This window comes from Cricetulus griseus, chromosome 2, assembly GCF_003668045.3.
Source record: "Cricetulus griseus strain 17A/GY chromosome 2, alternate assembly CriGri-PICRH-1.0, whole genome shotgun sequence".
NCBI lineage: Eukaryota > Metazoa > Chordata > Mammalia > Rodentia > Cricetidae > Cricetulus > Cricetulus griseus.
In genome coordinates, this window is record NC_048595.1 from 268,632,370 (window position 1) to 268,920,727 (window position 288,358).

The window sequence follows — 288,358 nt, forward strand, 5'->3', positions numbered from 1 at the left end:
ATTTGGGGAGCACTCACAGATATTTATTTGGGGAGCACTCACACAATAATGGTAAATAACCACTGCGGTCTTCCCACTCCCGAAGATGCCGTCTCTGCCTTTCAGGATGCTCCAACCACAATCCAAGAGAGACCAAGCCAGTCCCTCCTCTTCCTTATAAGAGGTCACATCTGCACACCTGAAGCCATGCCCCTAGGATGTGGCCACCACCCCAAGTCCACTGGTGGAACAAGATGCCACTTCAGAAGTCGGGCGGGAACTTAAGGCAGGAACTCAAGCAGAAGCCACGGAGGAACCCTGTGCACTGGCTTTCTCCCCACATCTTGCTCAGCTTGCTTTCTTTTGCCTCCCAGGATCACCTGTCCAGAGTTGGCAAGTCACAGTGGACATGACCCTCCCATATCAATCATTAATCGAGAAAATGCTGCCACAGACTTGCCTATAGGCCAATCTGGTGGTAGCAATCCTTCAATTAAGGTTTTCTTCCTTCTGATGATTTAGAACTAACTAGCACATTGCAGAATGGGTTATAAAAAGCAAGTCAGCATTGATGTCTTATCTGGTTGTTCTAGAATTAAACACCCTCATCTCTCACACATCTTTGTGCTTGAGGACCACACAGGCTGGTCTTCCTAACTGAGCACTTTCAGACCAGAGACTTGGCCACTCCATTTTGACTTACAATCTCCTTACAAGTGTCAACTCCACTTGACATGGCCACATGGCAAGTCCCAATGAAGATTTGCTATCATCCTCCAAAGAATTGATAAGTTGCTTTATGTAAACACAGCACACACAGCACTATGTCAACTGTAAATCTTTAAGCAGGGTAGTATGGATAGACAAAGTTTATTTCAGTTTCTGAAACTGACTGCCTCCAACATTTGGGGAATATTTACAAAGTGCAAGTGACTTGTTGCACAAGGGTTAATTGAGCCCTACATTATGGTCAAGTACAATTGTCAAATGTTCCTTTATAAGCCCTTCTAACAGCATCACCTAATTCTGTTGACAATGCATGTCCCCAGATTTCAGTGAGGGGTACTGAGTCAGACTTCTATACATTGACAAGGTATGCATGCCAGATTATAATTTTAGTCCATTTAAGCATATACCCTCTTCTAGAGGGTTATTGAGAGAGACACCAAGAAAACATCGGACATGAAGCTGGTGTTCTACTAGTTACTGAAGAACTTAGTTTTGGAACAAATTTTGAGCAGCAGGCCTCCAGTTAAGGCTAACACAATAAGAAAGAATTAGTCACTGAATAAGGATGGGCAGAGGACCCAGATGAGCAAGGTAAGCTGGGCATGGCAAGGCATGCCTTTAAATCACAGCACTTGGGAACCTGAGGTAGGAAGACCTTGAGTTGAGTTCAAGGTTAGAGACTAGGATGGACTACATAGCCAGATCCTGTTTCAAACAAACAATAAGTACCTGGGCATAGACCTTTATGGTGTTTGTGAGGATCTTATTAGCTGTGGCTTGAGTCTTGTGCAGGTATGCTAAGAGATTTTGAAGAAGCTTAGATGCAAAGAAAGGAGTTAAGGTGTGTCATCTTGTATCAATATAGAGACTGCTTTCTAAGGTGAAGAAGATATTGGTAGAGGCTTGTTAGTTTGCAAAGTTCCCATGTTAACTTGATGCGGTCAAGAGTCATCTCTACAGGCAAGGTTCTAGGCAACTTGAGTCTTATGACTAGGACTCTTCAAGACCTTTCCCATGTGACAATGTCTAAGAGAACAATTTCTGAGAGGACTAGCCCAGCATCAGGTAGTTGGTAAGAGTCTAACCTGAAGTAGTTTTTAGTGGGGATACAAAAAAAGAGGGAGACTACCATACAAAGTTTAAAGGGCCCTTGTCCTTGATTAAATGTTGGAGCAGGGAGAGTTTGGGGTGGCTCCAAGTTCCTGGCTTGACTACAACCGAAAGGGTGGTGATGCCACTTGTTCAGAGAGAGTATCTAAAAGCCAGACTGCTGGTAATTTCAAAACTTTACTTGGCATGATCTGTTCAATGAGTCATTTATGCAAAAGCTGTTCACAATCTTGAAAAATGACCAATGAAGAAATAACATGGCACAAAAATAACAAACCACCACACAGGAGTGCCACCAGCTTTTGCCCTCATAAACTCTGCCTCATGTTTAGATTTTTGACAAAGTCCTACTTACTGCTTTGAAAATCTTAACTAACATTGTTATCATAAAAATTCCCATCTCTACCTACTGAAGGGTACCATTACAGTGAGTACATTACAGTAAGATTTCTCTCTGTGTTTTTAACCTTAGAAACATCTACTTCCTATATCCACAGGTATGTCACCTTGTTAATTAAGAAGAATGTAGCTAGGCATGGTACACATCTGTAATCTCAGCACTGGGCAGACTGAGGCAACATAATAGTGAGTTCAAGGTCAGCCTGGGCTACACATAAAAAGAGGCAGTGATAATATAATGCTAAAAGTCAATGTCTTTAATAAACCATTCTTCATATATATTGTTGTCATGTTCGGGAGGATATCATCAACTCTTATTTTAAAAGAAAGGAACGTATCAAAAGATTTTCTGTACTTTTGTTTTTTCTCAGGTATGCATAAATGTGTGTTTGTGTGTGAGTGTATGTATGCCAAAGTACATGTGTGGAGGTTGGACCTCCCTCAGAGGTTGGTCCTTCCACCTTGTTTGAGACAGGGTTTCTCTTTTTGTTGTTCACTGCTACATATGCCAAGCAAGCTGACCTGGAAGCTTCTGGAAATTCTCCTGTCTCCACCTCCCCTTTTGTCTTAGGAACTCTGGGATTAAAGATGTGCCCGGTTGCATCTGGCTTTACATGGGTTCTGGAGGTTGGAAGTCAGGACCCCAAGCTTGCAGAGAAAGCATCTTATCCACTGAATCATCTCTGCTCATCAAAAGCATTTAAAAAAAATAAAACATAGGTAATCAAGACTAAAACATAAAACAAACATCTGTACATATGTCAAAATGCTACCTCATACCCCATAAATATTTTCAGTTATTTACCAAGACTAATGGTATTGAGTTAGAATGAATGGATGAGTTAGAACTTTTATATTGGAACTTTGATGTACCTGAAAATTTTTTCAAACAAAATGTTGCCTTTCCACAGCAAAGTGTCTGTTAGGCTTCGAGTTATAATAAAACCAGGTGATGGATGTCCCTCAACTTCTCATGAGAGTTAGTACCTTAGAATTTTTCTCTAGGTTTCATGCAGAGGAAAGTGCTTTCATATAGTCTCTCTAAGGTTACTTTATTTACAAAAGTAAAAGGCTTGCTTAACATAACCACTTTCACTTAACATAAATACCTACAGAACAAGATAATTATGGAAACAGTTTTTTCATAAGTTGGCTATGTTTTATTAAATTTGTATCACTACTGTTACTTAGAAGTAATTTAAGGTGGTATCTACAGGCATCACAACTTTGTGGTATTAGCTCCACATATTGGAAAACTTATATTTCTACTGATAAATTTGAATCCAGGATGGGGTGATGTACCTTATTCTAACAGGGCTCACATTTAAATTATGTCATTTACTTAATGTGTAGGGTCCAAAGTATACATAATAACTTCCTTACGGCTACTTCCTTTTTGAGCTGTTTGAGTTAAAAACGTCATGTTTTAAAGACTTTGAATGAAGAGGAGGAGGAACAGAAATAGTGCCCACAAACAGTTAGGACAAACTAGTAATTAGGAATCATGCAAGTTTACCAAATAGCTTTTACAGCTAAGAAACCTTTCTTCAGTTGTTGAAATCAGGCATTCGTTCCCATATCAATCTTTAGAACCAGCTTCAAATGGATGGCCACTTGAATTTACATCACAGTACATCCAACATTACATAAAGATATGTTACAATAAATAAATGGAGAGAAATATACAACAATAGAGTAGGAGAGAGAAACAAAATTCAGAAATGCGATACAACAAACAACACACTTAAAAGAAAAGCCTTCCTACACCACACTGTCAAAGGACAGCACTCTATAGACAGCTGAGAAGTGGCGGAGAGCTACTTAGATCAACGGTGATGCTCTGCAACCTCCAAGTATACCCACCTTCACCTGAGGAGAGTATCTTGTCCATCTGTGGGTCCCACAGTTGGAGAGAAATTGAAATAATACACTAGCAAGAAAATAAAAGTTGGATTTTCTCATAGAGCAGTGGCTAGAGTTGAGGATTCAGGATAAAAAGCCTAGGCTCTCACTCCAGCTCTGCCATTAGGCATCTGGCTGATCCAAGAAAAATACTTTATCTTTCTCAGTCTCAGTAATCCCCTATAAAGATGTAAAGATAATAATCACAATGGTGGACTAGGCTATAACTCAGTGGCAGAGCACTTACTTAATACGTAGAAGGCCCTATGTTCAACCCCCAGCACCAACCAACCAACCAAAGCAAAGCAGAGGGAGACAGGGAGTAAATGGGAGAAACAGGACCTGCTCAATTAGATGAGGTGGTATATTATCAAACCTGTTGCAAAGTCTAAAACCTAAAGGTAAAGAATTATTGTGTTTTAAATAGGGATGGACAGATGGCTTAGCAGTTAAGAGCATGTACTCCTCTCACAGAGGACCCAAGTACAGTTCACAGCACCTAAGTCAACTATTTCACAGCCTCCTGTAACTCCAGCCCCAAGGTATCCAACACCCTCTTCTGGCCTCCACAGGTAACTACACTCAATTGCACATACTTCCATACATACACACATGCATATGTATAATTAAGAAAAGAGTAAAAATAAGGGGTCGGAGAGATGGTTCAAAAGCTAAAAACACATTTTGCTCTTACAGAGGACCCAGGCTCAATTCCCAGGAGCTATATGATGTATCACAACAACCCATAACTTTCGTTCCTGGGCATCTGACACCCTCTTCTGAACTCCACAGGCACCAGGCATGGATGCAATGCAATATATACATTCAGTCAAAACAATCATACACATAAAACAAAATAAAATAATAAAAATAAAGTCCTTTATAGAAGTATGTTTAAAATAAACAAATATGCAAGCAGTCCCAACTAGTTCCACATCAATTGTCAAGCACACAGCAAACATTTGTATGCATACTTGTCCTCGAGTTCAGGAACTAAGTGTGTAGAAGGATAAAAAATAGGCTAATTCCTGCCATCCAGCTTACACTAAGACTCCTGATGAGGCTGGCAAAGCACATTCATAAAACCATGTAGAGAAGTCAGTAAATAGGCTCACAAAAAGGCAGTAAGGCTGGGATATAACTGAGTTGGTACAGTGCTTTCCCAGCATCCACATGGGCATTTGAAACCCCAGAACAGTATAAACTAGGCATGGTAAGGCATGGGGTAGAGGCCAGAAGATCAGAAATTCAAGGTCATATGTAGCCTGAGCTACATAGACACTGTCTCAAAAGCAGGCAGTCTGTGTGTGGCAGGGGGAGACACACAGGACTTACAGCAAAGGTAGAGTTAGGCCAGCACTCATGAGAAAGTCAACTGTGGGCTTCGGAAGTTCTGGGAAGGCTTCAGTAAGACTGAACTTCAAGGAATGTGGTGGTTTGGATGAGAAATGTCCCCATAGGCCCAGGTCCCCAGCTAGTGGTACTGTTTGGGGAGACTATGGAACCTTTAGGAGGTACAGACTGGCTGGAGGAAAAACATCAATAGGGGTGGGCTTTGAGAGTTTATAGTCTCACCCCAATTCCAGTTGGTCCTCTCTTTGTTGTGTTTGCACTTGAAGGCAGAGTTCTTTCCTCTTACTACTTTGGCCTCCTGTTGCCGTGGCTCTCTTGCTATTATGGACTCCCCCTCTAGAACCACAAGCAGAAATAAACTCTTCTATACATTGCTTTTGTCATGGATGACCAGCACATATATAAGCACAGAGGAGGAAGGCTGACATTTCCAGCTGGAAGCATGCTGGAAGCATGCTGGAAGCAAAGGATTCAGAGTGCCAGGGAAATTTTGTTGTTGTTTTGATAGGGGGTTGCAGACACATTTGGTAGGAGTTAAAGTTGGAAGGTAAGTTGGTTGTGATGTAAAATGGCATTCTGCCAGTGTCCCCAGAGGAGCTTTGCAGGCTGTCCACAGCTAAGCCCCTTTTGATTGGCTGGTGCATGAGCCACCCTAGTTATTACATACCATCCCCCCCGGGGGTAAGGTTGTGTAGGCACAGAGGCCAAGAGAACTCAAGACAGGGAATGCCAAGTTAAGGAGTTCAGATCTTATCTTGTCAACATTAGGGAGCCAGTTATAGGTCTTTACCCAGATGACTAAGTTGCCAAAAGTGCTTATAATGAGATCCATCAAGCAGTGGGCTGTGGACTGGATGGCGGAGAAAGAGGCCATAGGGTGGGGAGTAATTAGGAGGCTGTGAGGTAGTTTGGGGATGGAAAGTAGTCGTGTGTGTGTGTGTGTGTGTGTGTGTGTGTGTGTGTGTGTGTGTGTGTGTATTATGTAACAAAAGGCCCGTTTCTTTCTTTTCCAAAGTCCATGTACAGTTGTAGAGTGTTGAGTACACACTCCACATGTGTTATCAGTGACAAGGAGTTATGGGAACACCGACAGGTACACAGAGGTGAAGCAAGGACCTATGTGTTTCACGGGGAGAAGGTTAAAGACTGGAAACACTTCTACTGTTGCATTAGTCACCTTCCTGTTGCTGGGATAAATCATCATGACCAAACATGACTGATGGAAGAAGTGGTTACTTTGACTTCCAGTTTCCAGAGTGTTAAGAGTCCATCATGGTGGGGAAACATGGCAGCCAGCAACAGGCGTGGTGACTGCAGAAAGACGCTGGAGAGATTATAACCTCAACTGCAAGCACAAAGCAGAGAGGGCAATGCTAAAAGCTCCCAAAGCCAGCCTCCAGTGACAAACTTCCTCCAGCAAAGCCACACCTCCTGGCCCTCCACAAACAGTAACACTAACTAGAGACCGAGTATTCAAATACTGAGGCCTATGGGGGCCTTTCTTACTTAAGCCAACACGACAGCATTCCCCAGGTTTGAAGGCATAGAATATACGACCCATAGAAATCCCACTCTACATATGATGTACTTGACTTAGGGAACTTGTTTTCATTGTTTACTAAGCCCCCTAAATGCCATTTGCTTTGTCTGCTGTTGTTTCTATTTGTAGTTATTTCTTTTTAAAAGCTAATTTAATGTGTTTGAGTGTTTTGCCTGGATGTCATCAGATACCCTAGGTCTGGAGTTATAGATGATTACAAGCTGCCATGTTGGTGCTGAGAATCAACCAGAGGAATCCTCAGGAAGAGTAGTCAGTGCTCTTAACCACTGAGCCATCCTCCCCCACCCTCATTTGTATTTCTAAGAGCAAAAGCTTGCATTTCATTAGCTGCTACTTTACACTTGTACTGTATTGGGAGACTTGTAGAGGAAGAACTGACAAAGAGCGATTGGAAGGAGGGATAGGAGAGAGATTACTTCTGTAAAGTGAATTTTAGGATTTCCCTCGAAGCTTTGAAGAGATTGCTTGGACTTCACAAAGCAGGTTTATCGAAAGAGATATAGGTACGGCCTTCATTGATGCACCATGCTTTCTAAATTGTAGTTCACCACCTGTAAATAGGACACAAAAGCAATTTAGGGTTCCTAACAAACATATATAGACAAGCAGAACAGAGTTCATGGTGATAGGAATCAGCATGTTTTTGTTTTGTCTTGCATTGTTCCTTTTTGTTTGCGTTTGAGACATCATCGCCATGTATAACTCCAGCTGACCTGGAACTCACCAAGTACACCAGGCCAGCCTGAGCTCAAGATTGTTCTCCTGGGATGACATGAGTTAATCACCACCTGCACACCTTGAGTAAGCACTGGTTTGTAAAACTTGTATTCTGCTTAGGGAACTACAGAACAAATATTGTCCCCAAAATGTATTTTTAAGTGTGTGTTCCTATAAGACAGGACAGAAGCTGTTTTCTTTTTTTAAAATGTTTTATTTTACTTTTTATTTATATATGTGTGTTTGTGGGTATGTACCTGTGTGTATATAGGCATGTGTGTGCAGGTGCCTAGGGAGTCCAGAAGGGGGCATCAGATACCTGGGAGCAGGTATTACAGGCAGTTGGGAGCCAATGGATGTGGGTGCTGAGAACCAAACTTGAGGCCTTTGTAAGAACAGTAACTCCTGCAACATTGAAAGATGTGTTTCTTATGAGACAGTTAAAAATGCTGGAAAGTCACTGCCCAGTATTATTTTTTTCCTCAAAACAAAGTCTTCTAAAATCAGTCAACAAAGCTGTATTAAATGAAAAAATTCTTGGCTGGGGATGTAGCTCAGAGGTAGTAATACACATGCCTAGTCTGTACAAAGTCCTGGGCTCAATCCCCATATATATATATATATATATATATATATATATATATATATATATATCCTACTGCATATTATATTATCTATAATATTTATCTTTATCTAACCTCTATTTCTTAGTCTCAATCTCTCTGTCAACCTTTTACATATTCTCTATGACTTTCCCTTGCTCATCTTTCTGTACATTAGGTTTGCATATTAGCAAGTTTGTAATAGGAAGTGATTGTGGCCTTCATACAAATAAACTCCTAAAAAAACAGCATTGCTGAGTGTGGTGCTTGTTTAGCAAAGGCTAAACCATGAGTTTTCCAAAGGAAACAGGCCCTACTTGTAGAATGTGCAGCTTCCTGTGGTATGAGCACTCTAGCCATACCAATTTCAAGCTAAGATATGTCACTCAATGCAAAATTAGAAACAGCATGCTGTATTGTATTTCCATCATAGAAATGTATCAGAAGAAAACATAGAAATATAGGAAGTAGTGAGTTTTAAATATTATCTTTTAAGGATGCTTACTTATAAATTACTTATTCATTTATTTTTGTGGTAGGGCTTCACACAAGCAGGACAAGTGCCTTTTCACTTGTCCAGCCTTGTGCTTGACTCTTAGACACGGTTGTGTCTAACAACTGGCTGGTGAAATTCAGCTCCAACACAATACTGTCTTGGTTCACCTTCTCCATCACCCCTCTGTCTCTGCTGCCTTCAGGACAAGTTGCTCCAATCTCTTCTGTGAAAAGCCATAAATTCAAAAGACTAAAATCTAAAATGCTTTCCTTTGAAATTCCTAATGCACACGTCTTCTTCCCTCTTGACTTCACTATTTCTGTTAATTGTGTCTCCAGTTAACTCAACAAGCTAGGACTTTTAAAGGGTCTACATATGCAATGTTGACTAATCTGCCTCCTTTTCATTTCAGTTGGGTTATTGGCCTCCTTCAGACTAATTGGTCTCTTCTCATTCAGGCTCTTTTAACTCCAATCTATCTGACAATTATTGTGTTAAATTAATATTCCAAATGCAGAGCTCTAAGAATATAGCTTGTCCAATCAAACACACACACACACACACAAACACACACACACACACAAAAGAGGGGGGGGGGGAGAGGACTGGTCTTCAAAGTTCCCCTCAGGCCTGGTAATTGGATATCTCCATGTTCCCTAAGCTTGGAGCATGTCCTGTGACTCGTGATTGAGTTCTTTGGCCCAAATCAATCTTCCCCTTCCTGTTCCTAGAAAGACCCAAACCTTTGATTCAAGACTCGGTTCGAGCATTAATGAAAATATGTGTGCTGGTTGTTATGGGGACAAGTCAAGTGAAATCTGCAGAGTAGAAACAAACCAGATAACCCTAATCCAGCAATCATTTTAAAGATAACAATGCATTTGATCACCATCCTTTCTGGAGGCCCCATGACCCACAATGCACTGAGGCAGTACTTGCTTCATTGTTACGATTAAAAGGTTTGCTGGGAGTCAACATGAGGTTTATCTCAAACCTATGGATTTCAATTATACATGCCACAGCTGTTCTTCATTAACGGACAGGACCAAGAATTGTGTGTACTTTAACCATTTGGTATTTACTGTAATTATTTCTCTTTTAATGCTATGAGCAAATTGGGTTGAGGGGGTGGGAAAGGTGGGTGGTAGAGACCTGGTACCCCTGAACCCTGGGCTGTGACTAACATTGATAACGTTCGCCTTTGAGATGCTGATTCGTTGTTAGAGATCAGAAGCACAGCATTGGAAATTCATATCTTCTCTACCCATTTCTTCCTTTAGCCTTCCTCCATCATTGAGAGTACAGTAAAGGGCTTTCGAAGCTTGTTTTGGTGAGAGAGAAAACCACAAAGGCCTGCAAGGGACCAGCGATTCCCTTTCCTTTGTGTTTCAGATGAGATGGTAAGCAAACAAGTTGACACAGCCCTCTTGGGCACTGACACTAACATCCCTATGAAGATGAACTGTGGAGAGTGGGACCACTTGGCCATGGGAGGAAACCACCAAAGGTAAAAGCATAGGGAGACAGTTGACTGTCACGAGTGGTCCAGAGATTTCTCCTAGGGACACCATTGAACACTTGTTGAAATGTGGAGTTTCTGATACTGTCCCAAACCTACTGAAGCAGACTTACTAAGAGTCAGGTCAGAACCATGTGTTTTTCTTGAGTGTGGCCAGATACACATTCAAGACTGAGAATCAACATGGCCTGCAGGTGGACAACCTTTGGGTTTAAAAAAATAAAAATAAGGTTTTGTTTTACATTATTAGGGTTTGGAAAGAAAGAAGAGAAGACAGAATGATGGGGGAAAACAGAAGAAAATACAGCAATTATGAAGTCTGAAACGTTTCCTTTTAACATCTTGTCCTTTACAGGAAGATTTTCTTACCTGTGAGGTGCATCCCAAATAAGAGAATGCATCTAAGCTTAGTCTTATCCGCATCCTGCCACTCTTAAAATACCCGATTTATGAGATTATAAAAATAAATAAATAAAAACTCCTAGTGATGAAATAAAAAGTTATTGTCTAAAATAAATTTACCACTCTTATGAGTGGAGGGAGAAATATGTAAATACAGTCACCTTAAGCATTCTGCAACATCTTCAAAAATACATTTTCACCCAGATGGGAATTTTAATAGTGACATTTGAATATTATGAATTCCCAAAGTCACATATATAAAAATGTACAAAGGCAATAAAGAAAACGTGAAATATGTATTTTTGTACTTAGAAGTTTTTGTTTTTGTTTTTTAAAGAATCATAGAGTAGGTGTACCTCCTAAGAACTTTGCGAAGGAGGCTGTGAAATCACTATAGGGGTTCAAAGACTCAGGAATGGAAACCATTTCAGTTAGATGGATAAAGTAATGGCAAGCCAGATTACAGTTCCCTTAAGGGTTAGTAGCTCCTAGATGTTTGTCATAGATTTGTAAATGTTTATTGTTGATGTGCAGAAAATTCATTATGGAGTCTTCAAATAAGTATTGGCTTCAAATATGTATTAACTTGCAGTTGACTTGCCATGGTGAACTGTAGGCTAAAGATTCATCTCGCAGCAGCTTTCTGTTTTCTACTCTCCTGAAGAAAGGATAGTGAAGCCTTAGGAGCAATCAAACTGCTCTGAAATGTTTTCAGAAAGATTAAACTATAATACCTAATTTTAAGAAGCAACGTTTCAAACACCAGATAAAGTCTTGAAACCCAGCTTGCTTCACCATGTAACAAAATTATGACTCATTTCAGTAAGAACGTGCTTTTTTAGTAAGAAAAAAAATGCTTTCTGAGCTAAGTTTGAACAGCTAGGGCACTTGGGACACTCACAAACCCAGTCAGCAGAAGTCTCAAACTCCTAAAAGATTAAAGGCAAAATAAATTGGTGTGCATTGAGAATGAAAAGAAAAAAAAAATCCCCAAGGGTACTGATTTATAAACAGAAGTAACGCTAAAACTCCCCTGAAATCCCCCAGTTGCCAATCCTTATAAATTCAACACTTCGCACTTTCCTCCTTTGGGAACATGTAAGGAGGTAACAGGAATGCCTTTGCTGACTTACAGCTGGTAAAACTTCAAACTACGCCCACCAACAGCACTGACTTCATGTAGTTCAGTGGTTCTCAACTTTCTTAATGCTTGCAACCCTTTAATACAGTTCCTCAAGTTGTGGTGACCCCCAACCTTAACATTATTTTCATTGCTACTTCATAACTGTAATTTTGCTACTGTTATGAATCATAATGTAAATATCTGATATGCAGGATATCTGATATATGACCCTTGTGAACAGGTCTTTAGACCCACCAGATGAGTCGAGACCCACTGATTGAGAAACGCTGGTTTAGCTTTTAAAGTCATGAGTGCAAACGTGGGTTTTCCTGGGAACTGCTAGGGGCTGGTTGTTTGGGATCCAGTAGGTATGTCCAGCAGGTGTGTGATGCGGAATCTGAGGGCACTATGCAGGAGGCAGAGGTGCCAGTGGTGGGCACCGCCTGGGGTGGGTGGGGCCGGGGCGTGTGTCTAAGTGAGGGAGGAAGGGCCTGTGACAAAACGTAGGTGGTGTGTGGGCTGCAGGATCTGGGAGGAGAGTGAAAAGGAGCCTGGGGCCCTATTTGTCAAAGGCTGCAGCCATAGGTCGGCTTGTATTTTAGAATCCTTTGCCACTTATTAGTGAATTTAAGATGTCCCTTTAAAACTAAAAGTGGAAAGGTAGACACAGTCAAACATCTTTGGGGGGAAAAAAAAGTATGTTCCCATTCTCTAGTCAACCGGTCATCCTTCAATCGCCTTGTTGGCGGGGGAGGGGGCAGGGGGTAAGCAATTTAAACTCTTCTTCTAGGTGGGGGTGGAGGCATTTAAACCTGGGGGAGGGGTGGTGCTGGAACCTGCGGAGTGGCGCGACCGCGTTGCGGCTGCTGCAGCCCCCAGAAAGCCGTATCAGCGAGACCGGGCGTGGGTCGGCGCCACCCGGACCAACGAGCGGGGTTTGCACAGGAAAAGGCGCCGCGGTGGGCCCGGGCCACCCCTCCCCAGCTCGGGCTCTCTGCCCGCCCGCCCGCTCGCCCGCCGTCCCAGCCTCGCTACGCGCCAGGAGCAGCACCGCGGCGCGAGAGGCGACTAGGAGCGGCGACCAGGCGGGCTGCAGTTCGGGCGACCGCGGAGGCGGCGGGCAGGGCGCGTGCGCACTGCAGGGGCGCCAGATTTGGCGGGAGGGGGAGTGTCCAAAGCTCTTTGTTTGATGGCATCTGTTTACAGAGTTACACTTTAATATCAACCTGTTTCCTCCTCCTCCTTCTCCTCCTCCTCCTCCGTGACCTCCTTCTCCTCCCCTTTCTCCTAAGAAACTTCGCCCCGGCCGTGCGGAGCGCCGCTGCGCAGCCGGGGAAGGACTCAGGCAAGGCGGAGGGCAGCGGGAGGCGGCAACCGGTGCGGTCCCCGGGGCTCTTGGCGGAGCCCCGGCCCGCCTCACCATGGCCCGGAGACCCCGGCACAGGTAACGGGGAGCCTGGGCGGGCGGCCTTGGGCAAGGGCGCGCGGGGATCCAGGCACCTGGGAGCAGGTGGGAATTCCGTCCCAGATCGTTTGCGGGGTTGTCAATCCGTACCTTGGTGGCAGAAGCCACTCTGGAGACGGATGAATGGAAAACTGAGAGAAGTGCACCGGCACGGTGGGAAGCATGCCCAGACTCTTTTTTCTTTTCTTTTCTTTCTTTCCTTTTCTTTTCTTTCTTTCTTTCTTTCTTTCTTTCTTTTTTTTTTTTTTTTTGCAAGTTGCATGGGGATGTATTTCTCTTTGGGGGAGAAATTTAAAAATTAAAATAAAAAAAAAGGCACGTTTTCAGCCAAGGATAGAACGGTTCCACCAGACCCGGGGAACCCACCAGGTGTTTGGCTTGATGCCCCGAGTGTCGGCGAGGGAGTAGCAGCCTAATTGCTGGATGCATTGAGATGTTTTTGCACTTGGAGTTGAAGAGCATATGGCAGATATAGGAAAAGGCCGGATTGTTTAGTGGCTGCAGGTAGTTCATTTAAATTTCATTCATTCATTATGGATGCAAGAAAGGTGTCAACGGACAGGCTGCTGCAAAGATTTTAGGGGTATAAAATGGGTTTGCAGATTGTTTCAAACCCTGTTTTTGAAGATTCGAGTACTTGTTCTGGGAGAGGCTTTTATTTCTACTGCAAACATTACACGCGCCCGGGTCGCACATGTCACCGCACTCGTTGGGGTGATGGGTGCAATCCTTTTCCATTTTAGCCTCATGTTTGGGAAGAGAGATCAGAAACAGAAGGGAGCGCTGATCCGAACTGTCAGTTGCTAGCAGCTTAGGTCCTGCGGGGCCTGGGATTTCCCGAGGACACACCAGGGTCCCAGCAAGCAACGGATGCAGGGGGTTGACTCGGTGGCAGTCGTCGCTGGGCGCAAAGTGCTCGAGACTAGAGGCACCCAAGGCAACTGCAGTGTCCCCGGGGCTACTTCGCCGCGGCTCTTCTCCTGGCTGGAGAGAGAGAGTTCCAGGCGCCCCTCGCACACGTGGACGCAGCTCAGGTCGCCGCTGCTCCAGCTGCCTTAGGTAGCCCGCCTATGGCAAGGCCACCGGACCACCCTTCTGGACGACCACAGAGAGAAGACTCTGGCAAACAACACATACACACACACACACACACACACACACACACACACACACACACACACACACACACACACGCCATCCTTGGAGACTATCCTCCCGCCTTTCCACGGGTGGTTTGATTTTTGCTAAACTTAATCTGTTTTTTTGGAACCAGCAGGTACTGGCCCTGCGGGGCGCGGGCTCTGGGAAGTTGCAGAGAGCGTAGGCGTGGGCCCTGCAGCGCACCCTCGGGCTGGGCCAGGAGGGGAGCGGCAACCACTGGGCATCGGAACAAGAGGGGGGTGAATTGGGGAGACCTTGGATCTTGGCTCCCAGTGCCTGGCCCCAGGCCTACTGAGCCGATCCAAGTGCCACCCCTTAAAACGTTTCGCCTTTCGCTTTTGGGACCTAAACCGACAGCACCCTGGTCACCTGTTCCGTAGAAAGCTGAAACCTGCACCGGGAGGAGGGAGTTGGGAAAGGGGTGCTCCAAGGAGGCGCGGTCCAGGCTTGGTGCCTTAAGGTTTAGTCTGTACGGGGCGTGGCCGCGCAGGTTCCCTGAGGCTCCCAGGTAGCCCTGAGGGGAGGTGGCGGGAGGGGCGGGAGCCTTGAACTTGACTGGGGGCGGGGGGGGGGGGGAGAAGAGAAACCCGACTGCGGGCTCAGAGCCGTTTCTTGCAGGGTGAGCGTCAACTCGGCAGGGATTATTAACCAGGTCAGCGAAATGAGTCTGAACCCCTTTTCTAGAATCATGTAGCGGTCACAGGCACTTCCTCCGGTTCCCCTCCCTTTTCCCAACCCCCAGCAACTCTTTTTCGTTTCTTTGCACAGTTTGTTTCCTTGATAGAATGTAATATTCATAGTTGTACTCTTGTAACCACACAGGCTCTCGCAGGTGGAGGAGTTGAGAGCATCTAGCTTGACATCAGCCTTTGAAAGTCCTTTGACTGTTGGGTCTGAGATCTTGTCAGAGCAGATAAAGGAAAAGTTATTTCAGGTCCTTTGTCGAAATTAATCATGCTACTGAAGCGACCAGGTCATTTTAGAGCAAGGAAATCGCATGCAAATTCTCGAAGGCGAGCCCCTTGCCAATGCTGGACTCGCCCTACTGCCTCTTATAGCCCTTCAGGAGCTGCAAGTCACCCCCAACACTTTGGCTTTGCACATCGGCTCAGTGCTTGCTTTTAAAGACGCCTGGAAGACAGTGGAGACAAGCGTTCTGGAAAGTACCTTATAAAATAGAATCCACGGCCTAATGTATAAGACAAGATCTACGAGAGGAAGAGAAATTTGTCTAAGTCAAACAACTGGGTTCAGACAGAACTAAGGTTGGCAGAGCTTTGCTTCTAGAACCCTGGTCCTGTGAGCACAGTTCTCCCTCACCTGACTGTCGACTGCCCCCTGTGGGCGACTGAGTATGTTGCTTGTTTTTAGTTTAAGCTTTGACTAGAGAAAAACCCAATTGTTTATTTGCTTGGAAAAATGTCCACAGTTCTGAAAGCGACATCTCCTGATCTCACCAAACCCAAAAGGCTAATCTAATCAGAATTAAGTCTGTAGCTCCGCTTTCAGATCCCATTGGCTTTCTTGGTATCCCTGATACTTCCCGGAAGGTTGCTTCATTTGGAAGGCTTTCCAAGGAGTTACATAGCAAAAGGGAATTGTCACCCAAAGATGCTGATTTACAGTTCTGGCCTTATAATTTTCTTTCTTTATTTTTGACTTTATAACACCGTGTTATATATGAAAGGGGAATTTTTAATTATCATTGCTCAGAAGTTATTTACTGTCTCATGTTTACTGTAGGAAACATAACTGTTCTTGGTTCAAAGAACAGTTGACACTAAGTGGAAAAAAATGATTGCACATCATGAATACAGTTTAGTGGGATTTTTTTGTGATGTTATTTTAAGGGTAGATCATATCCTGCCACCATGCACCTTGCTGCCCAAAATAATAGTTTTAAGTGATGAGAATCACTATTCAGGCATTTGGTAAACACTTTTGCTTAACTTGTAGGGGGCTGGAAATATACATTTAGTGAGTTAGTTCTGGAAGACAAAACCTATTATGAATATAACTTTGCTTTTAAAAGTAATTGTCATATGATAGTTTTTTGATGGGCTTTTCGGGTTTACAATGGTGAACTTTAGTGAAGTTGTTAAGTATATAATTTTTCATACCTTAAGTTTTATAGAGAATGATAACTAAAACTAGACTGCAAAATTACTCTATTCCGTGTATGGTAAGTTTGGAGTTACTTCAGCAGTCATCAGAATTCACAGTGTTACTCAACTCAGTAAAAGAAAAGGCTGTTTTGAAAACAGTAATTGTTTTAACCTGTAGATTTCTCTGGGGGAACCCCTTGGTTTTTAATTAGGTACATTGTAAGATATTTTAGACACCATTCAGTCAGAGACAGAGAAAACAAGAGTAAGTAGGATTCTGACTAGTCAGTACCCTAGTAGTAATGTGCTTAGTTACTCTGGAAACAGTATTGTAAACATAGCCACAGGTTGGGTCCACCAGACCTTGAGTTTTGAATGATTTGCTATTCATGTTAATCACAAAACAGTTTGATGGCTGTATCCTTTCCCCAGTTTTGAAACCTTTCCTGATTAATTTTTTTCTAATATTATGGACTTTTAAGAAATGATCACAATAATGCTTTTGAATGTATTCTGTCTTGCTTTTCTTTTATTATTATTTTAACAGAACACCAGCTCTATTAGGACATAAATGACTGGTTAGTTGTGTTCAGAAACTATTTAAATGATTTCACATATGCCAAAGAGTTTGAGTATGCACTTATATAAAGGACATGGGCTCTTGTTCCTTTTATTGTCCTTAGGCGTCCATTGGTTGGGAGGGTGCCAGATGTGTAACTTGTCACTGGTCTAACAGTAACAGCAGGTTCAAACATGCAGAGCAATAGAAAGTGCCAGGGCTCCTGGTGTCTCTGTGGATACCAGTAACAGCAGAACCAGTTTACAAACACTACAGCAGCAGAATGCAGAAAACAACCTCATTGCGCAAGTTTGCAGAGTTTTGTCCTTGTAGACTTTGGAAGGCACACTGCAGAGTTTTGGTGTGAGTTTCGTAATCCAACAGTTTAGATCCAATGCTTTCAGCCCATGTCTGTCCATTCTTATCTCTGCAGCATATACAGTAGCGATGAGGACGATGAAGACATTGAGATGTGTGACCATGATTATGACGGGCTGCTTCCCAAATCAGGAAAGCGTCACTTGGGGAAAACTAGGTGGACCAGGGAAGAGGTAATTAGTCAATTTTATCAAAACATAGAAAAAAAAAAGTAGAGTCTGTAGTTGGTGGAAACAGAAATTTTAACTAAGCTACATGTGCTCATCTGAAGACTCTTGGAGGGTTTAGCCTGGCATGCCGAACAGAATGTTCCCCTGTCACCTCTGCCAGTATGTTCCGTCTGTTATCTGTTTCCAAATCATTTGTTGTTCTTTGAATGTTCTCAGTCTTCCCCTTTATGCTTTGCCTGTTGGTTTCTCATTCCAGAGCCCCACCACTTCTTATTCTTTTCATTATATCTGAACACATCGTATGTCCTGTAAAACTATTACTGGCTGCCATCGTTAAGGTTGAATGCACTCTCTTGTGTAATCATGCCACTGAATGCATGCTTGGCTTTCTTGATGTTGTTATATGTATGTCTTTCCCAACACACAGCAAATCTCTTGAGGGTTGGGACTAAAGTGTCTCTTCATCTTTGTGTTCCTTGAACCCCAAATCACTAAAATGTAGGATAGTAACAAATGTTCTCTGGATAAATTAATTAGACCTATGTATATGAAAGATTATTCTAAAGACATCCAGTAATGGGTGAGGATATGGCCACTTCTTTCAAGAGCAAAATCATTAATGTGAAGCATAATTAGTTATGAAGAAAGGTTTCTTCTTCTTTACTGAACTATGGAATTCATTGTGGTCTAAAATCTGGAGTTCCTGAGAGCAGGTAGACAAGACTCCTGGGTCGGGGGGAGGGGCACCTAGGAAATGCATGGTCCACTTATCAAGATCAGGCCCTTGGCTTCTGCTTTGGGATATGGGAGTTCTGTTGTCAATCATGGTTTCCCAGTTCCTGTCTGTCTTGGCATTCATTATGCGTGAATGGTATCTTTGCAGAAACCTATGAAAACTGTTTAGAAAGGCATGTGTGATCTGGTAGGATGGTGTCCACCAGTGTATGAGCTGATAGAGCCAACTGCCTGAGAATGTTTAGTGTCTTCTAGATTCTAATATATTTGGTCATTCATAAATTCTGAACATATTGATACAAAGCCTTAGTGACTTTACTGAATTAAATACACACCTTTGAGTGAAATATGTAAAATATCTTTGGCTTTTATATGAAAAAGGTTGAACTAATGGGAAATCATATCACTCAACAATCTTATCTCTTATTATGGTTGAATAGGCAACTAAATTTAACATTGGAATTCAGTTTTCCCCATTCAGTAAAAGTGTCAACAGTTACCATCTATTAAACACTAACACATGCCAGGCTTCGCTGTTTTGCATAATGGTATTGTGTAATCTCTAGATAACTTTGTTGATACTGCCATTCCTATTTCATAGATGACAATATGAATCTGTTTATATAACTATTCAACAGCTGTGTCAAAGTAAAAGCTTTAGTGTGCCAGTGTGCCTCTAAGTAAATCTATGCTCAGACAAGTATATTACATTAATACTGGGTTTATTTGGATGCTTTTGAAAGCTATTTTTTTCTGGGTTGGATCATGAGCTTGGTTCCTTTGTTCATTATAACTTGGACAGAGCTATTCAGTAAGCAACTGATATCCTAGGATTGTCTTTAAATGCCTTAGGATGAAAAGTTGAAGAAGCTGGTGGAGCAGAATGGAACAGATGACTGGAAAGTGATTGCCAATTATCTGCCTGTAAGTTAGCTATTACTTCTTTCTGGGCAGTGTATTAAAATACTATGTATTTGTTCATGTAGACATAGGGGGAGAGACCCATCCATATTTTTATTTCTGACTACACAGCATATAATTGAGGTTTCTAAATATACTATCAAGAGACTTTGGGTTGTTTTTTTTTTTTTTCAAAAATTTCTTCTTGCTTTGTTTTAATTTACCCTGATAACATAAGTTAACATTCTGATGGGTTGCTACAAGGTAAAATTTTAAAGTTGGTATTTTCTCCAAGTTAGCTTCTAAATTCCCCCATTTTTATCCAAAAAATATTGTTTTGTATATGTATTTCAAATTTGAGAGTGCCTTTTGACTTATATGATGAGTTGGGAGCCTAGGATTCCTTTATAGTCCTTCTGGTCTGGCCACAGGGTGGCCGCCCTGCCCTCTCTATTACTATTGTTTCCTACCTTTCCATGTTTCCATCAGTTCCAAACACTATTAGCTGATAGAGCTTCCTAAACTGCAGCTATTCCTAACTAGCAGCAGTCTGCTTGCCTAGGGTGGCTGAGTCCCTGGGTTTTTGATCTCCTGCATCACGAAAACAAACAACAATTAAACAAAGCCCCACCATTTTGACAGATTCTCACACAGTCAATGAACTGCCTTGATCCGATACCCAAAGGCTCGCCTGTCTGGTCTGAACTTATGGTTCCACTGTTCTCTCCTCCACTACACCCTCTGTTTCCTACTTCCTCCCCACAAGTAGGGTTGGTTGTATTCATTTCTGCTTTTTTTCTTCTGGGTTTTTCTTCCTGGTGATTTCACCCCCTAGAACATTTTTTTTGTTGTTTTGGCTTTCTTTCTTTCTTTCTTTCTTTCTTTCTTTCTTTCTTTCTTTCTTTCTTGCTTGCTTGCTTGCTTGCTTGCTTGCTTTCTTTGCTTTCTTGCTTTCTTGCTTTTGCTTCTCCAGTTAAAAGTTCTGAGCATCCTCCAGAAGCCATATCAAGAGCTCCTGGATGCCTCTGAAGGAAGCAGTGTCTCATTTTAAAGGGTCCTTCTCTCCTCAACCTGAACAGCACTTTACTTTAGTCTCTTGCAGATCAATTCATTTCAGCCTTCTGTGATAATCAGCTCTGTGTTTATCTTTTTCTTCTTCTAAGATTGTAAGCTCCTAGAAAGTGAGAAGCTTTATTTGTTTTGTTTTGTTTTCATTCCTCTTAAATATAAGTGCTTTGTGGTCCAGAGCTAAGCATCTCTTGGTTTGAATGGGAGGCACTTTAGTTCTTCCAATTGGGTTTTCATTGAAGCCTGGCAATTTGGAATCTCTAGCACATCTTAAGATACAAACCACAGTCTTGAGTTAAGTTAAGTTGGCATATATGTGTGCAATAAGACATTGACACAGCTATTCCCTTCATGAGTCACAGACTCCAATTTTAGATGCAACTTGGATATAGTCTTTAGTCTGTAAGCAGTGTGGGATAGCTGGGCTCTCTGTACATGACTTTAAATGTTCCTGGATGTTTGCACTATGTATTGTTCACATATAATTCATATTGAATAAAGTTTTCATGTGCTCATCACATTTTATCTTTGTGATGGTGCGTACTTTATCTAGAACCGGACAGATGTGCAGTGCCAACACCGATGGCAGAAAGTGTTAAACCCTGAACTCATCAAGGGTCCCTGGACCAAAGAAGAAGATCAGAGAGTAAGTTCTGTTTCCATTAGATGTGTGAATTGTAGTTAAGAATATTTCTAAAACATGCTTTCACCCCCAAGGAAGCAATGTGAATGTACAGAGAGTAAAGGGCTTGCTCCCACATAATGTCCAGTGGGTAAAAGCAGATTTCTTTTTAGTTCTCCAAAGATCTTAACATTGAAGCTTGATGATACTGACTCATTCTGTAACATTAAAACACAGATTATTTTTGTGTTTATCTGAAGGTGATAGAGCTGGTACAGAAATACGGTCCGAAACGTTGGTCTGTTATTGCCAAGCACTTAAAAGGGAGAATTGGAAAACAATGTAGGGAGAGGTGGCATAACCACTTGAATCCAGAAGTTAAGAAAACCTCCTGGACAGAAGAGGAAGACAGAATTATTTACCAGGCACACAAGAGACTGGGGAACAGATGGGCAGAAATCGCAAAGCTACTGCCTGGACGGTAATACTTTGTCAAAAAATACATTGATTGGGAAGAGCAAGGGGGTGGTCATGGGACATTCTAAGTGGGTGAATGAATTCCGTTCTATCAATTGTAAGCATTTTATTAGATAAACTAGAACCACCCAGTTTAGAAAGGGAAAAGAGATCTTGGAATTTGTTTTATTGAGCACAGTTATTGTCACCTCAGTGGTGAGTCCTTGGCCAACCAAGCCTTTTATCCTCAACCTTCACTTCTCTGTTTGCAAAGTAGCTAATAATATGTCTCATGAGATAATGTTAGGATCAAGTAAAAAGAATGTCAAAGCATTTTGTAACCTGAAAAACTCTAGATACCTGGAAGGAAACTAAAGACACATAGATTGTTTTGGTCCCAGCTGTTGAATGACCAGCAATCATTTTGGTCATTCCGCTGTAGTAATATCCACAATGAGGAAATAACACCTCATTGTGCCATTTGGTTACTATTTTTCCCAGTGACTGAAAAAAGGCTATACGTGTAGAATGATCTTGCCTATTTCCAGATTTTATCTAATTTCACTGTCATGTCTTCCTTTTACTGAACAAGACAGGAAAATGACTTTTTTTTTTTTTTGGTTTTTCGAGACAGGGTTTCTCTGTATTGCTTTGGAGGCTATCCTGGAACTCACTCTGGAGACCAGGCTGGCTTCAGACTCACAGAGATCTGCCTGCCTCTGCCTTCCGAGTGCTGGGATTAAAGGCGTGTGCCACCAACGCCCAGCGAAAATGACCCCTTGGTGAAAGATAATTATGACAGCTCGTCTTTGACCCATTGTCTATATTTAAATATTATGTATGTAGGTGATTTTTATCTATTTTTGAGAAATACTTGCACTCTAAATTTTAAAATAAAAACATATTAGAAGTATTTTTATTCTTGAGCTTCTTTGCCCCTGAGGTGGAGGAAGGATTGTTTCAGAGATAGTTTATTTAGTATTTCCCATAGTTGCACCGAAGCATCTCCCCCCTTGTGGCTTGAGAGCTTCAAGGAGTCATGGATCTGGTCAAAGGAGATCTTTCCTCCCATGTGGCCTCAGGATATGCTTTTGACTTTTCTAAAAATTAAAGGGGCACCTGAACTTCCTCTTTTTTAACACACATTTCCCCACCCCCATGGAAATAGCAAAAAGAAGTCTTGAATGTTTTTTTTTTTCTTTTTTTGAGAAGAGCAACTTTTCCTGAGAGTAGAAAGAGTTTATAGTAGACACTTTGCAATTTGAAACTATAGTAGGCAGCACACGCCTGTAATCCCAGCACTCAGGAGGTAGAGGCCGAAAGGCCTGGAATTCAAGGCTAGTCCAGACTACCACCCTGTCTCAGGAAAATAACCGCGACCCTGACTAAAAGACAGAAAATATGCTGGGACTAGCGTCTTTCATTTGGGATCCTGTTGAGGCTGATGGAGAATGTCATTACTGAATTATCCACTCTCTTCTTTGTCTTGTTATAAGAATAATGGGAGTGGTTTCCAAAAGTTTAGAGTTTTTTTTTTTTCTCAAACTTTGTACATAAAGTTATGAGAGGTAAAGAGTGGGCACTGGGGCTGTGTCATTGCTGTGTTCCCAAGCTTGGCTAAGTCCCCACTGTGGTACTTGACCCTGCTAAGTCACAATTAAAGGACTTTATAACTGCTGGGACTTTAAGTTGTAGTAAAGTCCAGTAGCACATGAATGGTCAGACCCTAGAGAAGGGTTATTCTTTTGAGCATCCACCCTTATCAAGGAGTCAAAATGCTAAAAAGAAAACAAAATTTGCATAACACTCAAAACATCCCAGATTGCAGTAGTAAGAGAAATCTCCATGTTTTCAATTAGACGGCAGGGTAGAAAAGACCAAGACAATTCAAAAGAGAAAACAGCAGTTAGTGGACCCACAGAGAAGATTTCTTTTAGAAAGTTTTCTGCCAATTAAGTGTACTCTGAATTAAAACTGTGGTAAAGTTTGTATGTGGTGTATTTCCACACAGGACTGATAATGCTATCAAGAACCACTGGAATTCCACCATGCGTCGCAAGGTGGAACAGGAAGGCTACCTGCAGGAGCCTTCAAAAGCCAGCCAGCCACCAGTGGCTACTGGCTTCCAGAAGAGCAATCATTTGATGGGCTTTGCTCATGCTCCACCTTCAGCTCAGCTCTCTCCAACCGGCCAGCCATCGGTTAACAGTGACTATCCCTACTACCACATTTCCGAAGCACAAAATGTAAGCCATCACTGAGGAGAACTTAGTTGGAGCAGAAAGATAATTATGTCAGGTCCAGGTCTTAGGAAGACTTGACAGTTGTGTGCTTTCCTAGAAATGGCATGAGCGTGGTCACAGATGGTCCTCAGCTAGACCCTCTGAGGGAGGTAGGGGAGGATGCACTTGAGTCTGACTTAAGTTTCTGGAAACAAGAATGGGAAGTAGTTCATCATGAATAGAAGTAATGATTTGATTCTAACATGCCCTTCCAAATCTGATTTAAAGTTAGTTTTTGAGTGTTTAAATCCTTAAATATAATGGGTGAGTGCAGATAGGTTTATAATCCAGTATTTTTCTTTTCTGAAATAAAAAAATGGATGTAATATTACATTTAAACAGCAAAGAGGTGATAGCTAAAGTCTGAAATACAATGGGAGATTATAAATCTAATTCTGGCAATGATCTAAGAGAAAAATGTTCATTTACACATTCAGTAAATGTTTACTTTCTGACTCTGAGTCAAGGGCATTGTGACATTGATTCTGTGTCATCTTCCTTTCTCCTCATTTGAACTGGTATCATTCCTTCCTCATTTCTAGACATATCTAGGGAAGGAAATCCTTTATAATATGTAGGAGAGAAGGCTAAAGAGGAGAATATCAGAAATGCTTATCATAGAACTGATGATAAAAATGACAAAACTTAGTGGTGGTAGCACACACATTTAATCCCAGAAGGTGGATGTCTGTGAGTTTGAGGCCATTCTGGTCTCTTGAGTGAGTTTCTAGGACAGCCAGGCCTACACAGAACAGATAAAACCTGTCTCAAAGAAAAAAAAAAAAAGACTTACCCACGAATTACAAAGATCATATGCAAATGCTATGTAAAACATATTCATGAATAGCTTTTACTTGGCTCTATTGGTTTCTTCAATTTGACTACAGAATTTCCAGAAAGGTCTCCGGTGAATGAATTATCATAAAAGCTTCTGTGCTTTTTATTAAAACTAAACATTATTCTAAGACAGATATCCCCAGTGACAAACAGCTAGTGGTATCCATGTCTCCCAAAACTTCTTTCACACATCCATGAATACTTTTTTTCCATTGTTCCTTTCTCTGATTGAGGAATGCTTTCTGTTGGGATAGAAAGACCCTTTGGGCCTCTTTCCCTGCATTTCTTGAACTATTTAGCCATTTTTAAATACCTGGCTAAATTTCAAGTTAAAAGTTTTGTTTTAGTTTTTTAATCATTCAGTGAATTTTATCACCAAAGTACTTTTTCCCCTCAGTGCCATAACAAATGAGTCCCTTTGTTTTGCTTTTTTGGTCTAGGTCTCCAGTCACGTTCCATATCCTGTAGCATTGCATGTAAATATAGTCAATGTCCCTCAGCCTGCTGCTGCAGCCATACAGGTGAGATTGTCTGATGGGTAAACCCACCACTTTTAAAGAATACTTTATTTCTTTATTTCTTCCACATGAACACATATTTTACAATCTATAATAGAATGAAAAGCTAACAGCTACCATTGAGGACCTACTTTGGGCCAGCCATTTACCACTGATAGCTTCTGGAATTTCCTAATACATCTGTGAGCAGGATGGCCTCTGCTTTCTCCTTGTTGCCTTAAGTCTCATAGTACTTTGTGCAAGTCGTGGTGAATTTTGTGGGGGTGGTTCCCCACAGAGCCTCTCTAAGCTGTGTAAGGTACCTCACTCAGACCTCATCCTTTCCCTGATTCACTTATAACTCTAGAGACACTATAATGATGAAGACCCTGAGAAAGAAAAGCGAATAAAGGAATTAGAGTTGCTCCTGATGTCAACTGAGAATGAGCTGAAAGGACAGCAACCATTACCAGTAAGTGTTACCATGTGATGGGCAACTTTGTCTCCACACTCTTCTCTGGCCTGTTTCTCCTCTTCTAAAGATTGTATCAGCCAAGTTCTGTGTATCCCTGACCTGTGCTCAAACACCAGAAATTGCTGTTAATAAAAGTATTGGTCTCAGAATGTGCATTAGCTGAGTCAGAAGTAGTCTAGCTGTTTGTCTTGCAATAGGACCACAGTGTCCACTTGTGACCATCAGCATCCTCTGTTTCCTTCAAGAGAACTTTCATCAATTGAAAGACTAGGACCGATAAAATGATTGAAAAATCTGCGTTTCAGCAAAGCTTTATACACATGTAGTGCCCATTTGTGTGAGTTTTTCTTTTACTGTTATTTTCCTGGCCTGTATTTACGTATTTTATAATCTCAAATTCAATTTGATGCATACTTAGTATATACATGTTTAAAAGGAGATATATACATAAGCCACTTTAAATATTTGCGGCTATCTTTTGTTTGCATGTATGAAAGCTGTGAAGCTCATTCCTAATAGTAGTGATAGTGTGTTTCTGTATACACATACATGTCCCATAGGTGTGTGTGCATGTGTCCAGGCCAGAAATTGACATCAAGTGTCTTCCTTAATAGATCTCTAGATTAAATTTTTTAATTTAATTGTGTCTGTGTGTGCACACATGCTACCATGCTTTTTCAGAGGTAAGAGGACAACTTTCCAGAATGGATTCTTTCTTCTACCATGGGCTTTGGGCAATCAAACTTTTTTAATTGCCTATCCATCTTGCTGACCATCCATCCACCTTATATTTTGAGACAGGGTCCCATGAAACCTGGAGTTTGCCCATTTGGCTAAGCTTACCGGCCAATGAGCTCAAGGTTCTACTTGTCCTTACCCCCTCCAGCACTGGGGTTATAGAGTCAAACTGCTGTGGATGCTTGGGGATCAAATTCAGATTTTCATGCTTGCATGGCAGTCATATTTCAGACTGAGACATCTCCCCAATACCTTCGCCCCTCCCTTTTTTTTGTTCTGATGATTGAACCTAGGGCTAGAGTATTAGATAGCACTCTTCCCCTGAGTCCTCTAGCTCTAGCCCTCATGTGGGCCATTTCTGAATCCTTGATTGGGCAGCAAACTGGAAAGGCATCGTGCACTTTGGAACATATGTAGTTTGCCCCAAAAGTGAGTATGAGAGAAGTGATACCTGGTAGGGATTTTTCAGGTGAAATTTCTTTTTTGTTGTTAAATAATAAAATAACATGCATGTGGTGGTTGAACCACTTTTGAACTTTAGTTAATGTTTTGCAATTTCTCCTCTTGCGTGGTCATAAGGGGACTTCTGTTAACTTGATCTACTTTCCTAACCACATACACTCTGCAGCCCTACCTTGCATCAGTGCAACCTGTAGCCTTAAAAAAGAATAGAAGCAACAGGATATGTGCAGATAAAAGCAGCAGCTCTAACCAGCGAATCCTTTCAATGGCTTAGAATGCAAATAGGATCATTGGCAAGTCAGAGCAAACACAGGCAGTTTGCAAATTAAACTCAAATGGATTTCTAAAACACTCTAAGACTTTTGTATTTTCTAGCAGTCCCAAGGTTTTGCATTTGACTAAAATCCTAGCAACTGAAGCAATCCTGTAGGTATAAATTAGAGAGTTATTGCAAAGCTGTCAAAAAGGAAACATCTTGACAACTGCCTGGCGACCCGAGTTTGGATGTAGCAACTACTTTTTATCTTCCTCCAACAGCATCTGTCTGATACCTTGTGCAACATCATTGCTAAGTTTCTTCTTCCTTTCTTCTCCCATCCTCATTTCTACACACCCCCTTCCCAGACACAGAACCACACTTGCAGCTACCCTGGGTGGCACAGCACCTCCATTGTGGACCAGACCAGACCTCATGGAGACAGTGCACCTGTTTCCTGTTTGGGAGAACACCGCTCCACTCCTTCTCTGCCTGCAGATCCTGGCTCTCTACCTGAAGAAAGCGCCTCGCCAGCCAGGTGCATGATCGTCCACCAGGGCACCATTCTGGATAATGTTAAGAACCTCTTAGAATTTGCAGAAACACTCCAGTTTATAGATTCTGTAAGTAGAATTGCTAAGACACGTTAATGTTTCTGGAAGAGGAATTGAGAACGGATACCATAAATCATTGCCATTTTCTATAGCAAATGTGGTTTTGGCCTACATTCATGTAAAGTGAACGGACTTTAGTTTTGGCCATTCCACCTCTCTCGGCAGTCTGATTTCCTATGCTACCCACACAAAAGGCAGCTTTCCATATTTTGCCTTCCAAATGGGAATTTCTTTGAAAAATAATGAATTTCTGACTTACCAAGAAGGGCTCTGGATAAGAACTGTGTCTGAACTATTTTTAACAGAATTTCTTGTGTTTTGCTTACTTCTTTGAGTCCCTGGGAATTTTTTCTTTGCTGTTTTGGTTTTGTTGTTTTCTTTCTTTCTTTATTTTTGGACAGCACATTTGGATTTATGTTTCCTTGGAGCTTAAGACAATTTCATTGGTTCACCCAAATAAACCATCTTCAGTGAAACAAATTTAAGTTCAGCAAACACTCAGTTCCTTTCCTTGGTCTCCTAATTGGTTAAAAAAGCATTTATTGCCTACATACGGGACAGGGCTAGCTATTACCATAATGTATCTAGAAAGGTTTTCTGCTTGCTTTAAATTGCATACAAAAGAGAGTGCCTGAGCTCCCCACGGTAGATGCTCAAGGCCCCCTGCAAGGCCACCCATGGACCCCTGAGCTAAGCATACTGACACTCCTCACTCCCTGCTGGTGGCATTCACCAAGCTCTGTGCCTCCCACATTGTTTCAGGATCCTTCATGGTGTGATCTCAGCAGTTTTGTCCTCTCTGAAGAAGAAGCAGCTTTTTCACGTAGTCAACAGCACACAGGCAAAGCCTTCCAGCTTCAGCAGAGAGAGGGCCATGGGACTATACCTGCAGGAGAGCCTAGCCTGAGGGTGAACAGCCCAGGGCTGAACCAGGACACTTCCCCTGGCCCAGCCAAAGCCTTCTCTCCTTCAAGGCACAGCATGGTTCCTCTGGTCATCCTTCGAAAAAGGCGGGGCCAAGCCAGCCCCTTATCCACGAGAGACACTAGCTCCTTCCTCTTTGCTGACATCAACAGCTCAACTCCCAAGCGTTCCCCTGTCAAAGGCTTACCCTTCTCTCCCTCGCAGGTAGACCACAATTTCTGCACAGCTGTTACTAATTTTCAGCAGACACCTGAGCCTTAATAATTAGAGACTAATCTCCTGAACAAATGACTAACGACTGCTGTCCTGGCCTATTTAATACTACTTCCAATCTAGCTGGGGTGATTGCAGATGGCCTCCCTGAGTTTGGGGCTGGCTGCAGGCAACTGATGGTTTTGTCACGTCTCTCTTACCCTTGATGGTTTGGAAGAAAGATAGTTGCATGAGACAGGCTTTCATTTCCTTCTGCTCTAGCACTGAACATTTTCTGTCCCCTCCTCTTCTCCCATGTCATCCTTCCCTCTTCAAATTTTACCATGTATTCTGCCTCTTGTTCATTTATTACTGAGTGATTTGCTGACCCCGGGAAGAGGGAACCAAATTATGGTTACATAACATTTGGATTACAACTAGAAAAAGAAACCATTATAGCCTATCTGTAGGTGGAAATGTTTAGGGAAACAATGAAAAACAGATGCTTATGCAAAATAATTTCACATTTTCAGCATTGGTTCTTTTAAATTTTGCCAGGGCATTTTACTAGGGTACTTTTGCCAAAGAATATTCTTATTTTCATATAGGCATGAACATTAGAATATTTCCTTAGCAGAGTCATGTGTTCCCAAATTAAAATTATAATGAAGAGATAATTTGGCTCCTTAAAACATTTTTTTCCCAGTTATATCTGTTGAGGGTTTTGCATTTTACATTACTTCATTTTATTTTCTTGCGGTTCTGGGACTTGAACCCAGGGCCTCGTGCATGCTAGGGAAGTGTTCTACCACTGAGCTATACATACTCCTGAACATGTTTTAAAAAGAACTTTAAGTATAGACAAATGATCTTCCCATTCCCCAAGATATAGATTTAAGTGGGTTTTTGTTTTTCTCCCAAATTTTCCTAAACTATGTTCTGTGAAATTAGTTCTGCAAGACCTAATAGATCTCTCAGGGGAAAAAAAAAATCTAGATAGATATAAAAGTTTGGAACCCTAGCTCAAGTTTTTAAAGGGTGTCTTTACTAGAGTACCCCTCAGACTTTGTTTTTGTTTGTATTTCTTATTTTTTTAATTTTTCAAATTGCAGCCAGAGTCTTTATGCTGCCCCACTTGCCTTACACTCCTGTGCTCAAGAAACCTTCTTGCCTCTGAGTAACTAACTTACTGCAGGGAGCGGCCACTGTGCTTGGATTCCCTGAGAGATTTAAGGGAGCTGATGTGTACTGGGTCCTCCCAGGAGCTGAGGTCCATTGTTTGCCAAATCTATTTTGCCTTGAGACCCTCAGGATTCTGAGGGATATAACTTCCTAGTGATTTTCCACATAATGCAAACCTTAGGTACTAATACTCTGGATTGCTAGGTCATTAGAAGTGAGATAATAATCTTTTTAATGTTATCAAGAGCACAGCCCATTCTCTTTAATGGCAAGTGTGATTTATAGGGATTTTTCTTTGATTTTGCAAGGTTTTAGCTTTGACCCTAGATTTTGTTTCTTATAAAGAACACTCCAAATTTTAGCTACTCTGTTGAAGGAAATCAATACCCTCATCAACACTGCACTAGTGTTAGCATTGTCATTATTTGGGGTTGTGAGTCACTAGAGTATCATTACTTGCTCTCTTGGTTTGGATTCAAATTGGAATGGGCACAGACTCATTATTTAATCCAAGTTATTTTTTTTCTTCATTCCATATCTAGTTCTTGAACACTTCTAGCAACCACGAAAACCCAGGCTTAGATGTGCCTTCTTTAACCTCTACTCCTCTCAGTGGCCACAAACTGACAACACCATGTCATAGAGACCAGACTGTGAAAACCCAGAAGGAAAATTCCATGTAAGTCCTTAGCTCAATAAGAAAAATGTTCTTCATTATTTATTTATATTAATGATAATACAGTTCCAGAAGTCTGACTCCCTTGTATATTTGCAATTCATTCACTGTATATACCCTGTACATTCCCACAGTGAATGTATCCTGAGCATGTTACGACTAACCAGGGTAGAAAGAAGAAAATGGGCTAAATTATATTTTCTAGTACACTCTAAATGCAGGAAGCAGTAGTTTTCACATAATACTCTCACCCAGTTTTTTTCCTTCCCACTATTTTCACTGTCCTTTAAAAAGAGATTAAAGTATTCAGAACACAATTGAGAATGCTTCATAGTTTATATTTTTTAATCTTATTGTTTTCTTTTTATAACATATATATTAGAATTTCTTTACTCACAGGAATGAATAAAAGTATGTATGGTGTGTGTGTGTGTGTGTGTGTGTGTGTGTGTGTGTGTGTGTGTGTATTTCAAAGCCCAGGATGATTAAGTAATTGAAAACAAATACATTCTTTGAAAGAAATGCATTCTTATTACTTTCAAGTAGACACAAAGTTTTAGACATTAACATGTTTTCTAGTTTTGGCCTCATTTAAGAGAGTAGATAAGACTGATTTATAACTGATACCAGATATTCCAAGATATTCTGAGTACTTTAGGTCATTATACAGATCCAGGGCCATTACCTGTGTCTTCAGGACCATTCTCAAAAGATGGAAACTATTTTACTGCTCTTGGTCTTACATTATGGGATGGTATTTTGAAATATTTGTAGATCTTCTATATAACTTACTACAGATCCACTATCCCATAATGAATGTCACAAACAGCTGTTGGTTCTGTACTGAGAGCAATGTAAGCAGTGCGTGACTTTTTTATTGAACCTTTGATTGATTTCTTCTTTAGCTTTAGAACTCCAGCTATCAAAAGGTCAATCCTTGACAGCTCTCCAAGAACACCCACACCATTCAAACATGCGCTTGCCACTCAAGAAATTAAATATGGTCCCCTGAAGATGCTAGTAAGTTCCAGAAAGTCCTTAGATTTAGTGGGCTGATGGATATAGACATTAAGTTTCCTCTGATCCAGAAATACTCACTCTTCCCTTAGCCTCAGACACCCTCTCACTTAGTGGAAGACCTCCAGGATGTGATCAAGCAGGAAGCTGATGAATCTGGAATCGTTGCTGAGTTTCAAGAGAGTGGACCCCCACTACTGAAGAAAATCAAACAGGAGGTGAGTCATCCTAGTTCTTTTACACCTTGAATTGCCTGACATCAGTGCTAAGTGACAGTGACACTTTTCACACAAGACTTAAGTTGAAAGGCACTGCCGAATTGTGAATTCCAATGTTCCATTTAGAATTCACTTCTGTTGATTCCTTTAGACAGAAAAGATACTAGAGAGGGTAAAGAGAAGGAGGGATATAGCACAATCTTTGAGAAACAGAGATTTAATCATAACTGGAATGAACCTAGTTTGTCTTTACTGTGAGATACCTTTCAAGCCTTAGCTGGAGGCAGGCTGGTTTATCAATAGAGGGGTATGGATGGATAGATGGACAGACAATCAGACAGACAGACAGACAGCAGACAGACAGACAGACAGGAGATAGATAGATGACAGATTCGTTCCTGTTGTCTTTTTAAATGACCAAGACATAGTTTATTCTAAGGTGGAATGACCATAGCCAGAGAACATAGATTGAAGTTGCCCTGAATGGTGTGTCCCCTTAGAGAATAGAAGTTTACAGGCACAACAGAATGAAATTTTAACTATCAAAAATCAAAAGCGTTAGCTTGTTGGGAAGAGCCATTTCCAACGGACTCAACCCCCTTTCCTATCATGCAAGGCTTTGTGTTCGGAAGACTGGGTAGAAATTTATATCTGAGAGTAAATGTTTCCGGAAGTCTCTTCCATAACAAAGAACTTCCTGCTTGCTTTTAGGTGGAGTCACCAACTGATAAAGCAGGAAACTTCTTCTGCTCAAACCACTGGGAAGGGACCAACCTGAGCACCCAGCTGTTCTCTCAGGCATCCCCCGTGGCAGATGCCCCAGTAAGTATCAGGCTGCCCATGGACTCTTTTGTGACCCTGTCTGTATCCCAGGAACTGCGGTGTGTGGCACATAGGACCACAGTGCCTTCAGCACTCACTCTTTAGTGTCACCCGGTTTCTAAATATTCACACCCACATGACTCTTTTGCATTTGCTTTGTCTTCTCAATGTTGCATTTCTTCCTAGTTAAGCAATCTGTTGTGTGGTTCCATGAGGTATCTAGTCATGGTGTGTAGCAAATACTTTGCTTTTCCAACCCTACCTTGAGGATCCTTCCATAGCCACAGGAGAATGGCCTCAGACCAGATGCTCACATTCTTTAGTTAAAATGGCACAGTATTTGCATATAACCCATGTAATCCTCCTATGTACTTTAAATCGCTTTTGGATGAACTCCTATCTTACATGGTGTGTAAATGCTGTGTGAACAGTACTTTTCTGTCTGAGTGTTTTGGTCGGTGAAGTTCTGTCACCTTGCCCTGGTTATTATCACATTTGAACAGTTAATCTGTGGATAGCATCTCCTACATCTTATGGATAACCAGAGCCAATGAAAACTGTTAATATTTTACTCAGTGTTTACTAACTGGTGAGTACAAATTCAAGGGCTTTAGATGAATTAATTCTTATAATCCTCAAAATAATGTTAATAGCATCCCCTTCATTATACCAACTGCACTGCTAGGTAACTTAGTGATTTAATTGATCAATATTATAAACTTAACTTGGGGGTGCTGCATTAGAACTTTGAAAGTATGTTTGTAAATGCCACACTTGCACTATTGTACTGTAGTGCTGTTGACTTGTAGCTCTCAAATACTTCTGTGCCAATATATAACAAAGGGTTCTCATTAGTACATCTCTTATTTTTAGAAGCATGGATTAATAAATCATTTAGTAGATAGATTTTGTGTACATGCCACATGCCTAGAATTAGGTGGGACCCTACGGCATTTTTATTGGTTTGGTGTGGTATTTGTTTGCAACAATGGATGAGAAGCCAGTATAGAGTTGGCTCCTTTTAGCTCAAAGAGGAAAGAATTTCTGGCAGACAATTGTCTTTATTCATGCTAATGCATATCATCTCTTAGTAATCTACTCTCTAGAGTTAGGCTTATGTTCGCTCTTGTGTTATCTCACCTCATTTAAATTTCAAATGATTCCTTTCCCTTTAGAATATTCTTACAAGCTCTGTTTTAATGACACCGGTATTAGAAGATGAAGACAATGTTCTCAGAGCATTTACAGTACCTAAAAACAGGCCCTTGGTGGGTCCCTTGCAGGTAATGACTGTTCTAACATTTTGTGTCTTAAAATTCACCAGCTGAAATCTGTCTTTTCATTGCTTTTAATGTTTTAGATATAAAGGAACGATGCTTTAAAACAACTTCTTAGTGTCTAGAAGTCACCCTGTGGTGTTTTTGTTACTACTCATGTGAGATACTGGAAATTCTTGTTAAGTCAGGGCCCCCAAGCATGATGAAGTGAAACATTTTTTTTTAACTGTAACTGAGACTAAAATCATGTGTTACTCTAGACTGTGCTAGTATCTCCTTCTGCTTTTAAACAATCTTAAAACTATGTATCTATATAGTTTTTTTGTTTCAGAATTTTATTATGTATGCTGCTCTATCATCAAGCAACCAAGAGCTTAGAGACTAGATTTCTAATGAAACATGAAATTAGTTAGAAAATAATTGCAGTGCATTTGACTATGAGAGCAAAAAGGCAGCCATCAGCATTGCATAGATCATCTGCGGTGAACCATCTGCCATCAAGTTTTCATAGCAAAAGAGATTTCCCTTGTAACTCTGAAGTAGGTGTGTATTGCCGAAAATACAACAAATTCCAAATTAATCCTGAGCCAAGTGTAAATAAGAATGCAAATTTGTTCCCTCAAATTATTTAAAGCAGCTCCCAACATTAAATAGCCTAGCACCCAGCCAGCTGTTGCTCTCTCCCCGCTATTCCCCCATTGTTCCTGTTTTTGTCTTTCTTTTTTTTTTTTTTTTCCAGACAAGGTTTCTCTGTATAGCCATGGCTAACTTCAAACTCACAGAGATCTACCTGCCTCTGCCTCCTGCCTAGCTAAGTTGTGAGAATCGTAAAACCTGTTTTTAAGTATTTGTGATACTTGCTATCATCTAAATATATTTTGTTTATTTGAGGATTTCATGCAATATATTTTGATCATAGCCATCCCAAACTCCTCCTTAAATCCTGAGATCCACTCCCATCCCTCTAGTTCCCAGCTTCTTGTCTTCTTTGTTGTTACTGTTTTATTCAATAACCCATTGACTCTCATTTGTACTATCCATAGTAGTTGTGGATGTGGAACCATCCATTGCTGCATGACCCACCTGCCAAACGTCTCACACCTTTAATGAAAACCATGAATCCCTCCTCCAGAAGCCAACTAACTGTCCATAGCTCTCCAGTTAATAGTGAGAGTTCATGAGTGCCATAGTTCTGTCATTCCCAGAAGATTCTATTTTGCTTCAGATTTCCCTAATCTATGGCTCTTACAGTTCGTCCTGAGTCATGGAGAAAGTTGTGACATAGATATTCCATTTGTTGCTGAGCGCTTCTCAGTCACTCATTCTCTATATTCAGTAACTTATTGACTCCAGTTTAATCAGTTATGAGTTTCTGTGTTAGCCACCATCCAACACACAAAGAAACTTCTCTGATAAGGTCTAAGAGTTTCACTAATATGTTGATGGAGAAATATGAATTTAGGGGGCTGATTAATACTGTGCCCATTTATCAAAATAACAGTAGTAGATTTAAGTGTGGGGCCTATGAACTCCCCAACCATGGGTTCTTGACCAAATTTGTCCTACTAAGACAGCTTTAAATTTAATAAAGAAAGCAATTGGTTACCTCTGTAACATCTGTGCCACTTTTGCAGCCATGGATATATCTTGTCATGTGGGTCATTATTGCAGTTCATAGTGTTCACAGCTGGGTAAAACTTATGATAACTCTCTTCCCTCTCGGCAGTCTGCATAGCATCTTCCAGTACTACGAAAACTAGCTGCTATGCATACAAGAAGCTTCCTGGTTAATACTGACCCAGAAAGACAAACATCACATGTGGATTTTTATTGTTGAATCTTTATATGTATGTGTTTAATTTGGATTGCATGTGTAATCTAGGAATCTGGAAGTGGTTCATTGATGGGGATGGGGGAAAATAGATCTTAAGGAGGGGAATAGTAGAACAAAGGTATGAAGGATAAAAAGGGAGATAATGGGGAGGAGGTTTAAGTGGGGAGAGGGATGGGAGGATACAATAGAGGGTGGGGTTAAGAGAAAGACAACACTAAGGATGCTTGAAAAGGCCATGTAGAATCCTACTATTTTATATACTATATAATGATTTTAACATATATATATATATATATATATATATATATATATATATATATGGTTTAAGTTACCCTTCAAAGTGGATTATTCTCATTTCAAAAGCCATAGGTTGCTAAATAAAACACCCAGTGCTAGGTATGGGGTAACCCCCCTCTAGATGTTTATCAGAGATACTGTAAGGATCCTGAAACAATACAGGTTATTGTGTTGCTCTTGGTTGATGTTAAGACTCCACTGGTGAAAACACCATGAGCTTTGGTCACAAGACACAGAGTAATCAAGTTGGTACTTTCTGTCCCTTTTTGGGTAATACAGACAACAGGATGAGTTGTAGGTACAGTTATTTATTCATTCAATTGGATCACTGCCTATAGCTTTCCACAGATACTAACTGCTTTGATGAAAGATAGGTGTGGGTGGGAGTATTGGAGAGAAAAGGCCAATACTAATGCAAAAATCAGTTCTTGGGGCAGTCAGGATTGAGTTGGCTCTATGTAGTTAAAAACTCAATACCGTAAAGGTATGGGAGGTAAAGAAAAGAGCATACTTCGTTCAGGCCTAGTGGGACACAGAAAGGGGGATTAAAAGGATGTCATGGTGAGGGGCAGCCATTTTATCTAGAGCTGATCATTGGTACAGAGGGCAACCCTTGCTTTGTTCTTTGCCTTTGGTTTCCAAAGCATGGAATTTGACTGGTGCTATGCATTGGGTTTCATGTATATTTTATAACCTAGCCCAAGATTCAGCCTATGTTTGCTGAAGGATAGAAAACTGTAGCCAGGCATGAGTTTGCACGTCTTTAACCTCAGCATTTCGGAAGCAGAGGCAGGCAGATCTCCAGGTTTGAGGTCAGCCTGGTCTACATAGAGAGTTCCCTACCAGCAGAGCTACACAGTGAGAACATGTGCAAAAAAGAAAGAGAAAGAAAAGAAAGCAAGGGATATTTTGAACCTCTGAACAAAGGTGTGAGTATATTTGCTAACAGTCATCATTTCATATATTGAAAACTCAGGATTATGCTCCTAAAACTGAATCCTTTATTGGTTTTTGGCTTAACCAAACAGTGGTTAGGGCAAACTATTCAGAGCTGAACATGGGGTACATACAAAATGTAATTAAAAATAGATTGTCTGACTGAAAGTGTCAGTCCTTACCTTTCCATATTGCTTGAGGCAGGGTCTCTTAACCACTGTGTAAGCCAGGACGTTTGGCCTATGAGCTTCAGGAAGGTCCACCAGTGTCCAGCCTAGTGTCACCACACAGGCTCTGGGAATCCAAACCAGGCTTCTGCTGCTCGTACTTTTACCCATTGGGCCAGCTCTCCCACTCCCCACTGCAGAACTTTTAATGCTACTAACATTTTAAAAGCTAACATTGGACTTCATCAACATGGGCATCTAGGCTTTGAGACTATAGATACACACATGTGATTTTTAAAATGTTTTAGACTTTCTTGATAAATATTGAGGGATTCATGAAGTGATCCTGAATATTTAAATATATCCTTAATGTTACTATCTCAACCCAACAATATTTAAGTAGTATTATTGCTCACCTATGAGGGTGTTTTCTCCTGACAGCTATGTTTTTACATACCTATCATAAAGTCCAATTTATAAATTAGGCAGTGGGAGTAACAACAACTAATAATGAAATACAGCAAGTATAATGATATACTGTAATATAAGGTATTTTAAATCTATGAATGTTTATTTATTATCTTCTAACCACAGCTGCTTCCCACCCCAAATAACCGAAACAACAAAACAGGGTGGGGTATAGGAAGATTCACTGTTTTCTCTTGCAATGGTCATTTTGTTTATTTAAACATAGTGCCATTTCCTGTGTTTCCATTGATACTTCAACTGGATCTAATTAGGCAAATCTCTTACACTTGCTGTAGGTGAAAACACTGTGCAGTTATGTGGTCGGGCTGTTTGACTGCCTTTGGTACTTTCCCTGTTGCTGTGAAATAATCTGACAAAAGCAAATTAAGGAAGAAGCAATTTGTGTTGGCTCACAGTTCGAGGGTACCATCATTACAGCATCAGGAGCTTGAGGCAGCTGGTCACACCCAGTCAGGAAGCAGAGAGCAATAAACCATGGTGTGCAGCTTGCTTCCTCCTTTTTGTGTAATTCGGGATCCCAGCCCAGGAAACAGTGCTGTGTTTAGAGTGTCTTCCCTGTTCAATTAACTAATCAAGATAATTCCTCACAGATACACCAAAGTCTAACCTTGCTTAGATACTCCCTCACAGGGTGCCTGGAGGCTTGCCTCCGAAGTGATTCTAGACTCTGTCAAACTGTCAATCACTCTCAACCATCTCATTGAATAAAGAACATTTTATATTAACTATAACTTTTCTAACTCATACCTTTGAAAAATTAAATAGTAAATGGTTCTTTAGCCAAACTATCTAAATATTTTTGTCACAGCATAGTTTTTCATTGTTTTGGTTTTACTTTTGTTTTTTTGAAGTGGGGTCTTACTATACTGTGTAGCCCAAGCTGGTCCCAAATTTGTGATGATACTCCTGCCCCAGCCTCCTGAGTGTTGTGATTACAAGTTGTAATTCACTGTGCTCAGCTTTCAACGGAAATGACAAATTCCCCAAATATTTTCAATTTGAATGCTTTATAAAATGTAAAACATTTGACACTTATATAGTATAATTAATTAGAAAATATAAAATATTTGTAATTAATTGCAAATGTAATTCAACCTAGTTTTAATAATCTCAGGCTTGATTATGACAACAAATTTTTAGACAGAGCAGTTATTATCACTTTACTGAGTTTCTTTACTGAGTGCTTTATGCCCTTGTTTCTAATATAAATACTATAATTGAATAAACATGCCTATGTGTAAAACATTTGACATTTCAAAGTTAGACATACAGGAAGCTGGGATGGAGGTGTAGCTAATGGTAGAGCACTTACTGAGCATGTGCAAGGCCCTGGGTTCTATCCCCAGAGCCACTAGAGGAGGGAGTGAAATGCAAGAAAGTGGAAATAATTAAATTTTATTGTGATAAATTTCAGACATACACAGATATGGAAACCAGTGTTCTCAACAGTTCTTAAAAGTTTGCCATATTTATTTCTTTTTTGTGAAGCATTTAATGTGAGCCCAGATATAACATCTTATTAAAATGTATTTCCAGACTCTGAAAATAGACATTTTCCTATATAACACCACACCATTATCGTGCATTATCAACAATCATTCCTTGATACTCAGATTCCCAGGGCATAGTCAACTTTCTCTGTCAACAAAAGAAAGGTGTCTATTTTACTTGTTTTATTAAAGCTGAAATAGATTCACTCACTGAGGTAGATTTTCTTGTTGCTCCAATCTCTTTGAACTACACCATGCAAAGCAGTAGCTGCAATGGTGGTGACGAATGCTGGGCTGTCCAGTGGGGTTCCTGGAAAGTTGTGTGGCTCGGAACTGAATTTTCAGTTTTATTTATTTAAGTGTGTTATTAGCCCTGTTTCCTTACTCTCCTTTGGACTCACTATTTCCCCGAAGTGCTCTGGATCTTGTGTTGGGAAATGGTATGTACAGGCAGAAGCCCAGGGGCTGGGTGTTCAGTTTGTTACATAGGTTCTTATTGTAAGTAACAGAGAACTTACCATGAGTCTCCTATATCTCAGATTGTGAGGTGAGTCTTTAGCAGAAAGCCATCTCTACAGCCTGATTATTATTTATCTTCTATATGTCTAATAAATTTATTTAAGTGAATAGAAACCATGTGATTATATATATATATATATATATATATATATATATATATATATATATATATTCGGTTCTTTGAGACAGGGTTTCTCTGTGTATACTTGGCTATCCTGAAACTCACAGAGATCCTCCTGCCTCTACCTCCAGAATGTTGGGATTAAAGGCGTGGGCCACCACACCACTGATACTTGCTTCTTAAATTGTAGTTTCTTACCCTGTTTTCAGAAGGAATTTGTTGAAGCTGCGTAAGCATGATAGTTTGGGTTTCTTTCTCTATTAAAACATTTTTCTTTAACTTTAAGCTGTAAAAGCAAATGCACTCATAACTGGTTTGAGACACTTTTGGTATGTGTGTCTCTCATGTGGTTCAGTAGGTGTGGAACTTTCTTGTTTTCCTTTTATCAGTAGTTAGCCTATTTCCCAAGTTGTGTAGGGAGCCATCGGGCTGGAATCTAGATGTGTATACAGTGATCACAAATGGAGAAGCAGAGAGAATATTCATTCATCCTAGAAAACTCACAGTTTGGAGCAGGAAAGTCAGATTTACTATGAGAGGCCACTGTGTCCCACCGCTCAGAGTTTACTGTGACAGAGCTAAGGTGGACACCCAGAGAAATATTCTTCGTCAGGGAAGACTTGCTTACTTTTCTGTGTTCTTTCGATTTCCTTTACAGGTTGAAAAACATACTATATGCTTGTAAACATTTCTCAAGGTAGACATTCATAGCAGATTCAAAACTATGCTCATGCTATGCTTTATGCTTGCTATAAGTTATGACTTTCTATAATTTTCTCTTAAATTATAATTTCCTTTTCTTCCTATTTAAAACTCAAGTGTAAAAGCTGTGTTTATATGCCTTTTTACTCACTCACTTTCACCCCCCCCTTTTTTTTTTTTTGGTAACCACAGAATGACAGCCTTAAATTTTAATTTCCTGGCTTGGTTTGTCAGGGCCTTACTCTCTTTTTTTTTTTTTTTTTTCATACAATGAGTTTCAATAAATTTCGTAACTCTTTATTCCTTAAACACATAAACACATTCTTAAAAGATCAAAGAATTTTGCAGGATTATTAACCAGCTGTTGAGAATCACTTTTCTCTTGTTTTTTTGTTTTGTTTTGTTTTTTGGTTCTGTGTGTTGGTTCAGCTGGTGCTAATTTTTGTATGACTTGTTTATTAATGTTTATGCTTTTTAAACAATAAGGCCAACCCTTTCCTTGTGACAGGCATGCACAGAGATGTCATGAATTCTTATGGGGTAACAGAGCATGGGCTCTGCTGTGGGCTACATCACTTCCTGTTTGGATAGCTTGAATTCATTAAATGGAATAAATTAAATGAAGTAAATTGCTTTTGTCTATAAATTGAGGACCATGGTATATCCTATCCTGTTCTGATAAGGTCACTGTGAAGATTAATGGATATAATGTTGTTTCCAAGATGACAGCACAGGAGGCAATGTGTTCCCATATTTATTATTAGAAGAAAAGCTGCACAGTCTCTGTCCTATAAAAGGGACATAGCTCAGTTTGTAGAGTGCTTGCCTAGCCTGTATGAAGCCCTGGGTTTGAGCCAACACCACATAAACCAGGTATGGTAGGGTATGTCTGTAATCCAAGCACTCTGGAATATCAGGAGTTCAAGGTCAACTGTGACTACATAGTAAGTTTCAACATAGCCTTGGCTATATGAGACCTCATCAAAAAAAAAAAAATCATAGTAAATGAATTAAAGGGTAGGTAAAGAGGTCTCACTCTTGCCAGATCTTCTTGTATTGCTGTGAATTACTTCCTCCTAGCATACTGTTTCCTGCTCTACCTTGCAGAACCATGTCAGTGGGTCACTAAAAGAAACAGGCTGATCAACCATTCAGAAATTCAGGGAGTCAGGCCCCTTGGTACTGTGGAGACAAAACAGATGATGGGCTGGGTTTCTTTTCCTTTCTGCTGTTGTGTTGGTAGCAGGAAGACAGATATGGACAGTGTATATTCTAAGCATCTGCCTACTGTGCTGTTGAGCTTCTCCCTGGGGTGTCTTCATAGTCACTGATACATTTGGTCACTATTTCCCCCCTTACATTGGCAGAAATTCATGTCATTGTCAGAAGTACTTAAGTGACCTGCCTTCAATGGGTGACATAAATCAAGTAAGCTTTCTGTGCGTATCTCTGGAACAGAACTGAGAAAGGCCAAGCAAAATGTGGCTCTCAGATGAGCTGAGTCCGTCTGCTGTGCCCTAGTCATTCCAAGATATGGACATTCATATGCTTTGTTTGATGACATTTAGAATAAACACAGAGATAGAATCTGCCTTGAGGAGTCCAGGAAAGATACATTGCTTTAGAGCAATTTGGCAATTGTCTGGATATAATCAGATGCTAGGACGTGTCCAAGAAAAGAGCCATTCTTCCAAAACTTGGGGTATTCAAAGCATATAAGTTATTGGAACCTCTATAAAAATGTAAAAATGAAAATCTCTAGAGACACGTGGGTCACAGCCCATATATACTAAAGATCCCTCTGTGCTAGCACTTGTTAATTTAGCAGGGGAAATGGAGGCAGTGGTGGGTAGGGAGCTTCCAGTCATCATCTGCATAGTTCATCCCCTTCCTTAGGAACTCTGAGGATATAAGTATTCCATTGTGCCTTGATCTTATCTTAACCACATTTGACTTAAACTGCCACTCAGTTTTCCTATGACATCTTTATGCATGACATTTTAAATAGATGTCCCTCTGGTAAGGAATTCTGACCCTCAGAATTTCATTCCAGATAAGACAAGTAGTATTCATTTGGATGAATTAAATAGAATCAGAGAAGTCTTATTCTGATTCTTTAGACACCATCTGCCTATGCTTATTAGTTTAAAAAATATTAAAAGCAAACTATCATCTCATAAGTTGCTTTAACATATATATGTATATACATATTGGATCCATACAGATGTCTTATTAAGCCTTTCCATTGTAAAACATTTCCTAGGCACCTTGGCCTCAGCAGATACTGTACGAGGTTGCTATATGATTGTAATAATGCTAGCAGTTGTTCAACATGTTGGAAAAACTATTTGGAGTCTTAAGTGAAAATGCTAATATAATCTAATTCTGGCAGAAAATCACTTGTGGACATGGTCTTGTCTCCTTTCATTTATTCTACTTCTGCAAAGGGTCTGGGTATTTTTTTTTTTTTCAAAGTGCTTTAGCAGGATATCCCAGTTAAAGTTTTGACAGACTGTTTATAGTTCACTTCTACCCGGGGGCAATGGAAGATGCATTACAGGATAAGCAAGGTGACTCCTGGGTAGGATTATTAACATTGAAATGAATTCAGACAGGCTGACATCTGCACAACCACCATGGGTTAGTAACAGAGCAAGAATTCATGTGCAGAAGTCTGCAGTGCCTACCAACTTCCTTAAAGTAAATGAAACACAGAGTAAGGGTCTGAAAACAAGAACACACAGACTTGAATGACAGTATTAAAAAACAGTCCTTAACACTAAAATACCTAATGCTTCGTCAGAACTATTGTTTGCTTAAGAGGTTTCAGTAGGGCCCTGGGTTCAAGATCATAAGACAAAAGGGAAGCTGTTCATCATATATATATATATATATATATATATATATATATATATATATATATATATATTCATGTGCGTGTGTGCAAGCTTGTGTGTGTATGTATTTGGGAAAAGTACACACGGGTGTATGTGGCAGCTAGGGGACAACCTCAGGTGCTGTCCACTCCCTCCCCCCATTTATTTTGAGATCCTGGCCTGGAACTCATCAAATAGTCACTAGCATTTCAAATGCACACTACTATGCCCTGGCTTTTTTTTTTTTTTTTTTAACTTGGTTTCTGGAATTCAAACTCATGTTCTTCCTCATTGTAAAGCAAACACTTTCCCTACCCTACTATCACCCTAGCCTGAACAGTTCTTCCTTTTAACCACAGTGTCCAAATCTCTGATCTTGCTTTGGCACCTGGCTGTCCTCATCAGTTTATTCCACTCACTGTGGGATGTGCCTGCTGTGTGCTCTCCCAGTGCAGAGAGCTGCCAAGCTCACCGGCCTTTCTGTCCACAGTGAATCTTGCACACAGTAGCTTACTGCACACTGTCGTGTGCACACCAGGTGTTCAAATCCTCTCACTAGCCCTAGGCTGTAAGCCTCAGGACAAGTGCTGAGGAATTTGGATGTTTTAATTGAGTTTTACCTTTATAAGTTCTCTCTCTCTCTCTCTCTCTCTCTCTCTCTCTCTCTCTCTCTCTCTCTCTCTCTTTGGTTTTTGGTTTTTCGAGACAGGGTTTCTCTGTATAGCTTTGGAGACTATCCTGGCACTTGCTCTGTAGACCAGGCTGGCCTTGAACTCACAGAGATCTGCCTGCCTCTGCTTACCAAGTGCTGGGATTAAAGGCATGCACCACCAATGCCCGGCTAAATTCTCTTTTGTTATAGGAGAAGCTGATTATTTGAAGAGTTCCCACACAGTGCTCATGAAAGATATAGGGTACCTTCTTTACATATTGATTCTGTCTTAGATATCCAGTCCTGGAGGAAGAACACACTATGAATCCAGGGATAATCGTGTAGGGGATTTGCCAAAATCACAATCATATTCAAATTGAAAATATAAGTTACTAAGAATTCCTGAACAGTCTTGGCCAGTTTGAGTCATCCACAGTGCCATTCTACAAAGGATCAGAATGTGGCCATCACCAGAAGGCAGAAATAAATGCAAACATGACTTACTTTGTGGTGGAATTTTAAGACATTTAATCTGCATGTTTAGAAATTGTATTTCATATTAATTGAAGCCTACTAGAAAAATACATTTTTAAATAGAAAATCAGAAAAAAATAGAAACAATCATTTTTTTTCTATTTGTTTTCTCCCTTCATTCCTCTTTCTCCTCCATTTTTTGAAGTTACATGTTTTTATTGTTGTATATCTCTGTATATTTTAAATCTACATACCTAGTATCATTAGGTTAAGGTACTGCATTCGGCTTCCTCATTCCTCATTTGATTTTCAGCATCCTCCTTGCTCTCTGAGTATCAATTTAATCATTGCTTCTAAGCACTGCATACAGCTTTCTATGTAGAGGACACACCATATTGAGTTATTGCCTCTCAGCCACTAATTATTATATACCATATTTTGCTGCCAAGACTACAAGCACTAACCCAGTAGTTGAAAAATAAAACATTAGATTTTGTTGTTTTAGGTGATTTCATGCATCCATCTGTATTTCTGCGCTGCATGGGAAAACTTTAGCTCCGCCGAGTAAGCAGTCAATAAAACTAAAATAGGGGCTTTAGGTGGACAGAAACACCACGCAGAGAGAGATAAGTATGTTTGGGCTACATGTTTGAGTTCAAGGAAACATTTTGTTTTATAGTGGTTTTCAACCTTCCTAATGCTGTGACCCTTTAATAGAGTTCCTCACATTGTGGTGACCCCCCAACCATAAAATTATTTTCATTGCTACTTCATAACTGTAATTTTGCTACTGTTATGAATCGTAATATAAATATCTGTGTTTTCCGATGGTCTTAGGGGACTCCTTTGAAAGGGTTGTTTGATCTCCCAAAGGGATCCCACAGGTTGAGAACCACTGGTTTAGAACTATTTCAAAGAACACTGTAACTAAATTTATTGTTTAGGAAAATATTAAATGTGACTGTGTGTTAGAAGCTAGCCTTGAATGCAGGTCACCTTTGTGGCATCGTGTCTGTGATATGCCATTCCTCGGAAGTCTGTAGGATGATCCATTTGCTGTGGGGTATGTCAAAGTTACATGTTGTGCCTCTGAATACTTAGTGTACACTGGTGCACTTGACTGTGCCATTTTAGTTGATGGGAGGCAGAGGGGCCCGCAAAGAGGCTGTGGCTCAGAGAAGTCAGAACACAGCACTGCAAACCTTAACTCACTAGACCTGGGAGACCCCAGCACATGTCAGCAGTGGTCATTTATTGACAAACATACCACATCTCCATAGCCCTGTGTGCCTTGGAAGGCCCTGGTGACTAATCCCTGAATTTCCTTATCAACTTCTTCACTGTGTTCTTGGCAAGAGGTCTGCTGGGAGCAGCATCCCACACTACTTAGGGGCATGGGCTATCACCCTAGTTCAGATTCTCACTCCTTAGTTTCTTAGCAGTGTAATCTTGAGCATGTTGTCCCATGTTAACTTCCTGGTGTGTAAACTAGGTGGGGTACACTACAGGATAGCTACACCCATGTGACAGGAGTGTGGGCAGCACACAGACAGGGTCTGTTCCATGCTGTTGTGTCCTTTGTCTCTCTATAGCCTTTCACACCAAACCACTAACTCCCCACCCCCACTAGCCTTTCCCTCCAGTAATCCTCAGTGTCCCATGCCTTGTTCGAGTGCTTGTGGCACCACAAACCTCCACAGTCTGTTTTTACAGGTTATAAAAGCACATGCATTTTATCTCTCAAAAGAAACACTAGGTTCTGGAGAGCAAAGCCCTTGTTGGAGACAAGGCATAGTTGTGTAGCCCATTGCTGGTCTTGAGCTCACTATGTAGCTTAGACTGGCTGGGAATCTTGATGTTCCTACCTCTGACTCTCAAATGCTGAGGTTACTAAGGTTCACCTTTATGCCTTTATATGGTCTTTCTTACTTGGTTTTGTCTCATGGAAAATGATTCCTGTTAGGTGTCAATGCCAAGAATAGTGTTTTTCCTAAACTGCTGGATTCATTTTCTGATTTGGGAGCTTATGTTTGTCTTTCTTTCTGAAATGACTAGTGGAAGTTCAGTATGTGAGTGGTAATTTACTTCTGTCCAGGCACTGCACTGTTGAAGACATACTTGGTATGCAACTCTTTCCCCATCTTCATACTGATTTCCTATTTATTTCCATGTGGTCTTGCTTTTTGCAACTTTTGAAACACTTCCATCTATGCTACGAACACTGTAAATTGTCCTGAGAACTCAGTGGGACATAAATTGTACATATATTTGAGTCAACATGGGAGAACAGTAGGAGCCAGGAGGTATAGCAGGCACACCAGTGAGTGCTTAAGCCACTGTATGCATACCATGGCATGAGCTTGGGCAAGTTATCTCCAAACCTCAATGCTTCATTTTCTAGTCCATCTGAAGTTTGCCTTTACCTGTCTCGTGGGCTGGTTACAATGTACATGTATGATTGTGTATACACAGGCTCCAGTACTGTCCCAGGTATCTGATTGTTCTTTATTAGTTCTATCCTGTGACTTCCAATGTATCCTTAATAGCTAAGCTAAAGTGGGCTGGAGGTGTAGCACAGTAGGTGGAATACTTCTCTGCCATACATAAAGGCCTGATACCCAGCACTTGGGAGGCTGAGGCAGGAACCTTAAAAGTTCAAGGTCAACTCAGCTATGGAATGAGTTCAAGACCAGCCTGAGATACATAAGACTGCGCTAAAATGAAAGGAAAGAATTAAGCTAATCTAGAGGTTGGGGTTGTAGTTCGGTGGTAGAACATTTGCCTAGCAAGAATGTGAGGCTTTGGGTTTGACTTTCAACACAGAAAAAAAAAAAAAAAAGCTGTACAGATATACATATTAACAAAGTTTATTTTGAAATAAACTTGTATCTATATTGGTTTTTCGAGACAGGGTTTCTCTGTGTAGCTTTGGAGCCTATCCTGGCACTCACTCTGGAGACCAGGCTGGCCTCAAACTCACAGAGATCCACCTGCCTCTGCCTCCCGAGTGCTGGGATTAAAGGCGTGCGCCACCAACACCCGGCTAACATATATCTGTATAAATGTGTGTAGGTTTTATCAGGAGTTGATGCATTACAGAAATTAAGTAAGGCTTAATTGCTTTAATTAAGTAGTTGCCTCATGCACCTATCATCTTGTGGAGTGAGTAAAAACCTAGAACTTGCCTTATATATCTGGAGAATGGCACCCAGTCCTGTCTCCTACCTTATAAAACTGCCCAATAGGCAGAAGGCATTCCAATAACAAGGTGTTGCATTGTAAGAAAGTGTTGGTCCTGAGGGTCAGATTGTACCTGACAATGGCTTCCAGGCATGGACCGAGTCCCACCTGGCTGCCCTACCGGGATGGGAATGCCCCCGGGACCACAGCCTCTACTTCCTGCTCTGATCCCTCTGTCTCCCTTCTCTCCCCCATTAGCCCTGCAGTGGTGCCTGGGAAGCAGCATCCTGTGGGAAGACAGAAGATCAGATGACAGCCTCCAGTCAGGCTCGAAAATACGTGAATGCATTCTCTGCTCGGACTCTGGTCATGTGAGACATTTCCAGAAAAGCATTATGGTTTTCAGAACACTTAAAGTTGACTTGTGACATATCATTCCTCAACATGGAACTCTTCATGATTGAGAGAAGGACCTATTTTTGTTGTGGTACAACAGTTGAGAGCAGCACCAAGTGCATTTTAGTTGCATGAAATCTTATTGGATTTCACCCAACTAAAAAGAATTTTTTAAAAAAAAATTAATGAATAACAGTCTTACCTAAATTATTAGGTAATGAATTGTAACCATTTGTTAATGTCATAATCAGATTTTTTTAAAAAAAAATAAAATGATTTATTTGTATTTTAGAGGATCCAACAGATCAGTATTTTTGACTGTGGTGAATTTAAAAAAAAAATTTATACAAAGAAATACCCCAGTATTTCACATTTCTTAATCACTAAGCATACACACACACATTTTTAAAAAACAGTATAAGCATTATTATCAATATTGGCTAACTACCACATAAGAGTTCATGGAGCCTGTAAGAGCTCGTTTGTAGTTAATAATATTGGAAATACATTTATTATACTAAACCATTTCATGAGGATTTTTGTTAGCTTGCTTTAAAAATTATTACTGTATGAAATAGTTTTATAAAAATTATATTTTTATTCAGTAATTTAATTTTGTAAATGCCAAATAAAAAAAAATGTGTTTCGCTGCTATGGTCTTAGCCTGTAGACATGCTGCTAGTGTCAAAGGGGCAGTAGAGCTTAAATGAAAGAAACTGGTGTTAGATAATTGGCTCTGCAGGAGTATTGCAGACTTTTTTATTTTTATATATATACTTTTTCCTTTTGTAACTGGAAAACTTATTTGGGAGATTTTTTTGCATTTATTGTACGTTTTCGTTTTTTTAGGAAATTGTTTCTTTTTTGTTATTGTTGGTTTATAAAAGCATGCATTGCACTTCTTTTTTTGGGAAATTTATGTTGTTTATGTCATTTGTTTTGTTTTGAGTTCAGTTTAACTATTCATTAATTCAGGCATTCTGAGTTTGATCAGCATTCCCCATAGTTTTTAAGTGTATGGACCACAACTGCCTCATGGTTCTTGTGTTTGTGGGGAAGACAAACATGGAAGTCAATAGCTGGTTTCTGCCTTGAGAACACTGGGTGAAAGATGGCAGGCCCTGAACTTCTGAAATGACAGTGTATTTACTGCCTTGTAGCAAAATAAAGCTGTGCCCTTGTTTTACATACTTCCTGATCTCTCTTGTTTTTGTGATTTGGGGTGATGGCTACACATCTAAGAAAAACGAGACAAACTCCAAATACCATTTTCTTTCCAAAATGTGCTTGCCATCTAAAATTTATGCCAAGTGTCTTTGCTGTGGGGAAAGTAAAGACAAACCAAGTTAAGTAGTTCAGAGAAGAATCACAATGACAATTGGGAAGACTCTTTCAGATTGTCAAGCAAGGGCTCAAAAACTCTTGAACTGGAGAAAAAAATGCACTTATATAACTACTGGTAATTGGGTTGGGGAGATGACTCAGCATGTAATGTGTTTAGCATAAGGACCTGAATTCCTGTCCCCAAGAACTCCCACACAGCCAGACAAGGCCTCCATGTATGTAGTCCCAAGTTTCCTATGGCAAGATGGGAAATGGAGGCAGGGGAATCCCAGGAAGTTTGCATCCAGTGAATGGACACAGGAAATGGTAAACAAAAAAGACCCTATCTCCAGTCAAAGAGCCAAGGTTGTTCTCCAATCTCCATGAATGTGCTGTGGTATGCATGTTTCTCCCCTCCCCCATCCCACACATACATATAGGTGTTCCTGGATACACAGAGTTTGTTTTTTAAGTGATATTTAACAGATATGGGCAGGATGTGGGTACTGAAGTGAAGGGTCATGCTATGTGGAAGGGGAGAGTCATGGAAGACATTTGGAGAGTCTTAGGAGACACTGTGAGATGCAATAACCCTTGGCAAGGTGCAGGCTTTCTCTTTCTGCTTTCTGATATAAATGGCTCTGCTCTCCCATCATAATGGGCTGACATCTCTGAGTCTGTGAGCCATAAATCTATCTGTTCTCAAGCTGCTTCTAGATGTTAACACAGCGATGAAAAGTAATAAACACAGACACAGTGTAAACAGTTTTTCACCCAAGGCACTCAGATCCAAACTCCTACTTTATGAGTTTTCATATGCATAACACAGTCTGTCCTCATGAAGACAGGGATGTGTTAGATCCAATGACTAGTCTTTAGGACCATTTTACAATCTTTGGTTGTCCTGAAGAGTAACACATTTTCTGAGTATCAAGAAGCTTGTTGACCAGGACCTGGCAGCTGACGTCAAAAAATGGAGCCTTGATGATCACTTGGTTATCTCAGTGTGTCAATCTAAGTACTAGAGATGGTGAATGTGGGGCTACACAACGGGTTTCATCTATAAGAGGGCTAGGGGTATGACTCAGTAGTAGGGCAAGAGCTAAGCACATGAAGCTCGGGATTGACACTCTATAAACTCTGACCTTTTTGGAAACCGTAGTTGCATGGAAAGCAACTGGGAATAGCTGTTGTACTGCCCAGATTTTTCTAGTGGCTTTAGGAAAGCAGTGCTCAGGGATTTCCAATTTATTGCTTTAAAGTATATTGTTCTATAGGTTGAATTCCTGAACTTTTTTGCCTCCAATTCCCAAGAGTTGGGATTCCAGGCATGGGCCAGTACACCTGGCTCTGACTAGTTTGTTTTATTTCTTGTTTCAGTGATCCTTCTCTCTGTGACAGAAATCCAGGTAGCAAAGTATATGGAAGTAGTGCATTTACTACCTAAACAAAAAGCTGCTCTTAAGTTACTGTACAGTAAGATACTGTAAAGTGGCTTCTGAAGAACAGGAGAGATACTAAGAAGACAAATCTGTGCTCTGTCCTCAAATGGTAGATGAAAGAGATGTCAAGGAATAGGTCGTGAAGGGACTTCAGCATCACTGGAATCTTCTGTTAGGGCCCCCGCATCGCCTCTTCAGTTCTGGAGTCTGATAGGTTGGGTTGTAATTCAGATTTTGCCTTTTACCACCTTTGTGACTTTACAAAAGTTTCATTTCACCTCTCTAACTTCGTCTTACTTACATTGGATATCACGGTACACCTCAGGGCTGCTGAGCATCATAAAGATGATGTGAAACAGAAAATGCGTTCACAGATGTCTGTAAGACTCTGGTTCCTGTCCTTAGGATACATCACTGACATCCGAGCAATTAAGAACATGTTGACTGCCCAATAATGGGGAAGGAAAGATTTCTGAGGCTCATGTCCCTGGCTGCAAATTAAGTATATTCAAATATAAATATTTTCCCTAATATTCTCAGTCATTCTACCATGGATTAATCTTCTTCCATTCTAGATATGCAAATGACAGGGCAATTTTCCTTCAGCTTCTTGGTTTCTTATACAGAGCATTTTACATGTGCTCTTTCTCTTCCATTGCTAGTAGTGATATAAGCAGTGATACTGAGTTTGTTAAGTGCTTACTGCACACTGTCAAGGAGGGCAGGAGGGAAGGTTTCCAGCAGCAAAAATCATAACGGTGAAAGCCAAGCGGTCAGGATGTTAAGAAACTGAAAGGGAAATCTGGTCAAAAGGGGAAAGATAGGAGGCCCTGAATTGAGGTTTGAACTTTGCCCTTTGTGATATGAGCAGTTATTAAAGGCTTTTAGGTGTAGATAAATAAAATGATTAATTGATATCCGACTTATAGAAACCACCCCTTTCAAACTCTTTATTCACACAGAGTATAAAATTAATCCTCAGGTTAGTAAAAGGTGATCAGAGTCCAAATTCCATGACAGTTAATTTCTTTTTCATAGCATATTTCCTGCTGCCGAGTTTCAACAGGGAGTGTTCTCTAATCTCAGATAATCTACCTGCAAAAATATGTGGTGATCTGCGTTTCATTAAAAGTTTCACATTTTATAATCCATAATGTAATAATTGGCTTGGGAAGAAGTTCCATAGGGCATTTTTTTTTTCCTTTAGAAGCAAGATACTTTCAAACAGTAATTTCTCTAAAACCTTTCCTGCTAAACTTTCCACCAAATCTTTTGATATTTTGATGTGGTTTTTTTTATTCATTAACTAAGGAACCCGGTTAACATTTGTTCTTGAAGAAATTTCAGCTTAATTTTATATAGTATTCTGCCCTAAACTATAGAACACATTCTGTAATCACTGGCTCTCGAGTTTTATTGGACATCAGAGACTTAGAATTCTATTAGAATGGAAATTTTCCATCTCACCCTCAAGAATTTAAGTCAGAGATAAGTGATGTGTGGGCTCTAAGTCACCAGTGTTTAACAGTCACCAAGTGACTCCAACAAAAGTGGTTTAAGAGAATCAAACTACAAAACCCCTGCCTTATGAACAATTTTACAACCTAAGGTTCTTTCTGAACATTCTTCAACACTTCTAATTTCTTTTAATTTTTCTATTTATTTCATGTACCAACCACAGTTCCCCCTCCCTCCTCTTATAGACCTATAACCCCTAAGGAAATAGAAGCAGTCATTAAAAGTTTCCCAACTAAAAAAAGCTCAGGGCCAGATGGTTTCAGAACAGAATTCTCCCAGAATTTCAAAGAAGAGCTAATACCAATACTCCTCAAATAGTTCTACAATAGAAACAGAAGGAACATTGCCAAACTCTTTTTATGAGGCTGCAGTTACCTTGATACCCAAACCACACAAAGATGCAAAAAAGGAAGAATTAAAGACCAATCTCCCTCATGAACATTGATGCAAAAATACTCAAAAAAATATTGGCAAACTGAATCCAAGAACACATCAAAAAAAAAAAAAAAAAAAACACCGGCTTCATCCCGGAGATGCAGGGATGGTTCAACATACGAAAATCCATCAATGTAATCCACCATATAAACAAACTGAAAAAGAATAACCATATGATCATCTCACTAAATGCTGAAAAAGCCTTTGACAAAATCCAACACCCCTTCATGATAAAGGTCTTGAAAAGATCAAGGATACAAGGAACATACCTAAATATAATAAAGGTAATATACAGCAAGCCTACAGCCAACATCAAATTAAATGGAAAGAAACTCAGAGCCGTTCCACTAAACTCAGGAACAAGACAAGGCTGTCCACTCTCTCCATATCTATTCAATATAGTACTTAAAGTTTTAGCTAGAGCAATAAGACAACAAAAGGAGATCAAGGGGATACAAATTGCAAAGGAAGAAGTCAAACTTTAACTATTTGCAGAAGACTTCCAATTTCTAATGAAAGTATTCACTAATTTACAGAACATTAGAAAAATAGCCCTAGCTATAGGATTTTCTTAACTCTAGAGATTTAGTATGTTTCCCGTGTTGGTAATCAGACCTTGGCCTTCAGGTCTGCCTTTGTGTGGTTTTACAATTGCAGGAAACATAATTTCATTCACAGTACATTTGGGCCTCTTTTATCATATGGTTCTATTCCCATATTCTATCAAAAGGGAACTTGTATATATTGATGCATTTAACATGGAAACAAAGCAAAGCTGTCATTCAGAAGTCCTTGTTTCTAAACTAGGCTGTTGATAAGCTTGTTGATCTCCCTCATGTGTGAACCTCCATGCTTTGGGCTCCTGTTTAAATGGAGGAAATATTTAAATCTGTATACAGTTACAACACATATAGAAGTCCTCTGATCAAAGACAAACAAAACTCATAGGGAGCTTCAGTAGCCCAAAGACACTATAACTCACAGGGTAGATGATGAGGTTTTTAAGTCAAGAACATCCTCTGAGATGAACCTACAAGCTAAGGAGCCATCCTTAAACTGTGTTTAAGTAAGATGGAAGAACAGAGAGTTTGTTAAAAAAAAAAAAAATTAGTCTAGGGCTGGAGAGATGGCTCAGAGGTTAAGAGCACTGACTACTCTTCCAGAGGTCCTGAGTTCAATTCCTAGCAACCACATGGTGGCTCACAACCATCCGTTATGAGATCTGCTGCCCTCTTCTAGTATGCAGATGTACATGGAAGTAGAATGTTGTATACATAATAAATAAATAAAATATTTTTAAAAATTAGTCTATCCACCTACAGATAAGTTCAAAACCCTCAGGTATTGGAAACCTGCCACCGCTGATTTAATAAGCCAATCAAACCAAATTAATAAATCCAGGTTTAATCTGAGCAAAGCATTCCTGGGTGGCCCCAGAGTAGAGAAGGTGAACCCAGAGGTGGGGGCTTTGGAGCCACCAATCGTAGGCTTTTTAGGGGAGGAGTCTGGACTGAGGCAACTCTAGGGGAGGGACTAGATACTTGGCATCCTGAAGACGGGATTTGGAACTTGATCAAACTGGAGATCCCAAACACTTACTTTTAAATAGTACTAAAAATCTATGGCCAGACCTAACTCATCCATCTCTTCATGTTAGAACCTAATACTCATTTATTCAGCAGTTGTTTTTTTTTTTAATTGAACATTTCCAAAGTTGACTATATATCTCACATGTACACTAAGTACACACAAGTGTATGTGTGTATGACATTCATTACTACAGAGAGGAGTATTTTCTTGGATATCCCCAAACATGCTAAGAAAAAAAAAAAAAAAAACAGGCTTATACTTTGCTAACTGTTTCTTTAAATCTAAGATGTCACTTTCCTTGAGGCCCACTCCATGAAATGGAACCCAAATTCAACACTGCTTGGGTGACTAAGAACCAGAGAGTAGATACAATTAGATACAATAAAACTAAATCCTACTTGTCTTTAAAAAAAAAAAAGGAGTGATAAAATGACTCCTAATAACAATTTGCTATACTCATAAATCAATGCCTTATTCAGCCATTAGCAGACAAGCTTCATCCTGCACTAGAGGGGAACAAACACACAGACTCACAGCCAGCCAGTCATTATGCAGAGAGAGAGTCCTTGGAACACATAGCTCCAAATGAGATGTCTCCATCAAATCCTTCCCATCAGAGCTCAGGTAACTCCATGGAGAAGGATGCCAAACAAGTTCAAGAGCCAGAGGGGATGGGGAATAGTAGGAGAGCAAGGCCCTCTAAATCAACACAAATGTTAATATGACCTCACAGAGACTAGAGCAAAAAGCACAGGTCCTACATGGGTCTGCATCAGGTTCTCTGTATATATAATGGCTTTTCAGGTTAGTATTTTTATGGGATTCCTGAGTGCATGAACAATTGGGTCTCTGATTCTTATGCCTTCTCTCGGTACTCTTCCTTCTGTTGATTTGCCTGGTCCAACTTTGATGTGTTGGTTTTTGTTTGTTTGTTTTATCTTATATTTTATTTTGTCATGTTTGGCTTTATCTCTTAGAAGCCTGTCAGTTTCTTATCTTGGATGGAGGGGGAAGGGAAGAGGAAAGGGCTTATTTTGCTTACAGTTCCATGTAACAGTTCATCATCAAAAGCAGTGTGGGCAGGAACTCACGAAGGATTGGAACCTAGAGGCGGGAGCTGATGCAGAGGCCATGGAGGGGAGCTGCTTAGGACTTGCTCCTCATGGCTTGTTCAGCCTGCTTTACTATAGAACCCAGGACCACTAGCCCAGGGTGGAACCATCAACAATAGGCTGCACCTTACCACATTAATTACTAATTAAGAAAATACTCTACAGGCTTGCTTACAGCCCAATCTTGTTTAGCTGTCACTTTTTTTCAATATATTTTTATTGATTATTAGGGAATTTCATACAATGCACCCCTATCACACCTGCTTCCCATTCCTCCCAAGTCCACTGTGCTACCCTTGTGACTACTCCAAATACACCAAATCCAATTTGTGTTGCCCTTATAATCATTGGAGCATGATCAAACTCCCAATGGCCATCACCTTAAAAAGATAACTGAATCCTTTTCAACCACCCCTCCCACTGCCAGAAGACATTAACTGTGAAGAGCTATACTTTAGCATTTTTGTCACAACCTTGAAGGATGGCCAGCTACTTGTCTGGATTGTTTCTTTTCTTGTGGGAGGTAGTTGTCATAGAAGCCTTCATTCAATGTCTCTCATTCTCAAGTATGAGTCTGTGGTCATTAAAAGCACTGCAAAAGAAGCTTCCTTGCCCGTAACAACCAGTGGCAGCATGGATCGTAGATTTCCACATGGTTTCCAGCAGGAAGGTGGACCGTGGACATTCACACAGCCTCTAGCAAGAGCCCAGAACACAGACCTCAACATGGCTAGATTCTTCTTCTTGTCTAATGAGTGACAAAAAGCAAGTAGATCCGGTTGGGAAGGAAGGTGGGGAGGAACTGGGAGGAGCAGAGGGAGGGGAAGCTGTTATCAGCACTTGTTGAGTAAGAAAAGGATCTATTTTCGATGGGCGTTGGTGGCACACCCTTTAATCCCAGCACTCAGGAAGCAGAGGCAGGTGGATCACTGTGAGTTCGATACCAGCCTGGTCTACAAGAGCTAGTTCCAGGACAGCCTCCAAAGCCACAGAGGAACCCTGTCTCGAAAAACAAAACAAAAATACGAGGGGAAAAAATCAATCTAAAATGTCCCTTTTCATATTTTAAAAGTTCTTGTACCTGGCTCTGTCTGTAACTCTGTCTGGGTTTCCTGTCACTGAAACAGTTACAGACCCACAGTCATGCAACTGGCAATACCATAAAATAAACGAAGACCTTGGAATGTTTCTTTTCATTCATATTGAAATTAAGAAGTGTTCCACGAAGACTACCTGGGCACGCCTGATCCATGTGCCTAACTGTGACTCATGAGTTAGATGTCAGAACTATTCCTGGTGGGGGACCCACTTAGTCTCCAGTGTTAGACCCAACCTAAGGTAGGTGCTTAGTAGTCCTTGGAAAATTCATAGACAAATGTTGGTTAGCATCCCTATGTTTAAAAAAAAAAAATTGAGCTAGCATCTTCTCTGCCTTATTGTGTATCTGTGGATTATCACTTCCTTTCTCTGAATCTATATTTGCTCATCTATAAATAAGTTTACACTAGCATGCTGGTTGGTTTTTTGTTGTTGTTGTTTTGTCAATTTGACACAAGCTAGAGTAACCCAAGAGGAAGAACACTGATTGAAAATTGTCTCTATTTGATTGGACTGCAGACAAGCCTGTGATGCACTTCTTGATTAGAGATTAATGTGGGAGGAGCCAGCGCACTGTGGGCAGTGCTCATCCTGACCCCAGCCGTCCTGGGTTGTATAAATTAGCAGATTCGGCAAGAAGAAAACAGTAAAACAGTAAGCAGTGCTTCTCCACGCCTCTGCTTTACTTCCTGCCTTCAGGTTGCTGTTTTGTATTCCTGCCCTGCCCTAGGCTCGTGCACTGATGGAATATAAGCTTTAAGGTAAAAGAAACCTTATTCTCCAAAGTTGTTTTTAGTTATAGTGTCTTCATTGGAGCCATAGGAAGTAAACTAAGACAACTAGCTTAGCCATATTCCATCTAATTTTTATAGTCTCTAAATACAAATCATTTTTAAAATGAGAAACTACGGTGGTTTTAGAATATTTAGCATGTACATTACTTATAATGGTAATAAATTTAATAGCACTTGCTAAAAACCATGTATATGGAGGAAAAGAGAGTTCCATCTGTTGAGTCTCCTCCCATCTTGTTCCCCAAACCTTGCATTGCTGCTTCAGTGTATTCTAAAGGATCCAACAACATTCAGCCGTGCACTGGAAGACTGCTCAGCACATGGAGTTTCTGAGTGTCCAATAACCAATGGGTATCCCCTTTCACCCAGCCAGTTATTTCATCACAAAACAGTTAAAGTCAGTTTACATCTACTTCTTACTACCATCCATGGCAATTCAGCAACCTAAAACAAGGGCAGGTAAACTCCAGCCCCAGGCCAAAACTGGGCCAGAGCCTGTTAAAGTAAGTACTGGAACGTACCTATCTTTCATTTACATGTTATCCATGACTGGTTTCAACTGCTACAGTGGCATAGTTGAGTAGCTGGGGAAAAGTGTGTCATGTAAAACTTTCATGTTTAAAATCAAGAAAAACCTGTGATCCCAGCCCTAAAAGAAGAATAATTTAAAAAAATCATAATAGCAATATTGGTGAGTACAGCGAAAGAGGAGCATGGACTACCGTAGCTGAAATGTGAATCACCTGACCCACTGGTAGGCCAATCACATTTAAACTACCACAGACCCAAATGCCATCAGTTGATGGGCGTTTTTATAATGATGCAAAGGGAAGCATGTAAGAAACAAATATGGCACCAGCAGCAATCCTCAGGTGTTGTAAGAGCTAAGTAATCATAGTTCTCATGGCTCTTCCATTGGTAAAATACTACCAGGTATTCTTCTAGTTCCAGGGCTCACTCATATTCCCTTGCTAGCCACTCTGGCTCTACAGTCTTTCCCACAGTGAGCACTCTCTCCGAGGGCTCATTTACCATCTTGCTATGGCTATTATCTCAACAGTAATAAGGATGTCATGACTAATTTTATCCTGGGCTTAATGTTTCATTTTTTTCCTCACAAACTGTTATCAGAGGCACAAACATTTTATGCTAAGAATCATGTAATTTTGTCTGTAAGAAAATCCATGAATTGCCGGGCGTTGGTGGTGCATGCCTTTAATCCCAGCACTCGGGAGGCAGAGGCAGTTAGATCGAGGCCAGCCTGGTCTCCAGAATGAGTGCCAGGATAGGCTCCAAAGCTACAAAGAGAAACCCTGTCTCGAAAAACCAAAAAAAAAAAAAAAAGAAAAAGAAAATCCATGAATATACAGCAATAGACATTTCTTTCCTATACTAACCATCCTTCAAGACACTTCCCTGCACAGTCTTCCTTCCATTCATCAATCTAGTCAGCAGTTCTCAACCTTTGGGGCATGATCCCTTGGGGGGGTCACATATCAAATATCCTGAATATCAGTTATTTCTGTTATGATACATAACAGTAGCAAAATTACAGTTATAAAGTAGCAACTAAATAATTTTATGGTTGGAAGGGGGGGCGACGACACAGACTATATTAAAGAGTCACAGAGTTAGGAATGTTGAGAGACACTATTCTAAGTGCTGTGCTGATAAGTGCTAACAACTTTAACACATTCACCTATCCTCAGGCAAGAGGAGTCAGTGGGCTACAGTTCCTGGAGACACATTGCCAGCTGTAGTTGAGAGCCCAGGAACCTGTCTCATTCATCAAACAGCCAACAGTATCCACTAGAATTACAGATTTCCATTACAGGATAGACTAAGGCACAGGGTAACAAGCAGGTGCTTGGGACCAATCATAAATCAAAGGGCTTAGAGGCCTCTATTACAGTTTCCAAAGAGTAAGGGAACATTTCCATGTTTCTACTTCCAAATCTCTGTAGCCAGCCACTCCTTCTCCATCTCCCTGGATTGCACTGTCTGCCTTTTCTATCTCTGTATGTGTTTTGTAGTTTTCAGTGCTTAGTGTATTTCATCTTCTATCCTGGACATCTACCCCACTGGGAAAGCCGCCGGGCTGGTTTCTGTCATCCTACATCCCGTAAGTCCTTGATTGCCCTCCTTGATTATATTTGATTTTATCTCAGTGAGAAGGAAGTCCCAGAAGTTTTTTTTTCTTCTTCTTCTTCTTAATAAAAAGGGGGAGTTCAAACTATGACTCAGTGTTAGAACATCAATAAAGGAACCTTTTCTAGGCCAGCAGGCAGGAGTTGCATTCTTGCCAATCCTTGCTAAGTGCAGATGGGCAATGCCTCCAGTCATCCTGCCTAAGTCATCTTGAAACTGAGGGTAGTCTATACTTTTATTGACATCCTTCCTTTGAAGTTGACTTTTCAGAGCATCAGTGGTTTTGTCTGCAGACCCTGGTGATGGGTCAAAGAGGCAAAACTTTGCTCACAGAGCAACATTCTTAACCTGCATTTGTCCCTGGTTAATGAACAATCTGACCACAGATGGATGCAAGACAGGTGGATAATTGGATATGGACGGTAGACAGTTGAGATGACAGAGCAATTACAGACTAGTGTTACTAGTAGAATCCAGACAAGGAGTGTTGTGGTGTCTCATTTGACTCTCAAACTTTTCTGAATCTTTAAAATACTCAAATGTAGAGCTGGATGTGGTGACCCACACCTTTGATGCTAACACTCAAGAGGTAGAAACAAGTGGATCATTGCCTGAGTTCTAGCCCAGCTTGGTCTACTCCAGGACAGCCAGGAGTACACAGAGGAACTCAACCTTGAAAAAAATCAAAAACAAAACCCCTCAAAGTGTGGAGAGGAAATTCAAACATATCAGTAGTGAAAAGCCAGTAGCAGATTAGAAACACATGGAAGTTGAGCCTGCAGGTGACTACAAAGATGATTTTCTAAAATAGCTTTTTATGATTTTTCCATTCAGTGTTTCCTAGATTAAAGGCAAATGTCATACAAGAAATGAATAACATTTTGAAGGTCTTTGATGAAGCATACTTTCAAATTCTAAATTGGTGGTCATTTATTCAGATTTGGAAAAAGCATGGGTTTCAATATTGGATGACCAAAAATCTGAAGGGTTTAGACACTGGCTCAATGAAATTCCCTCTGATCTGAAGGCCATGAAACTTACTATATAACTGTTTGTTTGTTTGTTTGTTTGTTTGTTTTGTTTTGTTTCACTCTTAGGTATGCTCCTACTTTTATGCAACACTGAAACCCATACTTTTTCCAAATCTCAATAAATCACTGGTTTGGAATCTGATGGAAACTATAATTTTCCTATTACAGTAAGATGATTTGCATGCTACTGAAACACATGGATTCGTTACACTTGCAAAGTTTCTGTGTAAGTAGTGTCTCAAGTTATCATTTAATGTCACTAGAAGTGGCATCAGATTTACCTTTTAATCTCCCATTTAAGAGGAATAGAGAGATACAATAAAAACAGAGTATTCCAAAATTGGGCCTCCATGGTGGTTTGAATAAAAATGGCTCCTATAGGCCCATAAGGAGTGGCACTATTAAGAGGTTTGGCCTTGTTGGAGTAGGTTTGGCTTTAGTGAAAGAGGTGTGTCACTAGAGGGTGGGTCTCAGAAGCTCAAGCCTGGCCAGGGTGTTCCTGCCGCCATGGATTCAGATGTAGAACTCTCAGCTACCTCTCCAGCAACATGTCTATCAGAGCCACCATTTGTCCTGAAAAGACATTAATGAACTAAACCTCTGAAACTGTAAGCCAGCCCCAATGAAATGTTTTCCTTTGTATGAATTGCAGTGGTCATGGTATCTCTTCACAGCAATAAAACCCTAACTAAGACAGCATCTTTGTTTTTTTTAGAGACAGAGCCCTGGCTGGCCTCGAACCTGTGGCCATCATCCTGTCTCAGCCTCCTGAAGTCAACCATAGACCAAAAATATTAATAGGAAATGTAGGAATAAACCATTCATTTTAAGTAGCTTTTATTATTAGAGTATATGGAAACAATTACTATATGTTGTTGTTGTTGATATCACTGTATCTAATTTATAACTTAAACTTCATCTAGGTTTGTAGGTTTATGGGAACCAAGAAAGTTCCATTATGGAATGTCTTAAGGTCCAGCCTCCAGTTTCAGTAAACAGGAGCACCCAGGAGCTCTGGCCTACAATTATAGGCCTGCACCTGGGTGGAAGGCTAGGTGTGTGAGTAACTAGTGAGGACAGAAAGTTAGGAACCATGTAACAGAGAGGAGTCAACTGAAGGAGACAAAAATGGCCTTGTGGCTTTGGAAGCATGGTTAGAAAACAGCCAGGAAGATGCTCAATAAACAAGAGACTCCAGTTTTACAGCATGGAACTGAGAGCTCTCTAAAGATGACAAGATGCCTGTGTTTAGTCTTTATTACCATTGGGTTGGGAGTTTCCAAGTCCATGCTCTCCCACTCAGGCCAAATCTCATGGCTTCCGTGGCTTGGGGCTAAGACATGCCGGGCCACAACAATTATATATAGGATTTATTTCTGTGTGAGCACCCATTATGGGTCTCAGAACATATCTCTTATGAATAAGTAAAGGCTAAAGTTATGAAAAGCACAGGCTTTCTCTTATCCACCTAGGAAAAGATGACACATTCAGATGGAGATCAAATTTTCTTAGAACCCCAATGTTACCCAGAGGGCTATGTAGCTACTACTGCCTAGTACCATGTTAGGGTAAAGGCCACCAGACATGATAACCTGGACTCTGCCCAGCCAGCTCAATTCTGATGGAAGCCCTGCCATCCTGCCTGCTTACTGCAGTGAGTGTTACAAGATTCTGCTTTTTCCCAAGCATCTGCTCCCAGTGAAGGTAAATGAAGGCAAGTGTGCCTGGAGCTCTTCCCGTCCTTGAGCCCACACTCTTACAGGCTCCTTGATTTTAGAGGGAAGCTTGTGATGGGCAGCTAAAGCACTAGGTCAGAACAAATGAAAAAAAGTGGGAATCATGTGCGTGAGACACAGCCACTGTGGCCTACTGAAGGGACCAGCTCCCCGTTTCGGCAGCCATAACAGCCGAACATGTATTTGTCTGACCTTGTCTTAGTCACTAAGGTCAGATTCCTGCCCCTTTCAGCAGCCATGACAGTAACACATGCTTTTCTGATCTTGCCTTGGTCACTAGAGGTTAGGTGCCTGCCTTGTGACAAGGAACCAATCAGAAGTTAGCTGGTGGTGCTATGCTTTACAGCTCTGGGTGTGCTTTACGGACAAGTGCACAGCAATGACGCACAGAGCATAGCAACCACCCTGGGAGGGCCTATGGGCCATAACAATCAGTTGGCCAATCAACATAAGGCAAGCCCTCCAAGCCTGGAGGCACATCAATCCTGAGCCTGTGCGTACCCTTAGACACTCCCCTTACGTTGCCCTACAAGATCTCTTTGCAGCCGGTTCAAACTGTCTTTGCTAGCCATCCGCCATGGCGGGTGGATGAAAGACCCGAGCTAACATAGGGTTAGCTCGTTAAACAACAATAAAGCCTTATGCAGTTTGCAGCAAGCTTTTGAATCTGCCTGGTGATTGGGGTGACCACAGTCCTGGGCTGAGACCCCGGAGGCCTGAGTTTTCTGGGGATCTAACACTACCAGTGTTCATCCACTCTGTGCTTACTAGCATTACTAGTGCTACCATGTGCCAGGTGGGGGATAGACCACTAAGAGGCACATGATGGTGAGAAGACAGGCACCCTCCAATTGCCTTGAGATAAATGGTGCCTTTACCTCCGGACATATGAAAGACTGCCATATATAAGATCAGATGGGTGGAACACATATCATGGTTCTGTTGTGCCCAAATTCTGAATCCCCAAATCACCAAAAGGCCCATTTTGATGCAAAAGCAATGAGTCTTTTATTGCAGTTGTTTAACAAGCTAACCCTATCAGAAGCCAGCCTTGGCGACTCTCCATGCCTAGCTAGCCGCCAGCTAGCCTAACATCCCACCCCTCAGGTTCTGGATACCTGGCCTGAGAAGCAACTAACACCTATTCCTTCCCCCACTTCCTTAACACAGGAGATTCCAGATACCTGTCTGAGAGCAATTAACATTCATTCCTCCCCCACCTCCTTTTTCTCTGCTTCCTCCTTTCTCTATAAAAACCCCTTGTAATGATCAATAAATGGGCCTTGACAAGAAAACCTGCTTGGTCCCGCTCTTTCTTTCCCGCCCATTATTTTCAGGCTGATCCACCTTGGACTCACGAATTACCGGAGCCCCGAAGGACGGGGCAAACCCCATGTTAGCTCTGGCCTTTCATCAATCCACCATGGCGGATGGCTGAGAAAAGATGCTGAGAAGCCATGGCATAGAGAGCTTATAGGGCAGCGTAAGGGGAGTGTCTAGGGGTATGCACAGGCTCAGGATTGGGGTGCCTCCTGGCTTGGAGGGCTTGCCCTGTGTTGATTGGTCAACTGGTTGTTATGGCCCATAGGCCCTCCCAGTGTGGTTGCTATGCTCTGTGCGTCATTGCTGTGCACTTGTCCGTAAAGCACACCCAGAGCTGTAAAGCATAGCACCACCAGCTAACTTCTGATTGGTTCCTTGCCACGAGGCAGGCATCTGACCTCCTAGTGACCAAGGCAAGGTCAGGCAAGCACGTGTTCGGCTGTTATGGCTGCCAAAAAGGGGAGCTGGTCCCTTCAGTTCTATGGACCTTTTAACGCTACTAGGAGTTCTTTCCTTAAGAAGGGGATACAACAACCAGCCCAGTATTGCTTATATGATGGAGTGCTCAAGGATATCAACTCTTTCTTATTTCCATGAGCACACATTTCCATGAGCTTTCTGTTCACGGACATTTCCACAAACATGTGCATGTTCTCAACTTGACAGTGGTGTTTTTAAAACTGATTTATTTATGATTTGCTTTTTGGTAACTGTTTATTTGGAGGAGGGTGAGATTCCAAAGTTGGTTTTGCTTTTTTTTTTTTTTTTTTTTTTTTAATTTCTGAGATCACCCAACTTGGTTAGCTCTTATTGCCAAGAGGAGTAATGAGCCACCATAAAGGGTTTAACTCTCATATAAGCATCAGTATGCTTGTGATGCCAACATTGCCTGGACTGAAACCAAAAAAGAATCCAAGAATGGGACTGTAAAGCCCTGAAATCCTGTGGAAAGTTATATGTAACTGTGTGGCTCTGAACTTCATTGGGATGACAATGTACCAGAGAGAACCCCAAAGAAGAAAAAGTTTATTTTGGTGTCTACTTTCAGAGGTTTCAATCCAAAGTTGGCTGGTTCTGTTGCTTTGAGCCTAGGCCAAGCAGAATAGTCTTGTGGCAGGAGTAGAGGCTGCTCATCTTGTAGCAGCCAGGAACCATAGTATGAGACAAACAGCCAAGAACAATTGAAAGAAGTTGGGACAAGGTATGACTTCCCAGGGCATGTCCTCATGACCCACTTCCTGTAACTAGCACACAAACCACCTACCCCTACCACCATCGCTGCAGCCTTTTTCTAACATTCTGACATTCACATCTTCTCTCAGTTGTCTAACTTATGAAGCCACCAGTAGACTGTCCCACTGATGAGGTCAGAACTATCAGGAGCCTAACAATCCAGCTGGTAACCAAGCCTTGCATACGTCAGTCTTGAGTGGCACTTAATATCTAAACAATCATGCTGACTGTGAGTTTGTGTTTTGATCTGTTTTCCCATGAGATAGTCTTCAGCATTTGGGAGCTTTAGTCTTAACTCTATTTGGATATTTTCTTAGATGCAACTGACAGCTACATCTTCAGAAGAGTAACAGAGGAGACAGCCGCAAAGGCCTGGAGGCAGAGCTTGTGGTAACATGGTGGCTGTTTGTGCTTCAGCCTGTGGGTCCATCCACCTTAGGCTTCCAAACCAGCAGCAGCTGCAGACTCCCATCCTGATAAGATTCTATCTCCTAGCTCTAGGCAATCATCTCAGTGGTCCAGGCTCAGCCATTATTGGCTTTGGGTCACATTCCTGGGCAGCAAAGCCTGTGATGAGGCTGTGTGTGCAAAAGTGATGTATAATGAAAAGTGGTCAGGAAGAAGGAAATGGAGGAGAATTGGGGGGATAAGGTGCTAAAGTAAGTAATCAGGTAAAATCCCATCCTTGACCTGATTCTGTAAGGGAGCTCCACAGTGTAGTGTGCTGAATTTCTCCAGGCACAAGGCAACCTTTTAGGGCGTTTGAACTCCCAGATCAACCATTGGCTAAGGACCACTCTTTGAAGCATAGGTAACTGTTTCTCTTGTCTCTGCACTTGGTTTCAGGTAACACATGAGGGGAAAGGTCTCAAGTAGCCTAAGACAGCCTCATGAAAGTCACAGGTATGAGAGCTCTGGAATACACAGTGCTCCAAGGCTGAAGGCACAGGTATGCAGACACAGTACTCCTAGAGGATTAAAGAACCAAGAATGTCACTAACATGATTTGTAGGATCAAACACTATGATCTTTATCCACAAAACCTGGGCTTCTAACACAGCCCCGGTTGATGGCTCTTCACTACTCAATTGTGGCCAAAGTGATGGGATTTCTCATGTAAATGATGGCAGTTACTACAAACTAGATCAGTGATAGAGGAGGAGAGAAGTTCCCCCAAAGGAATGTGATGGGCAGCTAACCTATAATAGTGCATTTATAATGTTTCCCTGAAGACTGAAGCATTTTCAAAGTGTAATTCAGCACACAACATTGACGATGTCTGAGAAGCTTGGTGTTAAGGGCTAACACTGTGATCCAGAATTAGAAAGTACCCTGTACTTTATGGTAACTTGTTCTTTTACTCATTTACTCATGGAGATGTCATTTATGGAAAGCATTTATAATGGAAATAAGCTCTAGAGAATTTCAGAAAGTGTTGATAAAACATAGTTGAACACCTAGCAATGTTTGAGCACAAAAGAACTCGTTTGACATGTTATTCTGTTTACTTGGAGCTGGATTTCCGAAGAGAATATACCTGCTTATTTTTGTTGAGAATTCTTGATTCTTCACGTTTACAGTTAAGAGAGGGGCACGTACCTTTCTGATTTTTTATAAAGTTGAAAAAAATGGTAATGGCAAGCATTATCATTACTCCACAGTTGGTTCCAAAAGAAGGCATGCTTTTGAACAAAATATTACAGAACATTTCTTCTTCAGCTCACTCAAAAACTCTGTGTTGAAGCAACAGCAGTACAGGCACTGAGAACTAGTGTGGAGTTCCACACAATCTTAAGAGAGATGCTTGGGTTCAATGATGCAGACAGTTTGCACAAAATCATAAAAGCTTGCTGCCTGTTGACGAAAGGCACAGTTAGGCCCACAGCACTACAGCCACTTTCAGCAGGAAGTAGAGTTGGGGGGGGGGTCCTGAGACCACCACAGTCTCTTTCCTGAGTTGTTCTTTGCTTCTGATTTTCCTGACACTTTTCCTATATTAAAGCATAACACATTCCCCTTGGACCTAAATCTTGACATTTCCTTCAGATGTGGCTTGATCTTCCCCCTTGCAGTAATTTGTGCCAGCCTTTGAGTTCAGACTTAAGGCTGTTCTGAGCAAAAATTCATTAGTCCAGCAGACTCAGACTATCTTGTGCTAATCATTTGCCACCTGTCCTAGGCAGCTCAAGAAAGAGTCTCTCAAATGAAAGCAATGCCATCAAACAAATCTGATGATATGATGCTCTCAAAATTTTTAAATTCTACTTAAAAGGAAGAGGCAAAGATATCAAAGAATATTCTAGAAAAGAAAAGAACTAGAAACAAATGGGATCCTGGACTGTTTAAGTGTCAGGTCGGGTAAGCAGCAGTCAATGTGCATTCACTGCTCTTGGCTTCTGGATTGTGAATGCAGTACAGCCAGCTGCTCCAAGTCACCTTATTTCCCCTCAGTGATGCAGCCTTGAACTGGGAGCCAAACCAAATCCCTTCTCCTGTAGGCTGCTCCTGTCAAAGTAGTTAGTCACAGCAATAGAAAAAAGAATTTAAGACAGGAGAGTTTCATGGTCTTAAGAATTTAATATATTATAAAAGAAGCTTCATAAAACAGCCAGGAAGGTGAAACTGAGAAACTTCTGTGAAACAAAGAACACGGTCAATAAGACAGAATGGCTCCCTACAGAATGAGAAAAGATCTTCACCAAACCCACATCTGACAAAGGGCTGATCTCTAAGATATACAAAGAACTCAAACTACCAAATAACCCAATTAAAAATGGGGTACAGATCTAAGCAGAATTCTCAACAGAACAATCTCAAATGGCAGAAAAACACTTAAGGAAATGCTCATCATCCTTAGTCATCAGGGAAATGCAAATCAAAACCACTCTGAGATTCCGCCTTACACCCATCAGAATGGCTAAGATCAAAAACACCAATGGTAGTTTATGCTGGAGAGGATGTGGAGAAAGGGGAACACTCCTCCATTGCTGGTGGGAATGCAAACTTGCACAGTTGCTACGGAAATTGGTATAGTGATTTCTCAGAAAATTAGGGATCAACCTACCTCAAGACTCTGCAATACCACTGTTGGGCATATACCCAAAGGAGGCACAGTCACACCACAAGGACATTTGCTCAACTATGTTCATTAGCAACAATATTTGTAATAGCCAGATCTTGGAAACAATCTATATGCCCTTCACCTGAAGAATGGATAAAGAAAATGTGGTATATTTACTCAATGGAGTACTACTCAGCAATAAGAAACAATGACAGCCTAAACTTCGCAGGCAAATGGACAGAACTAGAAAAAAAATCGTTAATGAAGTAACCTAAAACCAGAAAGACAAACATAGTATGTACTTACTCATAAGTAGATACCAGACATAAAACAAAACATACCCAGCCTACAATCCACAACCCCTGAGAAGCTAGAACATCTCTTCCAGAAACAGATGGAAGCAGATGCAGAAATCCACAACTAACCAATGGGCCAAGCTCCTGGAGTACAATCAAAGTGAGGGAGGAGCAGAAAATATGAACAAAGGAGTCGAGACCATGATAGGGAAACCCACAGAATCAGCTGACCCAAGCTAGGGAGAGATCACTGACTCAGGTCTGACAAATGGGGAACCTGCGTAAGACCGAACTAGACTCCCTTAACATAGGTGACAATGGTGTGACTGGGACAATATATGAGGCCACTGGCAGTGGGTCCAAGATCTAACACTAATGCACAAACTGACTTAGTGGAGCCCATTCTATATGGAGAGAGACCTTGCCCAGCCTAAACGCAGGGGTTTGCGGGGTGGAGAGGTATCTTGGTGCTGCCTCAATGAGATGATGGGATAGACTTAGTAGACTTCCTAGGAGAGGCCTTACCCTCTCTGAGGAGCAGGTGAGAGGTGGTGGGGAAGTAGGGCGTGGGGCAAGAGGAGAGGAGGGAGGGAGCACTGGGATTGGAATGTAAAAAATAAATTAATAAAGAAAATGGCCAGGAAGGAAAAGACAGGGTTAGTAATGGCATGTAGGAACAGAGACTCTATAGTGTACCGCACTACAACAGAGCAAAAAGCAAAACATAATTTTATAGAAAAATAGTTGAATATTTATTAAATGGCTAAATATGAGGATACAGTTAATGTATTTGCTTTAGAAGACTAAACCAAAAGTCAGAATATTTGCTTCAAAAACTTTTTCATCTCTTCAAAATTTCTTGTTTAACCAAAGTAGAAAATCATGCAAAAAGTTATGAAATCTAAAATCTAGACAGCAAACTCTTCACTATTCACAGAATATTTATACAAATTGGAAAGAAAGGAAAAGCCCTACTAGACAAGTACTTTGTGTAATAGGAAATATAATTAGTAAATGAGAAGACTTTATGATATGAGCCACACTAAAATTATGTTCATACAAATGACAAAGAGAATTGTCTGGCAATTCAAACTGTGAGAGGAGGCATGTGGAATTTGGGGCATGATTCATCTACTGTGTTTGTGGGGTGGAGTATGCTCAGCAGGGTTCTCTGTAGCCCAGGTTAACCTAGAACCTACCTGAGATGACTCCTGATCCTCCTGCCTCCATCCCCTAAGAACACCACCAAGCCTGACTGCTACAAATGTTTGGGGGAAATTACTTTTGGCAGTATAAGTAAAAAACAATAAAACTTTATATTTGCCTTGACACCAGTATCCAGCTTCAGGTAACCAGGAAAAAAGCAGGCAAAATAAAGAAGAAACACTAGAATTTAATTTGGAAAGAAATGGAGAAAGAAGACAGGGTTGGAAGTTAAGGTTACAAGCAATGCTCCTGGTTCGACAGCAGCACACGAGTGAAATATCGGCCAGTGCAGCCACTTGAAATCCTCTGGAGCCCACAGAAAACAAGGATCATGCTCCCACAGAATTTGGAAAAGAAAGCAGGCTACATCCTTACACACACATTCAGTAAGCTGCTAACAGTAAGCATGGCCATTAGTGAACCAACATAGAAAAGAACCCTCAAGGGAAAACAGCTGTGGTCAACTGAGTCTGTCTCTCAAATGTGTTTGCCTGTTGCTTTCTGGTTGTGCCTAGAACAAAGACAACGCAAACATCAACTTTTCCAGGTGACACACAGCCTCTTCTTCACGGTTCATGGAGACAGTAACATCTTTGAACTACCCTGGATGTTGCTGCAGTCAGGATGACAACCACAATCAGGGAAACATAAAAGAAACAAACTGCTCTGCTTATTTATGTCTTTATTTTTGTGATGGACATAACCACAGCCGCTGTCTATACCATCTACACCCAGGAGAAGTGTACTTGGTAGATGACTGCTGTATTTCCACGTGGGATATGGAAAGGCACCCGATGAAATCTGAATCAGCACTGAGGGTTGAGTCATGAGTCACAATCAGCCCTTTGTTGTGTTAATCATCTCCATCAAGTATTAACCTGTTGCCACTCAGGTCTCAGGCTGCTTGCTACACTGTCCTTCATCGAGTAGTGATGGACTCCACCTTCATTAAAGAGATATTTTTTCTAAGAAGATAGGGGAATTTGACATTAGGAAGAGCTTTGTCCTCCCTCTTGTCCACCATTCACTTGTCTGTGGAGGTGCTGGGATTGGTCAGAGGGAAGGAGCAAAGAGACTAACACCTCCCTCCCCATAAAGAGTTCACTGCTGACATGAGAAGGCATACTTCCCTATTTTCATGATTAATAACTGCACGGTGGGATTTTCCCATTGTTCTGCTGTCATCTCTAAGCTCTGGACTGCTCTCATCCTGGCAGCTAGGAACCCCCCTCTGACAGCCCCCAGTGTCACTGCTCTGGCTCATTAATGAGCAGCAGTATTGTAGGGTGACAGCTTGCCAGGAAGACCTGTCAGAGTGAGGGCTGTACCTGCTCTCACCTCCTGGTCTGTGAGAGCCTGTTTCCTTTTAGGACCTAAGCCTGGGTCTACAACCCAAGAAAGGGTTTCTGCTTCCTGCTAAACTATCTTTGTGATGGGTTATGAAAACTCTAGAGTCAATACAAGACTTAGCTTTTCTTTTCCCTTTTCAAAAAAGAGCTCATTGGGCTGGTTGCTAAACATTTAACTTTCTTTTAAAACTTATTTATTTATTTTGGTGGGGGAAGGGGCAGGCTTTGAGATTAAAAACCTCCAGCTACTTCTGGTTTACTCTCTCTGTTTCATGCTTGCTGTTAAGGATGCGAGGACCTCCCAGCTTCCTGTTCCAGCTACCAAGCCTGCCACTTACTGCCTTGCCTCCTCCCAAGATGAAATTTTATGCCTGCAGAACCATATACCCAAATATACATTCTCCCTTATGTTGCCTAGCTTGGTGTATCCAAGTGACAGAGAAGAAGCTAATTTGCTCTGTCATATAGCTAATATGATTTTGTTCTTAGTCATGGATTTACTGTATGTCCAGTGTGCTGGTGAGTAGCTGTAGTTCTAGCTACTCAGGAGCTAAGGTGGACATTCACTTGTGTCCAAGGGTTCGAACAGTCTGGGTAGCATTGTGCTGTCTTTTCTCATGAAAAAACACAAACAAAACCAAAAATAAGCAACCAAAACATGAGTCTATTCTTTCTGAGAAACTGATATGAACAGTCAACTAGAATAGGACAAAATTCATGAATACATATATGTACTGAGTTCATGGTTCATTTAAAATCCATACAGTGTGATGGGATTTGGGCCATGGTACCTGATATGGCCATGAGGAAACTGTGGAGGCAGGAGGCCTCTCTGGGCTTCTTCTAACTCCTCCCTACAGCATCTTATCAGACTTCTACACAAGGGGTGCTTTCTCTCCACCCAGAAGAAGCATCCTTCCAAAAGAAGAGGTCCTATGGATATCTGAACAAGCCTTGCACAGTTTCCCAGCCAACTGATTTAGGTCTTTGTTCACTCAAGTATTTTCACAACTGTCTACATCAGTGGTTCTCAACCTGTGTGTCATGACCTCTTTGAGGGAGATTGAATATCCCTTTCACAGGGGTCGTCTAAGACCATTGGAAAACACAGATATTTACACTACAATTATAACTAGCAAAATTAGAGTTATGAAGTAGCAAGGAAAATAATTTTTATCGTTGGGGTCACCACAACCTGAGAGACGGTGTTAAAGGGTCTCGGCATCGGGAAAGTTGAGAGTCACTGCTCTACATCATCAAACTGGACATAGAGACCCAGTGTCCCTGTCTCTTAGGATCAGCATTTCTGGGGATTCTCCTGTTACATAAAAACTAAATGAATCACAAAAAGACAAACGTGATATGTTCTCACTCATATGTGGACCTGCTTTATGATACATAGCAGTGACCGTGCTTTATCAGAGCTGTTTTTAATGATGTTGCTCAGAATGGTTTCCTCCCAGATGATGACTGAGAAACTAATTTAAAAAAAAAATGGTGCCAAGTATCACAAGAGTAACAGAACTGTGCTGTCTTCTGGGATTTTGTTTTTTACCTTTTTGTTGTTGTTGTTAGTTTTTTTGTTTTTGTTTGTTTTTTGTTTTTTTAAAAATGGAGTGTGCTGGATGTCTCTACAATTTTGTTCAAAGGACTGCAGAATCTGGAAAAGCTGTTGCTGCTATTGATGCATAACATATTGCCATTATTGCTCTTTTTATATAAATATAAACATATACATATATATATATGCTAAAGATATAAAAATATAAAAGAAAACTAAATGAAATAATTCTCAGGACAGTTTCCTGTTTATCTGCTTTTTTTTAATTTTTTTTTTAGGACTATGTGTTTAAGTTAAGTGAAAGCTGGGAAAATAAATAATGTATTTTTTCTTCCCTAAAGTTTTTTGTGCCCAATTTGGGGACCTGAGATGTTCCACCTGCTCTGAAGCTTGCTGCTGTGTCCCTGCGGTAAGTCAAATAAAGCCAGGGAAGGACAGGAATTCTCTCTGGGATCAGTATCAGAACTGCTTGGTCAAAGGAGACAAAATTCTCCTTTTAGTCCTTATTGCCTTCTTTTAACAGATCATTTTTTTTAAGGAGTCAATTTTGTTTGTTTTGTTTTTTGAGACAGGGTTTCTCTGTGTGACGGTCCTGGCTGTCCTGGAACTCACTTTGCAGAGCAGACTGGCCTCAAACTCACTGAAATCCACCTGCCTCTGCCTCTCAAGGGCTGGGACTAAAGGTGTGTGCCACCACTGTCTAGCAAGGAGTAAATTTTTGATGATTTACTGATTTTATGTGCATTGGTGTTTTGCCTGCATGTATGTCTGTATGAAGATGTCAGGTTCCCTGGAACTGAAATTACATGAAGGTGTGAGCTGCCATGTGGCTGCTGGGAATTGAACCTGGGTCTTCTGGAAGAGCAACCAGTGCTGTTAGCCCCTGAGCCATCTCTCTCCAGCTCTGCTCATTTTCTTTTAAAAATCACTTTCTATATTTTGGGTGTGTAGGTATGTACAACATCCTGTACATATGGAAGGCAGAGAACAATTTGGAGGAGCCTGTTTTCTCCTTCTACCTGTGGGTCCTGGGGATAGAACTCAGGCAGTCAGACTTTGTAGCAAGTGACTTTGTCTGATAAGCCAGCTCACTGGCCTCTTCTTAATCCACCATCTGTAGCTAATAACACAATTCCACAAACTGGTGAATTATCAAACCAAGGGTTTTATTTGGGCTCAAGATTCTGGATCAGGGTCAAGGAATTACATTTGGTGGTGCTCTTTTTCTTTATGAAAATCCTCAAGTTTTAACCTACTGAACTAGCTAAATCAGCACTTACAGCGAATGTACTGTCAAAGGATCCATTAACCCTGTGTAGTGGGTTGAATGAGAATGGCCCCCATAGGCTCATATATTTGAATTCTTGGTCCCCATTTGTACAACTATCTGGGAATGATTAGGAGGTGTAGCCTTGTTGAAGGAGGTGTGTCACTGGAGGTGGCCTCAAGGTTTCAAAAGCCCAAGCCCTTCCTCATTGGCTCTCTCTGCCTCCTTCTTCTGAACCAAGATGTGAGCGCTCAGCTACTGCCTCAGTGCTATGTCTGCTTGTGGCCATGTTCCCCACCATGACGGCCATGAACTTTAACCCTCTGGAAGCCTCAAATTAAATGCTTTCTTTGCTAAGTTGCCTTGGTTATGATGTTTTGTCACAGCAACAGAAAAAATAACTAAGACACCCTTTAACGCATTAGTTGAATTAATTTACTCATGAGGCAAATCCCTACTCACCTCTTAAAACTCCCCCCTCCAATGCAGGAACCCCCCCTTTCTATTTAATAACTAGGAGTAAGGATTACACTTCAACAAGTTTTTGGAAGAGGTGAGCCTATGTGGATCAATAAGTGGCCCTTTCTAAATTCAGCAGCAGATATTCATGTGAAATGCAACTTTAAATCTGTGTGCTTTGATTTTGTTAATCTGTCTATGACTGCAGGCTCCTTATTCTGAAGTTGAGGTAGATGAGAAAAAAAAAAAAGCTTTCTTTTTCTCCCTCTGCTATTAGTCAAAAGGGTTACAAATTTGTGTTTTGTATGTAGATTATCAAATATAATTCACCACCATCCTCAACCAAGGCAATCTTTCCTTTTGAACTATTGAAAGTACTTTTCATTATTTATAAAATTGCCCTCTTACTCCACAGTGCAAATATTTTTATAAGATACTAGGTAATTCTAAGAAATAAGAAAAACTTACACCAGAATGAGAAGGGAAGAAGAGGAAGGATGCAGAGGTCATGAGGGAGCAGAAAGGTTGAGTCAGGTATAGACTAGAAGAAAGGATATGTGATAGGTAGGGTTTTAGTTGGAGGGGGTGATAGTAGAGGAGAGGAGGGAGAAGGGAACTGGGATTGTCATGTAATTCAATTGTGTTTGTAACTCAAATAAAACAAACAAAAAACCAAACAAAAAACAAACAACAAAAAAGAAAAACTTACAAACAGGATCATGTTCCTAAAAAGAAAAGTGGTTTTAAGAAATCCAATAACAATTTTAGACCAATGTTCAAGTGCCCAGGAGTGACTACAGGACAGGGCCTGTGACTGACTGCTCACATCTTTATCAGGGATCCTACCAATCCCAGACTTCTCCAGGTTCCTGACCCAATCCTGTGCCCTTCAGGCTGTCCTTCCAAAAGAGAAGTTCAGAGTGGGGGCCAGGAAAGGCTGGTAAGGACAAGACTCAGGTCACTTCAGGGCAAGAGAGAGCCAGGTCACTTTCTCCCTCTTCTTTTCTTCCTGGATGTAGACAGAGCCTTCAATTTGTCTTCTGAAGTTCGAACCCCACTTTATGTGATCTTCCTGAGGAATAAAGAAGCAAAGCACCTGACCAATCAAATGACAGCTAACCCTGCAGGGATGTGTTCTGAGAAAAGAGTCTGATTGCTTAGGTTGTTGTTGTTGTTGTTCCTTCAATTGTTTGTTGTTGATTTGTTACAAATGAGGGTCATTTAAGACTCAATAGAGAAAACACTCCCATCAGATCAACCTATACACAAGTCTGTGGGGGCATTTTGTTGATTAATCATTGATGTAGAAGAGCCCAGCTCACAGTGGGTGGAGCCCAACCCAGGCCTGTAGAGAGTTTAAAGCCAGTAAGCAGTGTTACTCCATGACTTGTGCTTCAGTTCCTGTCTCCAGGTTTCTGGCCTGAGTTCCTGCCTTGGTTTCCTTCGGTGATAAATTGTGATATGGAATTGTAAGTCAAAGAAATCATTTCCTCCCCAAGTTGCTTTTGGTCACAGTGTTTATCATAGCAATAGGAAGCAAACTAGAACAGCATCCTTAGGTGAGGCCATTGTTGTGCTCATACACAAACCTGGAAGGTGTTGGTCACTCGCTCAGCGTGGCTGCTTGAAGCAGGAGACACGGCATGTGATGTAGGAGGCTGCTTGCCAGTGTAGTGAAGCATGCTGTTCTAGAGCACACTTTGTTTTCTTTAGTAGTACAGTCTAAGATAACAACAAACATTAGAAACAAAACAAAACAAAAGCCAAGAACCCAGTTGCCAAGCCATTCACTATCATTTAAATACTATGTACTGTACATAATTGTATGTGCTCCACTTCATACAGCTGGTAGCAGAGTGGGTGAGTTTACACCACTGTGTAAGCGCCCCCACTCCCCAAATACAGGAACAGATATGTAAGTCTATTATGATAAGACAACTACATTAGGCAACAGCAATTTTTCAACTCCATTGTAATCTTATGGAACCCTTGGCTAGCACCTAATAATGTGTGTGTGTGTGGCATAAGCTTACTTAAGAACATTTTAAAGTCCCAAAGTGGAATCCCAGCACTCGGGAGGCAGAGGCAGGTGGATCTCTGAATCTGAGACCAGCCTCATCTACAGAGTGAGTTCCAGGACAGCCAAGGATACACAGAGAAACCCTGTCTCAAAAACCAAAACAAGCAAAAACAACATTTAAAATTTGACACATATAATTCAACAATTTAGAGAAGCCCATTCCCTATTTTCTGCATGTTATAAGCAAACTTTAATCAATCTTGCACACAGTTGCAGTAGATTATGGCTCATAAACTCATGCCTATTTTGTACCTCTACACTTAATGATCCTCAAACTACTGTGGACGATTATCCAAAACTGTATCTTATTACTAGAACCTACATTCTTTCTTATTTAAAAAAAAGGTATGACTTTCAGATAGAGAATTAGCTAAAAACACATACAATCCTACTTATTCCCCCCTTTCCTATTTCTTTGGTTCCATCTCACCAAAGTCAGACAGTTTTAGTGTGAATAAAGGAACAAGCAAGCATCCCAGGGTCTTGCAACTTCAATAACCTCTACTTAGGAATAGGCAAGTTCTTCCCACCATTAGCTTGATGCTTTTCCTCCCTCTGCTACCCAAAGCTTAGTCTCATGCCCCGTCTGACATGTTATAAACACACTGTGGCACCTTCTGGATCTAAAACAGCTCATCATTCAAGGATCAGCTTGACATTAAGGACGAGTTCTAGTTTAATGAATTTGTGACTTGTGGTTTTGTGTTTTTAGAGTTCTTTCAGAGATTGTATTTTCATCAGGAAAATATTGTGTAGCTCACTGCCATGATATAGTATACTTTCTATTCAACCATTCTCTGGTCATTCAGGCGTGGCCAGTGAAGAATGAAGTTTACAGACAGCTAAGGGATGAAGGATTATTCATAAACATCGTTCAGTCCAAATGGGTAGCTCTGTGAAGCTACGAATTAACGATTAGTTCAAGAGTGGCCTTACAGTTACATATTTATTAAGTGTTTAGGCAGAATTCTATTTTGGTGACTATGGGAAATAACCAAAAAATATGGAAAAAAGGACCCCAGCACACGGTGACTCATTTAAATCAAAGGAGGTGGGGACTTTCAAGAGATTTTTGTCCAGGTTCCTTATTTCTAATTATGTCTATAGTTGTCAATAAATAAGCAATGTAGCTCAAGTGTCTGTGGATGGGGGGGGGATGTCAAAGCAGAATCACAGTGGCATAATCACATAGGTTGTTTGGGTGTAGATGAAGAGTAATCCTCTCTCTCTCTCTCTCTCTCTCTCTCTCTCTCTCTCTCTCTCTCTGTGTGTGTGTGTAAAACATGTGATCATGAATCTACATGACTTCCACAGTCTTCAATAAATATACCTCAGCCATCTCTCTTTGTGTAGCAGCTGACCTCAGAGATAACTTGTGTACAGGTCTGCCTTCAGTCAAGGGTAGAGATGCCTTCGAAGATGAAAGGGAATCTATTCCAGTGCCTGGCATCCAGTGCAGACCGGCCTCAGCTGTGGAAATCTGTCCATGGAGGTCCTGAGTGGCCCTGGCAGGCCTTCCAGGGGCAGGGCCAGCAGCAGGATGGGGGATCAGGCCGGAGAATATGGGGAGGACACTCCCAGAAAACAAGTAAGACTTGGGTAATTCAGTAATTCGATGTGACAGTGTGCCCAGGGCAGGGCAGCCTGGGGAGAGGGCCAGGAGTGGTTGGTAGTTAGGAGAGGATTTGCATAATTACATTCACCTGAGGGACTCCATTTATTCAACAATGAAGCTCATTGTGGTAAAGCCAGCAGCTGGCCATACTGTTGGAACAATGTAAGCCTTTGGCCTTATTCTTCCAAACCAAATGCTTGGACTCTTGGAAAAAAAAAAAAAAAAGAAGACAATTAGCATGTCAAATAGAATAGAGTTAGGGATAGAACAAATATTACCATGAGGTATAGCACTCTGTTTCGAGACATGCATTTATATGTAGTACCTCTATTCAAGTCATTAGGTTATATGCTATTCATGTTGCTATGCTTGTATGTGCAGGGTGAACACTGTATATTTTCATATTACACACTTGATATTCATACAAAAAAAAAAAAGTCCATGAACCAAAGCGATGATCCCTGAAGCACACATTTTCCCCTCGATGTTTGGTGGTGAGTCACTAGCTAAAGGCTTTCTTTGTGTAAGCCTCTTGCTGTTTGAAGTTCCAGCACATTCTTTTGTTTTCTGTCTGTAGATGATGACCAGCTTGGGAGATGCTGATCCGGGTGTGGAGAGGAGGTGATTTGTGGAAGAGGCCTGCTGTGCTCTGTGTCCTGCTCTAAGGCTGGGGACATGTTTACCCAAGACTCTGGAGAGATGTGGAAGATCTACTGCAAACATTGTGCCAGGCTCATTTCCTGGTATTGCCCACATTTACATTAAAAAGGGAGGTGCTGGGAATGGGGGCTGGGCAGCTTCAGAGCTGATTCCTTTTACCTGTTTAGAAATTGTTACATCTTGTTCCTCAAAATCAGAACATGGGATGCATTTCCAAGGGAGAAAAACCTTAGAGTGTTTTGCTTATTTGCAACTTTAATTAAGTACATTTTCTAAATGTGACTTTGGTCTGCTAGTGGCACTTTTCCCTCCGTTCCTCCCTTCCTCCCCTCCCTTCTCCTCCTCCTCCTCCTCCTCCTCCTCCTCCTTCTCTCTCTCTCTCTCTCTCTCTCTCTCTCCTCTCTCTCTCTCTCTCTCTCTCTCTCTCTCTCTCTCTCTCTCTCTCTCTCTCCTTTTATTAAGAAGTTGGGAAACATCTGAGCATTTCAGCTGGTGAAGATGACTGGGGAAGTCCCTCCTTGGAAGCTTGTGCTTCCCTTTAGGCAATGGAAAGAGGGGACGACCATCCACTTTGGCTGTTTCTGGGACAGAAGCAAGCAGGATTCCACAGCTGGATGTCAGTAAGAGGTTTGCATGCCCTTGACTCTGTCACTGTCTTCCATCTTGACTAAAAAGAACCTCAGTTGGTTTCTATTTTCCTCCAAGGAAGTGTGGTAGGAATGACAAGTGAAGGACACCTTGCTGCCAGGGAGAACACTCTGCCAAAGAGAGAGAGCAAGTCACACCCAACCCCTCCCAGGCGGGATGGCAGGGGCTGCAACACCTGGCACACACAGGAAGCCTTGGCAGACCCATATCTAAGGTCCCATCAGTTCTCATGGCCCAGCCTTCCACTCCAATCTCTGCCCCATCAACCCACCAACCCCTGTCCCCAAAAGGAGCTTTCTCAAACAAAAGAAAGTATTTCCTAGAACTCCTCCTACTCCCTCTGGTTAATGGCAGTGGTCCCTAAGCCTACTGCCACACAAGAACCATCTGCACACATCCTAAACTGTGAGAAATAGAAATATCAGGAAGAGACAGGGCAGAAGTGGGAAAGCTACGTTCACACAGCAGTCACCATTCCTGGTTCAGGAGAAGTCCTAAGGTCCCCAAGGGGATACTGGAAACACAATAGTTTCAAATTCTTTATACATTTTTTTCTGTAAACACACACACACACACACACACACACACACACACACACACACACACACACACACAGCATGATAGTATTCAATATTTAAGCACATTAAGAGATTAACAACAAACAATAAAGTAGGACAATTATGGCAATGAAATAAAAGTTATGCGAAGGTAGTCTCTCTCTGAAACTATCTTGTACTACAGATCTGAGCAGTCTGTTTACAGATTTTATTTTCATTCTTTATTTAAATGAGAACATTTACCTTTGCATTTTTTTTTAAAAAAAGCTCTTTAGAACACAAGTGATTATTCTTGCACCTTGGGGATACTAGCAGGTAAAATGTGGGTTACCTGGACACAAGCATTGTGATGACCCAATAACTAAGATGGCTCTAAATAAAGAACAGGAGGGTAGCATATAAAGCATGGATACCCCGGACAACATGAAGCTCATGTCACAGGCACAGTGGAGGATAATAGCATGAGAATTCATCACAATGCCCGGGGTGGCATGCAATTTAAAGCAGATGAATGATTTCTGGGATTTTCCATTTTTTGAGTCGGATGGCAGTTGATTGTAGGTCACCAAGGCAGCTGGATTTGGATGACACAGATTACCTTTCAAGTCCTCCAGAGAAGTAACTCTAGACACAGGGTACATATTCAAAGGAATTTAATTTCCTTCCTGAGTCATCCAAGAGTTCTTAGGCTGTAGGAGAGAAGGTATCCTTGGACTTCCCTTCGTCTTTTTCCTTTCCCCTTACTCCCACTCAGAATTCTTGCCCTGCTATATGTTTCTGGGTCCATTTGGTAGTCTTAATGTTACATGTTTGTATCCTACCCCTGGTCAATGTCACCATCAGGACGACATTGTGTAGTGGTTAATAAATCTCACTAAGTTACTTGGGGAAGACTAACGGCGGCACAAACTGGAAATGACATGATATCACCTGGTATTATGCTCCTATAGACTTAGGCTTTCACACTGTTAGACAAGTTAGTGGATGGTCAGTACTGTGGCCATATCTACCCTCTGCCCCAGAACACCCTGTGTTATCTCTTCTCCTCACACTACCCCATTTCACATTCTCCCCACTCCTGTTTCTCTCCCCTACCCCAATCCTCTTTGGTGGCTTCTTTTAGGAAAACCATGGAAGGTACCCAAGTTGGAGGTATCTTCCTCAGCTGCTAAGAGGTAGCCTTACATTTTACAGAACAATTTTGCTCTTTATTCTCCATCAAAATCTCTCCCTTCAGCCAAGCCTTTCTAAGTGATTTCAGAGACAATTATTAGTAACCATGGGTTCCCAAAAGTAAGGTTGGTGTTCTTCAAGTACATATTCTGTAGTTGTCCTTATATAGACAGAATTTTAAAATCATAAACACATAATCTTTGTTTGGATTTTAACAAGCTGTCTGCTTGATTCCTGTGCATCTGTCCCTGGTCTGGGAACACTCCTTTCCAAGGGAAGGCCTTCTAGGGACCTTCTGTGGATGTATTCCTGCTTACTTTTGCCCTCCGAATCTCTTGGTGGTTAACAGCCTAAGGCTTTCCTTTGTCATGCTCCCCACCCAGCCTGGGTACCAACTGTGTGGACACAACCATGCTGCTATATCGGAAGTTGTCATTCTCAGACTTCCCCTGTCCTGAGAGCACACTGAAGGCAGATCTTGTTCCTGGAGTCCAGGAGCTCGTGTCCTTGGCACCAAGTGGGCTGAGTGACTCATAACATTTACTGGACGAAGGAAGACGTGAGATGATGACCATGGCCTTGGGGACCTAGAGGTCATGAGAGTGACTCAAGGAGAGCAGGCAGCCCTCAGTGCTGCTGCCTGTGGCTGGCCAGGTTAGGAGGTGTGCACGGTGCTTCACTGATGAGGGGTTGGATGGAATCCTGCCCACCCACCCAGTCCCAGCTGCCTGAGCTAGGGGAGGATATGGGTTTACAGCTCATCACTGCAGGAGGCCCATTAGGAGGGCACAAACTCTACAGGAGCATTTGAGATCAGAGTCCCTCCCTGGTTGGGGCCCCTAATGAGTCATTTCACTCCTTTTTCTCATCAATGGAGAAAACCTCTCATTCAGTTAAATGAAGCTACTTGCGGCTGGCTGGCCATCATCACCCTAAATTCAAAAAATGTTCATGGAGCCCAAACTTTCCACTGACACTTCCATCGCGTGTGAAAGAAGTTACCAGTTCTCTTGAGTGGGCCTCCTGTTTCTCCCCCAACAGATATTCTTGGCTGTCCAAGCTGGAAGGCCAGGAGAACCACCAATCCTGCAACTGGCTTCAACCTTGTTAGGTTCAATCACCTCAGTAGGCTAACTGTGATCATTTTTCCTCCTTTCTCTACCACCACCCTCCCACAGCTCATCTCCTTTCTAGACTAGACCACACTAATTGCCTGCCCTCCAGATGCACTTTCTGGAAACAGAGTCTGGTTTCCCTGTTTACATACTTGCATCTTTCTGGTTTGTTTGTTTGTTTTCCTCAGCTCTCTGGACGAAGCCAGCCTCTACAGCTTGGTGTACAAGACTGTGTGGCTCATCTGCCCTTCTGCCTTCTCAGCAGGGCCCTCATAGTCAGGAAACAGCAGGCTCCTTCAGGCTTCCCTGGCTATGCTCCTGCTGGTCCCCCCAGGCCCATACCTCCCCCCATTGTCTGTGGGACTCACCTGCAGGTGAACGTGAGTCCCGACCAAGCTCTCGCCCTCATTCCCTTCACAAATGTGCCCACCTCATAGTCAGACACAGGGCCTTTTATTTCCTCATGACCTTGTCACCAGTGGTGCTATGCTCCTCATTTGTCTCTGTTTGTCCTTTCTCCAAATGCTGAGCTTTCTATAAACTGAAAATTTTCTAATTAAAGATCGTATCAACCTGGACAGCAGCAGTTGGCTCTGGAAGGATGTGCAATTACTAAGAAAAGTGAATTAGATCCATACCTATTCATTATAGTTCCTGAGTGATAAATATGGCATAGTCTTAGAAAAAACACATATAATTGTGTGTGTAGGCCAATCTGAATACAAAGAAAGTTGTGGATGGAACACCAGTGTCATCTTTGACTCTTCTACAAGTGAGCCAGGAGGAAGGGTGACTTCCTGTGTAAATCTATTGTTTGAGTTGTCACAAAGAGCCTATACTGTTTTTGCAAAATCAATTAGGAAAAGGAATGGTGCTCAGTGAGTAAACAATCCTCTGGAAAGGCTTTTCGGAAAAGGAGGAACAAAGCAATTCCGAGTCCCCAGAACCTGTAACCCGGCTGTCATTGCTTGCTTTACAAAGTGTTTTTCTCTACTCTTTTCTTTTACAAAAGGCAGCTCTATCAAAACTAGAATGCATTAGTCAACAGGTCATTAAGTCCAGCTCTTGACACAGGGTCACAGCTGAAAGTCAGAAAAGTTGGAACCAGTTGAAGATGACTCTGAAATGAATATAAACACAATTGATACTATACTGTAACTATAGGGGAAATTGTGGCATTGACCAGATTCCAAGCTCACCCAGCTTTTCTGGAGAAAAGCAAAAGGAAAAGGTAGGGAAGACCCTGGGCAATGACCAAATGGTCAGTTGCCATGTCTACGCCCCACATCTCACTAAGGAAGTGCATCTTCTTTACCTGTCTTCCATTTGCCAAAGAGGAAGGGCAAGAAGTGGCAAAATAACAAAAATTACTTTTTTTGAGATAAGGTTCCATGTAACCTAGGCTAGCCACAAACTTGCTACGTAGCTGAGGGTGTTTTTGAACTCCTGATCCTCCTGCCTTGATATCTCAAGCGCTTGGATTACGGACTTGTGCCACCATACCCAGAAGTGCAGAAACATTTTTAAAGTAAAAGAATAGGGCCAGCAAGATGGCTCAGTGGGTAGAGGTGATTTCACAGGCCTGACCAGAGTTCGATTCCCAAATCCTACAAGGTGGACGAAGAAAACCTCTACAGATGTACTATGACACATATGTGTACACACACACACACACACACACACACATACGAACAAACACACACATACACACAGGAACACACACATACACATGAACAAATACACACATGCTCACATACAAACACATGCACACACATACATGTACACACATACCACACATAAATACACATGCACACTCGATATCACACACACTACATTAAAAATTAAAATTACAAAAGAAATAGAATACTACCATAGAATGAGTGGAGATACAAGGAACTTTTAGGAATGAAAGCAGGAGACAGAGCTACTGACACAATTTTAGTACCTCATAGAAGAAAAAAAAAATCAACTAGGCTCACCTTACTGATTTGGCAATATTCTGCCACTAAAAAGGAGAAAAATCAATCCACAGTCCTCTTGGACTCCCACCTACAATTTTTATGCAAGAAAATCAAGTTTGATAAAATGTGGATCTGAGAAGGACAGAAAGAAGAAATGGCATGGCAGACACTGGGCTCATCCTGACAACACAGAAGTGGGTTAGTTGCTTTTTTTGAGGGGGTGGGTGTAAAAGGCCAAATAGTAAATATTTCAGATTTTGTGGAGTAAAGTGACAAAATCTAGCCTACCAGACAGATACATAGTGAGGGCAAAAGTTTGTCCCCTTACAGATATTTAAATTAATGAACTTTAAAAGACTTTATAGCTTTCCCTGGAGAGCAGAGCAGGGGTGGGGGGTGAGGGGGATAAGGTGGAGGGCTGGTGGGAGGAGTGGGAGAGGGAGAGGGAGAGGGAGAAGGGATTATGAAGCAAGCTTGTTTCTAATTTGAACTAATTAAAAAATAAAAAATTAAAAAAGACTATAGCAATTCCATTAAACTTTGTAACATTTTTGTAAGTCACAAAATACTTTTCATTTAAAAAAATTCATCAATCACTTAAAATTGTGAAAAAATTTCTTAGCTCAAGTGTCACATAAAAACAGGCTATAACCTGAATCTAGCCCATGGGCCATGGCTTGCTGACCTCTGCCACAGAATATATCTGGATCATCTTAAGTTCCTAAGTCCCGAATAACTCAAGACCTGGTTGATCTGGCTTGTTGACTCCTGAACACAGGGTAAAATTTGGTTTCCATCATTGTAGTGTTGAGAAGTCCGATGTTTAAAAGGTGATTAAATCTTGGAGTACTACTGTCATGAATGAGTTAATGCTTTTCTCAAGGGACAGAGGTCACATTCTTTGGAGTCTAGACTAGTTACTGTGAGAATGGGTGGTAAAGCAGGTATACCTCTCATGTTTCCTGTCTCCCACATGTACCTGTTGCCACTCCATGGTCCTCCTGTGTTTTGATGCAGCAGGGGGCTCTAACCAGAAACTAGAACCATGAGGCCAAATAAACTTCTTTCCTTTATAATTCATTAAGTCTCTGGTATTCTGTTCTATTAAGAGAAAACAGACTAAAACATCCTCCAGGAATGTTATAATTATGCCAGGAGCACCATAGAACTGGGCAACATGATAGACTGGGGGTTGTTCAATAGAATACACTTGGATCCCATTGCAATGTAGGGGCAGACACCTTAGTTCAAGGGGAGGCTAAACTTCAGGGGCTGCTACCACAAAATACCATAGACTGAGAGGTTTACAAACAACAGGTTTTTACTGCTAATCATTCTGGGGGCTGGAAGTCGACAAGGTGCTTGGCAATGGGAGATTCATTCCATACACCAGGTGATGAGTTAGGGCAGTGTTTCTCAATCCTCTTTACATCTCAAAACTGTAAACCACTGATTCTCCTCCTGCATGAGGATACGCAGGTATGTTAAGGTTGTTCACACTTATCAGTTAACACTTAAGAGCAGTGGTTCTCAACCTTCCTAACACTTTGACCCTTTAGCACAGTTCTTCATGTTGTGGTGACCCCCAACCCTAACATTATTTGTTGCTACTTCATAACTGTATTTTTGCTACTGTTATGAATCAGAATGTGAATGTCTGATGTGCATGATATCTGACATGCAATTCCTATGACAGGGTCGTGACCCACATGTTGAGAAACACTTGCGTTAGGGGATGCCTGGGCTGAAGAGAGACGCACCAGCTGCAGCACAACCTGGAGCATTAGAGTTTGTGATGGTTTGGCATATCTGATCTCCGGAAAAGAAATTCTGGAACTTCCCATCAGAGAAGGGGCAGTTGGTCTCCTTGATTTCAACACTTGCTCTTCCAGACCCTGGTTTCCTTCCAGTGGTCCTGCTTTTTTCATGAGGTTTGATAGCCTGATGCAGCTGACACAGCCTAGGAACTCCAGAAAGGCCATTCACTGCTAAGGAAACACTAGCAAGCTGAGAGCATGCCAGGTTTGTACTGTATGATTATCTGGTCTTGCTGTAACCTGCTGGCTTTGCAACCACATACCACATAGAAAGATCACTCAGATCCAATCCTAAAAGATGGGGACAGTTTCCCTGAAAACATGACTCAGTTCTCGGCCCATCTCCACCACCATGGAGCCAGATCTGCTTCCCTTCCCACTGAAACTCTCTTTTTCATTCAGATAGTAATTGCCAGGATTGGCAAATAAAAATTCAGGGCAGCCAGTCAAGTTTGAATTTTGTGACAGAATTTTTTTTTTTTTTTGACAACCTCTTACTATTTTGCTCTGACTGGCCTAGAATGTGCTATGTAGACCAGACTGGCCTCAAACTCACAAAGATCAGCCCACCTTTGCCCCCTTAGTCTAAGACTGAAGGCACGCACTCCCATTCTCCACCTTATCACAGATCCTTTACTATAGGTGTGTGACAAGTATACATTCCCAGTGTTGCATGAGGCATACTTATACTGAACACGATTTTCTGTTTATGTGAAATTCAGATTCCATTGGGAATCTTATCGTTAGTATACTTACTTAGCAAGAGACTAACTCTACCACCTCCATAAGGTCTTTCTATTTAATGTTCCTCATCTGGGTTCTAGCCCAAGGTCTGCATACTTCCCTCCAGGAGAGGCTGGAGCTTCTAGAACAATCCCCACACATGCCTTCGTCTCTGTTTCTGTACACACAGGCATCCTTGCCTGTTGGAGTACAAGCATGCTCTCTGAGTCATGCAGTGAGTGATGGCACCCACACCGTGTCATAATTTTATTTGGCTGACATATGGAAGTCCTGTAGACATTTTGGTTGTCTAAGACACAATCTCTTAGAGCCCATCTCCTAGGCTGGCTTTGCACTACCGATCGATCCTTTAGCTTTTCTCTCCCCGGTACTGGGATTTCGCACCACCACACCTGGCCTCTTGTACGTTTGACAGACAAAGCTTAGTTCCCCGTAGTGACCATGCTGAAATATTCCAATGACAGTAAAGCTTCCTGGAGAGCTGGAAAAGATTGAGGCCAGAGCCCTTCAGTGTCGCCTACAGATCAGAGGATTAAGTTGTCAGCCAAACATATGACATGCCTAGAAGCGATTCCTAGTTCTTCCTTAACCTATTGAACTCCAAGAAGCAACTCCTGTATTGTCTCACGTTTCCTTTAAGGCAGTCAATCTTAAAAAGAAATATCCAATGTCTTTCAAGAAAATAACCCATAGAGCAATTATAAAGACATGGTGTCCTTTGCTCCCACTGCTAACCAAGCCCATGCCTTCCCTATGTGCCTCTACAAGATGCACATGTAGCCATACAGTTCTTTGTCTTTTAACCTTGTAGGTCCGATCTGCTAGATCCCTTCCCTTGCTGACCAACACCGTCCCTTCTGGATTTCCCATTCCCTCCTGTTGAAGCAGTGTCCCACTGTGTAACCTGGGATAATGGCAACAGTGAAGCAACCCAAGATGAGCTAGTCTTTGACTGGATCTCATGATATAGGCAAGGTTAAAGATTGTCACTGGCCACCTCTCTTTCTCCTCTGCCCACGAGTCTTGTTTTATCTTTGGTACGGTGGCTGTGCCTTAATCTACTGCCATTTTAGCCAGCAATTGTGATTCTGAAGTCACTGGCCTGCTTCTCTGGAAGTATGGTCTGGCTGCTTAGGCAGCAGCCTGGTGGGAATTCCCCTCCTGCATGCATGGGCTCTGTCACTACCACTAAAGGTAGGTTTATCCCAATCTCTAACCTTCTATTTATAAATAAGACTCGAATTCAAAGTGAATTCGAGTGAAAACCTGCTAGCTTAGAGAGGCTGAGTAGCAACTAGCTTACCTTCTTTCCTTGCTGGTATCTTCTCAAGAGAGTGTCCTTCTACTCCACCAAAACAAAAAAGAGCCACGCCACTCCAAATCCCTACCTTACTTCAGTGCATCTCTCTGTCTCTTTCAGATGCCCGCTGATGCTCTGTGATTGCATTTTGTCAACTGATTGCTAACTCAGTTCCCTGACCCAAGGTTGATTTTATTTAATTAATGCAAATGTAAACTTGGGGTTCACAGTGTGATGGAATAGCCGCCAACACAGGTGAGCATGAGATTTTGAACTCTTCAGTAAGCTTTCCATTCATCAAGCTGCAGGCCCTTGTCTGGCTCACTGCTTATTGCTCTACTAGGGCTCCTGCATATGTACTATGATCTGAGTGGCCTAAGAAGTAGATAAATACTTGTTTTCTTGCTGTTCTGGGAACTAGGAGTTCATGATGAAGATGTCAGTGGTGTTGTCATGAGTCCTCTCTCACTGCCTTAAGCTTCTAATGTCTGTGTCTTCACGAGGCTTTTTCTCTGTGCAGGATTGCTTGATGTGTCTGTATCTTCTCTTCATAAAAAAAGGCTACTAGATACAAGGATTCAGGTCCACTCTAATAGCCTAGTTTTATCTTGTTCTCCACCTTGCTGGCTCTATCCTAAATACAGTCACACCACGACTGTAGGGATAAGGGCTTCACCTGGTGAACACCAGGTGTTCACCAATCAGTCTGTAATGGCCACTGTATATCCAAAAGCTAAGTTAGTACCAGCAGAGAGTAGATGATAAATGCCTAGTGAACTAATACAAGATCTTTGAGGATGTCATTGACAAGGCGCGTGCACGAGGCTATTATACTTATTTGCCACCTACATATTACACTGATCAGTGGTTGTGTAAAATGGAAAGTAATATGACCAGATGTAAAACTTGGGATGCAGCCTCCCAGTGGTACAGTGACGCACAGTGAGTGCACACTTCATAATGGAAGCCACAGAGCCCATATCTCTGTCATGTTTGAGGGTGGCTGGTGAGGTTCTCCAGGCTGTTATCCTCCAGCCCTCCTTCCAGTTTAACTTTGATTTCTTTCAAGCCATGTGTCACCACTTTCTTTTCTTCATCATGTTTCCTTTCTTTCCTTCAAGACAAGAGTTAAAAAAGAGTACCCACCAAAGATCTTCTGGTACTTGGGGGACCGTGGAAGAGTCAACAACTTAGCCCCCCCTTTTTTTTCTGAGCTTTGCTCTATCAGTCTTTCAGGAAAGGGAAGAAAGAAAGAAAGCCAAAAACTTTGATCCCTGGGGAGGTGAAGCGGAAGTTGATCTTCACCATTAAGTTTTTTTATAGATAGCAAAGTCCATGCTTCCACCTGCGCCCAAAGCACACAGGCAGCTGGCAGAACAAAGCACCAGGGAAAGGAGCTGACCAGAATCTCTTAAATTGCCGGGGTACAGGTGCAGCTTGTTTTTCATCTCAGTGGCAGTCACCAGTGATTGACAATGTTTCACCCAGCAGACTTAACCCTTTCTTTTCCCACATGCACCACAGCAAAGCCCAGGTCTTCAGAAACCATTCCTTCCTGCTGTGGGTATCCACAAGACTCATTCCAGGTGGAGGGGTGTGGAGTTTCACCCAACAGTCCTGCTTGCTAAGGGTGAAGATGATGTCAAAGAAGAATTTTAAGGCTTGGAAGAAGAGGTTTATCAAGTTGAAGTGAAGTACTACCTTTTAAATAAGAGACATGTAGGTGAAGACGGAATGTGGGCCATGATCTACTTGACCTAGAATTCCAACTCCTCTGGCCCGCAGCTGCTCTCATCACCATCAAGCACACTACTCTGCAGGCTGAGCCAGAGCAGAGCAGACCATAAAGCCAGGTTTAGAACTGGCCCAGAGCATGCTGGGATGTCTTACTTGCTCTGTAGTTCACTTGTGTCCCCTGAAAGGCTTGTGATCTCTTCACCTGGGATTATATTTGATAGCTGCATGCAAAGACCTGGGTTATTGAGAGTCCTCTATGTAAGGGCCAAGTTTGTGTGGAGTCCAGATAGACAATCTGTAGACTACTGTCCTTGGCAGCCTGAAGGGATGCTTAAAGTGGTCAGGGTGGGAGTGAACTGAGGGGTCAAATAAGGGCAAGTTCAATCTTAGACAAACTCAAGAGCAAAAGCTGTAAACTCTCCAATGCTGCAGCAGTTAAACGCTGGAAAGAGGCCAAGTGCATAGGAGGAATTGCTTCCTAAACATTGATTCCCTCCTGGTGAGAGAAGTGGAGTGTAACTGTGGGTCCATGCTGACACTCCAGGGGAAGGCCCAGAGCTTGGCAGGGCTCTGCAGCAATCCCAGACCTTCTGGGCATCCACAGCAGGGTTGTGAGCTCAGGAGAGTGGCTTTGTTGATGAGCTGCTAGTATCGTGGATGGTTTGTCATTTGGGTAGGTGCATTATGAATCTTCTTTTCAGCACAAAATGAGCACTCTGGATGATTTTAATCCTTGGAATATACTGTAGCCAGCAAGACTATGGCTCTGACTGCTCCCACAAACAGCCATGTGGTGAGAATCTGCCTTCTGGATGGGAAGAATGGGAGGCAGGTAACTCTGACACTTCCTGTGAGAGTAAGCTCAAGGAGTCACCACTTTGCATCTCTGGGCTCGACCCAGCCTTTGGAAAGAGTCCTTGTGAGCCAGGTAGGAGATATTTGTCCAGATGTTCAGTTCTCCACACTCAAATCAGCTAACCTAGAGTAAAACAATCAGGGGAAATTCGTGGCTGAGAAAGCAATCTATCCATTCATAAATCAATCCTTTGGAAATGAGACTTGATATAGTTCTGTGGCCCAAAGCTACTTAATTAAAAAAAAAGTTTGAGTTTTCATTAATCATTTTGATCTTGGACATAGATAAGAACTGCTAGTGATGGTGCATGAAACAAAATACCAAGATTGTGTGGTGCCACGGTAGTGATCTAATGAGACAATGCTTGGAAGGACTACGTGGGCACAGGCTCAATAGGTGTTGTTCAGCAGTCTGTGGGCAGTGGTGCGCCCCAGTCGTGGAGGGCAAACCTCCTCCCCTCCATCAAAGAAGAAGACATCCCCCAGACTAGGCTTCTGCTTTAATAGACTCCACAGTTACTTGTGTAAGACCGTACTGGCCACTCCTACATCTACTCTCCTAAGTGCTGATACCGCCACTTGGATGTGGAAGCTTTGGCAGTAACAGCATAGAAACCGGAGGAGAGAGAGCTGGTGATTCTAATTCCCCCTCCACACTCTCCCCAAGAGGGAGAGACGTTTTTTTAAAATCCCCACCCACATTCTAAGAGATTTGCACAGAAGGGTGATAGCATGCTCTAGACTTTGGATATTCTTGACCTTGGGAAAACTTTTTTTTTTTTTTAAGTTTGTAAAGGTAATTACCATTATTTACAGTACTGAAGGCAAAGCCCCACCCTGGGCTTTGGGCCAGGGGATCTCAGAGTAAGAGTGTAGTGGGGTGAGCCAAGTCCAAGACAAAAGCACAATTATACTCACCTAAAAGCTCACTCTGTTGGGGGGTGGTTAGAGAAACACCCACACTAGAGGAGGTGTGTGCAGGGAGGGGCTACCTTTGAAGTTCTGCGCACATCTTGAATGGGGTCCCCCTACAGTGTTGGAAATAAAGACACATGCACCCCACCCAAGGTCTCTTATAATGTTGTGCCATAAGGAAATGTATTTCCTTCTTACTTTATTTGCCAGTATAAAAAAACATACTTCAAATCAAAGAATTTTGGAAGAATTAAGAAAGTGGGAAATGTTTAGGGAAGTTATGTTTTCTTAATTTCCCCACAGAAAGGAATGCCAAGTAAAATCCCCAATTCCCTTTTTACTTTCTTAATGCCCACTTCACGTTGCAATTTCATTTTCTTTTTGATTCAGAGAGATTTGGGGAAAGATCTAAATCCATGCTTGTGCCTGAACTCAGTGATGCCATGAACTCAACGATGCCGTGATGTATCTGGTTTTACAAGACAAAAACACCATGAGCTAATATATGAATACTTGTATAGGTGGCTTCATGTTTACTATGCTATTTTTTTCTTCTTGCCCACAATTAAGTCCAGAGATAATTTGGGTTAATGTCACAAATCACGACCAAGCTTGTAAGGTAGTGTCACCATTCCTTTACACTCATGGGACAAGTGGGACAAGGCAACAAAAGAGAGCAGTCAGTCACAAGTCACAGCAACAACAGCTGTGGGATGGAGGGACAGGAGTTCTTCACCCATCAAGCTAGGATGTGGATTCCCTAAGGGCTATCTTTAGAGTGCTCTTGGGCACTGGCTTCAGAATCAACATAGAAGGTGAGGTTCCCCTTTAGTCCTGGAGGAAAATGCTTAGAAGGCAGGATGTAAAAGTCTGAGTATATGGCAGCCTCCGTGAAGCCAAGGGCTAAAGAAGTTTTGGGGTGGTCACCTCCCTCGGTTCCTTCACACCCCAGATGCAGATGTCAGCTGAACGCTTGTCAGTTGTGTGTTGTTTTCGGCTGTCTGCTGCATGAGGAAAGGTGAAAGCAGGTTGGACTAGAAACAGCATGGCTCCCACCTGTAACCCAGGGCCCTGGGGAGTCCTTCCAACCACCTGGAACTAAGACTGATTCCAGAGACAGGTACAGGATTTGTCTGTCTTGCTTTTGTTTGCACCTCTTAGCAGCTGGGATGCAGGAGAGTCTTGCAAACAATTGTTGATTGTATTTAATGCAGGAGATGTAAGAGTTTAATTTGTAAGCTGTTGCAGCTGAGTTCCAGAGGTGGCGAGCATACAGGTGAACAGCTGGGGCAGGAGGGAGGGGAAGGAGGAAAGGAGGAAGAGTTGAAGAGACAGATTTCCATAGGAAACAGAACTACACCGACCTTGTCATCTTTGTGTCACCATGTGAACCTAATGCATGTTTTCCGACTACTATGATCTATCTCTACACACAATTCATCCTCAGGCAGTTTGCTCATATAGAGGAAGCCAGTGACTGGGCCTGGATCTGCTTCTGTTCAGTATTTATTAACTATGCCTACTATGTGTAGTATGGAAACACTGGGATTAAGAGATGAAAACCTGTCACCACCGTACAGCGACAAAGCAGCAAATAAACACTGTGAGACTTTGGCCCATGGCTGATACAAACCTAGGGGTTGAATATAAAGTGGCTGTATCCTTAGGACACAGTAATGGGAGTGTACCAAGGCAGAAGGCTTTACACCCAAACCTCATCGTTCATGTCTATCCACCCCAACACACATTTCTGTTGGGGCACGAAACACATTGACAATGGCCTCTGATTACATGTCTCTTTGTGCCAAGATAACTTTCCTATAACAGGAGAATCAAGGAATATTTTACTTACTCATTAAAGGCTGTAGTCTGTGTCTCCATAGTAAAATGCTGTTTCAAGACTAGTTTCCATCAAACTGTTTTGTTTCTGCAGATGGCTGGTTTTGCAAGAGGTATCAGAATTTTGGGAAATATTAAATGTTTTGATGTCTTACTCTGTTCAATAGTAGAATATCATGTTTTGTCCACTGTGATTGGAATGAGCATTTTGCTTAAGGAAAATACAGTATGTAGTCAGCCTGGCAAACTCATGGCAGCGATTTAAAGGTTAAAAAACCAGAATTTTGGAATTTGACAAACGGAAATCCGATCCTGCCACTCTAGCTTAAAAGTCACACCTTCATAGACACACTTCTAACCTTGATGAACAGAAGGAGTTTGGCTTTGAAGTGGGAATAATACTTACTTTGCAAACTTATTTTGAAAATTGAGATAATATGTGTAAAGTCCTTGGAAGTGAGTTCTTTTGTTGTTTTTAACCTCGTTTGTGCTCAGTGAATACTAGCTCTATATCAGAATTGGTACATAATTATGGATAATTACAATAATAAATACCTTTCCCTGCTCCAATAGGACTGTACAGAAGATGGTGAGCTTGAACAATGGTGATTATTTTGTGCATTTAGTGGCTATATCTGGCTAAAGTAGTTAACAATTTATTCATACATGCACGCATATACCAAACACACAAGAATTCAAAAATTGAGGTTACAAAGGGTTCAGTGGATGAGATGAAAACAAAACATAAACTCACACGGCCCTGAATTCTGGCAGTGAGATCTCAGATCCAGCAACTTTTTAGGGTCTTTTCCCTTAGAAAACTATTAAAGATGCAAGGAGAATAGTCAGGGTGTCAGGTTCACAAGAAGCAATGCATTCATTCCAGGAGTTTTAAGAGGCTTTTTACCCGGATGAAAAGGAATGCAAAATGCCATGCAAATTAGATTTAACCTTCTGGCTCATTTGCCTCAATAATAATAATAATAAAAAGCAAAAGACCTAAAAGATTACATCCACATTTGAAGACCATGTTTTTATGTAAATAAGGAGTTGTTCAGAATGTACTAGGTGTGTGAGGAATGCCATCCAAGGTCACTGTGTGGGTGCTCCAAGGCAGAGTTCTAGTTTTAGTGTCACATGGAGATGGCCTGGCCGTCAGTAAGGCTTTTAAGGATTTGACTACTGAGAAGAAAGGGACCCAAAAAACAAAAAAGAGTGTGAAAGAGTAGAGAACTGAAATGCTCCACAGGGACAGGTGCAGCTGAAAGACTCACCCTGTTCTTTTGGAGTTCCGAAAGAGCCTGGTCAGCCTGGGAGTTGGGCGTGGTGGAACACGCCTTTAATCCCAGAACTCATGAAGCAGAGGTGGTTGGATGTCTGAACCTAGGCCCCCACACATGCTAGGAAAGTGCTGTTCCATTGAGCTACATTGGGATTGGCAGTATTTTTTTTTTTTTTTTTTTTTTTTTTTTTACCTCCTACTATTGTCTGGAATCAGTGCCAAGTTCTGGGCATACAATGATGTATCATACAATGTACATCATTCCTCTTTTCAAGTTCACCATTAGTTTCAGTATCATGTGTAATGAGTCCCAGTAGGTGTAAAGTACAGCACACCGTGAGAAAACAATGAGGGAGGAGGTCACTCTTCCATGTCCTAATTAGGAATCTCACTGCATTGGACATTAAACTGGAATACCCCTTTCCCTACAGAGGTATTGGGGAGGCCTCCCTAGGTCTAGAATAACTCAAGGGCTTGAACAAGTTGTGTCCTTGGAGGCCTTCCTATAGCATGAATGCTGGGTTTCCACAGGAAACCGGTGACTGGAGATGCTGTGTGGCAGAACACTGAAGTCTTTGTTGCTATGTGGAGCCACTCCAGGTCTCCTTTCCTTCACATACCGATTCTCTCTTTCTGCTGACACTTCCAAGGTGACTGGATTTCATTTCAACGTCCTGTGACTCCAGAATAGAGCTACAGGGATCTTTAAGTCAGCAGGAGAAGAAATTCAGTGCTATTAGAAATTCAGAAATTCAATGGTTAATGAAAATGGAGGTGGGAATATCTGGGAAGAGTTTTAAGACACGGTTTCATTTTATGAATGTACCATGGTCCTTCCAAGTAGGTAAGGTGATCTAATGAAATTGTAGGTCAATGGGAATTTGTTGTCCACTAAGAGATCAACAAAAAGTATAATTTATTTGCATTTGGACAAATCTTCCATGGCTGACTTTTTTTTTGTCTTTTCGAGACAGGGTTTCTCTGTGGCTTTGGAGGCTGTCCTGGAACTAGCTCTTGTAGACCAGGCTGGTCTCGAACTCACAGAGATCCGCCTGCCTCTGCCTCCCGAGTGCTGGGATTAAAGGTGTGCGCCACCACCACCCGGCCATGGCTGACTTCTTAAAAATGTCTTTTATTTTTGAGATTGTAATTTAATTAGGTTTCTTCCTTCCTTTTTTCTCCCTCCCAACTCTTCCACATAGACCTTCCTGCTCGCCTTCAAATTCATGGCCTCTTTTTTTTGTGTGTGTTATCACAGGCAAAAGAAAGGTTTTGGAATTTTCTGTGTACTCCCTTCTTCCTTTGTCTTGAATACATAAATTAAATATTTAACAATGCCCTTATTTGAACTGTTACAAGTTCACTTTGTAAGTTCTTGCATGCTAAAACATATTCAACCTTAAGACTTTAACAAAAACACAGACACCTTTTCATAACTGGCTACCTAAAGGGGCTCCAAATTGATCCTAAAGGACACATGTGTAAATGTCTTCTGCCCTTTAAACAGGGGACACCGATTGGCTCTTGTGATACTTCACTCCCACATTTTTCAGATGTCAGTAAAGAGTTTTCCTGTTTGGAAAAAAATGCAGCATGTGGGAAGGACCCTGTTCTGGTCAGTTGAGTAAGTCAGAAAACCGTATGACTGGCTTGAAAACAGAGGTGGGGGTGTCTTCCTGATGAGGACTGTTAAGGTGCTCAAGTTTGGTAATGTGGGGGAAAGTTCTTTAAAAACCACTCTGTGGTGGCAATGGCAGTAAACACATGGGCATTTCAAGGTGAATCTCCTGGCTCAACTGTATCTAGCATCCAGGAATTAGCTGTTGAATAAGTAAATGCAGAACTGCACACAAGACATGTATGCACATATAAAAGCAGATAGATATGCAGAAATCATTAAGGGTCCTAAATTTATTTCTATTTCTGTCTCAGCACTGGGGACTGAACCCTAGGCTTTGTGTATGCCAAGCAAGCACTCCGGTGATGAACATCCCCAGCTTGAGTGTCCTAAAATCCATATATTTAGCAAAGTAGTTGATTCCAGCTCTTGATATGCAAATAGAATGAACTACTCTGAGTATCTGTCTAAAACAAAAATATGCTCCTACATGTGTGCAAAACATCAACTCCCCTGGCTACTGCTTTATTTATAAGTCTACTCACTTATGAACCCTTGCTTACTTAGATCAGTCATCTGTAATATACATACAGACCAAGTTATGTAAGGGATATTTATTTTTGACTGTGAAAAAAGTTGAGAAAATATAGCATTTTCATAATTAGGGCTTAATAGCACAGCTTTATGAGATTGTTACCTATGGAACATCTGGAAGTGGAATTCGGAGTGGCCCAGCCACTGGGCTGTAGGCAAGGTACTTAGTTGTAGTATCCTGGAATCTGAGAGGCTGACACAGGACAATTTCGAGTTTGAGGTCTGCCTGGACTACAACCTTGCCTCAACAAAAAACAAACAAACAAAAAGACCATTTTTGCTTGAACCACCTTCTGAGTCTCTCCTCCAATTCCCAAGTTTTTTAGATGAGCTCTAGAGGGAGATGCCCACGTGAAGAGGAGTTTAAGATAAAGGCTTTTCTTCCATTTTCTGTCACCCTGTCTGCCTTCTCACCTCCTTCCCACTGAGGAGGAGCCATCTTAATCTCTTCCATCTGGGACTTTTTCCCTCTTAGAGACATTTTGAGATACTGGGCTCCTGGGGAGTCAGGTTCTCCTGTCGATGGAAAGAACTCTGAATTCACCCGGGAAACCGACAAGGCTGTGTGCATTTGTACAGTGTAACTCTCACTTTTCAGAGGTGGTAGTTCTGTAGTTCCACTTTCCCAGTAGAGCAGTCTTAACTATGGAGTGTGTGTGTGCATGTGGGTGTGATCTATGGGTGTGTGCATGCATGTATGTGTATACTCACCCATGTGTGCTCTTGTGGAGTCCAGAGCTTGTTCAATCTTTTGTCTGCCTTGTATTTTGAGACATGCTATCTCACTGAACCTGGAGCTAACCATTTTGGCTACAGTAGCCAGCCAGCCCTGGGATGCACCTGTCTCTACTTCCCAGCACTGGACTGCCTGTGTGTGCCACTGTCATGGCTCTTATGTGGGTGGTGGGGATCTACATGCATGTTTGTGCAGCAAGCATTTTACCTACTGAGTCATCTCTGCCCTAGGATACATTCTTAACATCAATCATGATAGTACCTGTATCCAGCCAGGCAGCCATCAGTCTATCATCCTGGAGAAGATCTTATTGTTAGGATCCATTTTCACAATAAAAAAAAATTATATTTCTCTGTGCTTTTCAAATTTCAGAAGAGGATGTTACACAAATAGAGGTGGTTTCGTGTGAGTCTTATTCATATGAAAAGGAGTTTTCTAAGAGACTTCCAAAACTGATTCAAATCTCCCATAAGACAATCCCATTAAGTCTAGTGCCTAACACATCCTGTGGGAAGGGCTGAGCAGGCTGTATCATTCCCCTGCTAGGCTCCTCAGGAAAATGACATGCACAGTAGAGAGTAAACCAGGTTCATTCTTGGAGCCCAGATCATTTCTACATTCTAGATATTTTTGAGATTGAAAGAGGACAAATTGCTCCTGGATATAGGGCACCCTGAAGAGTCATGTTTGGGAAGAAAAACTACCTTTCACTTGGTATGCTTGTGGGTCAGCAGCCACTGTAGTCTAACAGTCTGTTGCAAGCTCCGTGAATGTTTCAGTTTGCCAGACCTGTCATGATAAATTAATTACAGGATGTTGCAGAAATGGCAAGGCTCCAGCAGCATCTTGCATGGTTTAATATAGACCCATTTCCCCATTTCAATGTATTTGTGGTTAGATAAATCCTCAGAAATTTACAGCTGCTATAGACTAGTGCATTATGTAGTCTGCCTGCACACATGATAAGTATAGTAAGAATTTGCTGTTCTTAAAGTGAGAGATTTGACTGACATTCCTTTACCACTATGGGGTACCTTGGTGCTGAAAGGTGCATTGCCATAGACCTCAGAATATTAACTTCTGGTAGCAGCCAGCCTGGTTAAAAGAATGGCTGCCTAACCAACTTACACTGGCTACTAGCTCAGAAAAATTATGTGAGGCATTTATATTTGTTCACATTCCTGTGAACAAATTTAGCTCACAGAAAAGCCAACTGATTCTCTGCTAAAAACACCAAAAACTGAACTGAATCTACCCAACTTTTCTCCAGGGAACCCTTCTTCCTTCACTCTTCTTAAAAAAAAAAAAAAAAAAAAAGCTTCAGTTGCTTTTTTGTTCTTTCAACAAGTTATCTCCCTAGCTGTCTTGCTGTTTACCCTCCCCACTCCTGCGCTCATTAAGCAAACTACCTCTACTCCCAGCACATCTAAGAGTTGCTCTTTGATTGGCACTTGTTGTGAGTTTAAGTCTGTAAGAACATTGCTCCTAAATTCTCTTGTAGTATATACTCTCTCCATTCTGGAGAAGAATTGGGTGACATGTTAAGAAATAAGTTAGAGCACACCAAAACCAGCTTGTTCAGACCTGGGAGGGTCTGAGGTATGTTAGTAGGTAAGGCATTTTGACCTAAGCAATGAGAGTTGGAAAACAATTACGAATTATGACATAAATGTCTCCTTTTTTAGACTGGAGAAATAAAATTGTAGGTCTTGTTAGTAACTCAACTTTTTGAGGCAAAACCAACCCACCCATAAACTGTGAACTATGAGGTGCTGAAGAACAAGATAAGAAAAGGGAGGTACTCACAGCCTACCCTTAGATGTGAAGGGGATCCAAAGATGACATTCTTTGCGTCCACAAAGCAAATGTTTTTATTATGTTGTCCAGTTCCCGCCTTAGCTTAAAGTATTCCCTATTCAGCTTAATTATTAGAGCAGAAGGACATGATGAATGAAGTACCTCATTACTAACTTTACTTCCTGGGTCTCTGCAGAGAGGAACTGTCTGCCTTTGCCTAGTTAGCCCATTGTCAACCCTAAGTGATGCTGACATTCAATTCTCCTGCAGATAATTGGATCCATCCATAGATCGAGTTCTTTAGTCAACACAATCTTGTGATTGACACTGGGCTTGATGTTTTTATTATCTTTTATATGACTGAAAGGGCGCCTTTTCTGTTTCATGAATAAAATGTTACTGTACATGTAATTAGTTTGATTCTCCAGAACCTATTTCTTCAGGAGGGGTAAGAACTATGGTGTGGTAAAGAATTACTAAGAATAGTTATAGGACACACAATGACCAGTTTTAGAAACAATTTTCACTTAGGTATGTACAAATTTCTAGACCTGGGTGGAATGTGGTTTTAGTCACTCCAACTTTAAACACTGACTGGCTTTGTCCTCTACAGCACTTGAGGATCTGCCACGGAATCTACTCCTTCCATTTATAGCCAGCCTGGGCATTTACAGGCTGTGCACACGTGGGCAAGCGACTTACCTTTCACAGCCGTTTGTTGCTTATTTGTAGAGCACGGAAGTTTTGTGTACCTCCAAGATCTGATGCAAAGAGAAATGGAAATTATGTGTGATAAAAAATGAAGATCTAGGAAATAGTTTCTGTAGGTAAGTTCAATTGGGCAAAAACTGATACCATAATATTGATTTAAAAAATGTTTCCTCTATTTAACACACAGGGACCTCAGATGGAAATGAATTGAAAACATATAAAAATATCACTAATTTTTTGTTATCATTTTTATGTTGTTCTTACCTTCTTAAAAATACTTAACATATGACAAAAGCAACATGTCATACTAAGCTATAACTTGGTGACTTCCAGATACAGTTGTGCCAAAATTCCTAAAGAGAAAATATTATGAAGAATAAAATTTTACAATAAGTTATACATAAAATTAAGAATCAAGAACACGCATACACAGAAGTTCATATTTATCAAGTTGTAGCTCTTTAAAATATTAATTTCAGTTAGAATATACATTTTATGCCAAGAATTTGCATTTTTGTTCTAAATATTTCATGATAGAAATCTTTTAAAAACTTGATTTTTTTAGGTGGCCGGTGAGATGTCTTGGAGGATGAGCACTTGCCATGCAAGCATGAAGACTAGAGTTTAGATTCCCAGCACCCATGTAAATGCCACTGGATGAGTGTGACAGCCTGTATACAGGTACATGGCCACACATGAAAGCACATACACACACATGCCTGCCACACACCCATGGGAAAAATACCTTACATTATTAAAGTTTTGCAAATCTTATTCACAGTACAGTTTTGATACTGCAGACATCATGACACAAAGATACTGCCAAACAGTTGGTCTGACCAAACAGTATGATAACATCCAACAATTTCATAGTTATGATTAAAAAAAATAATTGCTTTAAAAACCCATATAGTGCTATAAATCAAGTGGATGTGGTGTCTTAGTTCATGTAGGAGTATAATCAGGACCTATTACTTGAGGGCACTGTCACAATGCATCCCCAGTTCTTAGAAGGTTCGTAAAGACACTCCTCAATATCTTCTTGAATGTAACCCTGGACTTACACTGGCAACTAGCTAGCCTATGGAAGGACTGGGCTCTGAGTAGAGCCAATGTTTTCTGGCACAGGACTCTGTTCCTGCTGTGTTCAATAGGTGCAATGTAAAATAATCCTTCAGCTTTTCATGTGAGCATGAAGATCATAGCAAATGCTCAGCTCCTCCAATATGTCTTCTCATTAGTCTTGATTTGAAGTAGGTCTACAGCTTGTTGAGATGCTTTCTGCTGAATTTAAGGCCAAAATCAGAACTAACATGCATCTGAAAACCCTGAGCTGACCCCCCCCCCCCGCACACACACACAAGGAAAAAAAAAAACACGAGCTGCAATGGTAGGGACATATATCTTTATTTTTTTACTGTCTGAAGTAGTACACTCACAAGACAGAAAACAAGCATATGCAGGGTGACTCAGCTGCCTGGCCCAAACACACCAGGAACACTAACATACACAACCAGAACAGTGCCAGCCTGGCATTGGCAGAAGAGACTTTGGAGCTGAGGGCTGTGGGCTTCATTGCCAACTCTATGCTCTGGAAAACTCCTTTTTAATAACAACAATACTACAGAGGCTCTCCACAGCAGGCTCTTGTTTATCATGTTTAAGCTTCTACAACATGTGCAGGGATAAGCGCCAAATATATTTGTACTAGAAGCTGTTTCACACTGGCACATCTGGACCAGTTTACACCTCAGTGCTCAACACAGTTTTTCTCACTTCTTATTTCAATGGCATCAATTGTCTACTTGGGTAAATAAGTTTTTCTAACTTTAACACAGGCTTTGACCTTGTTGGGGTCAACTGTTTTACTGACAGACTTATCATGTAGTCGAAGACAGGAACAAGTCAAGGAAGAAAAAACCACAAAGAATGAGTTTCCCTATTACATCCAACTTCAAAACAAATGGCTATATGGTAACGGTGTTGTTATTCTGGAAATAAAGACATAAATAATGCTGTGTAATAATTTAAAAACAAATATTCAGAATAAAATAAATATTAAACAATTTATATGCTTAAATGTGAACTGCCTTTAAAAATGGAAATAAATTTGGCATACTATTGCTAGTCCATTCAAAAATCACTCTTAGTTTAGGTGTGTTGAATTACACATAATTCACTCCAAAGCAATGTAAACATTTAGTTCTTACAAGCAAATTGTTTCTTTTAATGCTTTTGTTACTGGGGCAGTATGAATACACAATATTCAGAAGCTGCTTGTCTTTTACACACAGTTAGCTTCAAAAGCAGGGCATCACACCTACAGCCACATCACAGGTACTGTAACACTGGATGAAACTTAGGGGACAGGCTAACAATGTACACACTTTTATTCACGTTTGCTGAGTAGCAGCCTCAAGTTTTGTTATTGGTTTTCCTAACAGCAGCAATATAAGTTTTGATGCAGTTTACTAATAGCACAGATACAATACTTTGACCAGTAACACTCACAATGGTTTATAACAATTAAGCCCAGAGGCCACATTGAATTTTTTTTTACAGCCAAACCTCACTTCAGATTTTTCATAAGGTGAAGATAGTAGATACTTCTTTTCTTCCAAAATCTGAAGCAAAACCCATTTGGCTTAGCTTTTCATTTCTATTCATCTGGTTGTTTCTTCACTATTTTCCAACTTTTTACTAGGGAGAAAAGTATACAAAGATAGTGAACAAAATCTTCTAGTTATAACCAGTGCAACAATGAAAGTAAGCAACCCACCACCAGCCCACATACTAAACAGAAATACTGTATTAATTTAGCTATCTTAGACTTTGCCCCTCAAGTGTGCTGTTGACATCTCTGTCTCATTAGCAAGTGTACCAACTGTTCCTGCATTGACAAGCTAACGTGAGTGAAAAAGAAAAATGTCTCAAGAGCAGACACAACAGCTCCAAAGTGAGCAGGATGCTAGGAGGAGGCAATCTGAATGGGTAAAGTTCTTCCTTTCATGGGGAAATGTTCTTTGTGGAGGATATTTCAGTTTCATAATTAGAAAGACACAAACCATGTTCATCAGAATTCTTTCACTTACTCCACTAATGTATCTAATTTCCATCTGGGCTAATTACATTTTTCAAACTATATGAACAAAATGAGACAATGTGTACTTCATTTTTGATTGACCATGATAGTGATTGGTATCCACTGATCTGGATACAATATGGGGATAAACAAATTATTATTAAAAATCAAGAGCTGATATACAGATGTTTTCTTACAGAGCACAGTGGGCACTGACAGCTAGTGTGTGACGAAGAGTGGGGCTCCTCCTGGACTGTTCCGTGTCACCACTCATGAAGCACTGCTGACTATCTGGACTTAAACATGTCTGACTTCCCACTAAACAAGAGAGGCTGTACCCTGGACTGTCCTTAGAAACAAGCTGTAGTCTCGAAACAATGGCAGTAGGTTAGGTCAACTCTGCACATCACCTCTGGGAAAAGTGATGGCTGACACACTGTGGCAGGCAAGGGCAGAGGCTAGGGATTCCTACTGGCTCTCCCAGGAGCCCAGGAGGGAAGGTAAACACTTGACTTGTTCAAAACAGGTTTTATCTTAAGTATGTGGTTACATTATTTTTTTTTCCATATAAGAAAACTTTACATGCAAGGCTTGGAAAAATTCTGTTATTGTTTCAGGTTTCCTGATTTTATATTTGTTAAATGTAATTACACAGATAAACTCCTGTTACATATAGAAGCTCAGAAACAGTGTCAAGTGAAGCTCATGAACACCACTACAAATTGCCAAAACAGAGTAACATGAAGAGTCAAAAAGTCATTTCTATTACCACATGTAATAGAAGGAGAGAATGTAAAACTTTCCTCCAATTAAAGATTGATAAAAATGGGAAAGAGTATAACAGAGGTTCAAATAAATGCAGGGTACAAGTCACACAGAGATCCTAACCCTGAAAAGTACAGAGAGGAGAATAAAGGTCTTAGGGAACAAGACAACACAACAGAGAAAAGAGGAGGGGTTCATGGTGATGGCAGGGCATAAAGTAGAAAGACAGAAAGGGAAGGGTGACAAAGGGTGACACACAGCTGGAAATCAGTGAGGTGGCCTCTGCAGGTGCAGAAGATGTAGGGCAAGCTGAAGGAGGGGGGAGGGGACTGCATGTGAGAAGTAAACAGGAGAAACATCAGAGGGGGACCCTCAGAGAGGTTTAGAAAAAGCTGAAGCAGCAGCAGCAGCAACAGCAAAGAATGTCTTTAAGGGAAATGAATACAAGTACTAAGAGGAAGGAACAGTGCAAGAAAGACCTACAGACTGCCCGTGGGCAGGAGACAGGGTCAGGAAGAAAGACACAGAAGGGACAGTCAAGTGTGCACTTAGAAGATAGTGGGACACTTGGCTGCTGACAGACAGAACAGGGACTTAAAAGCTGAGACACAGTCCAGCTTTATTTAACACCGGGAAGAGGTTCCATCTAACCCAAGAGCACAACCCTGAGCCTGAGCCTGAGCCCACTCCTCTGAGGCATCTTCATGCAGAGTATGCCCATAGCTAACACAGGAAGAAGCAAACTGAAGGCTTGAAAAAGCCACTTCAGACAAAAAGAGAAAGGAAAATCCGTACAGCAAGATTATGAAAATGAATACGAAACTGGGCTAACATTTGTATAAAACAGTGAGATTCAGTAGCAGGCCTGGTCTAATGTTACAAGAAACTGAACCTGGAACACATTCCCCAGGTTTGCCTCTTTGCTGAGCCCCAGGTTAAGTGCTGGGGAGCAAAAATGTCATGTAGGCAGAGAACCTGTACTGAAAACAGCCCTCAACTTGGAGGCAAAAAAGCATGCCTAGTTGAGGGACTCTATTATGAGACCTTGGGTCTTGCGTTCTATATAGAAAGGATAGATCATATTAGAAATTTCTGAAATTCTGTTAATTTTGAAAAGAATGTTAAAGAAGTATGAAAATGTCGAATAGAAAAGAATCAGAAAACACATGGGTAAAAATGAAAAACAATCACCACAACTTCAACATTCAACATAGATAACATTGGTTGACATCACTATTCAACACGTCAACTATTTATAGCTACTTTCTAAATTTATTAATCACTTCTTTCCACTTACACAAAACAACCCTGTCATATAAATAAGGAGTACCTGAGAAGCTATTATGTAAGCATTTCACAGTTTAATAAATCCCCTTTAGAAGAACAGAATCCACTGAAACAACTTTGAATGTTATACAGATCTCTCACTGTCCCTGTCCCCAGGTGGGCTCAAACCACCAGCCTCCTCACTGACAGCCAAATCGACAGTACAAGAAAACTGGGCCAGAGATATTTTAATTGATACTCTGCTTATAAAGATGGAGTTGAATGTTTTTTATAGAACATCTACTTGAGGGCATAATCTTTTAACTGAATCTCCCCATTGTCTTTAAAAACTTTCCTACTATCAGGTCAAAGGACATTTGTATTTTGAGATGTGGTTTCACTAATTTGCCAAGAATGACTTTGAACTCTTGGGCTCAAGTGATTCTTCCACCTTAGAACACCAGTCACTGAGACGACAGACAAACTCCATCACATCTGGCTACAGAAGAATTTTGCAAACCATACACCCCAGGTGCCCCCTTTTATAGAAATAAAAGCAAGCTTATTACCACTGTCATCCATGAAGAATGAATGGATTGTACACAAGGACTTACATTTAAGAGGATAATCTACTTCTTTATATTGTCACTTCCTAAATTTTGTAACTTGTTGTCATTTTGTCATGAAAAACATTACCTAATTTTGTTGTTTTACTTTTCATTTCATGGATTTGATCACTGCTGAAGTAAACACTTTTCCTGTTTATTGACAAATATTTTGATACTTTTACTAACATTCCCTATACATTATTCACCAATTTTCTTTTTTTTTTTATGATTTCTTGGAGCTTTCTATATGCTGCAGGTACAAATCATTTAAGTAAAACTCTTCTCCAGCTCAGCTATTAGTGAAAAACTTTAAAGGCCCATATTTTTGTTTTCTAAAAAAAAATATTTCTTTTTATTTAATGGGTATGAGTGTTCTGTATGTTTGTATGTATGCAGATATGTATGTATATATGTATGTATGCGTATGTATGTATGTATGTATGTATGTATGTATGTATGTATGTATACCATGTAGTACCCAAGGAGGACAAGCATAGGACATAGGGTAACTTGGAACTGGAGTTACAGACAGTTGTAAGCTATGGTTTGGGTGTTGGGACCTGGACCTGAGTCCTCTTCAAAAACAGCAAGGGGGCACCATTTCTGACATGCATGACCTTAATGTTTTCATTATGTAAATCCAAACATGTGTTTCAAAATGATTCCTAGCTGGATTCAGAGGCAGGTGGCTATACTCTCAGTGTCTTAGAAGCTAAGGCAGAAGAATTGCTTGAGCCCAAGTGTCTGAGGCAGTTTTAGGAAACAGAACTGTCCTTCCTCTAAGAAAACAAACAAACAAAAAAACAAAAACAAACAAACAAACAAAAAACCACTACCACCAAAATAACAAAACCAAACAATAACCCAGAACAAAACCAAAAATGTTGTCTAATTCCAACATCATGCTTATATAAAAGCCAACCCAGGATTAATTATTTACTTAGGTTTTCTGCACAAGTAGATTTACTTATTTTTTTCAAATTAAAAAAAGTTATGGAAACTCTGAATCTACTCTAGAAAGTAACAAATGTATGCTTGTGGGTGTAGTTAGGGCTGTGACACCGAAACTTTTTTATTTTGACAGACAAACTACTTCTGCCTACAGAGAAAACCAAGTCTCCTGACAGGTTTCCTTCCATTCCTTATGCTTACCCACACTCTACCATCTCCCCAATGGCCTGTCTCAGAGGGAAACGTGCTCCAACTGTCCAGTTTCAAACATAAATCGGGCTGTTTCCTCAGGACCCCAGGCCTCCTCCTGGAAGGGCTTTCAAGTGGCTCTCACCTCTCTGTTTGCAAAGGTTCTTGTCATCCCCCTGTTTAAAGACCTCCACAGCCAGAGTTTTCTACTAGCTGTTGTACACTTTGTTTCTTCATTTACAGCCCAGAATTTTGGAGAGAAAGAAAGACTACTTTGGTGGTCTTTTCCTCTCAGGGTGAAGACAGTCTAAGTTGTGTGTTCCTCCAGGGCCACTAATAGCCTCTTGGCTGCAATTCCCTCCCCCCTCCCTGGTCTGTACTTATCCTACTAGCTGAGCTCTCTCTCTGGCATCTGAAGTGGTTTCCTGGTAATGAAATAGCTTCCTCCTGTTTTCTCTCACTTCTAACTCTCTGCTGATTCTCTCTTACCTCTATCAGGGTGACTTTTCGGGCTGTTGGTTCAGTTTTCTTCGCCTGTATATCTGCTTTGTATCCTCGGACCTCCCAGAGTTGTTCTTTGGCCTTCTCAGTCCTACAGGAAGGAAAGATTATAAATGAGAAGCCAGTAAGACAGTTGCCGTAGTGGGTTAGATAAGGCTTGGATCTAGGGAAGGGACAGTGGGATGGACAGGGATGATTAGTGGGGGGACCTGAGAAAAACCACTGGGAGAACTACAAGTGGGACTGTCCAAAGGAGTAAGACCGTGTCCATCTCAGCCATGAAGAAGGGTCAAGAATGAAACAAACTCTGTCTCTGAAGAATATTTAGATGCCAAGGGAAAACCAGAAAATTTTATCAATGTAGACGGAAAAACAAACCTCTACTTTTACAGTGTATTTCTTAAAGATAAGGGGAGGAGTGGAAGAAGTTCCTATGAGGTTTTCAACACACGAAACTGCAGAAGGTCATGAAAAACCCAATGGCAATAGCAAAACATACACCATGGTTTGCTGCAGCACAGATTATATTAGAAAAAAGAATATATAAACATGAAAAGAGAGAAACCAGGCAACTAGGAGACCAGTCATTTCTCTAAGTATGTATTGTGAAGGGGGGAATTTACTAAACAAAGCTTTAAAAAGATACAAGAATTTAAAAATCAAGTAATTAGCAGGAATGATAAAGTATGCATGCACAAAACTGCACTGCATAACTCATTTTCAAGCTCTGGCTCTTAATGTGAGTGTATTTGGAGATAAGGAGGGTGAATAAGTTCATTATTCAGTTAGGACAATACCAGTGTCTTAAAATAAAGAGACACTAGAACGTGCTTACATGTGAGATCATGCTCTCCATATGTGTGCAGAGGCCCTGTGAGGCCACAGTGAGAGTTAGCCACATGTCAGGAAGAGAGGCCATATTTAGAAGATGTAATGTACTCCTGAAGCTTAGTAATAATAGGTCTGGAGATATAACTCAGTGAGTGATGTGCTTGCTGCCAAGCCTGCAGCCCGAGTTTGATTCCCAGAATCCACATGGAGAAGGAGAGAACTGACTCCTTCAACTTATCCTCTGAACTCCACACACACCATGGTATGTAGGGGCCCCCTCCCAAAACAAAGGAATAACTGTAGAAAAAAAGTAATAAAAGTCTCTTAAGTATTAGAAAGGTAAAATATTGTCGATTTAAATAGATATTTATTTCGCCAAATAAATCACAAATATATGCGGACACAAACACACACACTCACGCTTCACATCATAAGCCAGTATGGATATGGATATACAAATTCAAAGCATATGAAATATACTTTGAATTGGAGTGGTTGAAATTACAGCTTGACTATATCGAGTGTTGGGGAGGAAGAATACAGGTAAGCCTATAAATGTGCCATGATACATAAAATGTATGAAAAAGAATTCTAGCCACCCAATTCTAGTTATTTATGCAACAAACATGAATGCAAACATCTATATGATGATTTACACAAATACTGATATTTGTAGTGGCTTTAAAGTAGACAACTCAAAGATATAGTAATAGGTAATGAATAAACAAATTGTGGTCCTTGGAAGTTTGGAAGGAGAGAGAGGTCATTGGTTGTCAAGGAATGGTAGTTAAAGAAAGGAAGAAATGGAAGAATTATAAAAAGGATGAGAAATTCTTTGATTGTGGTGATGGCTCATGAGTGTCTATCTTTCTTAAGATCTGAAATGTATAAGTATATTATTTATCATATAACAAGTATATTTCACTAAGTGTTACAAATATATCTGTACATATAAAACCAGACCTATAAAAGTAAATGTATGTATATGTGTGAGTATTCACTTGTATGGGTATGTGTGTTGATGTGTGTGTATATGAAAGCCAAGGAAAACCTTGATGGTGTGCTGGATAGTTTTATGTCACTTCGATACAAGCTAAAATCATCTGAGTGGAGGGAGCCTCAATTGAGAAAATGCTTCCATAAGATGGAGCTGTACCATCCTTCTGTAAATAATGGAGAGTGATTGACACAGACTTGTGACCTACTCTTGCATGCATGTGCGCGCACACACACACACACACACACACACACACACACACACACACACACACACAAATGCAAACATGGAAAACATCCATGCAGCACACGACAGAAAGAATAAACAAGGTAAGAAACTCAAGCAGAAAGTGTTAAGAACAGTCCATGTGGCTGACTTTGGTTATCCAATGAATAAACAGATGGTTGCAAAGTCCAGGAAGGGCTGCAGGGAAACAAAATCGAGCTCCTGTTTGGATTCTTGGGTACAATTAATTGGCAGTGTAAATTGGAGAAATAATGAGGCAACTTTCTCTGTACATACTGGACAACAGTGTTTCCACCACTAACTGGTCTACAGTTTTCACATCTTGAGAAAATGTATCTTCACTGACCTAAGAAACCGAGTACAGGTAGTTTCTAATGCCTAGACCTACTGTGCACCCTCAGATAAGTACAGGCAGTATCACAGACACTTGAGCTACAATCAGTCAGGGTAGCTAGCTCTACTTTTGTCAAATGTGAAGCACTTAAGAACCTCCTGCAAATCAAAGAGAAAGAGAAATTCCTAAGAAGTTCAGATATGTCCAGATGCTCATCCAATGTGCTGTATGTGGAAGATACTGTTTAATTTCTATGTTTAATAAGCAGTCTAGTTTTTTTTTAGGATGTAAATTCCTAGGCATCAGTGATTTTATTATTATCTATATTATTATGTGGGATTTCAACAAACTGAAGAAATGTCGTCAGACAGAAACTAACGCATGCTAGGCTTGTTTGTGTGTAGGTACCAAAGACCAGGTGAAGGGGGCATGGAAAGAAGGGTACACTGGAACTCCAAGTTGCCACCTTCTTAAATGTCATTTCTCCACTGACAGGAAGAAACTGGATTCTCTTTGTTGGGGACATTGTGAGGATCAAACATGATGATGTGGGCAAATGTGCTCACATTACATCTCTCCTCCCTCTCCCTCTCTCCCTCCCTCCCCCCCCCCTCCTATCACTAGTACTCATTTCTTAAAAATAAACAACCAAGTGACATGCTAGGGTGTCGATGAATAACTGTTGAGAGAAAACTACTTTTGATCAGAATAGAATCTCCTGCTGGGTACAGACCTAATTTCCAGTTGTTCTAGGTAAGTCTTCTGGCCAAGGGACCACACCTAGGGGGCTCACGTTAAGCCCCACTAAAGAGACAGGTGGAAAAGAAATCCTTCAACCCTCTCCCTTCACAGAATCCCCACCCCTACATAGTGGATTCCAGGCCTTAGCTATGCAGATGTGTAAGACTGCCTGGTTTTCTGAAGGAAAGTGGTACTTCTCCTTTTCTTCTTTTTTTATCTAGTTTTGAAGCACACTTTCCCCAACACATTAGGCTTCCTTGTTCTTTCTCTAAAGTCTTTCTCTCTCCACCACGTGGCTGCTTGTCTACCGTGTCTGCTGACCCCCCACATTGGCTTAAATGATGACTTTCCTTCATCCTTTCCCGTCCTCTCCTCATAGCTGCTGAGATATACAGTGGGCTGCCCTGGGGTTTTCTTTCAAACTCATGAACACTGTGCTTGACTTCCAGTCGAATCCATTCTTAAATTCTTTTATTATTAATGAGACTAAGGACCCCAAGAAGGGACCTTGATTTCTCATGTATCTTTTGGAGATCACGAAGAGATCCCCAAATTCCAGTAATAACATGTTCCTGTGGAACCTGAGCAGACAATCTAGTTGAGAAAGAGACAAGCCTGTGAGGGGCTGGAGACTGAGGTCTTAGTTTAGTAGTGACAGCAATGCCCTGTGACATTAGCACACAACTTCCCCCCTTGGATTTGTCAGCTCTTAAAACAGAGGGGACGTGCAAACAATTATAAGGTATCTTCCAGATTATGATTCTATGACTCTTTTAAAGTCTACTTAAAAATGACACATCTCTCATCTGTGGTATAAAATATTGACTTGCAGCAGGCTGTACAAGTGGTTTTATTTGGCAATTCCTGTAATCTGAATCAGGTATGAATTATTCCTCAAATTGTGAAAGCATGTAGTTCATCCTAACTTGAAATACTATGTGTCTGAAGGAAGCCCATTGGGGATGGTCTATGTGCACATGTGTGTAGGACACAGGAGGTACCAGTAGACACTGTGCTGTTCAGGAACACTGTACTCAGGCTTTGCTGACACACAGAGAACATTCTCCCTGGTAGCATCCTGGGAACTGGCTGTTTTCCCTTTAAAGCCTCGGAGGAGTTATTTCATAATTTAGTTTTACCTAACCATTCACTTGTATTCACATAATGTTATTTCAAAACATTACTCCAACAAAGGAAACGAAAAACAAAAGTAAGCCTTCTTCTGTTTAGTGTGTTGCTATTTTATATAGCATCATTTCTCTTGCTTCTAACACATTCTTAAAGTCTTCAAAAATCAGCTATTTGAAATTTAACTTGTAGTGTGATCATCATGTTCTGAAAATTGGATATGGATAGATGACCCTACAGCAATGACAACAACAACAAAAATCCACTGCTATTTCTCATTGCAAATTATCTGAAAGATCTGAGAAGCACTTACTGTGCCAGGAACTGTGAGCCCAGTCTGGGATCCAGGGACCTGTCCCTATAGAGGGCATGCTGTGAAGAAGGAAAGAAAAACAAACAGTAGGTCAACAGGAAAGAGAACAGCACGGTCAGCATCCACCCATGAGTCCCCAACAAGACATTCTGTCTTCCTGCATGAAGACAGAATGTGGTGTCTATCCCAGCACCATGCTCACTCTTACAGAAAACCAAGAGCTAGTCTACCATAGTTCAAGCCTTTTTTATAACAAGGTTAGTTTTCAGATGCTGGCACCGGAAAAAACCAAACAAATAAACAAAATCATCATTAACAACAACAAAACCCACAAAGAAAAACCAAAGGAGAGGCTGTTGGTCAGCTTAAGTTAACTTACTACTGTGGTATGTTACTTAAGTTAACTTACTACTGTGGTATGTTACTTAAGTTCCACACGTATCTTTCATCACTGCATCTTTTCTTTCTATTCTTGTCAGCATGTCCATATTTTTATAATGAGGCTCAACTGAATTGAATGCAAAGATTCTGAATTTGAACACTCCAAATCTTTTATTTTTCTTCAGTAAATCTTACTTTATTAATGGCACCCTTGAGAAAAAGATTAAATGCGCACTTTCAGAGGTACTAACTTAAATTCAGTGTTATACACTTCCTCTAGAATTCGAAGCATTAGCTCCAAACCAAAGTAGACTGAGGAAATGGTGTTTAATGTAACACACTACTTTATAAATCAGCCCAGTGCTGCCATAAACAGACTGAAAGTAGTTTTTAGAGATAATTAGATGCTACAAAGAAGAGCCATCTGACACTCAAAATAAGACAATAATTGCTGAATCATGTACAGATGAAAGATATCTACACCATTATTTAAATTAAAGCCATTCAGGAAACAAACAAAAAACCATAATGAAAGAAAAGGAGTACAGCTTTTCTTTCAACCTTGTTTGAGAACTCCTGCTTTCCCAGTCTTCCCTCTGTTGTAGCTCACTCTGCCTCTCTCTCCACTTTTCCCTCCTTCATAATCAGATTTCTGCAGGACAGTGCCTTGGCAAGCCTTGGGACCAAGTATCCTTCAAAAAGCATTACTGTGCGTATTATAATATTATAAAGATTTTAAGACAATTGCTTTTCTTGACTATGGCTATGTGTTTACTCTCAGGTGGTTTTAAATCAAACATTTAAGATGAGAATTAAAGAATGACGAGACGGGGTGAAAGGTGGGTGCTGTAGCAAGTGACCCCAACAACACAGAAACTAATGGCATCTTGATTTTTCTTCATTGTTAAAATTGAAGAGACTCAATTAAAATGCACCGAGGGATGGATGGATGGATATATCTATATCTATATATCTATATATCTATATATCTATATCTCCATGGTCAATTTCAAATTCAAAGTCTGGTCTAGATTCCTGAAAACCCTACCTGCTCTCACCCAATTGCACACACAACAAGCATCAAAAACAAACTCAGAGAGCATTAATCTGCCCAGAACTTCCTCTGCCTTTTCATGAGCATGGAAATTCCAACCACATTAATCAAATTAAATGGAAGGTTTAACATTTTACAGTTCTTTACAAGGTCTAAGTATTATTTCTACCTCTTTGTCCAACAGAAGTCATCATTTTACCAAAAAAAAAAAAAATTGTGTATGTTTGTAAAACATGGTCAAATGACTGGGCTTAATGAGAGGACCAAACATATCACTAATTCTCACCAATCTGCAACTATCCTGGGGTCGAGGTGAGAAATGAAGCTAAAGCTCCCTGTTAAGCCAGTGCTGCCCTGTGTTGTCTTAGTCTTGCTTTTAACAGAGTCTGCTCAAGTGAAAGGGATGCTGGGATACACTCAGAAAGGTTGAAGTACACTGAAATGAGCAAGGGAGATAGTGATCAGAATGCACTCACTCTGTGTGTGTAAGTCAAAAACAAACTTAATAAACCATAGGTGAAATATTGTCCACAGTGTGTTTCCATTGTGTTCTTACCACTGGTATACCTGATTATTTTTTATGATGCAAAGTGGCTTAGACCATGTTCAAATCCTATCAATCTTAAATTGGCAGGGAGCCTGTATTTCAATGTTTTTGCACTTATTTTAAAGGACACTTAATTAGAACTAATACTTCACTCGAAACCCCTTTACTCACTCATTCCTTGGTCTCAGCAGCAGCACGCCATATGGGTAGTGACTCATGGAGGCAGTAGGAGGGGGAGAAGGAGTTTCTGTGAGCTGTTTCATTTTATCTTTAAACAGAAGCCCCAAAGCTGGAATGCAATCAGCCCATAAATGCCCCCCACCATCAACAAGGCCAAGGAGCATGGCTGCCCTTCTTTCCCTCCTTTCCACACACACCTCTCAGTTGTTTTGTGACTCCGTTTCCTCTTCATGGGCACCCTTGATTTGGAGAGGAGGGATGAAGAGAGGAAGATGAGCAAAGCGAGGATGAAGAATGGGAGGACCAGAATCAAGAGACCCTTGCTTCCCAAGCCCCTCAGCTTCTTTGGGGGTGATTTTCAATTTAGGATGCCATGAGGCTTAAATATGAAAGGAATGATAAATGGAGTGATTTAAAATGACACCACTGATTATGTGGAGATTTACAAAAAAGTAAACAACGTACAAACAGCTTTAGAAAAGAGAAAAAGGCCATGCATACAACTCACCGGAACTGATACTTCTAAAAACTTGAAGAATGAATGGAAAATTATATGAACGTTCAATCAGTGTACATTGTAGCTGGCACACCAGCATCGGATAAGGCAGACTTATGAGACAGCTCAGCTTGATTTTACATGCTGTGATTCACCCACTGATAAATTTACCTTTCCAAATGTGTCGTCTCTACTTTGTGGGAATTGTATTTTTTTTTCTTTCTTTTAGCATATAGATACAAGAGAGGAAAGTTGCCAATGAGGGTTTGGTGGTTTAATTCTAGTGTTGGTTAACTTTGTGTGGCCCTACTAAGCCACTTCACCTCTCTTGGGATTTCTGTTAACTAGAAAAGAAAGAGTACAAGCACAAGCTCTCATAGCCCCACACTCTTACTTCTGCAGATGAGGAAATGGAGTCCCAGAGTCACCAAGGATACAGAAGCAGCTAGAGGTTACACAAAGCTTTCTAAAACCGAGTTAACAATAAAACGAATTTTCAGTAAAATTTCAACTCTGTTTGAAGCCTCAAGTACAAACATGGAGAAGTAGAATCCTTCTGGGTAACAACTACGTTTGTTGGCCTAGCACACTCTGCCACTGATGTAGATCCCAGTGCTTTAAATGGTAGGTCACAACCGTCTAACTAAAAGCAGGGGCTACATCATGTGCCTCCACCAAGCAGCCTTGGTGCTAAACACACAAAATATACCCTTTGCACTGTTTTTGCCATTATGCCACATAGTGCCAGCAAAGGCTGCCTGAATACCACTAGGATCTGAAGTGATTGTGTTACAAACATCAGTGTTTTTACCATATACACAGTTTTCTGCACTTATAGAACCCAAACATTTTATTATGGAATGAAAAGAAACAAACACACCATTTTCTTGGTGGTGTATTTTTTTTTTTTTTTTTAGCATGTCACAAATAAATACAATCTTTGGATTGTTGTGTTAAAATGTTCGATTTTAAAAGTTGCTGCTTGTGTTTCATAAAGAAATGTTAAATGAAGATTGTCTGGGATTAGGACAGACTTTCCCAACTATGCCTGAAATGGCTTTAATGGTTCTTTTGACATGTTGTATGAAATGTTTATGCACCGCCCTGGGGGAGAGGATATATCCTAAAAGAGAGATGTTATCAAACCATCATCCCTTTGTCTTGCAAAATCAGAATGTCATTAACAAGTATGTAGGAGTCAAGTTTGAGGCCAATACCCATACAAAGAGCTCTCGCTCTGTATTTATCAAATAGACCTAAGGACAAGGAACTCTACCAGGCGAGGAATGGTTGGGTAGGTCTCTTACACCCTCTTTCTTATTCTTTTCTCTAAAACAAAACAACAGGAAAAAAAAAAACAAAAAAACAAAAAAACCCAACAACAAAAACCAGGGGAACTTTAAGAGGCTTCTTCTGTCTGTGGATTTGCATCAAAAGTTCTAAATCACAACAGGGACAATGGAGATAACCTGGGCTAACTTGTCTCACAACTACATTTGCACACATTCTGATCTTCATTTCTTGGCTTTCTATATATTGTAAGATGGCCACAGGCACAGCATAGAGGAATTTAGATGTCCTTCTCCTTTCTGCTTAGGCCAAAGTTAAATAAATTAATTTTCTTTTACCAGTTTCTGTTTGCTGATTTCTTTGGACTAGAAGGAAACTGATGCTACATTGGGCCATCTTAGGTTCTTCACAGGCCGTTTCTAATGTCCCTAAGGTATTCCCCTGCTGATAACCCCCAGTTTTCACAAATGGCCCTGAAGTTCCAGTCACTATCCTTTATTGCTTATGTTTAATTGTGTGACCTTATGACTAACGCCACTTTCATACTTTAGGCTGTAATGCAGGGACTATTTCTGATTCATTGGCTGTCACCATCCAGACTCCATTTTGTCATAGTGTCTGATGAAACAAAACAAATCAAATCAAAACCAAAACAGGCATCCTTATAAGTGTTAAACAAATAAGGAAGATGACAAAGCAGGTGAAGGAATGAGAAGATCCCCAGGTAAGGGTTGAGGACCAGAAAGGTGAAAGTAGAAAATGAACCCTGCTTGAAGAAGTCTTTCCCACAAAAGGAAGTGCTAATCTCTAAAAATCAGCTGCAGAGACAGGGTGAAATCACAGAAATATTGAGACCATCAGGATGAAAATGTGAGGGATTCATGTTAGATGGCAACCCCTGTGGAAGGCAGGAGCCAAAGCTGACTTGGAGTACAAGAGTAGCAGCTTGAGGAGTGGGGTACTGCTTTCTCTGCCAAGGTGTCAGAGAGCATGGCAGTGAGTCAAAGGGAACAAACAGAAAGTTGACATGACAGTGTGCCTCACTGTGAAGAAGGATCACAGCCAACAGGGTGGTGACTTGTTGGGGAAAAAAAAAAGCAATGAATAAACCCAGAGCACGAGTGGCAAAAGTGGACAAGTAGTTTACTCTAGGCCTGGAGACTGATGAGACAAATTACAGATTCCAGGTGCTGCCTATGCAGCTGGCATCAAATTGCCAAATCATGGTGCTTGTATGGACTGACTTCCTGTGGCCCAAGTGGCCTGACTTGGGAAGAGCAGAAATGGATTGTAAGCAAGCAAGAAGGTAGAAAACATCAGAGTAGACCTCCATTGAAAAAAAAGTGCACCAATTAACTAACTGTATGTGCAAGTGTGCATACACTTGTGAGGAGATGTGTAAGTCACAACGAGTGAGTGTGGAGGTCAGATGACAAGGTGCAGGAGTCGGTTCCTTCCTTTGACTCTGTGGGTCCCAGGGACTGAGCCCATGTAGTCAGGCTGGGCAGAGACTGCCTTTATCAGCTGAGTCATCTTGCCCAGACAACCATTTTTCAATTTCTGCAAACAGAAGAGTTATTTGGGTCTTCCACTTCCTCTTTTGAGGATGAATTATTTTCTAATCTTCCATCATGAGGGAATAATTCTTCCCAAATCAGGCCATGTGGACTATAAGGAAATTCTCTGCATTAAGATACAGTAGCTTAGCCACACCCATAGTAAAAGGAAAAAATGTGGGTAAAACAGAAAAGGCTCACACAGTGCTGAAATGTTCAAGTCAAAGAGTGATTAAAGCAAGTTTGTTCTAGTGTGCTGAGAACGATGTTTTATTTCATGGTTCATCTGAATAAAAACAGGGGACCCTTAAATAGGAAAAGGTCCATTCCCTTTTACGTTCCCCAAAAGAAACCTTAAAATTAGTACCACTGATCACATTACTGTGATTGCTAAGAATAGCTAGAACATTAGCATATAGTTAATTTTCCATGGTTTTTGCAAAGACTAACATCAATTCCTCAAACACAGGAAACAAGCAGTATCAACAGGTACCTACATCTGATTAGAGACATTGTATGAAGCCAGACCTAATGGCGTATGAGTTACGAGGGTCATTTGGTTCAAGGCATGACAGCAAGACATTTTTTTTCCCCACAAACTTAACAACAACAAAACGATCCCCAATCCCTGACAATGCATAACATACTCATAGAACAATGCATTATTATCCTGAAATGCCATGGCACTGAGGATGAGCATCTTTTAAGTAGAAAGGCTGCCCAAACGAGGACAGTAGAATAAGGGTGTCAGAGAACTTCCAGGGAAAGGTCAGGGTGCTTGTCAAGTGAGAAGGCTGTGTGGCTGATTCTAATCAATCTGGCCTCTATCTAAAGGACATTTCTGACAGAATGACTGGTGGGGAGTTCTCCTCGCAATCACATCTTTCACATTTCAGATCTCTAACAAATTTTCAGAGAAATGCTATTGATGTTTAGATTACCCTTGAAGACATCATCACGAAAAGCATGCTGTATTACTCTGTCAAGCAACCCTTAGAGTCTTATCAGAGAGTCCTGGGCCATGTGGAACACTGACAACAGCAGAGGAGAGTGTAATGCCAATTTTTATACTTTTGTATAGTCATTGTCATGATGTCTTTCCTCAGAAATTTTGCATTTTGCAAAAGCAAGAATGATCCACAGCCCATGCACTCTGAGAATTGTGATAAATGCCCTTAAAATACTTATTTGTGTGTCTTGGAAAGAACCACAGAATTTTTACTGAGAATCTGTATTAATCTATAAATTGAGCTTTTAATGGAAGATTAGCATAACAAAATGGAATGCAACAAAGGCTGAATTCAGGCTCAAATGAGGAGCGAGTTGCTAAATGGGAAAACAATTCACATGCATGTTAATTTTTTTATAAATTTAATTGATGGAATTAAGACGACATTAGGAGTATTTTCTAAACCTAATTCTGGGGTCAAACTACAGAAGGACTGTCCCACAGACTTTGTATGTCAGAGCTCCTGGCAATAGTCTAGACCCTACCCTAGGCTAGGTAATCTGAAAACAAGCTTTAGTACATGGGGCCTCATCCTGTGGAGGCCAGAGGATCCCGGAACAACTCAGAGGACCCTGGAACCGCTCACACAGAGAAAAGATGGCTAAGGCAAACATGCCAATACAATGATAGGGACACAGGTGCAGACCTAGAAGAAGCAGCTGCAAATCTAGCCCCCAGCACTTCAGAGAGTAAAGCCCTCATGGCCTCTTTTGTAGATCTGGCTGCATCTGTGAGGAACCTGGGTATTCTTCTGTACTGGGGTCTTAATATGGAGGCATGGAGGCATGGGGTCTACTCTGGTTTTACTCATACATCATCGGGGTTCCATGCATTTGCTCTATGGAAGTGCTGTTTACAGGCTCTCAGATAATTTTCCAATATGCAAGTAATACTTTTTTTTTTTTTTTAACAGCAGTTAAGTTACTATAAGTCATGGGGATGTTAAGAAAAGTATTGATCCTGGATGCACTGAAATTCTTCATGGAATTCAATAATTAGATATTTTATTTCTAAACTATAAGATTTCAGTTCATGAATTCCCTATTATATACTAAGTTTGTTCTTTTCAGATAAAGGATAAAACATTTCTGAAACTTGAAGCAAATTCTATGTTAGAAATACACCAATACGTTTTCTTTCTCAGAATTACTAAAGTTAAAAGTGGCAGCACACTTTGGAGAAGTCTTAGATTGGCCTGGAGGAAAAACTCCATCTCCTACAGGCAACAAATGTTGCCACTAGGCACCATCATTTCAGTGTGCCACACAAAACGCACACACAGCAACAGAGCCAGTGTGTCCACTGCGAAGAACTTGGAGGAGGTGGCAGCTGTCAAGCCACTGATAACTTTACTTTTTATTGTATATTTTGAACAGATGTAAATTTAAAAAGGACAGTTAATGGGGTTTCTTTCCTTTTTTTTTTTCCTTAAAATTATAGAGAATAAAGCTGAGTACATTGATACATGCTTGTAGTCCCAGCCATTAGGGAGGCTGAGGTGGGAGAATCTTTTAACCCAGGAGGTCATGGTCAGTCTAGGCAATAGGGTGAGACCCCCCCATCTCAAAAACAGAAACAAAACCCAAACTAAAATATATAGAATACAATTCTTTTAAGTTCCACGTGAAGAAAGTACACTGAAACAAACATTAAACAGGTATATACAAAACCACAGTAACACAAAATCTGGCTGTGGGGGCTAATGGCAGTCTATTGTAACAAGATGGCAGAGGATAGAGGACATGGCTGAGACTATGGAGACCACACTCCTTATTAGCAGTGTCATCTGAATGAGATATCTCAACTTTATGGATCTCAGTTTGTTCATTTGCACAATGAAGTAGCTGAGCTAGAATCACAGCTTCATTCCTGGGACCAGCTCCATAATGCTATGATCTCAGACCTCCCACGAATCTAGTCACTTTTCATGTTCTTTAAAAAGCTTATCTTATGTATGATAATAAGAAAAGGCTTGCATTCAAAATTAAATCTCTGATACATTTGATGGTATGTTTATAAGATAGAATCTTGATAAAATCAAGCCATACCCATTTTGATAAAGAACTAATTAAGAAATACAACTAACTAGGTGCTAGAGACACTCAGGTTCATATTTCTCAAGGTTGGCTGTCAGCTTCATGACTCAGAGTATTCAAGGCATTTTAGTGCCTAGGGCAACATTATGTTTATCAGGGACTTTTTTGTACATTAGCATAGATCATTTCACATACTCTTTTCCTCAAGGAATTATCACACTGTCTAATACACATTCAACAAATTCCTCGGAGGTGATATTCTCTCTCTCTACTCTCTCTCTCTCTTTGTCTCTCTCTCTAATTTGTGTTGCTAGGCAAACACTCTATCACTGAATTATACCTACTGCTTTCTTGTAAGGATTCCAGTCTAACTCATGGATTCATATGTGACAGATCAAATTATATTCTTCAAGTAAATAAATCCATTCACCTTAACTTAAAACCCTGATCTGAGCTCCATCTTCTCTGTGGGAATGTCCCTATTTCCTGGCCCAAATGGATTCATACCCTGTGTGACACTTGCTTTATGCATTAGTATTGTTAATGATTCTTGCTTCTGCAAGACTCTGTGCATGATAACCAAGCTACAGCATGGGCCTAAGGATTTCATTTTAAAAACTATTTTAACTTGCATATTGTATGTTTCCTTGAGATCGATTAGAATTAGGGTTTTGACTTTAAGGGCTACGTTTGCCATTTGAAGAACAAGTATGCTGGGAGATGAATGTAAAAGTATGTCTTCAGCATGGAGACCAAAACTGGAAACTCAACTACAGTCTAAACTAAAGCCACGACACAGTGAGTCTATCTCAGTAAAAGTAAAAGTACAGGCAGTGAGAATTCTCTGAAGTAAGTGGTCCCTTGGGAACACTGGCACATTAGGAAGAGCAAGGCCAAGACCAATTTCACAAGAACAGTTAAATATAGAAAATTCCTAGTATCTTCTCTGGCTGACACAGAATCAATGGAGAAGAAACTTAAGAGTCAGGAGTACATGGTCTTAGTTTCAATGGTCAGTATGGTGCAAGTCAGGGACACCAGTAAAGCTTGATCTTTCATTGCATTGCATACTAAACCAAAACCATGCTAATGTTATATTTCCATTGCAATGATTTATCTAGGTTGTAAATTTAATATAGAATTCTTATAAGCTGATGGTGTGTTTCTTTCCAAAATTCCTGTGTTGAATTTTTAAGTAAGTGGTTCCCAAGGGACCACTTACTTCAGAGAATTCTCACTGCCTGTACTTTTACTTTTACTGAGATAGACTCACTGTGTCGTGGCTTTAGTTTAGATTGTAGTTGAGTTTCCAGTTTTGGTCTCCATGCTGAAGACATACTTTTACATTCATCTCCCAGCATACTCCAAAAACGATGGTTTTTGGAGATAATTAGGTGATAAGGATAGAATCTTCTTCACAAGTAGGACTTGTGCTTTTACAAAACAGGACACAAGAGAGATTCTTCTCTGGCTATCTGTCCTGTGAGGTTGCAATGAAGCTCCAAACCAAAGACCACCCTCAATAGACATCAGATCTACTAGCACCTTGACCTTGGACTTGCGAGTCTCCATACTGTAAGAATTGTTGCCTATGTAAGCCATTATAAACTACTGCATATTTGTTATAACAGCCCTGACCTAAGACAAGCGTTTGCCTAATTCTGTAAGTTTGGTGTTGATTAGCAGAATGGATAGCTTCCTGGGACCTAGTGGCAAACCTGGCTTTCTAAGTCTATCAGCTGTCTCTTGCTTCTTTGTATTCTCCAATCTGGTGTAGCATGCAGGCAATCTTTCTCTCTTTTATTTCTAGACTTTGACTACCCAAGTCATCTCCCCCATTTGAAAGGGATGCTGTTCTAAGCTTGACTTTCTTGCTATATTTTGCTAGTCAATTCTCTGATGAGTTGTAGAAATATAAGTGATGATGTCTAAATACTTCAAAGATGCCAGTAGTATCCTACTCACTCCTTGTAGCTGACATAACAACAAAAATCTCTCAACATTGCCAAATGTCTTCTGGGAGGCAAAATTACTATCAGTTGAGAAGTGCTGGTCTATGTCAAGACTCATCTATCATTTTGATCTTGTATAATAAAACAAATTCCTGAATCTTGCACAATCCATCATGTACTAATTTTGCCTTCATAGCATATCAGTCTGTGTCTCTTCAGCACTTGAAAGATAACTGGATATCCTGTCTTCCTCCAACAACTACTCAGTCTCCCTCCCTCCCTTTTTTGAAGTGAAACTTGGAGAATGGCTTCCACTTTGTCACTTTGATTCTGCTGCAAAGCTACCAGGACCCTCTTGACTACCAAATGCTCAGATAATCCAACTGCTCGGCTGGCAGGTGTGTCCAACCTGCAGCCCATATTCCACATGTTCAAGGACAGTCATGAGGGTTACCCAACACAAGATCATAAACTTATTTAAAATAGTAGAGATTTATAAGTGTATGTGCATGTGTGTATTTGTGATTTTTTTTTTCTTTTTGTAACTCTGCTACATGGTTTTTAAGCAGAATCTTTGTAGACAGCAAGGTAATGCTGTAATGTCAAACAGCTGGACATACCTAGATATACTCTTTTCTTTGCTTCATCCTTAGCTTCCAGGTCATGTCTTTTTTTCTTGCTGTTTTCCAATCTACTCTTTTTTTTTTACTCCCATAATATTAGTGTCAGCTGGGTTCTGCCTTTGGCTTCCTTCTCTTCTGATTCCACAGACATTATCAGGGCCACTGCCTTCAGCACAAACTCTGCCTTCCAATAGGGTAGACGGACTACCCCAATTCCTCTTCATTTGGTTTTGGAGCTATACTTTCTCTCAAATTCCAGTCCTGCATTTCTGGATGCATGCAAATGCTTCTTCCTGGGATCTCTGAAGACATCAGCAGCAAACTGAACTATCTAAAACTTGAGCTAATCAGCTCTTATTGTCTACCTTGTCTCACCTTATTGTTCTCCAAACTTCCTAGCTCATTAATTTTGTAGTACTATCACCTATTTAGTTATATAATAATCCAGTGACCTCAGAGTTATCTTATGTTCTATGTCATGAAGTAACTGAATCAAAGAAAAGCCTGGCAATCACAGCTTATGCCTACCTCTCATTCCCCTGTATTTTATTTCTATGTATCCCTAACAAATTTCCTCATGCTAGGTTTTAGTTACCTCTATTCTAACCACCTGTGCTAGTGCTAAAATTAAAAATCCTTTTATATCATTCCTGGGGCACCTCCTCCAGGGGAACCCTTGTCTGGAGAATAAAATCTAAGTACATTAGAAGAGTGCACTAGGCTGCTTGTGGTTCAGTGCCTCTGTTTCTCCTCTCCTTTCCCCCTTTAATCCTATACTCCCTAGACAGGATCATGGACATACTATACCTTATTCAAGTTCTCCCTCTTCGGGAATGTTTTTGTCTAACTTTATATAACACTCCAAGCTTCAGGCTATGCATTTTTCTCTTGGGAACTATTCCTGGCCTTCCCAGAACAGAACTGAAGGCTTTCTTCCCATGTGTTTCCAATGAAACATGCATATTATCTTCATTCTAGTTCCAAAAGTCTTTTGAAACTATCTGCTCACAGGTGGCTTACCAGCAGCTCATCCAAAACATAAGGGTAAGTGCTTTGTCCACCTATACCAGCTTCATTTGGGGCTAAAAGAATGCTCAGCATGGAAGAACTAGGTAACTACATGTTGAATGGCTGATATGGGACTAGTTCAACTGCCAAAACCACAAGATACATACATTTGTGTGTGTGTGTGTGTGTGTGTGTGTGTGTGTGTGTGTGTGTGTGTGTCCATAGGCAAGAAAAACATGGCTTCTCAGCCTAAGGCAAGAACTAATGTCACAAATGGAATGGGTCTAATAAGCCATATGCATATGAAATACTATTCACATCAGAAAGATACTGACTGCTCTTTCTGATGGCACAGACCTTAAATGGCAATGGCAATGGCATTTCTCTGGCTCATAACAGTTGAAAGTGTCTTCAATTAATAGCAAGTAGAGATGTGTGGGACAGAACAAAAATTTGAGGAACAGTACAACTTTATTCTGTGGGCTCCTGTGACTTCTGGCATCCACATGTGCCTTCTAGGTGAGGCTGATACAATGTTAGGATGACAGATAAAGATGCAAGTGCAGAATGGCTAGCAGCGCGCTTCAAGTCACAAACTCCACTTGTGGGCTGTGTGTCAACACAGGCTGTGACTCGGGGGTTTAGTCCATTATCCTCTCTGAGTCTCCTCAGTTTCCTTATCTGGAAAATGGCTGCAACATGTACTTCATATATTTCACGTTGGTGCCCAGATCAAAAGAAGTAACCCATGTAAACAATGGAAGGTCATAAGCATGAAAAATAAAGGAATATTTTATACAGATTGAAAAAAGAATAAAAGCATCATATATACCACACACACACATTTTTGACAATATGTACCTTTTGAGAAGCTGAAAGCTTCTCAGTTTTCTCCTTGGGAGTTAAAGGAGGAGATCGCTCCTTTACCTCTGGAGGTGATGATCGATACAGGGCTGGAATGAAAATGGGAATTCATTTAATTAAAGCCAGGAGTACTGTTCCACCAGAGAACAAACTACAATGGAGGGCAGATACTTAAATGTAAAGAAACTGATACTCAATTCTTTGTTGTAACAACAAGTGATGTGGATGTGTTTGTTAAGGTAGTTTGCAGTCTGACCCGCTAGTCAGGACTGCAAAGCTTCAATCATGATAACTTTAGGGATGCAGAAGGCATCAATTCAACTACTATGTGGTCACATAGATGCTTATTTCATGTTCTCTCAATACACAGTCAGCAGGAACCTGCTGTATGCAAGCAAGGTTATCTGCTACGTAGCCATAAAGGATTGGCTCTCAAGGAGAGCCTGCCTGCCTAGAGGTAGTCATGCCCTCAAATGCAGTTTGACAGTTTGAAAGTTTGCAAGGCAGTTAACAACAAAGGCAGTGATATGGGGTATGGCGAATCCTGAATGGAGGAAGTGGAAGGTGTGTCAAGCCCTGAAGAGCAGGTAGAACTGTACCCTGAAGGACAATTTGGGAACAAAGAATGAAGAAACACAGATTTAGGAATATACCTAAGATTTAAGCTTAAAATCTATTTAATCAAAGATTATAATCTATATACTCTACTGAGTCTGCATGAAGTATATGTATGCAAAAAGCCATATGGGAATCTTAAGAGGGCTAAAATGAAAATCTACTTTATGTAAGAGTGATTCAGAATCGAGAAATTCCAAAGTTGTATTTAATGAAATTGCACAAATAAGATTATGAGCTATTAGCTAGATGTGAGGATGGGTTGGTGTCACTCCTAGGTTTCTTTGTATCTTGAGAAAAGGATGTCAGATGTGATTAGGAGGAACTGGCTGTTTTCTTCCCAGTGGCTTATCTGCAGAATGAGACTGTTCAACAATGGAGTGCTATCTTCTTTTATTTTGCTTTTGTCCTAAATGCCTCAGTTCCCAGCTGAACAATGGGTGGAGGTTCTGTTCATATATAAAATCACTTACATTCGCTTTGCATTTGTGGCTTCAAAAAAAGATCAAGGACAATTCCTCCCACTAAGTTTTAGAATGGAATATGTTGCTGAGAGTCATTTTCCCCCCCGCTAATGCCAAAATTGGCAGTTGAATTTTTGGTAACTTTAGGCAACAAATAGGATAAAAGGGAAAGAAGAGAACCTGCTGAAGTGTGAGATTCAGTTGTTATATTCTCAGGTATTCTGATTTTTCTCCTGTTCTTACAGTGACTAAAAGAGGCACTAATTATCTATTCTAGGGCACAGTAAAAAGTGATGACAAATGCAGGATGGTCATGAGTTAAGGCAAAGGAATCAATTCTCTACAAAGCCATAAACCATCATTGCAGGAGCTTTTCAAAATTACTACATAAGGAAAAGAAATTTTATTAGATTTGAACTCACTGTAGACCACATGTCCATAGCCTATCAAGAGAGGCAAGCCTAAGGGTTTATTTCTACAGAATATGCTGCTGGGAAAAACAAGATCTCTTTATACTGCCAAGTAAAACAGTATCTGCAAATGTTTTCACTGGTATCTGAGAGCAACAGACTGCTTCCTAGTCAAAGTAATAGGCACATTCCAGAGCTCTGGTTAGCAGCAAGCCACTGCCACTGAAGCTATGTGGCTGAGTTACTTTGTCCTACAACAGCTTCCTTCCACTCTCTCTTGAGCTTTCTCCATTCTGCATTACCTTTAAGGCGTGAAATGCACCCCCAGGAGAAATTTACAAGCTATTAGTCATTCCTTAGAGAATAGCTAAGCCAGGGACAGAAGTGGGTACTTTTTGCAATTCTTGGCACTTTTGAGGGGAGGAGTTTGTTGAGGCAACAGACAAGCTGCAGTAATACCCCAGAATGGAGCTCTAGGAACGAGGGGGCAGTGTGGGGGGCAGTAAAGAGAAGTCACTTCATCTAGATATAACCTAGCATAGCAATCAAGTAATACATTCTTTTTCCTCCTTTTCATTAAAAAAGAAAAAAAATCCATTTACTCTCAAAAATTCACAACTCAAACAGGAACTGGCAGTACTTTTGTCCAGTCATAATTTGGTTTAAATGGGGTTTCAAAGATGAGCATGAAAATCTACTATTAGGAATAAATAATTCTATTTAGAAACAAAAGGCAATGCATATGCAAAGCAGTGTTTCCTATTTCACTTTAAATCAGAACCACACCAGTATCTGTGTAGGAGCGCTTAGCTGATGGAGCTCAGTGTCTTCATTTCACGGATGAGCTCACACGGCTCACTATAAACTGCCGGGCATGCACTCCCAGGTGGCTTTCCTGACATCAGCCCTGGGCTTTCCCTAGCATGCCACCAGGCCAGCTGCTATCAGGACTTTCTGAAGTACTACAGCGTGCCCTCATTTCTAGGTGTTCTGTGGCAGCTCTATTTTCACCTTTTAAAGTCTCACAGCAAAACTGTGAAGGCCTCATCAGGAATCTTCTGTTCACTTTTCTTTTCACAAATGGCTGCTTAATGAGCTTGAGAATGAACAGCCCCCTCCACTCTTGTCTCAGCAGGTACCCTGGCCAGAGCTGAGGTGGACAAATAGAAATAGAGAGCTGAGGGATTTGAGGTTCTTAAGATGCTAGTCAACTGGGGAGTCACTGGGGTGAGAGAGGAGCTGACAAAACTGTGTGCAGCAGGTGGCAGGGTAGCAAGAGCTGAAGGAGGTAGCTGCTGGAGGGTCCCCAGGGATGGCCAGGACAATCAGCAGACATCCATCCCCTCTCACAGCCTAGTAACTCTCCAGCATACCAGTGCTTCCTCATTTCAGTTTTTCCATCCCAAGAATGAAATTTTTTTCATAGTGTTAAACGCATGCAATGATTATGTAGACAATACATTAATTACAGGGTAGAAAATGATCAATCTTAGGCTCAGTTTTACATCTTAGTGTACAGGAAGAGAGCATGCACTTACTTTCACTGGCCACATGATTAGCTGGAAAAAAGCCTTCCTGCCCCTTTCCTAAGCTGCCGTACCACCAGTCTTCATTATCTTTGAAAAACACTCGGATAATGTCTCCGCGATGGATGGTTAGTTCATCTGATCGGCTCGCTGTGTAGTCATAAAGAGCCACTACCTAAGAGAGAGATAAGACCACCACAGCTTTATCACAACTGTGCCACAGAAAAAGCCCCAACACTCACTTCCTCTTGCAGAAGAGCAGCTGAAACCAAAGCAGGACTTTGGTAAGTCTGAGGCTGTCTCAAGGGTTGCTAATAGGATCAGGGGTGGTGGGAACACAGCAGGAGAAGCAAGATAAAAGACTGTGGGATTGAGAAATGGTTAAGAGCATCAACACACAAAGATTAGCTTCAAAATACCAGATGTTAAAGTTTTAAAGTAAATTACTTTGAAGCAAATTAAAAAAAAAAAAAACAAAAACCATCACACACCACCCCCTTTCTTAGAAGTGCTCTATATACACCTTGAGGCTCCATTCTCCATGCTAGCAGATGCATCTGGAAAATAAAAACCTTCAGGTTAATCAGTTTTACAAAAAGGAGAAGCTCAATGGAACAACTTGATTATATAATTCACTTACCATTCACTGAAGTCTCTTTTTGAGAAAAACTCTTTTTGAAAAACAGCTTTTGATATTTTTATATCAACACCCAAACCTTCAGACTGTTCTTTAAAAGCTGATCTTTGCTAGGCACAAATTAAGAGGGAATCCTCTCCTTGTTTTTTTGTTTTTGTTTTTTTTTTACAGTATTCATTTTATTTGATTTGTTTTTCTTATACACACACACATCAAAAATGATGCTGCAGAGCTACACAAGTGTTTAAAAGTCCTTTATAGCATTTGAAAGGAGAGCTCCGTCCATCCCAGATCTGGTGCACTAGGTGAAGGGGGGCATAATATATGTATGCACATGAATATGCTTACTCTACGGTTTCTTCACTAAACAAGGCTTCGAAATGTATAGGGTATATAGCTGCGTAGTGAAAACACACCATTATAGCCCTCTGAAACTAGGTGGATGGGTTCTTCCAGGGAACAACTATTTTAATCTTAATGTGTCTGGTGCTGTCCCTCTCGTGTAGGCTTTGTAGGAGAATAGAGGATAATTAGGCATTAGCTAGGCAGAGTGTGTGGGTATGCATCTCAGCCAGATTACATAGCATGTTTGAGTTCAGTTAAGAGGAACCCCCAAATAGTTCAACATGAAGCCCTGCATTATGAGTGGCAGTCAAAGGCAGGGGAAGCTAAAGCTCCAGTAGTTAGTGGGGATCTGTCTGATGAGCGTTTCAGAGGAGTACAATGGCTGTATGAGGCCAGTATGCTTATTTGTATAGTTTGATTTCTGAAGGACAGCAGGATTCTGCTTAGGTGTACATATCATTTAGGAAGTCTCATATCAGGTTTATGTCATCGTGTGGACCCCTCCTAAGTTAGAGTTCATAAAACTGATATATTAAAGCTTTCACTAAGTTTCCACAACGGTCTGTTGATGAAAGGCTCTCTTGAAAGACAGGGTTCCACAAGGCCTAGCATGAGATTGCTCACTGTACTTGTCTGGTGTAGAAGCATCCATTGACTGCTGGATACTTTCTTCCCACCCAAATGTAGAGCACCAGATTACATGCTACTAGTTGCTATTACCTAGGAACTTGTTACACACATTTTGTTATGGACCATGCTGCACTCTTTCAAATGTAAAGGTTGAGGCCCCTAGTCCCTAATGTGAATATATCTGCAGAGACAGCCTTTAAGGAAACAAAGTGAAACGATGTAATTTTTTCTAAGTTGTCCTGATCAACAGGGTCACTATGCTTGGAAGAGGAAGAGATGCCAGAAACACAGATATATACAAAGATAAAGGCTATGTGAGGACACAGTGCGACGGTGACCCCCTTGCCAGGAAAAAAAGGCCTCAGGAGAAACCAACACTAGTAATATCCTGATCTCGGACTGCTAGGCTCTGAAACTGTGAGAAAGTAAATTCCTATTGTTGAAGCCACCCAGTTTGTGGTATTCTGGTATGCAGCTCTAGAAGTTCCACAACTTGATGGCTTAGATAAACCCCTTACCACCATCCTGTCTTGGAAGCACACATGAGTAATGCCTCCCCTCCAATGTATCTATTTCCAGCCCTGGTGAACTTAAGTTCTGTCTACACTACCTGAGTGTTATCTCCTAGGGCAGGGGCAGTGCCTTTCTCATCAAATTTTACAATGAGCAATCTCAGGAGGGTGATGGTCAATGACGCTTCAGTCTCTAAAGCAGCAATTCTCAATCTGTGGGTCGTGACCCATTTGAAGGTCAAAGGACCATTCCACCAGAGTTGCCCGAGACCATCTGAAAACACAGATATTTATATTTATGATTCATAACAGTAACAGTTATAAAGTGGCAATGAAAATAATTTTATGGTTGGAGGTCATCACAGCATGAGGAACTGTATTAAAAGATCGAACCATTAGGAAGGTTGAGAACCACTGCCCTAAAGCAAGTCTTTGGAGGATGTCATCATATTAATGTTGACATTTGGCAAGGATGTCTATGTGCATACCTAATAACAAGGACTATTGTGCCTGTCATGCCAACAGTCTACATTCTGGCAGTGGAGTCTCATCTTTGGCTATGACTCTTCTCTTATACTAAAAGTCCATGACAGAAACCATGTGGCTCAGGAGTAGGTGGTGGTATGCTATTCAAGTATGTGTTTCTATCTAAAGTGCTATTATCTTCTCATTTGAAAACACATATTTGTTTCTAATAATTATAGTTTATTGGTAATCTTCTTTTGTTGAATTTAGCAGCAAATTATGAATAAGTCCTGACCTTTCCATCTACAAGATTTTATTGTCGGAGTGTTCAAGCAAAACTGTATAAAAACCAGCAAGCAAGAGGTTAATCTCCAATTAAGAGTATCTGGATCATCCTGTTGATCCAGCAGGCATCCATAGCAGCAGTCTGTTTGGAAGATTCTCACTGAGTGTCTCCGTCACACACGCCTCACGATGGTGTGCATGTGTGTAGGACAGAATTGTTTTCTGCAATATGATTCAATTCTTGATCTGAAAGAGCAGTTAATGAAATCTTTCTATAATAAAGATATGTGCTAGTGTGCACACCGTATTATCATGTTGATAATAAAAAGGTCTGTTAATAAAATCTACTTTGTTTATATACAGATAGATGGTCTTTGACTTTTGATAGTGTTAGCTCATAACAGACCTACAAGGTGAAGTATTATTAATTGGCAAATGCATTTAATATACCTAATCTATCCAATATCATACCTTATCCTGGCATACCTTAAATGTACTTTAAGAATTTATATTACTCTTACACTTGGGGAAAAATCTAACTAGTTTATTCACAAAGCTGTTGAATATTGCATTTAATTAATTGAACATTATACTGAAAACACCTATCTGTGCCCACCTGAGTGAGGATCATGAAGATTCAAAACAAAAGGTCTTTCTCAAAACCAAGCAGACTGAACAAAACCTTGAGAGAAGAGCCATGAACAAGTTTTGTTTATATTTGTTCATTTTTTGAGATCAGGTATTACTATGTTACCAAGGCTGGTCTCAAATTTTTGGGCTTAAGTGATCTTCCTGCCTCAGCCTTTCTAATAGTGGAACTATAGGTATGAGCAACCACACTGAGTTAGATTGGTCATTTGTTCTCTCTGACTCTTCATTATTCTTCCCTTTTTTTTTTTTTTTTTTTTTTTGGATGAAGAGAGTACTGGGAATCAACCACAGGGCTTTTCATGTGCTTGGCAAGTGCTCTACCAATGAGCTACATCGCTAGTCATAGGTTTTTTTGAGACAGAGTTTTACTTGGTATTCCATGTTGGCCTTGAACTCACTTTTCTGCTACCTTAACTTGCCAAAACCTTGGCTTATAAGGTGTGTACTACCCAAATGGGGCCTAATCTTTGGTTATTGATGTATAAAATTTTTGGTCTTAATAGAAATACCTATGGGACACTATTTGTATTTTTAAAAAATTCACCTGGTTATTGTAAGATGCTAGGTAGAGTGTTCTTTGTAGTATCTTTCAAAAAATTACTTTATAACTGTCTCTGAAGGATTCCCAATGACCCTTGCAGGAACACTGAGCAGTCAAGTTCAGCAGGCTGGCTGTTCCTTGTACTTTTATCTAGAGTGAAATCCAATAGTCAATATTCATAATGTCCTCAGGCAATTTACCAAGCTAAGTTACGTTGAATAAACTCATACACTTGAGCACATTCTCCTGAAACAGGGCTTCAGTTGGCTTCATACTCAGTGGAGAACTTTGTTCTGCCAGCCTGAAACCAGTGAGACCCCAGACTCTACTACCTTTTCTATGCTTACTCCTGAAGACCAAATAATTTTGGTCTTCAGAACTGTGAGAGAATACATTTTGCTTGTTTTAGTTCCTAACTCAGCAGGAGTTTGTTACAATTCCCCCAGGGAACTACAAAATGTGCATTTGATTTGCAAATGAGCTGGTTTTTCCTGTATTCCTTTAATGTGAATTGTACCATGCTGTGCCATGCAGTCACCTAAGTTCATCTTGACCCTTCTTGGGATTACTTTTAAGTTTTGTCAGAATAATTCAAGAGACAACTTTAGGGCTAAATTGGCCTCACTGCCAAGATGCCACACTGCTGATAATTCCACTCATGCCTTTCTACTCTGACTATCAAAACTGTGAATTTTCCCAATGAGTTAATGGGCATTCATCCAAATACTTAAGGGTACATATAATGGTCACTAGTAGGTTATTACCAATTAATTAACATAAGATGAAATTTAAAGTACTTTTTTTTTGCTATTTATCTTAAAGTTAAATAAACTTTGAGAAAATTATTTCTAATACTAATTAAGAAATATTATCTTTACTATTAAAACAGAAATGAGATAAAATATATTGAAAATTTAATGATAAATCCCGAGTTGTAAAGAAACATCATTAAATGTTATATGGCCCCTTTCCACATAGTGACACTGCATTCTATTTTACTTCCTGCAAAGAATGAAGAAGAGCATACCCTATTTCTGGGATAGTATGGCAGAACCAGTCTTCTACTAATTATATGAATACCAAATGAGAGAACCCCAAGAGTATTTGTACAAAGTAATCAAGGTCCTGTTACTTTTAACTAGTCTTATCTGGATAATAAGAGATAAGGAATCAGAGATAAAGAAAGCAAATAATTGCACAAAACATATTGTCTTGTACTAGACAAAAGCTTAGTTGCTGTCATACTTTATAATGCTTGTATATGCACAATCAGAAACATTGTATCAAAGAAGTATTTGAAATCATTTGATTTAAATTATGTTCAGATAAAACAACAGCCATGAGTAAATCAAAAGAATATAAAACTAAGAATCAAGAGAGTGAGTTTCTAGTCTTTCCCTGTCTCCAAGGTAAAATACATTCCAAAGAGCAGGGTTGTATGACTTTAAGCTAAGAGTTTTGTATAAGACCGTATCTGGTATCGCTTGTTAGGATGCAGTACTGTAGGTAGCAATATGAGTGGGGACTACATAATTTCAGGGTTTGATTATTACATTATGTCAAAGATGTAATTAACAACAAAAGCTATGAAATATGTAAAGAAACAGGAAATATGATCATACCGAAAACAAAATGCAGACATTACTCCTGAGAGTCTAGCTGTTAGAGTTACTAGACAAAGATTTCAAGTCAGTATTTTAGAACATTGAAAGGCCTAAAGGAAATTTATTTAAATAATTAAGAGAAAGTATGGGAATAACAGCTCACTGGAATAAAAAACACCAATAAAATAATTTCAAACTCCATACAATTCTGGCATTGAGTTGGTGGAAGTCATATATGGTAGAAAGACCCAACATTAGATGTAAATTGACAAAATAAAAAAAAATAATTGAAATGTAAGATGATTAAATTTAAATTATTTAATCTAAAGTAAAGGCAGAAATAATGTGCAAAATCAACAGAGACTTATAGTATGCTTTTCATTGTGCATTTGTTTTTTTGGAGTTGGAAGAGCAATAGGAGAAAGGGAAGAAAGAATATATAACTATGTCTCCTCCTAAGTAGGAGACATAGTTACACTGCTGAAAAACAGGGAATCTGTCCACCTTAAGAGTAATGAGGACAATGTGACTTAGGTCATGTAAGAGATTTCCAAAGAGGCGACCTCATTAGACATCTCCTTAGAAATGGGAAGGCAGAGTGAAGTGAACGGGGTGGAACACAGAACAAGCAGACTCAATCAAGAATTCAATAGCCAACATAACTTATGAAAATCTCCCACCCCCCAACACACACACACACAGAGGAGGAGGAGAGAGAAAGAAAAACTGAGTTTGTTCCTAGTGAGCTTGTCATTAAAGAAAACCAAAGGAAGTCCTTGAGGCTGAAATAAAGGAGCATTTGATGTGCAAAACAAATGCGTTAGTAGAAATGAAATGCACTGACAAGCCAGACCCAATAGTTCAGGCCTATAATCTCAGTTATTCAGGAAGCTAAGGCAGGAGGTCCAAGAGTTAACAGTGAGTTCAAGGACAACCTAGACATCTTGGTGAGATCCTGTTTTGAAATAAAGTGTTGTAATTTAAGAATAGCAGCACACTCAACTAGATGTTGGGACAGACTTGGTAGACTTCCTAAAGAGAGGCCTTACCCTCTCCGTGGAGCAGATGGGAGGCAGGCAGTGGAGAGAGTGGGAGGAGAGGGGGAAGGGGGAACTGGGATTAGAATGTAAAATAATAAATTAATAAAAAAAACTGAAAAGAAAAAAGAAAGAAAAGCAGTGTTTGAGAGAAAGACACCATGCAACAGGGTTCAAGCAGAGTTTTGTTTTGTTTTGTTTTTTTCGGGGGGGGGGGGAAGGGATCACAAAAAGGGGACAGGGGAGCGGGGAGACTGCCTCCAGAGACAGGAGCAGCAGGAGATAGCAGAAAGGAAAGAGGGGGAGAGAGGGAAATAGAGAGGGGAACAGAGAGAGAGAGGGAGAGAAAGAAAGAGAGGAGGATGGGCAGTGGGCAGGGTCCTTTAAAAAGGAAACAGTGAATATGCACAGGTGGTGCTCTTAGTGGCTGCAGCTGAGGGTGTATCCTGTCAGAACCCCAAGGCATGCCAGTACAGTGAAAGACTTAAAAATTAGCAAAGAAATATAGCCCAGATAAGGAAACTCTCCAAACTGAATGTAGGGCAGTCTAACCCAGAAACTAAGGCCACTACTATGACTTAGGGCCTGGAATTTACCAGCTTACAAGGCCATAAGATAACTGGGTACCAAGAATTCCCAGATGGCCACCCTCCCCGAGGGGCTCATGGAGGAAACAGATTGCCCCACTGGTCAATGTGTCAATAATTAACAATTAAGGGTCCCTATGAAACAAAGAGATAGCTACCATTTGCTCAAGCAAGATAAGCATATCCTGAGGTCTGCAGGTTTTACAACTGGTGGGTCAGGAGGCCATCTGATTCCCAGCACTCTCCTCAAGACAAAGGGCCTTCTAGGAACCCATGACTCTGGTCACGCCCCTACCTAAGCTTGTGGTTTTAGCCTTTAAAAACGCCTGTGCCTAGGGGACGGGGCTGCTCTCTAGCCTGCATGCTGAGAGAGCCCGTTTGTACAAATGTCCACCTTTCATTAAAGCCTCTTGCTGTTTGCATCAAGTTTCCTCTTCCTCATGGTGATTGGGGTGGTCGCGGTCCTGTGAAAAGATTCTGGAGGCCTGAGCTTCTGGGGGTTCTTACAACAGATGCCTGAATACTAACACAAAGAAAAGTTAAAGAAGGGACAGGAATATAGCTCAATGTTGGAGAACCTTCCTTACGAGAAGACCTAAGGTTTGATGTCCAATAAGGAAAAACCAAACCAAGACAAACCAAGCAATAATAACAACAAATCTACATTACTTATAACTCTTTTTATACCCATCCAGTTGAAAAAGAAACTTGATATAGAAATAGTTACAAACACATGTTGATAGGCATATAATATATAAAGCTATAACATACATGACAACAACAATATAAACAATAAAAGTGGGAAAAAGAGATACTAAAACTGTTCCTAATCTAAATTATATTAAGATGTTAACTGAAATTCTTTTGATAACTCTAAGGAAACAATTCAATAAAACTGCCAAAAGAAAAAAAGAAAAGGGGAGAGCAAAGAAAGGTATCAATTTACCTTCTCTCAAATGAATAGTGGAAGTCTAACAGAATAGCAAACAAAAATACAGAAATACATTAAAAAGTTAAACCAAATTGTAGACTTACTCATACTTTATCAGTAATTGAGTTAAATCTAAGTAGATTAAAATTTCAAAAAAATTTACAGGAATGAATAAAATTCATGATTCAACAATAAACTGTACAAGAGGAACACTTCAGATTTAAAGATAAAAGAGTTGGAAAGGACCACAATCAAATGAGTTGGTGTAGCTATCTATGTATCAGGCAAAATGTTCCCCAAGACAAAAACTGTCACTATAGGCCTAGAACGATGTTTTATAATAATAAATGACCAGCCAGTCAGGAAGATAAAAGTAAGTACAAGCATGTGTGTACCATATACAGACTCAGAACACTGAAGACAAAACTGTTTGAATGAAAAATATGAAATAGACAGCTCAACAGCCATAGTTAGAAGTCTTCACTCCAATCCTAGAGACCACAGGTACAGAATCCAGCAGAAGATAACTTGGAACCAGAAGACTAAATCAACATTATAAACAAAATAAATGTCATGATCTTTATAATCAACTCTACAGCATAAAAGCACTATATATGTTTCTTAAGTGTACATGGGACACTCTGGAATAAACAATATGCTAGACCATAAACTAAATCTTTTTGAGGATATAAAATTTTAAAACTCAATTCATAGAAAGTGTATTTTATAACAATAATGAACTGAAATTGGAAACCAGGTATCAGGTGAAATTAGGACAATTCATAAATACGTGGAAATTATTAAATAAGTATTCCCAATAACCTTTAGACCAAAGAAGAAAGCACAAGGATAAATTGAAACAAAAATAAACAGTAACAAGTGAGGATGCAGAGAAATTAAAACCCTTATTCATGTCTGGTAGGATTTAACAATGCTTAAAATACTTTGGAAATCATACTGGAAGTTCCTCAAAATATTATACATAGACTTACCATATTATGATACAGGTATTCTCCTAATTTATTTTTCTTAATGGGGGATAACAAATGTATGTGTGGTATGCATGCATGTTTGTGTGCATGTCAAGTTCAGAGGTTGATATTAGGTGCATTTCTTGATGGCTCTCCAGCTACTATGTTGAGGCAGGGGTTCTCAGTTGAACATATACCTCAATGATTCTGGGAGGCTAGCTAGCCCATTTTTTTCTGGGGATCCTGTTTCTGTCTCCTGAGTTCTGGGATTATAGATTGGCCACCACACTTGTCTGGCATTTACACAGGTGCTGGGGATTTGAACTCTGATCCTCATGCTTGCATAGCAAGTACTCTACCAACCTACAGAGCCATGTCTCATCTCCTACTCTTAAGTTTCGAAAGACTTGAAGGCTATGTTTGAACTCACACACCTCTGTATGTGAATGCAGTAACTCAATCAATAGCCACCAGCAGATTAATGGATAAGATATAACATACCCAAATAACACAATATTCTTTGGCCAGGGGAATGCATTATGACACACTGTACTGGGTTGAACTTTGAAATCATTTAGTATGCCAGACACAAGAGGCTATATGATATATGCACACAAGTGCGCACGTGCACACACACACACACACACACACACACACACACACACACACACGTAATAAGAGCCAAATTTTATGCAACAAGAACCATATTAAAATGAAATTGTTATGAGAAATTATAGTTGCAACAGGAACAATGGTTATGGGAGGTAAAGTTGCTTATGATAAGCAAAGCAACAGTACGGGTAAAAGTACAAACATGAAGACCCAGTTTTCCATGTTAAAGAGGAGACTCTTGACTGTGGCCATGATAGTAAATGTAAGGGGTTAGATTATACAAATACAACAGACAAAGAAAGCAACATGTGTGGGACACCAGGAAACTATGTGAGTTTATCAATTACCAAGGGCTTACTTGTAGGAACTAACAGGCTGGTAGTATTGTCAAAGAAAATCAGAGCAAATGGTAAGACCCTAAAGAAGACAGTAGGTTCTCAAATGGCAAATCCCTAAATATTGAGTATAAAGATTATTTTCTTGAGTAGAATGGAAAAAGTAGTTAAGATCAGAGTAACAGCTGGAGAATCATCTACACTTAGGTGTTAGATGCAAGTGTTTCAGTGAGCTTTCAAAATAGGTCTCAAGGAAGAGTGCAAGAAGGCCCACACTCTCTCATTGGTAACACTCATAACTACCTTCTCATTCCTCCACTCCTGTCTTTCAAACAGCTGCCTGTGGCATGTGGGTAGCATAGTTGCAGCGAAGCAGGTGTTGGTAATTTCCTTTCTCAAGGTCACAGGTGACTCTGCCTATGTACTAGAAAAACCACAGCTTCTGAGCCTCATTCTTCCCACCAAACCCCAAGATCCCCTTCTCACATCCAGGTTACTCACTTATACCTCTTTAAACTCTCAGCTACTGAAACCCCAAGGCCACTTTTCCAAGGAAATCACCTAGGTTATATCCACTAACTTCAAATCATCATCTGCTTGAGATTTCTTCATGGACTGACAGAATGCTTTACAAGAAGTATTTTAGAAGACAGCTCTCATAGAAAGCTTCCTTGCAAGGCATTTGTACTGGGCTATGTCCAAACCAAGGTCTTCCCAACCCCTCTCCTCATCAGCCTTTGCTATGGTGTGCAGCACTCTACAAGCTTTGTCACACAGCTCTTTACCTATCTTATAACTGTTGCACATTACAGTAATGTTATGTAGGTTAGAGATCACAGACCCTATGTAGCAGATGTCTGAAAATATCAACTGTGTTACAGGACATACTGCTGTTATTAACTGAATAACTCATGATTTCCACAAAATCTGCCTGTGCTATGGAGTAACATAGGAATTTAATGATTTAATGTGAATTAATCATACTTTTAGAGTTAATATTATTGATCCATCTTCCATAATGCATTAACACATTAAATTGAAGTGTTTTGTTATATATAATTTTACTATGTTAAAGTTAAAACTTTATTATTTAGACAGAAAAGAGGAGATTATGGGGGATGTCCTTCTGCATATTTGTTTCTCTTATTGGTTGATGAATAAAACACTGTTTGGCCAATAAGGCCAGAAGATAGGTGGGGCTAGGAGATGAGGAGAATTCTGGGAAAGGTAGGTAGGAGAGCCTGTCAGAGATGAGATGCCACGTAGGCCACAAAGGTGTACCAAGTCCGGACATTCTCCATTAAGCCAAGACCACGTGGAAATACATAGATTAATAGAAATGAGTTAATAATTAAGAGAGAACTAGCCAATAAGAAGCTCTAGCTGCTGGCCAACAGTTTTATAATTAATATAGCATCTGTGTGCTTATTTGGGGCTCAAGATCCCAACCAACCAAATTTCCTCCTTGTGAAGAGGAATTTAAAAAAAGTTTAGAGCCAGGTATGGTGGTACATGCCTTTAATCCTGGCACTTGGAAGGCAGAGACTGGCAGATCTCTGAGTTTGAGGCTGGCCTGGTCTACAGATTGAGATTCAGGATAGCCAAGCTTGAGCAGTGAAGGAAACCATTGAAAACAGAAAGCTGGAGAAGATGTAACTGAATAGGAGGGGGCATGTTCCAGCCCCAGCAAACAGTAGAACTTGGCAGCTTTGGCCACATGGCTCTGGTTTCACAGTCAAGGAAAGATGAAATGAGTTATGGAATCATTCTCTGTGACTAAGGAAAGCTCTGCCAGATGTGTGGCAGAGGTATATACCAGTCTATAAACTCTGTGCACTTTTTCCTCTGATCTTTGGTCACACTGCTACTTTGGTCTAGATGTCCTATTACTTTTAAAATTCTGTTCCTCTTTTAAGATCCAGCTTAGTACATACTTACCCTAACCAGCATTCTCCAGTCCTGAGAATGAATTATTATAGCATTCAGGCCTATTCTGTATTCCTATACTTGTGTAGACATTGCCATGGCAACATGAAATCCTTTCCATAATTGCTCTGAGCCTGGTTGGTCATCTTATATTTTAGGATTTTAGCTGTGTACAGGTAATTTTTCTTATGAATGTAAGAACTAATTAAAGGCATGTTTCCTATTTTCTGAAGACACGTAATACATATTTTTTGTTTTGGTATTTCAACAGTGCTTGTCATCCTACTTTCCCATGTACACTGTGCCTCTGCTGATACTTTAGAATTAGGTTCATACCACTGGTAATTTACAGTACTACAGATAAATTTTAGAATAAGTTAATAGATTAAAAAAATTAGTAAACCAAAAAAAAGGATAAAATCTACAAAAACATAAACGTCAGTGGAGTGGCAATGGGAAAAAAATTAACACAGGCTTTATAATTTAGTGTTCAGAGGAGAAAAGAATGTGAAATACTTAATGTTTATTATGAACAGCCACAAGAGGTTTTAAAAGAGCACCTATTTTGCATTTGTATTTAAGTTTCAATAGAAATTTTAGCAGAACTGCTTTGAATTGCTACTTCATTGATAAATGAAAACAGGCTCTTTTATGACAAGCTATAAAAACTCACAGTTTACAGGTTCCCTCTCCACCCAGCAATTACCTACAGGAAGAGATCAACCAGAGGTTCTATTTTATGAGTTTTATAGGGCCATAGTCACCTCAGTTTACATGGTATGAATTCCTGGAAAATGCTATACATTGGAGAAGATAAAGTGTGCCCTTTGAATCAAGACAATTCATTTAAATCCATACATTTTTCTACAAGTATATTACAAATAATACATTAAACATGAAACTTTCATATTTTACATATGCATATGTATAAAACTATTATACAAAGTATAGTAATATAATATGTAGGAATCTTGTCAACATCAAGGACTAAATGATAACAATATAACAATGACTCAAAATGTCACAAAATATGAGATATCATAAAATCTCAAAGAGACACAATAAAATTTACTTTGTATGACTCAATCAGTAAATTTATGAACAAATTTAGTGTTGAGGCCATGCGATATCACAGACATCTCAAATATTTAAAAAGTAACAAAATAAGTCTAAAACGTGAAGGTTTAATACTAGTAAGTTATGTGACAAAAATTTATCAGTTAGCATTTAAAAATCCATTAAGTTAAAGAATGATGTAAGAACAACTATTTATCTAACATTTAAAACTCAAGCCAAGGTATAATATTTTTAATCCCAATGATAAAAGGGCTGCTTTGACAAATAATAGGTATTTCACAACAGGCATAAACCTAATGACACAGACTGTGTTTTGTCTGAACCTGTTGTAGCAGATGTGTAAAATATAAACTTTTTAGAAAATATGAGCTGTAATTTTATGAACTACTCCACGTCCATGTACTAAAAGAAAATGTGTGCTCAGCAACAGGATCACTGAACAAATTAAGAGTAATGCATATTAGTAATTGTTACAGATTTTAAAGGCAGGAACTTGGTGAAAATTCAAGTCACTGATCACACTAAGCCATATTGATATTGTTTGCATTTTGCTTTATCATTTTATAGAGGAGATTAAAAACAAAACTCAAATCACTAAGAAGCATGTGTACATTTGACACAGCTTACTATGAATTAATGTCTTCTGCAAGCATAATAATGTGCCACAAAATATAAAATGACATACTATGCATATGGTAACATATTTAAAGGCAGGTATGTTTTAACTGTGTTCTGGAGGAACATTTACTCATGCTGGTTGGTGTTTCTTTTTGATTTGCAAATAGGTCCTTCATTTAAAGCAAATAAAGGACTCACACCTATGCTGACTTAACTATTAACTAACTTTTACACCTGCCTTTCAGGGTTCAGACAAGGACCTCTGAAAAATTGGAGGCTGATAATTTATCTGTAACTTGCTACAGGTTATCTGCAGGTGCAGTGACTAGTCTTTAAAGGGTATAATCTATTTTCATATATTCTACTAATATGATCATCTAATTTTCATATAATCAACTAATGTACCTTGCTTTTTAGCGCAGTGTTCAAGTAAGTACTATTCAGCAAAAAGGAAAAAAAAAGCCAGCAAGAAATCAGAACTGGGATGTTAGGTACATATAAAATAAAGTCTATAATGTACAAGCCTAACAGGTTAGTTATATGAAAGAACATTAGGCTAATGCCCAGTAACTTGCCTAAGACTCTGCCAGAAGGCAGAGATGATCAACTTCTATCACACTTTTAAAAGTGAAAAAGTTATACTACCAAATAAAAATATGGCTACACAAAGGCAACTGAGAGATAGTTTTAGATATGTATGCTTAAGTACTTCATCTCTGTTTTTGTTTGTTTCTTGCAATAATAACTTGGAAATGTATTCTTAGGTACAGACAAAATTAAGAACTCTGCATGTACAGGGCCGGGAGTGCAGCTCAGTGGGAAAGCACTTGCCTAACATCTGTGAGGCCACAGATTCGATCTTCACTTCTTAAACAAGAAAAACAAAACTCCAGCTCAGCACACAAAATAAAAAGGGAGGTTTGACTCATTTTGATGCAGGCATCAATCCATTCAGGCACAGTCTTCAACTTCTATTAAAGGCAGTACAAAAACAGGGTATTATGTATGCCCAAGACAAACAACCCCCTTCCCAAACCCAACAAAGTTCATGTAACAAATGAAAATAAAAAAGTAAATCAGTAAATTGAAAAGAGGGTTAGGAAATGTTGAACAAAGGCATAGAGGTGGTTTTCTTTTCAGGCTAATCTATATTTACTTATGTGACACAACATTACAGTGTTTAAAAAGTAAAATCGCCCCTATAACCATATATTTAACTGAAAACTATTCAGAATTCCACCTGGGACTACGAAGAAGCACACCATTCCCTGGAACAGAGGCTTGAGAAATCTCAGTTACTCACTGGCCTCAATTGCTAAGTAGCTACAACTAGCATTTAGCATTCTACAAGGCATGGGCCATTTGCTGGAGTACTAGGAACAAGAGAGAAGAAAGAACAGTAACTGGTAGGAATGATGGCCACTGAGGTTTCCAGACAAGGTCAAGATGTCACTTAGGGCCCTGTACGAGCCATTTTCAAATCTTGGGCCTTTCTATTTTGTTTTTGGGCACAAAAAAGTGGCTTAACACATGGGTTCTCCAGACCAGGGGAATACAAGGTTTGGATATACAAGAAAATTTATGGGTTGCACTTTTCAGGGCAATCTATAAATGCACCAGAAACATGACACAGTTGCCATAGGAATGCCTGTAAGTTTAAAATACATTTCAAAAGTATGTAGAAAATCTAAAGACCAAGTACATTACTCAAATATATTGAAAATACAAATTTCCTTAATTAAGTTTCTAACTTTAGTAATGAATAAAACACACAAAATTGTGTATACTTTCGTAGTGTACTTCCTAAGGGAAATTGGAGCAACCCTACAGTTGAATAATTTTATGGTTATGTTGGCAATTAACATCTCACATATACCATACCTTAACTGATAAAACATATTAAACTAATCAGATAGAAAAACAAAGTTAATTTTCTAGGGAGGAAAGAAGATATTCAAATGAAGCTCAATATTGTCTTTATTTCATTTAAAATTTTGAGATGTTTCTCACATAGAAAATAGCGAGTTATTTAAGAGCTTGGAAGACTTACATAAAGGATGAAAAGATTATGTTGAGAGAAAGTAGATGTATTCTAGATTATATCATCTAAGGAAAATTTTACATGGAAACTAGTTACTTAGGAATATTTCATACAACAATGTTCAGAGATTAAAATACCGTTTTATGTTTGTTACTATAGTAAACACTATAATCAAATGTCTCTTGTTGTCTAGTACTAACAGAAAAGAGATAAAAGCTAAAATTTCACTCCCATAATAATACAGTAAAGTAACTTTTAAGAGAAATGAAGCATTAGGGAATTTTTTACTATTATAAAACATCCACTCTAAATAATGTTATTCTAGAAAAGAATTTATTTTAAATGCAAATATCATATTATATATTTACATTATTAAATGTATAAATTATTTCAGGTTAAAATAGGAACAAGTGGCTGTAAAAGACTATCTTATTTTCCTGTATTTTGTAAAAATTAGGTTTTAATTGGAAATATGAAGTTAATTTTCTTGTAGGGTTATAACTCTGGAAAAGAGAAGTTAAAAGAATTTTCAGCAATGGTGTCATCAACCAGCACCATTTTGTAGTTTCTTACCAGTTTTAACAAACACACACACACAAAGAGAGAGAGAGAGAGAGAGAGAGAGAGAGAGAGAGAGAGAGAGAGAGAGAGACTCCCTTACCATTGGTGGTGGGTCTGCTTGGCGCATGAAATGCCTTTTTTCTATGTTGATGAATGCTGCAGAAAGCAAAGAAGCTTATTTGGTTATTATGCCCATTTTATTTGAAAACATCATAGAGTTTATAAAAAAGAAATGTTCCTCAGAAGGTAAGATCCATCCAAATTGTCACAGATTCATTGGTCAGGAACAGTTGGTGAATTTAGCCAACTAAGACACACAATTTAAGGTCAGCTAAGCTACTTTTCCCATTCAGGTGGCATCTAGCAACAGCGGGCGAAGTAGTCATATCCTGCTATCAGCACAGAAGTTATACCATTATCTGGTCTCTGCTGCAATTCTGGGAAAGTTTTATTTCTGACTTGAGGTCACTAGATTTATAATATAACACCATAAAAGCTGTGAAAGAATCACTACTTCCTTATTTTTGCAAAAGAATAAATAAATCCATTTGAATTTCTCTTTGATGTAACTTCCTACTGTGATATATTCTGTTATTTATTCAATCGCCATAGAATGGCAGAAAGCTCTGCTTTTTTTCTCTTTACAATGGTAACAATAAGGGCTAATCTTGAGGAATATCCTTTTATCACATGTGGATTTATCTTTTTGTTCCCAGTGTCCTTTATTGCACTTCTTTGTCATAAGTACCCTGTAAAGTATATAGCATCCTGCATCTGATCTGTAAGACACTAGTTCAAAGTCAGGCACAAGCTAAAAATGCACACAGGCATGGGTCTCACTTACTTTCTCGTGTCTGTCCAGTAGCAAACAAGCGAGCTAGTATTGTAAGTTTACTAGAATAGTTTTGTTCAAATAATGCTAACAGATGTCACACAGACGCTGGGGATGAGAACTACACAGTCTACTAACAGCAATTAACAAGTTCCCAGTTTAAGCAAAATGTTAAGTTCCTCTCTTTTGTAAGTACTTATTTGATTTTTCTTAAAGTAAAAAGGGTGAATTGAGATCAAGACAAAACTATAGCTTTATGCCACTATTTAAGAATACAGCTTTGCTTCATTTAGACATTTTGTTTTTCAGGAGCTGAGTATGGTGATGCATGCAATCTCAGGACTGAAGAAGCTGAGGGTAGCTGTCACAGTTCTCTAGAGACAGGAGAATTAGAAATTGCATGCAGTCCCAACCATTCACAAAACCGTAGTCACAAAACAATACACACCTTCAAACAATACAAAAACAACCCCTCCCATATTTTCAAGACCTGATATTTGCCAATAGCATGGCAAATACTTTAGAGCCTCGGTCCAACCAACTAATATTTACTGAGTGGCTATTTTGTACTCAAAGATGAAAGATGAAATAGTGTAATAAAACAGAACTGGAAAAAAACAAAACAAAACAAAACCCCAAAAAACTAAGCAGGGCTTTTCCATGAGTGTAAAGTGTTAAAGGTAACTCCGAGGAAAAGACATTTGTTCACAGATTAATCTTATCTTTAAGTAAAAGAAAAGACAAATAAAAAAATTAGAAAATATTTAAATAATTTTGGTTCTTGTCAATTTGTTCAATTTCTACTGTCCCCCACATCTTACAACTTTCCTAGTCATTATCAATAAGAATGTGGCATGGCTCATTTTGCTTCCAAATGACAGTGGTCTTGTTGAGTTAAAAATAAAAAAGTAATTTAAAAGGATAAGAACAAAACATAACACTTCCCTCTTTTACATTCTTAGAGTTTCTACAAAAATTACAGTGAGGGAAAAAAAAAAAAAACAAATCAAAACAAAACAAAAAAATAACCCTCCAGATTTCAGTTTTCAATTTCAAGAGTAGACTATGTTAGAAACTACATTTGTGTGTGTGTGTGTGTGTGTGTGTGTGTGTGTGTGTGTGTGTGTAGGCCAAAGGCTGACATTGAGTATCTTCCTCCATTGTGTGTGCCGTATATAGAGTAGAGTCTTAGTTAAGCCCAGAACTAGCAGATGCTAACGACAAATCTAGCTATCCAGCTTGCTCCACTGCTTGGGCTCTGAGATTACTGGCAGGATGCCATGCCCATCTGCCATTAACTCAGGTTTTGGAGATCTGAACTACAGTCCTCAGGGATTGTGTGGCAAGCACACTAACCACTGACCCATCTCCTCAGTCCCCTATGACATAAATTTTAGAAGTGGATTATATAAATTATAATCTTAGGGGCTGGAGAGATGGCTCAGCGGTTAAGAGCACTGACTGCTCTTCCAGAGGTCCTGAGTTCAATTCCCAGCAACCACAAGGTGGCTCACAACCATCCGTTATGAGATCTGGTGCCCTCTTCTGGTGTGCAGATATACATGGAAGCAGAATGTTGTATACATAGTAAATAAATAAATCTTAAAAAAAAAGTCTTTAAAAAATTATAATCTTAGTCTTAAATTTCAATGGCATGTAGAAATAACAGTTTGAAACATGGCAGTACATGTTTGTTGAAGGCTGAAGTTAAAAACATATACAAAGCAATCACCATAGAGGACATCTGAATAGCTTTCTCAACTGGTAGATCTTACTTTACAAGTCTACATTTGAATCTGGCTTCACATTTATCGGCATGCATCATCTGAAAATACACATGTGGTTTATTGTGCTGGTTAACTTCACATGTCAATTTGGCTAAGCTGTGGTATCCAGATACTTAGTCAAACACTAGTCTAGACGTTTCTTTGAAGACATTTTATTGGACGGTAGTAACAGTTAAATCAGAAGAATCCAAATAAGCTAAATCGCTCTCCACTACATAAATGGGCCTCATCTAACCATTTGAAGGCCTAAAAGTCATTGATCTTTCTTAAGAGAAATGGAGGAGAAAGACATTCCTCCAACATATTTCCACCATACACATGAAAGTCACAGCAGGACAAGAATAAATGAATTAGGCTTTGGTTACTTGATATGGTGGTTGGAACGAAAATGGTCACCATAGGCTCACAGGGGGTGACACCATTAAGAGGTATGCTCTTGTTGGTGGAAGTGTGTCACTGGGGGTGGACTTTGAAGTTTCAGAAGCTCAAGTCAGCCCCAGTGTCATTCTTTCTTCCTGCTGTAGAATTCTCTGCTCCTTCTCCAGCACCATGTCTGCCTGAATGCTGCCATGTTTCCTGCCATGGTGACAATGGACTAAACCTCTGAACTGTAAGCCAGCCCCAGTTAAATGTTTTCCTTTAGAAGAGTTGACATGGTCATGGTGTCTCTTCTCAGTAATAGAAACCCTAACTAAGACACTTGTCTATGGGAAATCAAATAAAAACCATTACATCCCAGTAGTTGTAGAAGGCAGGGAGCTCTTGTTAAGTTTAATAAAAGGTTGTATGTACTAAAGCTACAAATGCTTCTGAAATGTACAAAACAGAAGGAAGAAGCACATGGGCTGACCACCCAGCCAGGACCTCCCATCTGCCTGCTAAGTGCTGACCCGCTGAGCTCTATTCACAGGTACATCATGGAATAAGGACTGCTATTCAGCTGTGTTCATTTCTTTTGGTTTCTCTCCCTTTCCTCCCCTCAAGACTTTTCTAGGACTTCTTTCATGATCCTTGTGAATTTTAGATCAGTTTATGTGATGCTGAGGAAAGAAACCCCCATTTAACTGAGATCTTAATAAATTCACATATTATTTACATTGGTCACAAAGAATGTCAACATTTCTTCAAGATAATTGTGCATTTCAGAAATACATTACTGTTTTCTTCATACTTTTTGTACATTTCTTACATTATCAAATATTTCATCTTTGACAATGTTCATATAAATGAGATATTCTATTTCATCATAACTTCTATTTGTTTAAATATGTAAAAAGATACTAGTTTTATACACTGACTTTTATATCATGCTCTCTGAATTTCTATTCTGTTATTATGTTAGTTTGAGCATTGTCTAGTTTGAAATGATATTATCTAAAAGACAGTTTCACTTCTTTTTAAAAAATCAACCAAACAGAAATAAAACAAAAAGCATAAAGTATATTTAAGGGTGAGAGAAGCCTCTTCAAGTAAAACAGTGCAGTGCTGACTTCAGTTGTCATACAGACCAACAGAATGTCTAAAATATTTTTTTGAAAAAAAGACAAATGCATATTCGTATACAAGAATGAAGAGACTGTTTTTGGTTTGTAGTGTTGAACAGTTATTTTTGGGGAAAATTAATCTATATCTTACAATCTATACCAGTATAATATATTCTAAATGCATCAGATAACTTAATATTAAAAATGGCGCCATCTTAGTTGAAAACAGGTAAACTGTGCTACCAATCCAGGTATGCGGAAACCTCTTCTAAATAAGGCTTTTATATTTCAAAGTTGAATAAAAAAGTGGAGAAAATATTTGTAACCTCTTTTTCTTGCTTGCTTTTTTTTTTTTTGAGACAGGGTTTCTCCACAAAGTCCTGCTATCCTGGAACTCTCTCTGGAGACCAGACTGGCCTCTGCCTCTTGAGTGCTGGATTTAAAGGAGTGCACCACCACCATCACCACCTGGTTTTAACCTTTGTTTTTGATAAATGACAAGTTCATGCTATGAAAATCCAAAGCATACAAACATGAAGGTAATTTTAACTTGAAGTGACAGTATCATTTTAAAAACTACTTTCTAGATATGTTTACTGAGTGAAAGACCTAAGAGTAATGACTCACTGGCAGTAGCAAGTGCCTGAGCTCTAGAATGTAGCTTCTGGATTCCATTATCCATGCACAGCATCAAAACTATCAAAGAAACGATAGTTCTCTGGGGCAGGAAAACTACAAAGTGAACCTGGATATCACAAGCATTGAAACAGTCAAAGGCTAAGTGGTTCATATTAAAGGACATGAGAATAGGCACAACACCCTCTCCAAGCCTGTTTAACACAATCCCCAAGTCTTAGCTAGACAAGTAAGACAAGTGCAAGACATAAAGGAGATGAAAATAGGAGAGGAAAACAGTCTAAGTATCTTTATTTGCAGATGATCTGATTCTATATGTAAAATACCCTAAAGATATCACCAGAAACTTTGTACAACTGATAAGCATATTCAGAAATGTATCAGAAAACAAAATAAACAAAAAACAAAACAAAACTTGGAATAAATTTAACCAAAGGTTTGTATGGTAAAAATTTTAAGACACTAAAGAAAAATTGAAGAAGATACCAGAAGATGGAAAGACCTCCCATGCTGCTGGGAGTGTAAACTGGTATGTTCATGATAGAAATCAGTGTGGAGGTTACTTAAAAATGTAAAATTAACTACCATTTATACCACTCTTGGGAGTGTACTGAAAACACACGGTATCTTGCTCTGACTAGAGATTTCTGCTCACTCATGTTCACTGCTGCTTTATTCACAATAGCCAGGAAATTGGAACAGTCTAAACATGCAGTATATTTACATAATGGAATACTATTCAGATATTCAGAAAAATGAAATTTTCAAATAAATGGATGGAACCTGAAACAATCCTTCTGAGAGAGAGAGAGAGGTGCCACAGAAAGACAAATATCACATTTCTCTCACCCGTGGATGTTAGCTTTGAATTTTCAGATGTGTGTGTGTTATTTGGAATATCCATAGAGGCCAGGAAATTAAGGAACCATTGCGGGGAGCTCTTTCAAGGAAAAGGAGATAGAGGACACTAAAGGGTTAAAAGGGATTAAGGGAACAGGAAGAGTTATACTGGGGTTTGGGAATACAGAGAGGCTAGAGGAGGAAGTATGGGAGGGGGTTAGTAACACCAAAGATTTTTCAAAAAATACACATGGACAAAAACTACACGACACAGAGGGGGGAGGGGAAAGAGAGGGAGAGGGAGGAGGAGAGAATATGGAATTACCTTACAACAAGGGACCATGCCCCTACTAGACGTCACAATCTAAAAAATAAGTCCAAAGCCAGGAACTAGTTACTTCTTTTGGAATTGTTGGCCACCAATGTCCTACAGACAGAGCCCCCCCCCAAACATCACAGGCTATTGACGCTGTCCTTGGTTACCCTCCAGAACCTTACTGTAAGACACAATTGCTGAAGATACAATATATTTGTGTCATAGCACCTAGCATAATCAAGCTAGTGCTGCCCTGGAAGCTCCCTCCTCCTGACTACTTTTCATAGTGCTAGAAGTTGCTAATCGAGCTACCAATGGAGACAAGAAACCATCAGTCATACCCAGCTGTGAAGCCTGAGGGCTACACCAATGACTGGCCTGGTAAGATGTGCCCACTGGTGCAACAGTGTCACACGCATTATGGGGGTAACTGACTACTTTGAGTAAACCTATACCTGGCACCATTATTAGGAGAAGAACCTACAGCTAGATAGGTTATAGACTTTAGGGAAGAACTTATTACTATTATGCTGTTAAATGGACAGAGTATTACATCAGCTTCTGATGACTTATCATTATACTTGTAACACGAAAAATAAAAGACCCAGAGACTGATATTGCTGTTCAAGCTTCAAGCTGAAGATCAGAATACCAAAGCAGTTGGACACTTGCTAGCTCTTACTCTTCCTCAGACTGAAAAGAGATCCTGGCTCCACCCAACCTCAGACTGTTGCCTCTCCTCAGCATGGCTGGAGAATCCTGAGATTCTTCTTATCCCCAATGTGGCTGGAAAATGAATTCCCAGATACCGACCACTGAAGATCCTGCTCTTGTCTTTTAACCCCTCTAGTGCTAAGATTAAAGGTGTGTGATCCTAGGTGCTGAGATGATCTTGGTGTGAGCTGCTTCTCTTTAGGACTGGATCACTCTTGTGTAGATCTGGGTGGCCTTGGACTCACAGAGATTGGTCTACCTGTTAATCCTGAGTCCTAGGATTAAAGGTGTGTACCACCATTTCCTATCTTCTGCTGCTGGGATTAAAGTTGTGTATCATCACTGCCTGATCTCTATAGCTTGAAGCTGACTGTTTTCTGAATCCTCGGGCAAGCTTTAATAAATCATAAATAATATATCACCACATACACTCATAGATCAAAGTATCTCTCAATCATCATTAGAGAAGCTTCTGGAGTTTAAGCTTTGCAGTTTATGGCTGTGGTGATTTAAATGAGAATGCCCCTCCCCACAGACCCATTTGTTTTGATACTTGGCTCTGAGTTGGTGGATTTGTTTGGGAAGGATTAGAAGTAATGGCTTTGTTGAAAGGAGGTGTTTCACTGGGGGTGAGGTTTGAGGCTCCAAAAGTCCATGCCATTCCAAGTGTCTCTCTGTGTCTCTCACTGCCTTAAGGTTGTTTTTTCATTATTCGAGCTCTCAGCTACTGCTCCAGTGCCATGTCTGCCTGCTGTCATGGTCCCTGACATGGTGATCACGGACTCTAACTATGCTTTGCCCTATAAGGAATCAATCTCTCTCTCTCTCTCTCTCTCTCTCTCTCTCTCTCTCTCTCTCTCTCTCTCTCTCTCTCTCTCCAAGGTGCAAAGATCACCATGGAAGAGAAGAGAGGAAAAAGTATAAAAACTAGAGGTGGTGGATGACTACAAAGAAGTATTAACTTATGCACACATCAGGGCAGCTTCCCATATTAACTCAAAAGGAAACAAAAAGGAAAAAAATATATTTCACTGAAGAATATAAGACAATAAATTAGCAGGGAATGGTCACTTTGGAAAAGCAGCATTTTATATTTCTTCTCCCTAGGACAAGTAACTGATGGATGCCAAGACTACTAAGAGAGTTAAGAGAGTCTATTGAAAAGAGGGCATTCACATGATCTACAGAATGCACAGTAATTGAAACAGGGACAGATCTGGTGTCCACCTCCTAATCAATGACTAAACTTAGCAATGCTAGCAGTAGGACATCCTGACAACACATGACACTTGATAAGATGTGCAAAAGTGATTATCACTCATAGTATTGCCACAGGTTTTGCCTGAATGAAACCACAATGAAATAGATAAATTTAAAACACTGATATTTTATAAGACAATTACCAACCAGTATTTTCTAGGTTAATTGAAACTGATACTAATATAACTGATACAAATATAACATAACTACCAATAAAAATATGAATTGACTGGATGCTGGAGATAGAGATTGCTTAAGGCACTTTTGGCATAATTATGGATATCTTAATGTAAGCATTTGTTAGATAGTTTTACAGAACCAGTATTATTTTTCATGTCTGATAATGGTACTGTGGTTACATAGTAAAGTCCTTAGTTTCATCATATGTATGCTAAAGTTTCCAGAAAGAAGAGCAGATATCATAAATTTATAGCACTATTTTAGTTTCTGACTCAACATTTATCACCCACATGCCCATAATAACAAACATGTCAAATACACATGAATGAATAAATAATTCTTATAATATATATTCATATGTTGACTGACTTGCTCAGAAGTAATATTTGTTGATGGAGATACAGCTCGGTGGTTAAGATCCCTGACTGCTTTTCCAGATAACACAGGTTCAATTTCAAGAACCCACAAAGACTCTCAAAACTGTCTGTAACTCTAGTTCTAGGATTCAAAGTCCTCTTCTGGCCTCCGTGGTCACTGCACACACATGGTGCACAGGCAGACATACATGCAGGCAAAACACTCATGCACTTAAAATACAAAATAAAATGAAAAAAATTTAAGTTGTATTTATTAAAGAGTAGTATTTTTTATCAAACCAGAGAGATGAATTATTTATAATCCTCTCATCAGTTTTTGTTGCTTTATAATTAGTGCAAACTATACTTGCTGGCTCAGTGGTTGAGAACACTGGCTGCTCTTCTAGAGGACCAGGGTTTGATTCTCATCACCATATCATGGCTCACAACCATCTGTAACTCCATCTCCAGGGAATCTAACACCCTCCTCTGGTGTGTGAAGGCACTAGGCACACATGCAGTGAGATATGTACATTCAGGTGAAACAGTCATATACACAAAATAAAAACAATATAAAGTAAGTCTGTTTTAGGGATAAATTATTCATATTCCAATCAATTAATCCATAACCCGATTTTGGAGACACATTGTTTATATTCAAAGACTGACAGGAATCTATGAGACATATGAACTCAGTTGTTTGTCCACTCACAGCTCTGGGAAGAGTTCCCAGTCTAGGCCACTCTTAAAGGGTCTGTTCTGTTTTCTCAAATACTAATAAAAAATAAATTTCAACCAGAGGTGGCAGCATACACTTATAATCCCAGTATTCAGAAGGCTGAGGCAGAAGGATTGCTGAGTTTAAGGACAGCCTGAACTCTCAAGACTGTCTCAAACACACATACATGCACACATGAGAGAGGGAGAGAGGAGGAAGAGAAAGAGAGAGAAAGAGAGAGAGAGAGGAGGAAGAGAAAGAGAGGAGGAAGAGAGAGAGAGGAGGAAGAGAAAGAGAAAGAGAGTCACAGAGAGAGAGGAGGAAGAGAGAGAAAGAGAGACAGAGAGAGAGAGAGAGAGGCACACTACCCTCTCCAGGACAGGCATTTCCCACTAATATTATAAATATATAAAGTTAGCAGGTATTTAACTTTTTAAAACTACTGCTTAAATAATTTAATTATGTACACACACACACACACACACACACACACACACACACACACTGCTATCCTGCCTTAGTTCTTGCTATTTTCTTTCTTCTGTAAAACTCTCTTCAAATGTCAGCTTTTTTAATGGAGAGTTTTTGACTAATCTATTTAAATAGCAGCTATTGGGCCAGTGAGAGCTTATTGGGTAAAGGCACTTACTGCACAAACCTAGTGACCTGAGTTCAATTCCCGGAGCCAGTGTAGAGGTGGAAGAAGTGAAGTGACCTTTACAGAGCTTTCCTCTGATGCCCACACATGCACCACCCCACAAACCCACACAGTAACAAAGTTATTAAACAGTGACCATCCATGTGATCCTATCCTTCCTTCTGTGCTTTGGATCTTAAATTTTCCCTATGCACCATGTTTTGAGAGCCTGAGCAATGGATTAGAAGGAGAATCCAGGGGAAACAAATTCTGTTGTTAGTGCTGTGCCGTGGAAGGAGATAAGGTTCTAGGTCTTTCTGCTTCCTGATTACCATCAAGTGAGCAGCTGTGCTCAATCTTCCACTCCTACCACGTTGTTATGCTTTGTCACTGGCTCAAAAGCCAATGGGGACAACAGGTCACAGCCTCTGAAACTGAGTCGAAATCAATCTTACCTCTTTACTTGACTCTCTGGAGTACTTTGTCATTTTAATGAAGAGATAATACATCTTCTTTACATTACTTACCACTTCTTCTGTATTTATTTATTCATTGTATTTTTCACTAGAAGATTAAGTTACATAGAACACTTGTCTGCATAGGATTGGCTAGAATACCAATGAAAGATTTTTTTTTTTTTAAATTTAGACTTTCAATGGATCTAGTGTCTCAGACAGAAACACTATTGGGTCCTTACTTAATATATAGTTTTGCATTCAGATTCTGAATATATAGGAATAAAATATCTTTGTGATGAAAATAAAACAACTAAAAACAAGAGCAAAGTTTAAACAAGCAAATAGTTAGTGAAGAAACAGTTTATTTATTAGATTGGTAAGATACTGACAATGTCAGAAGGTGGGAATACAATTATATTGTTAACAAATAATGATAATAATAAAACTTAATTTCTAAAGAGAAATTATACTTTTAAAGCATAATAATGATTTAGAAATTCCTTTACCTTTAATTAAAGAGAAGTCAGCTTTTAAAACTATCCTATTTGTTTTCCCTCTAGAAGATCATTGAGACCTGGGTGGGAAGCAGATCAGTGTCTCACTCAGCCATCATCAGAGAAGCTTCCTCTTGCAGTATATAGGAACTAACACAGGGACACACAACTGGACAGTGTGCAGAGTGTGAGAGACCTTGGAACACTCAATTCTAAATGGGCTGTTTCATCAAACCCTTCCCTCTTCAGGGATCATGAAAGTATACAGAAGAGGAGGCAGAAAGACTGTGAGAGCCAGTGGGGATGGAGGAAACCAAGGAAACAGTGCCTTCCTGATACAAAAGTCCTGGTGCACATATGAACTCATAGACTATGGCACAGGCCTAAGACAGATGGACTCCCACTACTGAGAGTGGAAGTGAACATAAGCCCCCATCCCTAACGCAGAAGTTATCTCCAAATGATAACTGCTATCTATGAAAAAATAATTTTCTCCAATGGAATCTCACTGGTTATACAAACCACACTTAAGGGCAGGCCCCTACCTAGCAGTAGATGGCCAATACAAAATGAGCTTAATGATATTTTTGGAGATGTTTTATCTCATAATGCTTTATTTGGGATTTTTTTTTTACTTGTCTTTTACTTATCTATTACAGTTCTGATTTGGTGGGTAGTGTGTACTTATATATGTCTGTCTTTTATTTATTTCTTTTTTTCTCTCTTGGTCTGTTTGCTTTGTTTTATTTTTTTTAATTAGCCTGTTTGTTTTCCAAAGAAAGAGGGAAAGGAGACATGGAGTTGGATGGGTGGGGAGGTGGAGAGGATCTGGGAGGAGATGAGGGAGGGGAAACTGTGATCAAAATCTACATTTGAAAAAAATATTTTCAGCTAAAATGTTCAGTTATAATTTTTACATTTTTGGTTGTGAGCCTAGTCTTTAACATTTATAATTCTTATAACTGCCTTTGCCATTAGCATTTAAATTGTTTTACTTTCAACCCTTTAAATACTTACTTCAAAATACAGATTAAAAGACTAAGATGTGGGCTGGTGGAAGGTTGGGGTGCAGGGGAGGGAGAGGGAGAAGGGATTGACATGTGAAGCAAGCTTGTTCCTAATTTGAACTAACAAAAAATAAATATAAAAAAAGAAAAAAAGACAAAGATGATATTAAACTTTACAATGTTACTACCAAAGGCAGGTGGAAGAAATTAAGGTAACCCCAAGAGAAATAAGCTCAGGGATCATTAATTGGCAAAAATAACCCAATCACCTCCTATTTTTCTCAAATTCAACAGCCATAAATATGGAGAACTCAGTCTTATTCAAAAGAAGGGCAAATACATAAAATAAGCATACATACATAAAATAAGCATACATACAAGTGCGCCTATATGTCTCACATCTATAAGATAACATGAATCGCAGGTATCTACTCCTTTACTCTCGGGATGCTGAAGTAGTGGTAGCAGCTCTAGTTTCAAAAGCAGGACAACAATTAAAAGGTCCACAAGACTTGTGATGCATTGGCTTTGTAAAAGGTCAAGAACATGATTCAGAGTCTCAGGTCTGAACTACCATTTAGAAAATCCCCTGAACAGACAATATTGCTCTATAGAGTACACATACACCACAGATTTCTAAGTAGGACCATGAAACTAAGAACATTTCATAAAGTTCTACATTTAATCATATTTGTTCTCTTTATGTGTCCCACATAAAGGGATTATATGCCTGCTCCTCTTAGACTCATTGCCATCAGCACTGTGACTTCTTTGCCTGTTGGATTCTCAGACTGGGAGAGCATGAGGGCAAGCTTTCAAGTTCATCTCACCATGTGCTAGGCACAGAGCAGGCCCTCCACAAGCACAGCCTGATGAATTGCATGGACTAGTTTTTAGGTATAAGTGTTTATTTTTTAAAACCAAGGAACAGTTTTCTGCCAAAATTAGTGTTTCTGATTCTACTTTTTTAAAGGGTCAGAATTGTGCAAGTCATTTTTAAATTTACTCTTTATGAAAATATGCTAAGTACTTTTTTGGAGAGAAAAGTTGAGAGAAAAATTACATTGCAATGAGCACATAGTCTCCTTATTAAACACTTGCAACACTAACCCTCCTACATTATTTTAAAACACTGACCAGTCACTCCATGCAGTCATTTGTCAGTTTCTAAATTTCTCATCACCCTGGCTCTCAGACTGGTAGGTAAGGTGCTGACTAAGAACAACACAAAGAGCCATTCTTTACATTTCATTCATTTTTTCATTTAAGGAAACAGCTTCCTGAAAATGTACACATAAAATTCTGGAAAATACAAATCAACATTGCCTTGATCTTGAGGTTGCTGGGCCTTACCAGAAGGTCTGGCTCCTGAACCTAATTTCCATTGTTAGTTGATTACTTTCAATAAGGGGTGGATATTCATTTCCAGAAAACATTACCAGTAACTTTTATGATATCATAGATACTCACTACTCAACCCAAACTGACTAAACCACAGAATGCAAAGGCATGCACTTAAGTTCTTTCAGGGAAGCCTTGGGACTCTTTTAGTACAGACTTAGTGGACAACAACCTGAGTAAGAGTAAATGAGAACTTAATGTAGACAAGAAAAATGTCTAGGCTGAATGCAAAGCATTAGACAGCCACTGGTATCTGAGTTTGATTTAAAGTCATGTAGATACCAAGGATGCAGGTTATGTGGGTACAAAAAAAAAAAAGAGCTTAACTGTGGAAAAATAGTCTGAGACATGTTTCTAGCATAAGAAAACAAAGAAGCCTGACTTAGAAGATAAGAGAAATACCAAGAGAGTGTGGTGTCCCGGAAACCATGCAATTAAGAAGTAACCAAATGTATCAAAAGCTGATGATCGGTCAAGTAAGATTAAGGGTGAAGAACTGGCCACTTGGACGAGCAGTGCCAGAGACACTGTTGAGTGTGAAAAGAACAGATTAGAAATTTCAAATGTTTTTTAAATAAATAAATTTATATAAGAAAGAAATAACCCAAGATTTCAGAAAAGTGAGGAATATATTTGATGATATTCATAACATTTCATTCAATGTTATATTAAGCTCCATGTCCTGTGTTTTGATGAGGTACCTCTAGTTTCTGTTTATCTAAACTTTCCACACATTTACGTATGTAGGTATATAGGCATGTATGGCTGTCAAAGAAAAACCTATGCATTTTATATGAAATAGTTTATTTTTAAAACAATAATATTAAAATGTAATTGTAACACAAATAATAACAATCCAGAGAAAGATACTGGGGTTCAAGCTGAAGATAGAGAAGCAAAGCAGCCAACCAGCAGAGAGCTCTCACCTCTATCAATGCTCAGACCAAAGGGGCGATCCCTGAAACTCAGAATGCATCTCCAGACTGCGCTGTTCCTCACCAAATCTCAGAATGCTCCTGAGACTGCACTGAGCTCTTTATATTCTTTCTAGTGCTGGGATTAAAGGCCTAAGCTCTCTCTTTTTAGACTGATTCACTGTCATGTAGCCCAGGGTGCCCTTGAACTCACAGAGATCCATCTGCCTCTGTCTCCTGAGTCCTGGGATTAAAGGTATGTGCTACCACTAACCAGCTTCTACAGCTAATTAGTGTAGCTGGCATTGCATTCTGATCCTTAAGGCAATCTTTATTAAATCATAAATAGTATATCATCACAATTCCCTTTTATGTCTAATACAAAAAAAGGCTATAATTAATTAAGAAAAACTATATACAAAAGTACAATAGCTGTATATATATATATATATATATATATATATATATATATATATATGAAATAAGTACAGACTAGTGAGATTACAGTTCTTTAAACAAGAGGTAAATCATATGTATAACTGCTCCTTCATCTTTAGATATGAACAACAACTAAAGAAAAGCCACTGGCATGAAGTAAAACACTGAACACACACACACCAGTAGAGATGAAAACAGTGTCCAGAACTTTGAAAGACATTCTTAATTTGACCTGGGCTGTAAGTCTAATTTAGGTGTCCCTTACTGAATTACACTCATTTGCTTCTTCTTTTTTCTTTTTTCTTTTTTTTTATCTGTTTCTTACAACAACAAAACCTGCTGACTCTTTGAAGACAAGGTCTAAGAACAAAACATTATTTTAAGGTGTGGGGAATCAAACCCAGGGCCTCAAGCATGCTAGCCATGCATTGTCAACTACTGGACCACCTCAGCCTTTTAAGTTTTACTCTTACCAATCAGCACTGGCACACTGTTTGTCCAACTGCACACTGTTTAGAGGAAGGTAAAATAGTTAAGTGACTTGCTGAGCAACAAAGGCAGAATTAGAAAAGTGTTGTTAATTCCTAATCTGAAAATGGCTCCTTTACACATTACTGCATCTATTAGCCGGCAAATGTAGCAAAATATTTCAGGGATAACAAAATACCTTTTCTCCCATTTTGATAATACCTACTATAGAAGGATATTTTCTCAAGGGCTATAAGATATTACTCAAAGTACTTCACATTCTTCACACTTCTTGAGATGATGTTTTTGTTTTTATTTAAATTAGAAACAAGCTTCTTTTACATGTCAATCTCAGTTCCCTCTCTCTCCCCTCTTCCCCTGCCCCCTACTTATCCCCCCATCCCAACCCCTTTCTGCTCCCTAGGGAGGGTGAGGCCTTCCAGAGGATGTTTTTGAAGACAGCAAACTCAACAGAGAGTGTTCTGTTTGGTAGCTGTGTCATCATCTGTGGGGGGCAAGGTGTGCTCTTATAAACAAACCCATGTACTCTTAACACAGATTCTGACATGTTACCTTGTTTTTTAAGTAGTTTATGATCTTAATGCCACATTCCAAAGATGACCTAGAATTGACACTTAAAGCAGAAAGCTCAAGTTTCAAAAATTAAGTGAGGTCTAGTGGATTATTCCCACATGAGACACTTGTTTGAAGGCTTTTTTTTCTGCCTACCTCAGCATAGTATATCCTGTATTCATTGTTTGCCCTTAAGACACATTTGCTCTCCTATAAACATCATTTAACAAAGTTTATTAGGCCAGGTCTTAAATAAGATTTCCTCTATTACTTTAGCCAGCATGCAAATTATATGATCTCAAAGTGAGGATGGGGAAACTTTAGATAACCTCATGGTATTTAATCTCTAAATATTTTGTGTATTTCAAAGTCAAAATATTTTTATGACCCTAACCATACTCTCAAGTAGGAAGAGTAGGTGCATCTGGATGGAGAGAGATTCTATTCAGAGTCTATGATTCTGAAAAGTGTTTTTTGTTTTTTTTTAATATAAAGTCTGTCTTTCAAAAACTATACATTAAAATATGTTTTGATTTTTTAATAACCTAAAGTGCAGTTAATGATATCTGCTTATGGAAAATCAGTTAAATGTGTAGATTATCTTTAATCTATGAGAATTAATTAATTCTTTCCATTTATCTCACCACTGAATTGAAATTCTGGAATTTTGAAAAGTTTGAAGTAAGAATTCAATAGACACTCTTTTTCAATTAACAGTTTAAAGTTCATTATGTAACACTGACAGAAAGCTCTGCCAACTCTGATGGGCTGAGAAAATTCTTTGAAGCTTAATTTACTTTCCTTAAAATGGAAACCCCCTTTTAACATCAGCTGTGTTTATTGAGCCATTCTATTTCCTAATTTTTGCCAAAATGTATTTTTCCTTTGAAATGCAAGAATCATCATGTTTCCAGTTTAGATGTAATCCAAACCCAAGTTTATAATTAAAAAGATATGAAGATTAAATGAATAAAGTTACTTTATCTTGCTTGACTTATCTATTTAATCTGAATTACATTTAATTTAGAGAAATACTATAAAAATACACTGAATGCATAAAATAAAATATTCTCTTTGAACAATAACTTGTATAGATGCTGCACTGCCAGCAATGAAAGTTTTGATAATTTTCTCCTCTATCATAATAGTGATTGAGTTTATATTAAATAATTCACATTTAGTATTTTGCTATGTGGGCCAGACTGGTCTTAAAGTTGTAGGCTTAGGTCCTCTTCATGCCTCAGTTTTTTGAGTGGAACTACAGGTATGTACCCCCATGTCTAGTGTCATATTTTAAAATCTAGCTCTACAATAAAGACCTACCAAGGTGGTTGAATGGGACCTGGATTTAGACAGAACAACACAGAATAATATTTCTCTCCAGAGAGCCTGTTGATTTCACTAGAGATCAAATACCACGTTACACTAGAGTCAGGCCTTTAAAAAAAAAACCTAATAAATGGCAAGCACAATTCTATCTAAAGATCAGAGAAAATGGGGAGTCACTAATAATCAAGAATTAAGATATCTTGCTTGATACTTCAGTTTCAAAAACCATACTTTACCAAATAGTACTAGGAAAAGCAAAGTGACTATACACTACTGACAGAAAAGTAGCTAGAAACACAGCCCCTGCAAAGCCCTTGAACAAGAAGACTACCTAACCTCCCAAACTTGTGCACTTCTCAGGGATTGGCAGTCTGAATGGTGAGGACGATGCACTTGGATGGAGCTGCTACTGACTGCATGACTCATGGCAAGCCAGTCACACCCCACACTCCCCCCACTTCTCAGATTCACTGGAAGTTCACCGAATGACAGGTTTAAGCTCTTGGAAGACTTAAATGATCTACTCTGTATAATTCCTGTTTAAAGTCTATAGAATTTTGTTGTGGACTAAATGAAGATACACATAAAACACTTTAAATGCTTAAGTAAAGACAAGGTGCTGTTATTTGGTATTTGTTCATTATATTAAAAAGTGTGGAAGCACTTTTGATTTTCCAATTTAGTGGCATATACTCATGAGGCTCTGTATTTCCTTTTCATCTCTAATTCTGTTAATTTGGACCATCTACCCTTGCCTTTTAGTTAAGGTGGCTTGCAAATCTTAATTGTTTTCTCAAAGAACCAATTCTGTTTCATTATTTATATTGATTTTGATGTTGTTGCTATGTCTATTTTATTGATGCCAGTCCTGATTCTGAGAATTTTTTTGACATCTTCTTTTGGGCATCATTTCTACTTTTTATTCTAGAGCTTTTAGGTTCACTGTTAATTTACTAATATGAGACCTCTCCAATTTTTGAAAACAATTTTGAGATATAGTATAGCTTGCTCATTATACCCTAAAGCATTTATATGAGCTATAACCTGTGATTTCACCTAAAATGTTAAAATTAGAATTCCTTTAAAAAATTCCTTAATAAAGGTATAGTTTTAATTTAAAAACAAGGTTAGCTTATTTATTACTTCATTATCAGGTATTTGGAGAAATATCTCAATGAATAATACCTAAGCTAAATATTTCATGGGAGCTCTTTCCTGGTTTATCTTGTTTCTCTCATAGATAACAACAATGTTTTTTAAAAACATATTTTCCCTCATAGCATATCATATACTTTTCATAGTCATGCCTTGGGTAATTTAATTCTCTACAGAAAATTAAAAGTGAATTCATTGGGTTAGTATAGTTGGACCACAAACTGTCTTTGCCACAAGCAACTGAGCAGTGGGTGGAGTGCCGGACTGTGAAGACACAATGTTCGGCAACGGAGATGGAGACAAAGCAGCAGAGTTCCATCTGGATGTGCAGTCCGAGAAGCTCTTACCTGCTCTATGCTACTGCTTTCCTGTGACTTTTTTTTTTTTAAACCTGGGCATTCAGAATCTACCACACTAACTTAATTTGCTACAAACTCAATTGTCTCCCCAAGCTCAGCATATGTTTCTTGAAGGCAGGGACTGTAATACTCACTACATGTCTTTGAGAGGTTACAACAAAGAATGATTTACAATGGTTTTAGAATGAATAAAGAAGTATTTTACAAAGTTTGAGGATTATAAACCATTTAAGAAAGAAATGCTTACTTTTCTAGCAGTTCCAATTTCCTAGAACTTGCCTTGAATAACTAAGGTTAACATAAACTCACCCCAGAGTACAGACTCTAGCATGCGAACACTTTTTATACATAGTCACAGTGAAGAGTCTCTCTCTGTGAGTGCTAGGGGGCCCATCCATTATAGCTATGGATGACCAGTTCTTCCCTGTATTAAACATTGCAGGGCCTCTATATTTCATCTGTGTTTTCAGTTAAGGTTTTTAATTAGTCTCTCTCTCTCTCTCTCTCTCTCTCTCTCTCTCTCTCTCTCTCTCTCTCTCTCTCTCTCTCTCTCTGTGTGTGTGTGTGGTGTGTGTGTGTGTGTGTGTGTGTGTGTGTAAAACCTCCACACACACACACACACACACACACACACACACACACACACACACATATGATTTATTTTATTTTTAATCATGTGTGACTGTGTGTGTCTATATGCAGGTATGTGCACTTTTGTGGAGTCCAGAAGAGCAAGCACTTTGGATCCCTGGGAGTGGAGTTACAGACTTACAGACTGCCTGTCATGGGTACTGGAAATTGAACTCAGGTTCTTTGCAAAAGCAGTATTCACTCTTAAGCACTAAGTTATCTCTTCAACCCCCACAGCTTAAGAGTTACCTCACCAAATACCATCTTCAGTTTTGTAGTAAAAATTCCAAGACAGGTATAATAAAAGTTAAAACAAGGATTATATGTAAGGTTTCTAAATCTAAGCATTTCCTCACTAAGATATATAATTTATATAGCAATTAACATAACTTCTATAATGATAAATTCCAGATATTTTCACAGTAGAAAAGTGATATGGTTCCCAAATTTCTAAGTAAATTATGTTCAACTGTTCAAGCTTAAATTTTTTGTATTCATCTCTTCATCACAGATAAATATTTTGTGATGTTTCAGTTCTTGATTAAGTAATTTGGTAGTAGGTAGAATATTGTAAATAAATAGCTAACAAACAGAAAAGGTCATCTTTCAGTTCAAAGATGATCATTTCTCATAGATATTTTTCTTTAATATCCTTTAAAGACCTTGTTCATGTGCATTTAAAACATTAGTCTAAAATTGGCAATTGTACAACTCATTTTAATTCAGTGATTAATGTGGATTTTTTTTTGTATAGTCTATTAACTTGCAACTTGAAGGGATGTGACATCATTGTGATGTCACTGTGATATCCCACCAAAAGGCACATTATTTTGGCTCTCTATAAAATTTAACAGTTACAAAGAAAATTATTCATAAGCTATTGTTCTTTTATTCAATTGAAAAACTCAATCAGAATTAATATTGTAAACATTTAAAACTGGATTTTCAAGTTTTAAATGATCTCTTTAACAGTATGTAAGTTCAAGGTAGTTAATGTTAAAGTTGCCAATTCTGAACTTCAAAATCATTTCTATGACTTTAGGAAAAAAGAGAGAAAGAGATGCTAGGAGAGCATTTCTTTAACAAGTATGAAAACTGACTATTAGATTGCCACAAGTGTTATTCATAAAAAAAAGCACCAAACATTTAAACAAACATGCAAAGCAGGAAAGCTGCTCACCGGTCTGAGGGACTCCAAACTGATGAATAATCTCATCCGTAGTCAGCACAAACGACTGCTTCACCCTCGGCTTCCTTGGAGGACCTGGTGGTGGTGAAGTCATTGAGAGATTTTTGTTGACCTGCAATAGGAAAGGAAAACCAGAAAGCACCTTATATTTCCTGGGTTACTGATGCAAAACCTAGATAAAAAATACTTGCTTAGCATCCAAAACAGGACATGAAACAGATTGAGGGGAAAGTAGCGATTTGGATGGTTAGTTTTTACAGTTGGGAGACAGGACAAGTTTTTATTAAGGAGGGAAGATAATGGCTATCAAAATAATTTACCTTTCTAATCTACTTATTCTGGAATTGACACTGTTTAATAATTTAAAATATACGGGTCTTAAGTTTCAAAGAAATGCAGAAATAAAAGTGACTCCTTGAGTGCTTTGAAATATGAGTTCAAATGTTTCCTACAAACATTTCTCTACTATTTTAGTAAAATAGCAGAGAAATCCTTTTCTTGAAATGGAACAGAAAACACCTCTGCTACTCATGTGTCTATGTATCATGATGACAGATGGGACACACTACAATGTAACTTACCATGAGAAAGTTTCCATGGCATAAAAAAACTCTTTTTCTTAAAGACTAAACACAGAATGACTGATTAAAAATGATAATCAAGCAAAATTTCTAAAAGTAAATATAACATCCTATAACATGTAAAACCTACCATGATTGTTTTGAGTATAACAGTCCCACAAAATTAGATGCATAACAAGTGCATGCTCATTTGAATAGTCCACTAAAACAGCTAAAAAGTTTATTAGCAAATTTATCTTAGAAACTATAATTAATTCAAGGAAAAAAATCTAATGTTGTTCATTATGAAAATTTCACTCAACATTTTTCTTTTTTTAAGAATCATAAAATGTGACCACCCATTTTTTTCACAAGTTGAGACAACCTGAGTTTTAAAATTCACTGCAAATAATAACCTTTGAATTAACAAAATGCAAAGATAATATTATATGTAAATACTGCTATCTGAAAATGTCCTTTTTTTTTTTTACATTTCTTTAAATAATCAAAACCACTCAGAACTTCACTAGGATTTGCACTGCATTAATGTTTAAAAATTATGTGTTCTATATAGGCTGGTGTTGGGCTGTGGCTATATGCTCTTTATCTGTCTTATTAGTTACATGCTTGTAAATGTGCTGTTTTTCAGATTTTCAAATGTATCTTAGATTCACTTCTTTGCTTGGAACAAAGAGCTTTAGCAGATTTGAAGAAAAATTAAGACCATATGGTAATACAGTTCTAGAAAACCAAAATCACTGTTATCTCATAAGACATTAAAAAAAAAACCCTTTAATGGTATGATTATGGGAATCAAATCAGGACTTTGCACATGCTAGGCAAGTGCCCTACCCCAGAGCTATATTCCCAGGCAAAAAATATTCTTCACAATAATTAGAAGGAGTCAAAACCACATCAGTGTTAACTGATTACCAAACTGGAAAAATTCTCAGGATCCATTATTAAGCTCTGGCCAAAATTAATATACTCAAATATATGCTACTAAAATAACAAAGAAAACCTTTGAGCTGCATCAATCATCTATAAATGGAGATCTCAATAAAAGTTCTATCCATGCTTCAATGAAGATGAGATGGCATTGTAATATTCTATTTACATGTTAACTATCAAGTACTAGACAATACAGTAAATAGACTAAATAGAACTGGTGGTATTTTTCAATGGCAGGACTTTTGTCTGTATTATAAAAAACCAACTACTTCTATCTGTAAAAATAAACTATAAAGTGTGATATAAATGTAGTACTGCATAAATATTAGGTGTTATCGTCCTTCAGATAATCAGGCAAATCAAATGTAGATGATGCAGTAAGTAATTATTTCAGAGTTCTCTGCTTTTAGTGAGTGGAAGTTCTATATATGAAAAAGATATTTATCACCTAACCAATTAACCTCTTGCTAGAGCTGCTTGTCAGTTTTACTTTTGTATTCTTGCAAATAATTTTCAGACATGTTAAACAGTGTATCTAAAGTGTGATGCAAATGAACAGGTTTATACTAGGGTTGTAATTACATAATTCTAAGTCTGTATCTATGCCATGGTTATGGATATACACAGAATGTGTCTTTCACATCTTCCTCTTTAGAGCTTCATCTGTGTTAAAACAAAAATGAATAGCAGAAAGTTAGAACAGGGTGCTTAAATGCCTCTGCTCAAAGGAGACCCAACTCTCTTGTTAAAAGACATTAATGTTGTGTGTGTGTGTGGGGGGAGCAGAATAATTACATGTTTTCCCTAAGCAATTTTTGTGATTCTGATCTTTCTTGACATCGTTTTTTGGAAACCATTCAAATGTTAAGAAAGTGATGAGTAGCAACATTATAGAGCAGATAACTCAATTTATAAGATTTGCCATAGCTATCAATTATTATTAATGGGGATTTGAAATTTGAAGTCAAAAGATTTTCAAAGTGATCTGATATATATTTAGAATTTCATTTAGAGGAAGAAAAATAATAATAACCATTAAATAGAGTGAAGCAACATCTGTTTCTGAAATATAGCTGTGGAAAAGATTGCTTAATAACTTTACAACAACAGTAAGGTTAGCTAAGATAGTCTACCCTATACCAATCGACCTTATTTTCACAACACACTTTTCTGCTTGCTTCATGAGAAAACCACAGTTTGCCAAAGTCAGTTTGATACCTCCATACTGGAGAAACCTAAAAGCACAAAATTTGAGTAAAATTTATAATAAGAAAAAAATAAAAAAAAATACCTAGATCTTCTGCCAAGTTAGTTACAAAACTGTTTTCCCTGCTCTTTCAGGCTAGAAGCAGCTTCTTGCAAAACATGCAAGCACTCATTTTCCAGTAGTGGGTTAATCCTTGTTAAAAAAAATCTTACTGTCCCAACATAAAACTCTTTTAGTAACTAAAATTTAAGACCCTTAAGAAAGATAGAACCCTCATGCCCATGTATATTTATAAGCCTAATACCATCAGCCAATTTTAGATCATATGCCACTTTTTACCAGAACTAGAACTTTGTGAATTTTCAACCTTCAGTGATTCTTCAAAAATTAGTTTAAAATTAAAACTGAAAATACACTGATGCAATCTTGTTAAAGGGTCACAAATACATGTCTTTCCCATTTTTCTATTTCAGAACATATATTCTAAGAGTAACCATGCTGCTTTGGTTTGCAGGTTAGTGAAATGTATAAAAGGAGTAGTTTATAGTTTATTTTATTAGTTAGTTTATTTTAAGGAAAAACCTAAACATGATCTAAGGACTCAGATATTTTCTTTATAAGCCAGGACAGAAGGGTTGTAATGGGCTGAATGAAAAGTTTACAATAATAAAGTGCAAGAAATCCTTACTCTCTAACCTCTCAAATCACTTTATTATACTATTAAAACAAGAATTCAAATGTGAAGCAGTCACTGAGATGCTCCCTCCTATAATTAGGATTGCCTGAGCCTGCAACTGATACCAAAAATTTGTGGTTTATAGATTACTGATGTGATTCTCCTACATGAAGTTCAAAATTAGTCTAGCTCACACCAGTAATGCGGCAATATGCCTCCAAGGAAGGCAACCTACCCCAAGACTTCTTGGTTTTCTCTAAGCCTTTACTCCTTCTCTCTCAGCGTACTGTCCTGCTTCATAGGAAAATGTTATCGTGAATGGCCTGAATCCCTTACTTCTAAACCTATGAAACACTACACTTCTTGAACCTGCTTTACTTTCTTCTCTTTCAGCATCAGAAGAAGGGTGGTTCTACTCAAGGCTACTACTTCAAGTTCGCATGGTGTCACTACGGCTTTCCCAAAGTCCGTGGAGAAACTCTACCATCCTGTCTACTTAGGACAAACAAAACAGTAAACCATCAAAAGATCTCTGTCTACCTCAGGAACTCCCTTAGGCTTCATTGAAAGAAAAATTCTTTGAAAAACAGCATAGAAGCAATACCTCAGCTCATTTCAACTGAGGTCATTTCCACATAATGCTTGAGTGAATGACTGAGTTCAGCACACTGTTTAGGACTCTGTTGCTCCACTCTCATCCTTTTCTCATTCTTCCTGCCATTCCTCAAATCATCCCAATGTTGTTTGCTGGATGCATCTACCTCTTCTTCCTTCATATCAACTCACCTCATAGAGCTCCCCCAGGCAGGAACAGTTATATCATTGTTTCATGTGCTCTTTTACTCTGTGTTTCTTAAATCTATCAAAACTTGTCTAAGTATTGAGGTGACCGAGCCTTTCCCTAGGAAGCACTGCCATTCTCTCTTAGTGGACCAGGCAGGAATTCTTGACTCATCTCACATTGCTCCTCACCTTCACATAGGGACCACCAACTACCATAGCCCACCCAAGTCAGACTTCACCATATCTTCAGATCAATGAAGATTAATTGGTTCTTATCTAGTTTCCAAATGCCAGGAAGAAATTATATTTTAAAATTATTTTAAAAACCTTTCCAAATAACTGAAATGAACTCTCAAAATGCTATTCTACTGAAATCAATCTTATTCTCTTTATGATGAACATACACAAACAGATGTATACAAACATTATTTTTTAAATATTTTCAGACATAGTCTCATACAGTCCAGGCCTTGAATTTGCTATGTAGGTGAGGCTGCCTTATTTCTCTACATCTTGAGAGTTACCATTAAGCTCAGCTTATATATATATATATATATATATATATATATATATATATATATCTGAAATTTCTATCATGTAAATATTAAAAAAAACATGTTTTTGTAGTACATTTCAAGATAGTTCTGACTAAAATATATAAGACTTTACACAGAAGTGTGTGTGTGTGTGTGTGTGTATGTACAGGTTCATGCCAGTGGGTATGCACGCATATGCAGGGGTACGAGGAAATGATGGAGAGCAAGGGTGTCTTTCTTAGTTAGTGTCTACCTTTTGTTTTGAGTCAGGGCTCTTTACCGAGCCAACAAGTTCCTTGCCTTTCTTGGCCTCGCTAGTGTCTAGCATTTTCATGGGTGCTCCACATCTTAGCTCATTGTCATCAGACTTCTGTGACATGCACTTTACTGAGTGAGTCACCTCCCCAGCCCTTTTCACTTTTTCTCCATATTCTTGCATTAATCACAATCTATGGCCACAACACCCTTAACATGCCCAATCTCATCACATATTAGTCATAATAATCAAACTGACTGTAGTTTTATTGATATAGGATAAGAGATGATATTATTTTTGAAAAGATTAATTTCTCTGACTTCAAGATGTTTACATAGGAATTTGGAGAGACAGATATGCAAGAAGTAGAAGTGGAAACAAAATTATACAAACTTAATACTTGTATTACTATGATTTACAGGTTAGTAAAAGAAGAGAAGCAAAAAAATTCATTTGAAGTAATTGATGGTCTAATATTAGAAAAACACAGGCAGGATTAATTATACAAGAAGGCAGAATAAGCCAATTTACATAACATTCCAGGTATGAATAATGAATAACTCTATCTGAGAACATGGGGAAGTCAGTTTCTTGTTGTGGAATTTTTGTTTATATTGTGTGAATTTATGAGAAATCACACAAAAAAAAAATACTTAATGGAAAAAGATCCAGGCAAAATCACTACTGATAAACTTCAATCCAATTCTAAGGAAAGGAAAGCACAGGCATTTTGTAATTTATAAATTCACATGAAGAAATTCTTGGGCTATGTTAATTCACAAGAGCCTAAGACAATCAGATGTGAACCGTTCATCTCCCCATCATCAAACCTCTATCTGTGCATCCACCTAGCTTTACTTGACAAGTAGGAAGGAGAAGATTTCCTTCTCCTAAAGCCAGATCTTCTGTGAGAATGTGTGCTTCTATCCCCTCCCACTCTTTCAAGAATTTCATTTCATTAATTACTACCTCCGTGGGACATTATCAATGGCTAAATTCCCACTGAATTACTCACAATAGCAAATAACTATACTTCAGTATCCATCACATGTTCCCAGCTAGTTTTTACTGAGTTACTCCCCAGAATGACACACAATTTGAAAGACTGGCCCACCTCTGCAATATGGCATTTTTTCTGCTCCATTTTCAGCCCACTAACGTGGTTTTGTGTCCATTCTAACCAGAGTCATTATCTTGTCAAATACAAAGGTCAATTCTGCTCTCTTTACCACTTCTCTTCACAGCATAGAACAGCTGAATACTCCTCTTTTTGAAATGTTCCTCTACAAAATTCCCTTCACTTGCCTTCTCAGGTACCACAGCCTCATCTATTCTGTCTCTGTAGGAGCTCTTATCTGATGTTATAGCTCTTTTAAAAAGCTCTTTTCCTCCTGAACACAAGACTCACTTACCCATTATCCACTTCAGTTATCCTCATGCCCCACACTCTACTTCTAACACCTGTTCCTTCTGTCCCAGCATTCTTTACCTAATTAAAAACCACCAGGAGCATCTCACTATTGCTGAAAGCTCCAAAACAGAAGACTCCTCATTTCTTTTCTTTCTTCAAAATATATGGCCCTAAACAATAAACTAAACATTACCTTCAATCAGTTCACTGTTTGCAACTTCATGCTGTTAGTGTAGCTCTACCCAGCATTTCTTCTTTCTAGGACCAGTGTAACTGTCTGCTGATCATTGTGCTTACAAGACCTTACTCTACTAACATCAAGTCTTCTATTCACCTGGACTGTTCCTCTAAAACAACACACTCTTTGTCATGCTGACAACGTTCTTTAAAGGCATACACAATCTACTCCTTGTCACCTCTCTAGCCCAGTCATAAAACCTTGTTTGCCTTTGGACATTCATTAAGCAAAGTAACATTTTCTGATCCTTAAGTAACCCAGCATCCTTATTCCTAATTTAGGAATTTAGGTCTTTGTTAAATGTTTCTCTCTGGGAAATCTTCCATGATCCACCCCTAGAGAACACCCACCCTTCCTCCACTCATTCTCCATCCTAAAAGCTACAGAAATAAAAATATAGGTCTATACCAAAATTTGTTCATACTAACATATGGTCATAATAGAAGTAGTCTTAAAGCTAAGAGGTAGAATCAACCCAAATGCTGATAAACTGGTGAGCAGGTGAAAAAATGCAACATATGTGTATTTGGCAAAAAAAAAAGTAGTACTGATGGGGAATCCCTCAAAATGTTAAAAATAGTTATCATGTGATCCAAAAAAATTACCTACTCTCAGTATAAATGGGGACACCTTGAAGCCCTTAAGTAAAGAAGCCAGTCATAAAAGGCCACATACTAAAGCCAGGCATGGTGGCTCATGCCTACAATCCAAGCACTTTTGAGACTGGGACAGGAGAATTACAATGAGTTTGAGGCCAACTTGGGCTACATAGTAAACATCAGGGCAGCTTGTATTACAGAGTAGAATGCTGTATAAAAATAAAATGAAAACCCCAACTCCTAAGTGCAAAGACAACATACTGTATGCTTCCATTTAAATGAAGTTTCCAACAAGCAAAAATCTATAGAACGCACATTAATGGTTACCATGAGTCTACATGGATACATATTATGTTTATGAATTGGAAAGGGCTGCTAACAGACATTATGTGTCTTTGGGGAGGGAACTCGCATAATTTTGAATATAATTAAAACAGTGAGCTTACATTCATTTTGAAATTTATTATGATTTTTGTATTATCATGTATGGTGTATATAGGCACACATGCACCACAGTGTGCATGTGAGAGCAGGACAGCCTTTTAGAGGTAGCTCTTTAAGTGGCTTCTGTGGATCAGACTCAGGTCATCAGGCTTTGTAGCATGTGCCTTTATCCACTGAGCCATCTTGCTTTTTACATCTTGTTATGCTACATTCAGTTGATATCTGTGGGAGGTTTGCTCTTTTCTGAAGGAAAACACAGGAGGAGTGGATCTGGGGGAAAGGGGAGGTGGGAAAGGCTGGGAGGAGTGGAGGGAGGGGTAACTGTGATGTCGATGTATTTTCTGAGAGAAGAATAAATTTTAAAAGGGGTATTATGATCTATAAATTATATGCCAATAAAAAGCTACTTAAAATAGTACAATAAGCATTAGTAATGTTAATCTTTCCTAATTTTGATTTCCAAATATGTAATTATATTTTGATGAGTGTTTATTCTACATTTGTTAAATGCTAGGGATACCAGATGAAGGATGCTACCCACCACCCTTAGTGGTGGGTTTTCAGATTAGTAGAGGATATTCTCTCTAAATGCTGGTTAGATGTATGCAGAATATCTGACTCAACTGACATCCAGACAGCATGAGAAGAGAAGGATATGGCACACATTGAGAGAGAGAGAGAAGGGGAAAGTGAGGAGAGGTCAGGACTAGTCAGAACACTGCTACCAGTTCTCTATATATCACACACTTAAGATTTGGTAATCTTGGAGCTATAATCACTACAACAATCATTGCTATCAGGAGAAAGTTTCCTGAACATCTGCAGCCAAGTCAGAATATAGCTTGTTCTCTTTTCCCCTCCCTGTCTTCCTTCCCCCTTGTCTATATTTGATATCCGGTTGACTTGTGATAATTAGGTAGAAATGTGATGGGTCCTGACTGATACTGAGCAGCTCAGCGATGGGGTAAGCCTAGTACTTTCTGACATGCCTCACAGAGAAAAAGCCTATCTTACTCCATGTTCTTGTTATATGGTTGCAGACCCTAGTCAACAAAATACTTTCTTCACTGTGTGAGTATCTCTTCTAAGCATTCTAATTCTTTCCCTTCTGGATGCCTCATCTTTTGTTATGTTACATATTATTCATTGGTAAATGATAGACTATCTATTCAGAGGAATTTTGAAAGTGGCAGAAGAGGAGGGAAGTATGTAAACAACTGTCATTCTGACTCCTTAACTGTTTAAATGTTGTGTGTAAAAACAGGCTTGCTTGTAAAAAGTGAATACCTGTTGTGTGCTGGACCTCTACTGAAATTATATCCCAACTGCTAGGATTCTAAATCTTCAAAACTTGGAAGCTACTTGATAAATGCTCTTTTGAATGAATTCTGGGGTTCCAGTATTATAATTTTGGTAAATTGTAAGATCAATAAGAAAAGTACATATTGGGTCAATTTTGTGCAAGGTGTCAAGTCTACAATGGTGCATTCCATTTCTCTGGTATACCATAAAAGAAACTGTAATTTTAAAGTTGTCTTCCTGGTAATAAAAACTACTTACTTTTGCAGCACAGGATCGTATCACCTCCTAAAAGAAATACAGTACAATAAAGAAGTATTCATAATTTTATTTAAATAAAGTATTGATTCTTTTCAAAACATTCAGATGTTACTCTTCTAATAACCCAAACCAGCATTTCAGTTTATCACCCTGTATTGTCAGTCTGCATTCTTTCCAATGAACTGAAAATACTATGAATTCAAGAGACTAAATGACATTTTATAGTAAGACCAACTTGTCAATGCAAAGGCACTGACCAAAACTTCTGAGGGCCCAGTTTTGGTTGTCTTATGCCTCCTTAATAAGCCTCGCATAAATATCATAATTCTGTCCTGTCACAGAAATAGGCCAAAAAGACAAATTCTGAATTAGCTAAAGTACATAGTTATTACTATGAATGGAATCAGTACTGACAATTTCCAAATTAGCAATTTTAATCTGACAAAAATCTCATAAGTACTAAAGAGGGTAAATAATGTGACAAGTAATTTTAAAAACCAGGAAAAGCGCTGTTTATAATTCACGGGATAAGGCCATAATTATCAGTTTTGAAAAGAAAGTAATAGTAATCAATGAATAATGGACATGTTGAAAATTTGCTACTATAGAGACAACAAAAATATTCAACTCCAATTAGAATTAATCAGTACTTATCATCAGCCTGGTATATTAAAACAAAAACAAAAACAAAAAGCCAACAACCAACCTCAAGTCTAGAACAAAAAACAAAAAAGCAAATGAAAAGAATAGTGCTGGGTTTTCCTTTCAGATCCTGTGTTTAAAGGCTATGGTAATTTAGTGTCTACGAGAGAACCGAGAACCGAGAACCAAGAGCCCAACTTGATCCTTAGCCTGAATCTCAGCTCCACTCCTCAGTCTGTCAATTCCATTGCTCTCTAGGCTACTAACACCCTCTATTATCCTTAAATATTTGAGGATTAACAACAACAAAGCATACAAAGCACTTACAAAAGTACCAGAAATACATTATAATAAGAATTACTAATAACAAAACACATTACTTATCATGAACTCTATAGAATGAATTGCTTATGTGATAGAAAAAATTAGCTTTTCTTAAAATGGAAATAAATAATTTTTTTTTTTGGTTTTGGTTTTTGGAGACAGGGTTTCTCTGTATAGCTTTGGAGCCTATCCTGGCACCAGGCTGGCCTCGAACTCCCATAGATCCACCTGCTTCTGCCTCCCAAGTGCTGGGATTAAAGGCATGCGCCACCAATGCCCGTCGGAAATAAATAATTTTTAAAGTCATTCAATTGTTACTTTTGTGGTTCGACTTGGCAAGCATCTTTGTGACCACTAAGTTGGGCTCAGGTTAATGTGAAAATTGGGGGGCAGTCTTGAGTGGTCCAGCCCCTAGAGAGCTAGGTCTGCCTGTTATCTGAAGATTTTTTTTTTTTTCATTGATTCAGGTTAATAGATCAACTACTTCTTGGACTGGTTAATCCTAACAAGTATCCAAGATTCTGAGCAACTGTGAATGTAGTCATGAAGACAAATCTCTGAATCTGAAAATTCATAATGAATTGTATCTCTGAGAGGCCTCACCTTGAGAATGACTTTTAGGTATTACAGTGGGAACAGTCATTAGGTCTGCAAACTATGAAACAAATGATTTATGTGATGACTGAATGACAAGGCTCTAAGGATCAGGTTATCATCCACTTCTATGTCCTTTCCTAATGAGAAAACACCTATTAAATGAGATGAATTATTATACAATTTAAATGTATAAAATAATACCTATTAGAAAACTTTCCTAATTTAGTAACTAAAGGCTATGTTGAGTTACTTATCTTCTATAACTAGAGGAATCTATAATGAAAATGGTATTTAGAATCTACTAATATATAGTTACAAGAAACATGAGAAAAGACATTGTGACAAAAGGCAGAAAATTCCACCAACCCAGATGCTTGTAAAGCACAAAAAGAATGAAACTACCGAAGGGTTAGAATACATCTTATTTCATTCTTTTTTCCCCTATATTTTATTTATTTATTTATTATATATACAAAATTCTGCTTCCACGTATATCTGCACATCAGAAGAGGGCACCAGATCTCATAACAGATGGTTGTGAGCTACCATGTGGTTGCTGGAATTGAACTCAGGACCTCTGGAAGAGCAGTCAGTGCTCTTAACCTCTGAGCCATCTCTCCAGCCCCCTTATTTCATTCTTATACACATTACTTTATGTACAGACAGAAAGAAAATGTATCATACATTACACAAATAAAAGTTTAGGAAAATCTCTCTAGACAGGAAAAATAATGTTTTCTTTTTTTTATGCCACAGACACTGCACAAAGATTTATTTCCAAAAGCAGCTTTTAAACCAACCCAAGACATATGCATTCTCTAATTTAAAAGGGAAATACATGCTCAAAGCTGAACAACTAAGAACACATAAATTCTCTTTTGTAAAATTATTAATTTATTTCTCCTGTCTTGGATTTAATCTCTCAAAAATACTTTTTGACATTATTTCTCTTACATTTATTTAATTTTATTTTCCTTTATATAAAGTGATATCAGAAAGCATGCCATAAGAGCTAGGTACCCTCAGGATGTCAATTTTCAAACTGAGAGAGTAAAGTATCTCTGTGTCTAGTCCTTAGGGGTTATTATGTCTACAAAAACACCTCGTCATACATGGTACTAGACAAGGGGTCCTGTTAAAATTATTTTGTTCTACTGGATGTACATTTTTCTCTGAATTTTAAAAAGTAACATATCTATTGCAATTCCTTTTAATATGTTGAACACAACGGATTGTATTCAGAACACTAAAATATGTAAGAACTAAAACACTGAAACAGATAATTTAAAGTCATGTTCTTAATTTTAACAGAGTAATATAAAAAGTAAACAAAACAACCCTCTACTCTACTTTCCAACTACATTCTACATTCTACAAACCCAGTGCAGAATGTACTTGGCACCCTGTACACCTTCCACAGAAGGAGGAAGAGGACTAAGGCTTGCAGTGCCTGGCAGGCTTGGTTTAAAAGTGGTCAGCTGAGCATCAGGAGAGGAGAGAGGGGATAACATGTATGGTGAGGCAGGCTCGGTGCCAACTGAAGAGAAAATAACAGCCTATGAGCACGGTCATAGAGCCTGTCTTCAAGGAGCCCCAGCTAACACTATCTAAAGGACCAAGGTCACAGAGGATACATATTCTTCAGAATGTTTAAGCTTCTTAATTCATCTTAACACTGCTTTTTGAAAAAAGAGAGCCTGGGGAGCTACAGTAACAGTACACTGCATGAACAAAGTGCCCTCCTTCTCCCAATTTTCACTATTTTCCTGATGACACCTGGTTTCTTTGGCACTTAGGGATAAGAATGAAACATCAAAATATGGTTATGAAATATTGATTTCTACTTGGAAGTAACAAGCTTATTTCTTTTACCCATTTTTTGCAGTTTTATTATTTACAAGCTAATGAGGCTTTAATTATTTTAACATTTTTCCATGTTGGTTTTTGCCACATATATGTATGTATACACAGGTATGTTTTGGGTTATATACTACACATCTGTACATTTTTACTAGATAGAAATCTACAAATTTATTTCTATCCGGGGGATAATTACTAATTTTTAAGACTAGCAAGTCTTTCATCCGTTTACACAAGAAGTACTTGTCAGCACATATTCCTAGGTTTGGGGTGGGGTGTATGTGTGGTAAGGTGATGCATACTGAATCCTGGGCTCTGGGCACAGTAAGTAAGTGCTCTGTCACCGAACTTTATGCCCATCTCCCTAGCTATTAACTGCTTATTTAATTTCCTGGTCAGTAAAGTTCTATTTGTATGTGTGACCTAACATAAGTTTTTCAGGTCTTGAGAAAGTTGGAGGAGTTCAAGATGGCTGATAAAGTATTTAGTACAAAACAACCTGCTTGGTTTTTTTTTCCCCCAGACTTCCACCACAGCAGGGGATTTCACAGTGGAGAAACCCAAAGCACAGTGGAAACACTGGCTAAGTGTACACTTACACTTACCTTTCCTAATATTGTCTTTTCCCTATCTGGTGTATCTAGTTTTTTGAATTTGCTTCACAATATTTACATTATTTTAGCTTTATTATATATTTTAAATATTTGGTAAGATAAGGACTGTCTTAATTATCATTTGCTCTTTTACCTAGCTCATCTGGAGAAGTCTGAGAGCAGCTGAAACACTTCTCGGCAGGTAGCATATACATATATATATATGGTTTGGTCTCTTAAAACCACTAATCACTAATAAACACAATCATTTCATATACACAACTCTGTTCTCATCAACAATAACAACTATCACTATTGTACTGTGTCTTAGACAAGTCAGAAAGATTTACATTTAGGATCTCATTGAATCTTAACAATTCAGCTGAAGTGAGGAATCAGAATCCTCACTTTCAGAGAGGAAAATTAGGCTTACTTAATGTACTAGAGAATCACAAAACAGGCATAGGTTAGAGCCTGTACCCTATGCCAGTGCCTAAGCCCTTGGTCCTAGAGCTACTTATCACTCCTTTACATGCATTCTCAAGCATGCTACTGAAGTTAGTCCTCCATCTTATTTTATTAACTGAGTATTTTAAGTATCAACATTCCCTTTTACCATTTGCAATGCAGAGATTTTTAAAATTTGTCTTTGAAATTTCTTTACTTTTATCTTAGCCACGGTATCTTTTTAAATGAAATCCTCAGACTACCTTTTTATTTCATTAACAGAAAATCTGATTTATTACATTTAATGAAACACAATCTAAGTTGCTGTTTCTGATGTTTTGCCTATATTGTCCTTTTCTTGTTAATGCACACGATTGTGTGTGTCTGTGTGATATGCACATTTGTAGGGAGATGTGTACATCTCTGTGTGTACATCTGGAGATCAGAGATCAATGTCAGATTTCTGCCTCTATTGCTCTCCACCTTATTTTTTGAGACAGGGTCTTCACTGAAGTTGGAGCTCAGTGATTGGCTAGGCCATATCGCCAGTGAACTCTATGGGTCCTGTGGTCTCCAGCTATTTAGTGCTGGGACTAAAGACACACACCATTATGGCAGCTTTAATGTTGGTGTTGAGGAACTGAACTTAGGCCCTCACGATTGTGCAGTAAGCACTTTATCCACAGAGTCATCTCCCCAATCCTGACACAGCATCCATTTAATGGCACTCCTGATTTAAATGACATTATCATTTCTCCATGAATGCCAATCTATTTTTACATTCTGACTTCAGTCTGTCCAGTACGGTTTTTTTTTTTTTTTTTTGTCCAGTAGGTTTTATGCAGCTTCATATATGAGTTTCACTTAGAATAGAATACCAACATAGATTAGGGAGCTAGTAATGGATTGCAGAAGGAAGGGGATAAGGGAATACAGTGTGATAGTGGGATAATGAAGAAATCAGAAAAGGGAGGTTAAGTGGGGTGAGAAATGGGAGGACAAGGATGAGGGGCAAAATGGGGAAGGATAACTAACACTAAGAACTTTTTAAAAGCCATAGGGAAGCCTACTACTGTAGAAACTTTCTAAAATATATACATAAATATCAATGGAGTTTAGATAAAGTTACCATAAAATGTGGGGAACAATACATTACCCCAACTGACATCATAACCTTCCAAATAAAACTTCCAGTACCAACAATGAGTTATATGTTTTGAGTCATGACCCAAATTTATTTCTAATGCATTGACATTATGTGGTTCTACTGCGATCCCTGTCTAGTTTGTATTGACTGTGAGGGCAATTTATCCTGACATTCTTAACACTGTTTTTGTTTTTTTGGTTTTTCGAGGCAGAGTTTCTCTGTATTGCTTTGGAGTCTGTCCTGGAACTAGCTCTTGTAGACCAGACTGGTCTGGAACTCACAGGGATCCTCCTGCCTCTGCCTCCCAAGTGCTGGGATTAAAGGTGTGCGCCACCACAGTCCGGCTCATCCTTAACATTGTTAACTATTCTTTTTTCCATTAAAGTCTCTATAAGTTTGGGCAGTACATTCTTCTGTTTAATAACTTCTTGATCTTATGCAATAGTTTACATACAAAATTATACTACATCATTTAGCACAAGCAGAAGCTCACCAGCCACACACACACACAAATTAATTACTGTAGCTTCCTATGTAGAAATTCTTTTAAAATAATAAGGGATTTTGTGCATTGCTTATACTTGTAAAATCTATGAAACCTGTCTTTTGGACACAAATAGCTAATAGTTGCTTTGTGTATAAAACAAGGACACTAACCACTATAGTGCCAATGTTACACATCTGCTACAATAAAAGAGTCAATGTGTATTATAAGTGTATTAAGTGTGTGTGTGTGTGTGTGTGTGTGTGTGTGTGTGTGTGTGTGTGTGTGTGTGTGTGTGTAAACTTACATCACCACCTAGAAGATTTAATACAAACTTAGGTCACAGTTTTCCATTTGTGTTATCTGGAATATCTTAAACATAATAGATAATCAACTAGTTATTGAGATAGCTAAGTTTTATTTGTTTCAATATTACAAGGAACAGCACTTCCTGCTAAGGTAGCACCCACGTGTAGAGGACAAGGGAACTGCCACAGGCAGAAGCCCTTAGCAGCACATTATCAACACACAGGAGCAACAGTGCAATGCCATTCAGAAAATTGGAAGGCAAAGAGTTAGACAAAATGTCAAAATGAGGAAACTGGAAAGATTATTAAAAGTATTAATTTATCTACTAAAAAGGAAGAAAAAATATGAAGAGGATCAAAATAATAAACAGATTCTCTATAGAAGGGAAGTTTAGGAATTCAATTTTTTTCCTAGATCACCCATCTACATCAAATTGTGAAAATCAACCAAGCAGAACCAGGATATGCTAAAAAAAAAAAACAATCAGAACTGCCTTCAAGGAGATTGTGGTGTAGATGAGGGAACACAATGTCGATGCATGATGTTCTTATGTACTGGGATTGAACCAGACTAGCTGTTCTCAACAGAGAGTGCTCCGACCAGCACCTGGGAACTTGCCAGAAATGAAAACTCACAGACTGAGCCAGACATAATGAATCAAAACCCGTAGGAATACAGCCTGGCAATCAGTGCTGTAATAAGCCTGCTAGAACTAGATGACTCTGTTGTACACTGGCGTTCAAGGAACAGTCAAACCTAAGCTTTTAGAAAGATTTTCACAAGGCTTTGAATGCATGGACAGAAACATCTTGTTTAAATATTACCTGTTCTTTTATGAAGTAGTTTCACAGTGGTTCTCAACTTGTGGGGCACGACGCCCTCAACAAACCTTTCTCTAAAAGTATTTACATTACAATTCGTAACAGTAGCCAAATTATAGTTATGAAGTAGCAATAAAAATAATTTTATGGCTGGAGTCACCACAACATAAATTGTATTAAAGGGTTGCAGCATTAGGAAGGTTGAGAATCACTGCTGTAGAAGTCTTGGCAGTAAGAATTCATAGGATGAGTGTTTAAACCTAATAGCCCTACCCTCAATAATTCTATTGTGCAGTGCTGACATGATGCTTTCTCTTCCTTTTCTAGGAAATTAAATCGTATCCGTGTGACAAGTTTTATCTATGATAATTTGGTTCAGAACCCTTCCTTATTATGTCTTGAGCTGGTCTTTAAAGGAATGCCAAGTCCTGATAGCATGATGAATTGACCAAAATTTAGTTTGTACGCTGTAAATAACGACTTCAGAACTAGTAGTTGGAGAGAAGTACATAAGAATAAGAAAACCATGTTTTAAGAAATTAACTACCTTGCTTATGTTAATCTTGATTGGCATGGCAAAGAAAATAGTTTAAAATTTTCAACTGCTATAAATAAACAAACAAATAAAATAAACATACTGTGACAGTTTCGAGTCTCTGTTTCACGAGTTGAATCTTTCTTGATGAGTTATTCTCATTGTTGACAAACTCATCAATCTGAAAAGAGCCTTGATGGGGCAGTTTAGGACAGGTGCATAAGGCATCCTGACTTTGATGGATGCCAGGCAATGGAAGTATCCCATTATAGCGTTTGAACATTTCAGCCTCTTGCTGGGCTACTAAAAAGAAAAAAGAACCTAAAATTAGTTCAAATAATCACAGCAAAAAGATAATCAGGTACTTAAGCCATGAAATGATAATATTTAACAGTCAGAAACTGAACAGTACATTTTAATTGCAAGGTAACAGGAATGGCAAGATAAAAAATTGAAGGCAATATGAAATCAAGGAGAATTTATGAACAATTTCATGCCAAGAAGTTTTATCATTGAGCTTTGAAGGCAATACAAATTGAAGTATGAGCCTAATGCATATTCATATATATTACAAATGCCTACTAATGATGCAAAATGATAAAACAATCATTCAAAATCCATAAACCTAAACCCATTTTTATATTTTATCTCTTCCAATTTTATACATGTGTCTATTCTATGTAAAATATCAAAATGTAAGTATAGTTGAAACTTTTGTCAATTTAAATGCAAAAGGTTTCAATTTTTATAACACAATTGCCATTTTAAAGGTTTTATAATACCTAAGAATTTTAATTCTAAAATTATTATTCTCCTGTCACTGAATATTTGTAATATTTTGTCTTTTGTGTTGTAGATGTTGCATGAAAAATGTACTTTCATAGTTGGCTTTATTTCTTAACATAACTTTTGTTTGGATTAAATCCCTAGACAGAGACAGAAGCTTAAATGGTGGATGCTGCTTGAGAACAGAAGCCAACTATGGTAACCAGTGATGACAGCAGCATCTTCCCTGCACTTTATGGCTCAGAAGATGCACTCAAACACACTCTTTAATTTACTGGATAAAGGATCTTAAAAAATTATCCCAAAGGAAAAATACATAAAATTATCATTTAAAAACTGTTTCCTTAATTCCTAACTTTGAAATGGAGGGCTTTCTAAAAATGACACAAAAGGAGAAATTAAAACATGGAATAGATGGACAAGCAGTCATCTTCTGTGTACTCTTAGAATTATAAACAGAAACACGAGGTGTGTGTGTGTGAATGTTTCAGAAAAACAGATTTATTATATTTTATAGATTATCAATTATAGGGTTACAAGTCAGAAAAGGCCAAGCACAACCAATATTCTTAGGAATTAGGATCAACTTTGTTTCATGAACATTTAAATCCCAAGACAAATGAAGCAGTACAATGATAGAAATTAAAAAGCAAACAATAAGCAATGAGTTTTTATCTTTCTGGACAAAAATGTAATAAAAAAAACACTGACATGAAAATAATTTTCTAATAAAAAAAGGAAAAAAAAAGAAACCAGATTTATTCTCTTGGTTGAAATTACCAAATAGTGAACAAAATATATGAGGGAAAAAAGGAAGAGACTTCTTTGCATGAAGTATTTTTCTATGTAATATAAGACAGGAGAGAAAACTGAGGCACCTAGGGAACAAAATTTAAGAAGGCATTTACTCCAAAATACTAGGCCTGTGTCTATGTAAAAATATCTGCATAAAATAAAAACAAACAAGCAAGCAAGCAAAAAATACCTCATAAGCCACTAGAACTAGGAACTGACTTCAGTTAGGTTGCAGAATATGAAAGAAATATGCAAAAATTAACTGGATATAGTTCAACAAAATTAGCTGTTTGCATAACGATAAACAACCTAGATCATACATATATAGACAAGGAATAATGGTGACCGTGAAGGACAAACTTTTCATCAAATGGTGCTGGGACAGGTGGACACTCACATGTAAAAAAAAAAAAAAAGAACTTTGAACCATATTTCATATCATGTATTACAATTAAAATGAAGCACAGATGCAAATATACAACATAGTTATGAAAGTTCTAGAATGAAACACAGGAAAACAATTCTGGGAGCTTGGAGTAAGCAAAAATTTCTTAGATGCAAAACTAAAATCCATGAAAGAACAAACTGATAATCTGTGCTTCAAAATTTCAAGCTTCTGTTCTTCAAGATGTGAAAGTAGTTAAAAGACAGGACAAACACTGGGAGGAATATCGGTGAATTATATGCCTGGGAGCATTTGCTGTAGAACTCTCAAATCAAAACTGAACTAAAACAAAACAAAACATGGTCACCAACATAAACAGATACTGAAGCTCCAAAGATGGCAGACAGGCACCTAAGAAAGCTCTCAACATCACCAGTTAGCAGGGATGAGCAAATCAGAGCCATGGCAAAGCAGCAAGCCTGTCTTTAAGAATGGCTAAAATGACAAAGACCTGCCATGTTAGATTTGGCAAGGATCTAAAGAAGCTGGAACACTTCAAGGGGAAATGCAATTTTTGTTTTTCTGTGAGACAGTCTGTATAGTGAAGTCTGGCTTCAAACTCACTACCTTCCTGCCTCTGTCTCCTGAGTAATAAGATTACAGGTGTACATTACCATGCCTAACTTGGCTTAAGAACATACACCTGCAATATGATCCTGACCTTTTATTTTTATTAATTTACATAAGGGAAATGGAAGCATTTTCCCAAATAAAAACTTGCATGAGAAGATGAAGCAGCTTTATTTGTAATGGCTAAAAACTGGACATAAGCTAGACTTGTATCAATAGACAACAGATGGACAGACTGCGGTAAATCTCTAGAAGCAACAGTAGGCAACAGTAGGAGCAAAACAGTAGGCCGTTAACAAATGAACTACTGATAAATGCTAAAACATAAATGAACTCCCAAATAATAAAGAATGAAAAAAAAGCCATTCACAAAAGAATTTACAAAATATGCAGTATCTTTTATTACAAACAATTCTGGGATTTGGAAACCAATTCAGAATGCTTTCAAGGAGTGAAAAAGAAAGGGAGCAATTAAAATGAGGCATAAAAAACTGAAGAATGATAGGTTTGCTCATTGTTTTGATTTGAGGTGATGATCTTGCAATACCAAAGTGCATACATAAAATTCAGACAGTTTATTGTATGCAAATGATCCCAATAAAGCTGTATATTCACACACAAAGCAACTGACAAAACAATGATAAAAGTGGTTAACTGCTCTTGATCTGCAAACAGGATCCACAAAAAAATCCATTTTAAAATGAATAATCCAGTAAGAAAATAAACAACTATAGAAAATTACAAAAGAACTATGTAGCCAACAGCCAACAAAGAGAAAAACAGTAGTAAAAATGCAAATAAAAATACAGTGCCTTTTTGCCTGTCTGACTGATGTACTTCAAGACAACTGTTCTAAGAAACAAACCTGGAGTACTCTCTGCAGACCATGCTGGACTAGTTCCAGAGGATGGGGTACTGGGAGTAACCTGCTGACTGCATCAACTGTCAATGACGGGTATTCCTCAGTACACATTATCTGTCCTTAAGTGCAAGAGGTGCCATTCCCTATAGATATTTTTGTGCATTTGACTCTAGTTTTTTTGTATATATTTTGTACTTATTTCCAGAGTAACAAGAACATTTACTTCACCTTCAATTATTCAAAGATAGCTTTAAAAACGAGCAAATGAAAAGCTGTAGAAAAAGACTAAAGAGAAGTCCTCCATGTGCAGGTGTTTGGAAGGTCTGCCTCTAGAGTTGTATGGGTTTCAGGGCTGTGAAGTCAATGAACATCATCTTTCTTTTTTTTTTAAGATTTTATTTATTTATTATGTATATCACATTCTACTTCCATGTATATCTGCACACCAGAAGAGGGCACCAGATCTCATTATGGATGGTTGCAAGCCACCATGTGGTTGTTGGGAATTGAACTAAGGACCTCTAGAAGAGCAGTCAGTGCTCTTAACCTCTGAGCTATCTCTCCAGCCCGGGTATTTATTTCTATGGAGCATGATAACATTTTATATAAAAAGCTGGACTTCAAGTAGTCAAATCAATATCCTACTTTATCATCAGATTAGCATCCATATTCTATGAGGAGGACCACCACAGTCTGCAGAAGTATTTACAAAGTGTATTTTCTCAGAGACTATAGATACTGCTTGTAAGTTCTTCAGTCTCTGTCCCACACAAACATATGTATCAACATATCTGCTTAAGACACATACAGTTTTTAGTGTAAAATAGTTTTAGTGTAAAATGACTTTTGGATTTTCCTTCAGGCTCTATGCTTATAATAATGTGGAGGTTTCCAAGTTACTTTTAGACTCTGGTTAGAGATCGTTTAGCAATTAGATAGCCCCGTTTGTATCTTTACTGCTTTTCTTCTTTGTGCTAACTTAATTTTGTATGTTTAAAACTTAGCTCTGATTAAACCTGCTATGTTGAAAGTTCACAGTTTTAATATTGTCATCCCCACCCCTTCATCCCCTTTTGAGAAATCACCACATGCATGTACTGTAGCAGGCGTGGAGAATACAAAGACTCCTTTTGGGGTTCCAACCTCTTGGAGGTGAACCAGTTACTACAGCAAGCTAAGTGGCATGGTAGAGCAATGGATGAAGTGTCAGGAACACGGAGGTGGCAACTCCATGGTAGTAGTGCTGCTCCAATCCTGTTGTCTTCCTATCCCACATTGTACTGTTCAGCTGAACCTGTGTGACATGCATTGCTATAGAAAAACAACTAGCATTTCCTACTAAAGCCTGGGTCATGAACTTTGTTAATACATAGGCGTCATGCTTTGCTTTATAGTTTCATTGTATTCTTTGATAACATATGGAGGTAAAATTAAGTGTGTGTTAGTATCTTTTACTTCACAGCTTAAAAAGAATATGCATACATAAATTGAAATTATTTGTTGAGGGTTGAACAAAGTGCCAGCATTTTGCCAAGAGGTGCAGTCTCCACCCTGCTATAGCTGTCCCTGCCACACTGTTGTAAGCCTTGGTCACATCTTTCCTTTCTGCTGTACTTTGTAATGCACCCATTTAAGCATAAAAAATGCCCAGGGAAGAATTCATAGTTCTTGGTTATGCTCAAGGCCATCATGTTGATAACATTTTTCACATTTCCTGAGCTAGTGAATGTTATTGGCTTTAAAAGCCAAGAATCCAATAATAAATACTTTAGAATACAATAAGGCAGCTTCATCAGGCCCTAAAATGTGGCAGATTCAATTTTTAATTTCTTCCACTAGGCTAAAAAGAAATATATAAAATCCCATCCTATGGTCAGCGCTATCTGCTATGGTAAAATTTCATAAAAACTTGGGAATTATAATGTCTGAGCTTAATTTAGAATCATACATTAAAAACATTAAATAACACATAATCTGTAGATATTAAATTCATATCACCTAGAAATGAATATCTTATTGTAAAGGCACTAGTCAGATAGCCTAGAACCAAATAGTAGCTTTACCAAGAACTATGTGGCCTTAGGATATCTGTTTCATCCTTCTGGTGCCTGGGTTTTAATATCTGTAAAATGGTGACAATCTTTCTCAAGTATTTTGGAAGTATTCTATAAGAAAGCACATGATATAAAATTCACTAATGACGCCTTTCTGTATTTTCAGAAAGTTTTAAAAAATAATTCTATTGTGTAAGAATTTTAATTCTGAATGCAAATATGTACCACACAGGAACTATGCTAAACATAGTACTTTATAAACACTATTTCCTGAACTATGGCAGAGTGTTCCATGGTGTGAAAAATAAAGCTACCACAGTGACAATGCAGACCACTGATGAATATGAATTCTATTTCTGAAATCCTACAATTGGAGAAATGGCCTTTTTGTTTGACTTAAGTTTTTTTCCAGCACTTTAATCAACTATGTAAAAAGAATGAATGGTTAGCAGTGAGCAGGAAAATCTGAGTCTGATTCCTGGTTTTATAGCTCATCTTAGCAGCTCAGCACACAGTAAGTGCTCACAGGGTCCCTACTGCCAAAGAAAGATGAATATTAACAGTCCTTCAGAGGAGACACTGCCACCTAGTGAGAGCTTAGAATCATTACCTGGATATAGCAATAAGAGCTTACTTAAAACTGCATAAAACAGTCAATATATGTCAGTATTCAGGTTAGGTATTAGTAATAAACAAATGAACAAGCCTTCATTTTTGCTTCCTATAAGGTATAAAAATACCATAGAAATTACATATTCCATAGAGAAACTGATACTATATAAAAAGTTTTATTATTCAAAAGCTGATACATTAAATGGTCATTTGCTAATAAGTAAATTTGGTGGGCAAATAAGAATGTAGATTTTAAGAACAGTCTATATCGATTTAATTCCTATATCCTGTAAAAAATGTGAAAACAACAACATTTATGTCATAAAACCATAGTGAAACATTTAAACACACACAAAGTGCTATGTAGGCACTATAATTATTCTTAAGTGTGTAGCAACATCATAGAGACATAAGCAGACAAACTGTTTAATAACAAAACGGTTATTGCTAACGCCTGGCTTCATAAAGTTAATTCAGCAGAAACCGTTTCTCTGCCCAGCATTTTGTTATGGGAATCCTCAAGTGTACATTATTTGTGGTACTCTGTGACTAAACTTGGTATTACTAGATGATTAACCCTTTCAACATCAGGCAAATAAAACTGCCTTCTGAAAGTAAAAATCATATTTCTTACCAAAAAAAAAGCAAAAAGTCAGTAGAATGAAAGACTCAGAAGACCACAACCTGAACATATGCTTAGCAGGGAAAGATATCTGCTGCCTCTTCACAGAGCCTGCTAGAACTGAAAGATGGGTGATGCATTTAGCGACCGATGTGGTCTCAGTTGGAGCTTATTTAACTTACAAAAAAAAAATGAACTTGCTTCTTTTTCCTTGAAAATTTCAGAAGCTATTTTAAAGTAGCCTAGCTAGTCTGTTTCTTTTGTCTTTAAGACTTAGTAAAACCACATGTGAACTTCATTCTCAGAAAATATATTTTGAGCAAAATACCTGTGTTTAAAAAATTAAGTATGGGGCAAAACTGCAATAGGCTAATTAAGCATTAAACATTTTAAAGAAAACATTAAACATTTTAAAGAAAAGACTATTTGAACTGACTGCAGCCTGTATTCAGCGAGTAACACACTTCAGAGACTGAAATAGCTCTTATTTCTTTTGTAGCTGTACCATTCAGAAGAACTGTGCCAAGTCTTAGATGGCTTGAGGTTATTTAAGTTCTTCCTAAGCTTCCCCTTTTTAAAAATAGGCAACAAAGAGCTTGGAAAATATGTTGAAAATGTTGAAACATCTTGAGCTTAAAAATTTTTAATAAAGGTGGACTGTATCAAAAACTGAGTTTTAACCTATGCTACATAAACTAAATACTTTCATGTGCTATTATTCAGATATCACCCTTCTTGAGATGCTCATCCCAGCCCTTCCTCTTGCACTCTAAGACAACATGAATCCAACATGCTTTTAACCTTTTTTAATTTAATGCTGCAATACAGTTGGCCTGGGATGGCATGCAGGTTAATGATGAATTAATAAATAAAACAGAAAAAGGTGGCTAACAGAGCAAGGGGGTGAGGACTACTTTTTCAGTTCCATCCCACAAAGAGATGCTTACTGGCTGTTAAGGCATAATTTCCTGTAAAGTGACTTGGCTACCAGTAGATGAGCATGAATGCAAATATTAATTTTGGCATCTTCTACTAGCGTGCTTATCATTTTCCAGGGTACCTTTACAGCCACTGTCTTAGTGTCCTCAGAGCTCTCTTTGGTAGGGCAAGCACTATTACTAGAAGTTCCTTTAAGAGACACAAGAAGGGAGGGTCAGAAAGGCAGAGGCAGTAGCTAAGGTCACTGAAGTGAGTGGAACAGGGCCCTAAGATCCATGTTACTGTCCAGCTAAGGCACCTTCTTCTTTCCGAGCCAAGAAACCCTTCTAGCAATGAAGAGGTGGAACCTACTTGAAGACAAACACAGAGCGGAACTTAACTAATCTTTGCAGTGAAATTTCAAAAGTCTAAAAAAACAAATTATAAACTGAATGAAGACGGTTGTGAAATCTCTTAAGGGTCTGAGGCAATAACTGTGCTCTCTTTTCCTGGACAGTAGTTCCAATTATACAGTAATTAGGCAGAATTCTTTTTGTCTATGGAAAAGCTAGAATGGTACTTATTAGGATGAGATGGCAGCTTTGGATACTGGGAGACCTGAAGAATTCATGTGCCCTTCTCTGTAATAGAGCAGCAGCAGCTTTGCTAACTGTTGCTAGTAAACTTAAATGGTATTCATTACTTGACAACTCTATCATTAGCTATAGCAGTGCAAAAATCTGAGTATGAATTGCAGAAATCATTTCTCCTCTATAAGGATCATTAAGATAAACCTTCATTTTTAAGTAAGTTATTGGGAAATGTATAACATAATTGGTACCATGAACAAAATCTTCAGGTTTATAACAACTCAATTGTCTAATCTCATGCATCATAGCATTATTAATTAAACATATTTCATTAAAGTATGCTTATAGTTTTATATTAATATCACACACACAATTATATACTTACATGTATGTAAATATTGTGTATATATCACTCTAGCAGATCAAAGTACTGAGTGATGTTATATCATAATCAAATTAAAGCAAAGAGAATAATAAAGACTTAATTTTTTTACAATTAATGTATGAAGGTTATAAAATATTTTTGAGAAATATTGTGCAATTGGAAAAACAAAATCCTAATCTCAGAATAGAAAATAAATATTTTAAAAAACAACATAAATCCAAATACTTTTTATAATAACCTATGTCATCTTTTTTTGGCTCTCTTATACAGTATAATAAAAAAGACTATGGTAATTGAAAGTATTGTTAATACATTTTACAGTGCTGGTCCATTTTATATATCTGGTTCATTATAAATGTAAACATCACTTCATTTACATTAAGCAGTGGACTTACCATGGAAATCATAAACATAAAGAAGAACTGGTTCACTCTGCCCAAATGCACAAAATGCAACCATATTTTCAAATGGATGGTAGGATATGTCTCGAATAGTTGACTTGAATGGCAGGTCTGAATACATTGCTACTTGTTCTCCTAAAGAAAAAGAGAAATGCAACAACTTGTACTATGTCACTTATTTCTCATGCCAAGATTATTCCATAACTTACTTGAAAATACTTACAGCATGAGGCTCACATTATTTACATGAAAACCTCAAAACTTCTGGGTGTTTGAGTAGCACTGTGATGAATAATGATCTATTTTGCATTTTATTGGCTTCTTCATTTTAACCCAGGCTTTTCAATGTTTTGGGCAACACATAAAATGTTTTGATGGAAACAGGCATGTGTGATCGAGAGAGACCCAAGGAAAGTGTGAGAATTATAAGTAACAAAGAATTTGGCAAAACTGGAGAGGGATTATAAAACTATGTAATTGAAGAAATTCCCTAGACAGGGCAGAATTGACAAGGACTCAGTTTTTCTGTTTTACTGTTCTTTTCTCCTAGAGGCTGAGGTGTTAATTGCTTGAAAGGTCCTAAGATTAGAGCTGGAAGATGCCACAAACTGAAGTCACTGAAACCTAGGAAATCAGCTAGAAGTCAAAAGGCACCAGAAATGTTCACAGGAATGTTCTTGTTATTAATCAAGTTGAATCATCAATGTTTACCCAACTATCCACCTGGCTACAACTCCACTTAGTGGTTTGTGCTTTGTATTTACAGTTTTCATAAAATACTTTTCAAAGAATAAGTATGATTTATAATGTGAAATTCTAAATTTACAATGACATTAAAGCAATCAAGAGCCAATTTAATAATATTTAGAATACAAGTGAATTTAATCAAAACCTATCTGTTGTGGTTTGATGAAAATGTCTTCTGTGGGCTCATATGTTTGAGTACTTGGCCCCCAGGTGGTACTGTTTCTGAAGGTTCTGAAACCTTTAGGTGGAGGAGGAAGTGGTGGAGGAGGTAGAAAAGGAAGGGAAGGAGGTAGAGTCCTATTTCCTATTCACTAGTCAGCTTGTGTGTGTGTGTGTGTGTGTGTGTGTGTGTGTGTGTGTGTGTGTGTGTGTCTGTGTGTCTGTGTGTCTGTCTGTGTGTCTGTCTGTGTGTCTGTCTGTCTGTCCTCACCTTATACATTATTTGAGACTGGGTCTTTTACTTGCCTTTTCAGAGGCCAGGCTAACTGGTCCAAGAGCTTCTGGTATGTTTTCTACCTCTGCCTCCCACTTTGCCAGAAAAATGCTGGGATACAGGTAGGTGTCACTGCTTCTGGGTTTGCATGGTTTCTGGGGATTCAAACTCACATCCCCACACTCAAGTGGCAAAGACTGATTTTATTTACTGAACTATTTCCTCAGCCCCCACTCTCTGCTTCCAACTTGCCAATGTGAGCAGCAGCCCCCTGCTCCTGCCATTATGTCTTCCTCACCATAACAGTTATATCCCTGGAACTGTGAGCTAAAAACACACCATTCCTTCCTTATATTGCTTATCAGGGATTTTGTTATCGTGCCGAGAAAAGTAACTACATAAGTAAACTACATAAGTAACTACAAAAGTAAAATACAGAAGTCAGGCTTAAAACATGAAGTCAGATTTTTCTTAAAAATATCAAAAACCATGGTATTCACATACTTTGAACTCCCTATATCCATTCCACATTTTTCAAGATCAATAAATACTTACCTGTCTCTGGGTTCCAAACATACACTATTCCGTCCTCACTCCCAGAAAAGAGAAAAGTCCCACATGGTGTTAAAGTACTATGTATCTTCTCCCGGTAATTTGCGGCACCAACAAATTTCCTGGCTGCTAGTCTATAAACAAGCAAAAATGTGCAAATATAACCTATCTTAACCATTTAAAGACTAGTGGGAGAGAAATGTCCTTTGTAAATATTGCATTTGCATTAGTAAGTCATTTTCAGAGTCTATGATATAGTAGGATTTCTGTAATGAAGACTCAATAAACAAAAAGTTGTTTTCATGATCCTTTCTACTTTACATGAGGCATTTCTTATTTCCCCTGCTGAATTCTAATAATAATGAGAAATAAATATAATAAATACTATGTAGACTTTCACTTAGAGCAACAGCTGACATTGTTTCAGTACTCACAGTGTGTCAGATAACATAGACTGAATTATTATTCCAAAGGACTTATATGTCATTTTCTCAATGTACCTGAAGAAATGTTCTATCATTGGACAACATTTAGTGTAGTTGCTTGCTTTCTCCTACCATGAACATTGCTGCCATAACAATCTTGCAGCATGTATATGTACATATTTTTGAACATTTTTCAATTTAAATTTCCACTCCTTGGGTTACTGAGTGAACATTTCTGCAGTCCTTGCAGTATGTTTTTAATTGTGGTAAGCACTCTACTTATTAACTCTCGAATTCCTCCACAAAACCTAATGAGTATGATACATTATTTCTCCCATCTGAGAAAAGAGAAAGGGGAAGAAAATGTAGCATTTGACTCTTTATGTAGCCTGCCTATGAGCCCAGGTACAATGTTATAGGGCTAAAAGGAGAGTAACTTGGCCTTTTAATTTCTATTTTCAAAACACTTCCCTGTTAGTATTCCTTGTCAAGAAACCTCTGCTTGGGCTAACCATCGGCCCTGAGCACATATCCCAGTCTTCACTTTGTTTCACTTTCTACCTACTGAAAACCTCCCATTCTTATCTAAAGTCTATCCATCCTTCAAGACTGAACTCAAATGCTAGTCTTTCAACAGAGACTTTAATAAAAAGGCTATTTTATAGCTGTCCTTTGTTGTTGCTGTAACATATATAGTAATTATACCATACATTTATATTTATTAAGATAGACACATTGAGAGCTTGCTTATCTATCTGGCATGCCATGGATGCTATGTATACAAAAAGGAATACTCAGATTCCAATACTAGATCTCAAGTTTTTGCTTTGTTTTCTGTTTTTAGATACAGGGTTTCTCTGTGTAGCCCTGGCTGTCCTGGAACTTGCTCTGTAGACCAGGCTGGCTTGGAACTCAGAGATCTACCTCCTCAGCTTCCACCATGCCCAGCTCCAGATCTCAAGTTTTAATTTAAATATTTGTTATTGTTGTAATGTGAAAGGTAATGACTAGATTATAAACTTCAGATGTAGTAATTCTGCTGTCAATTAACCACAGTACCCATGCTGGGGCCTCGAGCTATTACAATTAAACACTGAAGGGTTAATAGCACTAAAAAGACATGTGTGGGATTAAATCATATTTGCTTTTTTTTCCAAGACAGGGTTTATCTGTGTAGCTTTATAGACCAGGCTGGCCTCAAACTCACAGATATCAGCCTGCCTTTGCCTCCCACTGCCTTACCGACATCTGAATTTCTAAACACAATAAGAAACCCCTGAAATAGCTTCCTCTTGCTTGTTTAACATGAAATTCTAACACCAGCAACAACAACAAAAAATACACTAGCCATCCATACTGCTTCTGCCAAACTCCACTTGTCTTTTATATTAAGGTATTTTCCATCAAAGATGCATTAACTAAAAGCCATTTCCTCAGTTACAGTCTTATAATCTAAGTAGCATCATGGAAGCAAAAGATATCTCACTGTTGATGATATGAGTGTCTGCTTTTCATTGTGAAAATAAAAACACCTGATTCCATTTCAGCCCCAGAGTTATTCAAACAGCATCAAGTAACTCTCTGTTGTGGGGGCTGTCTTAGCCATAGCATGCTTAGTAACATCTGACTTTTACCCATTAGATGGAAAAAGCAACACAAACCTCCACAGATGATGCCCCCATTACACAGAACCACTGACTCAAAAATACTGCTGCATTTTATAAACATAAAGGAACCAATTAAAGTACTTATCCTGTTACTACAAAAATACTTACATCCGCAGATCCATGATCCTCAATGTACTGTCTTTGGTGTGGATTAATAAACGGTTTCCATTGGGATGAACCTCCAGATAACTTATTGGAACTCCCCTGAACTCAGTTTCCTTAATTTCCTAAAATGACAGAAAAAAAGTCAAACTATTGCTACTGAAGTGTCCACTTATGAAGGACAAAATTAATTTTAAAATGTCATTTCCGCCTGAGAATAGTACCTTACCCATATAATACCAGCACTTGGAAGGCTGAAGCAGGACTGGCCTGAGTTTGAGTTCATAAAGTTTCAAAATAAAGCAAAATAAAAAATGAACCAAAAATTCAATTCTACTACACTGAATTTTTTAAAGTTACTAGCAACAAGGATTTTTAGCAACTTCAACTTATATTAAAAATAAAAGTTACACACTGAATTATTTGTGTTATATAGTACTATATTTAGTTATATGTTTTGTATATTATCCACTTTCTCAAAATATAGTCAGTCCTAACAAAAGTACTTCACATGCAACTTCTCACATTGTCTTTTCTGTCCATATCATGTAAGAAAAGCTTCGATATTTTGTAAATTCCAAAGTGACTTGGAAGTTTTAGTTAGATTTGGACTATTTCCTCATAAACTTTCACTTGCCATAAGAAGGTGTGCTTCAGGCAAAATATTTGGCTTAGATTATAATCATTTTGCAAATACTTTGACTCCACTCCCTTCTTCCATCTCTTCCTTAGTTATTTGCTGCAGCTAATGAAGATGTCATGTAGGATACCCAAACTGAAGAACCAATCTTCCTGAGCCTTGCATAAGAACTACCCTTACACACAATAAAATCAACTTACAGTGAATAAAATCTGTATAGGTAAGATCAGAAACTATAAAGCTGTTAGCAACAGAGGGGAAAGCTTCTGAGCATTGTCCTTGGAGATTTTTTGGGGGGAGGGGGATTGTTGGGGGAAGGTCAATACCAAAACAAAGGTCACAAAAGTATAAGTAAGTGGGACTCCTTTAAACTAAAAGGCAGGTGTACTGTGGAATAAGCAACAGCACAATGAACTACAGTGCACACACTTGGAAAATAATTTGTAAATTATCTACCTGATAAGAGATTAATCCTTTAACACATAAACTCAGTGCCAGGAAAACAAATGACTTGGATGAAAAAAAAATGGGCACAAGAATTGTACAGATATATCTCCACAAAGAACATAAAAATGGCTAAAAATACATAACCAGATGTTCAATATCATTAAACATTAAGGAAATCATCCATCCATCCTCCACCCCTATCCATTCATTTTCTCTCCTCTCTAGTATTATTCATCCCTACAAAACAAAAAGATTTTATTTGCCACAGCAAGGATGAGCCTGGAAGAAATGATAAATAAATGTGAAAAAAAATGCAAATACTGCAGTCTCAATCATATGTGGAATCAAAAAAAACCACTGAAATATATAAGAAACTGAGTTATGGAGAAACAGCAGGAAGCTTTAAGTCAGGACACAGTGTACGGTGAACAACTCTGGTTATTAAGTATGCAATACGAAGTCTACACCCAATGAAATTGTAGTGAATCATACAGAATGTGTAGATTTTAACTTCTCTTTTCATAAAATAACTGAAAGGCCAAGGTAACAGGATGGTTACTTTGATTCACTATAGTAACAATTTTACTATGTGTACTCTCATAACTACTATAACCTTTAATGTACAGAATAGAATTTTAAAAAATGATTACCAAAGATCTTTCTTGGTATTGCCACAGGAAGAAAAAAAAGCTGCAAATGCAAAATATCTTAGGTGTCAGCGATGCTAGTACCAGGCTAAGCAGAGCAGTCTCTCCAAATAACTTGGTTAAAGTCCAAAGAGTTTAAGGAAAGTCCCTTAACCTGGGGCAGAATTCTGAATCAGCCTTCTTCTCACTTGAGCTTTGTGTTTTTCACCTAGAGGTTCTCCTCTTCAGCGAGGGGGCTACACCAACAGTGGCAGTCCGGCATACAGCTGCTGCCCTAAGATTAGCAGTTGAATCCCTGAGGCTGTCCAACTCTAAGAGCTATCAACTGTGTTTGTTTCTTTCCTGTTTGCTTTTTGTTTTTCGAGACAGGGTTTCTCTGTGGGCTGTCCTGAGACTTACTCTGTAGGCCAGACTGGCCCTGAACTCAGAGATCCACCTGCCTCTGCCTCCCGAGTACTAGGATTAAAGGCCTGTGCCACCACCGCACAGAACAGTAAAATACCAACACCACAGATGAGAAGTTGAGTGAGCTAAACTATAACAAATGTGAGATGGAAAACCAATGAAAGAGATTTGAGCAACTAGAAGAGATGTAAAAGGGCAAAAACCAAAAACAACGTGGGGGCCAGTGTCAGGGTAGGAATCTGAGAAACCAACGACAGATTGTAGTCATCTAGTGATTTCCAAGTCTTTCAAATTTTTCTGTAGCATATTCATGCTCAAACTAAAATGTCCTTGTTTTGGAGTCTGTGTAGGGCTAGCTAAGCATCTGCACATGGCCATTTCATCTTAGTGGGCAGATGAGTGTGTGTACCTCAGCAATCTCCATACTGCTGGCAGAACACAGCTAAGTATGAAATTAGTCTTCAGTTTGCCATGTGCATTCACTGCTAAAAATTTCCTACCTTTTTTAGTTCTGACCATTTCAAACAATGCTACCATGCAGATTGTCAAGGTAAACAGGCATTTGTTTAAGACACCCGTTTTAAGGTGTTTAAATACTATTTAACATTGCTTAAATACTTCAACACTGTTTAAAACACTGTATTAAGGCAAAAAACACAAGAACTTTAAAGCTAATAACTAATTCTACATTGTAGATTGAATGATTGAAATTGGTGTCTTTATAGACAACAATCCAGTAAGTGTTCATCTAATTAGAAAATTCTTTTCAAAGGTCACCTGTTAATCTGACAGACCAGATGAGAAAAACTAAAGACAGAATATTTATTCTCCATAGATCTGAGAGTCTTGATCTAAATGAAATTCACAGAACTTTTTTTCAAACATGTTATCTATTGTCAAAATTCATTTAAAAAAATGAAGAAAAATATGCAACAGGTAGAAACTACAACAACATAACCTAAGATGTAGCAAAATGTAAGCTCAAGTTTACTAATACATTTGTTTTTAATTAAAAAACTAATAAAATTGCTTATAGATCATAATACTCTTTCCCAAAAGAAATGTACTTCCTTATTTGTTTCTATCAGGAACACATTCCCTTATTTGTTTCAATCATTAGCAATTTCAAATGAAGCAATTATTGTGATTAAGTGATGACTCACTATAATTGCATTACTCTGAAACAAAGCGCTAATGCTGTTCTTCATGACAGTTCTAAGGGAAAACAGAATAACAGAAAATTAGCTGTCATTTGTATGCCTTATTTTAATGCCATGCTGCAGATTGGACCTTAAAAGACAACAAATGGGATGAGGCTGCAACTTAGTGGGAGAGTCATTACCTATAATGTCCCAGGTCCTGAACATAGAGTAAAGTGTGTCCCAAATGAAAAATCTTCACTGAGCTGATATCAATCAACTATCAGAAAGATGTGACAGTTAGTTAATGACTACTGACTTCAGCTACCAGGAAGATATGGCTATTGGCTTTTGGACTAAGAGAAGCTTAATTTTTTAAGGGACAGACAAGGATGTCCTCATGGCCTTCTAAAGTCCTGTGGCTGACTCGCCCTGATTTCCTTCAAGTTATGAAACGGTTCTGTACCTTATTTATCGTCCAGTGGCGCACTGAGTGCTGCACATCGTTCACTTTCACATAAGTGTCCCAAACAACAATCACCCCGATGCAGTCTCCTGAATACATGTGATGACCTAGTAACAACATCAATGTCACAGAGGTTAGAAAAATGGTGTGAAGTTGGGGGAAACAAAGCCCAGGCCAACAGTCAAAGCATTGACAAGAAAAGGCTTTTTAGCTTAAAAGTTAAAAAGTAAAATGCAGCTCACACTATAACACCAATTACCTTTAAGAAAAATTTTCACCTTTTTTTTTTTTTGGTTTTTCGAGACAGGGTTTCTCTGTGTAGCTTTGGAGCCTATCCTGGCACTCGCTCTGGAGACCAGGTGGGCCTCGAACTTACAGAGATCCACCTGCCTCTGCCTCCCGAGTGCTTGGAAGGAAAATTTTTCACTTTTAAAAAGCATTTTTGGTAACTTTTCCCTTTGTCATTCATCTGAATCCAAACACAAAAAGAAACAAGCAATGCAATCTACATGTATAGCACTCATATTCCAAATTATTTGAATTGCCCAACATGTATCTGTATTTATCATTATTAGCCTACGTAATCTTTTATAGTCCTAGAAAAATACCTGTTCTCATATATACTGTTAACATAATTCTAGTGACTATTAAATTTAAAATGATCAGAGAATTAATAAGATCATAACAACAAGTGTTAATATCAGTCCTTAAAAATTGAATGTGACTCAGAAAACATAGGTTCAACATCACAGTCATGCAGGAATACATTACACATCATTGCTAACAAACATGGCTATTTAGCACTGTGAATTTAATATTTTACAAATAGGTTATTCAACTGGTGAATACTGCTATGTAGTAGATGCTCTTTTTTAATTCTGAGCAAAACCAAAATGTCATAGTTTATTGGAATCTCTAAAGTTGAACTGAGTACACTGCGATAGTATTATTTTTCTCTGAATATTACTTTAGATAATTATAATCTCTGAAATGATACAAAAATGACAACTGAAGAGATAATGGATTTCTTTATTCTTTCTCATAAAATTCAATAAAACCTGTATGTTATATTTTTAAAATATCATTTATATTATTCAAATGCTGAGAACCTTTAATTATTTGCAAATTCCCTTCTTTATGTGTTGAAAAATCCTGTTGATATATTTAGCATGTATACTTACAACATTCTTTTGGGATTTCTCCTATCTCTTTTATTTGTACTGTATAACTTAAAAGGTTATAAAAGGCAATTACTAAAAATAATAATCACTAACACAAATGTATTTATGAAATTCAGTACATGAAGTGCTTTTAGAAGAAAGATAACTGAATATAAATATTAGGAACTTAATAAGTTTAAAGTTATAATCAAAATACCTTTAATGCTTACCCTGTTACTTGAAATTTAAGCATAACTATAAATATTCACAAACATTAACACAAGAATCTCTCAAGCATCAACTGTTAGTGAAAGGAAATAATCTCTCTTCTGAAGTAGCTCTCTTGACTTGGAGCATATTCTGTGACATACCTTCCTCATCAAAACAGATGGAGTTGACAAAGCTCTTGTGAGCATCAAGCTGGCGGACTAATATGGGGCCATCTTCTCGACTATCAATTTTCCATACCCTTATCATAGAATCATAGCATCCTGTAACCACCAGCTCTCGTGTAGCTGGATGGAACTTAGCCGTGTAGACAAAAGAAGGATGAGGTAAGACTCGGAATGTACTTGTACTGTTTATTTCATTCTTCCAAACCCTGGAAAAGGATAAAAAGTAACAGACTGACGGAAATTCAAAAATTTTTTTAACTGTCTTTAGAAGAATATAGCCAATAAAACTTAGGTAAGCAAATGCCAAACAATGATAAACTTACATAAATTAATATTTATAACAAAACATGATAATGACCACATATTGGATTATTTCACTTTTTTTTACAAAGTCGTTTGTCATGAAATATATTTTATCTCTAATTATAACCTATATCATAAATTTAAAATCTTATTTGCACTTGGAAATAATCTGTATTTAAAACCAGTTTTGACATTGGGTAAATATACACTGAATAGCCGATAAAACATTATTTAACACAATATGCATTAAGAAGTAGAGAAGCCAGGTGTTGGTGGCCCATGCCTTTAGACCCAGGAGACAGAAGCAGGCAGATTTCCGTGAGTTCAAGGCCAGCCTGGTCTACAAAATGAGTTCCAGGACAGGCCCCAAAGCTACACAGAGCAACCCTGTTTCAGAAAATCAAAAAACAAAATAAAACAAAAAGAAGCAGGGAATAGGGCTGAAGAGATGGCTCAGAGTACTGGCTGCTCTTGAGAAGACTCAGGTTAGGTTCCCAGAGCCCATATGGTGGCTCATAACATCTGTAATTCCAGTTCCAGGGGATCTAAGACACCCTCTTCTGACCTCTGCAGGAACCTGGCCTGCATGTGATATACACACACACACATAATAATTAAATAAATACATATATAAATACACAAATGATTTTAAAAGATAGGAAGAAACTTTTAATGACTTTTCCATTAGGTTGCATGTATTGCCTCTGAAAATGCTTCCTAGTGGAGGCCAAGATAATTAAAGAGCCCAGTAACTTTTAAATTTGTATTTCAAAGGCTAATTAATATACATATGGATCCTAAACACTTAAACATCATAACAAGTAATTTATTTTTAAATGTATATGTTGTGTGCCCATGTGACACATGTAGAGGCCACAGCTTGACAGTCGCTGTCTTCCTCAATCATTTCTGACCCAACTTTTTGAGACAGATGCTCACTGATTGGCTAGGCAGGCTGTCCAGAAAACTCCAGGGATCCTTCTGTCTTCTGTTATTACAGATGTGTGCTGCTGTACCTGGCTCTTGGGCATGGGTCTTGGGGATCTGAACTCAGGACCTTGTGCTTATATGCAAGCACTTTAACAACTGGTCCATGTCCTGCTCTATTTGATTAAAATAACTATGGTATTCTGACATAGAACAAGCTCTCATATATTAAGCACTACCTTTATGCTTGCCACTACAATTTGTTTTCCAAATGTGAGTGTGTAAGACAGATGAAACCTAGTAATGTATAAGTAGATCTATGTGGATTAGTTATTGGGTATTTTATATGATGGATTAAGTTATTGGAATCAAAAGAATATGTACGCACACACACACACACACACACACACACACACACACACACACACACATATATATATTTGAGACAGGATTTCTTCGTAGCTTTGGAGCCTGTCCTAGAGCTCGCTCAGTAAACCAGGCTGGCCTCAAACTCACAAGAGATCTGCCTGCCTCTGCCTCTGCCTCCCAAGTGCTGGAATTAAAGGCATGCACCACCACTGCCTGGTATTAGCATTGGGAATTTTTTTGGGGGGGGGTGTTTCATGACAGGGTTTCTCTGTGTAGCTTTGGAGCCTGTCTCGGAACTCACTATGTAGATCAGGATGAACTCAAACTTATGGAGATCCATCTGCCTCTGCCTCCTGATTGCTGGGATTAAAGGTGTGTGCCACCACCACCTGGCTTTGTATTGGGAATTCACAGTTGATTTTCAATTGCTACCTAAAACATGTACCAAATTACAAATAAAAAAAATATAGTCAGCTATTCAATAGGAACATTTTACATTTTCTCAGCAGCGGATTAAAATATATGCTAATTACTAAAAGGACAAACTAATAATAAGGGATGAAAACAATGTTCTCAAGTGAAAATAAAGCATATATGTCATTGCCATAACATTTTATTGAAAAAAGCAAATTTCAATGAACATATGCTACATGAGATAGAATTGACAGAAAAATAACAAAACTGCTAATTTGAAAGGAATATTATGATAGTTAAAAGGTAAAATCCTCATCTGATTGCTAATAAATCTTGGTGTTATTATTTGACATACTATATATAACAGAATGAAATGAAGACCTTCAAAATGACTCAATATTATATGTATATATGTATCATTATTATTATTATTATTATTATTATTATTATTATTATTATTATTATTTTGGTTTTTCAAAACGGGTTTCTCCGTGTAGCTTTGTAGTCCAGGATGGCCTCGAACTCACAAAGATCCACTTGTCTCTCCCTCTGCTCCTAAGTGCTGGCATTAAAGGCATTCACCACCACTGCCTGGCTCATATGTATGTATTTTAAATAAAGCTTTTTGTGGAAAAACTGAACTTGTTAGTTCATTTATTTATGTAAGGGTAGACTCCAATATCAAAAGAAATGTATTAATGGTTTGTAAGTCATTTATAAAGAACAAAGAGATACAAATTATTAAAGAGTAGATCAAAATGTAAAGATGGGAAAGAAAAAGCACATACCAAAAAAAAGTTAAAATAGTGTGTGAAATGGGATATGACTGGGGACATATGAGCCTTTTGTAGAGCTATTACATATGGGTTTGTCTTTCTGTTTGTATTAGATGCTGCTGACTTGAGAAACACCAGATTATTCTGGAAACAAGTAAAGGAGAAATTATGCTAAAGCCATATGGTGAGGAGCTAGCAGGTCAAAAATAGTTCTACCTGGGAAAAAAACCAATGAAAACATGTGAATGTGATTTCAGGAAAACAGCACACAAATCCGAGGCAGAAAATCCACAATCTGCCACTTGTGAGCATTATCAACCCCACTAGCTTCCTTTGGCCATCACTTATTCTTTACTAACATTCTCCTATCTCTTTCAAAGGCCTCTTTGTCATTTTAGTCCTAGCTAAAGTGCTTTTCCCTTCACTTAAGGCTTTCACAAAACTTTTTATTATCTACAGAGTTCAAATTCATGTCAATTTTAAAGCTACTTAGAGAAAAACAATGAGTGATGTTATATATGGATACTCATGGTGAAATCTTAGTTGATTTTAAATTTTTAAAATTACATTTCGTGTGTGTGTGTGTGTGTGTGTGTGTGTGTGTGTGTGTGTTGTGTACTATTTGTATGCCACTGCACACGTGTGAACATAAGGGAACAATCTATATGTGTTGGTTGTGTCCTCCCACTATGTGGGTCCACATTCTCAGGTTTTCCACCTAGTTGTCTTTACCAGTACTCTAGGTTGGATTTTAATTGATTAAGGAGTCCATGCTTACACTGCTTCACTAAGAGAGATGCACAGACATAAAGATGGGTCCACTTATGGACATTATGGAGACAATCCACACATCCATTGAAATTTTATCATAAATTGAAGTCAGCAAGTTAAAGATGAAAGATAATGAAACTGATGCACCTAGCATCTGGATCTGCCCCCACCCCGTGCATGAAAAAAAGGAACTGAAAGACTGAAAGATGACTCAGCAGGGATGAATGCTCAGGTGACTTACAACTTAAAACCCTTTGTCATGTCTCAGCAAACTTAGACCTTTTGTCTAATATTATCACCTACCTTCAGATAGAATGGGTGTGCTAAAAGAGTAAGCCAGTCAATATTTTTAGTATATTTAAGGGAGTCATAAGTTCCCCAGATTAATGGAGAGGGAATAACTGCCATTATTATCACTCTTTTCACTTAAATATAAACTAAGCAATAGTGACATATTGATCAACAGTCATTTTATATAGAAAGGGAAGGTGATTAAGGCCAGCAGTAGAAGGAGTCTAGGTACTAGAAATCGCATGGTTATTAAGCAAAAACAGGAGTCAGAGAAAGTGAGCGAGAATGAAGTCAGTGTGGGTCTCAAAATGATTGCAGGAACAGTTTCCCAGGCGGTAGAGAACCTGTCTACCCGATCTAAATTACATAGATAAAGAATCTTGAAAACCTTTTATTTTTAGATCATGAATATTCAAGGTTAAACAAGCAGCTAAAAGATATAGAGTTCAAAAATAGCTTTTAAAATATTTTATTGAGCCAGGTGTGATGGCCATGCCTGTAATCCTTGCCCATAGGAAGCTGAGGAAGAAGACTGCACATTTGAGGTCAGCCTGGGCTACAAATAAGACTGTGAAAACAATTTAAAGAGTAAGACAGTAAATAAATGTATTGTGATACACATTAAATTGGAAGAGGATAACTTAAGAGTGACTTAACAAAAATTCAAATGTTTAACATCCTATAAAGCTCTAAGTTCATAACCGAGTCATTTACTTGGTTTATACCTATCCACTGAACATCAATGGATTCAAGCCCCTACACCTAGCCTACAATGAAGATAGAATCCTCATTTAAAGTATAGGACAAATCTCAAACACTTCTTGCAGGATATTAATTAGCAGTTTACATATAATAATTTAAAAACAGCAAGGGCTCCGGGAGGTGGTGGTGCACGCATTTAATCCTAGCGCGTGGGAGGCAGAGGCAGGCAGATCTCTGTGAGTTTGAAACCAGCCTGATCTACAAGAGCTAGATCCAGGACAGTCTCCAAAGCCACAGAGAAACCCTGTCTTGAAAAAAAAAAACCAAAAAAACATAAACAACAACAACAAAAAAAAAAAACAGCAAGGGCCAGAAATGATATACATTACACAAATAAAAGATAATCAAATTTTACTGCTGTTTAATCAGTCAGGATGCATGATATACAGCTATGATGTTCAGAGGCATATCTGTCTCCTTATACTCTCTTACCTTTCCTTGATGGCACACAACATGCACAGTAAGTACTTTTTGAATGTATACTAACCTGGCAGTGCCATCAGATGATGAAGTAACCAGATATCGATCGTCTTTTGACCAGTCAAGATCATAAATGATATTGAGGTGGCCACACAATTCTCTCATGAAACGTCCAGAAGGAATTTCATATACTAATAAAAATATTTAGAAATTAAATGTCTAGGAGATCTTGAATTCCACAAATACATAAATACACAACTTATAATAATTTAGAAAAAGTTAAGCACTACCTATAAAATAAAGCCAAAAATATTTGTAATATTCACACGATTTCAAAATATATTCAAGAACTGTTTTCAGTTGATCCCAAGAGTTTACATACAATTTTATAAATGCTAAACTTTGACAACTGCTTTACTTCCAAGAGTTTACAATAAATTTTATATAAGTTAAATTTGGACAATATTGTTTAATATACTATCAATAACTCATAATGCCAGAGCCCCCAAAGAATTTTTGATAATCAATTTATTAGTAAAAAGTAAATAACATTTACATTGCAATTCACTTTAAATACTTTACAACTTAGGGTTTCATGAATAAGGTATTATTTTCCTCTAAAGTCAATTAAATTCCAAAATTCTTTGAATGTAATGATATGTAAACTATTGCATTGTCAGAAAGAAATTCTAATATTTAATGACACAGAGCATAATGGAATAGCAGCAAATGAGTTGAACAGACAAAGAAAGGTATTATAAGGGTTGACACTCAAGAAAGTCTAAACTGAGTGCTTAATACAGAACAGTGTCCAAGCCTCTACTCCCACCTAGTGGTGAATCAACCATCCTTCGGAATTCTAAGCAGTTCAGAACCAAAAGAGCACATCAGAACTCTGGGAAATCTATTCCCCTGTAAAAGGAAAGAGAAAACTAGCAAGACTTCTCAAAAGGTGTTACAGAACTCTGGGAATTAACTCTGCAAGGCTTGGGAGAGCTAGAGGAACACTTGTGTGAGAAAACGGCTGAATCTCAGTAAGAACATTGAGCTTTGGGTTGTTACAACTATCTAATTCCTCTTTCCTAAACACTAAAGAAACCTTAAAAAACAATGAAAATCAAAAGCCACTCAATGATGAGAAGAGGTCTGAAGCACCCTAAAAACTCCAGTTTCAAAGACTTCTTCTTACTTGATGACCTATTTAACAGGCTCTGTGTAGGATTTACGTAAACATCTGATTCATGTGTGCATGTGGAAATAATCAGTGGCACGCACCATTTAACATCGTGGTTTCTTAAGAAGTTGATACCAGCTCGGGAGAAGCAGCAGCTCACTAAAGAACACAAATTCTAAAAACAAGCAGAACCTGGAGTGGGGTGGCTACGGGGAACTACCGACAGCTTCAAAATATTGCTGAGAGTCTAAGTTCCCAGACATGCATAACCAAGAAAAACCTGGGAGGCTTTATCTTTATGATCTTTATGTGGGTTACCTGAAGAGGTCAGCACAAACAGGAAGGTAAGGCTCAGGGACTTTTAAATTGTGTGCTGAAGCACTGAGAGAATATCCCAGAATAGTGGTCCCAGGAAAGGGCGGGATCAGATCCATGTAAAATATTAATAAAAACTAGCTGACAAAAAACAATCCTTTGTACAATCTACAAAGGATTGAAAGATAGCACAGAATAAATTCTTTACAGAATTCATCTAGGAGATTCACTGCACAACCAGAAGCAATAACAAATCTTAGGTGGCCGATGGAAGGATAAAGGGAACTGCTACTCTGCACTACATTACTACCAATACCAGTTTTCAACATAAAGTTGTTACGTGGAAAAAGGCAAACAAACAGGAAAGTATAGCTACACACAGGAAGGAAAAGCAGTTAGCAGAAACTGGCCATATGGAAACTGAGGAAGCCCAGTTCTGATCTTTCTTACCAAGACTTTAAACCTATCTTTAAATCATTATTAGTATGGTCAAAGACCTCAAGAGAACCTAAAGAATTAAAGATAATAATGACTCCTTATCAAAAAAAAAAGAAAGCATCAGTAAATAAATAGAAATGCCAAGGATAAACCCAAAAGAAGCTTTGGAGTTAAAAAGCATAAGAAATAAAGAATTCAAGAGAATGGCTCAACAACAAAGCTGAATGGGCAGAGGAATCAGTACACTTGATGGTAGGTCGTCTGAGGCTATGCAATTTAAGGAACAGAAAAAGAATGAAGAGAAATGAACAAGTGTCAGAGATTGAATGGACAATGCTAAGTAAGTCTACAAAGACAGGTGTGATGGCAATCCTAGAAGAATGGGAAAGGGAGAAAACTGAACATCTTGAGAAAAAGTAAATGTACTTCTAAAATTTATGAAAGACATTAATCTGCACATTGATTTCTGGGTGATTTCTCAGTCAGATGTACCACAATCAAAGAGTGCAAAGCCAGAGACAATGATTCTTATTATATTTTTTGAGATTTAAATAATAAATAGATCTAAATCTGTAATTGTTTAAGCACAGAATAACACAACATAGAAAAATCTAAAGCACACAGACCATTATACAAATGAGAAATATGACTATTAATATGTTGGAACATGTATCTCATGAATCCCATGAACAGTGTGAAGCTAGGTTAAGTCCAATGTGGCCTAGTGATCAGGGCAGATGCCCATGAAGCTGGCTTCTTGCAGTCAAGGAGAGTTAATGTCATTGCTGAGATTAAACAGATTACTAAATCCAGAATTGTATAATCCCGTTTTAAGATCTCCAAAAGCCACAAAAAAGATCTCCTGGCCTTTCTGCTGCCTTCTCTATCATAACAGCTTTCTTTGAGGTACTTCAGGGTCACATATCAGAATTCTAGCATATGATAAATTGCTGCAGTTTTGTAGTTCAGATCATCACAAATATCAACTAAAATCACAAAGGACTAAAAGTTTCCTATTTATTATTCCTTCTTGTACTACATATGTATATTTAAAATAGATGTTTACGAAAGTCCACCTGTTTGTTAAAAAATAGCATCTTTCATTCAACCAGTCTTATTCTGAATAGATATTATATAGTAACTGTCCCTTTATTTGAAGAAATATGCTTGATTTACTAGGGTTTTCTTAAATTAAGATTTCAGTTAATCTAAAAAAGCCAATATTGACCATACTGAATATAATCAAGTTAAACAGGTGGCATTATTCTTACGTATAATGGGATATCCATCTCTGCTGGCACAGGCTGTTGCTAATATCCTTCCATTGTGGGAGAAATCAAGACAAAAACAGCCTCGTTCTCCAGCATTCAGAGAGAAGAGGTGCTTGTTTGGGATACGGCAAGCCTAAAAAGAATATATTAAAACTACATAAATTAGAAAATATTGAAATAAAATGACCTGATGATTTCCATTGCCATAATTTCCCCCTATAACTATACTATAACACATAGGAAAAGAAACACATGTACACAGAATGATGAAAATCTATAGAAAATTATTTTTTTAGTACACAGTTTTTCCATAAAACTAATCATGTCTAATTAGCATTTAATTAATCTAAAACACAAAGAAAAATTTCAATATCTAGTGCTCCAACACTGTCATTGCTACACTGCTTTCATATAGCCACAAAAGAATGCTTTTCACCTCCATATGCCATGACAGCAGTCACTTTTCCTAAGGTCAGGAACATTTGATAACTACAAATGCCATGTATGTCCTAGTTTAAACACAGGATTTATGAATGGTCATTCTTAGTCTTCCTCTCCTAAAATAACCATTCATTGTTGCTGTCTCCAAGACAGAGAGCCATTCTCTGACTGGTCTGCAGTTTTGCTTTCTGAGGTTTCACTTATTCAAGGTCACTATGGTCTGAAAATATTATGTGGGAAATTCCAGAAACAAACAATTTGTAAGTTTTAAACTGTGTCCCATTCTAAATAGCGTTGGGATTCTGCAGCTCCACATCCTGCCGTAGATATGAGTTCTCTCTTTGCTTGTTTTATCAGTGTTGCATATTTCACTGGCCCATTAGTTCTTAGCAGTTGGCTAGCTGTCAGACTTGACTATCATGATACTGCTGTGCTTGAGTTCAAGTGATCCTGATTTTCATTAATGGTGGCACCAAGCATGAAAAGCAGTGGTGCCAGCCAATTCAATACACCAAGATACAAAATGCTTCCTTTTCTTTTACATGGAAATATGAGAAGGCCTGAATTACTCAAGAGGACAAAGTAAGTACACACTGAGTCCTTACAGTATTTCATGAACGTTGTACCTCACTACAAATGTCTTCAGCTATATTCACAATAGCCCTGTGAACAGTTATCATCAGCTGACAGTAAATAGTAACTAAATATAGCTAACCAAGATTATTCAGACGGTCAAGCCAATCTTAATGGATGAAGGAAGTTTGAGCCAAGTAAACTTCCGCTTCCTTAAACTGCTCTTCTCAAGTATTTTGTCGCAGCAATAGGAACATTAACAAATGTAAGCATCTTAAACATCTCACCTGACCAGGCAGGCGTTTCCACTTTACCACTTCCTTTGAATCTTCTAATCCAGGTTCTGTGTCTACTGAACTTGTCTCACGGTGGCGTTCACAATACACTGGTGTACCTTTTTCCTCCTGAAGAGCCATCATAGAGCGGTAAGACGGCTTTATCTAAATATGTATGGGAAATGAGAAAACATGTTAACTGTGTACACAAATACACAAGCTATGGTGCACTTGTGGAGGTCAAGTTGTAGGAATTGGTTCACTCCTTACCCCATGGGGAATCATGTGGAAGTCATGAAGATTGTCAACATGTTTTTTATTCTTAACATACATTGTTTTTAGTGGACTGAGACAGAGACCAGTGTGGTGGCACACGCCTTTAATCCCAGCACTTGAGAAGCAGAGGCAGATGGATCTCTGTGTGTTTGAGGCCACCGTGGTCTACAAAGTAAGTTCCAAGATAGCCAGAGCTACATCGTGAAAACCTGTCTTGAATAAAAACAAACTAACAAACAAAACTCCATAAAATTAAAATATTGAGTCAAATGGTATGGAAACCTTTTTGAAACACAGCCAGAATTTTTGTCATCTGTCTATTACTCTAAATGAAATAAAAGTTATTTGAACTATTCTCCTTTAATGACAAACCTTTAAAAGTTTGGATTAAAAAAAACAGTAGATTCCAATGGTAAAAATGGCTTTACTTAATTATTCTTATTATATTATTTGTTTTAGTTTTTGAGATAGGGTCTCATGTATCTCAGGCTGCCTCAAACTTGCTATGTATTTGAAGCGAGCTTTTCAGTCTATATTCCACTTCCTATGTGCTGGGATTACAGGCTTGTATTGCACCCAGATGCATGAAACACTTTTTATAGCCCTGTCCCCTTGTGTCTGCTTCTTCATAAATACCTAGCTAATGATAAAACATGATACTGGCTGGCTCAAAAACAATCACAAAACTCAATATAATAAAAATGTGAAATTTAAAAAATCTACTCATTGATAGATTTTATTTAACTCCATTTAGACCAATGCAAATCAACTCTGTGCTCAGAGCATATATAACAAGCTATAGAATGTACAACTCACCTGAAAGATTAATATAAATAAAAACAATAGCAAAAGCTTTTCAATTCTAGGATCATTTAGAATTAGATCATTAATAATGTTCATCTGTAGACATTAGCAGTAGAAATGTTATTTGAATGTCTCTAATCTAAAATATATAAATCAAGACCTGCAAAGTAGAGCCCATGTATGATTTGGCTCACTAATAAGATAAAGATGTAGTAGAACGCATGAAGGTGTTGGTCGTCATCTCAGTGTCCCTACGGCTACTTTTATACTACACGGTTGAATAGTTGTGACACCTGTTTGCAAGGCCTAAAGCATTTTATTTCTTGCCCCTTAAAAGAAAATGTTTCCCAGTACCAATTTTTCATCCATTTATTTTAATTTTGGCATACAAAATTATGCCAAAACAGTGACGTCTACTCCTTAAAACTTACAAGTTCATCTAATCTTCAACTGTTATAGACTTAATGCAGTCTTTGCAGGTATCTTTCTGTTACAGAAATATGTTAAAATAATTCTGAGAGCTTAGGTTTTAAATATGGAAAACACATTAGGCTATCCTTGGGTTTAATAATAAAGGAGATACATTTATATATACTAGTAACTTACACAGTCTGGAACTTTCAGTCCCCGTACGGTTACGTACAATGTTGATGGATAACGATTTCTTGGACACTTGGACCACCATTCAAAAACCTCAACAACATTTAATTGGGATCGAGGCTTAGTAGGTGGGTAGTAGAGCTGCAGACGAAGTTTTGAATTGATGTTTGCATTTCCATTGGCTCCCAGAAGCTTAAAATAAGAATTTGTGTAAAATGTTACCTTTTCTGAAAACACACACATCCAATCACAGAGTCAGAGTTTAGTTTGAAATGACTAAAACAGGTTGAGATTCTTTAGGTTTATAAAGAAAAAGACAGGTCAACCTAACAGGAGGCACTTTCAGATCATTCTGACAAACGACTTTGAAGACATTTTCTAATAGCTCTCCTCAGTTGTACAACTACTACAGACTAAAATATTTACATCACTGTAGCATATGTCTCTTTATAGAAAAAAGTGATCAACAAACATTTGTTTGATATAATTATGACAAAGAGTAAAGTGCATATTACTGAACACAAACATTTTCTGCTTATAGTTAGTATTTTTTTCTCTAGCAGATGAAACCTACTGAGGTCTCACATGTGCCCCACTACTAAGATATGTCCCTATCCCTCCTTCTCCTTTCCATTTTGAAAGTAAACTACCCATGCTGGTCTTCAAATCTGTGACTCAAGTAAGTCTTGAGTTTGTGAACCTCCTGTCTCAGCCTCCCTAGTATCAGACTACAGGACTACATAAATACTTTTAATGAATAAAATGGTACACCCCAAATCATTTTAATTTATCATTTAATTCAAAGCATTCACTTTATTTTTCAGTATTTTAGTCTACCTTCTTTGAAAGGTCTATTTAAAAAGCCAATTAAACAAAACAAGATAAGCAGATAAACCAAGAGTGTTATGAAGAAAACCAAAATCTCAGCTGTTCAAATTAAGCTTTGTTTTACTACACAATGACTAAATAAGAAATGTCCTTGAAAGCACTGTGTCCGTTGTGAATTTGTGAACTGGAGTAGAAACTTCGTGTTTCTGTGGCAGTTCATAGAGTTTGCAGGTGACTAGAACTGGAAGTATGGGCACTGAGTGTAGGACACTCAGTAACTGCTATTAGCTAATGCAACTTGGAAAGAAAGGAAAAAGAGCCAAGAAAGACTCAGTGTAGAGCTGTTCCAAGGACCTATGATGATGGGAATGTACTACATTTGTGCTATCACCTGAGACTCTGAAGTCCCTAAGTGTGACTGGTACAACTATGGAAGGGATCTGAGATTATTTCAATTAATCTGAGATAAGCCTGCTCTATGAATTTATGGTTATAAACTCTTGAGCCTGAGCAGACTATCTAAAGAAAACTAAGGGGCAGGAGGAGAGGTAAGAGATTTGGCAGGATATTCTAAGCTGAAATGTCCAGTAAGTATTTGTAGTCACAAATATGAAGAGCAAGAAACAAAAGGGAGGTTAAGAAAAGTGAATTAAAGAAGAAACTGTGAGTTGGAATTACATTAAAGAGGTACGGTACAATACTGAAGAAACAGGATAAACAAACACACAGGGCTGTTGCCAAGAAAGCAGAGGCAGCAGGGATTTCAAGAGACTAATGTATTAAGTGCACATACGTATGACAAAATAACAAATGAAGAATTGTAGGAAGCCGTTTTCCTGCATTATAATGGTGCCTAAAGACACCAAGATGTAAATTACTTCACAGGCGCTGGGTAATCTCCATTCCTTTGATCTCTGTCTATCCCGTGGCTCATTTTGGCCTGAGGAGCTAAAGCCATTCATAGGGTAACACGTCCCAGGCGGCTGGTCAGCCTTTATAAGGGATGGTTTTCTTAGTTTAGTGTCTCTGCTCTGGGAAGCTTATGCTCTCCTCTCAAGATGCATTAAAGCTTGTCTGCAGAAGGATCCGAGTGTCCCGTGTATGATTTCTTGCTGGCGAGAAATACAGAGCACGCGCGGGACATATGGTGCCGAAACCCGGGAACATATGAACATCTCCAGCACCACGGAGACCCCTTGGCTACAAGGCGGATTCAGAACTGCAGGATGGTAAATTCGGAGAGGTATGTTTTTTTTCTGGACTTTGGCTTGGGAATGTTGCTATTGTGGGAGGTTAATATAGAGGCTTCTATGCTTTTACTAGGAGCTATTTTGACTTTTCTCACTGTTGTAACAATCTTAAAGAAGTCCAGAATTACATATCAGAAACCGAATGTGATGAGAGATGGGGCGCGCCTAACAATAAAATATAAGAAAAAAGGACCTCCCGGGATGTCTAGTGACAAGGGAGTAAATAATTTGTTAAGAAAAACAACAATAAATAAGAAAAAAGGACCTCCTGGAATGTCTACTGACAAGGGAGTGAAAGGAACAGCTCAGCTGGATGAGGGAGAGACAGAGAAGGAGGGAGAGAGAATAGGGAATGGCCGGTCACACCCCGGTAAATTTAGGAGAGATGAGGACTCAAAACCTAGCCTCTGCCCTGCAACGAAACTGGAAGCCTTGGAGCTAAGCAGCTCAGACTCTGAGATTTTAGACTCTAGCAAGGAAGCAGAGCTAGAGAAAGAAGCAACACCATACCACCCCGATAGATATCGGCTGCCAAAAATGCCAGTGGGTGTGCTTCCATCAGCACCCCCACTATTTGGTACCGACTCCTTTTTACCATCAGAGGAGCGGAGAAAATTGCAGATGACTTTCCCAGTCTTTGATAGGGGAAAAGGCCATGCCTGCTATTCAACACTTCTTAAAGGCCTGGAATGCCTGGGGCTTTAAAGCCTCATAAACATTGACGCTCGGGCCAAGCGTCTCACCTCAAAACTAAAAGGCCAAAAGGAAATGGTAAAATGGAAAGATATCTTAACTGATCTTTGGAGAAGCCCGGATCCTATTCTCATAAGATCCAGGGGAGCGATATTGTGTTTTCTCACAGGATGAAGAAAATCCCCTATGGATCCCAGAAAGACTCAACCTGAAGAGCCCCTTCAGACCTTCAAAAGTCGAAACTCCACCCTCTCCCCCGGGAGTTGAGAGCCGCTATTGTTATCCAGATTAACTCCTGCCCTTGGCGGAGAGATTGTCACTGCTTAAGGGGTGGGGGTGTTATTGTTTGATGCAGCCGTTTGCGGATTGCTGTTATTTTTGGCTGGTCTGTGAGAAAAGGGGTGGGGGTGTAATTGTTTGATGCAGCCGCTTGCGGATTGCTGTTACTTTTGACTGGCATGTAAGCTCCAGGGCTCAAACCAAGAGACCGCCCAAGCGCTTATATTTTGGCTAAGCAATAGGCCGCCGGCCAGACAGCTCTTGCACACCCGGAGCCTAGGCTCATTGCACAGGGTAGAGTGTCTGGTTTGTGCAGCCCCAAAGAGGGATGCTGAGCAAAGGCATCGCACAGAGTTGCCTATTATGCAGGCTTCTCTGGGAGGTACGTTGACCTGCATAAGGGTTACCTGCCCTGAGAATCCCTTTCCCAGAAAAACGGCAGAGGACAGGTCGAGAGTACTTCGGGTCAAGCTAACAGCCTGATGGTGACTCCCGTACACAGTCTTAATGTTTGATTTTGGGAAGGTACAACCTCTGCCTCTATCCCTCAACATATGGGTGACCTATTTGCTTGTAATAATATAAAGCCTTTTCATTAATTAATAAAAAAAGGGGGATATGTAGGAAGCCGTTTTCCTGCATTATAATGGTGCCTAAAGACACCAAGATGTAAATTACTTCACAGGCGCTGGGTAATCTCCATTCCTTTGATCTCTGCCTATCCCGTGGCTCATTTTGGCCTGAGGAGCTAAAGCCATTCATAGGGTAACACGTCCCAGGCGGCTGGTCAGCCTTTATAAGGGATGGTTTTCTTAGTTTAGTGTCTCTGCTCTGGGAAGCTTATGCTCTCCTCTCAAGATGCATTAAAGCTTGTCTGCAGAAGGATCCGAGTGTCCCGTGTATGATTTCTTGCTGGCGAGAAATACAGAGCACGCGCGGGACAAAGAATGTTAATAGTTGTCAAACAGAAAACATTAGTGTTGGGTAGGAGAAGTTTTAATGGAAGAGGCAAAATCCAGATTGTGACATGTTCAAGAAATATCAACAAGGAAGCACACATGGCAAATTGCAGCACATTTCCCTACAGCTTTAGGAAAGAATGATAAGGCTGTGGACAATTCCTTAGGCATTAATGCAGTTCTCAATGGGGAAAGAACAGTTTCAAACTGAGTAATAACATCCAGTCTTTAAGGATTTGTTCTCCACACTCTGCAGAGGCCTTTGATTATCTCCCAAAGCACTTTAGTGACTTCAACGAGTTCCCCAGCTCCAAAATCATACTTCAAAAAGTGGCTTTAATATTCTCCAGCCAATATAGTTTATACTAGCATGCTGCTTAGCCAAGTAAACAAATAACACTAAGAACTCTATAATGAGCATGTCATTATAATTATGAATTGTATAATGTAGGGCTCTAACACACAGGCTTCATTACTATATGGCTCAAAACAGTCATTAAATACATTCTAGAAGAATTAAAAGTACCTGAGATCAAAGGTATAACTGAAAATTACATACAGTTAATGGGTCATTACAAAAGCTCAATGTTCCTACATCCAACAGTGTAAATAGTGAGACATTTACATTCTAACTTGTTTCATGTCATTTTCTTAAAGTTTAAGCTTATCCCAATCGCTTTCCATTCATTTTAGTAAATCCTTCAGTAGATATTTATGCCTTTTGTGTGGCTGTATATGCTGAGAGAAGGTGATCATGAGAAAATCTGAAGGGAATTATATAATAAATTTAACACAACTATATACAGCATAAATAAAATAAAACCCAAAATTCTCAAAGAATTAGTCCAACAGAAATTACTGATAACTTTGTAAAGCTTACACTACAATCAAGGAAAAGACATACAGTATTACAAATGGGAAATATAGAATCTAACACTCTTTATAGGGCCAGGGATAGACTCAAGAATTCATTTCTTCTAACAATGGTTCAATATGGATGAATTAAGATCCAAATGATCTTTAAAAGTAAAATACTGTGTCATCTATTGTGTTCTAATTGTAATTTATAGATCAAACAGCAGATCTGTACAAAACTTAACACAGAATAAATATGAGCAGTTTCTAATAAACTGCTTTTTGCTTAAAATATTATTATACTTTACAATTCTCTTTACAATTTAATAATGGCTTAGACTCTCCCATCTAGCCAATGATCATGTTTTGGGGTCAAGTAATTCAGGGTTGCTGACTGAACAATGACTGAACAATGAATGAAAGCACTTAATAAATATCACGTAAATTGAACAGAAGACGGCAGGAACGTATGTGTCTCTGAGTACAATATCCTCAGGGTCAAAAAATATAAAAGGTACACATTGGGTAATCAATAAGTCTTTCAAACTTTTTTTTTGAGACAAGATTTCTCTGGCTCTCTGGATATCTCTGGCTCTCTATTTTATGTGCATTGGTGTTTGACCTGCATGTATGTCTATGTGAGGATGTCGGATTCCCTAGAACTGGAGTTACAGACAGTTGTAAAGTGACATGTGGTAATTGAACCCTGGTCTGCTCTTAACCACTGAGTCATCTCTTCAGCCCTATTTCAGACTCTTAATGAGCCTTACTAAGATGAGTTAACAACTACTTGAGACCAAAATGACTTGGTGAAAACCAGCCAATCAAATTTGGAAGAAACCATTTTAAATGTATTAAAAAAAGGTGAAAACATACCTTAAGAAACGCCCAGGCAATTTTCCGAAAGCCACATTCTTGGTTTTGAACTTCAGAGTTATTCTTAATTTCATCCATGCTTAAGAAGTCAAGAATCTGTAAATATATTTTAAAAATTATTTCACAGAATATTAGACTTTAAATTTAATGCTCTCTATTGACACATTATTATCTAGATATTTAAAAGTCTATCTTAAAAGGAATAAAAAATATTTATCTCATTTACTTTCAAGAAAAATTATCCAAGTACTGGGGTTACTTTTATTAGGATTCATTTCAAATCATTAACTACCTCAGATAATAATAACTGTATCAGTTAACAGTCTTGATTCCTACATATTGTATAAAATATTTAAAGGTCACATTTTTAACCCATAGATATACATGGTTGTGTCTTTTAAAAAAGTTATCTCAAAGTATTTTAGACACAAGCATAGCATAAAATTCTCAAGCTTTGATCATTTTCTAGGTATCAGAGGAGGTAGTTTTTTTAATTTAATAATTGAATATTTTAAATCCTTATTTAGATAGACTACTGAAGTTAGGAAATTCCCCTTTGGATATGCCATCTTTATTCCTAAAAGGGCTGCTCCCTAGCAGCCACAGAGCACACTGCAACAATAAATTCCAGGTACTAAATTCTTACATTATCACATTTTAAAACTATTAAAGCCAATATCCTACACTTGTATGATAAATGTTTCCTAAAATTTAATTTTCTTTCTTTAATTCATACCTCAAAGAACAGGATGACTTTTGGACACTCATCAAACTCTCGAAGCAAATAGGGAAAATTTTCATTAAATATAATTTGTTCTTCCCACTCTGGAAGTCTTGATTTTAACTTTTTAAAGTCATATGGTTGGGTCATAATAGGAAGAATATAGTCCACATTGTCTCTTTCATAATAAGAAGAAACAGGACGTTCACTGTTCAAAGATAAAATTTCTATTACTACAATTCAGTACATTTTTTTAGAGGAATAGAAAAAAATAGTTGCCCATAAAAGAAACAGTAATAATAGCTATAATGACACAAAAGCAAAAATAATGTTCCTTAACATCTAAAAAATAATAAATTTTATTTAAAAAAGTAAAAATAATGTTGTTTTACTATGATTTTGCACTACATTTTATTTCTTCAGGCTACATAATTTATTACAAAAATAGAAAGTGAAAGGTATGAATAACCTTTAGTATACCGAGCTACAATATAGCAACTACTTCAAAAAGTTTAAATGAGTTCATGATAAAATGCATAATAAATGCAAATAAAACTGTAAAAAGAACTCTTTTGCATTGCCCCATTTTCTTTGTATGTGCTAACACAACTAAGTAAGTAGATGTGTTCTTTTTTCTGTAATAATCTTAGTCCTTTCCTCGAAATATCCTGTCAAGCAAATACTTACTTGGAATTAGTATAATCTAGAATAATGATTCATTTTATTGTTCTTTAAACCTAGACTTTCAAACATGTATTCTTTCTAGAAATATCCTTAGGGAAAAACATCTTCAACATACATTTGCAGCACCTCAGGTCCACATAACATTAACTTTAAAGGAAAAATGGGAGGCTAAAGATTAGAAGAACACTTACAATATTTACAATGCAAATTTATGACCTAATTAGTAAGCTTGAAAGATTCTATACTCAAGATAGATGCATTTCCCCCATTTCTTCTGGAAAGCCTACTTTTCAAGATGAGAAACACCTACAACTATAATCCACAGCTCTGTGCCTATTAACTTTCAACCATAAAGGACAGCAAAGAAGATTTGCAGACAGTTTCAACTTAAAAATGGTACAATTTTTAAAAAATTACCTATCATCTTTCTTGACATACTGACCAGTATGTTCATCAACCACATGAATTTTTACCATTGGGTGACAAATCATAAAATCTGATTTGAGTCGATCAGTTCGGTGAATGTAAACTCCCATGACAAGATCATCATCAAGCAAACATTTGGGATAAATTGGACTGTCTCGGCTTGTGATTTCATGAACACCATCACCATTCATGTCTTCATTACCCGAAACTAAATCAGGGAAGAAAAATCAGTATTATAATGGTTCTCATAGTTAGGTTTACATAGAATTCATCTCACCATCTATGATTGTCTTACTCTGCTAATAACAGAACTTCAAGGCAACAAAAAAAGCCATTGCTAGCTTTCATTTACCAAGGTAACGATTTGCAGTTCTAACATCAGTGGTCTAAAGAAATCAATTTTTATGCTACAAAGAAGCTTGTAGCTTTGTAATCATATCCTTCTATATTTAAATTAAGTCAGGAACTATAAACTCATAATATAGACCCACAGTTATTAAAAAATGAACACCTTACTCCACATGAATTAAGATACACCAAGCAGTATATCTTGATTTACTTTAAATTATATCCTTCAGTTTCAGAACTAAACTTTCTAGAGCCAAGTTACCCCACAAAGGCAGATAGTTTTTCATTTAATTTAGGTAACAAACCTGCTTTAGTCTTCTTTTTTGTCTTTTTGGGTTTGGGTTTTTTGTTGTCTGGTTTATTGTCATCTGCATTCTGTTCCGTTGGGCGTATTTCCTCATCATGGTGAGACACTAGAGTAACAGTTTCGAGGGGACATTCTTTCTTTTGTTCATCTTCAACTGCATTATCACAGATGTCTGATGCACTGCAAGTATAACCCAAGAGTGAGCCATTACAAATGTAGTATTTTTTATAATTATTATCCATGGTATAACATAGTGAAGGGTAAATAGAAGCAAGAATAATATATCATTTTCCTTTTTAAAATGTTACCATTTTGTATTTTCTCATATAATAAAATGGCTGTCAAACTAGGAATCATAGATAATGCTTTCTACCTGATGAAGAGCTACATATCTCAGGAGCCAACTTAAACAAAACTATCCACCCCATAGAATACTCTCAGCACTAAACAGAATAGGCACGAGGACCATACATTTGAATCTGGCCTCAGAAGCAAATTGTGATGGTGTCTAAAAACAAATAAAGGGAAAATAAAATAGTTTTTTATGATTACAGACCTGTATTACACAGAATTTCAAAGCGTCCTGCTGACTAAATGATCAATGAATAAATTTCTAAATTACTCAAAAGGCAAAAGAAAATTTCAAAGTTTGTTCTTAAGAAACTTCAGCCACACAACTTTTGATTTCTAGCAAAAGTTCATTGCTTTTGTTTTCTAGAGGTTGGTATATAGCTACATTTTTCAGAAGTCTTGATTAAAATAAAATTTGCACCACGTGCAAACAGCAAGAGGTAGCAGGCAGGAACAGAGACTGGCCTATTAGAGTCTGTTGATAATTTATGATGTAAAACTTATGCCTTTAAATAATGAAAAATGAACTTCCAACATATTCAGTTATCTTTTGAAAAAGAGCACTGGGAAATAAAAAGATTGGATGAATACTTCATAGTAGCTATTCCCCCAAACTATGCTATTTTATCAGTCACGAAATACTACTCTTAAAGAACAGTTACATATGCATGCCATCATCATGTATGGCATAGTGAGCTAAGCTTCGTAAATGAGCTCACTTTTCTAGTGAGAATGTCTTTCTGTTTCCACAATGATGTGCTAATGGCAACAGTACACTATGGGCAACAGCCTATACAACGGCCTCGGCTCATCTTTGCTTCTTCATATTCAACTCTTTTGAGAATCTTCTTCTCTATGAGTACCTGCTGGGCCTCATCACCCAGTTCCAAAAGGATATGGGGAAAATGGCTATTTTTAAAAGATTCACTTCTGTCATGCTATTATTACTCTGTCAGAACTTTGATTTGGGGGAAAAAGTCACCATCAGGGTAAGTTCACAATGGATTGATCCAGTGGCAAAGAACTTGTATCTCTAACTAAAAGCCAGCCAGGACCCAAGACCTGCCTATAGCCTCACAGTAATGCACAGCAGTTCTTCTGAGGCCTAATAAGAAGAGCTGGGCCCCACTTGTTACATCTTTCCCTGTCGAAGCATCAGCCTGGTTAGCATCCTGACTGAAGCTTATTGATCCTGTGAAGGCCAAAGGTGCCCAGTTAAGTCAATCTCGGGGTGTGTGTGTGTGTGTGTGTGTGTGTGTGTGTGTGTGTGTGTGTGTGTGTGTGTGTGTGTGTGTGTGTGTGTGTGTGTGTGTGTGTGTGTGTGTGTGTGTGTGTGTGTGTGTGTGTGTGTGTGTGTGTGTGTGTGTGTGTGTGTGTGTGTGTGTGTGTGTGTGTGTGTGTGTGTGTGTGTGTGTGTGTGTGTGTGTGTGTGTGTGTGTGTGTGTGTGTGTGTGTGTGTGTGTGTGTGTGTGTGTGTGTGTGTGTGTGTGTGTGTGTGTGTGTGTGTGTGTGTGTGTGTGTGTGTGTGTGTGTGTGTGTGTGTGTGTGTGTGTGTGTGTGTGTGTGTGTGTGTGTGTGTGTGTGTGTGTGTGTGTGTGTGTGTGTGTGTGTGTGTGTGTGTGTGTGTGTGTGTGTGTGTGTGTGTGTGTGTGTGTGTGTGTGTGTGTGTGTGTGTGTGTGTGTGTGTGTGTGTGTGTGTGTGTGTGTGTGTGTGTGTGTGTGTGTGTGTGTGTGTGTGTGTGTGTGTGTGTGTGTGTGTGTGTGTGTGTGTGTGTGTGTGTGTGTGTGTGTGTGTGTGTGTGTGTGTGTGTGTGTGTGTGTGTGTGTGTGTGTGTGTGTGTGTGTGTGTGTGTGTGTGTGTGTGTGTGTGTGTGTGTGTGTGTGTGTGTGTGTGTGTGTGTGTGTGTGTGTGTGTGTGTGTGTGTGTGTGTGTGTGTGTGTGTGTGTGTGTGTGTGTGTGTGTGTGTGTGTGTGTGTGTGTGTGTGTGTGTGTGTGTGTGTGTGTGTGTGTGTGTGTGTGTGTGTGTGTGTGTGTGTGTGTGTGTGTGTGTGTGTGTGTGTGTGTGTGTGTGTGTGTGTGTGTGTGTGTGTGTGTGTGTGTGTGTGTGTGTGTGTGTGTGTGTGTGTGTGTGTGTGTGTGTGTGTGTGTGTGTGTGTGTGTGTGTGTGTGTGTGTGTGTGTGTGTGTGTGTGTGTGTGTGTGTGTGTGTGTGTGTGTGTGTGTGTGTGTGTGTGTGTGTGTGTGTGTGTGTGTGTGTGTGTGTGTGTGTGTGTGTGTGTGTGTGTGTGTGTGTGTGTGTGTGTGTGTGTGTGTGTGTGTGTGTGTGTGTGTGTGTGTGTGTGTGTGTGTGTGTGTGTGTGTGTGTGTGTGTGTGTGTGTGTGTGTGTGTGTGTGTGTGTGTGTGTGTGTGTGTGTGTGTGTGTTGTGTGTGTGTGTGTGTGTGTGTGTGTGTGTGTGTGTGTGTGTGTGTGTGTGTGTGTGTGTGTGTGTGTGTGTGTGTGTGTGTGTGTGTGTGTGTGTGTGTGTGTGTGTGTGTGTGTGTGTGTGTGTGTGTGTGTGTGTGTGTGTGTGTGTGTGTGTGTGTGTGTGTGTGTGTGTGTGTGTGTGTGTGTGTGTGTGTGTGTGTGTGTGTGTGTGTGTGTGTGTGTGTGTGTGTGTGTGTGTGTGTGTGTGTGTGTGTGTGTGTGTGTGTGTGTGTGTGTGTGTGTGTGTGTGTGTGTGTGTGTGTGTGTGTGTGTGTGTGTGTGTGTGTGTGTGTGTGTGTGTGTGTGTGTGTGTGTGTGTGTGTGTGTGTGTGTGTGTGTGTGTGTGTGTGTGTGTGTGTGTGTGTGTGTGTGTGTGTGTGTGTGTGTGTGTGTGTGTGTGTGTGTGTGTGTGTGTGTGTGTGTGTGTGTGTGTGTGTGTGTGTGTGTGTGTGTGTGTGTGTGTGTGTGTGTGTGTGTGTGTGTGTGTGTGTGTGTGTGTGTGTGTGTGTGTGTGTGTGTGTGTGTGTGTGTGTGTGTGTGTGTGTGTGTGTGTGTGTGTGTGTGTGTGTGTGTGTGTGTGTGTGTGTGTGTGTGTGTGTGTGTGTGTGTGTGTGTGTGTGTGTGTGTGTGATGTGTGTGTGTGTGTGTGTGTGTGTGTGTGTGTGTGTGTGTGTGTGTGTGTGTGTGTGTGTGTGTGTGTGTGTGTGTGTGTGTGTGTGTGTGTGTGTGTGTGTGTGTGTGTGTGTGTGTGTGTGTGTGTGTGTGTGTGTGTGTGTGTGTGTGTGTGTGTGTGTGTGTGTGTGTGTGTGTGTGTGTGTGTGTGTGTGTGTGTGTGTGTGTGTGTGTGTGTGTGTGTGTGTGTGTGTGTGTGTGTGTGTGTGTGTGTGTGTGTGTGTGTGTGTGTGTGTGTGTGTGTGTGTGTGTGTGTGTGTGTGTGTGTGTGTGTGTGTGTGTGTGTGTGTGTGTGTGTGTGTGTGTGTGTGTGTGTGTGTGTGTGTGTGTGTGTGTGTGTGTGTGTGTGTGTGTGTGTGTGTGTGTGTGTGTGTGTGTGTGTGTGTGTGTGTGTGTGTGTGTGTGTGTGTGTGTGTGTGTGTGTGTGTGTGTGTGTGTGTGTGTGTGTGTGTGTGTGTGTGTGTGTGTGTGTGTGTGTGTGTGTGTGTGTGTGTGTGTGTGTGTGTGTGTGTGTGTGTGTGTGTGTGTGTGTGTGTGTGTGTGTGTGTGTGTGTGTGTGTGTGTGTGTGTGTGTGTGTGTGTGTGTGTGTGTGTGTGTGTGTGTGTGTGTGTGTGTGTGTGTGTGTGTGTGTGTGTGTGTGTGTGTGTGTGTGTGTGTGTGTGTGTGTGTGTGTGTGTGTGTGTGTGTGTGTGTGTGTGTGTGTGTGTGTGTGTGTGTGTGTGTGTGTGTGTGTGTGTGTGTGTGTGTGTGTGTGTGTGTGTGTGTGTGTGTGTGTGTGTGTGTGTTGTGTGTGTGTGTGTGTGTGTGTGTGTGTGTTGTGTGTGTGTGTGTGTGTGTGTGTGTGTGTGTGTGTGTGTGTGTGTGTGTGTGTGTGTGTGTGTGTGTGTGTGTGTGTGTGTGACATAGGCCTCAAATCCACTACACAGTGCAGACTGGCCTTGATCTCTAGATTCTCCTGCTTTGGTGCCCGAGTGCTGGGATTACATGTATGAACCACCATGCTCAGCAGGTCTGTTATTTCAAAAGCAGGTGTAAGTGGGTAAATGCAGACAGTTTGGAGTTAGACTGTAAATGTTCTGGCTCGGCTCTTACTGGTTCTGGGGCTTACACCACAAAGCTTCTTAGAGAAATGGGATACACCATTACTATCCCTCACAGGCCACTGTAAAGATTCAGTGAGTGAATTCTTGTAAAGCTTCTAGCACACAGCAATATACTATATAAAGGTTCACAATTATCACCTCAGTGACAATGTTTCCAATCACAGCAGTAAGTTTGTTAAATTATAATTTTCACTCAAAACTGGTAGATACTAGTGTGTGTTTGTCAATGTGAAGTACCTTGGTTCTGGTTTAGATGGGACAGGGACTTTCTTCTTCTTCTTCTTTCTCTTTTCACTGCCCAGTTTGTCATCATGCAATAGAGTATCTGACGGAAAATAAGTCAGCTGCTCTTTTAGTTTCTTTCTTATTTTCTTCTTGATCTCCTTGGCCATTTCTTCAGCCACCTGGAGCTGATGTGTTTCCACCAGTTCTTCTTTCCCTTCAGGTTCAGCCTTTTCTTTCCCATCATTTGCATCATCATCTGGCTGTGATGTGGTGCTAACTATCTGCGGTGCAGAATCCTCCTTCTCTGGAGTTTCTGGTTCCATTTTTTTTAATGTGGTCTGGATAACTATTGTTTGGCTTTTCTTGCTTGCCTTCCTCTACACTAACATTGTCTTCTGAATCTTCAGCGCTGACCCTGTGTTCCTCAGGTTATTAGTGTTTGGGTTCCTAATGTTTCCTGAAGAGTACTCTTACAGCGGCAGGCTAGGAAAAGAATACACAAGAAATGTGCAGGTCAGCATAGTTTAGGTGCTTAAAGGTAAAAATAATGATGTGCCCAACACTACAGAGACAATTACCTAGTTTTGGTTTTAGTTTTTGTTTGTTTGTTTCTGTGTTTTGATAGAATGATGCTTCTCTCCAGCATCTGATGGGTATCCTCAATTATATTTGTAGATTTAGATTAGAAATCTCTAAAAGTGATTTCAGATGAACTGAGTTGGTTCATTAATACCGGTAAGAGCAGTTAAGGGCTTTACAGAAATAAGTTAATTGTTCAGTTGCTATTTCCTTACTGGTAGAGTGATCCAAATTTTAATTTGGCTAAAATATGATTGAGAAAGCTCATCAGAAAGCTATGGAGTATAAAAAATTTCAAGTTTTCCAAGGGGAAAAACACAAGTTATTAATCTTGTCTCATAATTATACTCTCAAGCCAAGACTATATAGAAAGGTCATCTTGCATTTTTCCAACTATTTCACTAAAATGCTAAATATTAACTAGCAATTCAAGTGACAAATTATAAACACATACCTCTTTGTCAAATTTATTTAAAAGAATTTTTAATAAAAGACAGCAAGAGGCTAAATTTATTTAAGATAATTTTAAATAAAAAACAGCAGGAGGCTAAAATTCATAAAGAATGTTACCAGTTAGAAAATAAATTAGAGAAATTCTCTGAGAATTAAAAAATAAATATTACACCGATTCACCCATTAAAATGAAATTTACAGGAAAATGGATGGAACTGAAAAATATACTGATGAGGTAACAGGCCCAGAAAGACAAAATACTGTACGGTCTCTCACATATGCAGAGCCTGGCTTTGAATTCTTAGATCTGTGTGTTGCAGTATCTGTAGAGGCTGGGAAGCATACAGAAGCCACAGCATCAAGAGAGGCATTAAGGATGTAACAATGTAAATATGGAAGAAGACGGTAAAGCATGTAGTGGGAAAATACTAGACATGAAAAGGTTTCAATACAGATGAGAGGAAGATGTGCGTAGAAGAGAGAGTTAACAAAAACTACACTAAGTTTGTAAAAAAAAAAAAAAAAGCCACATACAAATGTATTACTTGGGCCCTTGAGGAGATGTGCCTCTTTCCTAAACCAGTACATTTTCTAATTAAATTCTAATACTTATCCTTATACCCACAAAGAAGTATACTTCTCGCTCCTTATCAAAGCTCCTTTTTGCAGTGGATAGAAGCCACTATAGAAATCTACCATTGATCAAAATGCTGAGGAAAACTGACCATGAGGTATCCAACCCCAAATGACACATGTACAATGCAACCCTACACCTAAGGCTCATGAACATCACAGAAGGGATGGAAAAGCTTTAAAGGCCAGGGAACAAGGACATCTGCTTTGAGATAGTCTTCTATATATGACAGGGAAGCTCAAGAAATATCAAGAATACAATGGCCTAAACAGGATCAGCACAATGACAATACCAGTTGATAAACCTATGTGAATGGAAACAATCTCACAGGGCACTACCCTTGACTAAGAGCGACAAGCAATCAATGGCTGCTAAGAGAGGGAAATCAGTCTCCTCTAGGTCCCTGACAGGTTATCCAAGTCCAATTTCAAAGGGTCAACCCTAAAATCATATGTGTACGAGCAACACTAAACAAATACAGCTGTGTGTGTGTGTGTGTGTGTGTGTGTGTGTGTGTGTGTGTGTGTGTGTGTTTTGTGTGTGTGTAATAATGAGAGAAGAGGCAGCCATGAACTTGAAAGGGAATGGAGTAGAGGCAGTGGGTGAAATATGGGAGAAATCTGAGCAGGAAGGGAAAGGTGGAAATGCAGCACTTTTGCAAGAAATTCTTAAGAATATATCATTTTTAAATAAGGAAAAAAGACCTTGGAAAGGAGGTACCCTGTATGTTACTCGCAGATGTCATGTTCTTAAATGAAAATCCCAGTGTAAAGTACTGGGATCCCTATGAGCTGTTGACCATATTGAGTCCAGAAGCTCCCAAATCAATGCAGACTATTGCCATTTGTTTTTGGTTGTCCACCAGAACTAGACAGTATAAACCATATGCTGAAGACATCATATACTTTGGTTACAGGACAGAGAAACTAGGCTGGAACTGAGATGAAGCATCCTTCCTGATGGCTAGTGCACACAACACCATAAGATGCTATGCTATAGGTATGGTGTGCCCCTGGTGCAATAGTGTCATGACTATTTTGGTGGTAAACAAACACTTTTGACTAGATTTGAAGCCTCCTCCATGGGAGGGAATACAGCTTGGGACTCTAAACCTTGTCAAAAACTTATAGTTATGGAGGTCAAAAGCTTCTGGATTGGGAGGTCCACTACTGCTGTTTTTGCTAAAGGGACATGTCAAACTGACTTCTACATATTTGTGTTTACACTCTTAGAATAGCATGGCTCTCAGCCTGGGACAGTGATGTTGTTTTTCAATGGGTGATGAGTGTACAGACTCATACCTAGTCAACTCTGACTCATAGTAATTAATGGTTGAATGTTCAGCCTTGTCAGGAACATTTCAATAATCCTCTCCAAGACCCAGGGTGGATCTCTGAAGTACAAGTACAAAGAATGTAAGAGCTGATGGATGGAGAGGAGTGCCACGAACTGCTGCTTCAAAGTCTGGCATGACGGTCCCAATTATGAAAACCCATCTGCACAGGATGGGGTCCCAGCATGGATTGGAGAGATGCTCATGAGTAGCCCCTTTCCCAGGATCTACTGTCAGTTAATGGTTGCCATTAACTAACCCATGCTCCAGCAAATAACTCCCTTTCCAAGCTCATGCAAACAAATCTAATTAAGTAAAGACGGGACACATGAAACGAGGAGAGTACTAGTTGGGAATAAAAATGGGTTCAGAAGGAGAAAAAGAAAAATACAAAAATGTAAAGCAAAAATACAAAAACAAAAGAAAGCTCCTGTAAAAACAAACATGAACACAAAAAGAAAATGAATTGCACAAATAAAATAAGAACTCAAAATAAGATATTGAAGAACTTCAAAACTGGATGAAAAGAAGTATAAATGATAGAAATAAACTTTTGAGTGACAGAAATAAAAGCTTAATAAATGTGTTTAAAAAAAAAAAACAGACAAAACTACAACATTCCAAGATGACGCCAAAATCAAAATGAAGAATTCCCCAGAAAAGGAAGGACTTATTAATGAATGTTGATGTTCAGTATTTTAAAACCCTATGTTATCAGCAGACAGATAACAACCATTATATTTGACTGACAATGGAGAAATACTGAAAGAGCTAAGATATATATACACATATATACACACACATGCTGTATACATATATATCCACTATACATACTTATACCACATTCAAGTGGCTTTTGCTCACCCAAATATTACTAAACTATATTTATTTTAAGTATAAATTTTTAGAACCATAGCGCTGAAAAAATCTTCCATAATCTAATATAATAAAATAGCCTTCTTGGGCTTGTGAGATAGCTTAACAGATAAATAACTTGCAATACAAGACTGATGGCCTGAGAAACTACACAAAAGTAGGAGAGAGTTGACTCCACAGTTTTCCTCTAGCCTACACACACACACATACACACACACACACACACACACACACACACACACACACTTGCACATACACACAAATAGCACATTTAGTTTTATATCTTATTTCAGGAGCAAAATATGTTTAATTTAAAGTAGTAACATTCAAATTAAAAAACAGAAAATTACAAAGATGAAACAAAAATAAAAAAGTCCCCTCAATTCTAGCTGCCTGCTACAAAGAAAAATATTATTCATCTTTTCAGAAACTGTATTTCCACTATGCATAAGCATAGTGGAATGAAGCGTAATGAAGCATAAGCAAGTTTTCTTTCTACTTTTTCAGTGAATATCAGAAATATAGTACCAATATGTACAGATAGTGAGGACACTCAGAAGGAAATAATCTAATAAGATAACCAAGATTGCAAGATAGAAGAGATTTATGATCTAAAAGAAATTCTCAAGGAATTAAAACATTTCAAAAGCTTACATATAAGAGCTAAAAACTGACTTATATAATTGGATAGAACCTTTGAACTGGGGGCTGGAAAGATGGCTCAGCAGTTAAAGAGCACCGGCTACTCTTCTAGAGGTCCTAAGTTCAATTCCCAGCAACCACCTGGTAGCTCACAACCATCTACAGTGGAATCTGGTGCCCTCTTCTGGCCTCCAGGCATACATGCAGGCAGAACACTACATGATAAATAAAAAACGTTTGAACTGTGTAACATGGTAAAATAAAAAACTGACTCTCCTCTGATCAGCTTTCCGTAGTCTCTGCAATGTGCTTTTATCTTATCCTTTCACCTCCTCCAATCTTCTCAGATTGTCTTTACCCACTTAAGTTCACGTTGTTTCTCCCTTTAAAACAAAACAAGAGCACCACAAACCCTGAAGACAAAATTGGGTTGGCTAACTACCCCTGACTATGGAGCCTGTCCTAGAATGTGGTTGATTCGCTATTTCAAACCATTGAAGAAACGGGTTTTCCCACTTCCAGAAGCTATCAATTGTGAATTCCTTTTTGGCTAGGGGTGGGGCTTCAGACCCACTTCTCCTCCTCTATGCTGGGATTTTGTTTGGCTTGAGCTTATGTAGGTCTTGTGTATGCCGTCACAGTCTCTGCGAATTCATACGCACATCGACTTGTGTCTGGCAGATGCTGTTTCCTTGAAGACATCTACAAGCTGTGGCTCTTACTATCTTTCCATCTCCTCGAAAGGAGAGGTACAATATGGACATCCCATTTAGGGTTGAGCATCCTAAAGTCTCTCATTCTCTGCACTGACTAGTTGTGGGTCTCTGTGTTAATCACTATCGACTGAAAGAAGCTTCTCTGGTCAAAGTTGATCAAAGCCCTGATACCTGCATATAGCACTGTGTCATTAAATGTCATTTTATCACTATAGTCATTAAGCAGAATAGTGGTCTAGTTTTTTTTCTTTCTCTAAGGCCTATGACCTATTTTGCTTCATCTTCTTGGCGTGTGCATGTAGAGGCCAGAAGACATCAGGTGTCACTTCTCAGGTACCAACCACATTTCTTTTTTCTTTTTTAAGACAAGATCCCTCACTTCCTTGGAACTTTTTGAGAAAGCTAGCCTGACTAACAAGTAAACACTAGGAAGGTAGAACCAGTGTAATCAATCTAGCTAGGATAAAAAAAAAAAAAAAAAAGCACAGCTCATTTTTCCTAACACAGGTGTTGGTGGTTGCACTCAGATCCTTGTGCTCGCAAGGCAAACCCTTTACTGAGTCATCTTCCAGTCCTCTTTGATCTATTTCTAGTCATTTTCTAAGCATGTATTGCTATTATGTTCTGTCCAGACATTCAGTTGTTTCAGGACCCTTTGTTGAGATTATCCTTTTCTTCACTGATAACTTTGCCAATTCTATAAAGAACCAACTGATGTGGCCCAGGGTAGCACTGAGTAGAACATGTTAACCATGAGCAAGACCCTGGTTTTCAACCCTCACATAAGAGAAAGAAGAATCAATGAACCAACTCTACAATGGATTTATTTATATATTTTACTCTTCTCCACTAAGTTATATGCATATTTTTAGAAGTTGACAAGTTACTTTGAATATTACAGCTTTATAATGGGTCTTACTATGCAATTCCTTCAATCTGTGTATTCATATTGTTTAGGTTCTTCTAGGTCAACTGTTCATATTTGCAAATAAATATTCTGATTAGCTTTCCAGTTTTAAAAAATACTTGCATTTTGATTTGGACCGAACCAACTCAATACATAGTTTCTTGCAGAGCAGACATTTAACAGTATTGATTCTTCTAAACTGTAAAGAGGTAATTGTGCTATTTATTGTTTTTTTTATTTTCAGCAACAGAGTTTTGTGTACATAAAAAATTTAAATATATTTATCCCTCACTGATATATATATATATATATATATATATATATAGTTGTTTTTTTTTTGAAGCAGGGTCTCATTATGGATCCCTGGTTTATCTGAAACTTGCTTTACATACCAAACTAGCTTTGCCTTGAAATTCTGCTTCTACCTCCCAAGTGTTGAAACTATAGGTGCATGACACCATGCCCAACCACATTTTTAATGCTATTATAAATATATTTTAAATTTTCAAATTATTCACTACTTGTAAAAAATATATTTGGTCTTTGTACCTTGACTTTACATCCTGTTGAACATATCTGTAAGTAGAGATAATTTTAATTCTTTACAATCTTTGTCTCTCCTCTTAAATTGCCATTGTCACTTTGGTCAACATTTCTAATAGACTTGTGAAAACAAAGAGAGACATGCAAAGGACACAATCATTCTTTATTTTACCATTAAGAATGAAATGAACTGTAGATTTTAAGATTATCTTTACAGAGGTTCTCTCTATTCTTAGTCTCTGAGAATTTCAGGAGATGGTGCTTAGTATTTCCAAGTCCTTTTCTCACATCTGAGATGATTCTGTTATTTTCTCATTTAGTCACAAAAGATGGTGAATTTCAAGTTTTTCTAGGACTGGACTAACAATAGAATTTCTAAGATAAACCCCGCCAAATCAAGATGTCTTAGAACACTAATTTCCTAGTATTTTGTTGAAAAAGACTGAAACTGTCTTGAAAAGAGATCTGCCTTGATAGTTTGTTGTTGTTATATCTTTGGTTTTAGTATCAAGGATAGATTCATGAAAGGGGCTGGATAAGTATTTATATTCTCATACTGAATTATAGCTAAGAATTTGTAAAGAATTGGTATTATTTCTTCTGCAAGTATTTGGTGAAATTTAGTAACAAAAAACAAAACTATGTGTCTGTTGAGGGATATTTGTACACTCTGTGAAGATATGCTGCTGTGAATGGCTTAATAAAGAGCTGAACATCCAATAGCTAGGCAGGAGGCATAGACAGGACTTCCAGGCAGAGAGAGTAAGTAGCAGATGAATCTAAGCATGTGAGAGTCAGGAGACATGGAAAAAGCAGGATGAGCAGTAATTGACAGATGTAGATGAATAGAAATGGGTAAATTTAAGTTATAAGAGCTAGTTTAAAACAAGTCTAACTTAAGGCCAAGCTTTCATAATTAATCATAAGTATCTGTGTTGTTATTTGACAGCTGGTTGGCAGGACAAAGAGGTTAAGATTGGCCTGACAATCAGGAATCAAAGAGATCACATCTCATCTGTACACATGAAGCATAGTGAGCAACCTCAAAGCCCACTCCTAGTGACACACTTCCTCCAGAAAGGTTCACCCCTTAAAGTTTAATGATATCCCCATAATGTTCTCAAAAGGCCAAATGTTCAAACAGAAAAATCTATGAGTGACATTTCTCACCCAAACCATTATAGTACCATAAAATTTCTTCTAAATATGGCTTAGGAAGAATCACATGCACTGTTATTTCATTTTATGTCAGTTGAAAGTATTTATTAATTTACCATGTGATTTCTTGATGTTATTTAGAATCCTGTTTAAATGCTAAAAAAAAAATATCCTAGTATACATGTCTTTTGGTTATTTCTAATCTGATTTCTGTTGTCTAAGAATGTGCTCTGTATTCTTTAAATTTTTTTATACTGAGTTTATATTCTATGTTATGTTTAAAATATACTCATGGCTCCAAAGAGTGTTAGGCATGGAGAATAGATTTTACACACTTGGGAACCATGTTTCATATTTTCCGAGAAAAATAGTTTAGAAAACTTAAAACTTTCAGATGATCTTACATTACTCAAGTCTTCTGTAGTCTCAATGAGCTACTCATTATTTACTGTGTAAGTTCTAGGAAGGTGTGCTGAAATATTTCATTGTAATTATAGCTTGTCACCTTGTTTCCATCAGTGTGTGGTGTATCTGGTAAATGTTTATACATATTTAAAATTGTCATCTCCCTGGAAAATTGCCACATTAAGCATGAAGTATTCCTCTAAACTTTGCTTTAATATTCCTTTTTACTCTTGGTAACTTTTAAAAGTGTACTTTCATCAGCATAAGACTTCAAATTTATTTTGACAGGTGTTAGCATGTGCACACATAGAAAACCAAGAGAATACTAACATGGCATGTTTTTTAATGACATACAAACAGGAATAAAACAAAACATGATCTATAATTGATGACTAATCTTCTGCTAAAAAGATTAGGTATCACTTGCTATGATTATAAGATCTTATGAGTTTTTGTGGATTTGGTTTTGTTTTTTTTTGGTAGTGGTGGTAGTAGTAGTAGTCTATGAGTGTGTATGCATGTGCACGGATTTGTTTATGTGTGTAAAACACAAGAGATCATAATCAAAAAAGTAGAACTAAAACACTGAGGTAGGTATGACTACTGAACAGTGTACTTACAATGGGTGCAATTACAGATTATCATACAAAAGGAATCAAGTTAGTTGCTTATTTATTATTGTCTGAGTTCCTCTTAAAATACACTACCAAAAATTCCTCATTTCCAAGTGTGTCTTAAACATAAAAGGATAATCACTCCTTAAGAATCATTTCTTTTTTGATCTACAGGGCAGGATATTACAGAATAAATCCCAATAAAGGCAATCCACTGAATGTCTGATATAAAACATTACTCCCTATCTTCTGTGTAAAAATTATTTTCCTCAACAATATACAACATACACTGGTGTGTTATTTTTGTAGACAGCAAGTCAGTATGGACTAAATGTTTTAAGAATGATATGGTTTTAATGTACTTCTACTATGCTATTTACCACAACAGATTTACTGTTCTCAGTTTCAAACTTTATAACTTTAGTATAAAAGTTATAATTTGATGCAGATATTTACATGTAATAACCAAATGAATAATACTCACTGAGATGTCTTCTCCAGATTGGCAAATATGTTCTTTACATTTTTAGGATTTTTTTTCTTTTACCTACTAGATAGTTTGGAGCTTTAAGTTATTCTTCAAAGTCAACTTCAGTTTTCAACTTCACTCTCATGTTCTCAAATATAAATGAAGACACATGCAATTTTCCAAACTACTCTTATGATACAAATGTGCACTATTACTATGTTCAGAATATAGTCCTATGTTTGAGCTCCCTAGTTTTATTGAAACAACTGAGCAGCCCCTCTTTCTTCAAACAATTAAAAAAAAATATCTGGTGACACAATTCTCACTGGTATTTCTCTTACCTTTTAGAGAGTTCCTTTTAAATCTTTCTTTGCTAAGATAACATTTGAGGAACAACAGCACCTCCCACTGTAAGTCATATGGCTTCAGATAAGTTATTTAACATTTCTAAACTTCATTTTCATTATCTTTTATAGATAATGATTATAGATAGTGATTCCTCCAAAGGTCATTCTGCATGAGAAATGACTAGCATTTGCTTAACCTGTAGTCAGCACTGAACACATATTATTCTTTTAAAACAGAAATCAAATCACATTATTGCCCTGCTTAAAATACTACAGATTTCTCATTCACTTGGGTTAAAACAAGTCCTTTACATGTCCCATAGGGTTCTAGACATTTAGATCAAGATCAATGTTCCCTTAGATACTGATACCCTAGTTCCATTTCCTTTTGTAGCTCTTCAGGCAACACAAACCACTCTCACGGGAATGAGGCTGCTTCTGTTGATACAAGCTTCATCCAATTCTTCGCCCAACTGGGTGAAGCTTTTTATTTAAACACTGCACCTAAAAACCTTAAATGTGTTTTCCTGTTTCTTGCTTACCAGAGGTCCTTTGCTTTCATAGTACTTATCCCAACTGGAAAATAGATAATTATGTGTATGCTTGGATAAACACATTGACTCTCTCACTGTACTATGTAACTTCTATCCCGAGCTACTAGTAGGAAGTCTGGTGCAGAGTAAGTAGTTGATAAATGTTTTTCTCTTTCTTTTTTCTAAGATCTATTTTTATTTATATGTATGTATGTGTATCTGTGTATGTACCTATGTCATATGTGTGTTCCTGGTGGCCAGAAGTTTGAGACAGAGAGGCAGGAGGATTTGTAAAAATTTAAGGCCAGAAAAGTGTATATAGTGAATTCCAGGCCGGTCAAGGCTTTGGAGCCCCTGCCTCAACAACAACAACAACAACAACAACAACAAAAAACAAAACAAAACAAAAAAAAAAAAACAAAAAAAAAGAAAGAAAAAGAAAAAGGAATAAATGTGGGATAAACCGATTTATGGAAAGCAGACTTGCTCATTCAGTTAAGAATTTTTATGCTTTATTGATAGGCTTAAATAGCTAGAGTAGAAACCAAACCTAAAATAGGTATTACTATCTCTAAATTTATTATTTGACTAATTACATATACTTTGTTATGCTGTTAATGAATTTCTTAAAATAAACCAAACTTAAAAATAAATGCATAAAATATGAACTTTATAAATTTCATTAATGGCTTACCAGTAGGCATCTACCAGCTTTATGTCAAGCGCTGATAAATAGAGTTAACTGTTGACTCAATCAGAATCCTATTAAAACAGATGACTAATTTGTAATATGGAATGTCCAAATAAAAAATTATAGAACATCTTGTACTCTAGATTGTAGTATAGGGTCTTTGCTACATCATGAGGTTTATTCTAAAGCTCTGTTCTCTTACAACAATCTTACATGAAGGACTGATGGACATTTGAATTCGTTTAGGGTCCTGATATCAGGTTAAGCAAACTGCATTGTATTTGAATAAACTATTTCCATATACGAAAACAAAAAAAATAAGAAAAGCAATAAACATCTCCCTTTGTTATGTCAAACATCTAATAAGGAATGTTTCAACAGGCTTTGAAGAAATCAAATTGCCAAGAGGACACACTATTACACATCAGTAAATATAAGCTTGAGGGAAGAGGCCCCACTTGCTGTGATGAATCATTGAACAAGTTAACCTGGAGGATGAAAGGGTTGATTTGGCTTACAGTTGCACATCGTAGTCCATCATGAAGGAAAATCAGGGCCAGATATCAAGGCAGGAACTTAAGAGGTGGGAACTGCTTAATGGCTTGCTCTCCACAGCTTGCTCAACTTGCTTTCTAATACAACCCAGGACCACCCACAGTGGGCTGAGCCTTCCCATATCATTCATTAATCAAGAAAATATGCAACAGCCATGCTCACAGGCCAATCCACTGGGCACAATTACTCAATGTCATTTCTTTCCAGGTGACTAGTTTTGTCAAATAGACAAAAGTTAACCAGCAGAGTAGCATACTATAGATAATGAATTTAATTATGTCTGTATATGCCACTGAAAATTATGTGACAACAGAAAAGGTTAGCGCAAGTATTTGTACCATTTTTTTCTCTAATGAATACCTTATGTGTTTTGTGTCAAAGCTATTGAAACCATGGATAAACATATATTCCCAAACTGCCAGTTTATTTAAGGATGGAGACATACATCTACAATGAAAAATCAATTCCTACAGCAGAACACAACATTACTATTTTCAAGAATAAAACTGGAGATAATATTAGAAAGTGAGGGAAGAAGGGAGCAAAGAGAATGAAAAACAGAAAACATTTTGAACTGATTCAGGCTTTATTAGTTAATGTTCCAGGTTTCCCAGGCATCCTCATCCTTGTTCCTTTAGGAGAGAAACAGAATACTAAAAAGAAAAAGAATGATTATACACATAACCTACTTATGTAGCTAGCTACACAAAATAATTTATCCCTTAATTTATGCAGTGAAAACAACTATATTTTTACTGCTAAAAAACTGTTTATTCTTTAAGTAGATATAGACCTAATAAATCTGGTCATCTTTCTTTAAAAACAAACAAATAAACAAAAACTTAGTCTTTGACAGTTCCATATATACAGATAAATAGAAATAGATACACAGATAATGAATTTTAGTTATTTTCACTGCCAATTCCCTCTCACCTGCCGCCCCTACCTCTGAAACCTTCTCCCTTCTCCCTACTAATCCCACTCCCAATTTTCAGGTCTCTGTGTATGACCCACTTAATTTAATTAAGGTTGATTGTATAAACTCGAGCGTCAGTTTTTTACTGGAGTTTGGGTAACTTATCAATGATTATATGGTTTAAGAAAATGACACTGTTTTGCCCAGCACCATATTCTGCCAACTGTCCCTAAGGCAAGGAAGGAAGGGGCCTGTCCATGAGGAAATGTTGAGGGACCTAACCTTGTGCAGGTAAACCATAGGTGCAGTGAGTTCATGAATGTAGTAACTATCTCATGTCTGGAAGACATCATTCCTTAGCGCATCCCATCCATCCTCTAGTGACTACCTATTTCTCCATCTACACTTCTGTGATGCTCCCTGACCCTGGAGGGGCTGATACAGATGTCCTACTTAGAGTTGAGCCTCAACAGTCACTTATCCTCACCATTTTTCTGGTCTCTACTTTCTAATCCACACCAAATTGTAAGAAAGAGGCTACAAAGGCCAGTGTAATCAGACCTTTGATCATACCATTGCTCTTCAATGGAAATTTTTTGATATTTTAGAAAACATTAAATAACTAGTAAAGAAGCAGGAGAATTGAGGATGGTTTCTTCTGTGTCTCTCGAACTAGAATAAGCGGGACAACAGTATTAGCTATAATATAATGCAATTAGTATAACAGAATAGTTTTAAACCCAACTCTTAGAATTAGTTTCCCATGGCTACCTGTGTGACATCAGACATTCATGCATCTGTTTATTTGTAAACTTTGCCTGTAAACAGTGCTTACTCATTGTTCTATGGGTAATTCTAATAATTATATGATTTACTATAGTTAAATAAGTACCAATAAATGATAGGTACACTTATAATAGGTAATTCTCATGGGGCACTTAGCTTAGTGTGAGGCATACTGACTGGGCATCGAAGGAGTACTAAGCAACTACAAGAATCAAATTAGTTAACAGACTCCTGGGTTCAAATTCCAGTTTCATCTTCCAAGAGACTAATATCTGTAGACCTCAATTTCCTAATTTGTCAAGGGACTAAGAGTAAATCACTCGTAAGATTTTATAAACAGTAAATAAGAATATACAAGCAAAACACTTGGTACAATATTTGTCACATAGCAAGCTTTCAAATATACAAATATAGCAGTAATAACATTGTTTAATAAAAATAATAGCATAATACTATGTTTAGCAGGCAGTAGAATGTATTAAACCAATAGGTAGAGGCTGCAGATTTGGGCATCACCTATATGTAATGGTTTCGGTAACATAAAATGCCAAAAGGGTTAACTTTGAACCCTGCAAAATAAAAACAATTCAAGGAGACTGGTTTCAAAAAATGAGAAAATGGAGTGTTACACAGAGAAAATAATCTATACTGTATGCTGTCAAAAGATGCTGTAAATTTTGAAGGATGCCTACCTACTATAGATTTATAATCAGGAAGTCACATGTGCCATAGCTTTTTACAGAAAGCTGACAGTCACAGGTTTAAAGAATGTGATATGTGAGAGAGGCATGTAGATAAATTCATTCTAGAATTTTCTTACACCTTGGAAGGATAAAAACATCTGGAAAGGAATTTTTCTTTGTTGTGGGGGAGGGGAAGCTGAGGATGTAGCTCAATGGTAGAATGCTTGCCAGGCATCTGCAAGATCCTGAATTCGATACCAGCTCCACAAGATACTCTGTTCTTCATCAATCCATTGATTTCAAACCCTCAACTTTCGTCCTTGTAAAATGCTATATTCTGTGACATCACCCCAACACACACACACACACACATACACACACACACACACACACACACACACACACACACACACACACAGAGCTAGCCTCTGGAGGGCCAGGTCTGTGCCTCAGTTTAAAATGAAAAAGAAGCAATTAACAATGATTCTAGTACCATCCTGTTATTTACTGATAAATGGCTTTGGATAAGGTATTAATTTCACTAGGCCTTGGTTTTTTTAAAAATTTTTTTTAAAATGTCTAAGATCTTAAAATGGCACCTACTTGTTGAAAGGAGAAAAAAATTGCAAAATAAAATAAAAATAAAATAAATCACACATTGCAGGTACTCAGTAAATTTGCTTTATGCCCATTTAGCAAATAATTAAAAAAGAAAACACACGATTAATTTAATATATTTATATAAATCTAATATTGTTTGATATTTTGAGGCACAACTGAATAAACACTAATTTTTTTAAACACTAATATTTAATGATAACACAGCAAATACAGTACAGAAATAATCATCTTTTAATGTTAAGGTATACTACAGAAAAACAGAATAACTGATATTTAATAACATCACCAAAATTTAAGGTTAGGTTTAATAAAACATCTCCAATTTTGTATATATGATTTTATAGGACAATTTTTTGATTTTCAAAATTATTATACACGATATTAGATATCATTATACCATTATTTTAAGATTTCGTCATCCGAAGAAGCTTTACAGAAGCTCCTATGCGAGACTACGCAGAAAAATTAACCGGATTACATTCCCTCCCTGCTCTGGAAAAACATGGAGTACACGCCTACACATCAAGGCAAGAAAAAAAGCATACGCACTTGATGATTTCCTCCTCTGTAACAAATTTTCAAAGAAAAAAAGCAGCATAATTCAACCAATAAGTCAGTGGTATCCTCATAAATAAATAATATTCTAAATACTGTTAAAATTATTGGCATTTGAATTTGTTTCAAATATCCTTAAAAAAAAATTCCCCATCCACCTCATAACAAACATCTTCTCCTGAAAGCTCATGCAGTCATTTATGCAACAGGTGAAAAGCCTGTTAGCATCTTTTTCTTTAAAAAACGGAGAGGGAACATTTCGGGGGATGTTTTTATAGTGACAATAAAGGCAGAGCAAGCATTTGGTAGATTTTTAAGTAGCCTCCGTTCCGGGGAGGTTTACACAGACTGAAATGATCCTATCGATATAACCTGACTCTTCCATATAGGACCCATCGATCACTCTTCATAGATGTAAGTAATTAAGAGAACAGCACGTCCTTTAGTACCAGGATGACATCTAAAAGGAAATAGACTCGGTACGCATCAACTTGAGGGGCATTTAATTAAGCCCGCACTGCGAGCAGAGAGGAAGAGGCTGCATCCCCTCCATCGGAGCACCATGCTGGGCAGCCTGGACCAGGAGAGCGGGAGAGTAGGCAGAAGTAGCTCGCAGCGGCATCCTCGGCCGCGCGCGGGGCGCAGGCCAAGCTCGACCTGCATGGCGCAGTGCTGCCCCGCGCTCCCGGCCTCCAGCAGCCCCCTCGCCGCCCCCGAGAGGCCGGCCGGCAGGGCCGAGCGCCCGCACCCCGGCTCCCGACACAGCGCGCCCGCAGGGTACTCACAGAGAGGAGCGCGCAGCGCGGCCTGTCCCGCCCGAGCGACAGCCCGGCAGTGCGAAGCGGCTCCCCGCGCCCAGCTAGGCGGCCCGACGGAGACTCCGGCACGGCAGCCTCAACCGCTGGCGACGCGCGCTTTGAAGAGGGGCCCTGGTGCCGCAGTGCGGGCTGCGCGCCGCCCGCTGACGTCAGGCTCGCCTCTGCTGCCGTTGCCTAGGTAACTGGGTCCGGAGGCCCAAGCTCCGGGCTGGACCTAGGCCCCGCCCCCTCCCCGGCGGCAGCCGAGCGCTGTCGGCTGCTCGTGCCTGCGGGCTCTTGAGAGTCCGGCGTGCGCGCGCTCTGACGCGGGCGCGCGCGGGAGCCCGAGGTTCCGCCCGTGGAGCCGGAAGTGGGTCAGGAGTGCTCGTTCTCTCCGAGGGCAATATGCCATCGCCTCGGGAGAAGCGTCATGCCTCAGGACTGGAAGCGCTGTGGGGAGAAGCAGAGGTGGAAGCTGACGGGCCCGCGCCCAGCGTAGAAAACATACAAGAATGAATAGGAATGAATGAATGGGTGAATGAATGCAGTGCAGTCCAGGAAGACTTGTCACCCCCTACATCGTGCGCCCACAAAATGAATCGTGCTTTTAAGCGTGAATGAGGATCCCCACGAGATTGCAATCCCGCTGGCGCTGTTGACTGTGGTGAAAACAAGAATTAAGAACGTCACGTTTTCCAACGCCCCCCTCCCCCTTTGCTCGATTCTTCTTGAGGCGCCATCTTTGGCTGTGAGTCACAGCAGGAGTGGAAAAATACTAGGTGCAGCATTCGCTCCACTAGAATTAGAGGCCATTTTCTGCAGCTGTCCTCCCACACAACCTGTTGTGTCCTTTGTGTGGTGACAGTAGTGCGTGCTTTTGTTTGGTGGCCAGCTTTTCCATTCTCACTGGTATTATCATACCTAACAAAACATCTCATTTGGTTCTCAAAGTGCAATGAGGAGACCAGGGGAAAAATCACTAATCTAAAGCCTGCCTAACGTTGAGTTGCTGGGTTTTCCACTGAAAAATCTCAATTTTCCCCTTCTGAGTATCTTGATTTAAGCTATCACCATCTCTTCAGTGTTTTAGCAAGAAACCCTTAGGTGGTTTCTTAATTTTTTTCCCCCAAACCTATATTTTCAGTGTCCTCACTGTATATAGCTTATCCATCATTACCATTGCCTAAGGCAAGCTGCCAGTATATCTTATGGGGAACTGGCCTCATTACCTGTGTCCTGACTCCAGTTTTGACTAATTTTCTTTCACTCCACTATCAGGCTAACCTTACTAATGTGAAGCTACTAATGCTACCATCCTCTTTTTCTTTTTTGTTTGTTGATTTACTTATTTTTATTTATTTTTGGTTTTTCGAGACAGTGCTTCTCTGTGTAGCTTTGGAGCCTATCCTGGCACTTGCTCTGGACACCAGGCTGGCCTCGAACTCACAGATATCCGCCTACCTCTGCCTCCAGAGTGCTGGGATTAAAGGCGTGCGCCACCAACGCCCGGCTTTATTTATTTTATTTTATTTATTTATTTATTTATTTTGTTTTTCAAGACAGGATTTCTCTGTGTAGCCCTGACTCACCACCCTCTTTTAAACATTACTTCAAAGGAGAATATCTAATCACTGCCACAGATTCAGATGTTCCACCTCGCTGGGTTTTCTCTCTCATTACCTCCTTTTTCCAATTTTACACAATTTAAAAATTATGTACATCATGAAATTAACAAAATCGAATTACATGTTACACATAATTTTATGTAATATTGAACTATGTATGCCATGCTAAGCAATTTACACCCTTTCTGACCCTGGATCCTTGATCAATTGTCCTCATCTCGAAAATCTTTCCATATAAACTACTCTCAAGTGGTGTCCCTTCTGTGAATCTTAGTAAGTTACCTACTAAATTCTCTGAGCATTGCAAATATGCCCACCTCATTAGACTGTGGGTACTGATTCTTATATGTTCATCCACAGCTTGTACCGAAGTATCAAATAGTACTTAATGAGCATCTGTTAGACGACTAATAAGTTTCTTCTAGAGCTGTGCATTGTGTCTTACATATTTTTCATATATCGGAAATAGCTGACATTTAAATTTCCAGTTTCCCAGTTATAATGTTGGTTGCTTATTCTTGATCAGATGTTGTTTGCAGGACATAATTGGCTGGCATCCACACCAGTAACCACATGCAGAAGTATATATGGGATGGATGCTTGTGGATGTATTGTGTCATGAGAGAGTATTTCTGGCAGAAGTGACATTTAAAACCTAATGACATGTACAGTAGTTGGAGTTGCAAAGAATTTATATGTATCCACCTATAGTTTTTCCTGTTGAAGACACCTAGGAGCAGTGCAATACTAGACACAAACTTAATACTTTGTCACTGATTTTTGTATTTTGTTTGTTTGTTTGGGCACAGGGCCTCTCTTTGTAGCCCTTGTTGTCCTGGAATTCTTTATGTAAACCAGGCTGGCCTTGAACTCACAGAGATTCTCCTACTTCTGTTTCCCAAATGCTGAGATTAAATGTGTGTGCCTCCACACTCAGCTGTGTTTCTAAATCTTATCATACAAGTTTGACCTCCATAAGCCCATTTCTGAAGTTGGCATCCAAATACTATCATTGTAATCATAATATTTTGTCATCACCCACTAATGTCTCCTTTTCATTTCATATGTAAAATGCATTTAATTCATTTCTTTAGAAGTTCCCATAATCTAGCATTCTCAACACTGTTCAAAAGTCCAATGTCTCTCCTGAGACATCAGACGAAGTTAACTGCAAGGCCCCATAAAATAAAAACATTACCAATCACACAAACACACACACACACACACACACACACACACACACACACACACACTTCTTAAAGACAGGGTGCTGGCATTTCTGACTGCAACTCAGAAAGTACTGGTATCAAGATGTTTAGTTTTAGTAGAATATATCCAGCAGGCTGCCGAGTCTGTGCAGAAATAAACACATTACTTACCTCAGCCACATCTAGAAAGAAAATCTGCAGGTTTAGTTCTTATCCCAGAGAGCAAGGCTTATACCGCTGCTATCCTAAGAGAAGCTGGGGCAGTGTAATAGTAATAAAAGTTGACCACCACTCAGGAAAGAAAATACTATACATATATATACACACATATGTGTATCCACATAATACTTTCAGGAATGACATTGTTTAAGGGTATTCAAAATATTTGCTATGTAAGTAGTGAATTTTATTAAATAAAATGTGTGATGAGGTCTTGGTTACTTAGTTGGTTTACAGTTCCTTAGCACCCTTCCATTGTGGGAAGCCAAGGCAGGAACTCAATGCAGCAGCAGCAACTGAAGCAGAAGCCATGGAGAAATGCTGCTTATTGGCTTGTTCCCCTAGCTTGCTCAGTCCTTTTTCATATACACTCTGGGAACACCTCCCTAGGCGTGGCGCTATCTAGAGTGGGCTGGGACCTTTGATGTTAATCATTAATGCCATATAGACTTGTTTGCATGCCAACCTGGTGGTGACATTTTCTTAGTTGAATTTCTGTTCCCATCTAGTTAGATTGTGTCAAGTTACAAACAAACAAACAAAACAACCTGGACAATTGATGTACAAAAGATTTAACCTGTGGTATAGGGTATCCATTAACCAATCAGACTAATGTTCACTTTACTAATTGTATTAGTGTGCTAAGGCATCAGAATTGATGCATCACATTATTGAATAGAAATTTGTTTTTCCACAGTTTTGGAGGTTAGAAATTCAGGATGAACATGTCTGCAGGATTCTCTCTTGTCTTTTCATATGATCTGCCACCACTCTATCTGATTGTGTCCCCTAAGGGTTCAAACATACTTGTTTAAGACTCACCCTAATGACCTCATTTTAAATCAGTTATCTCTTCAGAGACCCTCTCTTCAAATATATCCATGTTCTAAAGCATTGGGCTCAGGACTTAAGTGAATGAATTTGGAAGTCGGTATAGCTCAGCAATAACAATAGTGATTTATGGAACAATTCTATTGAGTGGTTGCTTCCTGGCTCAAAAATAACTGCATAAACACATTTATCATGTAATCAAATTTTTATTGTGGTCTAAGTATTAGATGGCTCCTAAGGACCTGTGGATTTGTGAATATTTATCTTAAATGCACAGAATGACAAAATATCTGAAATCTGCTTTGAAGTATTACAGATTAAAAAAGTGATGACACGTCTGTATCTAAAATTTGCTTCTTGTTCAAACTGGTAAGTACCTGATATTTCACCATACTTTTTATGTATTAATTATTTTCATAAAAGTAGAATAAGTAAAGGAATACACATATTATAGAGAATTTGAAATATAGAGTATAAGAAAAGAGAAAATAGTGTCACTATCAAAAGAGAATCTCAATTAACTTTTCTGACAAGTTTATTTTTTGTTTACATGAATTTTAAAATTGGTCATATTGTATATCAAATGTGTACCTCTGCTCTCTTGAATATAAGTGGTGCTATAATTTTATTTTTGTAGTGTTCTATATGCCATATAGGGTTCACTTAAAATTGTCATTTTGTATTTATATGAATGGCAAAAATTCAAATAACCTAGAGGTTTACAATGTAAAATCTAAAAGGCAGTCATATATTAATCACAGGTCATGGTCTTTCACATTTTCTTCTGAAATTTCTTTCATGTACACACTACTATACTACATTATGAAGGCATTTGCATACTATCAATTTTGTTTTACCATGCTATTTTTGTCCTTCATCATGTGTTATTATCTTAGAAGATTTCATGCCAGGAATTCAGTATAATTGCTTAATTCTCTATCATTTTTTACAACAAAAGAATATCATCTCAACTCCAGCAAAATGCCAAAAAGTGATGTGATGGGCTGTTTTTAAATAAGAGCACTTTTCTAAATGAGACTCATATTATTATTATTATTATTACTCCAAACTTTATACATTTTGTAGCTATTTTAATGCAATCACTTGTCATTATCTAACCAGTGATTGCATATTTTCTTGCTTCTCTATCCAACGCTCTTGGTGGCATGTGGTTATTTACTCAACTTCTTGATGTTGTGTCCCAGAAGTAAGTTATTAGACTGTTTATTGCTAGGTACTTTCTTCCAGTTCTACAGTCCCACTGTCCTACAGACACTCTCCCATCCACCCGGAACTGAAAAAGACTTGCAAATCTAACTACACACTACACTTCTCTATTTAAATGGCAGATACTTCAAGCTTAACTTTCCTAATGCCAAACTCTGTATTTTCTGCCCCCTGAGAATATACTTGAAGTTTTCTCCATTATCAGCTAATGACATCTACATTTTCATCTTCATTCAAGCCAAATATCCATCACCTGGCATATTTTTTGATCTTTCTCCTTGTCTTATATCTCATACTCATATTCAATTCATCAGATCAGTCTGTATTGAAATTCCAATCCATATAAGAAAGACTATGTCTACAATTTTGGAAAGGATTTTTTTCCTGCCCATCTTTGGCTCTGACAAACAATCCCCCTGCTTCTCTCTACTGTTACAGAGAGTTGCTGTGAGTTCATAGAGACGTCTTTGTTCCACCATAGCAAGACCCATAGACACTGTGCTCCGGACATCCATTATCTACAACTTTATTCTTGCAATGAATAAATTCCCCAGGGTGATAAACTCTCAATCCCCCCCCCCCCGTGTGTGTGTGTGTGTGTGTGTGTGTGTGTGTGTGTGTGTGTGTGTGTCTGAGAATTTCCTCTGCCTTTAATCAAAGCCAATGATATACTCCTGCCAGCATTCTGAAATGATTTTCAATTTCCCTTTCAGAGTATCTCTTTGACATAGGGGCAAAATGGAATTATTTCTCTTTAATTCTGCATGTTAATGATAATTGACTTGCAGTAGTAATCATTATTCTGATTTAGAAAATGACTTCTTGAAATAATTTTCTTTCTCATTTCAATTATTTGGGGTGTAATTCTGAGAAAAACATTATTACCTATAGATATAGAGTTGGCTGGTAACCTCTGAGCTTTCCATGGTCCACAAAGTTCTCTGTAGATTTGTTGCCTACATACGAATATCAATGCATTAGGAAACAAAAAAAATTTGACTTCTCAGAGTCTTTCATGGAAAATAGAAACTTCTTCAGAGGTTATGTGAAAAGAATAAATCATCATCATCATCACCATCATCACTGTCACCATCATCATATCGTTCGTCATCACCACCACCATCCAACTTCATCCAGGCTCATTCTGAAGTTCTGTGCTCATTCTAAAGTTCTGAGGCAATGACCACTAGAGGACAGCATAGCAACACATATCCCCTATCTGTGCTTGAACTAAATTACTTAAAGGGAGCATTGAGACTGTTACAATTTTCTATGCATTGATTTGTTAGCAAAATGCACTCTTTGATGTTTAATCTATGAGCCTGAATTAAACCTTTTAATATGTTATTTCTATTTTATGTGGAAGAATGTTGGTTTGCATGTATGTTCATGTGCCTTGTGTGTACCTGAGTCCCCCGGAGACCAGAAGAAGGTGTCCGATTACCTAGAATGGAGTTACAGACTATTGTGAGCTACCCTGTGCATGCTGGGAACTAAACTCAGGTCTTCTTCAAGATAAACAAATGCTCTTCACAGCTGGGCCATCTCTTCATTCATTCATTCATTCATTCATTCATTCATAGACAAGGTCTCAGTGAATCCAGTCTGGCCTTGAACTTGCTTGATGCTGGGAATGAACTTGGGCTTTTCATCTTCCAGAATCTGTCTCCTGAGTAAAGGATTGTAGGTATGTATCATCATGCTCAGCTATGAGGTAATGCTGGGATGAATGCAGATTTTAGAATCTTGCTTGAGTCATTTACCAACTGTGTGACCTAGGTATGTTACACTTACAAGCCTCACTTTCTTCATTAGTAAATGGATATAAAAATTCTTAGAGAATTAGTTATTGTTAGGATAAATGATTCAATGCATTTAAAGTATTAACTTGTTATAACTTGTTTTTACATATTTTAATTATTTGAGTTTTACATGTTTAAATAATATGTTTACCTCTTAATTTTAAGCAACTTTATATTCTATCTATCTATCTATCTTGATTTTTTGAGACAGGGTTGTAGTATGATAAATAAAAGCCCAAGAGACAGACATTGGAGTTCAAGCTTCAAGCTGAAGATCAGAAAAGCAAAGCAGCCAGCCACTAGCTCTTACCTCTACCTCAGCTCAGATCAAAAGGGCACTCCTCAGACTGCTCCTGACTTCACTGCCCCTCAGATTCACTCAGGGTGCTATACTCTTCTCAATGTGACTAGAGACTAATCTCAGACTGAATGCCAGCTCTGAGACCCTGCTCCTGTCTTATATGCTTACCAGCATTAGCTGGGATTAAAGGTGTGTGATCCCAGATGTTAGGATCAAAGGCATGAGTTGTGTTACTCTTCACTCTTGTGTAGGCCATGGTGGCCTTGAACTAACAGAGATCTATCTACCTCTTAATCCTGAGTCCTGGGATTAAAGGTGTGTATCATCATCTTCTAGCTTCGGGCTGCTGGGCTTAAAGGTGTGTGCCTGGCTTCTATGACTTGTGGCTGACTTCACTTTCTGAATCCTCAGGCAAGCTTTAATAAATCATAAATAATATATCACCACACAGGGTTTCTCTATATAGCACTGGTTTCCTGGAACTCACTCTGTAAACCAGGCTGGTCAGAATTTATTAACCATCTGATAAATGTTTTATGATGATTAAAAAATTTATTTATAACTTCTAATGGTTTTATTTGACCTCTAATGTTCAGTTTTCCAGGATTTTGAAGACTCATACTATTACATACTATTACACCAGGCAAGGTTCAGTCAGAGAACATTGTGAACTTAATAAGTAAAAGATGTGTTGATGACTAAAAGAAAAGCTTATGGTGTGCAGGAGTAGTAGCAAGTGGTTCTTCTGGGATAGAAGGAATGGTGCAGGAGGAAGGAACATAGAAACTGACAAAGAGGAAGACAAGAGGGGCCCTGGTTGCCACAGAAACACACAGACTGCTGCTATGGCAACTGAAGCAGCCCTTGCATTCAGGATGAGAAAGAAATAACACCAGAAATAAAAGCACCTCTTCTCTATAGCATATGATCCTCTAAAGGAGATGGTGAATTTAGTTTGCTAGTGTTTTGCTAAGGATTTTACATTCATCTTCACTAGGGATATAAGCCTATCATTTTCTTTTGTTTCAATGTCATTGTTTGATTTTGGTGTCAAAGTAACACTGCCTTTGTAAAATGCCCCTAGAAGTGTTCCTTTGGTTTCAGTGTTTTGGAACCTTTCACTGAGAAGACTGGCACAGGTGGCAGTGAGGTGATCTGTGACCAAGCCTTGCTTTGGGGTCAGAGTTAAGTACTGTTCCAATATTCTTATTCCCCTTTGGCCTGCACAATTTTTTTAAAAAAATTTCTTGTGATTCAGGCCTGTCTTAGTATGTTTCTAGGAATGTATTAGTTTCTTTGAGGTTACTGAATTTGGGATATAATGCTCATAGTAGCCTCCAAAGATTTCTTTTTTGTATTTCTAGGATGCCTATTTCAATTCTTTCCTATTTGTCTACAGTTTGATTTACTCAGACCTTTTTGTTTATGTCTTAGTTTAGCTAAAGGTTCATCAACTTTATGTTTTAAAAAACAAGTTAGTTTTAGTGATCTTGCCCAGTGTTTATTTCCCAGCATTTATTTTTGCTCTAATCTTTGTTAGCTCTTTCCTTCTTCGAATTTTAGACTACAATTTTCTCTTTTTCTATTATGCTGATGCAAAGGGAATTGCATTTTGTAGACTATGAATTTTAAATAGTTATAACTAGACTCAAACAAATCTTTCTTAATCAAAATAGGAACCATTATAATACACACTTCCCTTTAGCAATGAGAAATAAATGTAGTCCTATAGCAAAAACACCCAGACCTTGGGATTTGATTGACTTTTGGTACACATATTCTGCATTCTGCTGGTGGTGGAAGTGGTTTTCCCTGCAGAAAGCTGATGAGATACTCAAAGGAGTTCAAGTCTATTGATGATAGGTCAGTTGAAGAGCACACAAGCCAGTTAAAGAAGGCACCGAGGGGAAGTCTGAAGGGCCAGTCCTGAGATGTTTACAAAAAAGAGTGATTGGTTGTCAAGATCCAACCAGATGAGATCACTGCATGAATGGCTCATGTTCACTAGGTAAAGCATAGGGCACCTACTCGAAAGATAGGCTGACCTTTAAAGTCATTGGCTGGCTGTTCTCCCCACTCCCCTTGCTTGCTGTGGGGCAATAAACCAGTTCTTGCTTGACTAGACTCCCTGCTGTGTCTGATTGTCTTCAGGATCCTGGGAGGCTGGGGAAGGGGCTAGCAGCACATTTACTCTTCCTCAGACCCCCAGCTCAGTCTTTCCGGGGTTGGGCTAAAGGCCCTGCTGTCAGCTGCCTATAGGGGATAAAGCAAATCTTGTAGCATACTTACCTCAATTATTAAAGTACCTGAGTGTGCAACTTGAGGTGAGGCATCATGCTGGAGAAGAACTGGGCTTTTTATATTGCCTGATTCCATCTGCAGTTGTTGCAGGTTTCAGTATATCTCATCAATTTGCCAAACATACTACTCAGATGTGACAATTTCACCTGGACTCAGGGAGCTGAGGTGGGTCCGCCCAGCAGCAGACAATGAAACTGTGAGCTGACCCTTGGTGTGAGTTTGTCTTTGGGGAGTGCTTCGGAATTTATTTTAAACCCAACCACTAAGCTGGTCATTGGTAGTGATTATACACAATCTAATCATCCCGGAGCTGGGGGGGAAATGGCTTAGCAGTCAAGAGAGCTTGCTGTTCTTCCAGAGGACACAAGTCTGGTTTTTAGCATTTACATAAGGTGGTTCACAGCATCCTGGAACTTCAGGTCCAGAGTGTTTGAGCCTCTCTTCTGGCCTCCATGGGCACCAACATAACACACACACACACACACACACACACACACACACACACACCTAGAAAAAAAAATCTTAATAACAAAATGGTTCATTGTTGCATAAGAAAGAACAATAGTTTAAAACAAAAAAATTAAAAATTTCCTGTTAACTCATTTTTGTAATTTATAGAAAAGCAACTTGAGAAAAAAGACGCCATGCAACAGACCTCATGTGGAGGTGAAGGGACCAGCTCCCCTTTTTGGCAGCCATAACAGCCTAGCAGGTGCTTGCCTGACCTTGCCTTGGTCACTAGGAGGTCAGATGCCTGCCTCGTGGCAAGGAACCAATCAGAAGTTAGCTGGTGGTGCTATGCTTTACAGCTCTGGGTGTGCTTTACGGACAAGTGCACAGCAATGACACACAGAGCATAGCAACCATCCTGGGAGGGCCTATGGGCCATAACAACCAGTTGACCAATCAACGCAGGGCAAACCCTCCAAGCCTGGAGGCACACCAATCCTGAGCCTATATGTACCCTAGACACTCCCCTTTCGCTGCCCCATAAGATCTCTATGCCATGGCTTTGCTGTGTCTTTTCCTAGCCATCTGCCATGGTGGATGAATAAAAGGCCTGAGCTAACATGTGGTTAGCTCATTAAACAACTGCAATAAAGCCTCTTGCGTGTTGCATCAACTGGACTGGATATTGAGTTTTTGGGCAACCGTCCAGGTTGGGAGATTCCTCAATCTGAGGGTCTTTCAGAGGGTTACTTTTTAATTAGGGGAAAGGGAATGGGAAAAGGGTGTAGGGGAGAGGGGAGACTGGCCTCTGGAGACAGGAGCAGCACAAGAGAAGAGGGAGGCAGAAAGAGAGGAGGGGGAGAGACAGAAATATAGGCAGAGAAGCAGAGAGAGAGAAAAACAGAGACGGGTGGGGGGAGGTGGGCAGGCCCGTTTAAAAGGAAGTGCTCTTAGTGGCTGCAGCTGAGGTCATTACCTGTCAGAACCCCAAGGGCAGGCCAGTACAGAAGCCTGAATACTAACATTCATGAAACACCAACTTAATAAGCTTTTTCATCTTTCCAGTTTGCTCCAAATGATAAAGGACCATTGAATGGTCCTTGTATTAGTAATTGTTCTATTTCTATGCAGAGACACTATGACTAAGATAACTCATACAAGAAAGCATTTAACTGAGGACTTGCTTAAAGTTTCAAGAGGTTAGTCCATTATTACCATGGCAGAGAGTGTGGCACCAGTCAGGCACAGTGCTGGAGAAGTAGCTGAGAGCTTACTTCTGATCTTCAAGTTGCAGATCAAGAAAGAAATGCTAGGCTTTGGATGGGCTTTTGTTGAGTCCAGTTGAGCATCTCAAGCAGGGAAAAGAGGAAAGAACTTATAATCAACAGGCAATAAATTACTAATTGGGACAATTGTTGTTTTCTTCTTTTCTTTAATTATTTCAACTTTCCAGATTTTCTTTCTTTCCTTTTTTTTTTTTTTTTTTTTTTTTTTGGTTACCTCTCTTAGCCGCTCTTTTAAATCTGGATCTTTAAAACAATATCTGGAGCTCCTTAGTTATTTGTTAGTTGTTAAGAAATGATGATGGGGGAAGTCCTCTGTATGCTGTGAATATTTGTTTCTCTTATTGGTTGATGAATAAAACTGACACCAGAGCATTCTCCAGTATGCCAAGACCATATGGAGATACATAGATTAAAAGAAATGGGTTAATAATTAAAAGAGAGCTAGCCAGTAAGAAGCCTGAGCCGTTGGCTGAACGGTTTATAGTTAATATTAGCCTCTGTGTGTTTATTTGAGACTAAATGCCTGTGGGACCAGCCAGGACAGAAACTTTCCTTCACAAAATAGAGCAGTGAAAAAACAGGACAAATTGGCAGCTGAAATTATCTGTGAGTTTATATTGCTTTAGTATCTGAATACACATTTCCAGTCTTCTTACCAAATGGTGTAGTTTCTATGGTGACTACTATGTCAAAATCTTGCTAGTGTGGTAAATACCTAACTGCTCTCCACCATGATGATAAATGGACTGAACCTCTGAAACTGTAAGCAAGTCATGCTAATTAAAGTTTTTTTTTATGAGTTCCTGACCTCATTATATGTTATTAATTTTACATATGGGTTTTCATCTCTCAATAATATGTAATATTTGCTTATATGTGTATATGTATGTTTATGCCCAGTATATGTGTGTTAGTTTTTTTATGACCATTTGCTTGGTTATTAGGAAACAGAGATGATAAATGTGTGTGGTCAGTCTACAATTTTGACTTGGGATATATTCAAAGGAATTTTTAGAAGGTGGTATTTGAACAAATCAAATTAAGCTAAAATTTACAAAAGTTCAAGATAAGCCAGGTTATGTAAAAGTATTCAACCAACACATTTTCTCTCCTTTTAATATTTTTCCTCCTGCTTCAACCATGATCCACTAAGTATGAAAGTTCTTCAGGTTTCCATGGTAACAATAAGCATTCAGCAGTTTATCTGACACCTATCAGTGATGGCAGAAATTACATAATAGAAAGAAAATATCATTAACTTATGCAACACTGGTCATTATGACATTTTGGCTATGTATCCTACCTTTTCAAATTTTTAACTTCTTTTGCATGATTAACACTGAAAATTTCTGGATATTGGTAGCAATAAGTGGCATATATGCTGCCACAGTGCTGTTGGCAAAATTGCTAATCTGACATATCATTTCTTCACAATAAGCAGGCTGTGTATTCAGAATTATTTCAGTATAGTACTGTACCCAGGCATCTGTACTAATTTAATGGAACCCTATCTGTTCCTAATTGCCTTTCTTATAGAGCTCATGACGTCAATATAGCTTGACACTGTAGATCTGTTGTAAGGTTGTAATTGTGACATCTCTTTTGCTCTGGCTAAGATCTTATAGAGGCTTTCTGTCTCATGAGGATGTAGTCTGTTCCCTCCTCCATGTAAGAACACACCAACAGGCTGCCACCATGAAGCAGAGGCTAGTATCTCAGAGGACACAGAATTCTCAGGGAGATTCATCTTAGGACCTTCCAAGCTACAGCTGGTGAACTAGGAACCAAGGAGAGTCTATGGTATAGTTCCAGTCCAAAGGCTATCTGGCCCAACAACTGATGTTTCAGTTGGAATCCAAAGACATGAAAAAACCCAATCATACTTCCAATGGAGTGAGATGGGAGAAATACCCTCTTGTTCAGAAAAAAAGTCTTCTTGTTGTATTTAGTTCTATGCTGGTTGGTTTTTGTCAACTTGATGTAGATCTAGACATATCTGGGAAGAGGCAATCTTAATTGAGAAAAAAAGTCTTCAGAAGATTACCCTGTAGGCAAATCTATAGGGCATTTTCCTTGTTAATCATTGATTTGTTCAGTTTACTGTGGGTGGTGCCACTCCTAGACAGGTAGGTGGTCCTGGATGATATAAGAATGCAGGCTGAGCAAGCCATGGGCGGGGCAAGCTCATAAACAGTGTTCTTCCATGACCTCTGCATTAGTTCCCAACTCCAAGTTCCTGCCTTGAGTAATCGAGTTCTCAAGCCTTGGCTTCTCTGATGGTATACAATAGCCTGTGGGCCAAATAAACCCTCTCCTCCTTTTGGTCATTATGTTATCACAGAAGTAGAAGCCAAACTATGAAAAAGTCTTTGAATGATTTCTTAAGACACACCAAATGTTAGCAAGACCAATCAATCTATTTGATGTGGTCTGTTTATTTCAAAGCTTAACTCATCAAAACTACTGTAACAGAAACAACCAGCATAATGTTAGAAAAAAAAAATAGCTGTACCCTCATCACTCATCTGAATGGATACTTTTTTTTATTCATAAGATCCAATAAAATACTAAATTTCCCCTTTCTAATGGAATGAAGAAATAGGCTTTTTTTTTTTTTACCTCTCTTCTGTCTATGGTTGATAGGACATTGTAGGTGATATGAAATTCATAATGATATGAAAAAAATAAAGTGTAAACAATTAGAAAGGGAAGTCGTTGCCAGGTTTTGACAAGCCATGCCGGTGTTTGGTGAAGCCCTGTTGAAATGCTAGTTATATGCTTGCTAAGCACATAGTATACTCACACAGGGGGATAAGATTCATTTTAAAGAGCTATAGTCTATTATAAAATTAAATTAAGAGTATTAATGTAGTTTTATGTTTATTTCAGGATTTAAAAAATACCAAACCCAACAGCTCTTGCTTAGTGATGCCTAATGGCAGATGTTACAAGATGAAAACCTGTAGATACAGTGTTACTCAAATGGTACCCAAGCTTAGCAAAACTATGGGAGTTCCATTTCTATGAACAGAGTCTAGGAATCATCTGCTATCCTAGGCCTGCTATTGAGTGAGTTCTGTATAAACATTCATTATGGCCACCAATATTAAACCTGCGTTCCTGACTCTAACCCCACAGTGTACCTAGACTATTGTCTCTGTTTTTGTGAGTACAATATCCTCTGTTGGAAATGGATTCCAGCCTTGAATCCCAGCCAGATTGTCTGGGTCTGAGAAGCCAACTAGTCTTGCCAACGTCTTCTCTCTAGGGGACTTGGATCCTATCCCAGTGTTCTTCCCTCTACAACCCACTGATGAAGGTCTTATTACAGGCCAGACAACTCCTCCCAGTCCAAGCATAAAGCTGTTATCATCAGATACTAGCCTGTTCCTGGTGCTACACCCCCGCCTCCAGGCTCATTTGAGATGATGACTACCAACCTTAACCTGGCTCAGACTTGAGTTAGTGTGTTATGTCTCAGATGTGAAATTGGGGGAGTTCTATGGCCATATCCACAAGGCTGACCCTGCCCCACAGTTGTTGGCTTGCTTCCCTCCTACAGAACCACAGCCAGAGTTCTCTCCTGGTTCTGCCGCCAACACCAATCAGATCACAATACCAAAGAGTAAGAATTTCCAGCAGTCTGTACAATCTGCTTTTCTGAACAAGTCTTTATATTATGCTGTATCTTATTCATGCTTATAAGTAACATTTTATCCATTCTGTAGACTATTAGGCCTCCTACAAAATTGTCATTTTCAAAAATGCCCTTTGATTTAAATATTGCACTCAGGGTTTTTGCTTTTTGCAAACAATATGGTCCTAACTTAACATATCCAGCAGAGTTTAGATCAATGGTTCTTCCAACTTCAACAGTGATAAACATTGGTTAAGCTTCTACTATGTTCATGGCACTAGACCAGATGCTGTTGTAATGATTTTTCCTTTCCAGAAAAAAATAAATCAAATAAGGAATAGAAAGTCTAAACCCATGAAACTGGAATGACTTTGTGTCTTAGAAACTCAACACACTGTAGCTGTGTGCTTAAACCTGGTTCAAACAGGATGATAAAATAAAACATTATTATGGTTGGGGATATATTATTGTTTGAATAAATAGCCATACTAGTGAAAACTGCTTTTAAAAACTGCAGCATATATACTTGCAAGGTGTAATGAAGTCATACATTCCCCTGCTATTCTGTAACATGGCCAGTTCAGAGTGCCTTACCATTTATTTTGAAGCTATTGAAGATGTCCAGTTTCCAACTCTTTCCCTTTGAAAGTGTATGTGAACTTTATTTGCAATAAAAAGAAACTCCTAATATTTTATTACTTTTTGATGTGCTGTTTCTACTGAATGATGCCTGGAATAAATCAGCATATATGTGTATATATGTGTGCATATATACAAACATATGGATAACAAATGCTGTTTTATAGCAGTAACCATTACAGAATGTATTTGTATTTTCTAATATTCTTACTATAGAAGACAGAGATTTATGTGTGAACAGGACAAGAACAAAACTGACTGAGCCACTATTGCACTTCCTTCGGGAGCCTTCTGGCATTGAATTTTAATTATATTCTTGAGCAATTCAGAATTATTGAATTTTGTTTTTCAGATGTGCAGAACAGAAAATACACTAAAATAATGATATAGTTAATAACCCTTTAAAATAATTTTACATGTCTATGCGATGTTTGAATTAGAAATATCAACATGTAGATTTTATGCTTCTAGTATCACAGCTATGAATGAAAAGGCCGCATGGCTACAACTGTCCAGGAAGACATCTTGGTCAAGTAACCAATGGTCTAAGTTCCAGATTATTCTGACACAATCCCAACATATTTATTTCATAGGTATTCTGCTCTCCAAGACTTTCTGACCCTGACATTATAAAGACCATATTTAGTAACTTAAAAGATGACTTTGTAAAACAAGACTTTTTTTTCTTGAATAGTGCCCAAAGCAAGTGAGAGATAAGCAGTACTGTATGATAAACATTTCTTCAGATAAGGGATCTGACTCTTACGGCTGCTTTTCCACAGAAAGTCTTAGTAAAGTCATGGTTTCAAAGAGGATTTTTCATTTTTAGTGAAGGTACAGCTTAGCAGAGAGAATTATGTTGACATAATTATGTTAAAAATATTGTGAATAATACTTCAATAATCTCTGTCCCTCTGTCCTCTGTCTCTGTCTTCTCTGTCTCTGTCTCTACTCCTCAGTTTCACACATCCTAGGAAAGCACTCTTCCACTGAGTTTATACCCCAGTCTTTTTGCTTTTGCTTGACACAGGGTGTCATCAAGCTGCCTAGGCCAGCTTTGACTTCACTCTGGGGCCCTGGCAGGAATGCAAGTTGGATTCTTCTTCCTTAGATTCTCCAGTAATTGGGATGATAGGTTTGCACCACTCGACCTAGTGATGATGTTTTCAGTTACTGAGGTGTAGATCATGAAGTTCAGATGCCAGCTACTACTTACATATTCAAATTAATTATTTAACAGGAGTAGGTTGTACTTATCAGAAGTAATATGAGAAAACACATCAGAAGAGTTATAAACAGTGAACTGAATCAAAGAATCCTTTTGTAGGAAAAATGTCATAACAATTGGCATTTAGTGAATCTTGACTGTATTGCTTGATACCTTGCTAACAACTTCATAGGTTTTATTTCACTTAATTTGGAGAGATAGCACCTGGAAAGATATGTACTTGGGGTGGCCAGATGGGTCATCGGGTAAAGCCACTTGGTGCTAAATATGATCATCTGAATTCAGTCTTTGGAATCCACTTGGTAGGAGAGAACTAACTCCAGCAAGTTGTCCTCTGATCTCTACATACATACCATGGCACATACCAACACACACACACACACAATGAACACAATGAACTCTGTTCCTTCTCCCTCCCTCCCTTCCTCCCTTCCTCCCTGCCTCCCTCCCTTCCTCCCTGCCTCCCTCCCTTCCTCCCTGCCTCCCTCCCTCCCTCCCTCCTCCCTCCCTCCCTCCCTCCCTCCTCCCTTCCTCCCTCCCTCCCTTTCTCCCTCTCTCCTGTCTCCCTCCCTGGTTCATGACTTCTGTTTTATTCTGTGACCCATTTCACTGAGCCAGTGTGATCTCTGTTCACTGGATTGGACTATCCATTGAAGCCTTGGGTCACACAATCAAAGTCACACCTCACCAAAACAGATAGTTCTGGGCAGCACAACTACTGCTCCAGTAGAATTTTGGATTTTGGTCACATCTCTTTTATATGCCTATCCCTTGTCTTGCAACTTGAAGAGGGAAAACAGCATCTCTTTTTAGACTTCATTGCTTTGGGAACAGTAGGAGTGGACATTTATTTAGTGTTTACACTGCATTAAAATAAGGAAATATAGCACTACAGCATATAGGAATACATTAAAAATTTTAAAGGATTAAATAAGGACACCTTGTGATTAAATCACCTCATTGTTACTTGATGTATATAAAGATATAATAGATGCCATTTTTTTTTTTACCTACCAGTTTTAGTCAGGCTAAGTCATCTGCCATTCTCATATAAACAAAATGACTCATAATGCCTTTGGAATGGTTTTATTGTCTGTGAGTGAAAACAATCATTTAACAAGTGTTTATTAAGCATTTACTAATTTCCAGGTGTTACTGCAGCCACTGAAGACACAGAAGTAAATGGCAGGAGAAGCAAACCAAAACAATTTCTCTTATTATGATGGTAAATTCTAGTGCAAACAAGAAACAGAGGCAATGGTAGAAAATGAAACGCAAAAGAGGGATCACAATTGTCAGTGTGGGAAGCTGGGAGAAGCTCTGCCATGTTGTGAAAGGTTAGTAGACGTCTGAGAGTGGGAGTGACATGAACTTGGCCAGCTTAAAGAGGAGGAAAAGGGACGATTTAGCTGGAGCACAGTGAAACAACACTTTTTTTTTTTTTTTTTTTTTTTTTTTTTTTTTTTTTTTTTTTAGCTATCTGAAACAAAGGCAGGAACTGCCTGGGCCCCACCATTCCAGACTTGCTAGGTACGCATGGGATAAATAATTCCTAGTAAATGTTCATGTGATTGAATTTGACACCAAAGGTCCTTTCAAAAAAATTTTTTAGGGTAATTTGAAAACATTCTACTCCGATCAGGTAAGTGTCTAGCTGGAATACAAATTCTTCTGGATCATTATTCTATCTTATTCTTATTTGGGGGAGGGGTGGGTGACCGAACCCAGTCTTCTCTGTGCTATGCATCTCTCTAACCCTTGAAGAGGTAACTCAGCCTTTTGCTCATGTTCAAGACAGGGTCTTATGAAGTTGCACAGGCTGGTCTGAGGTTCATTGCATAACCAAGGAAGGCCTTGAAGTTGTGATATACCTGCCTCAGCTTTCAAAAGGTCTGTTCTTGGCTGACCTTCATAGAATTCCCCTCCATATCTGACAATCATGGATACTCTGAACTTTGTTGCCCTTTACAACCACTACTTCCTCAGACTCCAGCTCTTCCCCAGTCACTGTTAGTTTCTTGCTGAGCTCTAATATGTCTCATGGATTCACTAAATCAGCTTTTCTACCACTTTTTTTTTTATCATCCTTTCCTAGTCTAGACCCCATGAGTCATTGTTGGAGTCACTGTTTAGAAACAGCATCCACAAATCTCTTATATCCCTGACCTTCCCTAGGCAAATAACTACTGATGACTGGTATCCGTTTGCTGAGTGAGGGTCTAATAAATGCCTCATAATTCTGTTCTCTGGAATTAATAAGTAACTCTTGCCACTGTTCTCCAGGACCTCTCAAAATTTCTTTTACCATCCCTGTATTAGTCTGTTTTTCATTACAGCAGGGAAATGCAGGAGTTTTCCATTCCAGGCCCAGTCTCTTCTCTCTGCCTCCTATCTGTGGATGAGGATGTAAGCTCTCAGCTGCTGCTTCAGGGCCATGCCTACGTGCTTGCCTCCTGCCTGCTGCCATATGACCTGCCATGATGGTCATGGATTAATCCTGCAAAACTGTAAGCAAGACCCCAATTAAGAATTTTCTGAGTTGCCTTGGTCATGGTGTCTCTTCACATCCATGGAATGGTAATGAAGACAACAAATGTTTAGATAAATTTTATGTAGCAAGAGAATTCTTTATGGTGTTTTGCAAATGATAGACTGGGTAGCCATTATACATCTGCATCATGTGGTGCTACTAACATCTGACAGCTTGATATTTGCATAGTAGAAAAAAAACAGCATTAACAATATGGTTCACAAACCAGAGATATGCCAGCCTAAAAGATAAAGAGCTTGTGTAAAATATTTTTTCCAATTGGGCCTTTTTAGCATAGCTTTGCTGTAGTGGAGTCTAAGACAGTACGCTCTTTATTTATTACTAACAATTAAGTAGAAGTAGCTTTATAAATTGCATTAATTTCAGTCCCCTTATTTATTATGAACATTACAGATTATTTGAAAATGAAGTTCAAAGATTTTGCACTGAAAAATTTTATCTGAACATTTAAACATTCAAGAGCAAATCCCTTACTTTTGAGGTTATTTATATTTTTGAAGTTGTATATAAAGATTTTTTCCCTTGGTTCCCTAGCTACACTTCCTTCTCAATACACTTACTTATTTAAGAAATATAGGTTGAAGTTCTAGTGGCAGAGAAGAAAGGAAGACAAAATTCTTACTTTCAAGGAACTGACTTGTGAGAGAGAAGGAAAATAAATAAAACGATGTCATAAAGATGCCAAAGGTAAAAAAGGCAGAGTAAAACTAAAGCAGGAAAGGAGGCAGAGTGTGGACAAATGTTTAAATATTTTAATGTCATTCTACTCAAATTGTTAAATGAATACACACAGTTTCTGGGATAGTTATTATCTGTAACTCCATCCTCCATGCAGATTCCTTCTTCCTGCTCCAGGAGGCTCATCCCGTGGATGGCAGAATGCTAATGTGCCCCTTCACCTTTCCCTTTTCCATTCCCTTTTGTCCTTTGGGTTTGGACAACTGAGATCATGGGAAGGCAGAAGAGAGAGAGAGAGAGATGTCATAATGTTTTCTTACTCTTTCCAACTTCCCAGTTTCAGCAATGGTAGTATTTCTCAACAGTTAGAGCTCATCATTGGTTATCTCCTTATCAACAGGACCTGCTGTTAGCAGAGTTTTTGCTTTTCACTTCAAGTTAAATGGATTAGTAGTGTGTCTCACTTTTGCTGGAACTCTATGTACTTCACCTGCCCTGTTGATAAAAATAACCTTTTCATTAAACTACCCCAAATATGATATTGTGTGTTTATTGTTGTTGTTGTTGTTTTTTGAGTATGTCATCTCTTAGCTCTGACCCAGACAGTTTTGAAACTATTTCAAAAGAGACGTATCACAGAATATTTTCTTTAATAAAGTCATTTTAAAGTTTTCATATGGAGATACTCACTAAGCCATCATGGTTAATAGCAAACTGAAAACAACTTATATACAAATGCTGCTACATCAACATATTAAAATATTTTCATCTCTAAAGTATGACTTACGAAGACTATTGAGAACATAGAAATAGAAGAAATAAAGGCATGCACCTTTATTGTAACCATGTATAATTATGACTATTAGGATGAGGGTTAGAAGACAATAAACAAATATGGAGATAATTGTGTTTAGGAATAGATTGCCTGATTTTTTTAATTTTAGAAATTTAAATAATTAAGATTTACATTATTTTAAGTGCTTCATGAGCACCAGAATTATATTATAAATATTATACCTAACATAAATCAAGATAAATTCCCCAAGCAAGGGAGAAAAATTGTGAAATATTAATATTCCTCTTCTTACATACTTGGCTGCAAACCCAGATATGAATGATTGATATACTAGGCTTCCAAGGTTGAACTACAAGCCTCGTATACTGGAAAATTACTATTTTATGTACAATCTTTGTTTATAATCAAGGCATAACCTCTTTAAATTAGCTTTCAAGGAAAGCATTTAGCATGTATACACATGTATACATGCTAGATGACTTGGTTCTTAGCTTTGCAATGGACTTCAGGAGCCTTTACTTTTATGTGCCTGTTTTTCAAAATATCCAAGTTTCATATTTCAGCCTAATATATTCAAAGTCATAAAACTGACCACATGCTATTGTCCAAGGAGATAGAAACTAAGAGGAGCAAATTGTTTAGCAGACTCTTGCATTTAGTTCAGATTTCTTAGTAAATGAGAAGTAACTGCGTTTGCTTATTAAGGAAGTGCTCTTGTGAAGTGCATGCCCATCCTCTAGAGTTCTGAAAATGAGGCTCCTCAGCACACAGAAAATAGCGACACTCACTGAAACACAACAACACGGATCCAAGCAACCATGCCCAAGCTGCCACACAGCCTAGATCTTGTTGCTGGACATTTCCATTCTGTTCACTTTTGATTATTCTCTTTATCCAGGAGCAAAGTACTTCATTTCACTGATATTTTTATGCACATATAAATATTCCTAAGTTGTGATGGGATTTTGGCTCTTAGCAGACCCATCATTGCACTCCCATATTAAAAAGAAAACCTGTCTTAGTTTGTAGAACTGTTTATTATGGGCTACTAACAAGCTACCCCACAAGAGGTCACCAGAGCTCTAGTGTTTTGTGTGTGATTTTCTGAATTTTGGCCTCCCTTCCAACTATCAGTGACATATTATACATTTCCTAGTTCTTGTTTTTCTTTTGTGTTTATGAGATAAGGTCTTATTTTGTAGACAGTCCTGCTGTCCTATTCGCCTAAGGACTGAGATAGTAGGCATGGGCCACCACATCCAACTCTAGTTTTCTGGTTTTCTTCCTCAGATAAGCAACTGAGAATTGGTGTTTATTGTAGCTCTCTAGGTCATGTCTATAACATGAGTTTCAAAGTTCTCATTACTGTTTTTAAATTTTCTTTTTCAGATTATACTATGAGTACATTTTACCCTTTCCTTTCTTCCCTGCCCATATATCCCTTAGTGTTCACCATCAAATTTATAGTTTCTTTGCTCACTAATTATTAATGCATAAATATAAATATATGCATAAGTACATGTGTTCCTAAATACAACCTCAATCCATATAACGTTACTTGTATGTTTGTTTTCAAGGCTGACCATTTGTCACCAGTTGTTTGTTCTTCTGTGGAGAAGACAACTCCTGTGCCCAGCTTTCCTCAGTTACCTACAGTTCTTTGTATAGGGTTGAGGCCTTGTGGGTGTTTCCCCCCCCCCCCATCTACTTTGCATGTTTACTGGTGTCATCCTTGTTCAGTTCACATTTGGGTAGTCATGTTGGTGTGAATGATGTGTGTAGCTTGTGATATTACTGGGAGACACAATCTCATAGTAAACTCCCTTATCCTCTGACCCATACCCCTTTCCACATGTTCCCTAGCCTTAGTATGGGGGTATTTTGTAGATGTATCCATTGGATTGTGCCCCACAACTCTGTATTTTGACTGGTTGTGGTTTTCTGGTGTATAAAGACAAATGTTTGTAGATTGTTGTTAGGGATTATGATAGTTTAATAAATTAGTAGTTGTAGATTCTTCAATAAACACAACTTCAGCAGAACTGAGCAGTTCGGTTTCCAGTACTAGGCATAGTCTCCCTCTTGTTGAGGGTGTCTTAAGTCCAATTAGACAGCTGATGGTTACTGACAAGATATGTGAAACACTACTGATCCCTTAGGGATATTGTACTTTGTTGGTTGTCGATGTGTTTCATAGGCATAATAGCTGGGTAGGACTACCCTCTCCCCAAAGAGAGCCCTTTTCCTATTTGTCCTATGAGATCTTTGGATCCTGAAATATTTTTAAGTTGATGAAAAGTTTACAGCTCAGTAACTGTATTGAAATACTTACTGTACATTTCAAATGGGTGAATGGCTTAGTGTATCAATCATATACCAACAAGTGTTGAGAGTACAAGAAGGAAGATCTGGCCATATTCACTAGCTGATCATAGCAGCTGCTGAATCCATTTATAAAAACCTGCTGCACCCTTCTAAATTATGGACACTTATGAATGGAAAATATAATATGTATCCATTTCTGTAATAACTTTGGTCACATGGATAGATCAAAATAAGACATGAGAAGTTATGGAGAAAACAATAATCTAAATATTCTCAGATAATCCCATTGAAAAATTGATTGGGAACCTCAGAGCACTCCTCCCACTGGGAAGTCTTTCTCATTCAATTCTGCAAAAATGAATGAGAATTTGTGCCTGTGCTCAGAGAGCACTGTCAGCTGTGCTCACTGAGACATGGTTTATACCACCATATACAACAAAAGCTAATACCCACGGGGAGAGGTCATTTCTGTTACTAAGAGGCAACAAATGCCATAATCACAATAACAATGTGCTGATTAAATGGCTAGTGTTACTGAGAAAGCACACTGGCTAATTAAATATTATAAGCAAAATATGTTTTAAAGAAAAATTTCCTAAAAAATTGAGGCTGCTACCCTCTCCTCTAAAAGACTATCATCCTAAAACAAAAATTGATTTCTTGCTTTCTCCATCTCACAGGTCTCAGAGGAAATGATGTTGTTCTTAGTATCCTAGGCTAATGAAGTTGCAGGTATACATACATTCTGCCAACAAGAAAAACTGACTATGTTTTCAGTAAGGCCTCTTTCATGGGACAGTGGCTCTACTCATAGACTTTTCTGATGCTATACTTGCCTTCTCTAAATGAAAATCCTTAGTTTAAAATACTGTGGTTCAAACATATGTACAAAGAAAGGGTTTATCATGGTAAATCAAATATTCAAACAACCTTATAATTAGTTTCATAGGAATAGTATCAAAACTTTAAAATATTCAGACAGTAAGGATGAAAGACCTATAAAGCCACCAACACTGTGAATATTGTGAATACTAAACAAGATGATTTCTAAAGTCCCTTCTAGCTGGAAAATGCAATGACTCTATTTAAATTTGCCTGCTTTTGAGCTATAGAAGGCTCATTTCTGTTTCAATGAGGTCTCCTTAGGTGGAGGTCTTTTCTGTTTTGAATAGCTGTTTTATTACAGCAGCATAGTTGGGAGTTAAAAGTTCATCCATTTGAGATTTATTTTCTGTAGCTACCAAGATTTTGCATTATGTTCTCAATAATAATTATCTATTTTTAACTCTAATATCTGTTTTAATGAACAGACCATTGAGCTGCAAAATGCAACCATAATTCTTTCTCCCATTTCATTCTGCAGAAATGTGCTACTTTAAAAGCCATGATTATGAACTAGAAGGCCCAGGTGAATAATAATATGGAGATATTGAATTTCTATTTGACTTTAGCCATCCCTCAGGGGAACAAAAAAAGAAAAAAAGGAAATAGGCTAGCTAGGAAAGTGGGACTTGAGGTATATCTCCAGTGCATCAGAAGGCAAGCCTCAGTATCCAGAATTCTAAGGAACCATACAAAAGTCATTTTAATGCCAATATAATCTACTCTACCACCCTGGGCTAGTGTTACTGAGAAAGCACACTGGCTATCCGAACTTTACTCTTTTTAAGCCCTCATGGGCATAGCCAGAGGACATTTCAGTACCTGTTGGTTGGTTACAAATAAACATAGGCCACCAACTTCTAACCATCGTTGGGAGGGTATGAGATCTGCACTTACATCTCTTACACTTCCCTCTTGCCCGCAGTTTGTTGTGTCCTGAAGACTGGGGCTGTTTTTGCTTTTACATTCAGTTCACGGTACAGTTGAGGGAAAAAAAGAGCTCGTTCACAGAAAGCTACAGGATTACATAAGCACTAAGGCCTTCACTTCTGTTTTCCTTCTGGTGTTTCATAACTCAGAAATCTGATTGTATCTTACAATTGATGGTATCATACTGACACTGTGTCTGGGTGGCAGTCCTAAGCGTTCTTGATTTGCGTGAGTGCAGGCCTACTCAGAACTCTTGATACCATCATTCATACACTCGTTTTATGCATTGTAGATAGGGAAAAGTTCCGTTTTTGGGTTTTTTTTTTGCCATTTGAAACACATTTAAACATTACACTATAATTCAGCATTAGAATAAGTCATCAGTTTCAAAATAGTGAAGAAGTGGGGAATATATTTTATGTCATTAAGACAAATGTGTATTGTGTGTTGGGATGGTCTTTTTTACACTTCGTGAAGATGTGTCTCTGTCCTTCCTCTCTTGCCTGAGGCACATTCTGATTGGTTTAGTAAAGAGTTGAATTGCCAATAGCTATGGTGGAGTGGATAGGCAGGACTTCTGATCAGAGATAGGAACTCTGGGATTCACTAGACAGACACAGAGGAAGTGGGACCCACGGTACTGAGGAGAGGTAACAAGCCATGTGGCAGAACATAGATTAACATAAATAGGTTAATTAAGTTTTAAGAGCTAGTCTAGAACAAGCCTAAGCTACGGTCAAGCTAAAGACACTATTTGGGAGCTGGTGGTCCAAAGAAAGAACCATTATAGTCATGGGAGTGACAATCCCCATTTATTTTATTGTAAATCAGCAAAAAGTGGACCTTGAGAAAAGAAGATACAAATTGGATTAGTTGGGTGAGATGCTTTGATTGAGATATATGCAAAAGAACCATTTTTTTTTTCACCTTGTGCTAACACGTGAGGCCTTTGACTAGAAGCCTCAGTATCATTAAAGGACTTAGTGGATACTGGACCACAGGCTGCATACCGGACTTTCAAAACCAGAACCTGTACTTTAGTAAGGTCCACATGTGACCCACATGCTGGCTACAGTCTGAGAATCCCCGACATCACATGGCAAGCTATTCAACCAGAAGCAGGAGGAATGCCCAAACTTTCAAAACAGCCGGATGGATTCCTCTCTTTCGAGGGCTGTCATCAAGGTGTCAAAATCCCTACTGTGACATGTGACAGATGTAAAATTAATACTATTAGTTGGTTAAGTAAGAAAGTGCTGACAAAACCTTGGGCTTTTATATGTGTTACCTAAGCACATTAAAACGACTCTTGTGATATGTATCAAATGAAAGTTCTAAGTAATAAGACTTTATTAAAATTTTATTGGCCTATTTAAGAAAAAAAATCCCTCAGTATTTAATAAACTAACAGTGTGGTTTGTGAATTCTGGTGTCTCCGACTTGAAAGAAAGCTGTTAATACAGTGTGCTAAGAGCTAAAGTAACAAGACTATAGATAAGTAGGTGCACGTTTTTCACAATTAGGAAGTGTTTGTTATTTTAAGAAAATCTTAGCAGATGAAGATGCACTGGAGGAAGGCAAGGTGCAGAGAGAGAGCATTCTAGAAAGAATGAATCACCTTGACAAAGACATCAAGACTGCTGTCAAGAAGTGGTAGCTGGCATTTTTTCCAGGGGTGTATGGAGTAGGATGAGATGGTGGATTGTGCATTGCTATGTTATAGCTATGCTGCTGTAGCAAAGGAAAATGCCTCTGAAACTCTAGGAAGATTTGGTGTTCAAAGCTCTCCATTTTCCTTTGACAGAACTGAATTCAAGATCTTTTTTTTTTTTTTTTTTTTTTTTTTTTTTTTTTTTTTTGTAGAATTACCTTTTTGAATTTTGTGAATGAGGCTGGCTTCCACTTAGAGGAATGGAAGATTTTGTTGCCCAAAGTTATGCCTGGATCCTATTCACAGAAATTCCAATTTTTGTGGCTGGAGATCTCTCTCTCTCTCCACACACACCCACCCCACCCCCCCACACACAGTCACTATTCAGAACTATGTTTCATGGCACATCTCAGTCTTCAGTCTTAGGGGATGCCAGGATTTAAGATTTTTATATCTTTGTACTGGAATTATTCATGCAATATCTGATTTATCTCCTATAGACTCTTTAATTCTATGTACATAATTAACAATACTATTGTATCTTTAATTCCATTGAAATGCATGAAGTTGTTCATAGAAGAAAGAAAAAAATCATTAACAAGGAAGTAATGGCTAGATGTGTGTTTTAGGTTTTCAGAATATTAGCCACTATGAAATATAGGCTCATTATAAAGTAAGAACAAACATACATATACTATTTTGATCATTGAAGAAGTGTATATAATTTCTTTCTATTAACTACTCTTTCTTCCTGCTATTCAGACAGCAAAGATGCCTTCTGCTCAGTATCTCAGAGGAAAGGTGCATCAAGACAGTAAACAGAAATGAAAAGACAAAAAAAAAATACCCCAAAACAAAAAATCCAGAACAACCCTGCAAAAAAACTGTAGACATTTCCAGATAATGTCTCTCACTATTAGAACAGGGAGAATCACTTGGTAGCGATAAAGGCAAGGTGTCATGGGTGGCTGCTTTTGCCTTATGGAGAGATTGTCTCCAGCTCATACACATATAAAAGAGTGAGAAAAAGAGGGAAGAGAGAAGATGGAATGGTAATGGTAATGCAAATGGTGGGTTTCAGAGGGAAAGAGACAGAGACAGACAGAAAGACAGAGACAGACAGAAAGACAGAGACTGAGAGGGAGAAGAAGAAGAAGAAGAAGAAGAAGAAGAAGAAGAAGAAGAAGAAGAAGAAGAAGAAGAAGAAGAAGAAATATATATATATAGATAGATAGATAGAGAGAGAGAGAGAGAGAGAGAGAGAGAGAGAGAGAGAGAGAGAGCATCTTAATCCCTGCTGGCTTCCCAGGGATACCTCATCTCAACCTTAGTGTGGTTGCCTCCTCGCCTCGTTGTACAGATATGGTTGGGTCTCCAGAAAGAAGTCCAGGGAGGGCACTGTGGCGAGGCTCTAGACCCACCATGGGCACACATTGCAGTCAGCAGATCTCCTTCTGTCTTCCTCTCTGCCCCTCTCCTGGTTACCAATGGCCTTTCCTTAGCAGAAAGAATCCCAAGGAAGTGGCAAATTTCCCCAACACTGCTGTGGAAGTAGAGAGTTCTGAATTTATTAGGTAGAATTTTCACAACCTCCTTCCCTATCCTCACCATCAGAGTTTGACACAGAAATGAAATTAGGTCAAACACAAATGTTTCTGAGACACATGGATTTAGGGTTAGAGACCTGTGGTGTTCTAAGTCATCAATAGTTGTCTCCTTTAATACAAGTTGACGGCACTCCTTACTCCAAATATGACAGCAACAAAATCCGAAGATCAGAACAGGCCACTTGGTCCAGGTCACTGAATCTTACTGCATCACAGTGGTGTTCACTTTGAAGAATTGCCTCCCCCGACCCCTGATTTGATTATGAAGTCTATTTTTCACCAAGGGAGGGTGAGTCACTGGATCTCACTGGGGAGCTCTTCAGGGAGATTTTCATACCTAGTTCATTTTCTTTAACATATAACCAGTGGAATAATAGGACAAAAACACATTTATCTTTTATAATTGTTTCCCTCCTTTAATACATAACAGATTTTGTGGAATCATTAATATAGCAACTGTATTGAATATCCCTCCTTCAATCAAACAAAGAAGAATGAGTAATCTATTATTTCTAAAAAAAATCTCAATTTCCTGATGCTGTTTTTCCCATCAGTCACCTGGGAAAGAAGCAAGGTGAGAAAACAGACACAATGAACTATGGTGAACTATGGTGAAAGCTTTTCACTTTCAACACAGAATGAGATTTTGATGCTATCTTGGCCCAAAAAAGGGTGTGAAAACTGAATAGGTCAGTGATTCTTGACCTGGAACTATTCTCCATACTGGAGGCTATTGGGCAATTCTGGGGACATTTTCAGTTGTGCTTGTGGAGGAGGGAGTGGAAGGTGTGTTTCTGGCATCTACTGGGGAAAGGCTTAGGATGAACACAGCCTCGCCCCTGACAAAGAATTTCCTGACCCAAAATGTCAATAGAGTCAGGATTGAGAAATTCTTCTACAAGCAGCAGAGAAGATGTAAGAAACAGAGAAGGCTAAACAGGGATTTTACATACTAAGAGGAGGCTGGTGGACACTTGTTTCAAAAGATGGGGGAAGCCATAAGTAACTCCGGCACATTTTACCCGGAGACTGCTTTACAGACAGGTTGTTTCAGACTTTTAAAGGAGTAACTAAAACTATGAATAAATATGATGCTCCTTAAAAATCCAATAGAATCATGACTGTGTTTCACAATTTCACCTTGCTATTGTGTGTACTGTAATGTTTGTGCACTGAGTGGCAATAAAGACACAAACAGAAATGGATGATTAATTACTAAATTGCTTGCAGAAATACCACCCCTGTTCCTGTATTCATCTCATGGAACATTTCCTTAGTGTGCATGTCTGGGAACAAATTTCCCCTTTTGCTGTGAATCCCAGACCTTTTGGATTAGGGCCAACCTAGCAACCTCATCTACAGCTACTAGACCCGTTTCTATTCTGAGATATTAGGAATAATAACCTCAGTATATGAATCTGGAGGTGACAGGGACTTTAAATAAGTATGTGGCATTTTCTAAATTGTTCTAAATGGGTAGCATTATATAATTTTCTACTTTCCCAAGTACATCAGTTATAAGAAAATGTTATCATAAAAGCAAATGAGACAGAATCTTAAAATACTTTTAAATGTTAATTATTTCTTGATATATACATATATATATATCAACACAAACACATATATATGCAGAATCATTATTATATTGCTTGGCAGAATTAATTTTAGTAATAAGCACATTCCTAGTATAAATTATATGATTCTGTCTCTAAATTCTATTAACTTATGGCTTTGAAGACCAAGTTTCCAGCGTGAATTCTGATGGATAAACATTCAAACCATGGAAAATGCATAAAGTAAATTTTAAAATGCTTTTAACATCCCTTTGAAGGCTGTTTGGTTTATTTTCAACTTTTTAGTTCTAAAAGCAATGGTACAGTAAATGCCACTGAACAAACATCATTTACTTATATATACATATATATTTTTTCAGATAAATTTCTGGTATTACAACTGGTGAGCCAAGGGGTGCAGCCCCAATAATTACTATATTGATAAAAGAATAAAATGCACATTAAAACTATAATTACTATCTAAAAGGCTAAAAAAATTGTGACTTGTAATTTCTAATGCATAGGACTAAACAATTCACAGGATTTTTTTGTTTGTTTGTTTCTTCTCAATTTCCTTATATGTACATCTCGGGTCAAATGCGGGCTCCTTCCTATTGTTTTGTTTGCTGAAGCTAAGAATCACATGACTATAGTTTTCATATTGAGGAATATGAATCATGGAGATGTTCTTTACCAGAATAGGGACTTTGTTTCTTTCATAACTCCCATTCATTTTTACTGAAGCATCATGGAACTTTGAATTGGTATTTTCCAATATTTATTAAGAATTAGTTTTTAGTTCTGTGTCGGACTTCCTGTTTTAGGAACCTTACATAGATGTGTATCTCACCATTCTCTTTTTGTTCTTGAGCTTTTGTTTCTTTCCCTGTCCTGTGTGCTCTTTTGGTTCTGCTGAACTGTCTTAATTTTGACTGTCATGGCTCAGATTTTATCTATTCTCCTTTTTGTTGCTTGCAAATAGGATTTTCATTTTGGGATGTTTCTATGTCTCCCTTTCATTTCCTACTGTTCTTCTAGCATTTAGAAAGGACTTTGTTTCATTAATTTCTGTGATTACAGAAGGGTTGTTCAGTTCCAACCAGCTTCACCACAAAACAACCTTCTCCTTTTATTCAGCACTGCCTATGGGTGTCTAAAACATCAGATGGTGTTGATTCTTACATGTCGTAATCTTTTTTTCTCTTTCTCTTTTGGTCCTTGGATGGAACATCAAACCCAGGACTTTCCATACCCTCAGCAAACCCTCCACCCATGAGATACCATTCTAGCCTGGAAATTTGTAAGTCAGGTATAGTAGAAGATGAACAACAATTAATAATAAAATAGAAAAATCTGACTATGCGTTATTATAGAACAGTCAGCATAAAATAGTGTCATAGCATAGAAGTACTGCGACTATCCCACAGTTGACCAGCTAACAGTGGTAGCTACTAAGTGACTCGTAGGTATATTGTATAGACATTCTGGAGTGAACAAAGGGATGGTTCATATGATGGATCATGTGAAGTAACAGTGTGAGATTTCACCACCATGAATCCACTGTTTGAGAAGTAATACGGTGCCCAACATTAAGCATGTCCCAATAATCAGTAAGTAGTTGTGACAATGTAAGAATGAAATAATCTTAATTTATTCATTTTAACACCTACATATTTCGTATATTTGTCTGTCTCTGTGTGATATTTGAGTGCTATGCGTACACACATGTGAAGGTCAGAGGACAACTTGCAGAAGTTGGTTCTCTTTCCACCATACGGGTCCTGGGAATCAAACTCAGGGGGGCAGACTTGGAGGCAAGTGCCTTTGCCCATTGTATCATCTCATTGGCCACCCCACATATTATTGTTTGTAACACAAGAAAATCAATGCATAGCAAAATGATCAATTATAATTATATAATAATTTCAGACCTGTAAGATCTTATTTTCCTGTGTTGCCCACTTTCTGAGAAATCAAAGAGGAGGATGTCCTCATTTTTGACAAGGTGATAAGAAAGAGATTCAGGCAACAGAATTATAACAGAAGTGAACCCCAGGGAATTCTCAGTATGGTTGCAAGTCTCTAGCTTAAATACTTTGTCCATCTCCTTGCTGAGATGTTAGTCTTTTTCATAATGAATCAAGCCCTGTATTAAGTATGAAACCCTTATGTCTATTTGTACAGTTGCAAATTATCTCTCTAGTTGTTTCTGCCTTTTGATTGGCTATGACTTATTGGCAATGACTTATTTTGTTATAGAGAAGCTTAAAATTTTTACATAATCAAATTCACCAGCCTAAGGATAATTTTTACTTTTAGATTCTATGATCCTGCTAAGTAGGGATGAGAGTAGGTGCATGAGAGGGGTAGGGTAGTAGGCCATAATCCTATATATAATGCAGGTTGTTCCTGCAGTAGTATTTTGAGTCACAGGAACTAAGCTAGCTTCTCAATTTCTTTGGACTTTAGAATCTACAAAACAATGAAACCGTTATTAGATATTGGCAAAGTCTCATTTAACTGTGGACGTTGGTTCATCTATTTTGATGTCATGTAAAGAGAGGCAACAAATTTAAACCAACCTCTGGACAGATTGTTAGAAACCATTGATAATAAAAAATTTCATATTAAGACATAAAGAATACTATTTTTAAAACCAAGAAAAATAAAAAATTTAAATAGCCCCAAATTTCCAAGTGACCAAGGACATCAGCGAGAAAAAGGATACACATTCATTTCTTTTCACAAATTTCAAAAAGAAAGCTGTGGTTTGGTGGTTCCACAACTGTCTGAATGGAAGCAAGGCCACCAAAGTGTTTAGAAATGTCAAACTGGAAAAGAAGGAGCAGGTGGGGACTTGCTGACTTGCTGCCTGTGATGCACTTTGAACACAAACATGTGCTTTTTGTTTTTTTCTGAGAAGACAACTCATTCACTGTAGACATGTGACTTGAGGGCTTTGAAACTCACCACAGGACAGATTTATACATCACTCTCTCCTTACTCTCCCTAGGGCAGGCAAGAGGAGGGCAAGGAGTGGCTGAAAGGGAGTTCACAGTCCCGGGATTATATGGCTTTCTTCTTTCTAAACTAGCACTCCATCCAACTTTTGTCCAGCTCTATCTCTGTGGTCCTTGTACAATGCTATGGTCTGGATAGAACTTTCACTAGCATTATCTACAAACAAGAATGAGACATTGCGTTGGTGGCGCATGCCTTTAATCCCAGCACTCAGGAAGCAGAGGCAGGAAGATCTCTGTGAGATTGAGACTAGCCTGGTCTATAAGAGCTAGTTCCAGGACAGCCTCCAAAGCTGAAAAACAAAACAAACAAACAACAACAACAACAAACAAACAAAGAATGAGACATTGCATGCATTTGTTTGGATAGGACAGTGTGCTGGTTAGTGTTATGTCAACCTGACACTAGCTAGACTCATCAGAGAAGAGAGAGCCTCAACTGGGAAAATGCCTCTGCAAGCCTATAATGCATTTTCTTAATTAGTGATTGATGGGGAAGGGCCCAACCCATGGTGGGTGGTGCCATCCTGAGCTTGTGGACCTGGAAAAAAGGAAAAGAAAAAGAAAGCAGGCTGAGCAAACCATGAGGAGCAAGCCAGCAAGCAGCACTCCTCCATGGCCTCAGCATCTGCTCCTGCCTTCAGATTCCTTCCCTGTTTGAGCTCCTGTTCCTACTTCCTTTGATGATGAACTGCAATGTGGAAGTGTAAGCCAAATAAACACCTTCTCCCCAGGTTTCTTTGATCATGGTGTTTTCGTCGCAGCAATAGTAATCATAACTAAGACAGACACAAAACATTGCCTTTTCCTTATTTTCAATTAAATATGAATACCTCTCATCCCATTGGCATGTTTTTCATATCTTTGTCCAGACCATTATCAGTGGACCTGAATTTATCCTCTTTGCACTAGACTCCTTTTCTCATATTTTCTGTTGAAAGTTGGTACTTAGTCTCACATGCGCTTAGTGATAAAGTCCCCACTGCTGAATAATTTGTAATTTCATTTGGCCTTGCTGAAAATAGTCAGAAACATTTCATTAGTTATCAGAGAGAAAATAATAAAAACTTTCAACCTCTGTCAGAGTGAATGGTTAGGGACTGAATAAGCTTGAAAATCCATTGTATTTTCACACATTTGAGACATTAATTTGGGCAATAGACTGTAAAAGAGCTATTTTGTAGATTAAACAATCTAAGTGTATTAGGTTTTTGGAGTACTAGGAGTCTTGCTAGATAAATTCTAAATGAGAAAAATATTCATGTGCATTTAAAAGAAACAGAAATATATTAGAGATACTCTATTAGAAGACACATATTCATTATTGCTGCAGAGTCACTTTAATAGTGATTCTATAAGGCTGTATGATGCTATACATTTAAGAAGGTTAGATATCTTTTTAATTATAAAATGATGGGGACATGTTATGAAATATTGGAATGCAGGGAAGAACACAGTACTACTACGCTAATAAACCACTCTTTCATTTTGCTACTCTAGCAAGCCATTGCTTTTATTTGCTTTGGTCTTTTCAGGTTTTTTAAAAATAAATTTATTTATTTATTTATAAATTATGTGTATGTATGCACTCCTATGTGAGTTTATGTGTACTATGTGCATACAGAATCCCACAGAGGCAAGATGAAAGTGTTTTGTATCCTGGGAGGAGAGTTATAATCAGTTGTGAGCCACTATGTGGGTGCTGGGATCTGAACTTGGGCCCTCTACAAGGGCAGTAAATGCACTTAGCCACTGAGCCATCCCTCCAGCCCCATGTGAAACCTTTGGTACAGTTGTATTATCTGTATTCAGCAGCATATTCAGTAGTGTGCTGAGTAAATTTTTAAATTTGCTACATCTTTATAAACATATTTACAGTGGTAAAGATAATGAAGAGAGCTTAAAGGTATAACTTGCTTAAACCTATTGGTTTCTTGTACTTTTTCATTTCCTATTAAAATATCACCATCATATACATGTATTATATATACCTTTTAACCATATTTGGGTGACATTATTAAGATGAATGGTTAGCAAGTGAAAACTTGTAACAGTTTTTATCGTTCTTGATGCAGATAGAGAAATCACTTTAAAAATTATTATGTCCATTTAGAGTGATGAGCAATGTAGAAAACTGACCACCACTAAAGCAGAATTTTAAGTAATGATTTCAGTAAATTTAATAATATGTAGTTATTTTTATTTTGTTTTGTTTTAAACTGATACTTTGATAGGATGGGTCCATTTAAAATATTTACAGTTAGACAGTCTATAGTAAGATATCCAAGAAGTTTTTGGTAGAATTTAACAGGAAGGGAGAGAATGAGAAGAAGGATATTTCAGTTGGGTGTGGGATAGAGTACAGAAAGGCTTACATTTTTAAAAATATCTTTTTCTACATTTTGTATTCTGGTTTTAAAACTTGGTCAATTCTTATTCTTTTACTGACTTTGTCTGAAAAAGCAATACTTACCAACTGCTGTTTCAACAAAACAATGTTTCTTAGTTTTGCCCCAGAGTGCACTGACTTTCTGTGTGTCAGATACAGGCACATAAGAAGCCTAATCTTCACCTACCTGTGTTGTCACCACTAGAGCTCTGGAGTCACCAGAAATCGGTGACCAATTTTGCAGTACAACCTCGTGAGGAGGAGACAACATTTTGAATCTAAAGCCCAACTTTGGAGATTACAGCTGAGTTTTTTATGTATGCATTTTACATAATTTCTGGGAGTCTGTTGATGTTTTGTCATTTGGCTGCTGGTGAGTTAGAGCCAGTGACTCAGCCACTTTGTGATCAGCAGTAGACAGAACAAAAGAACATAGCCAGGAACTTAGTGTAGCTCATGTATGAGGGAATGTCTGTCACAGACTTACTCTGAAAGGTGTGTGTGTGTGTGTGTGTGTGTGTGTGTGTGTGTGTGTGTGTGTGTGTGTGTGCCTATGTGCATGTGAGCAAAAAGAAGAAAAAAAAAACAATAGTACTTGAGTTACATTATCATCTAAATAATGCAGGAACAAGGGAGACCCTATAGCCCTGTGTGTTTTGTGACCTTTGTTATGGTTTGGATCTGGATTGTCACCAAAGGCCATGAGTTAGAAATTTTGTTTCCAGTATGACATTGCTGACAACTGTTAGGAACTTTAAGAGGTGGGGGCTTTGCAGGGCTTAGGTCATTTTGGATATGCTTTTGAGGCTACTGTGGGGCTCCAGTGCCTTCTTCTTTCTCTGTTCTGCTTCCTGGCTACAATCTGTCTAGCTGTCCTCTGCTCTCTGCTCCTCACTTATAATTTTTTTTTATCTCAGATCATTGGAATAATAACAGAAAGCTGACTAGCATGACCCAGAAGACCCATAGTTTTTGTTAAGTCAAAAACCAGAACTGTGTATTTGGTTCCTGGTTCTTCTACTTAAAACAAAGCATAAAATGAATATAACCAGAGGGAAAAACAGTTTCTATATGGGCATGAACATGCTAGCATCTGTGTTCAGCAAATAAAATTGGTCTGGTGGCACACTAAATGGTACACAGGTTTGAGTGCTTCTGTTGTTAAAGATAGGTGGAAGTATGGTCTATATAAAGAGTCAGTAGACGATTTAAGGAAGAGGAGCTGGAAAGATAGATGACTGAGTAGTTAACAGTACACACTGCACTTGCAGAGGACATGGCTTCGATTCCCAGCATCCAGGTTGGGCTGTTCACAGTCACCTTTAACTCCAGTTCCATGGGATCCAATGACTCTGGCCTCTGTAGACACCCACATTCATTCACATGTAACCCCCCAAAACCCCCATAATTTTAAAACAGATGTCAGAAAGAGAGGGAATGGTTAATGAAACAATCTCCCTGGGAGATATCTTATTCATGAAGATATGGCTAACCAGGCAATCGAAACTAGAGCAGACAGCTCAAGGATTGATGGGTGACATATCTCATTCAAATGACCATGAGTGTAAATGTTCTTAATGCAAAATTTATATTTTACAGTGGTTCCAATGACAAATCTCATGCTATGCGTATTCTACCACAGTCACAAACTAGAGGACTTGAAATACATGGCATACTGCATAAAATTACAGCCATCTTTTGACAAACCAGTGTTTGGAACTTTATCCATATTTTTATGGTTTACATTTTATAGAAAGAATTTTAAAAAATATAAAATCTTTCATATTTTCAAGATTTAGCTTCATTTCTCATTTTTATTCCTAAGTTTGGCCATCAACATTGCTTATTAAGTTCGATAAATATTCAAAATACAAATTTCTGGGCTCTGCCCCAGAACCACTGAAGCATGGTCTCCAGGAATGGAAGCCAAAATTTAGTATTTTAACAGGTGCTCTGAGAAGCCTTAGGCAGCAAAAGAATATTAACCCCTCAAACCTCCCTTTCTTCATTAGGACTTGGTGCTGTTCTAGAAAAGTGTACTATTCATTACTTTTTTTCATTGTTGTGACGTAATGCTGGATATAAATAAAAGGAAAGGATTGTTTGATTGGTGGAACATAGTCTTTTATGATGGAGAAATTGTGGAGAGCACAGCAGCTCTTCACATCATGGCAGATAGAAATCAGAGAAAAACTGAATGAGGGAAGGGGCCAGGAAGAAATAGCCTATAAACATCCTCCCACCACCCACCCAATGTCCAGTGACCTATGTCCTCCAGCTAGTCATACCTCCTACTTTTCACCATCTTTCAAGGGGTTAATTCATTAGATCAAAACCTTCAGATTTAATTCCCGGAAATGCTACCATAGACATACTGTCGTAGGGTTTTTATTGCTATGATGAAACACCCTGACCAAACAGCAAATTAGGGCGGGAAGGATTTATTTGGCTTCCACTTCCATATTGCTGTTCATCCTTAAGGGGAGGCAGGACAGGAACTTAAAGGGTGTAGGAACCTGGAGGCAGGAGATGATTTGCGGAGGTCCTAGAAGGGTTCTGCTTACTGGCTTGTTCAGCCTCTTTTCTCATAGAACCTAGGGCCACCAGCCCAGAGATGACACCACCCTCAATAAGCTGGGCCCTCCCCCCCCCCATCAATCACTGATTAAGAAAATGCCTTACAGCCAGTTCTTATAGAAGCATTTTCTCAATTGAGTTTCCCTCCTTTCAGATAACTCTAGTTTGTGTGTCCACGGGGACATAGGACTAGCCAGCACACATACCCAGAGGTGTGCAAATTCCCTGATAGACACACCCAGTGGTATGCTTTTCTAATTTCCCAAGTATGTCTCAATCCAGCCACTTGACAATGTAATTTCCATGAGAGAAAAATGGATTTAAAATTTTTATTCTTTCAACAAATGTATGCAAAAACCAGCCTCAGGGAATGTAATATTTCCTTTAAAAAGGTTTATTTTATTTTAATTATATGTGTATGTCTGTGTGTGAGTATATGCACACGCGAATGCAAGTACCTGCACAGTCCAGAAAAGGGCATCAGATTTCCTGGAGCTGGATTTACAGGTGGTTGTGAATGGCCTGATGTGGTTATTGTGAACCAAATTTAGGTCCTTTGCAAGAACAGTATATACTCTTAACTAGTGAGCCATCTCTGAAGCTAATATTTCATCACACTAATAATTAATAAAAAGAAGCTTCTCAGTTTCAAGAGGTCCCATTGTCGATCTTAGTGTCTGTGCTACTGCTGTAATGTTCAGGAAACGGTCTCCTGTCCCAACTAATTCAAGGGTATTTCCTACTTTCTCTTTTAATAGGTTCAGTGTGGCTGGATTTATGTTGAGGACTTTGATCTATTTGGACTTACGTTTTGTGCATGGTGCTAGGCATGGATCTGTCTGCAGTCTTCTATATGGGAGCACCATTTGTTGAAGATACTTTGTTTATTCCATTGAATAACTTAGCTTCTTTGTCAAAAATCAGGTGTTCATAGGTGTGTGGGTTAATATCAGGGTTTTCAACTCAGTTCCATTGGTCTACCTGTCTATTTTTTGTGCCAATACCAAGCTGTTTTCAGGACTATAGCTCTAAAATAGAGCTTGAAGTCAGGGATGGTGATGCCCCAGGAAGTTACTTTATTGTACAGGGTTGTTTGGGCTGTCCTGGGTCTTTTGTTTTTCCATGTAAAGTTGAGAATTATTCTTTCAATGTCTGTGAAGAATTGTGCTGGGATTTTGATGGGTATTACATTGAATCTGTAGATTGCTTTTGGCAAGATCGCCATTTTTGCTATGTTGATCCTACCTATCCAAGAACATGGGAGATCCTTCCATTTTCTGGTATATTCTTTAATTTCTTTCTTTAAAGACTCAAAATTCTTATGATACAGGTCTTTCACCTTTTTGCTTAGCGTTATCCCAAGGTATTTTATGTTGTTTGTGGCAATTGTAAAGGGTTTTGTTTCTCTGATTTCTTTCTCAGTGCATGTATCATCGGTATATAGTAGGGCTACTGATTATTTTTTGAGTTAATATTGTATCCTGCCACTTTGCTGAAGGTGTTTGTCAGCTATAGGAGTTCCCTGGTAGAGTTTTTCAGGTCACTTATGTAGACTATCTTATCATCTGCAAATAGTGAATGTTTGACTTCTTCCTTTCCAATTTGTATCCCCTTTGATCTCCTTTTCTTGTCTTATTGCTCTAGCTAGAATTTCAAGGACAATATTGAAGAGGTATGGAGAGAGTGGACAGCCTTGTCTTGTTCCTGATTTTAGAGGAAACGCTTTGAGTTTCTCTCCATTTAGTTTGATGTTGGCTATTGGTTTACTGTATATTGCCTTTATTGTGTTGAAGTATGTTCCTGTTATCCCTGATCTCTCCAAGACCTTTATCATGAATGGGTGTTGCATTTTGTCAAAGACTCTTTCAGCATCTAGTGAGATGATCATGTGGTTTTTCCTTTTCAGTCTGTTTATATGGTGGATTACACTGATAGATTTTCATATGTTGAACCATTCTTACATCCCTGGGATGAAGCCTACTTGATCATGATGGATGATTTCTCTAATGTGTTCTTGGATTTGATTTGCCAGTATGTTATTAAGAATTTTTGCATCAATGTTCATGAGGGATATTGGTCTGTAGTTCTCTTTCTTAGTTGTGTCTTTGTGTGGCTTGGGTACCAAGGTAATGGTAGCCTGGTAAAAAGAGTTCGGCAATGACCCTTCTGCTTCTATCCTGAGGAATACTTTGAGGAGTATTGGTATTAGCTCTTCTTTGAATTTCTGGTAGAATTCTGCACTGAAGACATCTGGCCCTGGCCTTTTTTTGGTTGGGAGACTTTTGATGACTACTTCTATTTCATTAGGAGCTATAGGTCTAAAAATGGGAGCCCACAGAATGGGAAAAGATATTCACCAACCCCATATCTGAAAGAGGGCTGATCTCTAAAATTTACAAAGAACTCAAGAAGCTAGTCTCCAAAATACCAAATAATCCAATTAAAAAGTGGGTACAGAACTAAATAGACAATTCTCAATAGAGGAATCTAAAATGGCTGAAAGTCACATAAGAAAGTGTTCAACATCCTTAGCCATCAGGGAAATGCAAATCAAAATAACTCTAAGATATCATCATACTCTTGGAAGAATGGCTAAAGTCAAAAACATGAAATGACAGTTTGTGCTGGAGAGGGTTTGGAGAAAGGAGAACACTCTTCCACTGCTGGTGGGAGTGCCAACTGGTACAGCCACTTTGGAAATCAGTGTGGCGATTCCTCAGGAAAATGGGAATGAGTCTACCACAAGATCCAGCAATTCCACTCTTAGGCATATACCCAAAAGAAGCACATTCATACAACAAGGACATCTGTTCAACTATGTTCATGGCAGCACTATTTGTAATAGCCAGAAACTGGAAGCAACCTAGATGCCCCTCAACTGAAGAATGGATGGAGAAAATGTGGTACATTTACACAATGCAGTACTACTCAGCAAGGTGGGGGGACCAATGGAATCTTGAAATTCACAGGCAAATGGATGGAACTAGAAGAAACCATTCTGAGCGAGGTAACTCAATCACAAAAAGACAAACAGGGTATTTACTCACTCATATATGGATTTTAGACATAGAGCAAAGGATTACCAGCCCACAATCCACACATCTAGAGGAGCTAAGAAACAAGGAGGAGTCTGAGACATACATGGTCCCCTGGAAGGGGAAAAGGACAAGATCCCCTGAGCAAATTGGGAGCATGGGGGGAGGTGAGAGGGTGCTAGGAGAATGAGAAGGGGAGAAGAGGAGGGATGAGGAGGACATGAGGGAGCAGGAATTTTGAGTTGGGGGAAGAATAGAGGAGAGCAAGTTAAGAGATACCATAATACAGGGAGCCATTATAGGTTTAAAGAGAAATTAGGCACTAGGGAAATGTTTGTAGATCTACAATGATGACACCAAGTAACTATCTAAGCAACAGAGGAGAGGCTACCTTAAATGCCCTCTCCTGATGATGAGATTGATGACTGACTTATATGCCATCCTATAGCCTTCACCCAGCAGCTGGTGGAAGTAGAAGCAGACAGCCACAGCTAAACACTGATCTGAACTGGAATCCAGTTGCAGAGAAGGAGGAGTGATGAGCAAAAGGTCAAGACCAGGCTGGAGAAACCCACAGAAACAGCTGACCTTAACAAGGGGGAGCTCTTGGTTCCCAGACTGATAGCTGGGAAACCAGTATGGGACTGGTCCAGACCCCATGAACATTGGTGTCAGTGTGGAGACCTCAGAAATCAATGGGGCCTCTTGTAGTCGATCAGTACTTATCCCTACCATAGGAATAGACTTTAGGAGCCCATTCCACATAGAGGGATACTCCCTGAGCCCAGACACAAGAGGGTGGGCCCAGGCCCTATCCCAAAGGATATAGCAGACTCTGAAGACCCCCTATTGAAGACCTCACCCTCCCTGGGGAACAGAAAGGGTATGGGATAGGTAGGGTGTTGGGGGGCAGGGAAGGAGGGGAGGCAGAGGGAACTGGGATTGACATGTGATATAATCTTGTTTCTAATTTAAATAAAAAATGGAGAGAAAGAAAAAAGAAATTGATTATTTGGATAGTCCTATAACCACAAAAAATTAATAAAAAGATACAGTATTTTGCAAAAGAGGCTGAAGGAACACTGATAATAACACACATTGAATTACTTCCACCCTTCATGAAAGTTTAGATTTAGATGTTGTTTGATTCATAAAAATGAAGACTTGAGATTTCTGGTACATCAAGCACTATGGAGCAAGCAACACATACATTATTATTAAATAATAGATTAATACGATGTTAACTTTCTTTTAAGCCTCAACATGAATGCTTATATTGACTTGTTACCATAATTACTGTACAGACATGTCATAGTCCTAATAATTATTACTTAAGTGCCGTTTGCAAGATTTGGGTAGTTGGAGCATTTGGGTGTGCACACAAAAAGAGAGTGCAAATGCAGGGCACTAGATTTCAAGGCAGTAGAGAAGAAAATGTTTTCAGTATTTTTAACCAGTTGGGCAAGCTCATGAGGCAGATTTGTCTCAACAGATCATAGACCAGCAAGAGTGACTCTGAAAGTATTCTGGAAGGGCATTTCCTATGAGCAGGCTTTCAATGATGGTATGCTTTGCTGTGATTGAATAAGTCACCTATCAGATTTGTATTTACTCTGCTTTTGAGTTTCATGCATGTCTAGCCATTGCATTTCCCTTCCTTCAAGCCTTTTATTTTCTGTGAAAATATTCTGCCAGTCCCAGGATTCAAGAGCTCAGTTTCCTGTGGCTGGTGAGGGATTACTGTAATCAATTTCATCATGAAATTAATATTATGCACTCACTCTTCATTACCTTAAGAAAAATTGGACAAGTAACATTTAATAAAAATGGCAAGGTGAGATATTGACACTCGAGGGGAGCAGTTTCTCCACATCTCACCCCTCTCTTTTGGGGTGAAACAGTCTTATTGAGAAAGAAAGGGAAAAAAGAAACCAGGAGCCGACTTCTCTCCCAGGGAAGATGGTGATGGTGGTAGAACTGTAGGAGCTGAACCCTGTGACTCACCTTCTGGATTCTTATAATTGAGGTGATGTCTGTCACCTCAGGGGAACCAGAAACAGAAAGACACACCTGTAATCTAAAAGCTGTTTTCACCAGAGTTCTTCGGTGTTGGAGCAGATAAATGTGGGCTCAAAGGAGGTACAGTAGTATGACAGCCACACTGGAATGAGAACCTGGAGCCCCCAATTTTCCCTGTACAATGTTTCAATGGGAGTAAGAGTCATAACAGAGGTACCAAGTGTGGACGATGACCAGCTGCTTTTATACTTACTTGGGTGAAGATTTGGATCCAGGAATAATTGGACATAAGAAAAGAAGTTGACCCACTGTAGCATCCTGTACTGTGGAGCAGTTTATTATGTTACATATTACCATGTGATGATGATGGCAATGGTGGTGGTGTGTGTTTGTGTGTTGTATTTTGTGTGTTTGTGTGTGTGTGCTTGATCATACCCACAGAAAAGCGAGTATTTCCCTGAACAAAGTGTGAGACAAACAGTGAAAGATGGTGGGGATGTATCTGTGTAAAAATGGACTTCATGGCAAAGATCATCACATACTTTAGAATTGTGTAGTTTTCAAGAAAAGACTTTGATACAAAGTCTGTTTTGAAGGCTGTGTTTGGAACTATCCGAGTCTATATCATTTTTTTTTTGTTTTGCATTTTTTGTTATGATGGTGAAATCCACTTGCTGTTAAGGGTCTGTGTGAAAATACCAGTGGGAGGGCAGTCATCTCTTTTAACTGATTAAAATGTGTGGAGCTGCTGTGATGATCTCCTCTGTGTTTCCTTTGGCTGCAGATAATACCACAGAGCTCACTCAGTGACGCACATGGGCAGCTGATAACACCTGACATGTGAACTTGAGCCAAGTGTGTATTATCAGAAAACAACCTAAAAGCCCCATAAAACTCCCCACTGCCTGCCTCGAAAACACTCCTTTTATAATCTTTTAATGACACAGTAAAGGATAGCTTTAATTTTGCATGTTGAAAACACTTGTAGTGAAGTCTAAAGTGAGAATAAAAACATGTTCTTTCCTGCTTCGAGCACAATGTACCACAGAAGTATAACAGGCTCCTCATCAGCAGACAGAGTAACTGAGAACTGTATGATTATTAGGATGATTCCTTTGGCTTTATGATTAGGTATTAGACAGCATTTGTTTAATTTTTAATTAATGTCTTATTTAAAGTTAAACTGGCAGAATTTTAAGAATCATCAAGTTTCCCTGCAGGGTTTAGAAGCAACATTGCTCTTCCGGTATGCCTACTTCCATAGATCCTTGCTTTAAGATCAGCATGTTAGTCATTACATTATGTGTGCTATTTACTGTAATATTTTAAACGAGTATGCTTATATCATTATTTCCTCATTTTCCTACCTAGGAACTATGTAAGGACTTCTTATAGTGAATGTATGAATCTCACTCTTTTTACCTTATATAGTGAATGTATGAATCTCACTCTTTTTACCTTATATTTCTCTATCTGCATGTTTCTTTTTCTTTTCTTCTGATGTAGGTTTTGATTAAATTATCTTGGTACCTTTTCTTGGTTAAATTCCACGTTTATTATGATTTGTCAAATGTAACCCAGCACTGAGCTGCAGGGAATGAGGATCATATTTCTTTCTTGTATAACTTTTCATTTTTTTCCCTGTATGTTCATTATTAATTTATTCCCACATCCCCCATAGGACAGACTTAGGGCAGCCTTTCATTTTAATGTGCTCAAATATGGGGAGGCATTGCTTGGGTTTCCTTTGAGGGAAAGTCTGCCACAGGAAGCAGTGATTAGCTACCAGCCGCTGTTCTTACACATGCTCTAATTGTATGGGTCCTGGTGCTGCTTCCAGCCAATGACTGAGTCTGGTAGGAGTATTAGGGTCCGTTCTTGGCCTAGTATCAAAAGAAGCTTTTGCTATGAAAGTTTCCAATGGCCTGGCCAAAACTTGCTTATAACTGTGTTGTAGTCTGGCGATTTTCTGCTCACTCCCTCCTTCCTCTCTCCTTCCATGGGATGGGGGTCTCAACCGCTCACAGTCTGAAGGGTCTTATGCCTAATCCTAGATCTCCCTCTTGATCTTTCACAGTTACTTCCCCTGAAACTCTGCAGAAAACAGATGTAGGCACAGAAAACTGGGAGAGATCTGACAAGACAGGCAGGGAGACATGATTTGGGAATTGTCTTGCTTTTTGCCCACCTGGTGAGGACCTGTGAGTTCCATGGAGCTAGGTTAGGTACAGTTGGAGGTCCAATCATTAAGTATTTCAGTTATGGTGATTTGGGAAACCGGGCATCCAGATGGTAGATCACTGATGGTTAATATTCTGTTGATGTCGAAAAGGAAAATGGAACACTGCGGTGAAGGTGGGGTGGTGACTAGTTAAGAACTCAACATAAGGGCCAGAGCTGCTTTTGGTAGCTTGTAAATAGCCTTTTGTCTTCTACAGTGGAATGATATCGAGTTGAGAAACAGATGAAATATTTTGGGGTTAAAGTCACAAAGCATTTGATATATTTGAATAATTAAGACAAATCCTGGGACCCTGCAACATGGGATGGAGACATTCAGGAAAATGTCCTTGAGGAGGCTTGAGACTATAGACTTCCTACAGCCTTAGAACCTACAGTGATAGATACTTCCTCGTCAATGAAGCAGAGGAAGACCCTGCTGGAAGCTCTTTCCCACAGGGTGAGAGTCTCCGTAGGAATGCTTCCAGCCCCTGTCTTGGTCACTCAGCTGATAACTATGGCTAATAACAAATATAGCCTTAGTGAGCGGACTTGATAGGAGGACAAGAACTAGTATGTGTTGGTATGAACCAGGGCACTACAAGAGTACTTAGATTTTAAGGAGGCTTGATTGACAGATCTAGGAATGAGAATTTAGGAGCAAAAATGTATTGACTTTTGAGTACTTTCTTAGACAAAGGATTAAAACACCGGAAATGATCCTAGGCAATGAGACAAACTTGCTGCCAGTGAGAGTCTTTGGCACCTAGTGAAAGCAATGGTCTGGGTGAGGTAGAAATGTTAAGAGTAGAAAGATTATGAAGGCTACTGAAAGTCAGCAAGGAGGGAAGCTTTTGTATATTCTTGTTGAGAGAGCCTTGAAATGACATGGTAGAAATGCCAAACCAGTAGCAATTCCATCATGTCTATCTTGGTCAACTGATGAGTTTATGGAATTTACTTACAGAAATATTGGTTAAGGACTTATTTACGAAGTATGGGTAACTTATGGTACCACCCAAGGACAATATTTTCCCCAGCAATTGATCACTGCTTTTATATCCTCAGTTAGGGATGTACTCTGCCTTGAATATACCCTCCCTTTCATGAGGAAATGAAAATAGGCCTATTCTTGTGACTGTTTTGTCCAAGTAACTATAACTGCTCTGATTTGAACACAGTAATGGCATGCCTGTCATTCCTGCAGGACTAAATTCCACAACATCTGATTTCTACAGAGAAATAAACTAATAGAAACTACTCCTATCCACACATTTATAACACTTATATATATGAAATAAATTTGCTTCTTGGGTTACACACACACACACACACACACTTGTATATATATGTATATATATGCAATCTATATAGTTATCTCCTACACTATATATAACTATATGCATACATATTTAAACCTTTAATATTTGCCTTGAAAATTAAGCAATATTGCCCCATTGACTGTGAAAAGTGTGCCGTGTTACTTACTCAATTCATTCCTTTCTCATATTACATTCTTTTAATGAACTTCATTTATGTGCCTGACATCCTTCTCAGCTTAGTAAGACAATGTTCAACTAATGCAAAGGAGGGGCTGTCTGATGTGTGAATCTAGTCATTGTAGAATAAGCCATAGGTCAAAAATGAAGTCTCTGCTGGGTTCACCTATTTAATGAGACAGGGAATTACCACTTTATACAGCATAGGCAAAAGGTTATTCCATCATTACCATTTTATTTCAAGCACATTTAAATGATCAATGTTAAGCTTGGAAGTTGAAATACATAATTTCTATATTGTAATTAAGTAGATAGATTATCATCATGCCCTTTAATGAATTTTCTTCCTATATATTCAAAGGAAATGTCTTGAAAGATTCTGAAACTCTAATGAAAAGATTATCACTAATGGATCATATAGAGGGAATGTCTTGGGTTGCAAATTATAGTGGCACTGACTTTGAAGAAATACTTTGCTGCAGTAATAATGTATGCAAAGTTAAAATAAGTATCATAAGTTTGAGGAATAGTAGTGGCTGGTTTTAATTCATCACCTAAAGCAAGCTGTGTTGTGGATTGTAGTATATTTCTTTGTTAATGACTTCAGCAATGTTGGAACCCAGCCCCCATGAGGTCTCTAAGAGTTGTTTTCCAGCATAACCACAGGTACCTCCTGTTTTCATGACCTCACCCCACTGGGATCAATATCCTGTTGTGAACCGTCTGACCTGGGGTTTTTGTAAGTTTGTATGTAAGGCTGCTCCACAATAAAGGTGAGAGACATTCTCTCAGAAGAGGACCAGGAGTCTTTGTCTTTCATCCAAATCTCCAGGCTTTCGCCCAATACTCAGACTTAGTGGCCAAGAGCAGCCACACAGCAATTTATTGAAGCATGAATAATATCTACTTGTATAGCCTAATAGAACCATATTTCCAATTTTGTGTTTATATTTTTATTGGTTGCAATTAGAAATGAATGAGCATTGTTGGACCCTTTGTGTATGTGAGGCTTTATTGGAGAAAATGAAGTGTTATAGTCTAAGGCCATACTAAAAACAGCAGCAAAAAGGCCTTTGGGCTAAGTGGTGTCTTGTAGTGGTTACTGTCATGGCATGAATTATGGCACTTTCTGGTGAATGGACTTAAATAGCTGAGCACCTCTGAAAACAGTGTTGACCTTTGGGCAAATATATCGATGAATCAGAGACAGACAACAAATTAATCACCAAGATTTGAGCAAGGAGGATGAGTTACACTGACCAAATACTGGTGATTTTATGACTCTCTTTGGGAACATGTAAGTACTTAAGTCTTTAGCATATAAATTGGGTAATTCACAAGTGGGATATTGCCAGTCTGTTAAGAGAGGCAGAAATTATGCAATGCTTTTAGAACACAATTTTGAGAGAAGCCTACTGGAAACCAGATATGGAATAACACTATTATGTTAATGACTTTATTTTATTATGGTAGAACTGTTAATTGATTCCATGAAGATGGAACAAAAGTACCTTTCTAGAAATCCATTTGTCCTTCTAGGAAGAGCCAGAGGGGGCAGGATTTCTCACTTTTAGTCTCTGACTTTGTTGTCATTTAGAAAGTATTTTCCCTAATAAGTGTGTGAAAATATCATGTGATTCAAGTAAAAAAACAAAGCTATGAAATCTGTGTAACATGAGTTTTCTCTGGCCCGGCTAGGTCCCCCTGCCCTTCTCTGTCCCAAAGAAACACACAGATGCTATATTAGTTACAGGCTGTTGGCTGGTAACTTGGGTTTCTTATTCTTAACCCATAATTACTGATCTATGTATTTCCTTGTGGCCTTATTTTACTGGAGAAAAGGTCTGGGCCCCTTAATCCATTGGGGTCTACAGTGAGTCTGTTCAGTCTCTTCACAGAGAAGAGAGAGTGATTTCCTGCTTGTCCCTATTTATAGTCTGATTCTGCCTGCTATGTCACTTCCTGCCTGGATCACAGGGCAACTTCTCTTTACTACATTCCCAGAATCCTCCTCGACTCCTAGTCACACCTAACTTGCTTTCCTGTTGGTCGACAGTGCTTTAGTCATTAACCAATAAGACAAACATATACACAGAAAAACATTCCCCATCAAATCTGTGATTTCCTTAAACAACCAAATGAGTCTAAACACAGCCATTCATGGCTTTGTTTGATACTGGGAGGTTTGCAGAGATTGTTTGTACTTCTCAATACATTC

At 38.8% G+C, this 288,358-nt stretch overlaps 2 protein-coding genes across 9 annotated transcripts; one reads left to right on the top strand and one right to left on the bottom strand.

The window, feature by feature from the left end:
* The first annotated feature begins 13,313 nt into the window (after positions 1 to 13,313).
* Myb (MYB proto-oncogene, transcription factor) lies at positions 13,314 to 48,092 on the top strand. Of its 6 annotated transcripts, none has more exons than XM_027401913.2 (16): positions 13,314 to 13,336; positions 17,616 to 17,733; positions 19,318 to 19,389; positions 20,987 to 21,079; positions 21,316 to 21,536; positions 23,523 to 23,757; positions 25,071 to 25,151; positions 25,495 to 25,599; positions 27,427 to 27,681; positions 28,435 to 28,800; positions 30,513 to 30,649; positions 31,552 to 31,666; positions 31,756 to 31,881; positions 32,593 to 32,703; positions 33,879 to 33,986; positions 47,976 to 48,092. In XM_027401913.2, the coding sequence occupies exons 1-16, from the start codon at positions 13,314 to 13,316 to the stop codon at positions 48,090 to 48,092; spliced, it is 2,283 nt and encodes a 760-aa protein (XP_027257714.1). The 6 variants fall into 6 exon arrangements, with proteins under 6 accessions (XP_027257714.1, XP_035294989.1, XP_027257715.1 ...); XM_035439098.1 differs by having other exon boundaries at positions 27,427 to 27,633; XM_027401914.2 differs by lacking the exon at positions 28,435 to 28,800.
* Positions 48,093 to 101,235: 53,143 nt separating this feature from the next.
* Ahi1 (Abelson helper integration site 1) lies at positions 101,236 to 239,818 on the bottom strand. 3 transcript variants are annotated; one of them, XM_027401916.2, is made up of 24 exons: positions 239,643 to 239,818; positions 223,854 to 224,324; positions 219,023 to 219,204; positions 218,361 to 218,577; positions 217,275 to 217,467; positions 216,539 to 216,634; positions 210,805 to 210,990; positions 209,131 to 209,283; positions 207,830 to 207,962; positions 204,699 to 204,822; positions 199,575 to 199,804; positions 198,044 to 198,150; positions 194,306 to 194,424; positions 192,109 to 192,239; positions 190,368 to 190,508; positions 181,437 to 181,633; positions 173,575 to 173,601; positions 164,345 to 164,465; positions 144,279 to 144,334; positions 127,825 to 127,987; positions 124,795 to 124,886; positions 111,802 to 111,860; positions 107,200 to 107,302; positions 101,236 to 102,549 (listed from the first exon to the last, which is right to left on the bottom strand). In XM_027401916.2, the coding sequence occupies exons 2-24, from the start codon at positions 224,162 to 224,164 to the stop codon at positions 102,547 to 102,549; spliced, it is 3,144 nt and encodes a 1,047-aa protein (XP_027257717.1). In that variant the 5' UTR covers positions 224,165 to 224,324; positions 239,643 to 239,818; the 3' UTR covers positions 101,236 to 102,546. The 3 variants fall into 3 exon arrangements, with proteins under 3 accessions (XP_027257717.1, XP_027257716.1, XP_027257718.1); XM_027401915.2 differs by having other exon boundaries at positions 181,437 to 181,636; positions 239,643 to 239,817; XM_027401917.2 differs by lacking the exon at positions 173,575 to 173,601 and having other exon boundaries at positions 181,437 to 181,636.
* Between the last annotated feature and the right edge of the window lie 48,540 nt (positions 239,819 to 288,358).

Coding starts and splice junctions, on each gene's coding strand:
- Ahi1 (XM_027401915.2), bottom strand. CDS start 224,164: ATGGAACCAGAAACTCCAGAGAAGGAGGATTCTGCACCGCAGATAGTT. Junction 194,425..198,043: donor GCCACTGGACGATAAATAAG/GTACAGAACCGT, acceptor CTGTCATTTTAG/GAAATTAAGGAAACTGAGTT. Junction 173,602..181,436: donor AGAGACTCGAAACTGTCACA/GTATGTTTATTT, acceptor TATTTCTTTTAG/GAGGTGATACGATCCTGTGC.
- Myb (XM_027401913.2), top strand. CDS start 13,314: ATGGCCCGGAGACCCCGGCACAG. Junction 25,152..25,494: donor CTGCTGCTGCAGCCATACAG/GTGAGATTGTCT, acceptor TTATAACTCTAG/AGACACTATAATGATGAAGA. Junction 27,682..28,434: donor CACTCCAGTTTATAGATTCT/GTAAGTAGAATT, acceptor ACATTGTTTCAG/GATCCTTCATGGTGTGATCT.